Source organism: Tetrao urogallus (genome assembly GCF_951394365.1).
Source record: "Tetrao urogallus genome assembly, chromosome: 14".
NCBI classification, from domain to species: Eukaryota; Metazoa; Chordata; class Aves; order Galliformes; family Phasianidae; genus Tetrao; species Tetrao urogallus.
This window is the reverse complement of record NC_136827.1, coordinates 13599776-13844316: the sequence shown is the minus strand read 5'-3', so window position 1 is coordinate 13844316 and position 244541 is coordinate 13599776. Positions and strand designations below refer to the sequence as shown.

The following is a 244541-nucleotide window of genomic DNA, read 5'->3' as shown; positions in this document are numbered from 1 at the left end:
CAGGTTTGGTTCGAAGCCGCAGCACTTGAACGGAAGAAGCGCCCCAGCACAGGAGCGCCTCACGGGAAGCAGCCCTCCGACGGCGAGAAGCATCCGCACAGCCTGCGGAGCTCCCGAGAACAATGGAACGGGCGCCCGGGGGGGAGCCGGGCTGCGCGATCAGCGCACTCACAGCGGCACCCCGCCAGCTGGGACCCGCGCCCCGCCAGCCCCGCGTTCCGGCCGCCAGCACCGCCCGGGCGCTCTCCGGCGGCAGCGCGGCATTTGACAGCTGCCCGCGGGCGGTTCCCGCAGCTCGGCGAGTGTCCAGAAGGTTCCTGAAGCCCGGACCGCCCCGGCCGCGGATCGGCGGGCCCGCCCGGCGGCCGAGGCGCGACCCCCGACCCCCGCTCCGCGCATGCGCCCCGCGGCCGCTCACCGTTGCCGGGTGACTCGCCCTCCCCGCCGGCCTCGGCAGCGGCAGGTTCCTCCGCCTCTTCCTACCCCGGGGGCCGGCGCGGGCCTCTGCTCGCCGCTCCGCTCTCCTCGCGGGCCTCGTCCGCCTCTCCTTCCTCCTCTCTCGGTCTCCCGCCGCCGCCGCCGTGCGCCGCGGCCGCCACGCTGCCGCCCCGAGCGCCGTCCGTCCCCGCAGCCGCTCCGTCTCACGAACGCGCCTCCGCCGGCGGGGGTCCCCAACGGTAGCGGCGGCGGCTGCCGGAAGTGACGCGCTGACTGACAGGTGCAGCGCGCGCCCCCTCCCGCGGGGTCACGTGCTGCGGGGCGGGGAGGGGGCGCGGGTGGCGGGAGGGCGGGGCGGCGCCGGGAGCGGGGGATGCGGGCCGTCGGTGCCGGGCCTCGGGCCGGGCGGGAAGCGGCGCGGGGACGGCTGCGCAACTCCGGGCTGCGAGATTCGTCCGGAGAACGCGGTGGGGGGGGGGGCTCGGGCCGCCCCGTTGGACGTCAGTGTCCGCGAGACGGCAGCGGGGAGCCTCCCGCGGCGAGGAGCGAGCTGCGATTCGCTGCTTTCTCGCTTTTTGCCCCTGCGGTGACTCAGCCTTCCTCCTGCCACGGCCCTCGCGTGTTCGGGGTGCCCACAGTGTCAGCGCTGCCGCCTCCGCCCCGGGCGCCCGTTGTGCCATCGCTCCGTTCCCGCAACCGCACCAAAGCGTTTGCTGTGAACTTGCCGAATTACGGCTTCAGAGCAACAGGAGGAGAGGAGAGGAGAGGAGAGGAGAGGAGAGGAGAGGAGAGGAGAGGAGAGGAGAGGAGAGGAGAGGAGAGGAGAGGAGAGGAGAGGAGAGGAGAGGAGAGGAGAGGAGAGGAGAGGAGAGGAGAGGAGAGGAGAGGAGAGGAGAGGAGAGGAGAGGAGAGGAGGAAAGTGGAAAGAGAAAAGGAAAGGGAAGGGAAGGGAAGGCTTCCCTTTTTATTTTTTAAATTTCATCTGGAGTCAGATTCATCGGATTCATTGGGTTTTACATTTAGAATCTGAAGAAGGGGCATAACAGCTCCCCAGTAAATGAACTGGCTTATTTTTAATCAGGTCTAAACTTCTTCTTTTGGAAGATTTGGTTTCTTTAGAAGATGCCACACAAACACGATGGATGCGGGGCAGAGGGAAGCTCTGCCCCAGGAGGTTCTATGCTGTCTGTCTGCATCCACAGCACTTCCCCACTTGAGCAGTGAACAAAATTCCTCTTGTCATGACAAAGTTTCTGAATGTGTGCTTTGTATACATAGCTGTGTTCTCTCTGAGCCATTTAGCCTCATCAACTACAATGAAGATACTGAATCAGAGCAAGCTGGGAGTGAGCAGACTCCAGCTGGCTCTTGGGCAGATATGCTGGCCAGCTGACAGGGGTAAAACTGCAAGAAATCTGACACAGAAAACACACGGAGTGAGGAGATAGACAACAGAGGCAGGCAGGTAGGCAGGCATTGCACAGCACCTGCTCACTGCTTTCGGGTACAAGACAGTGCATAACCTGCTCTGGACTGGCTCTCAGTACACCGCTTCATGCCAGCTTATCCTATCTCCCATCAAGCACATCCAGTGTTCCTTGCAGGGGGCAGACATATGCAGTCCCAGGCTGCCATTTTAGTCTCTTCTGCTCATTTTATATTCTTGCTTCCACTTTCAGAAAGTTTGAGGAGAAACTGGCAGTCACAGAATCACAGGGTTGGAAGGGATCTCAAGGATCACGAATCTCTAACCCCCCTGCCACATGCAGGGCCACCAACCTCCACATTTAATACCAGACCAGGCTGCCCAGGACCCCATCCAATCTGGCCTTGAACACCTCCAGGGATGGGGCATCCACAACCTCTATGGGCAGCCTGTTACAGAACCTCACCACCCTCTCTGTAAAGAATTTCCCCCACATGCTTTAAAGTCATGGTGCTTTAGCCATGTTCATAGCAAAAATAGAAGGGAGGAAGGCAGCAACATGGGGAGCAACCAGATGGTAGTAGCCCCAACACAGCCATGAAAGCACCAGCCTTGCAGACCACTGCTAAAAATTGCAGTGGAGCAATGTGTCAGCTGCCCTTAGCATTTTGTCCTATCTCAGTGCATATCTTGTACTTTCTGGTAGCATTCTGTAATTTTCCCTCTTACAGGGGCTGCAGCACAGCTTGCAACACCCAGCCCTGTTCAAGGAGTCTCAACAAGGAGCATGGAGCTCATACAGGCTCACCTATCCCCTCCTAGCCCACTGACACAGAGGCAGATGTAGCACAGGTTCAAGGCTGCAGGCTCACTGCATGACATAGGATGTCACCCACACCCCAGGATCTGTGACAACGAACCACCTCGCAAAGAGCCAATGACAAGACCACAGCATGGGGCTTGGAGAAGGACCCATTCCCCGAGCACAGCTCCTCAGGCCGACGAGCTGGAGTGCTGTGGTCAGCCTCCTCCCCACAAGGAGGGAGCCCTTTCTGCAGCTCAGTGTTACTTCACAAGCCCACCTGAGTTGTTCAGCATAAAGGTTTTGCAGAGATTCTGGTGGTAGACACTCACAAAGTAACTCAATGGATCTGAATCTGTACTTGCATAATTCCCCTGTTTTCAGGAAGACTTTCTCAGTATGTACCACAGCAGAACCAGAACTTTTTTTCTTCACATGTCCATGATGTCAGTCCTGACCTACAATGACTTCAGAACAAACACTCCGAAAACTTCAGCTTCCACTGGAACCTGGTTCCAGCAATAGCCTGGAGTCACTCCTCATCAGAAGCAAGTGAAAGAAAGCTAGCCTTATCCCAAGGCCTGCATTTAACTCAAGGAAGTGTTCCTCGTTGTGCAGATTCAGTGTAAGCTGATCTATAATACCCAAATACATTTTGCAGTGCTATCCCATCATCTGAAGCTTGATAGCACTGCCATGCAATTCTTTACCTTCATACGGGGCCATTATCTCAGCAGAAGGGCATGGAAATCTGATGCACAGCAAAGCAAGACATCATCTGCTGTAATACCTTTATATCATGTGCCAACAGCTTTTACTGGGAGAAAAACTATCCCCACATCAGCAAACTATTTGCTTTTGGTTTTAATTGTCTATCTGCAAACAAATAATTTGATACAGTCTCCTGGACATGTTTGGTCTTAAATGGACCCTATTGACATCTTGCAAAATATTGACAAAAGAGAGTCCTTTGAACAGCAAAGAATTAGCAAACAGCAACGCTTCCCAGCTGGTTGCTCTGCAAAATCCTTTCCTTTCCTATATGTTCCTTCCAGAGACAGTGATGTCTCCAAAAGGAGTCTTTACTTTGTTCCCCTTTTCCAGCATTGAAAGCTTTCCTAAGTTTTCCTTTACAGCACCAGCACAAGGCTCTGGTGAGCGCTGGAGCCCCACAGCTCCACTGAAGCTCTCTCTCCAAGCAGCACATACACAGTCCTTTTGACTCGTGGCTCCCAAAAGGGCACTGAAGGATCCATTTTTGAAAGCTTTACCTTGTGTTAACAAATGAAATTTCACAAAGCTCAGGTAAATAAGTGAAAGAATCTGTTTTCTGGAAACGGAAACTCTGGCACAGAGAAATGCATTCATCTTTTTGAAGGCTGTCTGCCATTACATGTGTATAAGGATTTTTGCTTTAAACTGAGTTCAGTATCAAAGGCACATGTTCTACATCAATGTCAAACATTTCAACTTGGTTTTCTACCAGAGTTTTGTGATTACAGCATAAGGATTTTTTTTTTTCCTTGTGTTTGGAAAATCTGTCTTTAAAGCAGAGATCTAGGAATATAGAGCAAATGTGGCTATTGAGGCTTGTTCACATTTTAATTGCATGGTTGCAGACTTAACAGGAGAGAATTCTTTCCTTCTTGAAATTCAAGACATTGAAAGGTTAATTCAGTCTTCTCAGTTCCATTTCCTTCCTTCTGTTCTACTTCCCACCCCCATCTGTAGACAGCTGAGTTATTTGAATTTTATGCAAGCTTGTATTCATCCGAAGGGAAATATCATTCAGTGTAAGCATCAGAGAAGAGAAAATTACACTATTGCACATTTTCATTTCTCAGTTCCAATTTGCTTTTCTCTTTATTCACCGGTTTGGGCAGCAGGCTGACACACTCATGCCCCAACGCGAGCTTCCACTCAAAAGTTAACTTGAATTAAAGCTTGAATGTCCCCATCCCCTTTAAATTCCTGTACTTTAAACCTTCGAGGATCTGCACTTGAGCTGTGCTGCTCTTCCTTTGAGCTGCAGAACAGCTGCAGTTCAGGTTAGCACAACCTGCCCACTGCCAACACAATCAGTCTCTGCTGCTCCCGTGTTTTTTCGTGGTGTGGTCACTCACATTCAAAGTATAATAACTGCAGAGGTGACAAACTGAGTGTACAGAGCCCAATTAACCCTGCTATGAAGACTTATCCTTAATAAGACTGCAGATGTTTTCTGTTGGGTTTTTTTTTTTTTTTGTATATACTTGCAAGGAGCAAGCCTTAAAGTAGCCACAGGCAACACTTTAATGTGGTCAAATCCTGAAAAAAATGGTTATTTGCTTTGGACACTGCAGAAGGAAAGTAGCCTAATATTTCTCCTTTACATCTTAGAGAAGAAAGAGAGTGTCTATGTAGCATGCTGCAGCACTCATTTGAGCATGCAACTGATAACAAATGTGGAACTTATTGATTACCACTTTCTTGGGTAATTGTTGGCCTTGAACACAAATTGTACTCTCTATGTGTATGGCTCACAAACCAGCTCATAAAATTGGAGAATGATTTTTGGAAAAGATGATGTATGAATCCCTTCACGTAGAAATACAACTTTTTATTCTGGTAATTCCTTGCAGAGGTGAGCTAGAAGAGATAGCAGGCTGTCTGCTGCTCTGCTTCGGTAGCTTTCCTTCCTTAGGCAGCTTAAGAACATGAGAGTTGATCTTCTTTTCCACAAAACATAACGCATACTTCAGCTCCGAGGTCCCAGTCTATTGGAAGTGGAAGGCTTTTGCAGCACTGGTGGTAGGCATCCCTCAGCCTCAGCCACAGCCGTGTGTCCCTGAAGTCGGGGCATTATGCCATCATATCTCCCCCAGCACACAGCGTAACACTGATGGAAATGGCAGACTTCACCTGCTGTCTGTTTTTCCTCTGGACAAAAATGAAAATCTAAATGCTGAACTTGTAGATCTCTGGATTTTATTACCTTCTCTCTGATTGCCTGGCTTATCAGTTTGGTAGTCCAGCTGCAGATGAAGTGCCACAGTTCAATCAGAACAGTGCTCCTTTTGTTTAAGGTAAAAAGAGTGAAGAGGTCAACAATGGATTGTTGGATTCAAGAGGCTGCTGAATTCCAGAGCAGTCAGCTGCACTAAGAGAGGTGCTCTGAGCACACTTCCAGTGCTCACCCATGACTTCTTTCTCTGCCCTGCTCTTTCTCTCTGCATATGAGAGATGCTACTGTTCTTAATGTCCAGAGACAGAAATAGATATATATTAAAAAAAAAGAAGTAAATAGTGTAAATCATGCTGACCTAGCATTTCTAGAGCAGTATTCGTCACCATTTGCCCTATAGCATACTGTTGTGACTAATGTGTCACATGCTTCTTTCCCCACCCTTTCTCTGGGAGAGAATTGCATGCATGGACATTTTGTATTAATCTTTTCCCTTTAATAATGCACACATATGTCACCACATTTTGCTAGAGAAGGCAATACCAAAGCCAATTATGTAGTGCTGGAAGACACAGTTTTGGGTCAGCTTTTCAGAAAGCTATGTTGCACAAATCTCCATCTGGCCAAACCTTTAAAAATTCACCCCCATAGTGAATTTTGGAAGTCAAAAAGAGAGGGAGAGAGGAAATTTCCACTCCCGCTGCCTTATGTTTTCTCTCCATGTTTTTTTTTTTCTGCTGCAATAAGACTCCTAGCATAGATGAACTCCAGAGCTATTTGGAAAACATGGGGTTGGAAAATATAGCCAGAGCAGAAGGACTGTCCACATCTAGCCTGTCTTCTCCTGCCATCTGCAGCCACCCTTAAGACCCAACATTCTACAGGAGGAAAACTGAACACCTTAGGTAACAATCAAACACACTGGAGGACAAGAACCAATTGTTTACACATCAGCAATGCAGGATTAGAAGAGACATTCTGCCAAAGAGACATCACTGCCTTCCCTACACCCCCAGGATTCATTGTCTCTTAGCCTGGGAACCTGTCTGCGTTCCCAAACACGGTTATTTTTTTTGGCAGCAAGATAGAGCAAACAGCACAAAGGGAACTGAGAAAATCCTTCCAGTGAAGCTGTAGTCTCCTTTCTGTTCCCCTAAGGACAGAACCCTCTAAGTGCAGCTTAGAGTACACGCTGTCCTGCCACCTTGCTGGAAGGTGTTTGATTCCAAAAGGAACTGGGGTGCTCGCAGAACCCAGCCCAGCAATTTCGACCTCAAAAAAATCAATCTCCTACCTTTACCACCAAAAATACCACAACGTTTTGCAAATGAAATCACTGTTCAATTTGAGTGGGTGTGTTATTTCGAGACAGTTGTGTCAGCTTATTGGCTCAGCTACAGACTCCGATCTGCACAACGTCTGTTCCCCGACGCGTTCGGATGCTTTGTCCCTCTTGGTCCCACATACAAATAGATGCAACCTGATTCTCAGTGTTGCACCCAAGAGAAAGAAGCCCCTTCTTCCTGCAGTTTCCCACCTCATCACCGTGCAGCTCGGCATCTCGCCAACACCTCTTGAGCCAGAGATGAGCACTGCATCCCCAAACTGTGGACAGTGCAAACACAGAGACGACTGAGCCAGGCTGCACCACTTAGCAGAACTTTGATCATAATGAGCACGGCCACATTGCTGCCCGCAGCCCTTTAGGTGCAGCCACAGCACAGACAGGTTTGCATGGTGCTGAGCTCAGCGGGACCCAGACCATCCCTGTGGAGTTCAAGCTGAGCCGTGCTGTGCAGATGTTCTCACGTGAAGGTGCTCTGCTCTCCTTCACCTCGTTCCTTATTTTAAGTACACGTTGGAGGAGGAGGTCCTTCAGTCGTGTTCACAGTGCACACAGGTCAGATCCCAAAGCGCTCTACTTAAGCCTTCAGAAAGTCCCACATCACCTTCCAGGATCTCTCCATCAACTACATTTGTCTGCCCAAAGATCTCACAGCTGCCCAGCAGCTCTTGGAGCTCATCTCAGCTCCCTTAGTTTGCTGGAACTCCAGCAAACTATTCATGCTATCCCAGGTTGGACACCTGGGAAAGGCAGCCCCGGTACATGGCTAAGGATGGCCACCTTGTTCAGTTTCCCACAAAGTGTCCCAGCAAAACACAGCCAAGGGCTCCTAGCCATTACAGAGGGTTTTTAAAATCACATCACTCAGCACCCAGAGCATGATTTCCTTCTGTCAGCAGGACGTGCAAACACAGCTTCTCACAAAGCCCAGCAGGAAGGTGGCTGCTTCCCAGGGACTGCCTTGCAGTGGGAGGCACCTCCACGAGGATTTGTAGCTGCCAAACCTGAGAACAAAGGGGAGATTCTTTGTTCCTCCTTCCAGGACACACGCCTGGCCACTAGCTGATGGATGAGCCTCGGGTGGCAGCCGTGCCACCGTCACTGTGCACAGAGCCATCTCCAGGGGGAGGGTATCCCCCTGAACTCATCACCCACAACTTAGCACCAGCCCTTAGGTGAACTCCAAACCTCAGCATTACGGAAGAAGGGCAAGAAACTTAAACACCATCATCTTGGAAAACGAAGAGAGAAAAAAATCAAGATGTATTTGGGCTGTTTTCTGTGTTGGTTTCTCCATTTCCCCCTCTCGTGCATTTTCTGCAGAGGCAATCTGTCCTTTCCCTAAATGCTGAGCAATCCCAGCACAGAACTAATCAATATTAATGGCGATGGGACCGGGGGTGGGAGGAGAGGAGGGATTAACGTGACCTTTTTAAACACGCGCTGCCTCAGACGGTCACCGAGCAGCTGAGGAGAAAGCAGCCAGACGGTAATGCCATGTGCTTTCAGTAGCTTTGCTTTGGCTTTTTTTGATGGTTTGTTGTTTTTTTGTTTTTTTGGTTTTTTCCCTATGAATATTTACTTCTGTTGTCTCAGAGCAGATAGGAATAGAATCAGGTTGTCTTAAGGAAGGAAAAGGTATCCGCCTGCCAGCACCCGCAGGCCGATCATCCTTGCTAGAACCTGTGCTGAGCTCAGCAGAACAATGCATGGGATGGATTTTAGCTTGAATTCCTATTAAAAATGGGAACTGGATGAGGGATGGTTTGCCAGTGCAGCATTTAATGCTGGTGTGCTTTGTGAGTATCTGCTATGCGGGGTCCAATCGAACGCACCGACTCAAATATTGAGTGCGAGAGCAAACAAAGGACCCTGCGAAGCAGCCCTCCTATTGTCGGGCACAAATGCACACAGCAGCTAATCCCCCCCGCTGCGGGACCGACTTAGGGCAGTGTACTCAGAATTATAGAAAAAGCCTATTAATGAAAACAAAACCGTTATTGAAACTATTTGTGCATGTCGGATTCGTGGCTTATTGCAGAATTTCTGGGTATCAGCATTCCTCAAAGCAGCAGTTCAGGTCAGGAGGTGCTGTGGGTTATTCTCTGAATGCATTGTCTGTATTTAGTTTTGTTTCCGTGTTCCAAATGTGACTTTTAGAAACTGATGCTGAGAAATCTATATTAAATTCTACTCATGTCTTTCCTCTTCTGCTCTGAGAGCACCAAGCTTTGGGGAGCGGTCCCAGATTGAGGTGTGAGATCTGTGTTTGGTTTTGAATAAACATTTTTACCGCATTTCTTCACTTTTGCAGCAGGCTTTGCCTTGCAGATGGCTGATAGCACAGCACGAGCTAACAGAGCCGGGTGTGCTTTCCCTTTCTTTTTCAGGACCCACCATGTCTGACAAACCAGATTTCGCAGAAATTGAAACGTTTGATAAGACCAAGCTGAAGAAGACAGAAACAAGAGAGAAAAATCCATTGCCCACCAAAGAAAGTAAGTGCTTGTGGGGCTCTTTGAACCGAGAGCAGCAGAAACATCAGCCCGTATTGCAGCTAACGTGCAGAATGAATAGCGATCAAACTCATCCCTGATTTAAACGGGGACAATACTAAGGGTTGTGCTAAATGTTGAGTTTCCAAAGGTAAGAGCAGCTAAACCCAATTGTGCTTTTTGTGTGGAAGTAATCTGATGGTAACATACCCTGCTAAAAGCAAAGATAATGGGTTAATGGGACATACCTGCACAGATGCTCAGAAGGGGAGGCAGTGTCCCAGGAGGGGCCTGGCCCTGGTTTGGCACATCAGAGCTGTGGGAATAAAGCAGCAGCAGAAGCCCATCACCGCCTGTCTCAAACAGGAAACCTCCCTGAGCACAGGGTTGCAGTCCCAGGCTTTTGCCTTCCCCAATGCCTGTGCTGTACCAGATGCTGTCTGCATTTCCCATTCAGTTTTGGTGCGAAAATGGCACTTCCCTGCTCTTGGACCAGGCTTTGGGAGCAGGCTCTCTCAGAAGAGCACCGCTAGCCACAAAGGGCGCCATTAAATTAATATTCCATCAGATGGTTTCTACTTGGGGTCTGTCAGTGCTGGCAGCCACGAGGACACACTGCTCCCCCAACAGGAAACCCATTCTGCCCCAGTTTGTTGTCCCTGCTGATGTTCTGTCTGTCCTACAAGAAGAAGATGCAACATCACAAAGTGGACCTCGGTAGCAAGGCAGACAAAGGAATACGTCAGAATTTTGGGACAGTCAAATCCAGTGGGGATTTGCCACCACTCAGCACAGAGACCTGTTTTGCCCCCACCCTTGCAGTGCTGATTGACAATGGTTTTGTTCTCTGCATTTTTCTGGCAGCTATCGAACAAGAAAAGCAAAGTGAGAACGCATCCTGAGCGTCAGAGAGATGATGTGACTGCTGCTTCTTCGGTGGGGTTTGGGCTTCTGCGCCGGGTTTTGTTCTGTTTTGTTTCCCCTCCCTTCCACCTTCCCCTCAGTGCTCATTATCCATTTCATTTATTTCATTTAGCAAACACTCCTTTCATGTTCCCAGGAAGAAGTTTGTTTTGTATTTGTTGCTCTGTATTCTTAAAATGGGAATTCAAAGTTCTGTACTACACCCATCGCTTGAAAAAAAAAAAACAAAAAAAAACAAAAAAAAAAACCAACCACCAACTGCATAAAAATGTTTTCCTAAACCTCACAATGAAGAAGTTTCTTCCATCCAGCTGTGTTTGAGACTTTACAAATAGGAGTTGCTGTGTAAATCCAACAACAAAGGTAGCTGTGACTGTGGGCAGCAGCTCTGCTCCGCCTGCACAGGGGATGTGCTGATGGCATCTGCCTTCATCTGACCACACCAAATGCAAGAGGGCATTTCAGGGGAGCTCCAGGGAGCAAACCTTACATTCTAACAGGTCTTACCTTTGGACAAGGGTGTGAATAAGATGGGAAGGCGTTAGCTTGTTTCAGTCCTATCAAACAGCAGGTTGGAGGTCTCCAAGACAAACTGATGGCTGGGTTGAGGAAGGACTCCTATCAGGAGCTCAGGTGGGAATGGCTGCAGCTCTCTCACTGGTGTTCTGCCCTTGTTAGCCTATCAAGATCCAATCAGCCTTGGTACAGCCCTTTGCCCACCTGATACCAAGCAACATGGGAATGCTGGAAGGTCTCTGGGCAATAAAGAAAAGAAATTCATTGTAAAATTATTACTGCATCGATTTTCTGGGACGTGAGACACCTTTGGCAGCAAACAGGCATGCAACAAACCCTCAGAGCAGACAAGGTATCCTTAAGTCTTCAATACTAACGCTGCAGAAACACTCCTTCTGGGCTGGGTAGAGCTCAACAGAAGTCTGCTCTGGTCTCACTCTGTTCTCAGTTATGTGCTATCGTGTTAGCTCTGGAATTAGTTGCAGTCATATCGGGGGGATACATGATTAATTTGGGCAGATACACTGCTGCCACCAGGGCTGCAGCCTGGTCCTACCTGCACAAGGAAAGGGGATAACTGAGTGTGTATCCACTCCGCAGGGACACTGCGCTTATGGCTGAGGGAAGTGCAGCTGGCCTACAAGCTCCAGGGAACGGGAACGAATGGTTGACATGGAAGGCTCTCACTACACAGGAGTTGTTTGACAGCTGACACTGAAAGTGAATCACAAGATCTGTAAATAAATTAAAAGAGCATAGCCACAAAATGGGAAACATTCCCTAGCAACAAAGGTAAATGGTGACCAAGTTCCAAGGGGAACGCATTATGTGCAGGGCTGGTAGCTTCATTCACCTCCGTGCTACCCAAGGGGGAGGGTGGTATGCTTCCACCCAGGGGCTGGGAGCTTGGTCTTGGCCAAATATCTGTTGTGATGGCAGCCCAGTGGTGGAGACAGCATTTAGAACTGGTACAGAGAGAACAGCCCCTGCTGGCAGCCCGCACTGCTAAGAGCATTCGGACAGATTAACCACTGCTTTTCTGCGCAACAGTTTTGGCAACCAGCACGCACCACAACCACACTCAGCATGTGAGCCTGAAGACTAAACTTGCTTCATTTTCTTGTGCCAGAAGACAGCATTCTGCTCCACATGACAATCTCCCTTGTTCCCTGCCAGCTCGGAGCATCTGCCAACTTGCTCAGCACAATACGTGATAAATCACCCAAAACTCTGCGTGCAGTGGAGCCGATGGGAAGCACCCACACCCCCCAGATCCCAAAGTCTGTGCTGTGCTCTCAGGCAGCAGGAAGGGAAACAAGGTCTGGCCAAAGCAAGAAAACAATAGAGATATTCTTCTCTTTGCTTGCCCAGAAGCCAAGGATTAGCAGTGCTGCTCTGAGGACAGAGGCAAAAGGCCAAAGCAGCCCACAGCACCAGAGGCACCAGGTTTGTCCCAGCTGTTGCTGCCCCAGGCTCACACTGCTCCCATGAGACCTCTTCCCAGCTGAGCTACTTGTCCTTAGCGCCCAGTACACTACACTCAAAGTCTTAGCACTTTTATTTGTGTGACTTACCCATCTAGGAAGGCTTTGGAGCCAAGGACAGCATCAGCCCAGTTCCCCAGCCCTGGGCTGCAAAGCTTTCCAAGTTACAGCAGAGCTCACAGCAGCTGCGCACCGCAAAAGGCTCTGCAAGGATCGAGGCCACAGCTCACCCAGCGCAGATACTGCAGGCTGGCATACTTGGAGGCTGCTTCTTCCACCATCAGCAGCTCAGAGAGACTTGAAGTTGAAGGCACGCAGTCACAGGACCCCAAGTTGAGAAGTGTCCTCCCCTGTTGCAGTGTGAAGTCACTGCACCAGGAGACTAAGATTCAAAAAGAGGAGGGCCAGGTCTGGCTCTCTGTTATCACAGTCAAACAGTATTACAGCCTTTATCTGCAGGGCAGGCTGAGGGCGCAGACCAGGAAGTTGCTGATTACCTGCGGCCAAGACCAAGACAGAGTGAATGCTGATCATTCCAGCCCCTCTGCTGCGGAAGTGTGTCCTGCCAACCACACTGAGCTCCTCAGGTGCCCCTAGGAAACATCTTAAACTGCTCTGAACCCCCATCTATAGCTAGGCTCACTGATAGCATCCACTCTTAGTACCCAGACCTTCTCCAGCTTTCTGCAGGCAGGGCTGACCTGAGCCACCTCTTCCACAAATCTTGCCCACCTCCAGGTGGGGTTGGGGCTAATTAGCTGAAGAGCAACAGGCCTTTGCTGTTTGGATGCTTTACATAATGAGACAGTACCTTAGGGATCTTCCAAAGGAAAAAACAGCTTTGGTGCTAATCCCATCACAGGAAAAAAAAAAAAAATCATATACAGACAAACACCAGCATTCTTGGCATTGCCATAGAGCCAGCCTTGTCCCCTTGTGAGTCACTGCTAGTTGATTTGCACAGCCACAGTGAGCTTGGCTGAGCAGAGGAGATCTGCATTCCTCTTGTTATTATACAGAAGATACTTGATCAAACAAGGCTCGTTAGGCAGGTGTTTGATAACAGGGAAAGGCAGGGAGGACAAACCCTGAACTTGTTGAGTTCCAGTTTAAGCTCACCTACAAACCATAGGGGAATCCTGGTGACTCCAGTTCCAAAATACACTTTTTTTTCCCCAAAATTATTTTTTAATGTGGTGGCTGAGGTCTGACAGCATAATGCTCGCACCAGGCTCGAGGAGCTGGAGCTTTGGGGAAATATTCCATTGCGCTTCTGCTAAATCTATGGGCTCCTGAACTGACAGAGACCTCTCCTGCTACTTGAGGAAGAGGGGAGAGGAAAGCAGGGAATGTGTAAGAGAGTGAGCTCAGTGACACAATGTCAGCAGGGTCTGAACTGCAGCTGCATGGGAAGAAAGATGGAAGGGAGCTGAAAGCACAGCTGAGGAGGTGCCCAGTGTGGCCAAAACCCAAGTCAGAAGCAGCACGGGCAGCTCTCCTGCCCCTGTCCAGCTCACTCATTGTCTTCCCAAAACCATGGGATGAAAACAATGGCCCCTAAAAAGCACTGACCTGGCAGTGCCAACCTGGACCTCCTCTGCAGCAGGGAGGGAGCAGAGCTGCTGCCTTCCCTCAGCCAGGCACAGGCAGCCACAGTCCCACAGTGTGCTGCACGTCCTGCACCCAGCACTGAGTATGGAGGAGCAGGCGTTCTTGTGCAGCTGTGTTATCCTGATCCAACGCCATGCCTCTCAAGCTGGCAGCGGGCTGAGCTTTGCCTCCCACTGCAGCTCTGCGCCAGGCCAGGCATCTCCACACACCTCTGTCATTTCAGGACAGACCATTCAGGAAGGAGCAGTTGCTGGGGATGGTTTGTGCACATCTTGCATATCATGCTGACAACAACTCTTGAAAGCTCCTATGATAAACTGCAAATGTTCTGATGCTGCATGTTTTCTGCAAGGCCCTCCACAATTCAGTTGATGGAGGAGTGTGTGTGGATGGGGTCCAGCAGCAGGCACCAAACAGAATGAAAGAGGATTTCAGAGCAAACCAACCATCTCAGGCATCTGAAGCCAACTGCACCAATTCAGAGGCTGATGCTGTGAAAATATTTGCATTTGGCAAAGTTGCAGCAAGCGGGGCGGGAGTGAGGGATGTGTGACTCCAAGTGGGTGTTTTCAAACAGCATTTTGTTTGGGGAAAATAATCCCTCTTGGTCTGCTTTGTTTTCTCATGGTGCTGGAAACAATTCTCCTCCTCAGTGGAAAGAATTGGGTTTTTCTGTTGCTGTGTCCCTGACTGGGAGCCAGCAAAGGTCGTGTGGCCAACCCTCCTGCCTTGCTAGCACTGGAGAGGTCACCTCCAAGAGTTAAAGAAACACAAGATGGGCCCCGTATCACGTATTTGGTTTAGCAATAAGAAAACAGGTACACATGAACCCCCCTGGGTGCCCTGGAGCAGCAGCATTGCTCTGGGGAGTCCCGTGCAGGGAGAAGGATCCACCACAGCTCCGACTGCTGCCACAGCTCTGCCACAGCACAGCCTGCACTCCGCTTCTCCTGCTTTCCCTGCGCCCTGTGCAGCCTCCTATCGCAGCACCAGCCAGGCAACCCAAGCCCTCAGCTCCCACCTGCACAGCCCTCAGCAGGCAGAGGCGCACGGTGAGGACAGGCACTGTGGGATGGAGGCGTGGAGCAGCTTTGGTAGCAGCTGCCATTCTTCCACGCGTGCACACGTGCCCAGGAAAGCTTTGGCGGCATCAGTCCAGGGGGAGATGGTAGGGTCCAGTGCAGGGAAAGCCGCAGTCGCCATTTTATGTCAGTGGTGCACAAGCAGGAAGGAAACAGAAGAGCTTAACCTAAAATAGCCCTCGGTGTGCAGAATGAGCCGAAAAATCTGAACCCCAGAGCCACGCTCGGACAGCAGGGCGGCTGTTTGTAACACGGGCTGAGCACACAGAGCGGCAACACCCGTCTACGACTTCGGTCTCTGCTGCAGAGCGTGCCCCGGGGCCGACCTGTGGGAGAGGCCGCTCGCCGAGCTCCGAGTTCAGCGCCCGGTGCCGCCCGCCCTGCCGGCTGCACACAGCGGGCCGCCCCCAGGGGGAGCCCCGGCACCGCCAGGACGGATCCGGGCCCGGCGCTCCGTGCGCTCGGAGGGCGGCCCTGGGAGACCTCAGCCCGCAGAGGGCCCTAACGGTGGCTGAGGGGATGATGAGGAGCCTTTGTGCAGCTTCGAACCTCTAAAGGCTTAAGGCTGCTTTTGTAAGGCCAGAGAGCCTGCCCCGAGTCGTTGCCTCAGGTGACACTGGGAACATCTCTTCCCACCTCATCTAGTAATAAACGCACAGCACTAGCTTCACTTGCAGGCTGATTGAAGCCTCTAATGAACATGCTTCTGGGAATGCAGGACCAGAAACAAAGCTCTCTTCTCGCTGGGCTGTTCCCAGCAAGACTCAGAACCCTTAATGTTTCCTTCCACCCCAATTTCCCCAGAAAGACATTGCAGTTTTGTGTGCTCCTCTGCCTGTGAAAATATTCACGGCTCAAATCATCACTTCCATGATCCTGAAATCTGCCCCCATTTGCTGCCAGAGCCACCACCCACTGCCCTGCACAGCCGCGCACCTCCAGCTCCACAGCATGGGTATGTGGGCTCAGGGTTTCCCCAGGACACAAAGTGGGTCAGGGCAGGAGGGGAGGCAGAGCCACAGCCACTCAGGGACATGTAGAGACTGGTGGTGTGCAGAGCCGTGGAGCACCACACAAGCAGCGTTATTCATCAGTTAATTTAGCTCAAGTTTGAATGGGAGTGATGAAGAAGGAGGCGATAATTTTCCTTCATATCAGGGTCCTGATCTCTTCCTGGACAGGAGTTTATCTGCTGAGGTGCTGCATTTGCAGAATGGGAGATACCCACATACCCATGGAGTAACCTATGTGCTGCACTAACACTGCTTTGCATGACACTTCCTCTAACGAGGGAGAGGAAAACAAAACTTCTGGCACTGCTTTATCGCGCTGATGCGTAAACAGCCCCGTGGGCTTTGAAGGACACACCTGGAGGAGCAGATGAGGTGAGGCCCATCAGGTCACAGCGCTGAGGCATGGCAAACTAAAGGCTGGAAACGTGTGTCTTATCCTGCTCTGCTCTTCATAGCAGCTCAAGCAGAAGGACTAAGCTGGTTGCCCAAAAGTATCTTTATCTCCTCTTAGGATGCTGCAGAGAAAGAAGCGCAGAGTAGCCATGGGGATTTACCCATCCAGCTCTTGGGAGGATGGGCAGACAGACCTCAACAGCCCTTCCCAGGGGGAGATGCTGAGTGAGGAGCAGCTTTGGTCTGCTATAGGGAGAGCTGAGGCCACGAGAATGGGATTTCTGTGCACACACACGGGGTGGCACAGCAGGGCTCTTACCAGACTGCAGTGTGCCTATAGCCCCCATGCTGAGTGGGGAACAGCTGCCTTGGGGATCTAGAAATGGGTGAGGTCATGGAAACAGAGTGGAGAAATCACTGGGGAGAGAAGGTAGCGGGGAAGGACAGATTTAAAACATGTGATGCAAAACTGGTGAGAAGGACAGGGAAGAAATGCCCTTTATCTGCTTGCAAGTGAAATAGCCTTGCTCTTGCCAGAAGCAACATCCCAGCTTGCTCCTGAGCTGAAGTCTCCATTTCGAAGCCCAAACTGTGCAACCTCATACCTCCTGTGGTCCTTTAAAGATCTGATGGTCCTGTAGTATATTCCAGGAGGCATCTCCTTCAATAGCAGAGCCTCTTACATTGGAGTTGCTCATTCTGGGCTTCCCTGATGAAGTTCACTGCTTGCCCCACCACGCAGTGCATGAGGCTATGTTGGGAATCAGGATTAAAAACAAAAAACTGGTTGCATTGTTACAACTGAGAGAGACGAGCTGCTGCATGGAGGCAGGAGACAGGAGCTTCTCATTTGGTCACAACAAAGTGTACCCTCCAACTGCACTGCTGGGCTTTTAAGCCTTCGTTCAGTGAACATGAGCCCACTTCTAATTATGTACCAACATAGGGATCAAGAGGACTGAGCCTGCAGGGTAGGTGTGGCACAGAATCTAATTTCAGTTTCACCCGATCTTCAATTAACATTCCTTAACCAAAACATGTTCGTTATTCAGGCAAAATTCCCCCCAGCACCGGCAGGACGAGGGCTTGGGTCCTGCAGGCTGCTCCTGCAGCTGGGAACTGCAGCAGACAAAGCAGACATGAACCTATTTTGCCCACTATGGGAAACCTGGTGTCGGGAAGACTGAAAAACAAGAGCTGAGCATTCAGGGCACTTATTTAGTGCTCATGATGGATCATTCTGGAGCAAAACAAAACACTCCCGTGGCAGAGAGACTGTGCAATCCAAGGGTATGGCATCACCTTGGGGGCTTGGGTGGCTTCCTGGGGAGAGCACAATAAAATGCAGCAGCTTCCGGCGCTGCTGACAAGGGGGTGTCTCTCTAATTACCCAGGTGGATTTTATTGTAATGGAGCCAGCAATGCAGGATTTGACGCGAGGGGTCTGAATGTATCACCTGCCCAGGGCAATTTAGTGAGCTGTCTGTGCTTTATCTGTTGTTCTCCATGCCAGCAGTGCTCGCTCCCCTTGCTGCTCCCTGCACTCGTGACCCCCACACGGCCCATCCATCTCTCTTTGCATGGGCTTCTACATGCAGCATTTGTATGATCTGATTTGCCTCGTGTCTGCCTTCCTTTAAATGCCATATTCTGATGTGAGTAGGGTTTCATGAGTACACAGGGTTGCAAAAACACAATTAAAGTCTCGTGGGGCAAAATATTTCAGGACTCCCATCATCTCACAAAAAGCACTGTCTGTTGGGTCACATAGCAAGAAAATAAGAAACAAAGCATCACTAGTTGGTCAGTAAAGCCAAGGGGCTCTGGCCGACATCCAGGGCACCGATTCCCAACCAGCATTCCCTGCTCAGCTGTTTGCAGCAGCACCGAGCCTCTGCTTGTCCCACCAACCCCACGGCTTGGGGCTTCAAGGACCGCTGGCCATTCGTTTTCTGCACTACCAGGTAAACAAAGGAGAAATTTTGCTTTCAGATTTTTCTTTCCCTACGAGTTTCTAAGGAATGGGAATGCCAAATGAAAACTCCTCCAGCATTCTGCAGATGAGCTGTAGGGCTTGGTGTGCACAGGCTTTTCCCATGGTGATGGATGAGCCAGCACTACCCCACAACCTGGGGAGCAGAACACTGAAATCAGCTTTGGAATAACTACAGCCAATGCAGCTCTGCCATTTACTTTGAGATTTTATGCACATCAGCCTCTGTACCTCAGTTTACCCAATCAAAAAGCAGAGACTGCTACATTTAATCTCTCTTCCTGCAAGAGCACTGAGCAAAGCACTTTATAAGTGCAAAATTTATCAACACAGTAGGTGCAAAGTCTGCTTAACCATAATGTCTGGGTGGTGGGGAAAGTCCTCCAGCAAAACCAGCATCCCAGCCCATGGGTCTGAACAGGCCAACAGATCTCCAGAGCAGGAAGGCTCATCTGTGCACAGCTCTCCATTTGCTGACAGCTAGCAAAAGTGACAACATTACAAGTGACTTTTAAGATCCCGTGGCTTTAATAGGGAAAGATGTATTTTAACAGCCCAGGCAAATAACTGTGCGATGCTGCCAACTGCAATGAGTGCTTGCAGCCACGCTTCACGCCCAGAGAAGCTGTTATTTTTCTGGCATTAGATTGGAGGATCATGTGTGAGCTGACATAACAGACACGCCAAAATTGTTCAGCTGTGCAGGCTCTCCCAGACAAAATACCCCAAAAAAACCAACCAACCAAAAAACCGCCAATATGCCCCCAGGGACAGACAGACGCAAAGCCCGAAATGACATGTGTGCATCTAGAAAATGCACAGCAGATTTCCAAGTCATACGCACAGGCTTCAATCAATGAACCTTGCTGATACATGGGAAACACTTCATTCCCAGTAATTGTCCTTTGACAGCTCTAACAAGTAGGATCTGCTCGGGATGGTAATGATTACAGTGCTGACTCACAGAGGGTTTTGCCGTGCTGGCAGCAGCGCACCAGCATGGTGCTCACTTGGAAGGCATTTTGCATTTTGAACCAATCTGCATTTTTAATCCCCTGACTGCCAACGGTTGTTGGTGGCTTTGCGGTGCTGACTCCTGTTTCCCTCCAGCAGGGGCTGGATGGGGATGTTCCTCTCACTTATTGCCCAGCAAGGGGAGTGAGGTGGGGGTGTTCCTGGACTCCCCATGATCGGGAGCTCCATGTGGGCTCTCACTGTGCTCACACACACCATGGGCAGATCAGTGGGCACATTTGAGGCACAGTCTGCTCCTGCCCCTGATACAGCCCAAGCCTCCACTTTGCAGCCCCTCAGCACATCACCTTGCAGCAACAGCAGGAGCCCAAATGTCAGCGCCCCGATGGGGAAATGAGAGCAGCGGGACAAGGACAGCCCTGCGCAGGGTGAGCCAGCCTGCCTGGGGCTGCTCAGCCACAGGAAAACCACCCGAGAAGTTTCCATGAACAAAGTCTTGCTGCTGCTCCATTACAGCTCCCGCAGCCCTTAATGACCGTGACTATGAAGAGGCCTTTTGGTTTTCCTCTGATAAGGATTTTCCCTTCCAAGCACACGGGGTTGAAGCGGAGGGGCCGAGGCAGCGCTCACGTGCACGGAGCAGCCAGAAGCCAGGGCAGACCTCGCTGCAGGGAAATCGCAACCCCCGGAAAACTGTTCCCCTAATTACAGCCTTGAAGCATGGAGCAAACCACATAAGTGATTCACACAGCGTTCCCAAGCTGCAGCCGCGTGAATTGGAGAGATTTCCAAATGCTGCCGTGACGTGCACACTATTATCAGGATGGAAATACGGAAATTTTCATCATAAGGAGGCGAGGAGGGGAAAAAAACCACCATTAAATGAACCTCTTCGTGTCAAGAAGACCTGGGAGGTGTGTCGCTGGTGGATCTGTGTAGGATACAGAGCTCTCATGGCAGGGAGCAGGCTGGCAAGGCGCTGTAGAAATTCTTGGGTTTGTTATCGCAGAGCTCGGGGCCCGGCCTCTGCTTGCGAGTGGGGTGTGAAAGGGAGCAGGCAAGTGCACTTGGGGAGGGAGAAAGGGATGGAGCTGGTGTGGAGTGGAGTTAAAAGTGGCCCATTGTTAGGGAAGTTTGCTTTCCTCACATCATCACAGCTCCCAGTGACACCGCTCTGCCTTTTGAAGTGCAACATTAGGCGTTTCCTTGTCACCCATTGGTGAGGGAGCTTTTTTACCACATTAAGTCATTGGGTAGCAAATGAATGGGGGGTTTTGACTATTCAGAACTTCACCTTATAAATATCAGGGTTGCAGGTTCCTGCAGCTTTCCTGGACCCGAATATCTGGAGATACATTGGGACGCGGCGAGGCAGCCTTGCCAGGGACCTGTGGGATCAGCGGAGGGAGCCGGGTCCCACACTGACAGCCATGAGGGGCAGCACCTTCCTCCTCCTCTCCATCGTGGGCATCTCTGGGGCTGTTCTCAATGCAGCAGCGTGGTAGGTTTCAGGGTGTGTGGGGGGATGCTCTTGAGCCTGTGTTAAATGGCGCGGCTCATTTTCCTTTCTTTGTTTCAGGTCGGTGAATAACTTTCTGATGACAGGACCTAAGGTAATTAACACAGGCACCATCAATAATTTAAGCGGAGCGATTTTGTTTTGCAAATGGGAAATACTGCTTTTCTAAGGAACCAGATTTCCCAGAGCATACCAGCTCCGAGTCCTGCTGAGGCAAAGGACCTGCAGCCCGTGTATGTCTGTTGTCACGAATAAATGCTAAGAGACAAGGCCCTGACGCTGCTCTCCATGCAGGCGTACCTGACTTACTCCAGCAGTGTGGCGGCGGGCGCACAGAGTGGGATGGAGGAGTGCAAGTTTCAGTTTGGATGGGAGCGTTGGAACTGCCCCGAGAGCGCCCTGCAGCTCTCCACCCACAACCGCTTGCGCAGTGGTGAGTGCCTTGAAATGAACAACCTGGTGATGAGGACGGTTTTCTGACCCCTAAAACTTATGCTTGCTTTTTTCTGTCTGCATTCATCTTCCTAAGAAACATAGCTAGCGATTCTCCTGTGGTCCCAGGTTCATTCTGGGTATGTATCCTCTCTAAGCCAGAGCTCAGCCCTGCCTGCAGCACTGGTCTGTGCAGCATCACAGCAAGCGCTGCTCTGGGCACCAAGCTGGCAACAAGGAAGAGCGGGGAAGGGAGAAACCGAGGACGTACTCTAGGAAACTGCCTTCAAGGGAAAGTTGTGGGTATATTTGACTGCTATCTACTTCAGCCAGCCATTGTTTCACCAGAGTGAAATTCTATTTAATAGAATCGTGGAATGGCTGAGGTTGGTAGGGACCTTAAAGATCATGGGGCTCCAACCCCCTACCACAAACAGGGCTGTCAACTACTCAATCAGGCTGCCTGGCGCACGCTGGCTCTGTTAGCAAAGCCTAAAAAGAAACTAAAACAGGAGCACAGATCCAGACTGCTGTTAGTACAGATCTGACTGCTGACTGTACTATCCCACTGTTGCTAAGAACCTCTGTCCCATACACGGATGCTTGCAGAACATTGTGCCAAGCTGCTGAGGCTCTTGATGCTGAAGCCTGAAGCTACTCCAGGCAGGAGCATTTAATTTCTGTAGCATCTTACCTTTTGCACAGACTCTTCTGTTGTTCTCTTCTTGCTCCTTCAGAATGGCGATGGCTTCACAAGAGAGCTTCCTTCCCAATAAACAAGGACTGGTGTATATGTTTGTGTGACAGCTTTTCTCCCTTCTCCCTCAGCTACCAGAGAGACATCCTTTGTGCATGCCATCAGCTCCGCTGGTGTTATGTACACCCTGACCAGGAACTGCAGCATGGGGGACTTTGAGAGCTGCGGCTGTGATGACTCCAGGAACGGGCGTGTAGGTAAGATGCTGACATGCATCCTGCTGTGACCGACCAGCAGTGAGATGGGCTGCCATCACCCCAGCCCCACAGCACTACAAGTCCTGTGGCAGAACTCAGCCCAGTGGGGCAGTTCTGTTCTTACCGTCTTGTTTGCCTTGCAGGTGGCCGAGGCTGGGTCTGGGGAGGCTGCAGCGACAACGTGGAGTTTGGGGAGAGGATTTCCAAGCTCTTTGTGGATGCTTTGGAAACAGGACATGATACCCGTGCCCTGATCAACCTGCACAACAACGAAGTTGGAAGACTCGTAAGTCAAATATTCAAAAACATAATAGTAATTGTAGTAATACAAATATAATAATAATAATGTACATCAGAAACAACATCAGACAGCCTAGTAAACTGTTCTGGTCCCCTTCTCCAGTAGCCTGTGACAATCTAGGCCTGGTAATATTTGTTGGGGGAAAAAAAACATGGCCAGAATCTGACCCTAAGCCTGAACAGGAGCTGCAGTAAGATCCATTTCCGCCTCCAGCAGCTGCGTGCAGCCCAGTTAACTACTAATGCCATTTATTCAGAAATGCACCAGTTTCATGCTCACATCCATAACACAAGTACCAGCCCACATTCCTGCAGTGGGTTTTTGCAAGCTGCTCAGCAGGGAAGCTGGCTGTGAGGATGAGCTCGGTACCCGGCCCATGGAGGCACAGTGGCTCAGGCCAGACCTTGTCTGTAAAAACAAGGACAGCAGCACTTAGCATACCTATCTCATAGGGTGTGTCGAGGCGTAATCTCACATAGATACCAGTGATTGGGACCTTATAAATACCTGAGGGAGATGAGTAGATAATAGCTGTGAAGTGCTAGGCCTGGAGGAGATGCACACAGGCTCTCTGTTGTTACTCCAGTGCATTTCACACATTCTGAAGGAGGTCTGTGCGAGGTGATGGGTTGATGTGCCAATGAGCAAGATGAGTCGCAGACTGGGACGTGCCAGGAGGGTATGACCCTGCCTCTACCCTGGCCAGAGAAGGGCTGGGGGCAACAGTTTGTGCCTGCTCGTTATCTCCATCTTTTAATTAGTGATGAGGACAGATGTTTGCCTAGAGCTGAGATAAAAGCATCAGTTTGTGTCTTGGAAGGACCTGAAATCCTGTGGCACAAGTCACGTTTGACCCATTTCTCGCCACAGTAGAAGTGCCATATATTGAGATTTGAAAGGCGATGACCTGCTGCTTCCAGCTTCTGCCCCTTTTCCTTGCAGGCTGTGAAAGCCACGATGAAGCGAGCCTGCAAGTGCCACGGGGTGTCAGGCAGTTGCAGCATCCAGACATGCTGGCTCCAGCTCGCCGACTTTCGGGAGATCGGCAACTACCTGAAGATGAAATACGACCAAGCCCATAAGCTGGAGATGGACAAGAGGCGGATGAGAGCCGGCAACAGCGCTGACAGCCGCGGGGCCACTGCCGAGACCTTCCACCACGTCCACTCCACGGAGCTCGTTTTCCTGGAGGACTCCCCTGATTACTGCACGAAGAACGCCAGCCTGGGCCACCACGGCACCGAGGGCCGCGAGTGCCTACAGACCGGCAGGAACCTCTCGCAGTGGGAGCGGAGGAGCTGCCGGCGGCTCTGCACAGAGTGCGGCCTCAAAGTGGAGGAGAGGAGGACAGAGGTGGTCAGCAGCTGCAACTGCAAGTTCCACTGGTGCTGCACGGTGCGCTGCGAGCAGTGCCGGCAGCTGGTGGCCAAGCACTTCTGCTCCCGCCGCGATGCCGCCGTTGCCAACCACACCAAGCGGCGGAACAGAGGCCACAGGAGATAGGGGGAGGCCGGCAACCAACCGCCTGCCAGGCGGGACCTGTGGGTTTCTCCACCTGTGGTGGCCCTGATCATAACTGAGGGAAGGAGCCTTGCCCGGGGAAGTCACTTTATATCAGACAGAGGGAAGAATTTCACTTTTTTGGTGGGTTCCACGCGTTGCACTGCCACCAGCCATGGTCAAGCAGTGTTAGCGTGAGTGGGACGGGCACCATGGCCAGGGTTGGTCCTGTTGGGCTTCTCCATTTCTGTGCAGGCACCACAACCCCAGCACCCCTATTTCTGCACAGGCGTTGCTTGGAAGCACTCCTGATGGGGAAACTTATGCACTTTGTGATGTGAGAGGGTTTTCTGAGTGCTGCTGTTTGTATTAGCACAGCTGCAGCTTTTTGAGGGTGTCAGTAGGTTTAAGGACTGTATTTACAGGGTTGCTTTTTACTTTTAAAATGCTGTGGTTCGGTACCAGACCCTCTACCTGAATGGATAACAGCTTCATGTGTTTGTACCAGGTGAAATTAATTCGTTTACAATTCCTTTACTTTTTAAAAAAACAACATAGCAAATAAGAATTCAGAACTCTTTATGCCTAATGCTGCTTATTAAGAAGCTGAATTGTTGCTTAGCACAATCTGTTTTCTCCATACATTTTGAAGGCATCCCTAAAGAGTTAGATGTCAGCCTGTATTTTGCAATAAACACCATAATGAAAACAAGTGGCTTTCTCCTATCAGACTTCCCAGCAGAACTTCAGGTGTAAAACCACCCATTTCCAAAGCCCAACACTTCCCAGATTCCTCATCACAAATCCAAGAATCCACCAAGAGGCCTTTTCTTTCCCAGACCTCAATGAAACTTGGCCACAGCCATAACTCCTTACAGGGTCTGCAGTAACAGCCGTGCTGCAGCACTGGCTGGAGCCCATTTTGAAGCTCTGATGCCCCTTTAATTTGTCTGTAGCCTCACGTCCCCAGACAGCGAGAGGCAGCCCTGCTTTGATGTGGAAAGCACCAGCACTGCTGCAATATTCTCCCAGGCACGAGAGGAGCACTTTGAACTCAGGGCAGGGGGGAGAAAACCTGAGGCCAGCTGTGAATGCGCCTGCGGCTCAGCTCCCCTGTTGCTCCCCTGCTGCTCAGTGGGAGACCTGGTGGGATCCTCCCTTGGGCAGCCCCGGGGGTCTCAGCTCTGGGGGGGGCAGCAGAGCACACCTTGCACTCACGCTTTGATGCTTTGTGTGCCATGATGCTCCCGGAGCAAATACAGCCTCTGCTCAAGGTGCAAAACACAAACTGGGAGCGGGGCTGACATGAGTTTATGTTTGCAAAAGACAGTTTCCTGAAAGGGGGAAGGGCTACAGCAACCAACAATCAATTCTGGGGGTTTCTTTGCTCTTTCCAAAGCTCACATAGCTAGCAAACAAGCCACACCACCGGAGCCAAAAAAAATCCACCAGCACTTTTTCAAGTGTTGCCACAACAGCATCTGTTTGCAAGCCACCAGAATTTAAGCTGAACTGGAAACAATACAAACAAGCAAACAAGCAGGAAGGAGACGTTATTCCAACAGCACAATTACAAGGCAGATACAGAGATGGTCCTACTGCAGAGGAGGATCACAGTGAACATCTCACCCAGGTCATGTCCCCACAAACCACCCCCTGTTCTCCCCAACCCGCAGTTTGTCGAGCTGGCACCTGGACCTGCTGCACTGCATCTGAATGCTGGAGATTGCTTTTTTTCTCCCTCAAATCTATTTGCTTTTTTTTTTAATCCCATTTACATTTCTGAAATTCAGACTATCTGAGGCAGCGTGATCAGATCTTATGCAAAAGCCAAAGACCACATGCAAAGTGAGGAGAGCCTGGGAGAAAGTTAAGTATCAGTCCATGAGATCAATTTCCACTTCTTCACACCTTGCAGAGTGAACACTGAGTCTGACCAAGGACAGAAGACAACAGGGTGCCCTAGGGCCACACCTTGACACACATACTGCAGTACAGGGGGAGCAGAGCCCTCCTCTCCAGGATACAACAGCCATCATTTCTCACTACATTCCCTACAGAACAATAGAGATTCCAGGTCCCGATCCATCAGGTGCTGTCAGGGAGCTCCCCAAGCACTGGTTTTCTGTAACCACACACTGTGAGCACGAGGGCTAAGAAGCTGCAGGCTGCCGGCCAGGCTGACCTCACCATTTCAGACATGTTTCTATCAAAACAGCAAAATCTCACATACCAGTTTTCAAGATAACTGATGACACACAGTAAAGTGAAGTCTTGTCAGTTGCGACTTGCAAAGACTCAGGCTCTATCAATAACACTGCAAAGGGACTGGTGGTGTCTTTAAACCTGAACATATTTACTCCTGATTAGCTGAAATCAAATAAAATTTAGGACACTGATCCCAACCACCTGAAATCACTTCATGTTTGTGAAGAAGGGGGACCTGGTTTTAGAAATGCTTGAGGAGGATCCTGATGGCTTTACCATAAGAAACATAACAATCCCAATTCCAATGAAAAAATAAAACAATCTACAGCAGATGCTGTATGAACTCAAACCAAAGTCCCAGTACCCCAGAGGGCTGCAGCTCAGAGCCCTGCCTGCCCACATCACCAACAAGGTGACTGCCAGCAAGATGTGCATCAAGCCTATTTAATTCACAACTTGGTAGTAACGACAAGAGAGGGAAATGGAGCCAGGAAGGCTGCGTGCCGACAGATTGCTCACATGGCTCTCTGGGAAGCATTTCCAGGGTGGCTGCATTTTGGCTGAGCGCTCACTCCCTGCTGTGGGATGCTCAGAAGCCCCATTGCCCCACTACAGCCCTCCTCTATTCAAACCCGCTTCACTTCAGCTGTTAAACTCTTTGCTGGGTGGATTAGCTTTAAATTATGCTGCCGATGCCCTTTCATGGATTATAATTCTGTACGAGATGTTTGCTCTGTATCCTCCCCTCGTATTAAAGTGTCAGGAGTGCATCCCCAGGCCATCCATCTTGAACGTTTCCGCATGGGCTTGGCAATTCTCTGACATGAATATTATGGCTCTCAATGCCAGTCTCCATCACTCAAGCTGACAAGTGTTAGATTCTCCTCTCTTCAGCAGGGTAAGGGACCTTTTCATATGCAGCGTAGATTCCCTGTCATGCTGCATCTGTTGCAACCAAACCAGGGATCGCCAGCAATTCCCTACAGCCTTAGAAAACAACTCACAGGTCCTTTTCAACTTGCAAAATCAAGCCTTAGCATGACAAAGTTAAAGGCCCTTAATCAACCTCCGCTAATGCCTGTTCTGTAGAGGAGGATGTAAAAGCATCCAGGCGATGCCTTCAGTGAGATTTATTAACGAACGGTCTTTCAAGGAAAGATGAGGAATTTGGTTGCCAGCTTGCTGGAGCATACAGAGATTTTTGTGACTTCAAACCAATTCTAACCCTAAGCAACACTTTCGTAGGTGAGGTGCTTAAAGTTAAACCCCCAGACCCCTTGGTTTTCAGAGTTACTATGCACGCACACTCCCACCTGGAACACAGGAGCTTCACTCCACCAGTGCCTTGCAGGGAGCAGAAGGAGGAAATGCCCTGCACTGGACACTCCATATCATCAGAACAAAACTGAATCTGCTGGAGAACTGCCTCCTAATTCAGTTCAAACTACCAAATTGACATTACTCCAGATCTTTGGCTAAACCAGGGCCCAGTAATATTTTCTCTCTATTGAGCAGAAGTACTTTCTTAGTAATTTCACCCACCTTCTCATTGCACAGCCCTGTGCAGTGGCTCGCAGCCAGCACAACCCAACAGAAACTTGTTAACACCTTTTCAGCTCGGTCTTATTAAAGTCAAGGTAATTAAGAGCTTTGCTATTTACAAAACAAATCCTCTCTGTAACACCTGAGAAAAAGCATTACAAGTGTTTCCCAAACACTTCTCAGCTGGGGAGAACACCTACGGTACCCATCTGCAGGGTGGTGCTGCAGCTGCCCTCCCTGTTGGAGGGGATGAGCCCAGGTTTAGGGAGCATTTGTGCCACACTCCTGTACAAAGGCACAGCGAGTCTGCAGGGCAGGGTTACAACTCAGGGAGAGAAGACACCGACAGTAAGGCAGGGTGGAAATTTGCTGCCTGCCTGCTGGTCCTTCCTCACTTCTGCTGCAGGCACGTGGCAGTGCATGAGAACCTCTTGTGCGTGAGGCAGGTTGTTCTCTCCAGATGTCCCCACAGGTGGCTGGAAGCAGCAGGTGACCTACCCCAGGTGTGCACCTCTGCAGTGAGCCACAAGCTCACTCCCACCCCGCTGTTTCCCTTTCCTAGGTCCCTGTTTTCTCCCATGATACATCCCATGTCCCCCACTTTGGCAAAAAGTGAAGTAAGTCCCCTCTTTTCAAACAAGCCTGGAGGCGAAGAGCCCTGTAATGGGAGATTACGGAAGAGATGCCATCAAATAAATGCTACTTGCTATGTAGTCTCAGAATTAATTCCTTCCTCCTCTTTTCCCCCAAACTCACAGTGCTTTCCTGGTGGCCTCTGGCTTATGAACAAAAAAGAGGACAGAGCGAAAAATCTGACTTGGATGCAGTGTTTCTGCTGGAACAGCTTCACATGGGAGCACTCCTGGCCCAAGAGGACCTCAACCAAAGACTTCTTAGGATTTAGAAAAGATCCAGTCTGAAGTTTGTATCATGTTCAGGCCCCAGTTCAGCTCTTCCAGAGGCTCTGAAAGGCAGAGTGGAGAGCACTGGTGGGAACCCCAAGCACAGTGGAGAGCAGTGGTGGCAGCAGCTGGGGATGCTCACCAGATGCAGGTGAGAGAAGAGAAGAGCAGCAGTTGTGTGGGTCAGAGTGGGACAGAAAACAAAAGACAAGAAATCCAAGTCTGTTGTGGAAGGGGAATGTAGAGGTTTACAGGGAGATAGAAATAAGGGGAAAGAGAGAAGGAAATATTAGATAGTATTTTAACTTTTTTTTTTCTCATCTTTTTTCACTACCCTATGCAACGTGAACTGAAGCCACTTGTGGGCATGTACAGGAGAGAATAGCTCATCGGGGGACATATAACCACAGAGCCCGGACAGTATACAGCCCTTAATTTCCTCCCCTAATGCTTTCAATAGCTCACAGAACGCCATAAAAGAGATAATGATGAGGTCAGAGGAAAGACTGTAAAACAATGGGGCACAAGCCATTACCCCTCTTGGGCTGGGGTGCTTCAGCCAGCTGTGTGCTTGGGGCAGCTGCTGTGCTCCACAGCCATCGTGCCCAGCACTCAAACCATGCTGTGAAGAGTGTCCTGGTCTGACACATCGGGCTGTGAAAGTGATGGAGCTCCTGTGAGATTTCAATCTCATCCCACAGCTCAGCCAGACACTAATAAGGGTGAGGAGAGCAGTTGTCCTGTCTCTTCTCAATTCCACAAGCTTTCCTAACTCACAGTGCTCCTGGCCCAACATTTCCAGTTGCCTGTCCATCAAGGGTAGATGACAACTTTAGAGATACCAATACCTGTTTCTCTCCCTTTTGCCCAGTGCCTTGAAATTAAATCTCCTGAGCCAGTTTTGCATCTCCACTCCTGCCAGGCAGAAGTTCTGCTGGCCAGCTGCCACCACCCATTACAGGGACAAGGCACCTCCTCCCTATCACTAAGTGGATTTTGAAGGCAATAAGAAAGAGAGTAATTACATTAACACAGCTCCAAGTACCTCCCGATGTGCTGAGTATTCCCAGCATTGCAGCCACTCTCTATGAAGCAGGTAATACTGGTCAGTGGTAGGCTGCAAACATGGTTCTGGGGAACACCCGTGCTGCACCAGCAGCAGCTAATACTGGGCAGGAGTCCTGGGAGCACAGCACTGGGACTTGGGATGGTTTTGTTTGAGCTAGCTCAAGTCCAAAAGCAAAGCAACTATATTTAAACTTTGATGTGCATAAGTGAATAAGCCCTATCCCAGGGCAGAGTTGTGTTTCCCAGCTTTCAGCAATCCTTGTGGTTGTTTCTTGTCCCATAGCCTCCCCTCGGGGGTGCCAGGGATATCATCCTGTGGATCAGCAGTCTGAGCCTGTTTTATCCAACAGCCTACTATTTACATTCCCTGTGAAACATTTTTTGACAGCAGCACATTCATTTCTCCATGTACTACAGACAGATTCAGGCTGTGGGACTTGAATCTGGATTTGAGACAGACCCCATTAGGAGTGCTCCGTCCCCATCTCTGAGGTGTGCCCAGGTGCCCAACCTGGCCAGCATCAGTGGCAGGACAGGGGACGTGCCCACCGCGGGGCTTTATCTCCCTGATCTCCAGAGTCACAGATCACCACCTGGTCCCTTTCAAGCAGCCCAGAGCTCTAAATTGTACCTCTTGTATCCAAACACCATCCAATCTCTTGGAGCCAGGCCAGGTACGCTGATAAGGAGATAGTGTAAATGGTCATGCACGATAGAGGTCAAAAGTCAGTTTCCTGTGGTTTAACCCAGCAAGTGCTTATTTAGGGTCTTATTTAGAACATTTTTGGTTATCTCTTCTTCTGAAGGCACCATTCTGGCTGAGCATCCAACACAGTTCTGCTTCAGTGTAAAAGGTTTCAGACCTTGTGTGAAATGAAGTACAGAGTGCTCTGTACAATGCCAGCACTAATTTAATAAGAACTGTGGCAAAAGAAGCATTGAGAAAGATCGTGGAGAGTACTGTGGTAAAGGCCATCAGTTCCCTCTGACAGGAAGCTGAGCTGAGTTTTAAACCCGTGGTGATCTTTGGGACACTTGTACTTTCTCTGTCCCATGAAGATGTAATTAATTTCCACATCACCATGATTTGCTCAGTCTTGCATTAAGCACTCTGCCTCGTAACCAAGCTAACCACTGGCAACAATTCTTCCATTCAATCTTCTGAAACTAACCACAAGAGTTTTCCCACAGACAAACAGTTTTCCCACAGACGAGACTTTCTAGCACTGAAAATGCAATGGCTCACAGGTGGAGTGAATGCTTCAGCAACGTGGCAAGAATTACACCATGGGGACATAATGGCTCCATTTATTTCATAAACCAAGTCTAACTAATTTAGCAAAATGAAGACAATCAACAACAACAAAACAAAAACAAAAACAGGCATGGAATAAGTTTTCCAGGTGAGTCAACCAAGGAAAATTGCCTGAGCCAAATTAGTAAGCTAACAGCATGGCACCAAGTTACATAACTGGCACATTACATCAGGAAGAGTCAAGCCTGAAATAAACTATCCCATGAGCTTCCACTGTTATTCATATGGGCACATCTGTTCTCACATGCACCACCACAATTTCCTCCATATTAAGGCTTCAGATATCTTCTCAGTACGTTGTCTTTGTATTTATAGTTATTCAAGAAAGTGTTAGCTCTGTGAAACCCGAGGCTGATGACAAAAGAACTTGATTTCCACAACGAAAACTCCAGTACAGCAGCACTGGCAGCTAGGGCCCGACTGTCCCATTGCACAGAGACTTCAGAATACTCTGAAGAAATAGCTCTGCCTCTCTCTACTGCAACACCACTTGCAAGACTTCAGCCTTCTCTCACCTCCAAGAGCCTTACTAATTTAGAAGAATGTGTTGTGACTCATTATTTCTTCCAAAGAAAAGATCCAGAAAGCCACTGCATCTCCATAAGGTGTCTGCACCTCCTGCTGTGGCTTGAACTTAAGGCACCAGAGAAGCTGCAGTATTAGCTGCACTGGAATGTTTTGGTTTTCCCTTGCTAAACAAGCCCATCTTTCCAAGTGTGAAAGTGCTTCAGTTACCAAAACACTCTCGTGAGGGGAAAAAGGGAATTTCCTTATTCTGTATTTAACCAATGGATTCTCACTTTTGATTAAAGCAAAGAGAAAAAGACATGCCTCAGCATGTTCCCTTTACCCTCTCCACCAAGACAAGAAGAAGCTTTCAGAAGTTCACTTTTTCTTCTACAGATTAAACAAATTCCCATCAACAAATTATTATCTCTGGACCACTGTGTAAAACCCACAACCTCTGTGAGCACAGCCAAGCTAACATTGCATGTGTGCACATAAGAGACATACCTTAATTGTGGAAAATCCTCCTGGCACCAGGTACTGCTCTCTCATACACAGGGAGGGTTGTGCACATTAATGGTCATTTCGTCGTCTTTTTTTTTTTTTTTTGATGTTCAAACTTTCTCAACCATAATGAAGAAAACCTGCAGCAGAACAGCAAATTAACGCCAGGTGACAATGAGATAGTTGCTTTTCAATCCAGCTGGATAAGTACAGCAAGATCCAATTCCTCATCGCAACAAGGGAGTGAAAACCCAGAATTCTCAGTTGTCCCATCAGAACTTAACATTCTCAAATCGTATCCAAATTGATATCACCCTTAGTAGAATCACACAAAATTATAATACGGATGTAGCCCAACATCATCTGCTGCAGTAAATCTGTGAGAGAATACACAGTGCAGCTGGTGGCAGACTCACACACCTTGATGGAGGTAAATGAGCAGCGTAGGAGTTGCACTCCAGATCTGCCAGTACAACAGAGACACTGAGAGCTCTGCTGCCTCTGCTCATTTTCACTTCCATAGCTGAAGCACGACTTCAATGTCTCCATTACAGATGCCAAACCTCCTTCTCCCACAGCTGTCTTACATGAAAGTTTTTTTAATGACTTTGCAGTTGAAATGCTGTTTTGGTTTCAGATTATTCCCACTAGACTGAATTTGCATGTATTTGTTACTGCACTGCCTTACAAGAAGACATGCTAGAATACCACCGTTTTCTTCACTACCAGATATTTTTATCAGGTGTTAGATGAATTCATCCTTTAAAGTTACTCTGTAATACATGTTATTTTTTAAAACTAAGCTTTGGCTGGACTGAAGAAAACCAGCCACTGGTTTCTGATAGCTAACTTAGGAAGATTGGAATTCATGAATAGATTTATCTTCAGACATCACTACAGTGGTAGCTGCTTTCTTCATTAAAACACAGAACCACACACACAGATCCTCTACGCACATGCGGCTAATAGCCACTGCCTATGAGAAAACATTTCAAAATATCATATGCCAAATGATCCCAGCCCCAAACAATAGGCAAACTTTGACAACCCAGCTGTTAAATTCCCTACTTCCACACAGCAGTAGATACTGAAAGGTGCCCATCACAGCAACACGACTGCAGTAACCATCTGCTTGTGCAGTTTACTCATGTGTCTGCTCCAAAGCTAGTGCAAGCAGTAGGTGCACAAGCAGTCATGCTCTAACAGATGGAGCGCTCAGCCCCTAAACCATTAGGTGCATTGGATGATCACGTGAATACTTGCCTACAGTCAGATGGAAAAACTGAGCTGCTAGGCAGACAGGAGTCTGATGGACAAGCCCATATTACAAGTCCATAGAACTAACTTGAATTCTTTCCCAAAAAAAGGCAACGAAGAACCTTTTCCTCATGAACTCAGAGGACGTTAGATTGGGCTACACATCAAGGACATGGTGCTAGATCTCCTTAGCTACAATGGACATTTCTCATTGAAGAAATACACAGCTTTGTTTGTAAGACAGAAAACTGGAACAAAAGAAAACGATGGATTTTATTGATTCTGCTGCTTCAAAGGATGACCTGAGGGGCTCATTTGAATTCTCTGTACATGACCTTCAGACTTGTACCATTTGTGCTCCATTAGTTCCTTTGTACAGCATTCTGCCATCTGGTGAGAAAAACTGTTATCAAGAAATTAGGTATCATCATTAAAAATACATTTATATATTACTCAGAAAATTTCTTTCCAGGAATGCCATGTAGTCTAAAGGAAGAACACTGTGAATAAGTAGTAAAGCTGCATCACAGCTGCACTTTGTGGTAGGAGACATTCTCTGTAGGTAATGACCAATGTAACACTGAGTTTGGAGAATGCCTCCATGCCAGGTCAGTGCTCAGGTGAGGCAATGTTACGTTGTATTGCAGTTCATTACAAAGGCAATAAAAAGCTTAAGAGTTATCACGGATCCTAACCATATGAACCTAGTAATCAGTATGATAGACTATCATTTACATGAATAGGAAATTGAATGGACTTTTCATTTCCTATGCCTTTGTTGCTCCCTTTCAATTGCACTGATGGTGCTATTCGGGGAAGCCCAGCATGGTGTCTGTTTACAAGAGAACTTTGCAAAACAAAGACAGTCACGGTCAAAACTTTGTTGGTCAATTCAGTTTATTTACATGGAAGACCTCAGAAGAAAAAAAAACACAACAAAGTATTCTGAAGTATCCTCATGGCATGGTTTTGATGGAAGTGGTGAGTTAGCAGAGGATGATCTCACAGCTATCTACGTTTGTGGAGGCCACATTAAAAGCATCTGGTTTTCAGAGAGGCCTGATCAAACTTCCCTCATCCGGGCAAAAACACCATTGCAAATTTTCCTTTGCGAAATGGTCTACGATGAAGTGTTCTGCACACAGGGAACATATTGCCCATGTTTCACTGCAGAGAAATCAGGCTCAAGCACTCTCCTTTCAGTTGGAGTTCAGGATGTGCCATGCCAGCATCTGACTGCATTTCAGACGTGTGTATCACATAACAGCTGAGCAGCTCTCTGGTTTTCTTTTCTTTTCTTTTTTTAAGCCAAAAGAATGGAATTGTTCTGAATACACCATGAAGAAACCAAAAGAATAATTGGGACCAATGTTTTTAAGGAGTCCTTGCTATGCCATAACTTCTCCTGGTTCAGTTGCTAAATTACACTATAAAAATAAGTAAGTGCAATTGAGAGGCTGTGTTAATCTCAGAAGTTTAAACATCACCCCGTAATGACTGCTTTATAGTGGCCCACAGTAAACTACTTTATGGGCCATGCAGGAGATTTATCCACACGCGTACGCTAAATACTGCTGGGAATTTTCTCACATAGAGAAATGAGGATGACACAAAACCAAATGCATACAAAACATGCAGTCATTCACACTGCAGCAGGAATACCACCCAGTAGGAAAGAACATTTACGACACCGAAGAGAGATAAGAGCCGATAGCCAGCAGTGAGACGTTGCTTTTGGAAGTGCAGAATTTCCTACCCTGATAATCAGTGCAGATTCTAGAAACATAACAAATAACAACCGCCTCTTTGCAAGGAAATGAGAGCTTAGGCACTGACTATAAATAAGTTACAAAGAAAAAAGGAGTGGTTTGCAGAGTTGCTTATCAAAATCAAGAGACGTTAGAGCCAAATTAGGATCTCGCACATAAAAGTTCCCTGGACTTAAGGGTGAGTATATTTGTGATTTCTTGCCCAGGCATTTGGGGACTGCACTCAATCGCCTTTAAAATTTCTCTCTCTAGTAATACAGGAGATCCATCCTGTCTGACTCAGAGATCCCAGATTAAAAGTCTTTTAAAAAAAGTTGGTAGCATAGACTTACTTAATTTTAATTTTATTTTGAAAGTAACCTGATTTCAGAACAGTACTGCAGCTAGACAAGAGTGAGTTAACCTGAAATCCATCACTACCTGAAGAGTCAGCCTGATTTTCTCAGGGAAAAAATGCATCGCCATACAAGACAACTGTAAGTATACCAGGCACTACATGAAGTCCTTTATGTGAGTGCATCACCTCCCTCAGCCATAAAGCACTCACAAGCAGTAAAGCAAAGATCATTCTTAATCTCTCTGTGCTATCATTAATGAAGTATCATTCACCCACTTGTCTGCAAGCTGCTGTCCTCTCCCGCAGGCCGCTTCATCTTACAACAATGCCTCCTTTCTGGCTCGGAAGACCAACAACTGGCTCTCCCCTGAGCTTCTGGCAGATCTCCGTGGTCACCTGGCAGGAGGCAGCATAACAAGAATTTATTTGACAGGCATCCTCCCAAGGAGGCTCAGCGTATCAGTCATGCTGCTGACACCCTCGCTACCCAGAGGAGATTGTCTGGATGACAGAAATTTTCTGACTACGGGCAGCTGCTCTACCAGCAGCCATCCAAAAGATACCAGGATTTTCCATTTCACAGAAGGGTATTTCCTCCACATCTTTTGCAGAGGGTGACTGTTGCTGGTTAAGGACAAAAAGGACCAACATTGACTGCCCACAATTGCATGAACTGTCTTGATCTGAGTGCTCTGGCTTAACAAATTAATACAAATTACGGCCTTAAGTAGAATCTGCTGTTCTAATATGGTACTGAAAAGAACTGCAAGTTTGAGTCCTTCCTTCCCTTCATACAGTGCCATGGGAGAAACACCTGTCACTTTATCACCAGTCTATGAATTTTGCTTAGATCACTGGTGTTTGAAGAATAGTCAACATAAAAACTTCAGTGAAAGAAAAGAAAACTTGCTCATAAGTAAGAAAGATGAGGATTTGCAAGTCTCCATGTAACACTTCTTTGCCTCAAATTGTTGAATGAAAGCTCTAAGTGCCAAGCAGCAACTCATGTCTGAAGCGTGGCATGCTGGAATGCTCAGACTTGCGTAGACAAAGTGGAACTGTCCTTGACTGAGCCTTATGCCATGTTTAAAGTATATTCAGGTTTCCTGGCAGTATAACTGGTCTATTCTTACAGTTAAAAAACCCCTTTTGAAACAAGAAGTCTGAACAATCACACACTTCACAGTAGCCTAGTAGCTGTACAGGTTCATGAATAACTTCCAAGGCAGGTAGCAATGAGCACATAATAAGCAAAGCTCCAAGAGAAAGTCTTATTAAAAAAAAAAAAAAACAAAAACAAACAAACAAAAAAAACCACCAAAAAACAGAATTATGGGAAGACACTGAGCTACTGGTTTTATGGACATAGCTCTATTCCAGCACTCTAGCAGTACAGCCAAAATGAACTCCCTCAAAATTAAAATACCTGATAGAACCCAATAGGCAAGGTAACTACTTGGACTCAACAGAGGTCACTAATTACCAGAGAGCTTGCCTAGCAGACATCAGATGATAAGGCATCTTCAATTCATGTGTTTTTTTTCCCCCCAAACTATGCTTTCTCTGATGTGGAATCACCATGCTGGCCAAGCCTGTAACTCCGTGCCAGGCAGAAACCTGAAGCTCAACTGAAACGTGAGCAGCACTTCCTCAAACAGCCTCTCCTACGGTGTGACAGCTCCCCCAGGGGACCAGGCCGTCATCCTGCCTGTCCTCTGGGCAGGACTGTCCTGCCCACATCCCACTCACTGATACAACTTCCTCCACATCTCAGCAGTGACGTTTAGTTTACCAGGTCAGTATTTGTCCCTGGTGTACAGAGACAATGAACGGAATACTAGAGAACAAAACAGATACGCACCTGAATGACTGATACATTATACTGCATGGTTATGAAAGTAACATTCGCAACTCCAGCTAGTTTTGCCTTTTTTCCTACACATCCAGTGTACCATAGGACCCAGACACTCACTGCAGCATCTACAAACCTTCTATAGGTATGACATAACAGAGGTCTATTGCAAAAGACAAACAGAGCTCCAACAGTGCCATAAAGGAGATATTTATTATCAAACCGTGACACATCTAAGAAAGTAAGCAAACACCTCAGTAACTGACAAAAGTGAAGGAGAACGCACTGTGAATACATCGGATTTTAGCTTCTGGCATGTTCAATATAGAAATGCTTTGGTTTGGCTAACAGGAAACCACAAAGCACAACTGTCCTATAATTGCAGCAATCAGACACGTGCAGGGAACAATAATTACAGGCAAGAGAAATTAGTTATAAAGAGATCTGTTTGCTGTATTTCTAATGACCGTGTTGTTTTTTCTTCATATCTGAGCGTTAGGCTGTTGTGTTTTTCGTTTTGTTTTTGTAGAGGTTGGTTATCTGAAATGGCAAGTATAGATCAATTCTCTTAGAAGATACAAATGATTAGCTTAGAAAAAGTTTAATATTACAGATAAATGGCTCAAATTGCTGCTAATTACTCAAGCTTGAGAAGCAATGTTTGCCATAAAACAAACTCTGACTTTGTGTTAGTACGAGCTAAATCTACTCAAGTTTCAGAACTGTGAGCCAATGCTTTCTCCACGCAACCCAGGAAAACCGTAAGATACAAAGTTTGAAGTTAACAGTGCAAATACAGCTTTGAAGAAAACAAAAAAGCCTCCTGCCTTCTCCCAACCAGTCCAATTAGAAATAGAGTACAGGATTAACCACTGCTTGTTGAACAGCATAGCCCCTAACCCATCCCCTTGAAACTGTCAAATAAAACAGTAAATTTCAAATGTAAACTACAATACAAGGAAAACAACAGAAATCAGCATAGCTTTTAAGAGCAGATGAGCACAGAAAAACACCCCTATTATGAGCTGTTGCGTTTAAGCACCTTTCTTTAAACAAATATTGGAAATAACATCAGCATTAGTCCCTAAAACACACCCTCTTGTGACTTCCAATAGAAATTAGAGACTGACTTATAGCCACTGTACCTTTTGTCACAGAGATGGAAAATGTACATTCAAGGCACCCTTAATTCAGATTCCAAATTATTTTGTAAAAATACATCTATCTCAAGTCACCACCTTAGTAGTTGCCATAGTTCAGTGATGCAATCAACAAACATATTTCTCAGGTTGGTAATATGGCCTCAGTGTCTGTTTTCTAACTTACATTCAGGTACCTCCTCTCAGAAGCAATTTGTGTCTCCTAAAAAAGTACTGGAAACAAGTCTGCTTAACAAAGTACAGAACAGCTGAAGGTCATTTGGGAATCTGTGATTGTCTTAATGATTTTATTTTCCCCAGACAGCCAAAGCAAGATAATTAGAGAAAATAGCAGCTCAGGTAACACCTGAAGATAATTTCACCCTTCTCTAATCACCTGGCACAGTAGATTTATTACGTTAGTCTACATTCTTGAAGTCAATAGAAAAGTTACTACAGCTTTTAAATTCTGGTTAAGAGTAAGGATTCCATAAAGACACGAGAGTAGTTACGACAGTAACATTTACTTCAAATAATATTAATTGCCCAGAGATACAATGAAAATGATGACATCTGTCTGTAACTTGGAATACTTGAGGTGATTTCCACTGAGATCTCACTCCTGGTGTTCTTCTTCAGCGATGCAATGTTGTAACCTAGGTTTGTTAGGGCTGTGTTCCGTCAGCCAGTCAGCAAGCCACGTCTGTGTAACAACAACAAAAAATTCAACACCTTCTGTGGTTCTTTTTGTTTGTTTGTTTTCTCTACGAAGTGTAAGAAAAGCAATTTGAAGCATTATTTGAAGCCTCTGACACACAGTCCTACAGTGCTGTAAAATGAAGTCCTTACAGGAAACAAGAAAAAAAAAAAAAGCCTGATTTTTTCTAGATGTTCTTTTGAATCTTCACCACTTATATTGCTTTCAAATAACTCACACCCTTTGGCTGAGACAACCTCAGTGCTGCTAGAAACTATTTCTGAGTGGACTGACGGTGGTTTTTTATTTCTGAAGATTTCACAAGGAACAAACAAGAGATTAAAATCAGCCTAAATTCAGTTCATGGGAGAAAAACACCTAAATATGTGAACAGAGTATAGAAAAAAATGCTCCATCAATTTCCTTGTGAATCACCTGGTAGAATCAAGCTGAAGAGCAATAGCCAACGTATATTTCTCAAGTACAGCAATATCAAATCAAGCTTATTTTCCTTTTGTGACAAGGTCACAGACATTAAGAACGTGGAAGAAAGAATTAATACATTTCTATTGGCATATAGCTTTCTCACAAGAAGGATGAGGAAAATGGTCTGGTGAAGTTATTAATTCTAGCTACTTAACTGGCCAAAACAAATGTGCTCAGAGCGCAGAGATAATTGAAAACAAAGAAACAAAATGATTTAAGGAAGTGTGGCCTACGAGTTAAGATAGAGGAAAGAAAAAATAGGAGTTTTTTTATTATTATATATTATATATTATTTTATATATTTATATTAATATTATTATATTATATTTATTTATTTATATTATTATATATATTTATTATTTATGAAGAAATGACTGGGAAAAAAAAAAAAAAAAGGAGAGACAAGGACAGCCTTCAAACAGGCAATAGATTGCTGCAAAAGAGAGGAGATGTTACATTGTCTCCAATGTCCTCTGGGGACACCAAAGCAAAACAAACCAAAACAAAAATGTCTTGGGTTTAAAACTGGAGCACAGGAGACTTAGGCTAACTTCTAGTGAAAGGTTTTCAGCTGTATATAATTCAGCACTGAAACAGATCGCCTGGGGAGGCACATTCTCCATCATTTGGAGTGCTGAAGAACAGGCCAGACAAATGTTTGCTAGGAATGGTTGTGTACAATTGGTTTGGCCTTAGGGCAAAGGGATGGATGAAGTGGCTGCTTCAGGGACACTGCATCTCAGTGTCTTAGATTTCAGTGGTCACAGTGCCTGACATACAAAGTGAGCAGGCTGTAAAGCTGGAGCAGTTACAGTACATTTAATCTGACACGGGTCACAGACACACCTCAGAATGCTCTTAAGGTCTTTTTCTCTGCAGTGTCTCTTGTGGGAAAATGCAGTGTGGATTAAAAGAGGGTTAATAATGCAGAATGCACCACAACTCCCAGTAAATCATCACACTGATTAATTTTCCACGTTCCTGAGTATGTATAGTGTGAATTACTTGAATTTTAAGAATACTCCAAGTAAAAAAATAAAAAACAACTGCATTTTCCAGATGAAAGAAAGCTAATTTTATTTAGGCACCAAAGAGAAAAACCCAATAAATTAACCCTTCCTCCCCCCCCAATAAGAACTACAGTTCATACGAAATCTTTTTTTTCCTTGAGATCTCCTTTAAAGGAGGGCAAGACGTATCGACTTATTAAATAGAAAGGGTTAAGATGACATAATTTTCTAGAGGCCAGTTTGATTATTCAAGATGGGTTTTACTCAGCAGAATCGTAATTAGTTTTCCTGGTGAGCTGTGGGGGCAGCCCATGTAACTGTTATCAGTGCCATAGTCAAGATAATTGTTCATCCTGAAGAAAGATTAGGTTGGTATTATTAAATTAACCATAGTGATGAAGTAAAGGCAGCCTTGCTAAGAACTCTACAGTGTTTTACTCAAGCATGTAACTACTACCAGATTGATTAGCATCGAAGTAAGCTTACCTAGAATCTATGATGAGAGCTATTTCATCTCAAACTTACCTCAGAAATGTTAAAGTAAAAACTTTCTCTTGGCATTATATAATACCACCTATTTGCTTTTCCAGACATGTGTAACAACTGTGTTGGCAATAGTTTTATCGATGTCACCTAAAATGACTATTTCATAAAAGAGGATTTCATACAGCCTTGGCCCTCGTCTCATCTGTTAACAAACAAATCAACTTCTTGAAAGGCAAATGCTATCTGACTACCTCATTAGCAGTTAACTGAAACAGCACAGCTCTTTTGCAAAAGAGAAGCTTATATATATACAGAGAGCATGACTATCAGTGTAAAACAAACATATCACAAAGCATACAGCGCAGTGCTGATATACCATACCATTGGATCTGCTGGCTTCTCTTTACAAAGTGCAGTGAGCCCAGCTAGTAACGTAGGTTTTATGTGAAGATTCAAGTAATCTCTAGCTCTTTGTCCAGCTGGAATTGGCTCCGAGATCACTGTGAAGAGCAACCACAGGCATTGGAAAGCAACTTATAGAATGATCAAAGAAGGCCTTCTTTCATAGGTTGTTTATAGTAACATTAAGGTAAATGGAGGCTCATCTAAGTTAATAGTATATAATAGTTTATGAAGATTTTCACACAACAAACTGCAAAGAAACCATTTAAACCCCTTTACAATGTCACTGAGGAAATCTTTCTAATTTTAGCCAGTTAGGAGAGGGGAGAAACTCAGACTATCTGGAGTAACATCTGTATCTGTGAAGATTCATTAGGAGGTAGGAAAGCAAGAATATATTCCGTATTGATTACTTCCTTCTTGCAGTGTGGCTCTGAAAACACCAAAAAAATCTCATGTTAAGTCTAGCTTTGCTAGCAAATATGAAGACTCATGGTTTAGACAAGGTAAGGTAGGAAATATAACAAGCTTTTCTAGTCAGTTCCCCTTGCATCTTTCTGTCAAAGACTAAAATCATAATTGAAATGTTACTTTATAAACAAGAGACCATTTCCCAGTCTTTCCAGGTACTATGGTCCATTTCTCTAGCATTTACCTTAGGAAAAGCACCTGTCATGTGAGTGAACAGTTGCTGTTGAACAGACACTGCTCAGCCTGAGCCCAAGCGGGATCTTCTCAAGCCAACAGGAGTTCCTGGTCTGATCACCGCCAGAAGAACATGCTGGAGTATAATAGCTTCCAGTTTTATTTGCAGTTTTATCTGCTCCCGTTCCCAAACCATGGAGTTTGAAAAGTAGAAGCACTCACTGTAACTATAATGGCTCTTCAAATAGATATTGGTATGCTTTTTGCAGGAGAAAATACCAACATAAATAAATACACATTTGCACAAAGCAAACAAGCTGAACCCTTCTAAATTAAATTATATCTAGAGTCTGAACAGAGGCAATAAGAGAGAAGGATGCTATGCTCCCAAAGGCTGGCAACACATATATTTTTTGCATCATTTTACCTCCTGGAAACATGAATCGAATTTCTCTTTCTGCTGAGAATATGCTGAGACTGCCATGAAGTCCATTCCTCAGGTCATCAGTCCCATAGATCGCTCTTAAACTAAAAGCAAGAGAAAGAACTGCTGAGTGGGCAACTGCAAATACCTTTACAGTCCCTACAGTATAAAAGCAATACACATAAGCTATATAACAAGGCTGTGGTGTGATTTGTTTTGTTTTCAAACAAATTAAGTAGCAGATTAAAATTTGTGTTCACACATTCAGCATTCTCTGTAAAAAGGGTGAATTTTACATATGCAAAGGTGAAAACTTATGTTACAAACAAACTAAAGAGATAACACTAAAAATCCTTACCTCATTTGAAAGAGGGAGAGCAGTAGAAGGCAGAAGAAATTCTGATCTCATTTAAGAGAATGACAAAATCCTACTGAGTCCACCAAAATAATCCAGTGAGTTACCTGTGAGGGTGAGTCATCCTAGCTTTTATGCTGTTTGATGGTCCAAGCAATTCCTTCCAGTATGAGACTGCACGATGTCTGGCAAGAACCATAGCAACTGAAGGTCCAGAGCTCATATAGGCTGCTAAATTAGGAAAAAACATTTTTCCATACTGGTCTGCATAAAAGATGCTGCATTGCTCTGGGCTTAACTGGAGCTTCCGTTTCTGGGGAAAGTGTAAAACAGAAGAGAATGAAAAAAGCATGAAAAAAGCTTACTATTGAGCTAGTTTGCTACCTCAGGTACCACGCTGTTCTTTGGGGCAGTCACATTGTCAAGTGCAAGCTGAAGAGGTACAGAGTAACTTCCCAACTTAATCTGATTCTCTCAGATTTGGTCCTCCTCAAGATACAAAGCAACAAAAACCAAGAGGTTGCTATGTTAATTACATAGACAAATGCACTACTTGAGGAAAATGAAATCTTGGTGTACACAAATTGCAGTGTTTTAAAACCACTGGGTGACACAAAGTACAGTCAGGGCATAGCATACAAAACCCGAAAAGCATTACAAGAGCAGTGTTTAATTATTCATCTGTTGCAGAAGAGCATTCCACTTTTACAAAAGTTTCAGCCCACAGCATTAATTATACAATTGTTCCTTCTTTCATTCAGTGCTTCAGGACTTTCACAATAGCTATCCAGCCAGCAGGTAGCCAGAATTTAGGACAAGTGTAACAGGTTATCCACCTGTTACATGTTATCCACCAGAGGGCATGGGGCAGCATGAAGAGAAATAAACTTATTAAAAAGTGCTTTCTTTGAGCCTGCTCTAATGTGATACAAAGTACTAAACGTTCAGATTCCTATCAACCTCAATGTCAAAAGTTAATGACTGTAAACTTCTTCTCATTAAAACAAAACAAAACAACCTTCTAATCTTCTGATGAATTGCCTATAAATAAAACAACCAGAAACGAAGGGGAAGAAATTAAAAAAGAACAAGTTTGAAAAGAAGCATTTACAAAAGTAAAACATTAACGTTTTGGGAAAATATATACATATAATACTTGTATCTAGAAGCCTGATTGCTGCTCACCCAGTGCCCTCAAAGTCCAGTGCCGTGGCCAAGGCGCTGTCGGCCGAGGAGGAGGGGGAGCAGGAGGAAGAGAAGGCAGAACACGATGAGGACGACAGCGGCACCCAGCGACCGCCCCAGCCCCGCTGGGTAACATGGAAGAGGGTTGGTTTTTTCGGGTTTTTTTTTCGTTTTTTTTTTCGTTTTTATTTTTTTCCCCCCGCTTGTGATCATTTCTAAAGGAAAGTTAAGAAGAGCAAAGACTTCCTGCCAAAGTAGTATTACTGGCTCCTGCTGAAGATAGCCCTTACTTCATATCTCTTACCTCAAAATAACCTGAGGATTCTGAATTATTTTAACAGATTTTTTTTTTTCCATCTGTTCTTAGAGAATGTACAAAGAGCTCCCTGAATGAGGGCCTAGAGTATGCATGTCCTTGCTAGCTAAAGGCAAATCTTTATCTTAACCCAGTCTCCACCAAGAATCACGGCCTGGATGCTTTCCAAGTGACAGAGGGGGTTGCACCAGTGCTCTGCGCAGCATCCCCCCAATCACATTGTTAGGTCCAAAACCATAAAGGACAAACTCAGTCAGACCTATTTAAGTAGAACATTTGTAATGCTTTTAAAGCCCTTTTAGGATAAAAACACTGGGAACAAGAAAAAGCACTTCGGTCCACAACCTGCCATTTAAATCTGGAAGCATCTACTTGGCAAATGGGTATATGACACACTGATATTAGAAGGGGATCTCTCTAAAGAGTTACTTTGGAGCACCCACCCATCTGCTACGAACTGCTAAACCCAGTTTATTAAGGAAGTAGGGGATCTCTTCTGGCCAGCAAAATCGTTTGTGTGCTCTCTTCCATGTCACGCACCAACAAAATGTATCCTCAAAGAATGTGGGAGTTGTGTCTGATGACACGAAAAATATAAACTGATTTTTTTTTTACAACAAAAGCTTTTAATTATTGAACTGACTGGTGAAAGTTAAGACAATTGATGTGACTCACAAACTGCAGCTGTTATCTACGGAACACAGCCTTTTACCTGGATAATCATGAATCCAGATCTGAGGATGAGATCCTCTATCTCTTCCTCCTTCGCTACAACATCAGGTTTGATGAGAGCCAGTGTTTTTTCCACAAAAATCTGAGGTTCGGGCATTAGCATCTGCATCTTTGCTTCTAGATTAGAAGCCGGGTGCTTCTTTGTCCTGCAATGACATCAGTTAATGACATTTGGGGTTTGCCTACCACGCAGTCACCTGCAGCCACACTCAGTGCACACCCAGGAAGGAAGCAGGACGTCCTCATTTCAGACCTGGACTAGTTAGCATCCCGTAATTCACGCTCCCATCTTCAGTAAAGGAATGTTTTGTAGAAAATAAGCCAAAATTAAGCATTGTTAGCCAATCGTGAATTATAAACTCTTCTAAAACATCTCTAACTCAGACCATGCACGAGCAGAAGCATGGCTATGCACAGAGATCAGCGAGATATGATGCTCCAGCATTTCTCCCCGAGCAGTGGAAGCAGTGTGGTTTCCTGCAGAACTGTGCCCTTCTCCCCCGTGCCCGTGGGTCTCCGAGGAGACAAGGCTGAAAACACACGAACCCACGCGGAAAGCCTGCAGCTACCGACCTGGAACCACGGCTCCCGGTCACGGCCTCCAGAGGTCCCGCCGCGCGCGCCAAGCCGCCATGCCGCGCAGCTCCCCGTTGCTAAGCGACGGCGGGGCCGGGCGGGCAGCGGGCTCAGCGGCCACAAGATGGCCTCCGCGGCCCTCGCGGCGGGCGGCTGCGTGCGTGTGGGGGGGGGGAGCAGAAATGGCGGCCCGGGAGCGGCGCGCCCTCGGCTCGCCTCACAGCCCGCGGCAACCGCGCTTTCCGGACCTCGTTTGCCCTTTTCTGAGCGTCTGGTGTGATAAGAAAATAAAAAAGGGAGTAAATCGGTTTGGGCAGAAGGTTTCGGGGGATCTGTTGCGTTGTTAATTCTGAGACGCAGCTTTCTGTCGATTTTACTCCACGCTGGAAGCACAATCTCACGGCAGACCCTCATAAGCAGAGGTCACGCTGTTGGACGGGTATTTTGGAACAGAAATAAACGTCTGAGTGCAGAAGCAGGTTGTTTACACATCGCTGTGCGGTGGCAGCACGCACAGCACTTCCTGTTTATTTCCCGTCCGATCTGCCCTGGGACGCAGCTCACAGCCGAGCAGGCACTGACCTGAATTCCCAGCTCTAGAATACAGTTTCTCAGCACTTTGGATTGAAAGGCATTTTCTCCCCGGTGTGACTCGGTTGCAACACAGAAACAAGCAGCCTGCCGCCCCGCTGAGGCCTGCCGGCGGCTATCGGCAAGGCACAGCCCGGCGGCTGCGATAACGCCCGCACCAGCCCATGGACTGCTCACTTTTGGGCCTCGTCTGCTGCCGTGTGATGTTTACCAAAAACGATGTGATCCCAGGCAGTCTGTTTGTCACATCCAGCTGGAATGGCCTGTCACATTCGAGCCCTTGGGGTGAGATGGACAAAGAGACAAGTGCTCATGTATATGGGCTTCATTTCTTTTTATTGAAAACAGGCTGAAAGTTGATACAAAGGTGAAAGGGCAGAAGGCAAAACACTTAGAGAGCCATAGGTGCAATATTGCGTAGTAATGGTCAGCAGAAGAAATGAAAGTTAAGGCTTGAACAATTCAGATATAGACTGATTTTGCTAATACAGGCATACGATGTTGGCTTCTTTAACAACAGTTAACAACAGTGGAGTTGAAGATACTGTAAATGCAGCAACTACTCACAGATAAGGAAAAGAAGTGTTTTATGAGAAATAAATTCCTAGAAAGATTTGCGAGTTCATCTACTTTTTCTTTTAGTTCAGGGTTAATTTGGCAAGAGCTGTTCCTTGGCAAAGTAAATGCTTACAAGGCTGACAGGCTGACCCTGGGTTTAGCAGCTCAAAAAGCTCCTCAGCACCAGTGAATATTTCAGATTATTACATAAGAAATATTGAATTTAATATCCTCACAAAGTACTGCTGACTTTTTGATCACTTGCAATTTCTTCAGTGTGTGCATTTTGCTCCCAGTTAACCAAGATAGGAAAAAAGTATATCAATATCCGTCTGTGCATCCTTATCTGCTGAAGCTTCCCCACGAGCAGCATCCTGTGCACTTCACTCCTTCCCCCATCCTTCTGTGTCAGAATTTCTCCTCCTTGCTGTTTCCAGAAGCATTTCTGGAGGGCGGAGATCATCTAATTTTAGCAGCTCGGAGAATCCTCTGCTCTCCAATGAGCGAGCTGCTGCATCTGAAGCGGCAGCCAATTACCCGGGGTTTCCTCCTGCTGCACTTCCCACGACCGTTTAATAATGCAGAGTTACACATTTAAAGGGGCCTCCACACTAATAGAAAATAACAGTGTGTCCCCTAACAAAGAAGTAGCTTTATACAGTAAGACTATCTCAGAGGTTTCTTCTAAATCCTTGGATTCCATAAACCCGACCTTTTAACCCTGTGTTGATACTGTTACTGTACGCAGGTTATCTTTGTAGTGCTTGAGAAGCTATTTCTAATAACTAAAAGGCTGGTTTGAAGCATTGTCTCTAACTTCTGTAGCCCAGGGATGTTACTATGGGCTAAGAAAAGAAACAAACAAAACCTGAAATTTTAATTACAATGCAACAAACCATTACAGTTCTGAATACTTCTCTGGGCATAGCTTGGCTGCTGTATCTGATCTGTTAAGCGGTTTAACAAGCCTTGCTTGTCTTATTTTTAGCTGGCATGGAATATAATAACATTAAGATGATGGTTGCAGATGCATTTGCATTCTAGTAACAAATAAATAACTTCTTAAAGAAAAAATACTGTTTTAGAACTTTGAATTCCAATACTGCAAGAAGATGGACAAAATATTTACTGGGGGATTGTTCATTAAAAAAAGAAAGAAGGAGGAAAAACAAAATGATGTAAAATTGCACGGGATAATGCAAAATAATAAAGAAAAGTTAAAGAGTAATACTGGCTAGTTTCACTGATTAAAAATGAAACTTACACATTTAGCTTTACATGCATTTTAATGTCAAGCATGAAAAAAAAAAAAGTAGTAATAATTTCCTGGTTATTCATTTGCCACACAAACAACTTCTGTCCACCACTGACACCATTTTTTTCGTTTCTGTCTCCCACGATAAAGGCTGGGATACCTACATGCAGTACCAGCTTACCTCCATAACCTGCTTCATCCGTGCTTGCTCTTGCAGTGCAAAGAGTCTTTGACGGAAATCCTGTGACCAAGCTGACTTCCGCTCCTGCAAGCCCGCTCCCTCCTCCATTTCTTACAGCTAAACAATTCTGCTGCAGCTTGCCTGCATGCCTGTAATCCTAGCTAACTTTTTATTGCTTTTGACTAACCCAATTCAAGCCTTCATTTCTGCTGTCATGTATTTGCTATGTCACAATTTTCTTTACATATGTTATTATTTCTACAAGACTCTAAGTAATAACAAACTTCTTATGTACACATCCTCTGTAACTCCATCAAGTGCTCTACTGTCCCTCTTCCATTTTATTTCCTGATCACCCTCATGCCCCCTCTTCCATACGTTCACAGCTTTTATCATACACTCTGCTCTGACCCCCAGCATCCACACAGATGCACTTCAACCTCTTGTACATCAATCAATTAATTCAATATAATCCTTCCGTAGAAGCACCTCTTCTCATGTTTTTAAGTCTTCCAACCACACCTCCTATCTGGTTGCAGACAGGAGATGTGGTTGGAATTCACTTCAAACACAGTTTTGCTTCCTTTACTCATCTAAAAGCTTCTCAACACATCTTAAACCAAACTCTTTTGTCTCTGGTCACTTTTAGCATAGCTAGCTTTCCTGTTACCTTAGCTTTTGCAATTATTCTCACATATTGCTTTTTCCCCAGCCTGGCACAGCAATAGCTTCCCTTGTGTTTCTTTTCCGTGTCTGCAAGAACACCAGTGAACTCTGCTATAATTTCTCTCCTCCCTTCCCTTCTAGCTCATAGCTCATTGTGCTAATTGACAAATACAGATATGATTGCCTCATATTACTGTCTCCTTTCAAACTTAAGGTGTTCCCATTGCAATTTACTGTCATGTAATGAGCGTGTGCTAGATAAATGATCTGGCTGAAAACCAAACACTTTTCAGCTGAGTTATTTTACAACTAACTGTGCAAAGGAGTAGGTGGAACTTCACAGCCAGGAATGGGAGTTTTAGATTCAGATTAGTCCAAACTGCTGTGACTTCTGTGAGTCACTGATGTGGCTGGGTATCTTGCACAAGCCCTCCTCATCTCAGTTACTGCTGATATCTTTTTCTCTGATCACAACATATAAATCATTCTCTTCCACTCAGATTTTTTTTTTTTTTTGTGAGTGTATTTTATTTTGTAGACCATCTTTTTATGTCAATTCTCTATGTCTTTCCACATCAAGTATTTTCTGCTCCACACAAAACATTTGGTTTTCATTTGTAAGCCCATACACATATTGATCAAGTTCTATTTACCTTTTGTTCCACAAACAATAGCTCCTACAATGTAAATCATCTAAAGCAATTGAATTCTACTAAGCCGTTTTAAAGTAAAGACTCTCCTGCTCAATTCCATGATTTTGCTTAGGATGCATTCATGTTGAATACCTGTCGAGACTAGCATAGGCTTCCTGTTCTCTCTAAAGCTCCTACTCATCTGTACATGGGCATAGCATGTGGATACTGTATATAGATACTAGACACTTACCCTTTACTTCTTAAATATATATCTCTACCTTATTTCTAGCATAAAATAGAGATAGTAGTGGAAATTGCTTTTCGGAATTGCCAAGCTGAGAGACTGAAATGGGATTGACCAGAAGAAATCAACAGTTGGAAGAGATTACAGATCTGAAGAAAGCGTTGTTAAGCACATCCATGCAAGAGCTACAAAAGGAAAGCAGATAGTTCAGCAAAGCAAAAAAAAAAAAAGAAAAAAAAAAAAAAAAAAAAAGAGAGAGAGAAAGAAAGGAAATGGAAACCTATGGAGAACTGCAAATCAAACAATAAATCATGCAAGTCCTTAGCAAGGCTTGATAAAATACAAAAGAGATATTCAGAGCAATGACTTTTGCAGAGAAATTAATACACTATATCATTAAAACCACCCAGATTACATCCATCATCTGAACCTAAGCTTAGACAACAGAGTTTCATAAACTGCCACCCATTTTGGTCTACTCTTGCTGCTGGTCTATACACTTTTAATTTCAGAGCACACTTCTGCATTCAGCTGCCACAAATATAAAAACCTGGAAGAAAGAAAGTAGTTAGTGAAGCTTAGCAGTACTTATCTTTTCATCCACCCCATTTAAGTCCAGCTGCAGACATCAGTTCAGTCTTAGCTTCCCCCTCTGTGACTTAAGCAAATGCAGGATAATTTCCAATTGAAGCAAGCTGATGGTTCTGTATAAATTAACACATACAGGTGATAGCAGCTTTAGGTACAGATCTGATTACAATCTAAGCCAAGGAAGCCTGAAAGAAGCCAACAGAAGATCTCTTGCTGGATGTGGGGTAAGTTTCCTCAAGATGATACAAATTAGGGAAAAGAACACCTTACAACAACAACAACAATCTTTGTTTCTAATTATACTTAAAATTTAGTATTAGAAAAAAAACTTTAAAGGCACAGTCTTGTAAAGGTAAGTATCTTTACCAGAAAAGAGGTACACAACCTGTTCTACAGAATCACAATTTTCAAGCCTGCTAGTTAGATGCTCTTTCTATCGTTCTTACTGGATGTGACCTCATATAACAGTTTCATAAACTTTACAATTAAGAGATGGTTGTGGAGCTTGTTGCTCATTTAGATCACCTATTTTCAGATTGTCTTAATACTTTTCAAATTGTGAGCAGCAAAACATAAGGGGAAAAAAAAATGATGGAAGCAAATAGTTATGTCCAAGGATTTAAACTTGAGAATTTGTAAGAAAACCTGTTACAATTCCAGTAAGAAATAGGAAGCAGTTTTGCTTGCATGGGAATCAAAGCAGAATGCTCAGCCTGAACCAGTTAACATGGCTCTCATGTCAAGTACCACAAACAGCAAAGCAACCAGTGGCTTCAAATTCCTGCTCGTGGATCTTTATATGATATGATCTTTACAATACTGAGTATGATATATATACTTTTTGTTCCTCTTAAGATGTCTGACTTATAGATTAAAACTGTTTTTAAGCTGAAAAAAAAAAATTAGCTTCTTAATCTGAATGTGCTGCATTGACTTTATTTAGTAAACATCTTTAATGCTCTACCCACATTGTGCTGCATATAAAACCAAATATCCCACAGTGTGTTGTGATTTTAGCAAGGTGCTACTTCGATCTCACACAGGATAGAAGTTGGCCTAAAAGTGGTTTGCTGAAGAACAGCCTGGATCCTGGACTTCATAGCTTGCAGAATAAAGGTAAATAGTGCTGCTTGTCTTCATTACACCATGCGCACTTCCTGAATTGTAGCAATGGTGCAGGTAAGCTGGGCCAGAGGATATATTTGACAGAGGGTGGGACGCTCCATTACATTTACATTTATCACTGCAAAAAGTTAAACTGTTACTTTTAGCACCACCAGCAAAGGGTTTCATGCGTCTGAATTGTTTTAAAGAGGCGGTAGCAATCTTTGGCTCTCCATCTGAAAGCTGAGCTCCGTGCCTTTGCTGCAGACAAATGAGATATTAGGGATGGTACATTGCACAAGAATTTAAAGCACAAACACAAGGAGCGTTGTCTCCTGCCCTCCTCACGCGGGCATTGCCAGCAGAGCCGGTACATCCTTGGGCAAAAAGAGCGCCGGCCCGGGCCCGCTCAGGGCTCCAGCTCCGGGTTATGTAATACCGACTCCAGGTTTCCACCAAGAAAACAAACTCCGGCCTTCTCTGTTGCAAAACCAGCAGAGCTGGAAACATGTAGTAAACCTCTCTCCCTGGAGTGACTGAGTCAGCGCGCACCGCACCTTCACGGAGCGGCGCCAGGAAACGCAGCGGCGCTGCCATAACCGCGACTCACCGGGACGGGAGCGCTTTGCGGCGGACCGTTAGGAGGCTGCTGCGGGCAACAGCCATCGCCTCACGCGGGCGTTGCGCCTCTGGGGCTGGGCTTCACGCCCGGTCTGTTATCGGGAAGCGCCTCGAGAGAATAACGCAGTTGTAAGTGAGCGCGGCAGCCACCCGCACGCCCGCTTCTCCACGGGCGCACGGAGCCGTGGACGCTGAGGTGAGAGGCGCGAAGCCCCCGCACGCGCTTTCCCCCACAACTCGGTCCCGCGGGCCGCCATTCGCCTCACCCCGCGCGCCCCGCCCGCCCAGCGCCGCGGAACCAATAGGAGCTCCCGAATCTTACGAGTGACAAAGAGCGACGGCCAGCCAGGAGACGTCTTGTTGCTGTGTGGCCCAGGCTCCGGCGGTATAAAGGCGGCCACGCGTTAAAGCTTCGGGCCGGAGAGTACGTGTCTCGGGGGGAGGAGGAGGTGGCGGCGGGGCCGGTGCGGAGCAGCCGAGCACCGTGGGGGATTTTAATCCGATTCCGGCCGGCCCGGATTTTATCGCGAGCGGCTTTTAAAGTGAGTAGGGGCGGGCGGCGGCACGCGGGGGGAGGGGCGGCAGCGGACCGGATCAGACCGGCCCAGCCCTGCGGGGGGAGCGGCCTCGCTGACCGCCGGCCCCGTTGGTCTCTTGTAGGCGCCTCACGTCCCTCTCGCCTCTGCGGACGGGGCAGCATGTCCGAAGCGGAGCAGCAGTTGGCGGCCGCCGCCGGCGCCACCCAGAACGGACACGAAGCGGCTGAGAGCTCCGGGGAGCAGCAGCAGGCCGACACCGGCGGGGCCTCGGCGGCTTCGGCGGGCGCGGCGACGGCGGCGGCGGCGGCGGGAACGGCGGCGGCGGGAGCCGGTCCTGCGGCGGGGACGGCGGGGGTGGCCGCCAGCCAGAACGGGGCCGAAGGCGACCAGATCAACGCCAGCAAGAACGAGGAGGACGCGGGGTAAGCGGCGGGCGGAAGGCGGGAGCGGGCCGCGCCCCCCCATCCCCGCCTCGGGCGCCATGTGCGGCGGCAGAGCGCGGCCTTGGGCCCGGCGCGGCCTTCGGGCGGGCGGAGCGTCCCGTCCGGCCCGGGCCCCGCGGGGGTGGACGGCGGGCGGCCCCGCGGCGCGGCGCTCGGGCGGGCGGCGGAAGGCGGCCCGCAGCGGCAGCGCTCCCTTTGTTCTGGAGCTGCCTTTTGTTGGCGCCATGTGGTGGCTGGGGGAGGGGCGGCCGCGGGCCCTCGCCGGCTCGCGCTGTAAAATGGAAGGGATTTCCCTCGGCGCGCCTCCCGCCTCGGCCGCTTTAAAGCAGAAGGGAGGAGGAAAGGAGCAGCTCGCTGCCCGCGGTGGTGGCTGCGAACTTAAGGGGCTTCGCGGAGAAATCCCGCCCGTCGGCAGAACGCGAGCGTGCTTTGTGTAGGGCGTGCGACATATCGGGGGTTGGAACCTGACGGTGGCAGTCTTAAGTATTTTGGGAGGAAGGAAGGGAAATGCAGCACGAGCAAAGTGATGTGCGGTGTGATGAAAAAGTAAGAGTGATTTCGGTTTACGTCTTCGCAGCATTGTCAGAAAACTGGTTATTAAGAGTGAACTGGTTATTAAAAGTGTTTTCTGGAGGACTCGGGAGTTCTGCTGCGTTTTAGTAGGAACATTCATACATGAAGAGACTAATTTATTTACGATCGCAGTCGATTCTTTTCTTACTTTTTGAATATGCACACTTGGCATGAGAACTACCTGCCTGTTTCTGCAGACTCTTTGTGAGCCTGGCTGCTCACATATTTAATTGGAACTTCCTTTGTTGTCACTGGGCCCCGAGTCGGAGGGTCGTTTGCCTGAGGCTGAACAGAGCTGAAGCTGCAGCAGTGCGATAGATTTCTGTTTATAAGGGAAGGAATAAGAGTTATACGAGCTTCCTGTAGCCTAGGGCCGGATGTGCCTTTTTTCACAGCATTTAAGGATTGAGGCCTACACCTGTGTAAGCTGTGTGAATTTTCTTTTGACATCCTTAGTGTGCAGCATTCTCTGAAAAGTGGATGATGTCCCGTTTGTCACACAGGATATGACAAATTTCAAACCCAAGCCTGTAAACTGAAGTCTCTAAAGAGAAAGAAACCAAGAATAATAATAATAAAAAAAAGCATAATTATTCATAGGGATTGTATTGAGTGAAAATTTTCAGCCTGTACACAAGACTTGCCCAAGGTAGAGTTCAGGACATAGGCAGTAAATACAGTTAGTGGCTGAAAATTGCTTTGATTTGTGTTGGTATTCTGGGGAGGGGAAAAAAGAGATTGCATTAGCAGTGCAATGTCCAGTTTGTGGCTGCTGAAGGGGAAGTGAAATACTAAGAATTGATCTTAATTTCAGAAGCTCTGTGCTGTGGTGTAGAAATATATGTAGATGTTGAGCATACCACTTTAAAAACCAGAAGGCTGTAAATCAGTGTGATATCTACTCCTGTGGTAAGCGATTATTTTAGCACTGGCAGTACCTGTGTGCAGTCCCATCCTTAGGGCATGCCTGAGCTGCCTGCAGATGAATTCCTGTCATCCCCCTTTTGAATTTCTCTTGGATCTGTTCTGTAGGAACATCTGGTAAAACCAGGGCATGCTGCTGAAAACAACTGTCAGTCTGTTTACGTTTTGCATGGTTGCTTGGTCAGTAAGCGATTTCAATGAGAATGGAGCCATCAAGTTACCTTTTATCTTTATTGAAACGTTTATTAAACTCTGGAAGGCCTTCTCTTTAAGGCCTCTGTTTTAAGGGCTGTACGAAGCACGGATGTGACTTAGGCCTTAAAGACTAAACTGCACTACTTAGTTGGGGGTGCAGCTGGATCTGAAAAATTACTGATTTAGCCTGTGAAGGATATGGTTTTCTCCAGTAAAATGAAAGAAGTCAAGCAAACAGATCAATCACTTTGCAGATCTTTTTCTCAAGTTGCTACTTGATCCTAAATGGATGCTGGTTTTGGCAGGTTAAAGTTACACATTAACACCAACAGCCAATTTTACTTAGATGTAGGCTAGTTTATAAATTGCTGCTAGCTTCTATTGCCAGATCATGGTTACCTCAGAACAGAGTAGTGACAACTTAAACTGCTTTAGTCTGCAGTTAGGTAAAAAGGCTCACATGCTTTTAAAAGCTCGGTTTGTTACCTTGGAAACTCTGAAAATAGAAAACAGTTGTGCTATTAATGGTATTATTTAAGTGAGGCATTTGAAAAGTGCCTTGTTGACTGATCTTAGTTTTGTTTAGTTTCAATTCTGTATTGCACTTGAGTAGTTTATAGTTCTTTGTGATACTTTAGAGGTAATTGTGTGGGAGTGTGGGTAGGGAAGAACTGTATCGTGGCCTCCCATGAAAGCAAAGACTGGCTTAATATTATCACACTGATGAAGATGGAACTAAATTCAGGAAGTGAGCAGGAAGAAGTGCACAGTGTATTTGTTAAGGCAGGTCCAAAGTCCCGTCTGTAGGAGACTGTTCTTAGCTGTCCCAGATGTCTCTTAAATCTCTCTTAAGTGATAAGGCTAATATTTTTACATTCATTTCTTCAAATTAAGACAGATCTGAAGTGTTTTGATTTTGGTGCCCTTTTCTAGCCCGAGTGCTTTCACAGCAGTATGTGTGACCTCAGTTCCTTTCAAAAAGGAAAAGGCAGTAATTGATAATCAATACTGCTTCATTGTAAGTAACAAAATGACAGCGGAAGAACAGAAGTTACTGGTGAGAAGCATTTGAAGCAATTTTTCCTGCTTTTTTCACAGGACCTCATAAATTTCAGTGTACTGTAATTCCCTCAAAGAAGAGGGAGGGGAAAAAGAAAAAAATCAAACAAAGTGTGGCCCTGTAGTGTTAGTTTTTGACAAGATGCAAAAGTGTTTAACCTTCAACAGTTGGACCTGTTCTGACAATGCTGCTGAGGCTTGTGCTGCTGTGAACATCTTCCTGCATGTGCTTTTCGGTAGTACTTCCTGAATCTAAACAGCTGTTCTCTTTGGAATTTCAGGAAAATGTTTGTTGGTGGCCTCAGTTGGGATACAAGCAAAAAAGACTTGAAAGACTACTTCACCAAGTTCGGTGAGGTAACTGACTGTACGATAAAGATGGACCCCAACACAGGGAGATCCAGAGGCTTTGGATTTATACTCTTCAAAGAACCTGGGAGTGTTGAAAAGGTGAGTTTAAGCTTTGTCCTCAATTTCTCAGATTCTTAAATTAGAGGGAAATTTTCTAGCTTAAGTTAATCTAATTAAATTGCCTTTTAGGTTCTGGAACAGAAAGAACACAGGCTAGATGGACGACTAATTGACCCCAAGAAGGCCATGGCAATGAAAAAGGATCCAGTGAAGAAAATATTTGTTGGTGGACTTAACCCCGAAGCCACAGAAGAGAAAATCAGGGAATACTTTGGCGAGTTTGGAGAGGTGTGTAATGCTATCTAACTGAACACTGAAATGCAGTATAGTTAACAGTTGCTGTTTAGATTACTATAGCTTGCAATTATTAGTAATTTCAGATGTGTCAAGCCTTTTGTAACTGATCCAGAGGCTTCTTATCTTGAAGCAAGGCAGGCATTGCACTAAATGCTTATGTTGCTAGTTAGATACCTCATTTGAACTCAAACCATTCTATTTTATGTTAAAATTCTTTTTAAGACTTGTAAAGTTAGTTGAAACCTCTGGTTTGAAAGCTAAGCTTCCTATGGGGAGAACACTGCAACTTCAGTGTTGCTTAATATGTATACATAAACTTACAGTTTTACTGTACCAAATGCTATGCTCTTTATTGTTCTGCTAAAATTTGAGCCTAAGACAGTATTTCATGTCTTTAGATTGAAGCAATTGAACTTCCAATGGATCCAAAGACCAACAAAAGGAGGGGGTTTGTGTTCATCACTTTCAAGGAAGAAGATCCAGTGAAGAAAGTTTTGGAGAAGAAATTCCATAACGTCAGTGGAAGCAAGGTAGAAACTTAGATTTGTGAATCTTTGACCAGGCTGTTAAGCAGAATACCACTGTCTTTACTCTGAAAAAGATTTTGTAAAGCTATGATTCCAGAGTACTCAAAATTCAATAAGGATAGCGTGCAATTTGCTGTATTTTCTGCTCTGTGTTCAGCCACAGAAGCTGCTAAGGTTCTTTGCCAGTATTTGTGGCTTTAATATTTATTAAGTGCTCTGGGCTTTTATAAGTAAAGGATTTAATTAATATAATTACATATGTATGGAGAAACTGGCTTGTTTATATATCAGTATGGTGATATAAGCCATCTGAATAGATTCATGTTCTATTTTTCATCATAGAGTAATTGCATAAATTCAAGGCTTACTGGTGCCTTATGCTGAAGGGCCCCTTGAACCTCATCAGCTGTCTGTGAGAACCACTGTAACAGTGGTGTGAGATGCTCTGGTTGTCTGATGCTGCTTATCTGTGGGAGTAGCTAATACAGGTTAAGGTGTCAAGCTTATGAGGACTGGAGGCAAATGATGTACTGGCTGGAAGGTGTCCCTCTTTTGCTTTGTGCTCAGTGCTAACCATCCATACACTAACTTCAGAGTCCTATCAGAACTTTTCATACAGCCCCACGTAGAAACTTGCATTGCATGTAGATTAAGACAAGATTACTTGACGCAACACAGAGTAAAGCTTTGGTCATTACCTGTTCATTTGGTTTGCCAGACTCTGTAGTTAGCCATAAAGTTCATAAAGAGGCAAAGGATTGGGTGTGAGAAGAACTAAGAAATCATATCATTAAGTCTCGCATCTGTGGCTTGTTTTTATCACAAGATAATAAAACCAGCACCTTACCTTAAAGCAGGATCCAGTGTGAAGAATTCTAAGCAAAGTTTCCTGAGGTACCATCGCAGGGTGGTGTTCCTCTCACTGCTTCATCTCCAACCATACACAGATCTAGGAAGTAGAAGCTGGCTGATAACTTGAAATAGAGCTTGGGGGCCAGTCCTGGAACTTTTAATTCCAGTCATTTTTAATTATCTGTAGTATTGGAGAAGTTATGTTTTCAACTGTTGGTGAAGTGTACTTCACAGTCCAACATACTCATAGTACAGGCTGCACGAAGGCTGCCAGGAAAACTCATTTGGCTTATTTTTCAGCCTTGTTGGTAGCTCTTCAGTCAGTGCAGCTCAGGTGAAGCAGTTCAGCAGCTTAGTCCTAGAGTTTGTGCAGACTGGGGGACAGCCTTGTAGCCACCATGCAGGCAGTAGTGGCTATGCTGAGGTGACCTCCCCACTTTCATGTGAGGAAACTGATGGTGGGGAAGGGGTGGCATAAAGTACTCTGATAGCAGTAGCTGGCTTGAATGGCAGGTAGTGACTGACTTACCTTGGCCTGAGCAGCATGATAAATCAGATGCTTCTGGATGTGCAGTAATACTGGCTGCGTGACAGGGAGCACAGCACAGCATGAACACCTTTGCCTCTAGAATAACCTCTGGCTTTCCTAGGTGGCTAGGTTTGAGCAGTGCTGTTTTAAGACAAGTAAGCACATTCCTCTTTATTCTTCCGTTTCAGTGCGAGATAAAGGTAGCACAGCCAAAAGAAGTATACCAGCAGCAACAGTTCAGTAGTGGTGGAGGAAGAGGTAGCTATGGAGGAAGAGGCAGAGGTGGAAGAGGTGGTGGTAAGTATTGCACACACTACTTTAGTATGGACACATTCAAACTAAGCTGTGTGTACTAAAATGGGATTTTGTGGATGGTTTTCCCTTCTATAGCTCAAAGTCAAAATTGGAATCAAGGTTATGGCAATTACTGGAACCAGGGTTATGGGAATCAAGGATACGGCTATCAGCAAGGTTATGGTGGCTATGGAGGCTATGATTATTCAGGATATGGGTATTATGGATATGGACCAGGCTATGATTACAGTAAGTAAAGAACTGTATTGGGTATAAGCAAGCGTAACTAATTAGCAGTTTAATGCATTTGTTCTCTTGTTCATAGGTCAAGGCAGTGCAAATTACGGGAAGACACCAAGGCGTGGTGGCCATCAGAATAACTACAAGCCATATTGATCAAACTTATTCAGGTATGCAGTGGCATGGTCTCTTTTGGAAAATGACTGCATAGGTTTTGTATACAATGCTGTAGATGGTATTTCAGTTCTGTACCAAATTTAACTTTACAATAAATTTCTATGGCCTGTTAAATGTGCATCTTACTTGGAAGAGCTCCTTGGAAATGTTTTACATGTTTAATACTTACAGATAACTAGTTGTTTAGACAGTGTGGTGTGTAAATTTCAGCCTTGCTGAAGATATTAATTAATGATTTTATTAATAGGTTAAACTGAAACTGATTTTGAGGGTCTGCTTAAAGCTGCAGCTCTGCATCTAGGGACTGCCTCTTGGAGTTAACTATGGACTCTGCATTACTCCAGTTGTACAGAAAGAGATGCATCTTTAGGGAACCAGTGTCACTTTCCACCTTTTTATTTTGTATTGTTTTTGTGTCATACATTTCCTGTAATGGAAGTGTTAATTTTACTGTACTTTTTGGTACCTTTTTGGAATCTAATGTATTGTAAGGTATTTTACATGTGTTCTGATTCACCATGACATGGATATTGAAGCTATCCTAGCTTTTGAAATAAAAAAGGCGTAATCTAGTGTCTCGTGCCATTCTTCAGCTCTATCTTAGTAAAACGGCAGTATGTTTTTCCCAGAACTTAGCTCATGGCAGTACCTTGCTAGATGAAGAGTTGGGCTTGCTGCTTTTAATCTGGAAACTAGAGGGCTGTGTTGGTAGGTCGTTGTGTTGACTTCAGCAGTTAAGTGAGAGCTGAAAACTGCAGTCACTTGTGCCTAGAGGCTATGGAAGAGAGCCTGGGCGGAGATCCCAGCTGTTGGGGCTGCGCTGGTGGCTCAAGTTCTAGACAGGTACAGAGGCAGTTGTACTAACTGCAGTAATGCCTGCAGTGGAAGGCTCTTGTGGGTGGAGCCAAAGGCTTAGGTTTCAGGTAGGGTTTGGCAGGCAAGACAGCCTTGCAGGAGGAGGCTTAAGAGGTATGCAAGAAGCTAGCTGGTCTTCCTTCATGTTTCAGCCTCTTGAGTCAGAGGTTTCTAAAGTTCTTAACAGTATGTACATATGTCTTGAAAGACAGGTTAGACAGACATCAAATTAGGAATGCAAAGCTTCACTTTCTGCACTCTTACTGTGTATCAAAAACATAGTAAAGAACTTCCACCTGAAGCTGTGGGAGGAAAAACAAGGAAGGTGCATCTAATAATACAACTATTTTTCTACAGATACTCTTTCCTTTCTATTGATTAGCTTACCACAGTTTCTAAGAAATACTGTGTGATTTGCTTGTCTGGTTGCAGAGTAGTCCCTGTCTTGAACTTAAAAAATATTCCAAGTAGCAAGTACTGCTGCACAAAGTAAATTTCTAATCTTTGTTAATCTGTTTGGTTTTTTTTTTTTTTTTTTTTTTTTTTTTTTACTTCAAAAGTTTTAACTTTTAACACACAATTTGATCCAACAAACCAGCAGTGGAACCAAATCAAGTAACTACGAAAGGAGAAAACCATGTTAATAGTGATTTTTACTACTTTTTTTCCATGAGGGAAGCAGCAATTCCTACAGGAATGACAACGTGCTGCTCCCTGCTGGCTGTCCTTGAAATTAAAAACCATAAAGTTAACCTCAGACAAGTCTTACAGACTTTTAAGCTGCGCTCTTGAATATAGAAAAGAGTGAAGCAGATCTTTAGTTGGGCAGTGGGCACATGAGCTTTATAGTTGATGTGTGTAACAAAGTGCCCAACTTGAAAAAAACTATAAACAGTTGAAACAAGTAATATTTGGACGGATTACTCTTGAAGATTGGCAAGTGAAGTGCTCTATTCTGTTGCATCTTTTTACTTGTTTTTCTTTTGAATTAAGGGTTAGAATACCTTTCTAGCAGGTGGCTTGCCCACTGAAAGGGGATTTGGACAGTGTTATGCCAGAACCATACTGCTGCTGTATTTCTGTCTAGTTTGTTAGCAATATCTTATCAACCTGTTGCTGGTTCCCTTTGGAAGAAGATCCTCAAGTAATGCTTCATTTCAGTGGTTGGACTAGATGATCTTAGAGGTCTTTTCCAACCTTAATGATTCTATGATTCTTTACAGGTGATGTGGCCTCAGGCAGAAATGGGTTACTAGCACTTATATGAAGAGCTTGCTTTCCCTTTCTTGCATGAAAGGTGTGTGATGCAAAGAAAATCTTACTGTCAGGTGAAAGCAAGGGCTTGTACACAGAGTTGTTTCTGAAATGGCTGTGACATACTGTTCATTTACTAACTGTACTCAGATATTTCTTGAGGACAGTATTTCCTAACAACAGCTGTGGGAGCTGTGACTTTGAGCTGTCTGTTCCTCATGAGATGAAGCTCTTTACTTCATCTGCTCATTGGGAGCTTGTTGATTAAAGTGTTAACTAGGAACTCGTCAGCTTGAAACTGCTTCCTGAAACTGATCAGAGGAGCCTGAGAAAAGCATTTCCAGGAATGGAGTTACCACTGGTAGCAGCAGATAACAAAAAAAAAAAAAGCCAGTTGGCTCCTCTTAATTTTTAAACAGGCATGACCTGAAAGAGCAGGAGTTTGGAAAACATAGTCTATAGTAGCTACTAGAAAGATGTTGCTTTAAAACCAGTTTTAGATACTCTGTTAAATAAAAGCCAATCCCACATCTGCCACAGTTGAATATTTATTTCTCCTAAAGCTTTCACTTAATAATAAGATAACTGAAAATAACAAAATCAAAGGTTAACTTATCTGGTCTAAGACATACTAACATGAGGATTAAATGTACATTATCACAGTAGAGTAACTTTTCTTAGTTGGTCTTGAAACATGTTTGAAACCTATGGAAAGAAAATAATGTTATGTTTTTCTTACAAAGTATCATAAAGCAAAATCTATTTCATTGCCTCGTTTTCACTTACATGCAATGTAAGTGTTGTACTGTACTTAGTGAGAGGCTTTTTTGCATTCTTGCTTTTCTGTAGAGGAGCATTTTTTTGCTTATTTTAGATTTGCAGATAAGCATATTAAGTTATTAGGTGTCTAAGTTAAACTGATTCTGTGAGTCATCCCTCTGTTCTCAAGAATCCATAGTACTAACAGTTGTATGTCTTTTTTATTAACTTGCTAAATAAAATATTAACACACTTTTCTTGTGCCTGCTATACTGCTATTGCTCTGAACCAGAAACTTGCATTTCCTTAGCTTAGGGCCACAGCATGGCGCTTGAGGCCAAGTGATTACATTCATAGCCCCGTATCCAAAACTTTACTGGTACTTGGTTAAAGACACATTCAGTTGTCTTCTGGTAGGGAGTTGGTTTAAGGAAGTACCAGGCGTCTCCAAGTGTTGTTATCAAGGTGTTAAAGTAGCTTGATGTGTTCTGCAAGCTACAGAAAGACCTCAACAGATCTCAGAGTTAGGAAGACTTAACAGGTATTTGTCTTATAGCGCCCCAAACCTGGTAGGCAGAGGGGTAAGCTGATGCTTAACTCATGAAGCAGCAGCCACAAGCTTGAAATGATTGTGTGATTCAAATAAAGCAGGGGCTGCAGTAGTTTTATGAAGGGCTATAAACAGTACTATCCCTACGAGATTAAATGGAGGTTCCCAAATAATGGCATGCAAGAGGTACAGTTTTGGAGCACATGTTCTTAGGGGCAGTTAGAGGAAGACTTGCTGAGAGGTCTGATCCATCTGACTGTAACCAGGCACTGTATGAAGCTACAGCTGCTTCTGCTGGAGGCTAAAGAGCAGCTGGCACAAGAGCTGTGACAGCATGAGGCATTTCTGAGATATGTTCGACCTAGCTTGAAAACAAATGACTTCATAACAGTGTTACAGTAGAAGTATCAGACCAATAGAAGGAATGGCAGTGAATTCCAGATGCAGCCAAGTGTAGTGCGTGCTTCTAGACTGCCAAAGAGCTCTGAACTAATTTCAAGTAAAAGCAACTGAGAAAACTTAGTCCTGCTCTACTGCCAGGGTCAGTGCCTGTGAAGCATGTTTAGAAACATCAACTTCTAAACAGTAATATAAAGAGTGAATATAGATAAATACCTGCTTAGGTTGAGCCAATGGATGTTTTCTCCTGGTTCAGATGTTCTTTTTCCATATCTGGAAGGACACCAAGCAACAATTTCACAAACCTGGAGTTGACACAAAGTTTTCGACTAATCTGTTTAACACTGAATGTGCATGAGTTGTACAAAAAGCATCAAATGCATCTAGAAGATGCCTCTCACCAATGAAATTTGGTTAGCTTTGACAGTTGCTGTAAGTGAACACTACCCTCTGCCAGAGCAAAAAAGGTGTACATGCATCCTTGGAGTAAAAAGTTCTGCTAGAGAACGTGGATTGTTTGGAAGTGAAGGCTAAACTCTCAGTGATTGATCTTCCTATGTGTTTAGTGTCTGTCATTTTGGCTTTGTTTCAGGACTTCTGAAAAGCAGGTTCAGCTGCTCAGTCCAACAGTGACTGCTATAAGGCATTTTTTTTCACCTGTATTACCTGTTAAAAGCTTGTCAATGGTGTCCACTACAAATTTTGCATCCTCCATAGCGAAACACATTGGGGGCTTGAATTTAAGTACATTTCTTCCTGGCCCATCTGTACTCAGTAGAATATATTCTTCCTTAAGCCTGGGAAGAGTGGTGACAGAATTATTTTCACCTTCTGCACATAGTTCAGAAAACTTCAAAAACATCCTAATGGTGACTGTCCAGACAATGCTTTTCAGTGCTGACTGGTGCTAATTTGCTGTACTTCAGCAGCTAATGAATGGCAGGCTGCTTTGAAACTGTATGTTTGTCTAGCACACTGAAAAGCCACGTGATTGTGGCACAAACCTTGTTATTAAATACTCTGCTTCTTCTGTGGCTGGGGTCCTTTTTGCTTGATCTTTAATTAAGTCCACTCCAATGAATAGGCCAGAACCTCTTGGAAAGAAATGTAAATAGTCAGTCTGTGTCACAAGAAGGAAGTGCAAGTGAACTAAAGGAGCGAGAGATACAGTTAAGGTTTGGTCTCACAAAAGTCTGAGAATTGGGGATGGTTGTTGGCTACTGTTAAAAAAAAAAAAAAAAAAAAAAAAAAAAAAAAAAAAAAAGTATAGCAATCTTGCAGAAATATGGTAGTATGGTATGGGCTTGTCCTGTGCTGTCATTCTGAGTATTCTGTAACACTTACAAATTGTGTTCTTTGTGCACTAAACTACTTTTGTTTAAACTTCTGTCTTGACAACTGATAGATCAGAAGTGTTATACTGGCCTAGAGTAGCAAAATTTATCAGACTTTTGATTAGCTCAAGTATGGTTTAATCCAATGGACAGTAGGCTGCTGGTTTTTGGTTTTCTTTTTGCTAATGCCCCAGCTCTGAACAGTTTCATAGAAATACAGTTTTCTTAAACTTGGTGATGTTAAACTAAACAAACCAAACAAAAAGCAGCTAAAAATGTAAATAAGGCATTGATACCTGACATCACCAATGATGGGGTGCTTGATTTTTTGCTCCACGAGTAGCTTCATCAAGAAGTTGCCAACTTCTGTGGCGTGAACCTGAAGCTGTTCCTTCTCTATCACATCCAGAACAGCTAATCCAATGGCACATGAAACAGGGTTTCCTCCAAACTGAGTTCAGGAAAGAAACGTGCAGTCTTGTCAATGAAAGCACAGCCTCAGTGATAACATGAGCACACTAAGATTTATGTCTGATAGTCAGTAATTAGAAAGTCAGGTACCAGAAAGATGCAATTAATATAAGCAGTAAGTGTGTGGGGGATGAAGATTAATTGAAAACAAACGCCATGGTTCTCATTTTAGTACTGACTCCTGTTTTTAAAAAACAAAACAAAAAACAAAACAAACTGTGGTCAGTTTTTACTTACTGTGTTGAAATACTCGACTCCTGTGGCTGCAAATGCTTCTGCGATTTCTTTCGTTGTTGCTACGCAGGCAATAGGGTGCCCATTACCTATGGGTTTCCCCATAGTGACTATGTCAGGTATAAACTCTTCTCCCTGAAGCTGGAATGCCCAAAAGTGCTTGCCAACCCTGCCAAAGCCAACCTGAATTTCATCAGCAACAAATACACCTCCTGCCTTGTGCACATGCCTGTAACATAACAGCGATTATATGTTAGGAAGGGAGTAAACGTATTTTCTGTTTTGCAACATACAGAATAATTTGCGAACTTGTTGAAAACAAACTTTGTGAAGGAAAACTTCTATACCAATGTTTAAAAAGAGGCCATGGCCCCACTAGGATTATCTAATGTAAAAGCATTCATCTTTCCTATGCATCTAAAGCTATATGCCACAGGAGACAGAAATTCTCCTGTCATCTGTACGTAGGACAGATTTTATGTTTTGCAAGTGAACATAATGAATGCCTGACTACTTACTCTGCAACTTTGTGGAAGTAGCCTTCTGGTGGGATGATTTGACCACCGACGCTTGGCAGAGATTCAGCAAAAAACGCTGCAATCTGAAACATATGGACTGCGTAATGACTGAACACAACAGAGATGTGTGTGGAAGCTGTGTGAACAGTCAGCGTTGACAAGCACCTGTACTGATCTCTTATGCAAGACAAAAGGTCAAAGAAATCACTTCTTACCTTTCTGCCTTTCTTATGTGCTTGCTTAATAATATTTTCTACTTCATTAGCATAGGCTGTTGCTGGATCTTCATGGTCCTCTCTGTATAGTCCCCTGTATGTGTCTGGAACAGGAGCCTATGCAAAGGAACAGCATTCTGTGTTCGGTAAATCATAAATATGTCTTCATTTAATTTAATCAGTCGTTACAGGCTGAAGTACATACCACGTGGACCCATTCCTTCTGTCCTTCTAGATTTCTGAATTTATATGGGCTTATGTCAATCAGGGATGTCAGATGTCCATGGTAAGCACTTAAAAAACAATCAGCAGAGCTAAATAGTAATTTCCTCATTATCACAAGTTCTTTAGGCTTAACAGTACTGACATCTAGAGAGTAGATGAGTTACATCACCTGGTAGGAATACACTTACTAGTGAGAACAGCTGTAGGATTTCTAAGGGATGTAGGCAGACAGCAATCCTTAGCACTGGTTTTCCAGAGCCAGCAAGTAGAATTACAACAGTGTAAGTCACAGATAGCATTAAAAGACTGCAGGAGTCGATGTTTCTGGCCTGCTTCTGAATATCCTCCAACAATGGAATTTTCAGTTTCTCTGGACATCCTGCTCTAATATTTGCCCACCTTTATGGCAGAAGACCATTTTCCTGTCTGATCAGAATTCTTCAGGTTTCTCCGTCTCTCTGCTGTCCCTTTTTCCTGTCACTGTGCAGCTTCAGACCTGGCTTTGTGGGGTTTTTGTGTGTGTGTGTGTGTGCCTTCTAAGAATAAACAAACTCAAGTTTTTGAAACCTCAAATCTAGAGTTTCCCCTCCTGTAAATGACAGCAAAGTGCTGGCTTTGTTTCAGCATGGCAAAGCCTGTCCTGTGCTGGAGAGCCCCAGCTGAATGCAGTCAGTACTTTAGGAGTGGTTTCACAAATACTGAGCAGAGGAAAATTTTCTCAACTTCTTCGCTACCTTGTTCCTACAGTAACAATTGCTCGGACCACAGATATAAACTGAGCCTTGTAACTTACAGTAGATAAAATTGCCAACATACTTACTGGTCTAGAACTATGACGTCCTCATGCTTTGTAAACTGTCGTGCCAGTCTTAGGGCAAGATCATTAGCCTCAGATCTGTAATTGAAAAAACTGGTGTTTAATTGCAGATACCCGAGGTTTGAAACTTGCAGAGAACACAGAACTAGATGCAAGGTACTGTCAGAGCCCTGAGTAATCAGCAATGCTCTGCACTCATTAGGTAGAACTGCTTAAAAGAGTAGAATCCATCCTTAAAAAGCTGGATTGCAGACACTACATGGAAGCAGTTTCCTTTTTATTTTAATGCATAGGTTGCTTGGGAATACAGGAGCCTGCCATAAGTAGAAATGTGCATTGTAACACTGAATTTTGAAAACATGTCAGACCAGAAACAAATACAGTAAACCTTTATGTTAATGTAGTCCAAGGCCTTAGAATAAAAAGCTGTACAAATAAAGCACTAGCTCAGTTTTCTGACAGAGAGCTTGGTGAGTACAAACTTGAGATCTACTGATATTCTAAATGATCACAGTTTCTTCATAATCAAACATCTTCAATTCCTTTCATATTTTTTTTTAATATAGTCATCACTCCAGAGCATGCAGCTGGCTGCTGTACTTGTCTGTACACAACCAGGGCAAAAACAGGAGCGATTCTGATATAGCTGACTTACCCAGAATTCAAGAAATAAAAGGTGCACAACTTCTCAGGCAGTTTTTCTGAAAGTCTCTCTGCATAATCAGTCAAGTTGTCATGAAGATAACGAGAATTTGTATTTAGCAATTGGTTTTGCTCGTGGGCTGCTTTTACTACATCAGGGTGACAATGTCCAACTGAGAGAGAGGGGAGAGAAAGGTTTGAGAGTTCTTTGTTATGCACGGTGTCTTTTAGCAGGCACATAATGCCTTTGTGCTTATGTTTCTCCTAGCAGTACAGAGCTACTGTCAGTGTTGTTCGTATTTGATCAGTTAGGCATTAATGGTGTTATCAGCATAGGACAACACTGGTATGCTTTGAAAGCTCTCCTGGAAAACTTCCATTGTTCAGAAAGGTTTAGATTGGTTGTTGTATTTCAAGGCTGGTGGTTAAATACTGCAAGTCGATATACTGAAACAAACAGCATCTAATTTTATACTTTGAATTTAGACATTTGAATAGCTATATTTACAGATAAGTTTTACCATCAAATAATTATATATTGTCAATATATATCGTCATTACATATTGACAGTAATATATGGTATGACTGTCAGTCCTGACCAGCAATTTTGAGTACCGTAAGAAACAGCTACTTCATAAAACACCAATACTGCACCACACCGGGCTGTGGTCCTTCAGTAGCACCCTTAGTGACATCTGTGAGTACAACAAACTGTCCTCTGTTAGTTTTACAGTCAGATCCTTGACCTGAATTTTCTCGCACAGAGCTCTGTGAAGTTTAGATAGGAACTTTTCTGTGAAGGTAGAACAGGAAGCAAGTCTGGAAAGCACCACGTTGATGCAGCAATCCAAACATGAGCAGAAGTTTCTCAAACTATAGGCTCAGTAAAAGTTTATTCAGCTTCTCCAATTAAACAACCACTTCCCCCCACACCATGGAACAGTGGTAAAGAGTACTGATTGTTCTTGCTCTGCTTAGTAAAACACGGTATTGAACAATAGAACTTGAACTTACCATGAGCAACGTTGTTTATGCAGTCAAGGTATTGTCTTCCGTTCTCATCATACATGTACTGGCCTCTTGCCTTTACAATCTTCAGCGGATCATTAGGATAAAACAGTCTGCAAGAAGAGCTGTGTAAAGCATCAGAAAGCAAAATAAGCCTTAGTGAAGTCCCCCAGTCATCTAGTAATATTCTCAGTGTAGTTAATAAAGAGAAAGACAACTCCCCCGTGCAGCAGCACATGCCATCATCCTCTTGGCCCCTAAAAGCACAGCTTAGGATGGAGAAAAGAACAGTCTGTGCTCTGACTCGATAGCCAAGTTTCGTTAGGCTTGCAGGCACAAAACCCCATCCCTGAACAAAAAATCCTTCACTGGCAATCCCCAACCACAGCACACAGACAGGACTTGGTTCTGAAGTTTCATCTGAAACTACAGTTCCTTGGTGTCTGTGCTGGCTGCCCTCCCTGTTTCTTAAACTATTTGTGCCTGTCTCTCATTAATCACTTTTATTATACTCCTGGTATTCTTGCTGAAGGCACAGCGCAGCTGATTCTTACATCTGTACAGAGCTTCACTAACGCTAACAAAAGCCTTGAGTAATTTATTTAAAAGTAATTTATAAATAGTAATTTATTTAAAAGTCTGGGCAACGTATCTGCCAAAGGAGAGCTGCAGAATATCATTGATACTGAAGGACAGTGCCAACCTGTAATATCTCATTTAATAAGCATTGCTTAGAAAAGCAGAAGGGACATAACACTGTATACTGAGAAATATCAATTAATTAAAAGAGTTGGTTAAAATAAGACAGTAGTTCACTGTCCGTCCCCTACAGGAATCCTACACCGTCCGTATGCACTGGCAGTAGGATGTCAGAACAGGTTTGTCAGTAAAATCACGCTGACAGTTCAGCCTGTGCTAGGAAAGCAGTAATGAGGCTGGGCTGGATCCCCAGGAACAGAGCAAATGAGTTACAACAGGATGCAGTGCACAGGGCGGTATCTTCGGCTCAGCGCGGCCAGCACAGATCTGGTTGCAGCACTGACCCCAGCCTGCTTTCTGTCGGCACGAGGCTGTATGGATGGAGGTAGCCTTCCTTTCCAAATATGTAACATTCCTGCGGTCAGACAGAAATGCTCTTGCTGCCGTTCCTGGTAGCATTCTCCAGAACCAAGAATTTTTAAAATCGTTTGGAACAAAGCGAGTCATTGAAAGCCTGGAGATGAGTCTTGCGCTTAGTTCTAGTGTGTTAATTCTGACGTTTTCAGCTCGGACAGGTGGGCTCTGTGTCAGCAGCACCAGGAGCCGCTCGGCAGCCGCGTGGTTTGCTCGCTCAGAGCCAAGCGGCCAAAGATCGCTTTGTAAGCAGTTCTGAGCTCCAACAGCCGCGCCGTGCCATCCGTGTTTTGAGGGCTCTCGATGCCTTGTTTCATAACCTTCCTTAAACGCTAATTATACGGGTAAAGCCCAGGCTCTGCTCGCTCTCAGCACCGTCTTTCTTCCGAAGTTGCAATTCAGAGCAGGGAGCGCTCGCAGCCCCGGAGCGCCGCGCTCGCAGCCCCGCTCTGCGCCCCGCTCTCGGTACGGACGCTGCCGGCACTTACCCGATGATCCGCCGCCGTAAGGACAGCGTCTCCTGGCGAGAGCGCTGCGCTCGCCTCATGGCCGCCGTGTCCGCGGCCCGGCCCAGGCGGGAGGAGCCCGCTTAGGGCGGCATCCCGCCCGCCCGCCCCGCCGCCGCTCCCCCTGCGGGCCGCCGGCCGGCACTGCGCTCCGTGCCGCAAGGCGATGCTGCGGCCCCGGCCCCGCCCGCTCCCGAGCCCGCCCTCGGCAGCACCGAGGGGAGCGGCGTAACTCACCCGTGCCCCGGCCTGCCCTCCGTCTGCTGGGCTGGGCTCCTCTGGGAGCGGGAGTGGTGACTTCACCCCGCGGGTCCTGTTCGCTCTGGGAGGTTCTACCAGCGCTCGGTGCTGGCAGCAGCACACGAGGCTCAGAGTGGTTTGTGAGGGTAGCTTAGGGGTTAGAGCTGCTGTGATTAACACGCCACGCTCCTTAAGCAAAAGTGAAACAAACCTCTTGCATGGTTGAGCTCCTGTGTCTGCTCCCCTGCAGCTGCCCCAGAGGCAGCGGGTGGGATAAAAGCCAAGCGCTGCCCTCAGGTGAGAGGAGATGGTCCTGGTCATGTTGGGATGGAATTCCCTAAAGAAAAACACAGAGATAAGAACCAGAAGGGACACATGTCTGGCACTCCACTGCTGTAGGTGCTGTATCCCCAGCAGAGCCGTCGGCATGCTCCACTCTAAAAGATACCAGATTTCTATTTTTTCTTTTCAAGTATGTATTTGTATTCATTTGTTTTAAACTGACAACAACTGAGAGGACTCAGACCATTTGACTACATACCCAGCAGACCAGAATTATTTTCAGTTGCAGTTACTTGGTAAAGACAGGAGCAGTTTAAGTTTTGTGTTAATACAGGGAATCCCAAACCAAATTGCCATAGATTTAGAACTAACTGAGCTTCAGTGGTAAAACTCAGATGTTGCATAAGTCAATTCTGAACTGCTGAAATGAACTGAAAGACGGTGGAAGAAATATGAATAATGGCCATTAATCTTTATTTGAACTCTTGTCTGGTTAAGATACTTTGCAGCTATTTATAATAACAACCGGAACATTTACAGTTTGCTTATTCTTGGTTACAAATGCAGAGTTCATTGTACATATTCACACAACTGTAAAAGCAACCTGTACAGAGAGACCATTTCTAAACACCAAGTCTTTGCTTTTATTACAGAAAGCACAAGGAAATGTTTTTGGAGGTCTCGAGCTGATGTGCTGTTCATTGCAGCTTTAAGCTAGAAATACATACTGCAGGACTAATTAATAACCATTTTAACATGTTAAAACAATGGATACGAAATACTGTCAATTAATGCCTTCATTTTTAAAACAGTTGTTCCCCAAAGCAGTGAGTAAATAGAACACTCTTCATAGCATACACAATTAAAAATTACAACTGTTGCAAATAGAAATGTTACTCACTTTTTTTTTTTTTTTTTAATATTTATATGTATATATATATATATTTTAAAAATGGTACATTTTACAGAGGCTTCCTCAGCTTTGCATACGATACCACGTAAATACAGCCACACAAACTACTGCTCAGGGTGCTTAGCATGGACACGTGTACTGCACACAGCCCTGGCAGCTCCAACAGCTGCCCTGAAGCAATGCAGCCATTCCCGTAAATAAGGTTTGCATAACTTGGGAGAGGATTAAGCCTTATCAGCATAATTTCAAACGGGTACAGATAAAACTCATATTGCATACATTTCTCTCAATTGCGTTATAAATAAATCAGATTTTCAGTTAGGTTTTCATACCAGCAGCTACAGTTTCTCTACTTGTATCATTTCAGAAATGGCACCTAAATGCTAGAGGACAGACCAATGTTAAAAGATCTGTATGTCCAAAGCAACGTAACGTGGCAGAGCTGGTGGCTTTCAGTTCTGACTGGTTGAATATTTGTCATATTGAGCATTTTGTTTTCACTAAGATACCAAAGAAGAACGCTAAATAGCAATGCAGGAGTTGCTCTGTTATGAAATTGCCTATACCGTGGCATTCCATGTATGAAACTGCCCAGCAAACACAACAGGACTCCAGCTCCTTTTCTAACTAATGGCAACTTACCATCTCTTCTGCCTATTTTGGAAATTCAGTGGGTACCTGCAAAACCAGGTCCTGCTTTTATTTCATAGCAGAGAAGCAGATTTGAAAAGCACCCCCTTCATAAACTCATGTAAAATGCACTTTTACAAATTAAATGTACAATTCAAAAGAACATAAAAACCCACACGTTCCTGGGTACACAGAACTGTACTTCAGATACTTGGGACATTTCCATTTTAATCTTCATTAACAGCCACGTTACATAAGAAGCCACACACAGACACACAAGTTCACTGTGTCTGTTCCATGAAACAGCAACTGAGGACTCCTACCACAGCTTAGCGAACCGGGATTAATTGTGCTAAGACATAGGAAAACCGCAAATGTTAACGTATTTCTTATTCTGCTCTGCTGTCAATAATGCCACTTCTTATGCATTGAAAACTCATGTTTCCCAGCTCCCCTGCAGTTTTCCCCCAAGCCCTCTGCAGCAGTATAGAGTCCTAAGGTCTATCAAGGCCGTCTCCCATTCATTTCCAAGTGTCAGGTTTTCAGCACTTGCTTTAGCTGCAGCTTACGCAACAGTCAGGCCTTTCTGGTGTGCCATCTGATGAATGAAAGCATGGGAAAGCTGCAGTGGTTCACTCGAGAACATGAGAAGCAGTGTTAAGTTCACAGGTACAAACTATATACTCACTGGTTTGCTTCAGTACGTTATTTTTTTTCTCCCCCAGCTGTTATGAACAAGCCTAAACGCTGTTCTGTAAGATTGCTGAGCTCAGTGTATGCCACATTGATTGTCTCACTGAAGTATCTTAGGCCTCTTCAAATCTTATCGAAATACTTCATCTCACTTTACAGTCTACCTGGTTAAGCCTGGCTATACAACCAAACACACCAACAAGTACATGATGAGTCAACCTGAGGGCCTGCAGTGAGGCCAAGTACAGTACAGGGCCTTTCCTGCACCCTGAGGATGGTGGGACCAAATCTGTGCCTGGCTGTGCTGGCGTAGGTCGGACCCAAACCTATCCTGGTTCAGCCACTTACATACAGTATTAATTCAAGAAAAGCAGCCTGGGGACACTTTATTTTTAATCATGGAATTGTTACTAATATTTTTGCATATATTCATACAAATCTATTGTCTGTAAGGAAAGTAATTCAGAGCTTTCAGCCTAAAAGTTTAGAATGGAAACTTGGCTGGCAACGTCCTTTTATTTGCATAACGCTTCAAATTATCTGGGCAACAATTGGATTAAAAAGAAAACGACTGTGTTTCCCAAGAGGAAATACAAGAATTGGGAAACATATGAAAGTTTCTGTCTAAGCACTCCTGCTTTGCGGTGATTGATTCGAACCTCAGCTGGCAAAGGTGTGTCTGTGCCTATGTATGCAGCCAGTTATGGAGCAGGGCTGTCATTTCTGGGGTAGGGATGGTTTCCCATTATAGCGCCGAATTTGTTTCTGTTCAAAAAAGATGGCCTCTAGAGGGCAGCATGAAATCAGCATTCAATGCCCAGGAAAGCCATGCTCCCACATGCCTTTATGGTGTATTCACAGGACGCATACATTGAGAGCAAGGATGGCTGCTTACCACTACAGTAAATCTGAGATTTTTCTGGCATTTTAGCATTGTAATTAAGTTAGGTGTTACAGCTGGCTGAATTCTTTCATTCTGGCCCCCAGACCAGCAGACAGGCTGTCCTACATGAAAGCTCATAAAGAAACATGCTTCCTGGGCACTGGGTAACTATAACCATCAGAAACGCCAGCCTAGCATCCCGGGTCATTGTCCATGGAATACATTTTATCATTGCATAAGCTGCTTTGAGCCACTGAAACCTCAGGTACATTTTGCTGGCTTGTTAATTTCAAACGCAGAATGTAGGAAATGACAGAAGATTAAAAAAAAACAACTCAGTTAAGTACTTTAGGTTTTCTAAAAAAGAAAACACATTAGGAAGTCTGTTATCATTATAAGAAACATTCCTATTTTAAAATATGCAGGAGAAAAATCTGTATGAAAAGAAACTCATTGCCATTATATATACAGCAAGAATTAGAAGCAGAGTATACAACCAAGCCTTCCCCGTGACAATAAAACCAAGTATATGGCCTTTTTGGTTTTTTTTTTTTCTTTTTTCTTCTTAAGCTAAAATCCAGCGCATTGGGTCTTGGAAACAGTTTCAGTTTGGAGTCAGACTGGATTTTATCTACCACCTGTTTCACAGCCCAGAGAAATAATACTGGTGAACTAACTGGCCCAGCCTGCAATTAGATCAGCTGCAGAACTCTAATTAACCCCCCCTGCCCCTCCGCTCAGGCTCACACCACGACAAGGGCACTGCTGGAGCTGCCAGCACACTCCTGGCACCAGACCGGACCTACAAACAGGGGCATTTTTGACCGCCAAAATGCAGACACAGCTGAGCTCTGGGCACTTGGCCACACTCACAGCAACACCGTTCCTGGAGCACAGACAGACCTCACAGCTGCTTGTCCTGTTCCTGGGAGCAGGCAGACAGCATTATCTGGGCCTAATAGGAATCACCACACTTCTAAAGTCAGTTACATCGGACCACTAAATGTTCTGTAAACTAGAAAACGGGGATAAACGCGAGTTTGGCTTGGCTTAATTTCCCCCAAGACAAAGAACTTTAAGCGTTTTAACCCAAATATTTGTTCACCGACGAATCCACAAAGCTCACACACCAGCCACTGCACTGATTGAGATAAATCAATTGCTCAGTCACACTGACCTACATTTCATCGCGTCAATCATCTTTATTGCTACTGACATCTAGTGGCAGCACTCAGCTGCATTTTGGATTTCCTGTAAAAATTTCTTACCTTCTCTCAAGCCAGAAAAAAGGGAGAATTCCTGGGGGAGAAATGCACTGTGCTCTGTGAGCAGCTGAGATCATTCCTGAGTTTGGACTGAGACCACTAACACTGCCTAAAAGTAAAATTCATCTTTGTGAGCTGTTTGCATATTCCGTGTTCTAAAAAGACCTACGTAAACATTTTCATATGGTAAGAGAAAATAATCAACTGATCTGGCATGAATCTGCTGAGCAAAGCACATCCTTTTTTAACTCTTCCCAATAAGATCATGACCGCCCTGAAACAACTCTTCGTTTAACAACCTCCCCTAAATGTGTGTGCATGGGAAGCACATGGATCTAAATACATTTCCTCTTAGACTGTGCAGTCAGTGCAAAAGAACAGTTACTCTAATATGGTTTTTGAGTTTGTGCTGCACGATGGACGAGAAACACTGAGCTCAGAATGCACAGGATAAGCACAGCGGTCCCTGTGCAGGACCAGGAAGGACGAGGAATACAGGTTACAACTGCAGCCCCTGGCAGTATTTGTGCCTGGAGATCTGTGCCATGCCCTGTGCCCTGTGCCCTGAAGCTCTGCTTGCCCCAGGTTTCAGCTGCTTTGGTGATGGTTGGGACTGCCTGGGACCAGCAGACCTGTGACTAACCCCCTACTGGTTAGTTCCTCAAAGCTGGTGAGGATAGGTGCCACATATTGCAGGACTTGCCCCTGCCAGCACTTCCCATGGAAATGCAAGCAATAGCAGACCAGAGAAGCTGCTTTGCACAGGCTGCTGGTCTAGACACACGCAGTATATCTGATGCATCCTGAGCACACCAGACTTGCTGCTTGTGCATAGGTGGACCTGCTTTGTACGTGCAGGATGCACCATATTCGGCGTGCAGCACAAACCCAGCAGAGGGCCTTAACCTGGGGATTTTCAAACATTACCTCTGCGGTGTCTGTCAGCCGAGGTGGCAGCACTGATGGGTATGGATCAGCCACAGCCCTGTGCTAGGATGCTGCTTCCAGCCTTCCTCCTGGGCTGGCACGGGAACATTACGAGGGGATGGGGAGGAAAAACCCCTGTGAAGAAGTTCAGTGGCTTTAAAAATAGCTCTCCTGCTCTGCTGAGAGCAAATGGCGTGGGTTCTGTGGCACCAGGCTCTGTGTTGGGAGGGGGAAGGCGGCCATGCACAGCGGTTAGAGCAATAGGTAAAGCACTGTTCTGGTATTCTGTATCAATGTTTTGCAGGCCTGGCAGTGGTCACAGTTGATGCCTACAAGCACTGGATATTCCACAAGTTGAAGACGGAATACTGACTTGTTTACCTGAAGATAATAGGACTTCGGGGGTATTTCCTCAGAGAAAATATAAATTTTAATATAATTTCATAAGCTTTGGAGGTTAGCTTGTCTTGTAGCTTCAGTGATATCAAACTTCTTTGAGTAGGAGCTAGATAGAAAGCTGTTTAGTTTTTGCCAGCATATGTAAAACAAGACTTTTCTATCTGCATTGTAGATTGTTTGTGGACACTTCCAGATTCTTGTGCTTTCTGCAGTCATTCTGGGGACTGAACTCTCATTGATATCGATAGAGGTTCCATGAACAGGACATCTGCAGGATACCGAGTAGAAGCCCACAGTGTGGTTTGGAGTAGTGAACTGCTTTAGTTTGGAGATGACTGGGGGAGATGGGAAGAGCAACTGTACATTAAGGGAACAATGACAGATCTTCCCAGTGACATCAATGAGAGATTTGCCTTCGACCTTCCACAGAAGCATTAGCTTTAATTTGGGACAGCAAAGGGGTTTTTCAAAAGCATTAAAAGCCAGTGGGAGCTCTTTCAGCAGCTCCTTTCGCCTTTAAAAACCCTCACACCAAAAGTAATAGCTAACGTCATAAAATGGAAGTAAATAAAATGCATTTTCATTGCTGTTTGAGTTACATAATTCTTGTTTCTTGATTTGTTAGTTGATCTGAATTGATTTGATTTGTACAGTGACCGAAAATGTGGTCAGTAACTAATTGGTAAAGATGTGAAATATAGCCACAAAGCAAGCAGCGTGTAGGTGTAGGCCCTAGGCAGTGAACAAAGCTAGACAACAGATTACTGCCTATGTCTGTAAATCTTGTGTGTCCACACTGACCAAGCCAATGTCCAATTCAGCGTTTAACAGATGACAAATGCTCCCACCTGACTGAAAGGATAAGCCCAAGAACAGCTAGGACACAGTCACCAGACATCAGAAACCTCACCCTGTCTGTGCAGAGCACCAAGCACATTGCTGCTGCTATTCACACCACCAGGGCTAGCATTACTTACACTAGGATGGAGCTGTGCAGGGCACGTTCCCCCTGGAGCCATCAGCCACATGTCCTCCCAGCGGTCCTGCAGCACCAGCTGCCCTGAGATGCAAAGGAACCTCCTCACAGGTTCAAATCTACTCAGTGCACCAAAAATGACTCCTTGTATCAACTGGCTTGTCAGCACAAAAATCAGGCCCTTAATTTCACTTGAGCCTCCTACACAGAGCCTAGCAACTTCTATTGGGCTAAGGTATTTCCTCCCGAAACCATCTGTGAAATGAGAAAGGCGTTAAAGCCACGGGGATTCATTCCATCACCACTCTGGTTAGGATTAGCCAGGCTCACCAATAAAAAGCCATGGCTTGTTTTATGTGATTTTGCATAGCTTCCACTTCAGCCATTGGATGCATCTTCGAACATCTTTCTCTGTTCAGTTCAAGAACTTACTGCTATAAAGTATCTCCTCCTTGTAAAGGAATCTGCCTCTTGATCTTCATTGTGAGCTGAACAGACTCGGCTGTAAGCCATTGTGTTTCCTGCAAAATAATTTTTCATAGCTTTTTTCTGCACAATCCCTGCTTTTCCAAGATCTTAAGAAATGTTACTCATAAGATGTTTGCAATTCTTTCCTTTTTAAATTTCTCTCATTAATGCAATATGTAATAGAAATCCTAATCATCCTTCGATTCATTACCTTGCTCTGCATGGATGTGCCTGAGATAAGTTAAAGAAAAGAGACCAAAAAAAAGCACTGACAGGAGGACAAGAGGAGTGTGCAGAGCTACACAGATCACAATCAAACCACACAAACACAAGGAAATAAAATGCAAGTGAATCCTACAGACCAAGACAAATACTCCGAACTCCAAGTTTTGGAACCCCAATAGCAACAGTATACACTCTGTTGCTTAATGGAAGACTTCAGCAGAGTCCCTCCCTGCCCCACAACTGTCTGTTCTGAAAGCATTGCTGTGTTTTTGTTTTGAAATTTTGCAGTTGAGGTTTCTTAAAGAATTTGAGTTCTGCTTTTACAAAGAGCTGGCACATCTTCAGCTGCAGACCACAGAACAGGACCCAGAGGTGCTTCCTCTTGAGATCAAAGGTTATCTGATAGTAGCCAAAACATCCACAGGCAGTCCAGGTTTTCCAACGATTTGCTATTTCCATCACAACGACAGCAGGCAGCAACAAAGGGAGCTTGGCCTTGTTTCCTCTGCAGGTTTGAAGTCCTTTTGTTTGACCAGATGGCATACAGCAGCTTCTTCCATCCTTAGGGCTGCATCCTCTTTTTCTTTTTTTTCTGCCAGTTTTTTTCACTCTTTGAGTACACACGTGCAATGCAAATAGAGTTGAGAGCCAGGTTAGGACAGGGAGCTGGTAAGGCACACAGGGCAACGCGCTGTCTCAGTGCTGTTAGTTCACACAGCAGCATTAGCAGTGAGTTCTGGTCATTCCCAGCAAGTGTCATTGGTACCTTTATCACATCTTGATGTTATCATGCGTATCTTATGGGTGTGAGAGCTTTACAGTATATTCAGAGTCCATAAATGACAGAATCCAGTATAAAAAAAGGTCAATATATTACTGTTGAAGGGCTGTTTTCTTCCTTTTTTTATACAAAAATCAAAAAGATCAAAATATATCACATTATTTACACACTGTGCTTCATGCTTAGAGATCACTGCAAAAGAACACACAGACAAACATTTTAATCAAAGAGAAACGCTCCATTACTAATCTTGTTAATATCAAGATTGACGGTCAGATTCCTTATCATATTAAAAGCATGTCCAAATGATTTGGCACCGAATTAAAACCTTACACGCTAAGGGCATGCTTATGTCCTAACTGAGGGTTTGCAACCAGTTAGTAACGTGCTTGCTGTTAATTGGTGGCTTTTTCAGCCTCAGCAAGGTTTTGGCGTGGCGTTCCCTGCAGCTGTGCAGAAAGCAGTGTGTGCTATGGGGAGCAGGGCATGGAGGCAGGCAGGGCACTGCTCTCACAAGGCACAGCGCTGCTGGGCAGGCACACAGCCCACTGCTGGAGCACGGCACCTAACAGCTGCTCAGGGCCCACGCGAGGAGGTATTGGCATTACTCTCACTGTACCTTGTGCCAACATCCTGCTACTGGCAGTCCGTCTGGTCCCTGCAAAATAGAATATATGGATTTCATTTCTGTTGACGGCAGTTTAAGTGTCAGAACCAAAAACCCAAAGCTCAGTCCTGAAACAATAAAAACGTCAGCAGTGCGGTAAGAGACAGTGAGCATGCAGAACCAACTTACTGTATATGCACAACAGTACATACACAACAGTACATACACAGGCAGTGTGGTCTGTGCACAGCACAAAATCAAATACGCTCCAGGATAAAAAAAGTTGACACTTCCTTGCAACAAAAGTCAACTCATAAAAATCTGGAACCTCAATTAATTCAGAATCTGCTTTAAAAAGTAGCGTTTTTGTGATCAGACCTATTTGTGGAAAGCATGATGTGGAAATGTATCTTTTGTTCATATGCGCTTCTTGAGTTGGGGTTAATATATCTTTTCATGATATTCTGTGTTCAATTTGGTCCTGCAGTGCTTAGTTTCCTTAAGAAATCTCGAATTGCTGAACTGACTGAAATCGGATAGGTTGTGGGCTGTGTAAAGGGAGTGAAAAGACTTGTCTTTTTCTGATGGAGATGCATGAAGTATACAGAAATGAGAAAGCCGGAAGAGCTTACTTACCGGGAGGAAAACACTGACAAGGAAGGAGCCCTCAGCAGAGGAATGGACTTTTTATGATCAACTTTTCAAGCTACGTTAGCAGACATAGCTGACTTCAGCTATTTCAGCCTTTTCTGATGCTGGATTTTTTAAGGCTCTTGGATCTCTGATTGCATGAATTGCTGCATGTAGAGCTACAGGGAGCACACATGCACCGACCCTTCCCTCAGAACCATCTCCAAGTTAACTAGGGGTTGGAAGCCACGAAGACGTGTTTGCAGTGGAGAAAACTGCTAGTGCAAATAGAGGTCAAAATGCATTTTTACATTTTTTACTGTAAATGTCAGTCATCACATTTTTTGTATTCTGTATTGATTTTATATGTAAAATAGCCTATGCCCAATAAAAGAGATGTAGTGATGTAAGGTTACCCTTTCCAGCTACTCCTAGTGTGACAGGTCCAGTTATTTTCAGACTTTCCTATAACATTACAGTAGTTGGAAGCACATACAGTTTTCTGCTGACAGCAAGCCAGCATTTTGATCCTTGACATTTATTGGCGTGGTCAGGGGGTGAAGGGTAACAGGGACAACATGCAGAGTGGTTCTGGCACCTGGAGACGTCCTGACCTGGTCTGTCAGAGCACATCCCAACACACCGATGGTCACAAGGCTGATTTCCCCAGGCTTTTTTCCTTATGCACACTCAAAATATTCATTTTGGCCATCATCAAGCTCCACGTTTCTACCACGCTTCACTTGAATGATTCCAGAACAACTGGTCAGCTCACAAAGTGCTTCACAAACCTCAGCTGAGGCTCACACCCCAGAACTGAACAGAATCACCGAGAACCCAGTAGCCCCCATGACTACAATGGGGGGGAGGAGGAGGACAACCTCCCAAGGCAGCGTGCAACAGCTAATGACAACTAATGACAATTAACCCGTCATACACAGGCAGGAAAAAGCGCATCTGCTGCATTAACTGGTCACTGTAATCAACTGTAGAAGAAATCCCCTTCTGCCCCTACGGTGCCTGCTCTATAGCTTGACTTTGTGTATTCTGTACAGTTAGGATGGGACATGCTTAGCAAATATAACATCTCTGGGGAGTAAATCTGAAGAGCTGAAGCAGGCCTGCTGCTAATAATTGGTTTCTTTGACACATATGAAAGCAATTTAACTTTTTGAAAAAGAGCTTACTGCCCTTTTGTTTCTCTGAAGACAACTGCAAATCATCTAACATGCAGCATTTTCTATGGTTAAAAAAATGAAAATAAAACAATGACCTCTTTTAGCTAGTCAAGCAGAACCCTCTGGATCAGCGAGCAGAGCTTGAACCTCTCTGCCTAATCAGAGGATTTCAACCTGAGCTCCACAGTGCAGAACTGATGCAGCAAATGCCCTTTTAATGCCCAAAGGGCCCACGACCTCCAGTCACAGCACCTAGGGCTGTTCAGTGGGGCAGCTCAGCACCCAGCTGGTACCACAAGGGGAGCCGAACTGGGCCACAGGTACCCAGAGAAACAACTGAGTTTTAGGATCCACTGCTGAAGAGAGTCAAACAGCCCCCTGTGCGATCTCCCATGGCCTGCCCTCCTTGTTTAAAGGCAGTAGGAAAAAGGCACAACCCAGTGGTGTCCTTCTCTGAGTGTCAAAGTGAAGCGTCTCGTTCCTGCTGTTTTGCATTCCTTCTCTCCTTGATGGGATTCATGCCTTAGGAAGGGGCTTGGCCACAGCAGGACACACACAAACCATGCAAGAAAGGGAAGAGCAGGTACTGTACCAGCGGGCAGGGCACGCTCACCCCATCCAGGCCTGGCAGACCTGGGTCCCCATTGCTGCCTGTAATACTACGATCTCCCTGTTTAAGAAAAAATAACTGCTTGTTGAGAACGATAAAGGACATGGGAGTTACTTGAACAGACATCAGTGCCTGAGCAGAAAGGAGAAAGAATGGGCTCAGAACTTTGCGCATCCATTTCTGATGACACAGCAAATCAACAGAGTTGTTTTATGGTGGGGAGCTCACAGACACACAGACTGTCATCTGGGAAATATCTTCTGTACTCAAAGCAGAGATTCTCATTTGAAAAAGATGAGGGTTAAATCATCCAGCATGTTGAGAAAGGAAAGGTGATCCATCAAAAACAAAATATTTGTAGCTCACGTTCAATCTCCAAGCAAAATAAAGCACAATGAATGAAGGATATTTTCGCTGGTACGGTGGAGTTCCGCGACAGCTTTGATGGCTGTAGCTGTGCTGGCGAGGTGAGAAAGCCACGCATTTGGACAAGCAATGTGTTTTTGGAGAGTTAAAGCAGAGCTGGCACTACTAGTTAAGTGCAGCTGAACTATGATGTAACAGTCACATTTGGGCAGCCTCAATAGTAGACACAAATTATTCTTTCATCCTAAAACCGCACAGCATTTTAAGGAATGGCTATCTCTGGTTTCAGTCATTAAACGAACAGCAGTAAAGTAAAAGGAGGTACATTTTACCAGGCCAAACAACCAGGGTGAATTTTTTTCTGAGCCGTATAAAAGGTTTGAAACATCCTGGAGAATCCCAGCTTCCTCAGACCTGAACATCAAGGCAGGTTTTCTGGAAAGGCTGTTTGTGTACATGCAGCACAACGGCGGCCCAAGATGTGTCTGAGAAAGGACAGATCTGAGCTGCTAGCTGCTATCTCAGCCTGAGAAACACGGGAGGTCTCTGATCCCAGAGGCACTTTTTGGCAGCCTTGGGGCTCATACATCACACAGCCTTGGCTGTATTAACATGCTATCAACACCAACCTACTTCCCCACGCGGGAGAGCTAGAGTCAGCATGGTCCCTGCTCAGTTTGGGGAGATGATGGGATAAAGAGCTGACCTGGCTTTCAAATTGCCTCCCATCCGCTGCACAGTTACTCCCCAATTGCAAATGTACTCAAAATCTAGGCAGGCAGCTTCACCAGGGCACGCTATCTCCTGAAGAGCGTTACTGAAGCCCATTGTTCCTGACTGCAATAAGAAGATCGCTACACAAAGATTCTTTATTTTTACTGCTGTGGCTTGTTCCCATCTGGCCAGTGAGGAGCCCTTAAAGCGAGCACTGAACTTCCAGCAGTGCAGATAAAACAAACCATTAAGAAAAGTGAGAAAACAATAACCATCTGCTCTGATTTACTGCAAACTAAAGATCTACCAAATCCTCCCTCCCTTCCCCGGGCTGCAAAGCTGCAACCCCTTTCAGTCCTTGCAACACACGCTTCAGATGAGCAAAACAGAAGACGTACCACAGGGCAGGGTTGGTCCAGTCCGGGAGGGCCAGGTTCCCCCTTCTGCCCTTTGGCTCCTTTTCTCCCTGGTATCCCTCGCTCGCCCTGTTGTTGCAAAAGGAAAATAGTATCAGGAACAGAGGGGTGGCTGGCAGGGGAAACACACCTTGTTTTTACTTTGCACAGTTACTGCAGCGTCCCACATGGCAGCCAGAGTAGGGATGTTTGCACTGGTGCAACCTTAATTGGGCAATTAAATGACTGAAAGTCTTCAGTTAAAGCAGGATAGCAATAATTTAATAGGGTGGCTAAGTCACCAGTCACTGCTAGAGACCAGGTTGGTATCTGGCAGCAAGGAGTGTTGGGCAGCCCCTGCCAGCGCTGCTGGAGCACCAGCTTCCGGCACGGCACCAGCCAGGCACCCATCTATTTAAGGATTCCTGCAACAAAACCTGACGGACCCAGTTTCAAGGTCTATAAACCAAAACTAGCAATTCTTCCCAACCTGGAGCTGCTAGGCTGCTCCAGCTCCCCCAACGTTTGCAGGCTGCCAAGGAGGGAGAAGCTTACAGCTGTGAACCACAAAACACTGGAGCTGGAGGGGAACCCATGCTGCGGGACATGAGAGGAGCAGCCAGTCCTGCCCCAGCTTGCTCATCCCCACCAGCACCCTTACAGCCATGACCCCACTCACCTTCTCCCCTCTTTCACTCTTCTCTCCCTTTTCTCCTCTGAGACCTGGGAAACCCTGTTATGGATTTTTTTTTTGGTGGGAAAAGAAAAGGGGTGTAAGCTTACTTTGTGCACATCCCAGTATCTCAAATCAACAAAAGCAACCAGCAAAGAATATGGCATTTTCTTCCTTTTTTGTCTTTATATCTCATAAATTTATTGGGAAAGCTAGTGCTTTAACTATCCTGCTAATATTTCATCTATAAGAGATTTTGGTTTTCCTGAATCTAATGCAAGTATTCTCAACTGGGAGAGAAAGCCCCCCCAGCACCTTCAGCTGAGCAGTGGTAGGCTGTGTGGCACAGTACTGCTGTGCTGTGGGAGCAGCCAAACACTGCTGCCGTGAGTTACGCCTCTTCCTACTGACATCATTCTGTGGGTGCCCTAAGAAGGGAGAACAGTCTGTGAAGTGTTAGTTATGTGTATTTGTGAGAACAGCAAGCAATCTTGACGGCCTTCACATGTGTGTGATTCACATTTTGACACATCACTATTAACTTTCTCCATACTCACATCTAATCCCGGCTCTCCTGGCTTTCCCTGCAGTTGTAAAAACAAAAACAAGACACATTGGACTGATTTCAGTGCAGCAGGCAAAGATTTCCATTTGGTGACATACTAAGTTTGGTGGAAGATGGTGAGGGTTGCACACCTGTCTGTGCACTCAGCATTGCCTGTCTGGGCTCGATGTGCTCCCAAGTTGTTCAGGGAGCAACCACTACACCCAACTGCTGTCATCAAATGCTGACAGATGCTAAAAAACAGCAACTCATTGGAGCTGAGGTTCTGGAGACGAATGTTGGTAAAATGAGCAACTTTGACCAGGAAAAAGCTTTGGCCATCAATAACCTAGCTTCTATGGAGCTCCAGTAGGGAGAAGGAGATCTAACGCAGGCCTACATCAATGATTACCTTTTCTCCTTTGGTACCAGGTAAGCCAATGAGCCCTGGAGCACCAGGGAGACCCTTGAAGGCAGTTAAAAGAAAGAAAAGAAAGCGTTAGGAAAGTTGCTGTAAGGCTGGGTTCTGCCAACAGTCAGAAGTGAGACGTGGGGAAACAACTCACAGCTGGGCCCGCATCGCCTTGCTCCCCCTTCTCACCGCTGTCACCTTTTTCTCCCTTTGCACCATCCAAGCCCTGCAGAAATGAAACACTGGCATCAGCCAAGCAGCACGCGGGCCTTGGGAACAGCCTCAGGTGGGAAGTTGGTGCAAAAAAGCAGGATTGTGCTCTCAGGCAGAGCAGTGCAAGCATAAAACCCGCTGCACCAACCCCAAACACAGCTGTGGCAAGGACACCTCCCAGCAGCTCAAACCCTTGCTGCTGTTAATGTTCTCCTCTTGACCAGACCATACAAGAAAGAGTTGAAAATAAAGGTTTCAGTATGTGGGTTTGGAAACCCAGACTTGCATGTGCTGCAGGCTGACAGGACTCCATAGTGAATTTAAGATCATAAAACGTATTTGGAAGGAAGAATGGCTTATTTTCAAAAACACCAACTGCTGAACAACACAATCAAGGGATGTGTTGTCACAAACTGTGACAAAAAAAATCAGTCCCCAGAGCTGACAGTCCTTTGTGGTCCTGCAAATAATGCAGTGGAAGCCTGGAAACAGAGGGTGACATTTGATTTATTGACTTACTTTAGGCCCCTGGATTCCTGGAGGACCCTACAGGAAAGACAATGGTGCATTATAAAAGCAGAATTTAAAAACAAACCCCTACGTCTGCTTCCCAAACCGCTTCTTGCTAAAGTTACGGGCTGACAATAGCTAAATATTTCTTTTTCAAGACAGGTGGTAGTTTATTTGGTTCTCCTACGTCAAATCAGTGGGAAGGAACTGTAAAAGGCTGTGTTGCGTAACACACAACAATAAAATGCTGAAGAGTCAGCTCTGGAGGGAGAGCTGTGCAGCAGTGCAGAAACGCTGTGTGGTTGTGAAGCATTTCCCTGCGTGGTCTCCCCGAGGTGCCCATGGACCAGTGAAGGTCTCCCAGCTTTCCTGACTCCCTTGGCAGCTCCTCGGCCTTTTGGAACACTGTAGATACCAAACACCTCAGAAACCTGCACTGAAAATGACTATGTGTATTCACATCACTGCCCACATCCTCTCCTGCTGCAATCAGTGGCAAAAAAAAAAACTGACCCGGGCAAATTTGTGGGAATATCAACACCACAGTGGTGGGGAACCCAAATTGACAGCAGCCCAGATTAAACAGAACAAAAACACCCTCTTTCCTTTCACTAATTGCATGGTATAACTCTGCAGCTCTGTTCTATTGCGCATGCCAGTGTCCCATCATCCTACCATGGGGCCGGGCAATCCGGGCGGTCCTGGCTCTGGGATGATCTGCATGAAAGAAATTAAATGGCACGTTAATGGGGCTGGGAACGGGGACACAGAGAAAGCAGGCAGCTCAGGAAAACCTCACACAGCGCAGGACTGCTGTAGCCTGCCCTCTAATTTAATAGAGGTAATCCAGGTATCTGCTAACCAAAGAGGTGCCCGTAGAATTTGTAGGTAAATGGATCTCAGTAAGCACACAGATCAGGCTGGCCTCAGAAATGAGAGGCGTGGGCCATGCTACTCAGTACATTTGCTAGTTGCAAAATAGATTCAATGGAAAATGAGGTCATTTTCCATATGGACACAAACCAGCCTTTTTGTTTAGAAAAAAAAAAAATAAAAAATCAGAATTAGAGCTCATATGTCATTAATAAACACCTAAAAAAAAGTTTATGAATTTTGATACTAAGCACAAGGCGTGAAAAAAGAAAAAAGCAGGAGCCCTATAAAAACAGCACAAAGCACAGTATGTTTTTAGAGCAAAACAAAATAGCATTCAACATCTCAATTACCAAAGCAATGTCCGAAGTGCCTACACAGTGCCTGATCATTTCCCTCACCTTCCCTAATACACAAACCCCATTTAGAGGCATCCCAAAGTTCTCATGCAGAAGGTCTGTCCTGTGCTCTGCACTGATGCACACACCAACTTCCCCTGCCCTTGCCTCATGGAAGAGGCTGCGTGGTGTCAGTGCCTTACGTGGTTGTTCTGCAAACACGGTGATCCAGTGTCTCCTTTGTCTCCTTTTGGCCCATCTGCTCCCTGAAAGATACGGATTTTGCACTGAAGTGTCTCATCTCCCAGAAAGAACAAGAGAAAAATGCATTTGTCTTCTCCTGAACGCCATCTTCCCTTGCTCCAGCAATAGCTGCGGAGCTATTTGAGAAAAGGAGGTTTTCCCCAGGCTGGAGCACACATTTCATTTATTCTGAAGAAAGCCACTATCAGCATTATTAGTTAGGAACACTCCAAGTCCCCACTTCCTCCACCTGAAGCAGTGTAGTGTGGACAGCCCACTGTCCAGCTCAACAAAACCCAACCACGCTCCAAGACTTGCAGGAATCAATGCACTGCAGCACACAGACATACCGGTGGACCTGATAAGCCCATTTCTCCAGTCTCTCCTTTCGGTCCTGTGACCCCTGCACTGCCTTGGTCACCCTTAGCTCCTTTGGGACCCTAGAATTTTACAGAACACAGATACGGGTGTTGAAGAGAACCAACCAAATCAACAGACAACCAACCTGTTTCTGCCTCTCTGCTGTGTTGCTCTTTTTCCCCCCCCTCATTGCAGCGCCAACTCGTGAAAACATGTTTTAATGTTAAAACTCACACATACTGATTTTGCAGACACAGCAGAATTTCGCTTGGCCACAGCAAAGAATGCAGCAATTAGGTTTTGGAAGGTTTATGTCAGAATTTGAGACTGTCTCACAACTTGTAAAAGTAGCCCATTTAACTAAGCAGATGTGGACAAGAGCATCATCTGCGTGCTCAGAGCTGAGTGTTTAACTCAGGGAGGTGCAGCGTTGTAGGGCTGTAGGGGCAGGCTGATGCTGGCTTTCACAGGGGCAGCCACCACAGACACGCAGGTCACTTCTCTCTAACTCAGCTCCTGAGCGCTCTCCTGCACCATTCCACCCAGTCCAACCATGCTGTGTACCTTTTCTCCATCCAGTCCAGGTGGACCTGGCAGGCCCAGTTCCCCCTGAAGCAACACAAAGAAAGCAGAGCCAACAGTAAATTAAATCAGTAAATAATCCTAGGAAGACATTTTGCAAGGAAAGAAGTTACTCATTTATGGTGGCTATAGGCTCAGCATCGGAGTGTGAGGAGCAGCGGTGAGGATGACACCCAGATCTGATGGGCTTCATCGGCCCAGCACAACCTGGGCTGAGGATGGGCAGCACCAAAATCCTGCCCTTTCCCATGTGCTGACACACACTGGTAAACAAATTAAGCCTTCTTTTAAAGAAAACTATAGCTGACAGTAAGTTACTGGTGATCAGTTATGAACAAGGGTAGTGGCAGTGCAGCAGGGGCACAGTGGCAGGGTGCAGGCACTGCCCCAGCATGTCGGTGTGGGGCAGGAGGTGAGCTCATACTGCAACCTGTGACGCTCCCAAACCCAACTCAGGCATTTTCCCCCATTTTCTTCTCTCTCCTGTCCCATGTAAAGTACCAGACCAACCAGGATTTCAGCCCTCAGGTGTAGGGCAGAGATGGATTCCTTCCTGGGACATGTGCGTCTGTAGGGGACCAAGAACCAAGGAAAGGAGAGCCCTTCTTGGCTGCTGTATGAAAACTTGCTTTTTCAGCTAGAGGAAGCGTTAAGGAAGCATAATTTCCTTCACTATACAAGCCCCAAGTCTTGCCTTGTTTTAGCAGACATTTGCCCAGTCTTATGACATGAGAGCCACTAATAAACATCCAGCTCTGTCAACAGCACAGCCTGCACTGGCGGTCAGCCTTACCTTGGGGCCTGGAGCTCCCTGTGGGCCCGGTGGCCCTGGGGGACCTGGCGAGCCCTAAAAAACAGCCAACAGAAGAAGCATGAGCACAACTGCTTCGCCTTCCACAGAGCACACGGTGTGCTCAGTGCCAGCACAAACACACCCGTGAGCTCAGCCCCTGGCACTGAGGGTGCTGGTGAAAGAGAACACATGCCCCGAGCCATGCAGCAGGCAGGGTGCTGTGGGGTGTCAGCACAGCCCCACATTTGATTGCATTGTTTGCATTCTGCTGGGTACAGAGAGCACAGAACACCTTACGTTGCGAGGTGCAAGTCATCTCAAACAGCAAACTCACGGTCTCCCAGCTGAAAAATAACCCCATGTCACACCTTTTGTCCTTCAAACACTACCATGTTAATCACACTGGAAGCTGCGTAAAGCAATCGCTTCTCCAAGCTCTCTTCCCACATATGGTAAGCGTGCAAACAGACAACAACAAGCAGAACGCCTATGGCCGAGCAGTGTGGTGTGCTCTCAGCCATGTCCCCATGCACACACAGGGACGTCCTGCAGATGGACCCTGCTGCATCTGCTGGGGCCGCCCCGAGGAGCTCCATCCACAGCCTCCACTCACGGAGCTGCATGCCGTGCTCCTGTCAGAGCAAACCGTGCAGACATCTGGCAAATGGTAATTACCACCACTTTGTGTATCCCTGCAGCCTGTTATAAAACAATTAGGATGGTTCTCAAATGTGTCTGTAATTAAGTATTTATTCTGTTCGCCTTCTTTTATCCTAACACAAGCAGCAGGGAGAGGCCTGGCAGGCGCTGGGGCAGGTTAGCACCCAGGCACTGCACCCCATCCTCCCACTGCCTTCAAGGACACCCAAACAAGAGACAATTGGCAGTGAAAGCCACGCACAGGGTGGAATAAACCCTGCCCTCTGGGCTGGCTCTGCGCTAAGACCTCAGGAAGGAGAAATAGCATAGGACTTCAGCCCCTCCCTGCCACCCCCAGGAACCAGCTCACCTTGAGTGCATCCAGGATGCGGCCGTCGTAGTCGATCACCACCGTGTCACCCTGTTCCCCTTTCAGGCCAGGGGGACCCTGCAACCGAGGACAAACCTGTTTAGTTTTTGCAGCACCTGAGAACCAGGCTGTGTGACAGCAGGGACCCAGCAGCCCAGTGTCTGGGGGGGAATTACCAGGCACCAATGTAATGAGCTCCTAGATAGACAGCTGTCATCCATCCAAACCTCAAAAGCCTACAAACGTACGTAACGGAGGGGTGCATCAAAATCATTGAGTAACCCTATTGACAGCTTCTTACAACAAAGGAAAAATGTTGACAGGATGGTCACGCTGATAAGAAAAATCAGACTTTACTGCGTTTCCCAGCGCTGTCTCCACGGGCAGTATTTGGTAGTATTTTAATACACACCATCTGTATTTCCTAACACAGAACTGATCCTTACACTATTTGACAACATGCTAAACAGGAGGAGGTGGCGTGGGGCAGCTTGGGGCATGGTGAACACTGAAAGGAAAATCCTGAACATCCATACCCGGGGTCCGATGGAGCCGACTCCTCCCTTCTCACCAGGCTCACCCTGAAAATGCAGATCATATTTTTTGTTTCAGAAACACCAAGGAAAATGTGGAATATTTATCCTACAACTAAGTTAAATGGCACGAGATGCCAGCATGCATTTCAGATTCAAGGCAAAAAGTATGGTGCCAACAAGGAACTGATGCACCCAGCAAAACAAAAGCCCCCCAAAAACACAACAAAACAAACAAAAAGCCCAACAGATCTGACTTCAGAGCAAATGCATTTTGCACAGAGTGATGCTGGAGGAGCTAGCTGGCAGCAGGAAAGCATCCATCCCATTTGCACAAGTGCTGCCTGCTGCTCCCGCCATGCCAAGCTCTGGCTCCTTGTGCTGCAGCTTCTTGCTTCAGGCTGAATATTGCATGTGGAAAGTCTCAGCCAACATGTTTAAACCATTTCTGAGGGCGACTTTAAGGAAGGAGTCTGTGCCAGTTATTTTTTATTATTATTTTTTAAGTTGTGAGTTTTGAATGGCTTTAATATTCCCACCGCAGTGACCTGGAGTTCAGCTCAGGATTCAGAACTGCCCCTTCTGCCATCCCATGGAAATCTATTCATGAATCATATTAAAGCCCTTGAGATAGTAACACATAATAAATATACAAACACAAGAAGTCTTCATAGGAAAATTTCAATTCAGCAGACCCTAGGCGGAACAAACAAGCACTGCTACCCTGTTTTTAAAACAAAAAACGTGAGAGGGTCATCCAAGCCCACGTTTCTGCATCCTGTATAGCCTAGCAAGGAGCCATGGCTGCTCAATACAGAAAGACCAGGGATAGATCAGACTAAATAAGAAGCAGCTGAGGAGGGAATAAAGGCTCATGAATGCTGTCCATGTTATATCATCACCACTTAACATATCAAGACTGTCTTACTACATCCCTTTGCAGTTCTGAAGATAAGTAGAACAGTAAGGCACATAAGCGCTCTCCACTTTGAAGCGATACCACAACAATCAATGCATGAAGGTCAAAACGTGATCAGAGATTTAGCTATCTGGGGAAAAAAGAGGCAATTCAACGAAAGACATTAAAGGAGATGATTTTTGGATCTCCAGCTTTCATTAAGCTGCCAGAAAAGGGTAAAATACTCCTCAAAAATCTCCTATTTGTTTCATTTTTGGCACTTTATGAGACTTCTAGACAGTAAAGGCTTATGACACCAACCCAGCCAAAATGCAGTGCCTCCCCAGCAGGCTGCCACTCACCTTGGGTCCTGGCGCACCATCCGTGCCATTCTCTCCCTTCAGACCCGTGCTTCCCTTTTCTCCCTGAAAGCAAGATGATTTAGATGAATGCTATATAGTTAGGATGCAGAACAGATTTTTCCAGGTTGTAGTTTTCTTGCTTTATTGTTACTTTTATGAACACAAGCGAAGAAAGCTCCGTTTTCAGCCTAAAACGTATCACATTGCCTATGTGCAAAATGGGGAACATTCAAGATGAAGGGGAGCTTTACAGGCTCAGCAGTCGGGCTGTAGGTTGTATGCTCATCTGCAATGTTGGCTCCACAACTACAGTCCAAAGGCTCCCAACTGAGAGCCCACTGGGTACAATGCCCCATCCCAAAGCCCAGGCCATCGCCAGCAATGCTGTTTGAATTGTTTCCGCAAGTGGAGGCTCTCCATGGCAATTCTCTGCAACAGCCAACAAGTTGTAAACTCCAGGCTTTCTGACCAAGGCAGAGGGATGAGTTACACATCTTTCTCTTTTTTGTTCTTTTCCCATATTCAGGCAGAATTGTATTTCTCAGCACGTCCCAACCACACCGCAGTGCCAACAAGCAAGCCAGAGAACAACAGGTGCTGCCAAGCACACACATTAGATAGACACAGAGCAGACACTCACCTTAGAGCCTGAAAGTCCTGGTTCCCCTGGAATGCCATCATCACCCTGATGAAACAAAACACAGCAAGTGAAACACAGAGGGCCTGTACACATGTGCCATCTGGGTTCAACTCTTCATTCACCCTCATTGACCTGAGCACAGATCCGAGCTCTATTCGGGTTTGCAGGAAGCCAGGAAAAACCTGCAGCATGGTCTTCTGCTCCCATCCAGCTCTGTGTCGGCCTCCTCTGCTCACAGGTATGGGGTATGGCCACAGAGTTATATATTTGACCCACAAAGGGTATAGGGGAGCCTTGCTAATTTCCTACAGGCCTCCTGCAAACTACCCCTCATCCTCACGGACTTCACTGTGACCACCAGCACACCAGGGGATCTTCGGGTTTCATGTGTCATGCTTTGTTCTTCTCCTGAAGTAATACTGTCTTGTAGGTGCTTAAGAGGTTAATTTTGCTGGGCAGTTACCAAAACTTTACACAAATTGTCATCTGAAAAATGCACATGGCCACGTCTGTTTTGGGGCAAAACAACCAGAGGAAACGCCTGGGCCCTGTCACCACTTTGGTTTTGGATGAAGGCAGTGATTTATTCACTCCTCGATAGGGCCAACAGCAGAAAACTTGGACACGTGCATCTCCCAGTCTTTGACACCCAACCCAAACAGAGCATCTGTCCTTCTGAGTGTGGGAAATTCCTCTCCTGCCCCTGAGAATTGACCACACTGAGACTGTGTGTGGCCGTGCCTCTCCCTGGGCTCTCCCAGGAAACTGAGCCCACCACAGGGCCTTTGGGGAGATAACATCCTCCAAAAGCTTCTCAGTCAAGCTCGAATTATTTGAGCAAAAGGACTCAGACCTACTGCTTTGTTTTGGCATCCAGCATTTCATTCTTTTTGTCTACAGGGCAGATGTGATTGCAGCTTCTGGCCTGTTTGCTGTAATGAAAGCCATGCTTTGACATGGCAGCATCTGCGCTTTGGGGTTGTGCGGTCGCAGCTCTTCGTGGAGCACACTGGAGGGACCCTGGGGAACAGCACTGGGGTGCTACATGCAGCCAGGACTGCAGCTTCTCCATCACCCTCTGGAAGCGGTTTCCCTAGTCTAGAACTCAGCAAAGTAAAGCAAAGTCACTGTTTTACCTTCTTTCCTTGCATGCCGGTCTCGCCCTTCAAAAGCAATAAACACAGAGGAGAAAGATTAGGGAACAAGAAAATAAGGCCAATTGCACCAATACTCAAAATTCATTGTCAAGTTCAAATAATTTGTTGCTTGCGTTGGTCAACTCCATGCTCCCAAACTGGAAGGAAGCACGTTCCTACAGCACGCTGACCTCTAACTCCCACAGCTCCTACCCCACCCCATTTCAAGGTTTTACCAAGGGCAGGGGCTGTGCTTTCTGTGTATTGTGCACACTCAGACAACTTCAAGTCAATGGTTAATTCAGTAGTGCAGAAATTCAGTATGTGATCAATACGGATGAGAACAATTCCACTGTGAAATGTGTGTGTGCATTTCTACTCCTCTTCTACAGAAATATGTCAAGAATTCTTGTTAAAATGCTGATCACCCACCTTTGGCCCCGGGGGTCCCCTGGCACCCTATGGAATGAAAAATCAGTTTGTTATACTTATAGAGCAAAACAGAATACAGACACGTCCAGGAATATTTTCATCCCCATGAAAAAAATGATGCAGATGCCAGCTTTTCATCCTCCCTTATAAATAGAACCATGCTCCCAACAACAACTAGCAAATAGATACACGTATATATTTTTACTTGTGCGTTCTATGCATTACAATTTTTGGCATCAATACGCAAAGACATGAAAGCACCCAGTGCAGAGCAAGCAGCACACGGAGCGAGGGATGTCCTGGGCAGTGCAATAGGAACACCTTCGTGCAATACTAACCACAAGGCCGTCGTCCCCTGGCTCGCCTTTAAGACCCTACAAAAAAAAAAAAGAAACAAAAGAAACAAGACCTGGAAATACCTGTCATTCATTCCTCATTCTCAATACTCAGTGATCAGGCCATCCAACAGCATTGTGTTTCAGCTTATTTCTTTATTAAATGTATTGCCAGTGATCTGGAGATTTGCAACAGGTCTTCTGATGCCTACAAATCACTGAGGAGATCCCCCTTGGGCTCTCTGCATTACAGCTGGTGGCCACAAACACACGCTCCGGGTCCAGCTCTTTTCTCCAGAGCTGAAGATGGAAACCTCCCTCTGCTTCCTCACCTCGAGACCCAAGGCTCTGCAATGCAAGCAGCCACCAGCACTGGGGACACAGCATTTGGGATGGGGAAGGGGATGCTCTTAATTCTCCGCTCCCTCACTAGACTGGGGACCACACAGCATGTGCCCACTGCACATCTCTGGTCCTTACAGGGGGGCCTTGAGGTCCTCTTGGGCCATCCTTTCCTGTGTCACCAGGAGGCCCCCGGGCACCTGGGGGTCCTGGTGGACCAGGGGGGCCAGTGGCTCCATCTCGACCTTGATCACCCTGGAAGAAGTTCACACAGATATGGTGAGATGAAGCAGCACGGGCAAGCACAGCAGCTTGGTATTGACCAGAGGGTGCCCACAACACATGCATTGCATCCCCAGGCCATGGGCAACTTGATCTCTGCCATGTTAGAATGAGGGTAGTATGGTCGGGTTGTGGTTGGACTCGATGATCTGTGAGGTCTTTTCCAACCTGAGCAATTCTATGATTCTATGATCCCAGAGGGGTTAATTGCAGCAGCCAATTAGGAAGGCTAAGAGCAAGCTCAGAGCTGCTCCAAGACCTTTGAGTCTAGTTCCTCAAATGGAATTTTGCTCAATGCCTTCCAACATGGTTTCATCTCATTAAGCCTTTCCCCAGCGACCATCTGCATAGAATCCACCAATTCAACATACCCAGAAATAAATGAAACCCAACAACATGCTGGCATGGATCATGCACACAAGTCCAGACCTTAGCAGACCACACAAAAAAAATCTCGCCCCCCCCCAAAAAAAGCAGTTCTTAGTAGTAAACTTTAAATACAGCCAAAGTCCTATATTAACATCCAGCTCAGCTGACATCCTACTGGGATGCAAGGGAAGAAAGCAGCCACTGCCTCTCCTTGTGATTGCAAAGGTTTGGTGCACGCTGTGCAAGGGGAGCGCTGCAACCCGCCGCCGGCCACCGCGGTTCCGACATGTGGCTACACAATGGAAATCCTCATGGAAAGGCTGTGCCATAAATCTTTTAGCAACATCTGGATGGGTTACCAGCGAGGCACCAACAGGACTGTATTTAATATGTGGTCCACCCTCAAATCACAGACAAGTGTGGGATTTTCAGAAGTCCTTAAGTGACTCAGCAGCACAAACCCCGCTGCCTTTCAACGAGATCTGCGCTCCTAAATCACTCGCGTGATTTTTAAAGACCCTATCTGCTAATCCTGAACGCTGCATCCAATGGTGACAAGAGTCTCCCACTGAATTTTACCTAATTAAAAAGTCACATTTAGAGCATGGGGATTTAAGCAATTGCATTTTAGTGCACTTTACTTTGATACCAGCATTGTCCATACGCCCTATGAACATTTATGGGGTTTGCTGCATGATCCCCGCTTCCCATAAAGGACCAAATGCTGAAACACCATCACTTTTATGTCTCCTTGCTTTGCCAAAACTCCCCCTGAATTCTGACAGGGCTCACCCCAGCTGCTCCTTGCAGGCACCTCTGAGTGCTCCATGGCAGTGACAATTCCAAACAGCACCAGTGCGCCATCAGCCAGAACGAGGGAACAAAAGCAGCTCAGACAAACACAGCAAACCAGAGGCAGCAGATTTGATACGTCTACCTTAAGCACCCGGCGGCTAAAGACCAGCTGATCGTTAGCCAGAAATCCGTGATTGAGGCGAGGGAAAACCATCTAGCACAGTGCAGGGGAAGGAGGAAGAGGAAAGAGCAAGAATTTAGGATGCAAGCACAGCAAAGAGTGAGTTTGAAAGGCCATAAAATGCACAACAACTTCTCTTCAATAATTAATTGATATAAGAGGAGTAGGTCTAGGTGGCTTTAAAATTCTGGACGCACTATCAGTAAGTAGACACAGCAGAACAAATCTCCTTTCATGAGCTTACTGCACAATAGGACATTCAGGGCTGCTGGGTATGGACGATTCTCTACTGCAGGACTCTTCTTCAGAATGCAGAGCATTTTCCAGTAAAAACCACATGGGATATATCCCAGCATTTCTCCAGAGACCAAATATTATCTTTTTTTTTCGGGCTAAAATGAATACTGATGTATTCACCAGCCTGCAAAACACTGATAAATCTCTCTGATTTATATGATGCAAAAACAATGTATTCAGACCATGTCAGTAGTCATTGCTATTGTCTTTCAGCCTTCCCACTTATCTAGAGAGAAGCAGTAGGTTTCCTTTCTCAGACTGTTTTTGCTTGCTCCCTTTTCCACATCCAGTCCAGGGTTCATCCATCAGAAGACCGCAAGAGGAGAGACTGAGCAAGCAGCACGTCCTCCAGGAAAGAGGATTTTCACTCTGCAGAGAGGCTTTAGCTCAGCCCTCACTCAAATACAGCCATTCTGGAAAGGAATAATGTTCAAATCCTAAAGGGTAAAACTGAGATGAAACTCATCCACATTAATGGTGTCACAGAGCCCTTGCACATTTTATTTTAAATGATTCCTGCTAAGGATGGTGATTGCCCCTAGGGCCATGAAATGCAGAGATGTCATCTCTGGCTCTGCAAACATCTGGACTACAGAGAGGAGGGTGCCAGGGGAGCACACAGTAAGCCAGAGCTGCCCCAAACTGCACTGGCCCTGAGGCATTTGGGCTGTTGGATCTGACCTTGTGCAGCAATGTGGCCTCAGAGAAAAGAAACCATGAACACTGACATTTGTCAGCTTCAGAGTATGCGATTTAGCTATTTCAACATCATGATTCAAAATAAGTAAATACTATAAAGATCTGTACATTTCCACAATGGCTGTCACGGTGAGCCCTGCAGGACACTCCACGTGCTGAGCTCTTAACCTGCAATTTGAGCTCAGCAAGCATCTTTCTTTTTGCATAAAGAGAGAAAAAGCCCCTTTTCACTTGCTGAGCCCACAGCTGTTCAGCTGCACCAGGTTTAACTCCACAACAGCTCAGAAGCTGACGCTGCTGGGACAGTCCCCGGCCATTAAGCAGGAGAGCACCTCATGGGCTATGGAGCATGGGCCCTTTTCTCTGCAACACGAGGCAGAGGCACTGGGAAGCAAAGCTAGAGAGCCAACAGCCTCAGGTCACCTTTGCCAGGCACCTGGACACCGGATAAAACCTGGTGATGCCGCACTGCCGTTGTCCCCGAGCTGCCTCATCTCAGCAGTAAAATGCCTGAGACATTTTGGCAAAGCTCACAATCCTTGCTCTTCCTTCACCTCACCTCCTCCAGTGACTCCCACCCGTGGTGCCTGTCAGAAGTTATACTTGGGATTCTTTAAGACACGTGAGGACAGGCTTGTGTTGAAGCCCCTCTTCTCTCCTTGAGAGCCAATCTGGCACCACTGCCACATGCACAACCCAGATGTGCAAAGTTCATCAAATCCCATCATTTGTCCAAACGTCTGCATTGCCAGTGAGAACAGGATCAGCTAAGCCAGGGTAATAAATCCAGAGCGGCCGTCCTGGATTATGAAGCTGTTTAGAGGTGTAAGGAAGTGTTTAAGAGAGAAACCAGCATGAATTGCAGGGCACAGAGGTCCCAGCTCTGACAGCATCCTGCTTTGGCTCCTTCTTTCCTCCCCAGAACAGAGAGGACGTGTGCTCTTACTTTCTCCCCATCAGTGCACCCAGGGGCATTGCACCAGTGCTGGGTATGTTTGTTCCCTGCCTGGTTAGGCACAGTCCCACAGCGCCCTTTGCAGGCCCTCAAATGCTCAGTTTTACCATTGGGTTTTGCCTGGGACAGCCCAACAGGAACTGCTGCCTCCAAAACTCACCCCCAGTATTGACACGAGCCATGCTCCTGTGTGTAATAACCACGTATCCATGCTGCTGGCAGGTATTAATTAGGGACAGATACAACAGCAGACACCAACACGTCCAGTAGCTGTTCCCCAGTATCCTCATCTCACCTCCATCGCGTGCAGTCCCTCCAAAACCAACCCAAGTGCTATTTTCTTTTAATCTGCCATTCCTGGGGATAACATGCTTGTGTTCAGTGACACGCACTGTCCCAGCCCCACCTCCCATAGACACATTTGTGAGCACACAGTGCTGGATACAGCCAGAGTTATTTATCTTCCCGTTGATGTGATGACTTGCTGTGACATCTTTCAAAATCAGCTCAACAAAGCTACCACCGAAACTCAAGGAAGAAGATAGATTAAACTACGAAATAAAAAATAATCTGGGCCAGATGGTATCAATAAGTTTCATATCCAACCCAGCCCTGAAAGCTGGAGATAGAACAGCACGATTTTCACAGCCAGGCACTGGTTGGTAGACCTACTTGGTCCAGCCTTTTTCTTATTCTTGTGTAATATATATGTGAATATATATGCATATAAAATACGCATAAATAAGAACAAGATGATACAAGAATAAAATAAAATCTGAACAAAGATCAACCATGGGAAAATAAGCACATAATTATTGGTAGATTAAAATATTAGACAAACACTGCTGTGGAAGCTGGTGCAAGTTCATGTCTGCAAGCCCAGCCCAGGCCTCTGCCCACTGCTCTGCAGCAGGATGGGGGCTGCAGGCAGCAGTCAGGCCCCCTGCTTACCTGGCAGCATGAGACCTGGAGCTCCAAAGCCTCGTGAGCACCTCCAGCACCAAGCAAATCACCGACCCCACACCTACCCTTCCCAACAGAAATAACCTACAGCCCCAGTCAGGGAGCAAAGACTCACAGCCATGTGCAGCTGAATTGTCTTTGAAAGCCTTTTTTGAGGGTGGGTGGGCACTCAGAACAAGGCTGAGATCTTACACTGAACCCCCCCACAGCTGTGCAGGAATAAATCTGGCTGGGGAATTTTAGGGGCTCTTGAAGCCCAGGGGTGACATTTCCAGACACACCCGTGGAGCTGCTTTGGGAAAAAAAATGACACCAAAAAGCACTTAACAGCCTCGAGCAGAAAAAGGAAAAATGGCCCTGATGCATCTCCGGCCAACATCAACCACTGCCCTCTGCAGAAAACTCCATCTACGTTATAGACAGAACAATTTCCCCCTCACCTTTTAACAGCCTTCATTCTCAATCACAGGCAGCCTAGGCACTGCCTGCACATCACCCTTTTCCCAGCAAGAGAGGACAGATCTCCACCCCACCCAACACAGCACCTTGCCTTGGGAGCTACGACTTCCATCATGTACTGGTTCTTTGACGCCAGCAGACAAGGAGCACAGCTTTGAGAGGAGAACATCTCTGACATGGAAAGAAGGAATGAGGGATAGGAAGGCACGTGAAACTCTTAATGAGGCCCGTGAAGATCTTCAGCTCCTTTCCCCATTCTCATGGTTAGACTGAAACAATGTGAAGAGCTTCAACGGCAAAACAAAGCATTTCCAGAACCACCGCGTGGACAGAGTTGCACGCTTTGCACAGTGACCAAACCCAACCAGAATTGGGAGTGAAACAACACACTGTGTCACTACTCACCCTCGGGCCGATGTCCCCTGCTTCACCCTGTGCGTCAGGAGGAACAGCAAAGGTCAGCTGTTAGAGGTCAGATTTCAAACGCGAGGAACCGAGCGCGGGGTCAGCTGGACGAGGGAACAGCACACAGGGGAAGTGGGAACGGTCCTATTGCTTAACGTATTCAAAACCAGGGAGGAGAAGTCTTGGAGACAACACAATAGGGAATGGTTCTGCCCTGGCAGGCGATGAAACATAATAAATCTGAAACAACGGACTGTTTCCAACTTTAAGGCTCCGCTAGCAAATGCTTATGTCCTACATATGCATGGACTAACATCACTTTCTGTACAGTAATGACATTCCCTGGCTGCTCGAATTTCACAGGAGGATGTCATGCAAACAGAGAGATGGAGCCCGCAGCCTTTCAGCTCCTGTGCTGACACAGCTCTATGGCTGAACCAAACCAAGTGGCAATGCCATGCTGTATGGGATGTGCATGGGCAAAGTGAACAGAAAGAATCACAGCAAAACAAGGACATGCAGCAGTTTCTGATTAACTGCATGCTAATATAGTCTTTACCTTTTCCCCTTTTGGTCCTGGAGGCCCCTGAAAAAACATAAGGACAACAAATCAGAAACAGTGGAATCAATGCATACACTCTTACCCCAGTATCAAAACCAAGCCGATTGCTTTCACCAGTTCACAAACCTGAGGCATGTAACTATTGCTTTAAGCAGTTCGTTGCTGGACAAAAACAGCACACTGCTGGGAAGCAGCAAGGGGGTCTGCCTGCTATGCAGGCGCATAGGAGTGGAGAAGGGCTGGGCAGAGCAGGCAGCGTGACAGCCTCTCAGGGGCAGATGATGCTGAATAGATACAAGACATTTCTCAAAGTATTAAATCACTTCTAGAAAAACACATGCTCAGCATATCATTACAACAATTATACATCTGTTTGAAATAAACAAGGAGGATGGGCTGCTTTCTTTGGCCTATTCGCTGAAGACATAAGTCATATTCCTTCTAAACAGCTTTCTGTAAGACATACAGCCAGAGACACACTGCAGCCCCAAAGAGAAGCCGCAGAGCTTTGATGTGCTGCTCTACATCCTTCAAGCACAAGACCATCAAGCATCATTTGCTCAGTCCAGCACACGGCGTGGAAGCAGCGCGGCACAGAAGGAGGCAGGAGGTCAGCAGTGATGCTGGAGCATCTGCAGCCTCGCACTGCATCCCTCCTGCTGGTAGCTTGGCTCTGAGCAAACCTGCTGGCCGCTCACTCTTATGGAAGAGATCGTGAGCAGTCTGGTTTGAGTTTGGCCACTCTTAAGTTTGCTTTTCATTCAGGCTCTCCCTGCTGCTCATCCAGAGGTCTCCCTCCTCCCCTTCAGCCACTCGCATCCCTGTTGGTGAAGGAGTGCAGCGCTGAGGTTTGCATCACTCTTTTAATTATGGTGTTTTTTAATTATGGTGTTTTGCTAATTCAAAGACAATATAAAAAAAAAAAAAAAAGCAAAAAAAACCCAACCACAGCTATGAAAAAACATACAACATAAAGCTATAACAAAATATTCCCTAGCTGGCTAGAAATTAGGGTAGTCAAGAAGTTATTCCAGACAAAGACTGAGCGACTTTAGAAAAAAAAAAAAAAATTACCACTTGGTCGAGGACCAAAGCTTGAAAAGATTTCAGATGGTGCCCTCTAGTGAACGTGGAACAAACTGAGACTGGGAAACAAAAACCAGAAGCAGCCACGCCTGCAGCAGCTTTCCAGTGAAAAGACTCAGCACTGACCGGTGCTCAGCCAACACCATCAGTGCGTGTGCGACTGTAAAAATTAGCAAGAGAAGCATAGAGCACTGAGCGTCCACAGGGCTTCTGAGAAAAAAAGAAAGAAAACTCAGGCCCAGGGCTTAAACTTGCACGTGTTACTGATCACAGTGTAATTATTCTAAATGCAATCTGCCCCATAAGCAGTTGTACACACAGAAAATATCTGGATTCAGGTTGTATTTGGGATTCTGCCTAGACATGGCACAGCAGTGTGAAGGAAGAGATGACACGTTCAGCAGGTGCTGCTACTTACCGGTTTGCCATCCAAACCAAGGGGACCCTGAAAAGGGATGGAAGAAACAATATGATTAAAGAATAAAATACTCCAACAATTTACAAACGTAGCAGTATCAGTCATGCTCTGAGAGAAACTCTACTCGCATACTGTACAATCCTTGGCTATGCTACTTATACACCTCATCCTTCATGCATGCGATCCAGCAAGAAGGTTTCACAGCAGCTGAGCGAGAGGTGACAACTTGCAGAGCACAAAGAGGTGAGGAAGGAAGCGACAGGGTTAGTGACAGGGGCACGTGGTTCTGGCACAGCACTCAGGACTACCTCAGGTTTTTAAGGACTAAGAACTGCTTTGGTTAAACTGATGGGGTCCCAGGAGTGATTCACCACAGGCTTGGAGCAGGATGTGCTGTTCTGCTTTGTCCAAAGGACATGCTAAAGCTCTGCTGTACTCTGTAGGGAGCACCCATCCCCCCCAGATCATAGTGGGAAGCCTCATGGATGGGGCCAGGTGTCTCACTGGTGAGGAAGGAAGGGTGCATCCATCCCACAGATCTTATGTGCTTGTCCCATCAGCAGCAGCACTCCACCAGAAATACAGCTGTGTTTGCAGGACCAAGCTCTGGGCTACCCCAGCTCTCCCTTTCCTAGCACTGCTGCAGGAGCATGTGGTTGATCAATGTGTGCAGCTATTTACGTTTAACAGTAAATCCAAGGAGAACTGCATTTTCCCTCTCCTCTACCTGCAGCCTAGGCTCATAAAGCCTCTCCTCACATAGACAACTCAGCCTGGAAATGTTTCCCAAAGAAATAAGACACGATGGCTGCAAGTCCACAAAGTGCTCAGGCTCCTTCTTGCACCACAGACCCCCCAGCCCAGGCTGACAAGGGCTCCAGGCAGAACCCAGGGCTGTGCCAGATGTCCCCACAGCATCTTCAGCTTTGCAGCCTGGAGGACCTACTGAAGCACACACCCTCTAGATGGTTGCATAACACAACAATAAAGAGTCAAAGTTTTCTGTATTAGGGAACTGTTTAGGGTGAACTTTTTCCGAGTTTAGTTTAAATCTATGATGCTGAAATGGAGATTAAAAAAAAAAAAAAGCAGAAAAAAAAAAAAAAAGAGATGTTTGTAAGAGAAGACTAAAGTCTGCATTAAAAATAATGTGCCCGTCTCCCAGCTCCAGCTGTCAGTAAGGAATAAATCAGCCTGCAGCAGCAGTACTGCCAGGCTTGGAGTGTTAAACCTCAGGTCTGCATGGCTCTGTTGGATGAGAGGCAAACCCAGAGGGGTGGGGGAGCAGTGCCCAGGATATTCACCTGAAAACAACAGGCATCCCTGCACACCTGAGTTTTTGGAAGCTACCAAACCCTGATTATCTATGTACTGTATGTCATTTATGAGGAACTACCAGCATATAAATGTCAATATACAAAAGTGTTGATGAAAGATATGAGTGAACTTAGCAGCGTCCACTGATACAGGCTTGTGTACCACAGCCAAACTACTCCTTCCCTGACAGATATCGCTCTGCACTTTAGTTCACCACACTTCTTCACATCAGAGTGTTTGGGAAAGGTTTCAGGTCTGCCAAATTTCCCTCCTGAAGCTACAATTGCTGGAGCTGTTTGACCTGAATCTCCCAATGCAGCTACTGGGGATCTCCAGAGGAAAAACATGGGACCTGAGCAGGGAACTCGCAGCACATCCAAGTTCTCAACGAAACAGAAGTCCCACGGATTTAAAAAATAAAAGAAATTTATAACAGCAATTCATCAGCTTCTAGCTATTCTTGTATCAGTCCACAAAGGGACATCCAGAAGGAAAAACAATAGCCTATTCAAAGAATGTTTGTTTGAGGGAAAGCATTTAATGCTCAAGAGAAACAATATCCATTGGGCTTTCAAAGGGGCTCTGGGCCAGCCGCTCCGCTGAGCGGACAACGCCGTAAGTCAGGCTCGTAAACGCTCATCAGTTCAGGCTGAGGTCTGATGGGCTGAGCCCAACCTGCCCGGCCAGCAGCCCATGGCAGAAGGCCCCGAGCAGTCATGGAGCTGCTGGGGTAAAGGAAGAGACCACACTGGAGGTGTGGGTGTGCTCCATGGAGAGCCTGCAACATTCAGAAGCACCCAAGTGTTGAGATCATGATTCTCCCTTCCTTGAATTCTGGTCCATGTCATTTTAATTAAAGATGAAGCAATGTTTAGTTTAGTTGATAACTAAGGAACAGAAAAACAACTCCCTGTTCTCCAATCAAAAACCAACTCTAGGGAAGTTTTCATTTTGGAGGGGACAAAAATGACACTTAAACAACCAACAAAGAGCTTAAAAGAAGGGCGAGCGTTCCGTACACCCCACAACAGAGCCAAAGCAAAAGGAAGCTTGCAGAGTTGTGCTGCGATTTTTGCCAGGGATAAGTTTCACTCCTGTCCTTGCCCATGCTCTACTACAAGCCTTCTGCTCCTAATCATACAGTGAAAACACTTTACATAATTCAACACTCACAAAGTTGAGAGACGATGAACCATTTTGTCTACAACAAGCCTGATGCTTTGAGACTGAGTAGAGAAAAAATGTCATCAGCTTTTCTTCAAACGTGGATCTGACCAAAACCATCAGTGCAGTGACAAAGTGGGACAAAACCCATCAATTCCAAGCAATTTGAGCAAGCCAGCACTGGTGTGGTCCCAGCTGGGCACCGGCACAGCCACTGAGCGAACACTGGAGCCACTGATTGCTGGTAAGTAACTCAGATCTCATTTTCTGATCACACACCAGTAAGGACCACCTGCATTCAGCACTAGGTCAGCATAGCTCTGCAGGACATCATCAACATTTGAAGGGAAAGGAGGAAATGTTCCTGTCAGATTGATAAAGAAAACACATCTGCAACATCTGGCCAGAGCCACGCTGGAGCACGGGAGGCGAGGAGCTGGGTCAGCAGGAGCAGAGGTGACAGGTACTGCAGTTGCACTCCCAGACAGTAACACCCATCACATGAAGACACGATTTATGTGCTAGCTGAGAGCACAGACCTGTGCCAGGTGAGATGCCGGAGCACGAGTGCAGTTTGCTACTGCTTCATGCACTCTCACTGTCTGCCTTGATTTGGTCATACATTTCAGCTTTAGTGCCCTGTCGCAGTTTTAAAGAACATGATATTTTTGGTGTTTGTTTCACAGTAGAAACTCAGGAAGGTCAAGACACAGCACCAAAATACCTCACTTTTGCAGTGACAGCTGATTCACTCAATGCTGAGAGCCACCAAAGGCTTAGGAACAATTAGAAAACATGTCAAGCTTACAAGCTCTGATCCCAAAAGCAAACACTGGTGGATTAAATAATGAACATTTCCCCTGCACATCCCTTACCCTGCTCAGAGGGAGGCTGGGTGCCAGCCAGGCTGACCTCCTGCCTTCCTCCTCCATCACTGATGTTGTTGGGGATGGGTTTGCTTCAGCAATACTGCAGGAATGTTAGGGGCAAAATATCGAGTGAAAACAAAGCCAGAGATTACTAAAAGGCCAACCCTTCCGAGTTGGGAAATCTTCTCTCGTGGTTATTTTTAATGTTTCCTGCTCTGCTAAAAATTAGCATGGAGGTCGGAAGGAACCCTGCAGTCAAATTTTCATGGATTCAAAGGACTGCCTTCAATCTCTGTCTCTGTGGTTTAGAAGAATAGTAAAATCTTACATTTGAGAAGGAGAAAATTGTCAGAACAAAAGGGCACAGCAGTATTTTAGCACTATCACCAAGGGCCTGGGATCACCGAGTGCTGCTGAGCCTCTTTCTGCTCCATCCATCACCACCACCGCTCCAGGAATCACTGGCCCTTCCAAGCAGCAGCACTTACACACACGTGAGGAGCCCATGGGAAGGGTTACCTACAACACCTCTGCAGGCGATGGCTGAGTCCAGACAGATCCCTTTTGGCCGTTCCTTCTATGAGATCTGTTGGTATGCTAATTAACAACCTTTGCTAATAACGTGCTTCAGATGGAACTACATCCTGCAGCCGCAGCTGAAGGCAGCAAATCCCCAGTGGAGGGCTCAGACAGAGGATGCAGAGCAGCAGCCTGATAAGGGCCAGGCGTGTGTTAACCAACCAAAAAAAAAATTGTGTTCTATTTAAAAAATTTTTTTTAAAAGTCCTCATATTGCTGGGCAGCCTTACGTCCATTCTTGTACAGAAACAAAGCAGAAATGAGCAGCAATGTGCTAAGAGCTTCACCCATAATGCAAACCAGAGCGTGGGGCTCTGCAGGAGAGCTGCCACCCCGCAGGCTGGGCTGTGCCATGCAAGCTGCCCGCCACCCAACGTCCTTTGCAAGGGGATCCCAGTGCGGATATCAGTGCTTACAAGGGTTCCTGAAATCCTTCAAAAATACAAAATAAAACGGGAAGAAGGAGGAAAAAAAAAAAAAAAAAGCAGCCCCGGCACTCTTCCGAGGGTCTTTTGGAGCAGTACTGGACCCTACTCATCGTTCAGATCCTTCTGGGCACCACAAGCGCAGGCTCACTGCAGCACTTTGCTCCCAGCTCCCTTCCCAGATGCACCAACAATGTTCATCAGGGGTTCATTATGGAGGTAAGAGACCTTTTCCCCTTCAGTATCTGCCTTTAAGATAGAACTCCAGCACAAGTCTCCTTCCATCTCCTCACAGGACTCCCTCATTGCTTCGCTAGGCATCTTTCCAAAGATGCCTGGAAGTAAATTTGATGTTAAGCAGCGCAAAGGGATGGAAACAAATCACTGCACAGGCACAGCACCAGACATCGCCTCAACTCCCGAACCTGCTTAGACGAATCACAAAGAAATGTCCCAAGAGAGACATGGGTTCACCCACTCCTTCCAGCACACAGGGAAGCAGAGAAGCCCTAAAGTTGCCTGCCCTGATGCATGGGCCAGTTCCTGCTCCTCCACACTCTTGCACAATTGCACGAGATTGTGTCATCTGCTGCTGAGCACCAGGTCAGGAGTGAGAGCTCATCTGTGCATCACATGGCACCAGTTTGCTTCCAGAACAACAAAGTGCTTTTTATGGAAGAAAGTCCCCTGACTTCCCTCAAATTTCTGAGGTTGAAATGGGTTCCATGTGTGCTGTGCAACTCCTCCTTGTAAGCATTTGGTGCCCAGTTGGGTTCTGGACATTTTGTTTTTAGCATCCAGCTAAGAAAGGAGACAGCCTCTGTGGTGGGAATAAAATTTTGATGTTGGTAAGCAACTGTGTTGGAGAATTCCAAGCAAACACTTCAACCTCACAGTATCTTTATATCCTTGACCTGCTACTGCAATTCCAGCTCTATGGCTCCATTGGAATTGCCTCCCCTATTGGGCCAAAGAGCATATTCCTTAGTTTTCCTCACTTTTCCTCTGCATACAAGCAGAAAAATTCTCCTCACAGTTGTTGTTGGCGCCTTTGCTTGGCCAGAAGTGCTGGAAGAGGAATGGGAAGCCCAGAAGACAACCAAATTCATCTGCCATTCCCCTGCTGGATGCGATGAGGCAACTTTTTATTTTTCCCTGTGCAGGAACTACCTCTAAATCCAAAGAAAAACAAACTGCTGCCCTGAAGAGATGTTCTTTACAAAGTCATTGTCTCCACAGACAGAGACAGTAAATGGACACAACAGGAGAACGGACTGGATCTGCTTTCCTGGCTTAAAGTTACCCCCTCTAGGCAGTACGTGTATTGGCCACAAAACTGATATTAGAATGAAGAAACTCAAACTACAAAATTTGCCTTGTAAAATGAATTTTTTGTTACTTCTGTCTTTTGGAGTCTCACTGGGAGAATTATGTGTGCAAATGACTTAATTCACAGGAGATACCCCTGAAGTTTGAATATTTATGAATAAAGAGGCCCGTGAGAACAAACATAGGACTGAAGCCTGCAATTAAGAATAATGACTACAGTTCAACAGTTATGAACTTGACGAACCTAGCCAAGGAAACAAAAAAGTCAACTTGTTGATGGCGACCTTCATTTTGGAGATGGACACCAATTACACAACACTGTTCTAGGAGATATCTAACAATGCCAGACATTGAATATGATGTTATTTTATATGGGCATTCACAACTACCCCAAACACCCATAGAACATACAGGAGCTCCACGTCTGTGCACAAGCTACCACTCTGGGTCTGGAAACCATCTGCCTATTGTAAAAACAAAACAAAACAAAAAACAACACAAGAAAAGTATGAGATCCACACACTTCTTCCTACACCCATGGGATCTGACCACGTAGCATGGTCTCCCACCCCTGGCAGTCTTCCTGAAGTGTTAAACTGCTGTTCCCAAACACGCTTGGCTAAATCCACACTCTGGAGCTTTTTGGTAAACTCGAAGGGACCACGACAGAATGGAGGAACTGCCACAAGCAGTTGGCTTTGGCACGTGTTCCTCATTTCTCGCCTGTGTTCAAAGCACGTTTATGGGTTGCACACAAACAGCTTACATGGACTTTCCCCTGCTGAGTTATTTACATTAATTGAAACTCCTAATTGCTCGCTGGAGGAAACCCCAAACTCAACTAGTTGAAGCCAAGGTCTAGGGCTGCCACCAAAGCATTGCCATGCTGCGGTCCTGGGAGATACGGAGCCAGCTTCCCTTCTGCAAGCGCTCCCCCAGCCCTGCTCCCAGACATCAGCTCAGAAATAACATTTGGCTTCACTTTTTGCCTTGAAAATTAATTAAGACCAGAGGTTGTCATCCTTACAAGTTCATTTCTGGCTCCAAGCACTACAGTTGAGCGCTTAGCTCACTATGCAGAGCTCCCCAAAAAGCGTTTCAGAAGATGCTGAGCCACTTAGCTCCAACTGCAACTTAACCCAAGATGAGAATATCCTGTGCAAGAATATCTCAGTTTTGACTTAGCAGTTACTCCCTGCAAGGTGCATCAGCGTAGAGCAAAGTCTGTGTTAATCTCAAAGTTCACCCAGCACAAAGTGCCAGGATGCAGTGAGGGTTCAAAAGCCCCCTGTTGCAAAGCATGTAATTAAAAACAACCAACAACTCACTGTCCTTTACCAGAACTCTGCTTACTCATCTTGTTGGCGTAGTTATCAGTCAGCAGACAAGGATGGTATCACTGGATAGTGAATTACTTTGAGTAAGAAGGTGCGTGATTTCTCAGCAGGCAGAACTGGAATCCCTCTCCTCCCCCACAACCCTGATGAGCTGCCATCACTGCAAGAGATGGGCAGAGCAATGCCAAAGCTCTTTCAGGCAACACGCATTAATGATTTACAAAATTCAAAGGCAAACATTATACGCTGGAAGAAACAAATGAGTAACACTCTGATCAACTAAAAATAGATGCTAGTATTCCAAGGAAAATGTATAAAGTAAGAGACAACTCTGTTTCCTATCACACTTCTTCTGCAAAGCCTATTCCCTGCTCTGCTTTTTATTAATGAAGACACGCACATAAAGTAATTCACCTCATTAATCAACTTAATTCCTTTGGTTTCTTCCCACTTGAAGTGACAACTCTCCATTGGGGATGTCACGTTTAGGTGGTGTTGTGGAGACCAACTTTGGGGAGGAATGAGTTAGCAGAGGCAGATGAAACTCTTCAGCAGAGTTGGGCTCCAGAAGGCTCTCTGATGGATGGGAAGAGGGAAGGAAATGGTTTCTGGTGAACAGTAAATATGACATCTCACTGGGAAAGAGGAGAAATATTGTGTAGGAGGAGAGCTGAGTGGTTTGAAGGCAAGGAGAAAACCATCCCCACATGGGGCAGGAGGATGGGATGAGCACAGGCTGCTGAAGGCACCTCCCAGCCATCACTTCTCTCGCCCATAGATGATCTGATTCTATTAAACAATCTCATGATGGGAAGATCTGCCTGCATCAGAAGGTCACTTGGAAGAGCTGTACTGGAAGCAGACTATCCATCAGGTCTTCATGTCTCTGTTTTCCAAACACAGCAGTCTACATCACTATCATAGGCAGCCAGATGCACCCCTGTGCAAAGCCCACCCCTCTGTTCCCTTCTTGGCTTTACAAGGATGGATGACCCCCAGTGCCAACGCACCGACCCTACGGTGAGATAAGCACAGGTCCCTGCTCAGGCACAGAGCAGAGCGTGGGGGCAGTGCACATCTGCTTTTCCCCTGCTCCAGTACAGCTGTGGAAAAACCCAAAATCGACTCTGGGTCTGTACGCAAGTTTGGGGTGGGCACTCTTGGCAAACACCAAAAGTGTCATCCAAATTACCCTCATCAATCTGATATAAAGCTGCTGGCATCTCTTCAGAACAGCTGGTGAGGGGAACGCCCGAGCGAAACAATGCAGGCAAATCAGCAGGAGTGGCTGTCCTGCCCACAGCCGTGCTCTGCAACGCCCTCCAGAGCAGCAGGGAGAGCTCAGCACCCAATTGTGCGCACTCAAAGTGGGTGCAGCTGAAGCCCCAGTGCTGGCCCCATCGTGCTGGGCATATTCCTGAGCAGGGCAACTGTTGGCACAGTGAAATAGGAGCTGAGCATCACAGCCAGAGACATAAGATGGCCCTGGAAGTTGCTCTCCTCCCATGCCCTCCATGCAGCCCACATCACGCAGTTGCACTAATACATGTTGAAGGCTTTTCCTGTCCAGGATTGTGCCTGGCTAATGTGTCCCAGCTCACCAGAAGAAACAACTTGAGCTACTGAACTTTGAGCCTGCAACCGCAGAGAGCTCATGCTCTATTTCCACTTCATTTAATTCCAACACTCAAAACCAGAAGGGACTTAGGGTAACGCACGTTGTTGTTGGCACATGCTTAACTGTTAAGAGTCTCAAAGCCCAGCTGGGCTGACAGACTGGCTCAAGCCCTCCTGAGAGCCTATCTGCTCTCCCTTTTGCACTCAGCACCTTGCTCAAATGCTAGCAACTTGCAAATAAAATCAAAGAACTGTTATCCAAGAGGTGAAAGTGTTACCACATCCATCTCTGGTGCCAAACACTATTTAATTTCCACTCACCACTACTTCTGCACTTGCCTGTAGCCAAAGTTTCAAGCAATTTTGTTAAGGAACTGCAGAAAGCATGGGAGAGGGAAAAAAACTTTCAGAAATGATCAGAAGGTGCCAAGATGATGGCACAATATCCCCACACGATTCTATGAAAGCATCTACTCACTGGGCTCAAGGCTCAACTGAGGTTTCCTACGTTAGAGCCATCTCTGGCCATGCCAGAGCCCAGCCCTCCCCACCAGCCCCATCCCCAGCAGTGCCCCCAGCATGGTGCTCTCCCAACAAGGACATCCACTGAGCCCTGTGCACCCTCCTCTGTGACACAGTTCACCTCCACCACCAGCCCTGCACTGTTGTACAGGTGCAACCACAGCCAGACGAGGCCTACGTATACCTTCAAATTTTACCTGCTCAGAGTTCATTTCATCAGCCAGAAGAAAACTAAATAATTACATCAGTTTGCCCAAGCACCTGGATGTAATAAAGTCTCTCCACATGCTTCTACTGAATTACTCTCAATTCTGATTTATGCTGTTTTGTCCTCCACATATACACCTTGAAAATACAATTATTATCACCTCCTTATTAGATAAAGCTACTTAGCATAGCCACAGGCCAGCAATTCACTGTTCACTGGGTTCGGCTCATCATTCTGCAAGGCCCATAATAAAACCAGTAGTGCAGCAACAGCAGGTCCCAGGAAGCAAGGAGACAGGAGCAAATACCTTCCAGGGATATAATGCTGTTCTCCCAGTGCAAATGTAGTAGCAGAGCTGGAGGTGGCTGCCAGCCCTGGGGCAGCAGCAGAATCCCTCACTGGGACCTGGAGTCAACACAAGGCTGGGGCTGGCTGCCAGGCAGGCTGGGGGGCATGCTCTGTGCTAGGGAAAATCTGCTATTTCATCTCAGCATTTCCGACGTTCACGACTCCACAAATAACTGCAGGCACATGCTTTGCCAGAATATCACCAGCATAAAGATGAGGACAAACCTGCCCACAGCCAAGGGTACTGCTTGTTCATCAGTGGTTAGCCACATCCTGCAAGAGCAGGAAGCCACCATAAAACTACAATTGCATAGGTCAACTAGAGCAAAGTCTCCCATCTCGAGCTCAGCTCTGAACCACCACTCGTGTGTTTCTGTGCCCTCCTTGCTCTGCTGAGGCCCCAAAGACATGACAAGCCTCCAACAGGGCTGCCAGGGGAAGATGGAGCCATGCGAAGCAACGGTGCCCCAGCCTACTGCAAAGTCCTCCTGCTCATTCTGCAAAATTAACACACTTGTGTGTACCTCTCCTCCTCTGGGCCTGCTGGAGAAAGGTTCCTGTCTTCCTCAGGGAGGGGAAAATGGAAACTGAAATCAGCTTTGTTTTCCTTCCAGCCCTCCTTCCTCAAGCTCTCCATCCATCACACGCACAAAATCCAACAGATGTTGGTTTCGTTTAACAGCTGCTCAGGGGGAATCAGGACAGGGCTTGAGGTGGCAGTAACAAGGAGCAAGTTTTCTTAGCAGTCTTCTTGAGAAAAAAGCAAGCAGGCAGGAGTGCAATAACAAATACCACAAGAGTGTTCTGTAATACCATGAAAGACTTCAAGCCTTTTGCTCTGTAAACAACAGAGAACACTGCAAAGGCTCCTGAGATTTTGGGCCAAATCTCTCTAAAGGCCATCACTGACAAAGAGTGCAGAAAAAAGGAAAAAAAAAAAAAAGATCAAGACACGCAAAGAAAATCAAGTGTCATGGCAAAGACAGAAAGAATGACAGGGTGCAGATTAAAAGAGAATTAAAACAAAAGGAATAGCGGAGTTACCGGGTAACCATCGCGTCCTGACTGCCCCTGTGGTGGGGAACAAGCGAGATATCAGGTCAGTCAATGCTCATAGCAGCAGGCAGGGCAGGGGCTGTCAGCTCCCCCACTGGCCCTAGGACCAAACTCCTCCATAGAAACCTCTTGGGGTAACTTTCTTCCCCAAGAACGTAATGCCTACAGCCAATTTTCCCCAGAGTTTGACCTCATGCCTCACTTGAGCTACTTACCGAAGGCTTGGCCAGCTTGCTCCCATCCCTGCTGCCCATGAAGCACACAATAGAGTCCCAGCCACGCACCCATAGCCCCATCCCAAAACCAGAAAGAGGTTTTGTTGGTGATTGCTGAGCACTGAACTACCCTGGCACCTGATCCTGTGCAGGTTTCCCCTTTCAAATCCATTACTCTCTTTGAGGTTGAGATTCCCCCAGCTCACCTCTACACCTCGCTTCTGTTTGCAGTGAAGTGGAAAGCAGTGGATGCTATGGGGAAAGACCTTAAGTCATTAACAATACCTGTAGGATCAGCAGAGAAAACCCCAACTCAACCAGAGGACTTCACCCTTTCTGCTTTCCCAAAGGCATTTACAGCTCCAGCTGAGCCAGTGGCACAGTGAGGGACTGCTGTAAGCCAGACACCAGGAAGATTCCCAGGAAGGAGCTGTTAAGCATTAGCTGGTACACAGGCAGGCAGTAAGGCATGTGTCTGCTACAGCAGTGTCATATGCTACTATAAACATAGATTATGTCAGCATGCCTCAGATATGCAGCGAGCTCCACACGTTTCCTACAGCACGAGCAGCTCTGGCAGCCCATTCCTATCCATTACAATGGTTTTCACTTCTTGCTAAGTGCTCCTGCAGCTCCAAACGCCTCCTGCAGCACTCTTGGTTCATCCAGAAACAACACTGGCTTCCACAACCACCTATTTAACAAATTGCAGCCTTGGGATAAAGCATACAGTGAGGTCTTTATAGAGATGTATGGCACTGGAGCACACACACAAATAGGAAACACTTGTAAACTCGCTTGCTGGTGAGCTCCTCAGTCAGCATGCTAATACATAAAGTGTCTGCTAATATCTGAGACTGTAAATGTTTAATTATGCATGTGGCAAGTCTATCCTTCAATGGCAGAAATTTCCTACTCAGCATGTGATTTTAATACCCTCTGAAACGGAGGTTTTACAGCACAGCAGAGCAGAATCCCCCTCACTCACAAGACAGGACAATCAATCATCCAACAGCCACAAATCCTGCACCACAAATTCTAATAATTTTGTACACACAACTAGCTTATGACAGCCAAAAAATGAAATGCCAGAACAACTGCTACTAGGGAACAACAGAACTGAGGATACAGCCTCAGCAGTGCGATGCTGTACATGTAAGATGTAATCGATTCCTTATGGCCAAAATCAAGAAACAGAAGAAACCAATAGAACTAAATGCAGTACTGCTGAAATAAAATAATATTGTGGTTCTGTGGGTTCTAGGACTTTTATTACAATGTTTAAAGAGATCTCTGAAAAAATGCTACTTGAGCTAAAAATTGCAAGATTATTATTTTTGAAATGAACTAAACCAGGAGTTGTCTCTGGAAGGGCAAAGGGAGAGAAAAACGCCTTGTTTGTGTTCCATCTCCCCTGCGCTCCGCCTGCACTTCAGTAGTGCCGTGGGAACCAGGAAATGAAACCAAGGAGAAACAAAGCAAAACTCGGAGTGCTCCATATGTTGCCTCTGCCGAACGGCGCGCCATGCAGCACACGTGAGGCAGCGCAACGCGGCTGGCTGCGTGTGGGCTGATGGCAGGTGCAGAAACAGTTAAATCAACCCCTTTAAAAGCCAAAGTACTTGGATTAAGAGAAAAAGTCCCTTAAAGACATATCAGTGGAGTTCAGCTCCAGCACCCTGAGCACTGTGCATCCACGCAGGGCTCTGCCGATCCCTTCAGATGGCACTTGCCCCTTTCACACCATCATAAACATCTCCAAAACCCATCGTTTTTGTGGTGTGGGCAGAGAGGCCGTGTTGTGGTTTTCAATTACAGAATATTTACAGGAAAATGATTTCATGGTCAGACTAAACTTCTGAACACAAACTGACAAGGAAAAATTCATTTGTTTGCCTTTCTCGAGCCAGCCAGTATCTGGGATTTACGGCTAATGTTTGGCACAACACTTAGAGTCAATGTGTTCAGATCTGCTCTAAGAACAGTCAAGTCAAAGCTATTAAGCCTTAAATTTTCCTAATTTGCTCCTTCGAAACGTGGCCCAATAATAACTTTACCCAATCCCCTCTCCGGGCTAAAAAACAAACTTGAAATAGAAGTGAAATTTCCAACGGCTGAATGCCATTAACCAAAGCCATCAGCAGCGTGGACCATCCCAGGAGAACCAAAGCCAGAGCGCTGCGACAGCTCCCACGCTCCACGTGCAACTCCTCGTCACCTTTTGGCCTTCAGGTAGATGGACAGAACTGGAAATTAATTAGCCCAAGAATTGCTAGCCAAGCTATTTTCCCTGAAATGACCCCTTTCCAACCCTGTGAGGCCCTGTGAGACGAGAGCAATGTGAAGAAACGTCTCTGTTAATGCAACCATGGACAGGGAAACACATGGCTGCCAACAGCCTATGCCTCTCCTCCTGCACTGGGGGAAGAAAGAAAGAAAACAGAAGCACCTAACACCCATAAATCCTTTTTAAAAACCCCTCGGCAGCGAGGAGGGCCCAATGGAATGTTCTTTTCTTGCTCCAAAAGCAGCAGGGTAACCTCAGATTTGAAAGTGGCGGTGGCACAGCGAAAGGCACGTCTAACATTTGGAAAGAGGAGTTGACACATTTTCAACTATTACCCCTTCAAACAACAAATTCCCCATAAATTTTCTGGTTGCACTGGGAGGAATGCTCATTATTCTCCCCAGGACTTCAAAGAGAAGCAAGCAAGCTGCATCTATCCCTCCAGTCCCCATTGCAAGGCTACCAAACCCATGTTAAGTGATGGAAACACAACAGATAAGACAAGCAAGGCAGAGCTTTGGAACTAAAAATCCCACCAAAACATTAAAATATTAGTATAGCGCTCTTCGGGCTCAGTAGAAGCTGAGTAAAGAAACTCTAAAGGGAAATCTTTCTTTTTTTTCTTCCTTCTGAATATTTGCTGGGTTTAAAATTACTGGAAGTCCCCGAGGGCAGCAAGTTAAACGTTTTAGAACTCCCCCCACACCATTTGTCTACAATTGTGAAAAAAATACAGCAGCATCTGGTACCAATTTGCCTTCCAGACACACCTCTACCAAAAAATGCTGTGCTTTTGCAGTGACACAGAAAGGAAGGGGAGGGGGAAGGAGAAAGCCTTAACTTTGTCGATCCAACAGTAAAATCCACGATACTTACTGCAGGTCCTGGAAAACAAAAGAAAAACAAAGAAAAAAGTCACTTAATCACGAAGATGAAGCATAACCTAAAAAAAAAAATATCAGAGTTACATTACTTCTCAGTTCAATTCCAGCATGATGACTTCCTAGATAAACTTGACGCTACCCTCGTTCTCCCACGTCACGCATGTCGTTGCCCTGCCAGCATTCATGGCGGGCGTAAAATCACATTTTTTACACCTTTGTTCCCAGTGTGACTCCATCCTCTCTCTCTGCACAAGACCCCAAGTACAGCACAAGGCATCACCTACATTCACTGCCTGGGCATCCCACGCAACCATGGAGCATGGCCAGCAGAGCCCCTCAGCACAGCTGGAGCTCCAAAATAAGAAGGGTATCTTCACCATGGAGCTCCACATTACTATGGAAGAGAAACCGGAGAAGGAATTTCAAAAGCCATCTTTGCCACAGTAGCAGCACAGCGATATGGCTGCCCTCAAGGCCAGAGGGATGCAGCAATCCCACAAATCTACAATAGGTTTTGGATACCAATATCACTGGCTGAAGCTGTGTTTAACAGTAGTTGATAAACAGTAATAAATAATCACAGAGAACGGTGCTCCCCTGCAGGGCAGGGTCTCTGCCACGTGCCCTGCTGATTTCTGCTGATTTCCCAGCATTTGCCCTGGTTGGTGCTACCCGGAGGTGAACCCTGAGCCCCTGCTCTAATGCAATCCATGTTCACTTCCACTTGCGAGGCGTCCCAAAGCTTGCTGGTTTGGGCTCCTTCATGCTCCATTTCCTGGCTGATCCAAACCAGAAACAAATCACAATTAAAAAAGAAAAAAAGAAAAAAGAAATAATGTGGGAAAAATTAAAACATAGAAAAAAAAAAATAATTAGCTTTCCTCATTGTGTATTATTCTGTGAAATACAATGAGAAGCATATTTCAAGCTAATGCATCTTCGAGGTTTTTAAAGTTTGTTTAAAAAATCTTATGTTGAAAAGTTTAATAACAAAACCCCCAAAAGCTGAAGAATAAGGGCTGAGACCAAAGTGCCTGCTGTCAAAACTCAGCCCATTAACCTGTGCTTGTCAGCTGAACGTGGCCAGCCCCACACACAGCCACTGCCAAGTGCCAGCTCCAAATCTTCCCCCCACCTAGAATTCAATTTTTCTTAGTGCTAAAATTCACTCAGGCTATTAGTGTTGGTTTAGTTTCTTCTGTACACAGAAGTCAGTGGATCTAAGCCAATGTATGAACTGAGAATCGTAAACCTGATTTATTAACTCATATACCAACTTACCCACAAAAGGCTCATGTAGAAAAGTAGAATCTAAGTCTTGAATCAGAATCAGCCAGGAAATTATTTTAATATGGGATTTCAATGACCTACCAATTATAATCTCCTTGGGATCCACTGCCTTTTCCAGCTACTGTTTTCTCCCCACACGTAAAGGGAAGTGCTCTTTAAAGGTTCTTCTCAGCTACCAGAATCAAAGCTAGGGGCCTCCTCTATGTGCCACATAGAACGCTCACAACTGACACCCATAGAGTTTATTGGCACTTTTGGCCAATAAATATTCATTAAGGCATACATTTAAACCTATAGAACCAATCTTTCCTCCCTCAGAACAGCATGATGCTCTGGCTTACGGAACATGTTCTTTAAAAGTCTGGCCACAAGATCCTTGTCTCCTATAGAAGCAAGTCAAGTATCCTGCAAGGCAGCAATAAGCAGGAGCTCAGCCTGTACCGAGGGGCTGCCTCCTCCCCAGCCACTCTCGAGATGTAGGCATGTTGAAGAACGAACTGGAAATTCTTGTAACGAACAAAGAGCTGGAAACAGACTTTGTGACTTTCAAACAGGATAACAAATTAACTTGGGAGCTCACTTCAGAAGGAGGAAGACAATAACCTGCGTGTGCATGGAATTTGTCTGCCATCGGTTTCTGCAATTGGCAGCAAACCTCACTGTGATGGGTGAGGGACCAGCTGGTATCTGAGTCTGCAAGGGCATGAAGATACTCAGATACACCATGAGATTCCTTAGGAAGCTCAACAGTTGCACTCGAGGGAGGTGGAGAAGCCTATTACAGGTAAGTGACCCAAATTTCCTGACTGGGTATACGAAATAATGTTCATGTCAGTCTAAGACCCAGCACGGTCTCATCCGTGGCAGCACACAGACATAAGGGAAGTGACAGGTCACAGACAATTGCTTCCGCATATTTTTGCAGCTTGGAAATTTGGGGATAAGCAACTATTTCTGTTTAATCATTTATCATGGAGTCCTTCCTGCCATGACAGCAGGGAAACCAAACCAGGGATAAAAGCTACAGCGGGAAGATGTCCTGGAGCATAAATAAGTAGGACTGATGTTGCTTCTCCTAAAGCTCAGCAGATACCAACACAGTCCTCACCTACAATGGACTGTGCACAAACTGATGATGGTAAAACACAGGCAGCACTGAAGATTCCCAAATAAAACCCAAGCTCTGCACGATTCATGCATACACTGCTTGAATAACTGCACACGTAGGGCTGTACGTGTGCACATGTAGGGCCAAAAGGCTTGGAAGTGCCTTAATGGGTAAAACATGGGCTGTAAGTATGTGTAGGGCTGAGAGAGGAAGAATGCTTCTCCGTGCAGAAATTGCTTTACTTTCATTAAAAAGAGCCTTAGATTCTTCCCTATTCCAAACTGGGATATTTCTGTAAACAGAAGGGATGAAACAAAATATTAAAAAAAAAAAAACAACAAAACTTTGAACCAAAACTTTGGTAGAAGTTCAAGCTAAAGAAACAACTGCAGTGAAATGTAAATTTGGAAACAAGGGAGGGTGGGGGTGAAGGCTGTTTTATCTCATTTCAAAATTTCAAAACCTTTTCCCTAGAAGTGTTTTTGAAGCACAAGATTCCTGTAAACAAAACTTGCAGCCAGAGACAGCAGCTTTTACCCACGCTTCTCAATGAAATAGCACTTTGTCAAATAACAGCCCCTCTCCAGGCGTACCCACATGGGCAATTCCTGTGCCCAAAGCAGCCACGCTACTGCTGTCAGAATCAGAGGCTTGCATCCAGAAAACGTCCAGAACCAGCTCTTACTTCACACGAAGACATCTCTGAAGGTGAGTTTAGCATGAGAAGAAAACTGTATCTCAGATGTGCAGGCTTGCTGTCCGGAATAACCACAGCAGCAAAAGGTTCAAAGTCTTCCACATTTTTCTTGTAGAAGGCTGCAAACTGCACATAAGGTTGCATTAATTAAAATGCATCTTTCTTTTCATGCACCAACACTTCCTGAGGACAGATGCACAAAGGCCTTCCATGCCACGCTTTATTTCCAATGGACAAGCAGCAGCTGGCGTGCAGCAGTCAGCCCCATTCCGTGGATCTGGGGCTGTGCTGTAGCAGAACAAGGACAGCCAGGACCACGCTGTGCTGCTCCAAGATGCACACATGCCCCGTGGCATCAGCCGGTCCCTGCGGGAGCTGCAGTGGAGATTCCCAGGGCCAGATGGCCGCTCGCGTAAATACCGCGGGTCAGACAGCACCGCTCGCCTCCATAACTCTGAGTTTGTTTAGCAGGGCTGACAGCCGCAGGATCGCTCCCCAAATATCTGAGCTTCACATTTGTGGTCGGCGAGGAGGTGAAGGGATCACGATGCTCAAGCCACTGCCAGTGGTTTACCCCAATGTTTTACACCCTTCTTGAAGAGCGTGTGACACGTCTGCCCTGTTTCAAAATCCAAACGGCTCACTTTTTTTCAGAGTTGGTTTAAAGCTCATCTCTTACAGCGCCTTCCTGTGGCACAGCAGTTGCCTCAGCGTGCTTTCAAGATGATGAATTCTTAGAGAAACGGAGAGCTGTTAGGTTAATTTTCTTTATGATCCGAATCCATCAGAGCCAAAGAAAAAAGTAAAATTGAGTCTTGGTTTAAATCAACAGAAGAGTGCGATTGAAAAGGGACAGGATGATCTCTTCAAGGTTTCTCTGCTTGTTTATAAGAGATACAGATTGAAAGTTTCAACATGAATCAGAAAGGTTTTTTCAATGTTACCATTTTAAGAACTGCCAGGAAAAGCTCTCCCTTTGGCAGGGCTGGAACCAGCACTGCACCTTCTGGCTTGACAACAGTGTCTGCAGGCTGTAAGACCATAACCACATCTGGCCCCTGGGGATGGATGCTATCATGCTAGGCAAACAGTGTTTTATTCGCATTTATCAGCTGCAGTGAAGGAACAAGAACCTGGTTTATGTGTGGTCAGGTTCTCAAATATAGAAATATATATTCAAGCTATCTATGAAAACAAACATCTGGCAGCTCGGCCAAAAGCAACATACGGAGGGAAGTCTGCTCTCCATGTTTCTATCTGCAGCAGAGCAGGCCTCGGGGCTGCCCTGCATTACACAGATTTAACTGCTTTGCCCCACTGAGTGTGTGTGTGTGTGTGTTGGTGCACACAGGTGTTTGCTGCTGCCAGCCTACTGCTGCAGAGGAAATCAGTTCCAAGGCCCATTGCCAGCATGTGCTCTGTGGCTCTTTCTCCTCCAACACCCCACTCCTCTTGATTTTCTTCTCAGTTGCATAAAAGTTGAGAAAAGATGCATGTTATTAGTAACTGTTGGTTTTTTTTAAATATGTTATAACTTCTTATAACTTTCCTGTTGGTCCTGTGTTGATTCACCAGCAGCTTTCTGCTTCTCCAATGGGATGCATGGACAGCTGCAACATGATGTTAAAACCTTCAGAAACCACAACCCAACAGCAGTGTTGATGACACAAATCACTCTGCCTTCCACATTTGCTTGGAGTTCATCAAGGAGTTATCCTCACAACTGTCCTGAGGGCACTGGGACAAGCAGGACTCAGGGACTCCACCCTTGTGCCAATCTGCTCACAGAGCACTTGTGGATGTGCTGTGGCATAACCAGAGCAGCCTTCAAAAGCTCTCATCTGAAGCAAGACGACAAATGAAACATGAAGGCATACTCACATTTGGCGCTGCTAAATTTTGATAAGGGCTAGAAGCACCTTGGAAATGCTTGCATGAATATGTGTATAAATGTACCAAATTCACGGCAGTCCTTGCCAGCTGCCCTTGGTTGAATGCTGTATCCTTTAAGGGCTTTCAAGAGTGCTCTGATGCTTAAAAACAAACATGAAAATCAAAGCCAGCTGGTGGCCGTTCCTACAGCCCAACTGCTGGGAAAATGGGGTTTGGTGAAATGGACTGCGATCTGCCATTGTCACCATGAGAGCAGTATCCCTGCCCTGGCTGCAAGGAATCCCTGATGCTTTGTGAGCAAAGATGCCTCAGAAACACACAGTGAGATGGCACCAATGAAAGGAATGGAAATGCCTGCCTGCCCTCTGCAGAGATCAGCTCCTGGCCCGCAGCACCAGCAGCCTGATTCCCTCTCCCCATAGTTAAAACAAAGAAAAAAAAAAACATTAGAAATGGCTGGCCATAAAGTTATGCTTTTAGAAAACGCAGTAGTTTATCTACTGTAGTCAACAGCAGCAGAGAGCTGCTGTTCTTATCCTCCTGGATAAGAAAAAACCTGCCTGGTCCACATTCATTCACTCAGACTCAACGGCTATTAAAAGATGAGGAGTATAAAACTTCATCTGTTGGTCTCTGACATGCCTTTCTGGGTACTTTCCTTCAACAAGGTGCAACCGTTCTCCTTAAAAGAGCAACACAATCCACATCTCTCCCTTTTCCAACCACATTCAAACCTAAGAGCAGAACATGAAGAGCCCTGCTCTCCTGCTGACACAAGATCAGTGCTTTCCCAATTCACAACACAAAAGAAAATCCACCAGACAGCAAAATGACAGAGATGCAGAACCAAAACACTTAGCAAAGATACAGGTTCCCATCGGGCAGGCTTGGGTTTGAGCAGGAGCCAGCCCACAAGACACATAACAGCATCGGTACCAGGGGGTGACTGCAGTGCTTACCAGGCTCTCCACGCCGTCCGGGCTTCCCTCGCCTCCCTGGAGGACCTGTAGAAAGAGAGCTGAGGGTTAGAGATGGGCAAACTGTGAGCTCTGCCCCATGCACCCAAAGCACTGCCTGCCCCCCCTCTTTTCACCTCCCACAGACACCTGCACAAGGCTGCCAGCCTCCTGCACAAAGTACATCAGTACAGTGAAAAAGGGGAGAGAGATGCACCTAGACAAGGTAGGAAGGAATTTTTGAAGTCATCGTGAAATGTGGTAGAGAGATCTGGGCTCCAAAAACTCAGAAGAAAGTTGTAGAAACTACATACAGATTTGTGCTCTGCGGCGCAGCTGCAGTTCTGGGCAATCCGTGCACCACACAAGTGGCTGCTGCAGTTTCACACACGACAGCAATGATCCAAGTGAGGAATGGGAACCTTTTCTTACTAATCTGAGTCAGGAGTTCCCACGTAACAGCCTACTGATGGAAATTACCCTTTCTCTCCGTTTTCCCCTATCATTATGAAAAGGTGAAAAAAACTCCACAGCAGCAGCCTCCCCTATGAGCACCCAGGGGGCAGGGGATGTCCTCACAGAGCCCTGTGAGGAAAAGGCTGAGTTTTGAAGCAAGCACCTGGTATATTGGTAGTGGTGCTTGCAGCTAACTAAAGGCAGGTGTGGTGGTGAAGGGTGAACGTCTGGAGCTCAGGCTCTCAGGATGGCAAATGTGAGAAACTTGTGAGAAAGCAAAGATTGCCTTTTAAAAAAAATAAACCTGTTTTAAATGTAAAGGGATTTCTTACTCCTTCACACCTCTACATCGTGCAGTATATTCTCTGTGACCTTTCCTTTCCAGAAGGAGATCTGTAATAATAAGTAAAGCTTGGAACTATGAGTACAGCACCCACTGAGAGAAATGAAAGCTGAGAACAAAGACAGATTTGCCTTCCATTCCATTTGCAGACTTTAAATTAAAAAAAAGTGAATTTGGAAAGGCTGGAAAAATGTATTTTGAAAACCAGGGCTAGGATCCTGCTGCCAATGGACATCTGACTACAAAACAGTCTCAGATGAGAGAGAACTTCATTGGAGGCTGAATGAGAGAACGCCTTATCCACAGCACCGCTGGCAGCAGCTCACAGCCCCGTTGTGATGCGGGTGCCATCAGGTGTGCAGCCTCCCTGAGCATCATCCTGACCTCCTCTCAGCACAGGGGACAGAAGAGCACGTCCTGCAGGGCCAACTTCAGAGCACTGGGCAGAGCACACAGAACATCTCCTTTCAGACCCCTTCAGGAGACTACAAAGGGCATTAAGGAGGCCAGGGAATTTGTTTGAAGATAAATGGTAGCTGTAAGCCGTTACCTAATGACTCCATCTCCTAAGATCTCGCAGTTTGATGCTTGTTCAATATAATTAAGATTTATGTTGCATTAGCGTCAATTGGGTAATCGCTGAGCCTTTCTTCTGACCATACCAAGCTCCTCTGTATCAGCACTGGGAGTTCTTTATTTACATTTTTACGAGAGACAGTTTTGGAGAGGAGAATGGATCCGAAGCATAAAGCAGTCTGCTTTTAAACAACTTGTCACGTTCAAGCTAAACAGCCCTAATCCAGAGCACAGCATGCCACTTCTGACAACACCGTGAGCTTTCCACTGAGATGACAGATGTAGTAACACAAAGGAAAAGCATGAAATGCATTGCTATTAGGAAGCATCATGAGAAAGAGCTGATAGGTGCACCTAAGGAATAGATGCTCAAAAAGGTTAAAGGTTCCTGGTAAACAGACTGCACTGACTCAGCTGTAAATTAATCCTGTTTGAACTAATTTACCCAACGTCAATTGGGCTGCTCTACTCACTCTGTAATCTATCAATACCAGGAAAACAGGTCTAATATGTAAAATGCACCATGTGTGTTGCCTGTCATCAAAATTAAAACAATTTGGACATAGTCAGACTTAGGGGGATAACCAGCTATCACCTCAACTTTATGAGCAAATTACCGCCTATGTCACAGTCGGACATTAGGTAAGTTGGTATTCACCAAAATGAAGGTGAGCTTTAAATGCCAGCATGAAAAAGTGCCCGACATCACAGCCCAGCAAAGCCACACCATACTGTGATCTCAGCCAGAAGCACCAAGGTACATTCAGAGATTCTTTCTCCAGATGCCATCGCCTCTAACCCACGTTATACACGGGATTAAGCTTTATACCGTTTTGGAGGGCTCTCCCACTCACATGCTTGGCACTCTTAAAATGTTTAATTTTCATGAGCTCGAAGTCATTCAGATTGTTTCCCCTTCTCCTTGTGGCAGTTTTCAAGTTGTCTTCAATGAAATTACTTCCCCCCTAAGCCCCCATTGAAAATGAGTCAACCAGAAGAATAGCTTGAACAAATTGGTTGGTTCGGCCACTCAGAAAAGCAATTTTCTTTCTTTCTTTTTTTTTTTTGGTATTTTTTTCCCCATATGGCTTTACTTAGAAGGCAGGAGACCTTTGCAGCGTACCGCAGGGTCTGGTGTAGAGCACTGAGACTGCAGCCCTACTCGAGCTGTTCCTGCACAAAGGCCAATTTACTTTCTTATTCCCTGGGGAAAAGCTTTATGGTTCATGGACAGAAGTCAGCCCCTGCAATGCTTGCTCAGCTGATACTCATCAGGTACTCAGGTTGGGCTGCAGACTCTGAGACCGCGGAACTGAGATTAAACAGTTTTGGGTCACAACATATTGCATGAACCCTCTTGGCTTTGGATTCCAACGGACCCAAAGACTCAAAGCAAATACCAGACAAAGATTAGAAACACCCACAGTTTTCCAAATAAAAACAACAAAAAAAAATCCAATCAGATTCATTTCAAATTTGGTCCAAGGACCCCAAGAACTCTGAAATCTTTGGCTATGCTCTATGTTAGTAGAAAAGCCACCCAGAAAGCAACGTCTGGTTATTACAGTGGAAAAACCTCCTCACAGTTCAATATGCAAGCCAGTTGCTTTCAAGATACAGAAAAAAGCAAAGGATTATTTTTTTTCTCGTACCTTCATGCAGACCTTCCTGAACGAGGATGCAAGGAGGAGGATGCTGCATGCTGGGGAGCTGTGCTCAATCTCAGAGAAGAAAAGAGCTCCACGAACCAAACTGGAGCAGCTGGGCAGCACATCTGCGGCTATGCTTTACCTGGAGCAGTCCAGAACCTTTGCACCAGAAATTTACACCCACAAACTCCTCTTTAACAACAGCTGAGCTAAAATGAGGGGATACCAGTGAGGGGGATGAGATGGGGCATGGAGCTGGGGGGGGGAAAACAGATAAACCACTCCAAGAAGATATGGCAGAGAGTCTACATCCCAAATTTAATGACCACCAACACCAATGACACCAGTGATGCCAGCACATGAGGTACATTCAATTTGGTTTGGCACAGCTCTTTAAATATCCCAAATTTGCCTTTGGTCTTAAGTGTTTTTGTTAATTGCAGCCAACAAAGGTTTCCCTTCCCATGGTTGGATCCTTGTTGCAGAAGGAAAAATAATATTCAAGACCATTCAAAGAGTAAAATTATATATATATATAAATATATATAAAATAAACGTAGAAACAAATTGAAGTGCCGACTGTGCTTCATTTACAGCAACTGAGACTGTGCCATATGCTGAGCATTCCGAATCCACCCCCACTCCTAAATCATTTTCCCCTTTTTCCTCACACCCAGAGACAGCTTCTTCAAACAGTCAAGTGCATACAGCTCTTTTGTTTAGTCACCAGGGCATGAAGATAAACTGAATTTGAGATATAAATTAAGAAGTGACTGGAATACAGCCACAACTGCACTTACATCAAACATGGAATTTTTTTCCCTTTGTTATGGCTGGGCTTACTCAGGCCATTTTCTGATAATACCCTGGCAAAGCTGCAGCAAAGCACAGGGCAGGAGCAGATGTATGGAGAACACCCCACTTTATTTTTAAAACAAGAGGATGCATGTTTTGGCAGCTGTGTAGGCTGCCATATGCAAGGTAGGAAGGTTTACACGGCAGATTTCAGCTACCCACATCTGCACTGGTGCAAATCCTGGACAGAGATGGTAGCTTTGAAAAGCTTTCAGAGTGTAAGCACGAATGTTTGCACACACACGCAGGGCTTTGCGTTGCTTTATGAGAACGGTGGCTGTCTCTGTTCACTGCACCCATATGCTCCTACACACTCCAACCTCTGAGAAAAGTTGAACAAATCGGGCTTCTCGAGGTATGTGTTCAGTCAAGTCAGGCAGAGTTTCATCAACATGAATCTAGCAAATAAACAGACTCCTTTATCTGCAATGGATGCAAACTAGAAAACCATTCGGTGGTAGAGCTGAAGAAGAGGAGCAAAGTGACACTCACACTGGAGCCCTCCAATAGCATTTGGTAGAAATTCATCAGCCTTACTATAGCATCTTCAGGCAAATTAAAGCATCACTCACCCGCCTGTTACCCACAACAGATGAGCAAACATACCCTCAAAGACTGCTTTTTCAGGAAGCATTTGCACCTTGGCTTTTTTCTGCTAAAACATTTGCAAACACAAAGCCACCTCCTGGAAGAAGCAAATCACCAGTACTGAAGCAGTCCCTGGTGACCAGGATGCTCAATTATCTACGGTGTACAGTACTGCTTTGCTTGCATCAATAAATCTGTCCAAAGTACCAGCCTGCCTGCGATAATAAGAAATGCATACAGATGTTGGGAATACCCCTACAGCATAGGGAATGGCTGTGCATTTCTTGCAATAAAGCACCTATTCTCTTTTTTCCCCCAAGAACTGCAAGACACTTCCTTAAGGTAAGCAAGATAATGAAGCACTTATTGCTTCCTTTGGTTTTCAGTTACAATCTCACATTTAAACAAGTTTGACATGTTGGATTACAAAATCTCTAGTGCAACATTCAGATCTGACACAAAGTACTTGGGTTTTGATGAATTGCATTTTTAGAGCACTGAAGTACTCAAAGCTAATGAGTATTATCTGCAGTCGGAATTAGCTGTTCCAGATCCAGGATCCCACAGCAAAAACTAAAGTGTTCTTTGTCATTTCCCATGTTACTCAACATGCAGTAACTACAGGAAAAGTGAAAATGGCAAGGCAAGAATCTGAGAACAGCTGAGTAACAGTTTCTCGTAGAAAAAGATCCTTGTAACTACACAAAGAAATACATACCATGTAGATTTTAAGCAAACAATCATATTCTTTGTATTTAAAAGTTAAAGAATAGAATCACCGAGGTTGGAAAAGACCTTCAAAGATCATCCAGTCCAACCATCCACCTATCACCAATATTTCCCAATAAACCACTTCCCATAGAATCACCAAGGCTGGAAAAGATGAATGTGAGCACCTCTGAAGATGTAGGCTGCGGTCAGTGCCTCATTTCGGCAGGATTTTCCACACCTTCTTTCTCAGCTTCCTAAAAGCAAGCATGTAATTTGCCATATGCAAACCACAAAGCAAGTGAGTGATTGGGCCCAGCTGATCACAAGATCAACCCTACAGCAATCACTCTAACATTGCCAACAAATTTAGCTTCCACGTGACCAATCAACGTTAACGTAAAAATTGAAGCTTTCCTGCTCAAAACTGATCCAGCACTGCACTATGACAAGTCACAACGACAAGAATAACACATCAAAGAGATGTAAGCCATCTCTGGGAACTCTTCCTATTTTCATTGCTTGCATCATCTTCAGACCAAGATTCCATGCTGTTGCACGCTTCAAGTGACAGAGCAAAAGTTCACCTTAATGGAAGAAAAAGCCAAACAAAACCCACGTAACCATGTCCTTCCAAGTGGAATAAATACAAGAAAAAGTACCTTCTCTTGCATGGTTGTGCAAGTAAGCAATCACCAACACACACATATTCCAGCAAACACTGCAGACCAAGGGAAACTAAAGAAAGAACAACTGAGTATTCAAGTTTTGCTCTGAAGTGACTACCGGCGCCATTTGCAGTTTCTATTTTTAAGCTGAACTTGGCCAGAAGCAAACACTGTTGACTGATTTCAATGACTGATTTTGAAAACCTAATTGTATTACATCAGTTTAGCTTCCCAAAATCCTGTCGTCTCCAATGACGCAATGAGGTGATGAGCAACATGCTGATGTTGATGAAGCCTTTGTGAAATTTAAGTAAAAACCCAAAGCTGCACCAAGCAGGAAAGAAATTAATCAGATTTTATCACAACGATAGCAGCATTACACAAATAAACCCCTAAACTGTGGACATTATGTTGGCTGCTTCAGAATAATTTTGTCCAGTGTAGAGTATCTGATCCCAAGGCACAAATAAATGCAGTTACAAACAAAAGCACATTGGGATACATCCACCTGCTAACATTTCCTTGGAAAAACCTTACATTCAAGCTTGCCACCAGCAAACCTCTGAAGCCAGAAAACCACAATACTGTTTTGGGAGAGAATTTTGCCAGATAAATGATGCTGCAGCACAGAATAGGGCAGGAGGTGGTATCCAACTGCATGTTACCCAATTTACTGCTGGTGCCAGTCACAACACACAAGAACAACAATCTTTTTGACAATGTAATTTAAAGGAAACATGATTCAGCTGTCAGGAACTCTGCTCTCCTGGAACAACGCCCGGAGAGGTACTCAGAGTAACGCTATTAAAATGCCACTCAGCACGCAGGAAAGGGCTATTATTAACACTATTGCGACCTTGGAGAGCTGGAGATTTGTCTGATGATGGTGGCAACAGATGCAAAATGATGCTGCTCGCTATCAGGAAAGCATCTACCCAGCAGCTGGTGGGATGGAAGGGGAGCCAGCTGAAATGCAGGTAAAAGCACCATGCAAATTGGGCAGACCACTTAACGCATGCAGGAAACAGACTAGGTGGCCTCAGGGGTTTTTAACCCGTTTTCTCTGACCATCATATTTCTTTTATTTTTACAACTGTGCATATCACAGCAACACATCTAAACTCTTAAAAGATGCATTTTTTTTTTCTTTAAATAGAAAAACGCTCAATAAATAACACAAACTTCTAAATACAGCACATGCCTCAAGCTTTTGTTTTTAATAAATCCTCTGTTCTGCCCTACAACAAGTCTGGAGTTGCTCTGAGATCCACCTGTACCACTGGCTACCAGCTAAGGCAGCTGCCATCACAGGAGAGGATGTCACCACGTCTTCACCATGGGGCTTTTCCTTCCCTTCTTGTCCATACATTTGCAATAAACCTTACAGGAACTTAAGCCCTAACAGTACACTCACAGCACAGTTCAGTGAGCATGAAGCAATTTCTTTAGATTCTTTGGAAATTAAAACCTTTTGTGAGCAGGCAAGCACACAGCGGTAGATTTAACAGATAGAACCCATGTCTAACAGGCATGTAGCAAAATATTATGTCCCTTCTACTGATAGGAAAGTTCCCTTCTTGGTAAATTCCACCATTTTCCTAAAGCCTGTAAGGCACCAGTTAAAGTTAAAGCACCTCTGAGGCACAGTACCTTTATTTCAAACATTCCCTCCAGCCTCCCAGTAACATACAGGTGTGGTGGTTGCATGGAGGAGAATTAGACAACTGGAAAACAACTGTCCTGCATCTATTAGCTCCTGGTTATCTTCTCTACTAAGGAGCTTTCAAAGTTCAAAGATATTTTTAGTGAAGCCACTTGGGTATCTTAATATCTACCTTGTCCCCAGTTAAGCTCTTCCCTAAGGGCAAAGCCTTGATGTCAACAAGCTCAATGTTCAGGCTGTGGTGGTCTCATGGTCAGCTCTTGGGAAGAGGTTTACATGGGAAAGCATGGAGAACAGCTAAGGAAGAGCACTGCAAAAGAAGCAGGAGATGAAGTAAGGACAGAAGACTTGAGAAAAGAAGATTTAAGAAAACAACAGCAAAATATCAAAAGCCAATTGCATGAATGGCCAAAAAAGATTCTCCAGATATATTAAATACACCCATACATCATGCTGGACTGGCCTGTCATAGAGGCATTATCCTACTCAAGCATAACTTGGAGAACTAGAGGGGAGAAGAGTCTCAGCCTTATGGAGCCTTCCTACATCAGGGTTGAAATTACGATGGAAAAAATGTCAAATAAAAATGATTTCACCCCCAGAGCAGCAGAAATAACGTACTTTGTTCTCACAAATTGGGACCAGGTAGGTTGGCACAATGTCTTTGGCAAAGAAACAATTTACTCTCAAATTTGAGACCAGAGCAATAGCATTAGATCACTTACTCAGACTTCAGCTGTGAGCAGCTGTTTGGCTTTTATTTCACACAAAAGCTTATACTGTAAAAGGAATTTCTGGCCCATATTCAAATGCTATATTTGCTCGTAAGCAATGTTTCTCATTTTAGTCCTGATAATGCAATGAAATCAGTGACGAAAAATTTTTAGAGAGATGTAAAGGGGGAGAAAAGGTATTTCTTTGTAGAGACGCTGCATTTGTTCTGTTGAAATGCAATACTTAGACCACGAGTTTTCACCACGCTCCATTTTTATCACCAAGCTTCTCCTCTTTGGAGGATGTAATTAAAGGTACAACCGCCTTCTCTGACGGCCCTGGGCAGGCGCTGGCTTTGCTGAGAGCAAACAGCTTTCCCACCCACCCGAGATCCTTCCAACCAAAGAACAGATGAACTTTTATGGATAATACAGTTTCCATTATACAGACACAACCAACACGTGCTACAGCCATATTCACTTCTTGGGAAGAGTGGTAGCAAGTGCGAACCATCAAACAGTGTGAGCCCTTTTACTGCTGTATCCGACCTGTGCTGCACAGCTTCCAGCAGGAACACGCTGGGGTCTCGGCAGCCACATGCTGGAATTCTGGTCTATCAAAGCAATTTCTGACTAACTGAAGAGCAGCACTCGTGCCAGCTGCTATTGCACCTGAAGAATTGATTTACAATTAATTGCAATTGCCATCAGCAGGAAAGGCAACAAAGGTGAGCAGCTGTAGAGCCACAATGCTCACTGCTGACATGGCAGTGGGGCTGACAGCTTGCTGAAGGCTAAATACGGGCACTGAGCAGCCAGCAATAAGACTGAGCACAAAACAGCTGTAGGAAGGCCTGAAGACAAATAGGTGCGTCGGCATGCACAGAAACATAGCTGAGATACCAGAAAGCATGCTGACATTTCTTTGGCACGCGCCATGCCTTGGTGGTTGGCACCAGGTGGGAGCAGGCACAATGAAAGACACGGCACAAGCCAACAACAACAGAAGTTGCTAAGGCCAACTCTGTTAGAACTCATTTCTACCGTGCCTGGGGTCTGGTCTGGCCCAGATTCAGTGACAGTGGTTGTTTTTATTTCGGGGCGAGGAGGGGATGATCTATTGCTCACACATCTGGGGAACGTTTTGGTAACAACTTCATTGTAGACTGAAGTCTTCTCCTGGGCCAGCACACTGCATCAAGCTGCTTCCAAGCTCCCAGCTTTCCAAGACGAGAGGTGTTCTGAGGAGCCCTGCAAATGCACATTAGTTTCTCAATTATCAAAATTACTGCCGTATTTGTTTAACTGCTTCCATTTGCTTACTTGATGAATCTCTTTTGATGAATCGTTTGTTTTATTTGGCTGCTTCAGAATCACCAGTCTTGCAAACAGCTCAAAGCCAGAGTGGAGAGATTGACTTTGTTCAGCTGCTTCTTCTACATGCTTAATTCATTCCCAAATGCATTTTTCAAGGGTACTTAGACTGTTTTCAGCTCCAAGCTTCCAGTCATCTGTAAAGTAATGCATTTTCTTTTCCAATTTTGAAAAATTGGGGGGGGGAGAAGTGCAGGTTTGATGGGATAGAAAGGCATTTAGGAACTACATGAGTTGTTCTTAATAGCAAAAAGCATCTCGGGGATCAAACAAGAAATTTAACTTATTTCTGACAATACTGAAGGTGCAACCTTTTAGCTGCAGATCCCTCACTTCTGTGCCATCTGCAGATCTCGGAGATCAGCTGAACAAATGCTGGATCACTGCTTGGCATCAGCAAAGATATCCAGGGACAGGGTTCAGAGTTTTAAGGAGATGAGGTACTGTTGTTCTTTAAACATGGAAATAAGATGAAAAGAAAGAGGCAATTATTGTGAGCCAAGCTATCCAATATGTTATTAAGTTTGGATGCTACCATCGGTTTCCACTTGTACACCTAAGCGGCCAAGTTTGAGAAAAACAGTGCAAAATACCATATCAAACAGGAAACAAGTTCAGAGAAACGAAGCAGGGAAACACACAAGGCGCCCAGCACCTCTGGTTTGATGTTAGGGACAAGCACAGCAGTGGGACCACACGTCCAGAGCTGCTGATACAGGGACACAGGTGAGACGGCGGTAAGAGATCCTGTTTGCAAAACAGTGCCAGGACATGAGATTTCACTCCCCAGATACACCAGCTTGAGCCATTTTGTGAGCCATTATCTTCCCAATCGTACATTTCTGTAATCACACAAAGGCTTTATTATCATTATTAAAAGAAGCCTTTCCAAGCCTACCTGGTTCTTGAAAGCCAGAGGAGTGGGCAGGTCCCTCCCCAAAGCAGGGCAGTGGGGTTGGCCTTCATCTTTCATTGATTGTTACGCGATGCCTATCACCACATCTTGCCAAGATCTTAACTGAAATCAGACTTCAGTTTAACACAACACAATAAGCTGGATTCTGCTTTCAATTTTGTCTTCTGGGTTCCAGGATACGCTTTTAAATGACTGAAGAACTGGATCTAATTTCACCTGAGGATCTAAAAGTACTTAAAGTAGAAACCTTGAGAGTCCTGCATGAATATAGATATATTGCTGCTGAATTCTGAAACAGAGATAAATGAAGCCTTTGGAAGGGCAGCTAACCACGTATGAGACTGTAATAGCTGGAAATTAGTGCTGAACATCAGAAAAAAAAAGAAACCGTATCTAGATTCTAGCCTCCCACTTTTGCTCTCTAAACCACGATCCATGAGGCCACAATGAACGGCTAGAAGCCAGTCTGGCCTTCATTATCTGCATCTGCCATGTCTTTGGGTCTGTGCATCTGTATCCTGGAAAAGTCCTGCACGCTGGTAGCAGTCTTTTCTGAGATCATGACATTTTCAAACCACTGCTTCAGCCCCTACTTCTCTCCCCTGCAGATGAAAAGTTTCTAGCACATCTGACTCATCCCTCCAAGAACTGGGTTGCTGTCATTTGATTATTAGTCATTAATCACGACCAGCCTTTCAGCATTTACCGCATCCCCAGCTGTGCAGGGCACAGCCAGTTTGCGTTACAGGATGGAACCCAGAGGGATTTCAGGAGCGCCGTGCAATGGTGCCTGGTCTGAAAGAAAAATCCAGACCCAAATATTTCCCCTTGTACATTTTGTGAAATGTTTAAAGGTGCTTCCCTGCCTCCAGCACAGAACACCTAGAAGTGCAACAGGGAGCTCTCAGAAGTCAATGGACACATCTGTAAGTCAGTGCTGCACACTGAGCAGCGGTTGCATGGATCTGCTTGACCTGCACCCAGGGAGCCCATTGCAACCAGCCAGGAATTCAGTGCCATTAGGCTTGGCTTGAGAGGGAGGTGTTTCCCTCCCCAGAGGTAGATAGGTGGAATAACCCGTGTTACTGAGGTGAAAGAAAAACATGAGGAATGCCATCTGGTTTCTGCATAACTTGGCTGTCAAACCGCTCTCGCGCTGATGTTTCTGTTTCTTATCTTTTTTGCTTGTGTTGGAGCTAAAACAAGATCCATCTGAGTGGAGGACGGGCTGCACAGCTCTCAGTTCTATGGCTCTCCATTCCCAGGGCTGCAGCCCCAGCACAGCACATGCACCCCTCGAAGGCACAAGGCAGGATTATTTTATCTCTGTGAGAAGAGCTAGCAGTTATAATGCTGTCCTGCTCTCCTCTCACAGTTCTAAAATCTTCCTACTGCCAAAAAAAGCCATTTTCCACCTTCATATTCCTCCGGCACTGTTGAATTACACACATTTACATTTGCTGTAATACCATAAAGCAGAGCAAATCTTGCAAATGCTCCCCGTAAATCCATGAACAAACCAGATTCCCTCCCTCCCCCCCCCCCCAAAAAAAAAAACAAAACAAAACAAAACAAAAAACAACAAAAAACCAACCAAAATAACCAAACCCAAACCAACTTGCGTGTCAGATGCATGAAAGTCAGAAAGTCTCAACCCCCAAATTATTGCCAGCGCTCCCCACACCCCCCCAGCAGCTGCAGGGCCACAGAGGAGAGCAGCTATAGCTCTGAATGACAGGGGCCATGAACAGGCAGAGGTGAGCTGCTGACTGACAGGTCAGTTTCCATTTGTCTGACTTTGCTTGGTAAACCATTAAATACATGTCAAACAAACAGTGCAGTTCAATGGTTCCCTCTGAAACCCCTGCCAGCTCTGTTCCCTCTGGAGAAGGCAATTACCTTATTTACAGGGATCAGGGAACAAATGCTGCATTTCTTTTCTGTAATCATTTATTAATTGCTCTCATATTGAAAAGTGGCTTTGGTAACATTAACGAGATCCAGCCCTCACTCGTCTCACTACAAGAGCAGTGCACTTTGCACAAGTCAGGCATCCCAGAGCCAGCTGTGCCCCTCCATGCAGGACCTGAATGGAAAACTGGAGAAAGCACTTAGGAAGATGGGTATCTGTGCAATGGAGAAAGGGGAATTCCCAGCTTCCATATACCCAGCATGGCTCTAGCTCTGACTATGTTATGCCATTATTGTTATAGCAACCAGCAGACTGTTGCATGTTTTGCAGACAAATGCACGAATTGCTTTGCACACATACAAAACTCCTGGTCCAAAGACGCTATCTGATCCACCCATGCAACAACAAAAATGAGTTTCAATAGGAAACGGATGGAACAGAGAAGAGGATAAACAGAACGAGGGTATGACCAGAAGTTTCCCATGGTCACTAACTCCAGCAGCAGCGATTCATGCAGATTTATTTCATGGTGCCACTGCCATGCCACCAAAGATTGCTTCCTGCAGCCCTGTGGATGGCACTTTTCAGTTCTCACCTCCTGGAAAAGCCCTTTTTACACTTCAGAGGTATTAACTCTGCCTGAGGCAAAGCTTTCTGCAGGGTTGCTTTTTTCTTTTTACCCCCAAACTTATAATTTTTTATTTTATTTTCCTTTAATTATAGCAGGAAATTGCAAGAAACTAAAGTAAACTGGCCACTTGACAATCACTAGAAAATATTTACACTAATGTAACTATAACTGCCCAAAGCAAATAAACAATTGCCAGAAACAGGACTTAAGTTGATAGAATGAGAAATAAACACAGGAATAACAGATGGGTTCAGCACAAGACCTTTTTGTGTGTATAGATCTGTCCCTGCTCTAGCAAATCTGAGCCACAGAGTCCAGTGCCACCTCCAGCTCCTGCACTCACCCCAGATCCACTGTGGTGTCCTCTGGGACACACATCATTGCCTTCACTGAAGCACCATAAACCTGGAAATCCAAAGGATGTGCTGATTGCCCTGCATTTACAGCGGGCAGTGATGGAGCCCAAGAACAAAGGAAACTCAAGGAGGTTTGTTGCCCAGATAGCACAAATAAGTTAGAAGCATTTCACAAAATTCTCAGTTTCAAGCAACTGCAAAATCCGTGCTGCTTTGCCGTTTCCATGCAGCTGAACCAAGGGCACTGGTGACTCTGCCCCTATTGGAAGGGCCACAATGTCACTCACACTGGTCACACAGCCACTGCTCAGCCAGCTCCTGCAAAACCAGACTGATGCTTTTACACCTGACAAACCTGCACCATCTTACTGGATACTGAAATAGAACTGCTGGAGCAACGGCTGAAAACCACTTTGTTACTGAAGCTTTGCATTAGCAGCATCCTTTGACCCAACATTAGAGGGAGCAATTAACACCCACAGAGCACCTTCTCCATTTTCAGCACTTACTGACCAAGGATGAAGTTGACACTTTTTGCTGCACATCCAAAAATATTGATTGCTATATGCATATGGAGTCTGGGTAACAGCATCCTGAATGTACTTTTTATCCCACTACTGGGGCACTTGGCAACAGGGACAGGAGCACCAAGCCCCAGTTCAGACCCATCCCACACCCCAGCACTGAGCCTCCCAGCACAGCAAGCCAGGGAAACCCAGACATGAGGTTAAGGCCTTTTTTTGTTTTGCTTCATTATTTTGGTATCCTAAGATGTTTAATTTAATTTTCTTCTTTTTGGTTTGATATCTCATTCTGGAAGCGGTCACATATCTGATATGCATTTTTAAAAAAGGAATTTCCACCTTTGTGAGAAAGCAGAGCCCTTTCAGCAGGTCACTCGGACACTATTGTGACACACAAGCAGCAAGAGAAGAAATTAATTCAGCACATAGGGAGCAGAGGACATTAGATCTGCCAAGAGAAATATTAGCTTTTCTCAAATGTAAGCCTGTTTGACATTGTTTTAACCATAATAATTTGCATACAATGCACACATTGCACAAAACCAGGCCAACTAATGACAAGCAGGATAATTTCACAAAGCAAATAACAGTGGGGCAAAAAGTCAGTTTTCTCTCCTGGGACTTCAGGTATTTGAGCCCCCCCAAACAGCAAAGCAAGCAGAACTGAACAAGCTCAGGGTGTTTTTGTGCTCCCACTCAACCTTGGGCAGAAACCCACACTGCACACGTAATTTTGTCATCCCTTCCCATCCCACAGGGAAACAAACTCAAAAAGCTCAAGGCTCCTGGAAACAGCCCGGCCAGTTTGGAAATGCCTCAAGCACATTTCATCCTATGCGTTTCCACCCTCACCAACAGCAGCCCCAGATTCTCCTCTGTGCCACACTGATCCCAGTTCAGCCATTCTCTACCTCTGCCAATGATCCCAACCCTGACCCACAGAGTGGCAAGATTTAATCCTTTTCCTGAAACGTTTCCAAGCCAGATTCAAGCCTGCCAAGAAAAAAAATCCACATTCCTCAATTTCTATCACCCTTTGCTATATGGTGTGTTGGCTGAATTATCTTAACAGAAACACATAAGTAATCAAACATGAGTGCATGGACATCACCACCTCTGGAGAAAAAATCTGCTTTGCCCAACTGCCCAAGCCCCAGGGAGCCTCTATGCTTGTGGTACATTGGAGACTTGAAGACTAACCTCAAAGCAGCTCTTGTCAACTGGACCAAAAACACAGATCACCTACTACAGCTTCTCTGCATAACAGAAAGACCTATTTCTGTACAACTAGCCCATTCAACCATGCAGGTTGTTAGAAAATTCACAAATTTTCAAAAGGGAGGAAATATATTTTCAAGAACAGTTGGACATTAGGACCCATTGAGACTCCTATGTTCTTGCCCCAAATAAATCTTTGGTAGTTTGGGGCTGAACAGGACCTCACTTTGACCAGCCATCAGCAGTGCTGCCCCATCACTCCTCCTCTGATCTCCATAAAGATGCTGAAGGATCCTGATCGTCTTCATGGCAGGATGTATGGAAACCCTCCACGCCTCCCAACCAGGCTGGCTTCCTTGAAAAAGTTATCTGCAGAACTACTGTATTAGGCCCCCATGGCATCCTAACCAGCTGCCTGCAGCACAATAAACAAAGCTCTACTTCTCCCATTTTACATCTAAAGTGCTTCGTCCAAAGACGTACAGCAGTGCCTCATGTTGTTGGGGGAGATAAGGAGAGAAATGAGACCACACCTCACAAAGAAAGCAGAACGGCCCCATGCCCCAAACTGCGGGACGTAGGCATAAATAAAAACTTGGTTCTGGATGCAAGTTCTTCAGATTCTACTTCCAAATATCAGAATTAAGGTCTCATTCTTTCCAGAATAGCAAAACTTTTCCTCTCTGCCTCCCAAAGACATCCAAGCAGCTGAGTACCAAGATCCCAAACTCCCCACCTTTAGGAAGCACAGGGCTGTGCAACGCAACAAGGATTCCCCCCTCCCCTGGTACAGGGTTAATGCTGAGCAAACAGCAGCATCCCTGCTCACCATAACATGAAATGTGCCCTTCCAGTCTTGTGCCACACAAAACTCTCCTCTGAGTTTCAAATTGTTTTTTAACCCAGCTATTAAATGAAGTGTCTTCGGGGTTTTTTTTGTTGTTGTTGTTTTTTTAATCTTTGGAAAGAAGCTTTGTTTATTTGTTTATGATTTCATTTAGAGTCAATGTAAGAGGTCAAATAATTTCCAGATGACATCCGGACTGTTTTGCATTTGAATTTCTGTAGTGTTTTCTTTTGAAATAAATTGAAAGGAGCACAGTATTACAGGGAAATGTTAAAATTCTAAATCCCTGATAGAAATAGCATCAGTTTCAGCTTCCAATTGCAAGGGCATTGCTGACACAGCAAGATTCACGCTACAGGATACAGAGTTGTGTTATTCATCTCACAGAGCATTTTAAGTATGGGATTTAATATTGCTTTTATCTCTTTTCAACATGTGTCACAATATTTGGTGATTTGGTGCTTCTCACAATGCCACAGACTGGAAATAATATGGCAACAAGGAATGGCATCTATCATTTCCAACATTATTTCTACTTTAAGAGTTGTGGACATGAGGCTGGGAACTAAAACGTGAATGAACTGTGAACTGTCAGCCACAAATGGCACAATTCTTAATTTCTGACCTTCAGATCAATCAACTGAAGAAATGCATACGCTGTAACCAAAGCTGGCTTTCATGATGCCAGTCACAGGCCCAATTAACCAATGCAGCACCCAGGAGAGGCCACGTTTTGCATGTTCAAAGCCATCAGCTTTCAGCCCACGAGTTGATACCCCAACACACAACCAACGGGCAATACAGGAGCAGAGGGAAGCACTCTCCTCCCATCATCTCTCATTGAGGATGCACCTAGCTTGGCTGCCCCTCAGAATTGCAGCATGGGTTTTAGTGCAACCTGGCAGAAGCTGAGGGCCAAACGCTGGAGGCTTGGAAATACAGTATTAATAAGAAAACATTCTGCCCACTCAATTTCTGCGTCTGAACAGACTACAAAGGCTTTCCCTTCCTCAGAACTGCTCATTTCCCAACATCGACAGATTTTGGCCTGAGCTAAGCTACTTCAAAGCCAATAGATACTGGTCAGGGGAAAAACAAATAAGAAAAGAAAAAAGAAAGCTGGCATTTCAGCAAACCACTGGTCACTCTGTGGGATCTCCCCAGGATCTCTGAATTCATTTCAGTCTTGAAGTTTATATATCTTGGTGCATCATTCTGATGCATCCCACTGTCTGAATGGATCTCTCTACATGACAGTCTTATCTTCACAATCCCCAAAAATTCAGAGAAAATCAATCAAGCTGCCACTTCCTAGTGATGCAGACTCTGAGCCACGGCTGTCCAACCTTTTGGCTTGTCTGGGCTGCACTGCGTGAAAACAAATTTTCTCGGGCCATATAAAAAAAAAAAAAAAATGTATTTAAGGAACAATCTTTTGGTTTTGTTTTAACTAAAGAAGAGGGCATGCAATGTAGTTAATGTATTTAATTAACATATTTTATTTCTTTTTGTGCTAACAAAAAAAAAAAAAAAAAAAAAGGCAACAAAAACACAATGTATTCATCTATCCTACTAGTTCTAAAAGGCCAATAACTGGAGTTGGGAGGCTTTCATTTTTGAGTTAATGGTGGGAATGAAGCTCCTTCTAGTCCCAGCTGCATTCTGGACCTGGTGAGCTCTACCTTGACAGTGCCTTCCCTTCAGGAGGATAGGCTGAGTTGTGGGACACAGCTCTGGATGACCCTTCACTGCCTGCCATTTGCTCACCTCAGATCACTCACAAAGTCCATATTAACGTATTAGTCATTATATGATGGCATTTTTAATTGGCCTCTGAACATACTGTAGAAAAAACATGAATTTCACCAACTATTCTACCTAGAAAAGAAACCTGTAAATAACAGTCAGTCTTCAACAAAGGCTAAATGCAGCATTTGATACTGCATTCCTGGAATTTCCATAGAGGGTTTCATTGGAAGAGGTCAAAGAACACTTGTACAATATCACTATTCATATTTCACAGATAGAAAACAGCTCCTCAACATTTCAGGTGTCTATCTGCTAACAACAGCTCACAGGTGCCCCAGAGAGATGAGAGACACTCCATCCAACCTTCCACCAACAGAAAGTTGGTCCTTTTTGCCTCCCACACGTACAGGGGAATCTAAGTTACTTTACTGAAACAACACCTTCCAAGTACAAAGAACAGCCCTGGAAAAAGCAGTGTTCAGAAAGAAAACTGACCTTTCTCAATCTTATAGTATTGATATGAAGGAAATGGATCCTTTCCAACTGAAAACCAGAGCAGCACATGGGCTGCGCAATGCATTTTCATCAGATGACCACATTGAATTGCTTTCTCACATTAAGCCCTGAATACTCAAACAGCAACATGCTTCCACATTTTTTCTCCCCAGTAACAGAAATGGACGGTGACAAACATCCATTCTGCATGAGGTGCACATTACTAAAAGAATTTATCTGGAGTTAATAGAAACTTGTCTTCATACCGACGTGAAACGATGCCTCGAGAACAGGAGTATTTACTATCAACATTTTTCTTTTTTTACCTTCAATTGATTATGGTCTTTCTGCTTTTTAAACACTAGCTTGAAGCCACATGTGTCTCCACATCAGCTTATCTGCTGCTTTCAACTTCCATCAGCCCCTGTTTTTACTCAAACAGGAAAGAATACAGAATGTTCTAGTTAAAGTCTATTTTTGAATATAATAAAGCAATGCAAGCCCATTTCCATTTTCTGGTGTCTCCAACAAACAGACTATCCAAGTTCATTAGGACGACAGCTTCTTGGCAATCAAGCCATTTTTCATTGTGGCTATAGGAACTTATTTCATTAATTCTTTGGCTTGCCTACAGAACCAAAACAAAGGAGCCACAGGATCACCACATCCATATCTTGTGTCTTATTTTCACGTGTTGCTGGGGAAGGTGAAGCAAGGGAAGAAATCAAGCAGACAAAGATCTAGATGTGTGTTAAAGCTACTCCTTGACCTTGGCTTTGCATGGAGCCTTTCCCCAATGGATCCCAATGAGCAGAGCAGCCCCAGCTCCTTGGTTGCTTCTCTGCTGAACCAAGGACAAAAGCACATCCAGCTCTCAGCTGCAGCTTGGAGGCATGAGAGTAGTGCAAATGACTGCTTAATAACTGCTTAATATTAAACAGTAATAAAAATGCTCACATTAACAATGGCGAGACACTAACACACACATGTGCTCACCATACCACCCAGCCTTACAAAGGCAACGCTCCTTCCCAGCACCTGAGCCAGGAAGGGACAGGCAACTCATCAAAGGATTTTTCCCTTAGTAAGATTCACTCTGCTATTTCAGATTTTGTACTTCAGCTAACTTCTAGTTTACACTTCAAACCAAATACTCTTGCACCCAAATTCAGCATGGAGACCTTTTCCTCGCTCTCCAGGCATTCAGTGAGCCATGTCCAACCCTGCTTCGCAAAAAGACAGCCTTCAAATACACAAGCTCTTCATAAACATGTGGAAATTCATCCTTTAAGAAAGGACAAAAAAAAAAAAAAAAAAGGACAAAGCACTAAAAAGGGATCTTCTTTTCACTTCATAATGTGAATTCCCATTCCAACAGGGCACACTTTGCACAGAAAAGCCTGGCCTTTATGTCAGCCATCAAGCGCCGCTCTGACACGCCATGCCAGGAATGAACTAATATAACCCAGAAGGACAGCAACAAAACAAGGGCCCCCTCCACGTTTGCTCAACAGAACTCAAGCCAGGAGTGACTTCAAAGTCAATCTCTCCTTGCACGACACAGGCAGAGCCCAACAAACATCACAGTGACTCAAAGTCCCCAAAGTGACCCAACCCGAGTGCCTGAAAGCTGCAGGGAGTTTGGAAAGTCCTGGTCGGGATGTGGTTCTGGAATGGGCACAGAAAGGTGGGCTACATCAGGGCCAGCCGCAAGGAAATAAAAAGAAATGAGTGGATATTGCGAGTATCCACATCATCAAACCGGGCAGAGAAAACCAACAATTCTTTCATCAACAAGTACAAATTGGTCTTCAACTTATAACTTTACAATTCCCAGGATGTCTACGAAAAACTATTCTTAAATTTTTGTAGTATATGTTACCTGCTGCTCCTTGCCAGAGCACAAAACAGCACAAATCTCTTCAGATTTCTTGGAAGTCTTTATGACCACAAGTAACCTATCCACACTGAGATCAATGTGCTGCTAGGCTGTCTTTGCAAAGGACAGCTCTTGCGAGGTACAGGGCTTGTCCCCTCCTGCACCATCGGCCACAGGAAACAAAGCCTTTGCTACCAAAGTCTCATGGCCATAAGACAACACAAAGGGGATTCAATTTTCTTCAAGCTGGGAGGAAAACATCCCTTTCAAAATGTTATCAAAATAATAAAACATTTCAATAACTGTACAGCTGCAGAGCAGCAGTGCTAAAAGTATACACCATGTTAAAGACTTTGGTAGAATTTTACGAGTCTGCTAAAAAACAGAACCCCAAATCCTCTGCAGTTCCAAAACACACATGCAAAGCCCCCCAAGCAACTGCTCCAGAAACAGCTGCCTTACCATACTGATGGCAAACTTCCAGTCAATACAACCAGCAGAGCTAAGAACTCTTTTGTGCTGATACACAATGAACGGTAACGAGTGCGAGTGGGGAGAGATGTCCACAATCATCTTCAGTGTGGGAAAAGGGTACGAGACCACAAAACTTCTCCGATCCAGTTGCACAGGGACAGCAGATTTATTCATTGGCTTTTAGATAGGTGCATCCTTAGAGCATCAGCTACAGCTCTGAACCTCAGGGCATCAGGTAGGAACCTAAAAGGACAGCCCCTGACACCTTCCTGCTGTATTTCAAAGGCACAGAAAAACAAATTATCAATAGGACCAAGCAAGGCCGGATGACTTATGCAGGAAACTGCCAGTGTCCTGAGAGCCCCGCTGTGGGGAAGAGTTTTTCCAGCAGTTTCACTTAGCTGTGCACCTCCGTGCAGCTCCTGCCGGTCCCAACATCTGCTGGACCACCACAGGGGCCTGCCCAGAAAGCGAAGAGCTGCAGATGCCACCACCCTTATCTACCAATTCAGGGATTTCAAACAAAAGAGAAAGGGTGGTCTCACCATGGGGATTAACCGCAGCTGGGAGGTCTCCTCTGCCCAGCTTCAGGGGCAAGTTAAAGCAGAACAGATAACATTTACCAAACTGCTGTGATTTTTCAAGGCACTGCAGCATCTTTTTGCAAAATAAGAGCTGCACCACGCCAGGGTGGAGCCCAGCCTTCCTCCTCCCCACCACCTGCTTTTTGCACTGCACCCAAGCATAGAAATCCCTCCCTAGTCAGCAGAGAAATTCTACCTGCATCTTCATCACACTAACGAGCCAAGAAAAAGCGGGCAGGCCAAAGGAAGGCAAGTACGGGGAAGGACCGGGTGCCCATGAAGCTGCTTTCATCAATTCCAGACTGGATTCAGGAACTGTGCTTTCTGCAGGTGTCTGGAGATGCCCTGATGGAGGAGTGGGAGGAAGTGGGGAACTGCCGGTACCTCCTGAGCACAGACCCCCTCTGCTTCCATCTGGAAAGCTTCTGGCCGTGCAGCTGGTGCATGCATTTTAGAAAAGCAACTAGATCTTGTGTTACCATTTGCACTACAAGTGTGTCCCCGAAAGTGCTGGTTTCATAGAGAATGGTCTGACACGACCTCCACCATCTTTTGTATTGATCCAGCACAGCTGAGCTGCAGGAAGGAGCACTACAGAGATGTGGTGTGCTGGGAAGGAAATGAAAGAAAACTAGAAAAAAAGAGCATGCTTTTATTAAAAATGAGAAGTTCTGTATCCAAACATACCACATACACGCATGTTTTTTGTTGCAAGATGTTACATCCTTGATTCCATTTGGGCTTTTTATCCGCAGTCATTTATTCCAAGGAACATAATTCCCATATAACCACACAATTCCCATATAACCATTCTAAGTCGTGTTTTCAGCCCATTAGTCACACTGTAATTACAACAGAGGCACAATGATCCTGGATGATGAGCAGAACCTCACTCAAGTCCCATAAAAAGCATTCTTGAATTTCAGATGATGTGGACTCATCCCACAGCCCACGTACCTGCACATGTAGAGTTTTACACATCACACCGGGATATAAAGGAGCTGCAGCTTCTATTAAAAAAAAAAAGTTTCTGCCCATTCCTATAGGCATCCACAGCATAAAACCCAGTGAGCAAGAAATGAGCTCAGCATCCCCTCCAGCAGGAGCAGGGGAGTGCAGGCTGACCTGAGGACATGGAGTGCCACCTCCAAGGAATCCCCACAGATCCCAATTCCCATTCTGGAGCCACGTGGAAGATGACCACAGCTGTAATAATTGCAGACGTTCAATAAGTGCTCTGACCACTGCTTCCAAGATGAAACCAAATCACAACAAATTCATTTCCTGGCACAATTTTGTGGGAAAATAATAGCATTTCCTTTCCATCTTTATTGAAAAGTAAGTTCAAATTCAATAGCAACAAATAAACTGAAAACATTCGTGGCTGTAGAAGAGCCTGCATCTCTTCCACCTTTATTAATCCTGGAGCTGTCTGCCTGTGTTGGCAATGATATGTATTTATGAAAACAAAACAAAAAAAGAAGAAACCCAATAAAGCATTGTGATTTACAGCCCCAATAAAGACTCAGATTAAAAAAAGAAATCTGTAAAACCTTTGTGGAAACAGGTAAAAATTAAAGACAATGAAGCATGGAAACTTCTCGAGCGTTCCATACTCCTCTGAGCAAAGCATACAATTCTACAGGAAGTTAAACATTAGATGTCTTCTTGCAAAAAAACAAAGTAAATGCAAACTACATGCAAGTCCATCAGTTTCCAGAGCCTATACATCTCCTCCATTCAACAACCAGGGATAGGAAGCCTGAAAAAACTGCTCTGAAAAATTAAGATGCTTGGGACAGAAGGTGTTCTCTGTGCCTCGTGGGAAGCAGAGAACAGCTAAACAGCATCTCCCTTGACGTTGTGGCAAATATCCTCATCTCGGCAAAGAAAGCGTTCATATCTCAGCGACGCAAACTGCGCTCTGCACAAATACAGGCTTTAAATGCTTCTCCCAGGCTCACTGTGCTTCACCTTATCAGAATACCAGAGCACTCCTCTGATTTTCGTAACTGAAGCGCTTTGGAGAATACTCCAAACATATGGAAAACTTTAAGATGAACCTCACAAGGAAATGAGGTACCACGCTTTGTATCTCATCCACAACTTGCATCGTTTCCCTTGAGAGTTTTCCAGGCTTCTGTCCCTATCATTAAGAACCCAATAATGACCTGCAGTTCAAGTGAAATTATTTCTTGTTCCAGGTGCTTTTCTTAGTGAGCCATTAAACAGCATTAAACACAATTTTTGAGCTACGATTTCTTCTTTTAAATAGAAGTTAACAATATCCTTTTCCATCCCAAATCTTCTATTTTGCATGTCAATCATTTATATGTAATTCTTTTCATCTGGAATATAAAAACTTAGTCTATTTTAGCGTAACCACTGTAATCAACCAAATCAAGCAAACAGAGCAGTTCTGTTTTCTATTATCTAATGTTACAACTTCTAATATAGAATTTGCCCCCCTACACACACGCTAATGACTGAGGTTGAAAGAGGTGCCACTTTCATTCTGTGAATGACACAGAGCAGCAGGCTCTTTTGGTACCCAAAGACACCCCTGTTCTGATCCAGCAGCTCTAGGAACCCAAGGGATGCCCTCCAGGACTGCAGAAGCCACAAGCTGAGGAAGAACTTGCTGTTACAAAAGCATTGAGATTGTTCTCTGATTTTACAGGCAACATGGAAAGATTTAACCACGTTTTTCTTTTCAGAAGATATTTCCAGTTTCTTCCCCCTCCTCCCCCCATTTTTAAAGACATCATTTTCAATTTCCTACATCAGCCTTAGTGCCAGCAGCTTTGGAATTATAGGAAACAGACCCTGCACATTAACGATGTCCAGGGAGCGGCATCTTGGACAGTCACTGATGTAAGAATAACGTGACTCTTTTACAGCCTTTGAAGATATTCAGGCACTAACACCGATCCAGCTGCCAAGAAACACCATAACATGGATCCAGACGAGATGAACCCTTTGTATTTGGCTTGCCCAAAACGCCACCCTTGTGGTACCCAGCTTGCTTTTACAGAGCCGGGAAAAAGTAGAGCAAAAAAGTTTTCTGAGTTACTTCCAGAAGAATAAAAATGGAAGCCTTCATTAATTGCCAGAAGAACTCCCACACCAGTAAGAGCGCTCAGCAGTCCAGCACTCTGCAACTGCAGGTTTCCCTGCTGCACTGGCTGGGCTTTAGCCTTGGCACCACAGAATCATTACAGTCAATAAAGACCTCTGAGAACATCACATCCGACCCCAGCTCACCCCCACCATGCCCACTGAGCCACAGCCCTCAGTGCCACACCTCCACAGCTCTCCAACACATCTGGGAACGGTTACCCCACCACTCCCCTTGGTATCCAAATTCACAGCTTCTAGGCTAACAGCAGCCCCAGGAGCAGCCGTTATCCTTAAGAACCACCTTTAACTTCAGCGCAGCAGGGCGATGCGCTGACCTTCAGTGACACCCACCCAGCAATGTCTCTGCCATCTCAGCAGGGCCCTGAGCCCAGCACTCCACGTGCCATCCTGGCGAGCATCCCCAGCCCCAGTTCAAAGCACACTGCATTGCTGCGGGGCTCACAGGGCAGCAGGCGACCACGGGAGCGTGGGCTGGAGCTGGGCCAGCTGCAGTGGCTGTAATCAGATCACACAGTAGTGACTTCAGAACGCAGGGGCGTGTTTATTATCAAGCACTAACCAGGCTGACATTCATTTGGTCTAGCTAAGCTGAAACAGCCTTTCAGAGTTATTTTCCGATTCAGATCATATTTACTTAGTAGATGTTAAGTATTTTTTGTGAATTATGCTGAGAGAATCGTTGTGGTTACAGTATTTTTCATTTGTGATTTTTTTTTTTCTTTTCAGAAAGGCAACAGCTTCCGCAGCGTTCCTCAGGTTGTACTCAACTTACTAAGAAATCAGAAGGAATTCTGTCCCTCAGTCAGGGACACAGCCAAAGTGTTGATTTAAATGCAGCACTGATATCTCTTTCCCTAAACCAGAGTGGGTTTGTTAAGTGCTAACACCCCCAGTCCTCATTCCTAGGCAGGACCAGGACAACATACACAACATTTTTGACTACTATCTCTTTATACATCACCTGCAGCAGGAAAAGACTTCTTTCAAAGACATTTAATGACCACTAAAAAAAGATTCATTAAATGCATGTGTAGTAATGGAAAAGTTAAAGGCTCAAGGTTATCAGCTCAGCCCCAAGCAGTGCTCCTTTTGGCTGGCTACCATAGCACCCACAGCAATCCGTGCCCTGCACACAGATGCGTGTGTGACTTGGGTTCTGCAAACACAGCGTGAGAAGCTGACTTGGGCTGCTCAACTCAGCTCCCATGCAATAAGTAGAGCAAACAAATCCCAGGTTGCTGCTGGAACAGCACGTACCATGCACAAATCCTGGCTTTGGATGCAAGCCAGGAGGTTCGTCTCCCTGCTGTCTTCAGTACAGCAAGGAATTCACAAGCAGTATGTGGTTGGTGCGTCTCCTGCAAGTTGCAGATAAGAAAGACCTGCACATGCAGTCAGGAACAGCTGCAAACGGGACAGAAAATCTGCCTTTCAGCCCATTGACCATCCCTACAACCTCAGCTGGACGCTGTTTTTGTGTTTGTTTTCTGTTTTAAGTCAGCACAGATGTAACACGTCCCAAGCTGCATTTCAGTAGCACACAAACCGTTTCCATCCTGCTCACGCACAGCAGCAGGGCACTCAGGGATGCAGGGCAGCACTGCAGGGAGCACAGTGGCTGTGCTGCTTCCAGATCTGGGGAGGATACTGCAAAAGTGTAAAATAAAAGCACACGCAGTGGGCAGGTACCCCTACGGTCCACGTGAGAATTGCATTCTGACAGAGGAACTCTTCAGGGTGTTCCATATGGGGAGGATTTTAAATAGGGATTGTCACAGTTCCAGCCTGGGTCAGCCTAGTTCTGTGACTAATGGGAGACTGATGCATTTCTGGTGTAGTTATATAAAATACTCTGCTGTAAGGCTATCACCGGAGTCAGCACCACAGTTCAACAGAAATTCAGAGCAAACCACACAGTCTGCAGGGTTCATCATTAGCACAACCACAAGGGTATCCTTGGACAACTAGAACGTGATATTGCAAAAGAAATCTGCAAGTCACAAGGAGGAGGAAAACCCAACAAACACTTACACATGTATCAGGTGTCAATTAAGGATAAATCTGAGCAAGTGTTTACAGCAAGAATAAGACAGAGGTTTCGCTGCTGGAGAGGGAAGAGGGCTGAGGATGTGAGCTGGTGAGCAGGGACCAATGCCCCCCCGACAGCACCAGCCTGGTCCCCACAGCAACTCCCCAGAAGTGCTGGTCTGCCCAGTAGGGACGGATCCACCGTGCTGCAGTGCCTCGACCTGCCCTGCCAGGACAGCTTTGCTTCTGGAGTGCACTGAGGTGGATGCTTTCCTTTCTTAAGATGGCAACCAAAGCAGAATTAACATTTACTGACTTGAGTTTATTGCAAGCTTAAAAAAGAAAAAAAAAAAAAACAATGGATTTTTCAACCTGCAGAGCTAGAGCCCTTATGAAAACAGGAAAGCCAAAGCTTTCTGCTTATCTTGGTTTAGAGAATGTCAGACTTGATTTCCTGCAAATTATCCCAGCAGATTGAAAAATAGATAATACTGTTAATAACAAAACAGATTAGAGACAAAAGCAAAACCCAAATTCAGACAACTCCATCCACAGGACCTAATAGGATCCCCATGCTCATTTCCAAAAATGCAAATGACAAAACCATAGATTTGGGCAGCCAGACAAGGAAGCTGCCCACCAAGCTCTCATCACTGCAAGTGACACCCGGCTGTCCAGTGAGGAAATACCAAGGATCATTTCATTTTTATTCCTGACTGATGGGACAGAGGGCTCAACATGCTGCTGCAAAGGGCTGCGGGACAGCCGTGGTTCCCCCCAGAGCTTAAAGCCAGGGGACTTCAAACTGCAAAGATTCTTTTACTGCGGGAAAGTGAATAATCTGCTATTGCAAAGGAGGGGAGGAAAGAATAACAAATCAGGAGGGGAAAACGTACTGAAGTATTTACACAGCTGCTTTTTCAGGACAATGCTTTTATGATCTGTTCTTTTCAGCCACACCGCTCAAGAAATAGTTTTAGTAGACGAGCAGCATTTCCACTACTGTGGCAGGGGTGAGCTCTGTAAAACCATGCCATGGGCCAAATGTGCCCTTCCTTTGCTGGACCCATTTCAAATCCAGGTGCATTTTTTTACATGAGGACATGACACTACCATCAATCTGATGTTCCTAGATGCTTTCTAGAAACAGCATGCTTACTGACAGCCTCAAATTGTTTCTGCATCCTCCCCCAATCAAAACCCAACCAAATTATTTCCAAAAGGAAAAAAGGAAAAAGTCGTTTTCTCTCCTTTTATTGATATCCGTTGGCTTTGTTAAAAATAGTTCAAAATTACTGAGTTTTGTACTATAAGATAATGCTAAATATGCGGAGCTAAAGTAATAACCCACATCTGATTATACTTTTGCTCCCTATGAATCAATATCAACCCAATCACTGCCTTAGGACTCAGAAATAAAACAACACTGGCAAATTTCAGCAGTGCCTGGCCATGGCAACCACAACCACTCCACTTCAAGGAAGGGCCCTTTTGATCCATAACAGATCTCTCACACGTCTCACATGTTTTTTGAATTGCCATCAGGAAATATAATAAAACAGAGGGAATTGAAGTCCGGAGTGAAGCCCGCCTTGGTGTTCTGGAGGTGCTTTTAGCTGAAGCATCTACACCCACTTCTGCCCCTTGAACAGCGTGGGTTGGGAAGACATTGCAGGTCCAACCCCGGCCAAGGGACCAAAGGAAGCTGCCATACTTTGCCTATCTACAAAAATAAGGGAAATACACCCAGCTTTCTTTCTATAAAGCTGTTTCAACCATAGGGTTGCGTTGGCATAAGAATAATACATGACTATGAATAAACTGAGGTTAAAAATTAAGTTCTGCCACCCACAGACGGTCAGGAATAGCTTTCAGATAGGAGAACAGTCAAAAAGAGGCAGTTTTAAAATGAGGTAACCCCGACTCCTCTGTGTAATTACACTTCACACGTGTTACAGTTTCAGCACAGGAACCGCCTGTCTGATGGATGACAGCTCTGGCTGGATATCTGAATTAATGCTAACACTTCATGCACTCTCCAGCCCCAGTCACATCAGACCACTGAAGGGAACCAGAATACATCAACACGTGCTTCTGCAGCAGGAGGATGCTGGCAGCGCATCCCCAGCAGAATGAGATGGGTAAAGCACAAGCTCTATGGGAGAGACACAACTCAAACTGCACATTCTCACCAGATAGCCACTGGAGTTACTTGCTCTCTTCTCCTACAGATCAAGCCAAACAGGGCCTTCTGTACAGACCTTTCCATTTAGCACATAGATCCTCAAAGGATTTCTTAGAGATCATTGCTCTTCCTGGTTTATAAGCTGATGTTGGAGGCAAACACCAAACCCAAAGATGTGCCACTTCTTGAGAAAGGTGCCTATGAGCTACTGCTCCAGGTTATTAGAGCTGGAAAACAAGCCACACATGGAAGCCAACGTGTAATTCTGAAGGATAATGCTCCACAAGAATTCCATACTATAAGTCTCATCACTAAAGAGATTTGTCTTAATGTAAGTTATTGCATTTTAAACAAACTTACAGGAGATAAAAACAACTATTTCATTATTTAGTACCAAAATTTCACTGATTTGTGGTACTAACATGGGAAATTATAAATATACTTTTTAGCAAATTCCCTTTCTCCAAATCTCTTAGCATACTTTCAGGCTTGGATCACAAACACAACATGAATCATTTGCAAATAGAGTCAAATAAGCATTTTAAAATAACATAAAACATTCATGTATTTATTATTTTTAAACACATTATCGTTTGGAGCTGAAGTACCTGACAGTAGCAATTTAAACAACATAAAAAGAACAGATATTTGTATTTTATGTGTGTCCACCAACTCATTAGTATAAGATGAATAGATTTTTAACATATGGCGTAATGGGATCGTTTGTTACTTTTTGAACCCTGTTGAAAAGTTTATCGGAGCAGCTATGGAAAGTTCAAGTTTTTGTAAATGGAAGGAACAGTACTCAGAAGTTTAAGATAATGTATCAGCACTTAAATAAGCCTTCCCACTAAAACGTTGATTAGAGCAGACGATTATTCCTTGTGCAGTTTAAAACTTTCACATTACTCCATCACTATTGATACAGAGCCAAGAACAGAATGGAAAGTCATTTAGGCTTTTATTCACTTGAAAATATGAAATTTAGCTACCACAAACCAAAACCAGGAAGTGAAACCATTGTCTAAATTGTCCTAAATTCACCTTACAATTATTACACTAGCTGGAAGAACAAAAGCTGTGGTTTGAAGCTTGACTTGCATTTGTCTGTGCTTCCCTTGGTTAAGTAGGGGAGAAGTCACCGCCATCGTCCTTGTAGATCTGTAGGCTTTATTCCTGCAAGTACCTCATTGCCAGCAAAAGCAAACGTGCACCGACAAATTGACTATTGAGAACTCTGCAGAACTGGATCCACCTCAAGTTGGAAGCCTTCTGTAGGGAAAGGCAGCGTTTGTGGGCAAGGATTACAGATGCAGCAACTCTTCGTTCTCAGAAAGACCATTAGAGTTAACTACAAAAAGAAATCTGTGTTCTGGGCATAAGAAGATTCTTAGCATGCTGATGGTATAGCTGTAAGTAGGGAACTGGGAACTGTCCACAGTCAGATTTCAGCAGTACAAGTCGACTCCTGCAATAGAGAAGGTTCCACTGATAGACAGATTTCTTTCAATCTAAAAGGGTGGAAGGCCGAGAATGGCCTGAGAACTTCTGCTAATGTTAACACTGTTGAAACAACACTTTTGCCACTGTAGGGATGACAAGGCTCATTTTTTACCTGAAACAGGGTAACAGCTCAGAGCTGTGCTGGGGGAAGAGGATGGGGACAGCCACCTCTGCAACAGCACGTGGGAAAGCCTGCTAGGAGATCAGCCTTGGGTGCTCTGTGGAAGTCACCAGAGCTACGCTTGCACCAGTGAATACCCAGATTTCATCTGAGGAGAAGTGCTCATCATCACAAGTCGCACACAGTTATTTTTTACTTTGTACAAAATGGAGAAGAAGGCATAGAAAACAAAATAATCCCCTATGGACGAAACACAGCTGGAAGAACGTGCAAAATACCAGTGCTAATGCATGCAAACATCTGGCAAAGATGGGAAGGAGACTAAAGCTTTCTCCCTCTGCATTAATGGGAACACATTGAAACCTGACAGCAGCTCTGTCCTATGGAAATACCACTATTCCCGTCATTCAGGCAGTCAGGCTTGAAATCTTGACATCAACATCAGAGCAGGGAAAAATGACTCCACTGTTTCTGCTTTCCATTGAAATAAAACAGTCTGCAACAAAAGGCGAACGCATGCATTTGTTTTCCTCGGTGTGTTTCCAATCACCGCAGTGTGTTTAAGTAGTCAGGCTGCATCCAAGCCTCAGAGCAGAGAGGGCAGATGACATCCTGATGGCAGAAGTGGCTGTGTAAATCATCTCCAAATGACAGCGTCATACACGGAGAGCTGCTTCATTTGGAATGTGCCAAACGGTGCTTTTGCTCATCTGGCATCATCTATACATCAGCCAACAATTCCTTCGGGGATTGTAACTCTTGCCATAGACAAATGCACAACAGATGTTAAAAATCTCCGCAGAGGTAACACAGCAGCCACTCCTGAAGTCAAAAGCAAACTTGCCAACAGCCACAAGCCTCTGTCATCCGGCTACCAACCTTCAGCACAGCCCAGCAGTAACTGGGCAGGGGTGAGGGACGTCGAGTAAGCGACGGAGAATTCAGACCCTGAGCTGCTCAAAGCTTCTGTTTCTGATTAGGGGTTTTCACAATTCCACATTAAGTACATCATGTTATGAAGTTTCCTTGCCTGCTTTTTTTCACCCCAAATGACACAGGGTGGTTCCCCGTTCATCACCCTCTTTATCAGGTGTTTCACCCAGTTTAATTCTACAAATAGCTGTACCAAAGGGGATAAAGAAAACGATATGCTTTGTTTCTTTATTGCCGTTATGCTGTGATATGGTGGTGTGACAAATGCCTTCCTGAAGTGAGCAGAACCTGCGCCAGCGCAGCTGTTTGACGGCAGGCTGAGCACACACTGCTACCTCATCTCATGTAGCCCCTTGATGTGTTTTGTCAGAACTGCTGTAGGGACTCTGCACGTTTATACAGCCCCTGCACCTTGTAAGAAGCCAGTGAGAAAGCGGCCAATTTCTTTTTCCTATATTTGCATACCATCATGTGCTCAGGACACATATCTTAATGTAAACCATCTCGGTATCTTTTTTGATTCTTGATATGTTAAAAAAAAAAAAAAAAAAAAAAACAAACAAACTATGAGATCAGAGAGCTACAGGGATGGTCATGCCAGGAAGGCTCAGACATCTGCAGCAGCAACGGGGATGGAGTGGAGCACAGGCTGTGCAGAGCAGCATGGCAGAGAGGGACATCACCAGTGCACCGAGATCCTATCCAGAGAGTTTACCTTGGAGACCCTGGGGTGTGAGAACCAAACTTGGGATCTCAAAAGAGCCATGAGAGCTCTTGTGGCAAGAGCTGCACTTCAAGAAAACATTTTCTGTGAATAGTTTTTAAAGTAGAACTTAATGCCAACAGACTTGCAGATCAAAAGGTCTCAGCTACTCCAGAGTACTCCATGTCAATAACCAGTAGCAAGAAGCTGTAAATGACTTTGGGGCACAAAGAGAGCTGTGCTATGCACTCGGGAGCCAGACATCTGCTGGGTTTCAAAGGGAACTTTGCCACAACAGCTTCAGCATCTTCAGGAGTGCCCCGCACAGCAGCTGGCCGCTCAGCCTCAAGGTCCCGCACAGTTTCAGACTCAAAGGCCAAGGCCATCTCTTCTGCTTGATGTTTTTCAGAACTTCAAAGCTTGGACTGTGATCCACTGCCCACTCAGAAGGCTGCTATCTTTGGCATCCCCCAAAATTAAGGGAACATCAGAATTGGACTATTTTTGCAGCTGGCTCACCAGTTTAACATTGACAGCCAGCGTCCGCAAACTACATCCTGAAGCTCTTACTCAATCCCATGGAAAGTTTGCTGGAGGAAGGGATGAGTAAAGGTTAAAACGTTTTTGTCGTCTTATTATTAGGGAACACACAACAGCTGTATATCCAAACTTGATTTTTTTTTTTTTTAAACAAGCCAAAGAGCAATTATGTTTTTCTAAGTCTTGGCGTGTCTTTAGCTTGCTGTGCAGAACATCCAGGGGGCATGAGTCAGCTCACAAACCCATAAAAATCTAATTATGGTTGATGATCATCCTTTTGTTTACAGTGTATGTAAAATTTTAGCTACTTCCGATACTTACTGTATGAAGCAAGATCTACCATCAATCTTGGGACTACTCCTATCACACCAAAAGGGCTGAAGATGGCCCACTTAGCATAGAGCAGAACCCACACAGTGCACAAGGCTTTTTCTTATTTGCCAAAAACTTGATTTCTCTTTCACACAGCTACTGAAACATTGCGTGCTCAAAAGTCATTCTTAAATTTAGAACAAAGTTCAAAAAAAAAAAAAAACAAAAAAAAAAACAACCAAGCACTCAATAAGCAACTAAGTTCCAGTTTAAAGAAAGCAACACAAGGCAGATGCTCCAGCAGGCTGCATGGCAACCCACCAACCTTGGGCCACACAGAAAACTGCCTTCGTGATCTTACACAGACCTGACCTGCACTGCAGCCGTGTCTGGATATGCTCATGTGAGCACAGAAAGCAAATGTTAAAGTTTGTGTGGCGATCACACCATCCTTCGAAGGAAAAAGCTGGATCTTACAGTGCCACTGCTGGAGGAAAGCACAAAACCCCCAGACCAGATGGCTGACAAAGGATTTATATCCCACCTTTTTCTAGTACCATAGGATTTTTTAAAATTATTATTATTTTTTTAAAACCAACTCCAAATTTGCTGACACAGGTCTTGGGGAAGAAAAAATGATCCTCCTGGGAGCGTGGTCTAGGTTGAATATAAATGGCTCTCAGAGAAGAGTCATTCCTGGAAAGCTGCATGAGTGCAGTCAGGAGATTTCTAAGAGGAATTCCATCAACTTTACGTACTGTTCATGAAGAAAGCCCAGCAGCTGGCAAACACAGGATGTTTTCAAGGACGGTCCGTTTTTCCCATCCCATTCTTTTCCCTTAAAGAAATCTTACTTCAAGTTGCTTGTTCACAGTTCCTAAGCACAGGTACCACAAGAAAGGCAAGCGTGCACGCTCTCCATACAACCAAAGCCATGCATACAGCTCTGCAATTTCACAACTCTGTTCATGAAGCAAACCTCACTGGCATCTCAGCTAGTGAAAGCACAATATCAGCAAGCATCTGAGCGTGGGCAGAAAGGACAAAAACAATTCATCCCCACAAAAATGTTAGTCTAAAATAAGCATCCTCAACAAGCAATCCTGTTGTCAGAACAGTCATAAATAACAGTTGCACCAAGTCGAGGCCTTAAACAACAGGCCTGGTTTTATTGCTCCTAACACCCACAGTTCTCTGGGTAAGAACTGGCCCTGTTTTCTTCTCTGCTAGGCTGCAAATTCACAATAGCTACTGCTGTTCAAACAGTGATAACATGTGGAATACCTTCTGCAGGAACAGTGGCCCCATACAGGGAACGAGTGGGCTGTCCCTAAGCTAAAGCAGAAAGCAAAGAGGCAGGGTAAAACACTGATGGCAAAGGAGAGACTAAACCAGGCTCTTCCAGTAGCCCTGCAGGGACATAACAGAAGCAAAGGAGCCGCCCAAAATCTGCCCTTCTTTCTGCTGTCACCTCTATGCACAGACACCATTACAGGCAGTGAGCTTAGAAATGAACGCAAAAGATGCCATCACAAGTGGAAAATAAACTATTTCAAGAGCATAACAGTAACAAACCTAACAGTATCTCTGTGTGAAAGAACAAAGACGTGCAAAGTTCAGATCCTGAAAAGCAGTATTTCTCTTCCCAAGCACTAAAAAAGATCCTATTAAAAAAAAGCGTAATTTGGAATGTGCAGCATCTCTGTTTGCTTTAAAAGGAACACAGATGATTAGGAGAGCCAAATGAAGAGTCATCTTAAGAGAGAATTTTATTTGCTGTCAACACAGCACTTCCACTTGGCGATAAACTTCTGCCATGCAAATGGGAAGTTGCTCCTTTTCTCATGGAAACTGATCCTCTAAAACCCATCTGAGCATCCCTCACGTATTTTCCTGCTGGAGACCACTCTCCAGGATTCAGCAGAGTCACAGACCTATGCATTCCCAGTGCACCCAAGGAGGTGAGGTTTCACCCATCTGCCTTCCCCAAGCTGTGGATGCTTCTCAAAGCACAGGGCTCACTGCACACTGTGCTGCCCAGCACACAGCTACCATTCCACTTGTACTAACTTGGGGTTTGAGGATAGGCATGCATAGGGTGTACTGTAGTAGTACTGAGGCTTTGTGCCCTCACGAACTGCTCGCAGAGATTCTTTTTTAACCAGTAACACCTTCCCTTTCCCCTCCAACATGAGCTTTGGTTGCTATTTATTAAGAACTATTATCTTTCTCTCTGCTATTTAACACCAAGCCATTTGGCTGCAACGAGTTTAAACTTCACATCACAAAGCAAAAACCAAACCCACATACCATTCTGCATTATCTCCCAGAGACACCATTACAGCTTTTAAGTGGGACGAGACACACCATGGAGGAGCACACAGACATTTGAAACACGGGAACCAAGAGAACACAACCGCCCAGGGTTTAATGGTGGAGCCTTCAATATGGCATTTATTACTGTGTTTGTGTAGCGGATGCAATACCCCAGTGTCATTTTCAAAGGAGGCAGATTTCTGTTCTTGGAAAGGGCATGTTAAGAGTAGTACTGAAACTCAATTTTTAAAAACAGGCTATTTTTTCTTTTTGGAGTTCAAACCACAGGCGAGGGGAGCTGCTAAGCTTCATTTCCCTCACCAGCAGAACTACAGTGACTCAAAGCAGAGCGAAAATCCCCCCCTGCAGTACTCTGAGCTGCAGCGCTATGGTTTTACTTCTCTGGAGTGTTAATTCCTCAGCAGCTAGCTTCCCAAAACTGCAGCTCCTCACTGCTGCTGTGCTGAGAACACCTGGCTGAGCAGGGAGAAGCTGGGGAGACTGCTTGTAGATGTCAGCCTGGATTTACTCTGCTCAGCATTCCTCATGAAAAGAGAAAAACACACTACTAAAGCTTTTGTTTTGCTCTGACCAAACTTCCAAGCAAATTCTTATTTCTTTATTTAATAGTTTAAACTGCAAGAGGGAAGAGGGATAACCCCCTCCACCATGATACACCTACAAATGCATGTATCTGCTCAGGATGTGATATCCAGACCCAGGAGGAAGGTGTCCCTAAGGAGACACAAACACCTCCAAACCCATAGGGATGCACCCAGGCCCCTTTCCTCCCTCCAATGTACCTAGGACCCTGCTCCCATGCTTCAGACAACCAATATATACACCACAAACATCTCCAGCAGTGGAGCACACACCACCAGAAACCCAGAAAATTCACCAAACCCAAAGGAAACCCCCTGCCTGGCATCCCTGTGCTATGAGCAGCAGTCCCATCTCTCTCCCAGCACCTCCAGCTCCTGCAGGATAAGTGACTCCGTGTTTGTATTAGGCAAGATTAATTTATTTAGATTTGGCTGCGCAGCAGTCATAAATCAAAATGAAAGAAAAATATCTTAAGCACAATCTCTGTTTATCTAACTCTGCCCATACCACCAGCCCCTCCCCAGCTCTATGCCACAGCCCTCATCGGGTTTCCCATCAGCTGTGGCTCCTCCATCAGTGCTGCCCAAAGGGAACGCTGCAACTCATGGATGGATTTAAAGCAGGGTCCTGAGTGAGCATGGCTGTCATCGGCCTCCTGACCATCCAAAGAGCCCCTGTGCTGCCTTTCATTGCATGAAAGCACAGCCGTGCTAATGTAAATCCACCCTGGCATAGCAGACGATAAACACAAAGGTTCTTGTATCCACCTCATGCCTTTTATCAAACGACCCAACCTAATCCTCACGAAAACGTTGGCTGATGAAGTACATTGGCGTCTACAAGATTTTTGTGGGCTGGGAAGCTGTTTTGTTCTGCATAGTTGTGCCTCCCCTAGCAGGCGAGCGGTGCCAGCCCAGGCTCTGCGTGCTGGCAGGGCAGACAGAGCAGCTATTATCCGCTTTGTGAGGGCTTGCCTCGAGCCCAGGGCACAGTCTGTGGGGCATCCCGGTGCAAAAATAGCACAGAGAGGTGCTCGCCTGTTTTTCCTGAGCATGCCACTGCTGCAAAAACACTCAGCTTCATGTGGGTTTCATGTTTTATCTGGATGTTGCAAGATCTGTGGTGACATTTTCCCACCACTTTGGTGGGGGTCTGATGTTCAGCCCAAAGCTGGAACCAACACCAAGCCCCTTGCTGAAGAGCCAAAGTCACTAAGCGTTCATCAGCACTGCTGTAATAATTAGCAGTGACACAATCACATTCCTACATCAGCTACATGGCAAAACCTAAAGCTTCTTCAGGAGGAAAAGCTCCAAGAACCTCTGGCTATTCCCTCGTCCAAATTGGTTAGTGGCCTTTGCCTCCAGCATTACAATATTTTGGATTCAAATGTATGCCCAGTCCATCACAGACACACTGCATCTCTTGAGCCATAAACCTGCCATCCAATAGTGGGTGGAAAACACTATTTTAAGAAACAGAATTTACTTGAGGTGATTTCAGTTGAGTTCTTCCAAGCAAGGGACTTCAGGTCATTTCCACACTTTGTAGATAGGAGGCAAAGTGATGACTGTTTGCTGCTGTTCACACTGCTAAAGAAGGAAATCAGAGCCAGGTGCTCTCAGCTCCTCCAGCCCCGCAGCACAGCACCCCCCCTTTCTCCAGTGGGTAACGCAGTCCTGCTGGCATTTATGCATCTCTTTATTACCACCATTAAACCATTAGCAGCCAAAGCTTGATCTACAGGCTACATCTGTGCAGCGGATACTGAGTGCAGGAGAGATGAGGTGAGCCCATAGCCACAGCCCTGAGCTGGACAATGCCCTGGAGAGACCAAGGAGGACGACATCACCTCCTTCTCCATCCCAAGCCACACGTCTCCCACTTGACAATCACATCCATCCTGCAGGCCCTTTCCCCCAGGGTAATAGGTATATAATTGTTAACAAAGTGCACTTCAGAACCTTTGTCTCTCAGCAGAGGGGTCTGGTTTTCCACACTGTGTGTGCAAGCATGCACAATAAGAACCAGACCCGTCCTGGGTGGTATGGAGACAGTAAGCTCATCAGGAACCACGCACTCTACCATATGAGACATTGTTTTATTTGGTGCCAAAGAGGAAAAGGGGGTGGGAGGAAGGAGGATATGTAGTGCATTTTCTCCCTCCTCACTCTGCTCAGGCACGATCAATTTTGGTAAATGCAGAGTGCAGCCTGTTTCCACCCAACGGGCACCCGTGCAGCTCAGACACATGTTCTGCATCTTGGCAAAGCACTGGCAGAAATAACTGACAGCAAATACAACCGCCTGTCCTCCTGAAGTCTGTTAGCAGTGCAATAGAAGGGATTAAAAGTGATGGCCAAGGATCTAATGAGATGCTCCACAGCGCGTTTTAAAGAAGAAAATTATAAAAATATGAACAAATTGTACACACTGAAGAACAAATCAGAGTCAAAAGGTAGGGAGCAACTTTGTTCTCAGCATACTGTTGCTGTAGTCATGTTTTATAGCTGTTTGACTGATGTCAAACTCAATAACACATCATTAATAGGTACTTCCCCCCCCCATTTCTACTCAGATGTTATTCCTGTTTCAAATCTCTCCTTATAAATGTTGAATTATATTTTATACAAGAGGATTTATCAACATTTAAAAGAAAATACAGACGTAGCTGATGTCTGAATTTATACACCGTGAAAATGCACCAGGGTGTGTTTGTATCAGCAACAGAATGCAAGTTAACGCAGCAGAACCCTCTGCTACGGTGTTGCAGGGTAAGGTCACTTCTAGCAGCTGCTTCAAAGGGAAGAAGAAATCTGAGAAGCTGTAAGGAAAACACAAAGAGATCCATGTATTAGACTAAAGATCACAACGTAATGAGACTGCAAAAAAAAGGAATCAAGTGCTGATTTTTGCTGTTCTCCCAACAGGGACCAGAGTGCAGAGGGATCTTACAGCATGGGCACCATGCTGCTGCTTCCTTGCACTCCCAGCACAGTGCAGGCTCTGCTTAGAGCCCGTCCCAGAGGGGACTTTGGTATCACATTAGTACAGGTGTGACCACCAGAGCACTGAGGGGACATGGAAGGAGAGGTGACATCACTGCTTCAGCCCCACAGCTGAACCAACCCCCTCCCCTTGCCCAAACCATCCTAACAGCACATAAATGGAAAGCAAACTGGGATTCCCAGATGAGTAATTTTAATTTTGGATTTGTTCCTCTTTATTCCCTCTCCTAAACTGGAAAGAATAAAAAAAAAGTAAGAAGAAAAATGAAGAATGAAAGAAGACTGTAAGGTATAATGAAAGCAGCATGCGAATGCAATAAACCAACTGCAGAGGAACCTAAGCACCCATGTGCAACTGATCTGGATTATGCAGGGTTTGGGGATACCTGCAGCATGGCTCTGCTTCCCCAGACAGCCTAGGAGAGAACAGACATCTGGCTGTTTCAGGAAAGCCAGGCACCCCACAGCACAGCTTTGCGCTCCCTGAGCCAGAGAGGCTCAACAGGGCAGCAGGGCAGCAGCACACCTGTGTACCAGAACACAGAAATAGCCAAAAGGAAAGCCACAGACAAATGGCTCTTCACACAGGATGTCCCTGTGCTTGCAATAACCTTTCAGCAATCAGAACGTGAGTAGCTACTCAATTGCTCATGCAAAAGCCAGCTCTGCATTCAGCAGGCATTAGAGAGGTATAACTCACTTCAGGCACAGCAGGGACAAAGCAGCTCATCCCTCAGCTCTTTGACTTTCACATCCAAGTGGCATTTAACATACCATGTGAAACATGAACACAGTGTGCTTGATAGTACGAATGCAATGCTCCAGCAACACTTTAGTTCAGCTGAATTTGTCTCTCTCCATTTCCAAGCAGTGTGGGAATTACTGTCTTTTTAGGGTGAAGGACGTGTGTATTTTAATAAAGCCATTCAGCTCCAGCAATGACTACCAGCACTACAACCTAGAAGGGCTGCTGGACATTTTATCACTGAAATAAGCCATCGATTCACCACAATGCCCACAGCACACTGCTGCAAGCTCCCCTTTGCCTTTGTCAGCAGAGCTGAGTATCCCAGGTAAAAGCTGAAACCCAGGTGCTGCTCCTCACAGAATCACAGAATCACAGAATCACCCAGGTTGGAAGGGACCTCAAGGATCATGTAGTTCCAACCCCCCTGCCTAGCAGGGCCACCAAACATACACATTTAGATCAGGTTGCCCAGGACCCCGTCCAACCTGGCCTTGAACACGTCCAAGGACGGGGCATCCACAACCTCCCTGGGCAGCCCATTCCAGGGCCTAACCACTCTCCTCATAAAGAACTTCCCCTAACGTCCAACCTAAATCTTCCCTCCTTCAACTTGGATCCATTTCCCCTAGTCCTGCTATCCTCAGCTGATCTCTGCTGGGTGAATCAACTGCAAAAGCCTCAGCCACCTCAGTACAGCCAAGCACCAGGGCAGCACCAAGCACCTATGCCCTATGAACAGGCATCCACCCCACTTCTCATGGCCTTTCCAGTGCATTCCCCTCTCCTGCTTTTGTGGCAGCAGGACTGAGGTTTTCAAATGGTTTTTGCCTAGGAAACGAGCAGTTGGCCACGTAGAGACTCAGTTACTCCATGTTGCAAGAGGTTTCCTGCAGTTACCCAAGCATACAACACTGGAAGCATTTCCTTGGATGGCAGTGCCAAGCGATTCCAGATTGGGATCTGGCTTGGGCTCAGAAGACCCATTTCCACATTATTTTTGTAACCAAGTCAGTTTCCAGCCTGTTTCACCATGCGGAGAGGCAGATGCTGCTTATGTCAGTGTTGCTGCTGAAAGAAGGGTTGGTTGGACAGCAGCTCAAAACAATTCCCCACTTCAGTAGGGTAACCAAGAGCAGAAATTGGCTCCCACTTCTTCCAGCTCCTTTGTAGCTTTCCATCTTAAAATAGAGCTAGGGATATGTTTTGGAGCTCTGAGGTTTTTGTTGTCGTTGGTTTTTAAACTCCAGTCCCAGAGTCTATTTGCAAAACCACAGACCAAATACAAGCCATTCCACAGTCATGATACTCTGTGGTAAGGTTAAAAAAAAAGTCTGGAAGGCTCCCTCAGTGAAACTACGCACATAATATTTCAAAGCCACGTATAACTTCATTATGCAGTAAATCAAAATGACTTCAGCGTTTAAGCAGCACAATATTCTGTAGCAGAGTTTTAAAAGGAAGAGTTGTTGCATTACATAATTTATAGTCATCCCAAGCATGAAACATGGGCTGTAATCACGCAAGTGGATCTGCAGACCCAGTCCGTGTGCAGAGCATCAGCAGCTGCAGCAAGGCTTGCAAGGACAGTGACATTTCCTTGCATGATGGAGCACACAGACCTGGCACTTTCCTATCTACTGTTGCATTCTGCCTCTCCCATTTCATACTAACACCAAAAATCAGGAAGTTTGTGTTTTTACCTCTCAGGAAGGAACTAAACACAACATCATCCAAATTCTCTATCTCTATATATGCTTACAACCACATATATACATGTCTTGCATCTCTTATATGCAAAGAATCACATATATATTCAGGACAAACAGTGATGTGCCATGACATTTGCAAGAGATGTTACAATCGCAGAACTTGATGCTATACTCAGGAAGGGGGTGATAGTGAATCAAAAACCATTTTGACTAACTCCCTTTACCCATGAATTCAACGGTACAACAGATTGCATTATCCCATCCTTCCCTTTCATGGGAGGAAAGGAAAAATCACTTCCACTGCCCCTTAGTGGCATGCTCCAAGCGTGCTTGGTGTCCCACCAGGAGCTCTTGCTGGTGAGCCCCAAAAGCCCACTACAGGGCTCCTTCCCTTCCACATCACCATCTTCCTTATTCCCCACTGGTATCTGTAGCTTTGGTTAGCCAGAGGGGTAAGATGATACCAAACCTCCAGTGATCCATCCCCATCCCTCAGGATATACTGGTGCTGGGCAGCTCAGGCTGCTGGCCCAGCTCCCCACCTGCTAGGCAGTGAGAAGCAGCACACTCCCAGCAGGGCTTCACGCCCACAAGCTACATGAAGAGCAATGGATTTGCACTGGCCAAGCTTGTTTGTGAAGACTTCAACCAGAGCATTTCTCTTTTAATTCCAGAATACCTTATCTAAGACACTCCAATTACAAAAATATATACATATATATGTTTAGCGTTCCCAAGCAATCTCCAGATGATACACATGCCCTATCCCTTTCTTCCTTAAAAGCAATATCAAGGACTTCTGCTATATCCTTTCCCATGAGCCCATGCAAGCTCTCTCTCACCCATGCAGGTGTTGGGGCCAATATGGGCCATGAGATCAGCATGCTAAATGGACAGCTTAAGATACAAACTGGCTTTTACATCCAGCTTTACCAGGTCATTTAAATCCTGAACTTGTCTGCTTGGACACTGTAGGAACAGGACCTTCAAACCAATTCAGATTTATTCCTTGTTTGGCTGCCAGACACAACACCGAGGTTCCTTTATTGGCACAGTTTCTAACAAGAGCCTTGCAATTCCTCAAACTGTGTATTCTTCACAAATGAAAAGGAAAACAAGTAGAAAAAAACTGCTTTTCTCCCTCCCTGAAAATGTCAGCTTTACAAACCTACTGTGCCTGGAGCTAAGTCACTTGAATTCAGAGGACAACCTGCTTATCGGCACAGCAAGCACATCTTATTGTTTCTGGTTGTTGGTCTCTAAATTGTCAAAGTACTAACATAAGTTTTTCCCTGCTGTACAACCACCATAATCTAAGAGATGCCATTTCAAACAGACCCATTTTGGTCTACTGCATTCATACCATCTACAGACCTCACTGCAAAAAACTGAAACATTGGCAGAGATCTGAAGCCATTGAAAAGGAGCAGTAAATGGAAAACCCCTGCAGCAGCCCCCAGCTGAAGAACTGGGGCAGCTTAGGGGCAGAGCAGAAAGCTGAGATGACCTGATCCATGGGGAGAAGACCTGGCCGTGCCCCAGAGGTCTGGGTTCAGTCACTACTGCCTCTGGGTAATGACTTGCCTGAGGTTACAGGCCATAACCTTCAGCAAGTCATTTCTTTGTGCCTTCACCTCTTGGAAGAGGTTTTTGTTTGTTTATTGGTGCGTTCAGGACAAAGCAGACCTCCCTACAGTTTGCATTACTATCTCTGGCTCTGTGATTCTTAATGAAACACTGCTGCTAATAATGAAAGCATTAAGGCACAAGGGATGGAGTTGATTTACCTCTCAGATGTCCCACTAGCTGCTTTCAGCAAGCATACACAAGCTTGAGGCTGTACGTGTAAGTGAGGAAGATCTGACTATCCCCAGACAGAACACAAGTTTCTTTCAAGCTGTCTTGTTTTACTATGAGAAACACTTAATTCTTTTTGAACTAGAAACTAATCACAGCAAACAACCCAGCATCCTTCTAACACCGCAAAGATGCGGGTCTGGCATTCCTATACAAGGAGAGCTGATGCACTTAATCACAATATCAGCTTTTAATACTGAAAAATCAATGAAAACAGTAAGTGCACACAGCCTGGACACACAGCTGTTTGCCATTTAGAGCCCATACAGTGTTCTGTGCTCCTGTTTGTGAAGCCAGGCACTGCAACTGGGCTGGGAAGCCAAGCAGTCCTAGGTGCAGCTCAGGAAGAGTCTGATGGGATTTCTACCCATCACAGAACCGGAGAGTGGGGTATCCATTTCAGAACCTGCATTCCAGCAACAAATATCAACCAACCACACACAAAAGACGCACATTAGTAGCAGGTCATAAGGCACTCTAAAACCCCAGGGATGGTGGAGGAATCTGTATTGCATTTCACTGAAGGCTTTAGATTTATCTACACAAATGAACCACTAAATAAAAGCATCACTGCTTTGTTTTCTGGACTAATCTTCAGTTTCATCACCATGGAAGACCGCCCTGATGCTTTCAAAAGACACCAGCACATGTACAGGAAAAATAATTGCAGTGGATCCTGTTGGTACCAAGGAGCAGCACATCTCATAGAACAGACACAGAAGCATTGGTCAGGGAAGGTTTGCTTTCTGCATGTAGAACACTTAAATCTGTGAGTGACAGAAATCACTGTATGCTTGGGAGCAATAACCCTGAGCCTAAGGAAAACCAGCACTTAGGGCTAAAGTGCTCCTTGTATAAGCAAAACCGTAATACAAAGCTGACTTGGCTTAAAGTTGTTACAAAGTACAGTTACTATGCAGTAGGATCAAGACACAAAGCTGCAGAAAAAAAAAAACAAACCTAAAACACTTTTTTTTTTTTTTTTTTTGCAATCAAACCTGAGGAATAAATTCCTTGATTTCTGGAGTTGTTCCCTGCACAGTTCCCCAGACCAAAGGCAAAGGTGGCTAGGCTGGATAAGTGCACTAAAGGCAACAGATTTCAGATCTCCATGACTAAAATTGTCAACATCAGAAGGAAAACAGGGATAATTTCTTGACCATTTTATACAACCACCTGACATCCCGTATTGAAAAAGACGTCGCAGAGGTAGGATTTCTCGTAAAACCCTGAGCCTGAGTCTTAGGGCTCAGACTACATGTATCAGTTTGTGATATTTTCTGAAACTTATGTCATACATTAGGGTTTGGCAGTAGCGGTACTTCCTTCTCATTCTCTGTTGCTCATTAGACATGCTGGGAACAGAGCTTAGGTCGTTCATTTCTCTGTTGCATAATTCTTTGGTTTAAATGCTTATCAGAAGGTGGGAAGTCAAAGGGGATTAAAACAAACTGAAACTCCAGTGATGAGAACAAAGTCACATTTGGGGAAAGCCATCCACGAAGAAATAAGCCAGGAGATGTGTCAGGTATGCTAAAGACAGAAGGCCACAGCCTGCTGCTCAGCCCTCGAGCATGTCTGCTAATTAGGGGAACGGAGGCGCAATAAAGTAGGCAGAGCTGCAGATCTGGTGCCAATTCTAAGGGAGTTTGTCGACAACATCTGCACTCATGTCAAGCTCTCAGATGATAGCAAGATAAACTGGGCTCCCCCGCAAATGGCAGTTTGTAAAATCTAGAAAGGAAATCTGGAACAGGGCTGATAATTAGCGTTAGAGCTGCTTTAATAAACTCAGTTACAGAGCAAATGCTGCCCTGTGCTGCTCCCGTGCCTGCCTGTGCGGCAGGATGCTGCTCTGCACCCCAGGCTGCCAGCACCAGGAGAGCAACACCGCTGTGCTGCACCGATCCATCCTCAATAGGCAACAGAGCTGCCACGTGCTGAACTGTAATCATAGCTCTCAGAACTCAGATTATGCTGCATTCACACTCGATTCCAACGCAAGCACTCAGGCTGCATCGCTCCTGCAAACCCCGCTACCCATCTCCCAGCCTTTTCCAGGCACCCGGTGCATCGAGGCAGCTCTGGGCGATGGGAACAGCTTCAGCAGTTCACATGGATCACACTGCCCTCGGCCAGCCCAATGCACACCATTCCCACGTAAAACCGTGAGGTAAGAATTCAGCTCTGTTTATTTACAGACTCCGTACCAATGTGGTATGAATCAGCAAGGGGAAGGGGCACGCATCCCTAATTGCTCTGGGAATAGACTGCCTTGCTTGCTCCAAAGGAAAGCAGAGAATTTACTTAACGCAATAGGTCAGTTGTGCAGCACTGCATCCCTGGGGAAAAATTCTTCTCTATCAAGCAGTAAGAAAAATAAATAGATCATTCTGTCCATCAGTCACTTAGAAGCACTACAGACCATCTGCACATGAAAGTACATTTTAAGAGAGTTACCCACAATAAACTGAACTCCAGCTCCTCGTTTAATGAGCTGTAGTCCCTATACCACGACAAGATAACGGGAAACGAGACTGAAAGAACGCACTATAAACCTACACAGACTTATCAAATGCTGAATTGTAAGGAATATCTGCAAACTGTATCTCAATACATCATTAAACCAAGCATTTGCTACTTTAATCTCTTCCTATCAAAGCATGCCATCCACCCAAACCATCTCTTTGCTTAGGAAAAGCAAGCAGTACCTATCAATTTGATTTAAATTATGGGTGCTACAAAAACATCCGCAAGTAGAAAAAGCCCAAGACTACACATCCAGAGTGCTTGTTACATTTTACAGCACTGGACAAAGATTCCAGTATTGAAGCCAATCCCAACTAAGAAGTCTGTTTAAAGTTTATGGATTTCAACTCGTTCATAAGAGAATACATTGCTGAGCACTAATAGAAAAGCATTTATTGCAACTTCTTTCCATTACTGCTGCAGAAGGAGAAGAAACACATGAATGGAATCAGTGCTTTGCCACACAGAGACCAATGCTGCTCTTCCTGGAGGTAACTTTCAGGAGCACAAATGAAGCTCTGAGTTTCAGAAGTAACGCAAACACAAAAGAAATCCTGCTGCTCATATCTTGGCCATCAGAACCCAAATACAGTTCTCACACTTTGCAACCAGTGCCTTGCAGCTCCTGAAAGCCGAAGCCCAGGAGATGTGGCTTGGGTGCATTGCACAAAAACAAGTTCCAATTATCCACAGGAAAGGAGATAAGGGGACAGAGCATGGATCCCTTCGGGAAAATGGAAATCCAGAAATTAGCAGAGTTTGTAGGAGGAAGTAAGAGGAAGGCTTCTTTCAACACCAGTCCCCAGATCACACACTGCTCTGTTTACCATCTCAGCGGCCTGGCAACAAAAGGTCTCAGCAAAACAAATAACCCAGGAACCCAGCAGTTTTCCAGGCACTTCTCTCACAGGGCAGGACAGCGAAGGTGGGCACACCCCATAGAGGTGCCAGAATCCCATCTGCCTGAACAGACCCCTGGGGACTTCGTGAAGTGAGGGTCACTTCACCCAAACAGGCTGAAAACCCAAACTCCCCACTGACTTCTACATCATTTTCCTATCACTTGCAACATGCCATCATAGAGCAGTCTGCCTTGTTTTCCCCTGCCGTTTTCATGTCTCCATAACCCAGACCCACTGTGCAGGCAGTGCACAGTGTGCTGCCTCTTCTTCCTCCATTTGGTTTGGGCAGCATGAAGCAAATGTACCTCTTCTCAGAGAGCATCTCCAAACAGCTCTTGGACATGCTACAGAAGGGCTGGCTGTCCTTCACTGTTGTAGGGAACCCTCAGTGGGGCTGAACTGCTGCTGGGGAGTGGAAGACAGTGCTCCATCCCCCCCCAGGCACACCTCCATGGCAGTAAAAGTCAGTGATGAAAGATGCAATGAGAGTGCCTGTACCAACATTGAAAACAATAACTCTCAGAGCTGCTAAATGAGCTGTAATCTCTTTGATGACACTGAAATTGCATTTGCTTACAGATTCATTCATCTTTATGTGCTCACATTGAAAAAATGCCTCATCTTCTGAGGAAAGGAGCGCAGGAACTCACAGATTGGGAAATGTGCCCAAACAGTAAGCAAGAGTCGCCATGTGTGGAAACCTCCCCAGGACCCTGGGACCTACAGTGATCTCCCCAGATCTTTGCTCCTACAGTAACAGCCATTCATTGATCAGAGCTTTAAGCATGAGTCAGAGAAGCCCATGGAGCAACGCATGATGGAAGGCTCACAGGAGCAATTAACTTTGCTGGTTGCAGCTTCTTCCAGTTTTGAGATAATATGTAAGGAGTTGAGAGGACACACCATCCTCTGAGGGAAGGGGGAAACTAAGGCAGAGATTTATCCTGCTAAAGCACGAACTCATAAATCTGTGGGCAAGCATCCAGGAATTCAGTGATGTTTATTATTCCCTGAATACTTTCTAATAAATTCCCTCTTTACTACAAAGCATGCCTGATCCAACTGAACATATTTACTTAGTATTTTCTCAAGTGTCTTACAGACTGGCTCAAAAAAAAAAAAAAAACAAACAAAAACCCAACCCACCAACCCCATAGTGCTTTTTCCAGATTCCCTGGTTGGATGCAACGGCACATTTCTTCTCATTGCACTCCAGATCTTGAAACCCACATCTCCCAGACAGGCTCACAGGTTTGTGGAGGGTCCACCACCCAGCCAAACCAGGACTCAGTTGAAGAGCTCCTTGCCAAAGCAGAACCCTGATACCTTGGGGCAGAGACTGCCAAATAGGGGTAAAAAGATTTCTTTACATTGTCTTGGAAAAAAAAACAAGTAGGAGCAAAACACATGTTCCCAAATGCATACGTTCCAGGGTATCAGAGCATCTTGTCTCAGGCGTGCCAGCAGCACTTCTTCCCTCCAGCATGAATTCAGTTATTCCCTTGACACAAGGGGGCTGATTCTTGCAGCCCCTCACATGCATCTGCTGGGCAGAAAATTAAAGCAACAACTCAAGCCCAAGAGCTGACAGAGGCACTTATCTCATAGGGACATCATTGCAGCCTGCAAAGCCATAACTAACCTAGCACCAGAGACATGAAAGATTCCTTTGCCCTTCCATGGCTGTACTTTGGGAAGGTGCTCACAGATCATCTCACAATGAGCCAAGAGATCCTGCTGCCATGCACAGATCCCACGGTCCTGGGGCACAGCAGGAGGTGCAGGTGTGGGTATGCTGCGAGTAGCCAAGGAGAATTGCTATTAAACATGGACTAGAATATGAATCTGCTTGTTTAGCCTCACATTTAAGCCATTTTTCCTTAGAATGCTTTCATTTTTTTCTGCCCTGACACGATACTTCCTAGAAATTACACCCAAATCGATAATTTATCAGATCTCATTAACATTTCCTTGAGAGCTTCAGAAAAGCTTTTGATACTGTTCACAAAACCATCAGTTTATCCACCACATTAACAGCATTCATTTATCACTGTGAACAAGCCCAACATAAACCCCAACAACTGCTGAGCAGTGATCACTGGGATTCAGCAAGTGCTACCAAGAGACAGATACTGGAGGGACTACCACGGGTTTCAGAATAACTTGTGGAAAAGCTCCAAGCACTGCTCCTGCTCCCCAGCAGGCTCAGGGCTCAGGACGAGGCATGGTGGGGAGGTGAAGCAGCATCATGGGGAACAGTCTGTCCTCAGGCAGCCACCCTACAGCTGCTGCCAAGTCTGGGATAAAAGCTCATCCCAGCTCAGCTGCGCTCTAGGAAAAACAAGACCAGATAATGATCACACCTCTGAGTGAGGCAGAGAGGATGCTTCTATCCAAGAGACTCCAAAATGCAGAGGACAATCCTCAGTGATGCGTATGGCAGCAGGGTTACTTTATGCAAGCTAAAACAACATGTCAGTAGCACTTCTTTTCCCCCCCCTGCAACCCTACTTAATGGATGAATCAAGGAGAGCAGCCCTAAAGGGCAAACTTCTCTTAACCCTGCAAGAGGCATGTGAACTAAGTAGTACAACACTTCTGGGATGCATTCAGCACGTCCTGGCCTCAGGCCCAGGAACATAAATCCATGCCTTACACTGGATTGAGTTTGCTTTAGTCTTTCCATTGGACACGGTCCAGAGCTCCGTCGGTCCCAATAGCCATGTCCCTGCAGCCTCCATCCACTCCCACAGCTCAGAGGTCCGGGCAGCAACAGTGCTGGTACTGCACTGGAGGAAAGCTCAGGCCTGAGCTCATCTCATCCCACCCCATAAGGAACCCATGAGGGTCAATGTTGGTTCAGAAAACCCAGGCTGCTTGCTTTAAGAACTCCTCAGCACATTTTTAGCAAAAAGAAAACCACCTTAGCCTATGGCACCAACAATTATACTCAGCAGCGCTGGTGGCAGTGAAGGAAGAGATTTCTCAGAAGAGGAGACTGAGCTCACATTCGTGCAGACAGGCTCATCATTCCCTACTCTTGGGTTTCTTATTATAAGAGAAAATATAAGCAAGACTCCAGAGGATCAAAAGACAAAAAGTCAGTGTCAGATGATTCATGACCACTCAGTTCCTCTTCATTTCAAGACTGGCAAAGTAAAATAAATGAAATCCAGCTGACTAAAACAAGCCAACCTAATTCACGGATGAACCAGAAGAATCAAAATCTTATGACAGAATTAACAGGAAAGCCTTCTTTTACATGCAAACAGCCCTCCCTGTGTAAATGGCCAATTAATTTATGGGAGCCAGATGTCCCTGTTTACAGCCATTGTTTACCTTCCTGCCCTTTGATGGACGTCACCATCCATCCACTGCCTCCCAAGCAGAAACTCCTTGCTACCCTAACCCCAATGATTTCCTTATCCCCAACCAACATTCTCTTATTTCCAGGCTTGATTTATAATGAAAGATGGTCGTCGTGCTTTTAACAAAGTCTTGCACAAAAACAAAAACCAGACTTTCCCCATATCAAAGTGGGTACACGCGCTGGTCCTTGACATGCACACCAGAGAGCTCCAACATCGTTAATGCAAAAGAAAATTCAATGCAGAAGAAAAGCAAGGCTTCCTTCAAGCATAGGCTAATAATGTTTTAAAAATAGAAAAAACAGGAACAAGAGACTTTAGATACAGCCACATCACAGCTCCAAGATAATAAGCAGAGCAAGAACAAAAAAAATTTTTTTAGAAGATATGCCAAAGTTTTCCAGAAGCAGAAACTCATTTTATATTTGCAATATGCTATAAAACACAATTTAATTCTAAAGATAACTGGCAAGTTATAAGAGGCTGACAGAGATCGGATTGAACTGCTCTAACCTGCTTGGCTCACTATTTAAATCCATTGATAAACAAAAGGAGGAATAAAAGCCGCTGGAACATAAGCAGAAACTACCACTAGAAGATACTTTATAACAGTGAGAATGGGCTATTCACCACTAGCCTTTATTTTAGCAACTATTGGGCAGTTTGACAAGAGAAATGAACTTGCTTCACAAAGTTTGTGAGAAGCTGCTGCAGATCAGCAACATCCTTGTGTCCTACCAGCCCGAAGTCAAAGCACACTGCCAGCTGCTGCATGCATGCTGCCACGCTGCAATGCAGAGCAAGTTCAGAACGAAGGGAAAAACGTATTCTCAATCATCAGAATGGACAGGACTTGTCCATGGCATCCATTTGTTCCCCAAACAATCAGCAGTGCATTTCCAAGCCAACACGCTGCTCCAGCCCAGAGCTTAAGAGCCTCGTTCCTCAACGTCACCTCTGGGGAGCATGCTGCTGGAGACACAGACCAGAGGTGCCATCCTGTTCCCATTTGGTCTCAGTATCTCCAAGGAACAAGACTCAGATTGTAGCTAGAATGCCACATTACCAAATTAATTTACTTCTTTATGTGTCATTCACTAGCAAAAATGCTCTCTCAAAGTCCCAAGCTTTCACGTGTTGCTGTAATTTCACTGATTATTTCCTTCCACTGTTATTTGCAACTAATATTATTCATGACCAGATCTTGAACCTTCCAGCTCAATTTTTTCTGTAATAACACTTTGCCTCCAGCCTCTAGTTGAGGTAAGAGCTGACAAACTGAACAAATAAATGAGCCTAATGTTAATAACAAGACCTTCATCAATCTGAGTGCTTGCATTCCAGATGCAGCTGAGATAGGTCTGATCTAAGCCTTTGCATAAACTTCACCTACTTGCTCACTTAAGTAGCATTCGTTCCGATAAACACAAACAGAAACAAATACTCTACAGAGTATTAAACAAGAATGAAAATCAGTTTTCTCCTTTTTATCATTTAATTCCTTTCCCTTGCTACTGCAGCACGTAAAGTTCTGCAGCCTCCCAGCCAGTACGAAGCACAAGCTAAAGGAAAGCCATGCTCTTTATTTCCCAGAGTCTTCCAAGTTTAAAGATCAATATTATATTTTTCTTTATAGTTTTTCATCCATTCTGTCTACAGTTTGAAGTGTTCTCAGTGGTGAACATCTGTTAGAAAATCTCTTACAAAACCCCACTTAGTCTATGGCCCTCTAATCAAAGAAGGGTGAGGGTATTAAGAATTTAAAATAATATATCCAAGTTTAAAAACAAATACATGTGTTTTTTATTTGAGAATGTGTGTTATTACTTTCACATTCTGACCTGTTAAGTACACATGCTCCACCACAAGTCTCTCTGGAATTTTGGCCAGGATCAGCATTTATTTAATAAAAGGCCTTATTAATCGTAGGGCTATCGTTGATACTTTGCATTTACAGAGCACGTTACATTTTCAAAGCTCTCCAACGTTAAATAATTCAAACAACCTGTATATTTGCATAGATGGATACACACGATTGTAAAGGAAATCATGAAATGTGTTCACGTTTCTATCTGAAAGAAGTTAACAACTAAATTCTTCAGTAAGTTGAAGCGAGCTCACTACTCTTGGCACTACATTATGAGAGAAAGCCTAGAACCAAAGCAGAATGATTCCGGCATGTTCGATAAAGATTTAAAGTGAGATTTCTCTCACCTGCTTTGCATCTTAGGGAGATGTTTCCTTCGGATCTGGTGGTCCAGCCCCTGATAGTGACAGGAGAGGAATGGTCACAGCCCGTTACCTCTCAACACCAACCTGCACAGGGTTGGTTGCTGACCCCTCACCAGATCATCTGGTGTCCAGAGGATTCAGACCCAGGCAGCAAGGGCCATTTCACCATTCAACAGTGCACATGCTTAGGCCAATTCAGCTCAGTGTCTGCCCATCCCTGGGCTACTTAACCAGTTAGCATTAACTAGCCAACGTAATGCGGTGCTTGAAAGGACTGCAGGCTTTTTTTTTTTTTTTTTTGTTATCCAACACCACTCAAACCAAGGAAAACCAGAACTGGAGCCTCTCCCCTAGAGTTCTGGTAGGTCCTTGGAGACACTCACAGTAAGCCAAAGGCAAGAAGTCACCATCACTGACGTGAATGCTGCTGCTTTCACCTGGAAGTGCTGCAAAGTGCTTTCAAGGGAAAACACATCAGTCATGGCCATGAACTATGAGGAGGATTTGGGCTTTGCCCACAGAAGGAAGCAAGCAGCTGGTTCTTTGGGAAGAGCAAGAAAAGCACACATATCCCGCAGATATTCAGGCACTTAAGCAGAGGTTACCTTCCAGAAACCTACAGCTCAGCTGTGCACAGCACAACAAAACACCTCCATATGCAGAGGACCTACCCTAACCAACACCACCCGATGTTCTCTCTCCTTTGCTTCAGCAGTAATCAGTCTTTCCAACTTCACCTTCTTTGTGCCATTCCTGATTTCCTAGACCTTTGCACTTCTCCTGTATGTGGCTCAGAACAGCTCATCCTGACAACACGACTGTTCTTTGTACCCAAGCTGTCCCATATCTTTCAGCATCCTTTTCACCCTCTGCATACTTCAGTGACCCCGTCTGCCTCTTGAGCAGGAAGAAGACAGTTCCAAGACGTAGGTGAGGCCCAAATTTGTCATCTGTCCTAACAGCCACTCACTCCTCTCCCACATGCATGACTACTCATCTGTACCTCATTGGCTGTCATTTTATTGCCTGGTGATCAAACAGCTGTTAAGCAATTACAACAGATGCACACACATGTATTTTGTCATTAGAAAACAACCTCCAAAACCCCAACTCAACCACACCCAAGTTCTTCACTGCACGTGTTCAGCTTTGACCTCAAGGAACACCCCCTGGAGGACTAATGACAGATGGCCCCCACCAGCACAGTCCTGCTCTTACAGAAACCACGTTGCCCAACATCCCACACACCTTTCAGCTACCTATAGCTACATCTTAAGGCATTCGAGAACGTGGTTGTGAGGAAGAGATAAAAGGAGAGAAAGATTGACCATAATTATACATTTCAGGAGGACACTTTAAAAACCACACCAAGAAGAGATCATCATCTGAGAGTGCTCTGAAGTTCTCTCTACCAACATGAGGTTACCTCCTAGGTGCATAAACCTATGAATTTATACCTTACTACAGCCAGATCACTTTTGCATGTATCAAGACGAATAGTTATACACATTAGAAACTGAGATGATTCAAACTGAAGAATATTAGCTAATGAGCAGTGATTTTACAACACAACAAAACCAAGTTCATTGTACTCATGACTTTCTTAGTCCACAACCGGATCAAGCACAAGTAATACAGCCCCCATCAAGTTTAAGGCTTTTTCCCCCCCTTCTTATTTCCAAGACAGACACACTCATCTTTCACCCATGTTACAGAATTTCCCCATTTAACAGCCTAGAATAACAGTGGCTTACACCAAACATTGTTCTGGATCCTCCTTTTTTCATTTTTCATTATAACAAAAAACCAAAATAAACTTGCTTTGTGCAAGCCCACAGACCTCAACTCACTGCAGACAAGCATGTGTACTTCAGATCAATTCAGATACCCCCGCTACAAAAATTAACTAAACACTTGAAGAAGATTAAGACTCCCAGCGGAATCATGTTCCTATCTGGAAACAGAATCCTAAAGAAAAGCAGAAACTTAGTGAAGTGTGTTTGCCTTTAAAAATTCCATTTGCTGCCCAGCAGTCAGATACCTAACAGCACCTTGATCTCCTGCTGATATTCATTAAGGAGACAAATCCGAGAGCTTCAGTGCATTAACAGCCCTGTGTGGTACTTCAGTAAAGCCATGAAGAGCACAGCTTCAAGGGGGTAACTGTTGAGAAGAGATTTACAGCACCATTGAACCCAAATGCCCACGTCACATCATCATTTTCTCTTTTATGGAGATGTACTAGGATGTTAGTGTATACCAAAACCTCCCTAATTACTGCGATTTCCCTTTGGATAATAATCAGGAAAATATACAAGTCTATGAAATCCAAGCGGTAAACACAAACACGAGAAAACGATTGGGAAAAGCACTAAGAATGTCATCCTTATTTGTGTATGTAAGAGCCTCCCTCTGGGACTAGAGCCTGGTAAAATTCCATGTTTACACTGCTTATGAAATTCAGCTATAGAGAGAACATATGACGGTACAGATTCCTTTAAAGATTTTATTGCCTCGAGTTCAGGTCTGGTAGAATTATGAAGGTCTTCCCAAGCAAAAGCAATAAAGGCTTTACAGCATCCTGGATAGTCAGTATGTTTGTTTTTATCTTCTTTCATGCCTTGTTCTTCTGCTTCTCCCTCTTTGAAGTTTTTGCAGCAGAATAGAAATGTTTTGGTGTTTGCTGGCACCAGTCAAGTAAGATTTCTGCTGCACATTGGTAACAAAGTTTATTAACCCTTTTCTAGAAAGCAGGCTGAGAGAAAACTTAAGGATAAAGAGCAGAGAGGTGGATGGCTCCTCTCCGTGTCATCTGCAGAGGAAAAATAGCTACAAGGACAACTTGTACCGATGTAAAACTTGTTAGGACCACAAAGGAAATATGCCAATAGCTGCAGGAGCAGAGCTATCCTCCCTTTGCAGTGCCAGTCAGTTTTCCTCTGCAAACAAGCACAGACATCAAAGAATGTCAACAGCTGAACACTAAGTTTCATGTTATACAAAACATACAAAGCAGGAGATCTGGAGCCCCCAGATACGTGACCACCTGTTCCTCAGGCAGACACATCTCTCACATGGCACTCATACCAGCATGCTCACACTGGGGATATGGTTTCACTGCCATGTGTACCAGGCTGTAAATCAAAGCTAGAGCCTTTTAGTTAGCACTGATGGCACCAAAAGTTGCATGTACAATAACAAAGTGCAGAAAAATGTTGCAAAGTTTTAGTGCCAGCAGACCACATCCAGTTCTCTGGATGCTTAAAAAAAAAAAAAAAAAAAAAAAAAAAAAAAGCCAACAAAAACATTACAGCAACAGAACAGGCGAGCATGAAGCCAAGAGTTTGAATTCCTTCACTTGCTTTTGATCTGCTACTTGTATTTAAAGACCTCCCAGGTTACAAAGCTGTCACTCTCCAGGCCCTTGATATGACAGCTGCAAGCCTCGCACTGCCCATCAAACCCAGTCCAGAGCTCATGACAACAGCTCTGCTTAATTACAGCTTCAGATATTTTTCTCGTGCTTATTCTCCATACTCCCCTGTTTCTACCTCATCCCTCCACTGACTTTTAGGTAATCTGACAAACTACCACCAAGACTGTCAATCACATAGGTTGCATTACAAACACTTCTAAACCACAATCCCAACCACCTGCTTCTTTCTTATGAAGTCATTCTGATGTGCAGCACATGGAGGTCAGTTAGTGACAAGGAAGCATCACTGGATGCTGAGAAAACAGTTTCTCTTCTGACCCTGCAGGAAGGACTACTCAATCTCAGCTACGAGCATCCTCTTCAACAAATGTTTCCAGCAGTGGGACATCGCAGACCTGCCTGACATCCCCAGCAGCAGCCCAAGCCCTCACACAGTGCTCTCATCAGCTCAGCTTTGTGTCATCCACCTGCAACACCCAGCAATGAAGAGGGAGGAGGAGAGGACAGGTTAAGTGCTGGTATATTTTTCAGTGCAGAACCGTGTCTCCCAAGAGAAGCAATTCAGTTGCTTTGGGAAGAGAGCACAGAAATACCCTCCATAAGGGCACATAACTGTCACTCTGTAAGGGAAATTCATTCAATTCCTTCTTGAAACCAAGCACCTTATAGCCCTGCCAATCAAGTTTTACCCTTATCAGTACCTGCTCATGGCTTTTGGCATTTCTGTCATGCCACGACCAAGGACCATGACAAGTACTGCACAGGACCAGCACCCATGTGATATCTTGCTCCAAAGCATACACAATTCAAGGTAACAACCCAAACAAAGGCAGGACCACAAAAAAAACCCACAACCTGTTGATCAGTGCAGTACTATTCCCAATGTCCCAACAAAGCTTTTTTTTTTTTTCCTTCTCCAAATCTTGCTAACTAGAGAGATCTGAGCGAGGATGAAGATAGGAAAGAAGAGATGGCTTTGCAGGTCCCTCCTCTAGCTCCTCCCAGACAAAGGTGCTTCTTTGAAAAGGGTGGGAATTGAGAAATAAAGGAGTTGGCACCAGCCCTGTATGGGTTTTGATGAGGATGACTTGTTTTCCTACAAGAATTGCAACACTGACCAAACTGAGGTAATGCGGAATGCATGTTTATTCCATGAGATGATTTTACAGCCCTGCATCTGAGAATAGAGTATATATTTCTTGCTAAATACAAACAGAAATAAGCTTTTGCAAATCAATTACAACTGAATGTGTGGATCTGTGTTCTGGCTGGATAGAGAGACCTGCAGAACACAAAAGGAAAAAAAAACACATAGAAAACAAGCAAACAAGAAAAGCAATGTCAGCAGTAAAAGGCTCCACAACTTTGGCAAGAAAACAAGCAACAGCTGGCCATAGCCCAGTCTGACAAAGAAAGAAGCTCTTAACAGGAGATCTGGGCACCTCTCATCTCATGCAGTTGTGACAGCAAGTGGGACAAGCTGCTGCTGACACTGCCTATGGGCATCAGCCAAGCTCCAAACACAAGCAAGCTGTATGACTAAATGGAAAAGCACCACAAGCCCACATCCTCCCCAAAAGATTTGCTGTTTGGTGCGCAGTGTGAATGACTATCATGGGGCAACTCCTGTAACACTGCAGCAGGAGTGAGGGGACGGCCAACAAAACTTCAGAAGAGCCAAACCCAACACCAGCTGGAGGGCAAGAAGCAGTAGGGGGAGGGAAACGAGCTAAGAAAACAGAGGACGAAATGAAACTGTCAAAAGCAACCTATCTGGTTTGTTTGTAAGCTATGGCTGTCACCATATGGACAGGACACTTACTCTTTTTAAGGCCAGAGAACAGTTTACACGTGTAATCTGTTTTAAAAAGCCTTCAAGTCCACAGAACAATTTGTCCTCAGGCATCATATACTGGAAGAATATCAGGAATCTGTAACCACTCCTTCAGGCCTTCCTAATCAAATAAAAATCCCATACAATTATAGATGCATCTACATAAATTTAGAGAGTCAAGAAGTCACAACCTAGCAAGAGTACTGTTATGGTGTAGAAATGCACCTCCTTCTTTCAAAAAGCCAACTGGAGTAGGTCTACTTGTTCTTAGGAGATTTTCCAAGTCACAAGGAACATCCTATTTGATAGGATGACCCAAGCTGTTACTAATTCTTAAACTAATGTTTCACAAATGCTCGCTTACAAGCAATATCCAGAACAGCACAGCACGCGTGCAACACACTTCAATTTTTCGTTTTTAAAGAGCACACAAAAAAAATCACAGCAGAAGGAAACAGAAGAAAGGAACAAGCTACTTGTAAAATAAAGGAGCTTGAAATGTTTCAGGAGGAAAAAAAAAAAAAAAAAGAGAGGTAAGTGAAGTAATTCAAGCCAGGAGAGAATCCAGCACAATAAATAACGCATCTATTATTCATAAAAGAGTACTAAAAAAAGATATATTAAACAGCTCAAGAATTTCCTTTACTTTTATTTAAACTCATGTCGAGACCACCTAAAAGAGGAAAGAAAGCTTGCTTTCTGAATGCTGTTTTCCCCCCTCCCCATCACAGAGCTGGCAGCGCTCAGGAACTCACACAGCACTGATGGCAAAGCATCATCACTCAGGGAAACATCCTCATAAGGCAGAACTGAGGGCTTCCATCCATCAGCCCCTGCTGTGCACTGTGACTCAGGAACAGGGGTGCAAAAGAAAAATAGTAAAAAAAAACAAAACCAGAACGGACAGCACAACAAAACAGCCGCCATATGCAACTGCTGATAATGAAGAAGAAAAAGCCTTAAGCATCATTCCTCCAAGTGTGAAGCTGGTGTTGCTGATGTCAGCGAGGTCCTTCCCCATGGCAAGAGGCAGGCTGCTTTCCTGGGCCACTGTTAAAACTACACATGGCCAGAGCTGAACAGAGAGCAGCCAGTTCTCCGAGAAGGCACAGGCATTCACACTTCATTGCCAACCCAGAGAGAAGTGAGAACCTTGTGCGAAGCCGCTCAGAAGCCATTCTAGTGATGCTGAAAGCAGCATTGCTCAACTCCAGAAAACTTACACAGAAATCTGGGAAAGTGTTTAGAAACATCTCACGCACAGAACATCACCAGGAAACTGCAAGGCAACACTTGTGGATACTTCTAGCTTGAAGCTCAGTACAGCCTCTTGTGTTTTCTTTTGGTCACAGCTAGTGGGCAAACAAGTCAAGCCAGCAACACCAATACAGCCACAGAGCAATCTTACAAAGCTTCTAGCAAGCAGTGCATTCTCTTTCCTGCACCATCTGTAATGCTCCAGCCTCAAATAAAATGCAGCTCCAACTCACAGCACACAGTTAAATTCAAACCCTTTTGGAAGCACTGCAAGTCTGGTTTTTTGGCTTGGGTTTTGTTCCCAGCCAACAAGAAACCCTTCTAAGGATGCTCAAAATCTGGTTCTGCACACTGCTCTGTGCTTTCAGAGGGCTCATCTGCAGCACTCCCCAGGCACTGCTGACCTCTCAGCCCCTTTGTTTCCTGCCCTGCTTTCAGAGATAGCTGGCTTGAGAAAGCAGCAGGAGGGAGAAAAAATAAAGAGAGATTCCCAAAGCCACGTCCATGCTGAGAAGCCCTGGTGTGCACTCCAGCTCCCTGCAAAGCAGCTTCATGGGACATGGAAAAAATTACCCCCCCTCAAAGGGAGGCCAATGGAGGGGTAGTAGTGCCACACAATGCCTTATCCCGCTCCTGCTTCCTTTAAATAAATAAAAAAAAAAAAAAAAAAAAAAAAAGGAAAGCACAGAATAGCTGCACAATTTTTTCCCCTCCTGTTCATTAGGAGACCGCTGAAATACCTTCCATTTCAGCTAACGTGCACTACCACAAGAAAAAGTCTCATAAACTCAAGAGCCAATTCCTCAAAGCAGGACTCCTGCAGACAGGGCAAGACACAAGCACGCAATGATCAAGAAAACACACATCCCTATTATCACTGGTATCTGCTTTGCCTCAATGCATCCCAGCAGACTCAGCCCCCAAAGAGGCTGTTCTTGGAATACCATAGAAGCATGCTAATATCATTTCCACAAGCACAAAACATGGCAAAGCTCATCCCACGTGCTCATCCCTTGCAATGTCACACCACTGCCACCATCCTGGCATGAGCAGCAAGAGGGGACCCAGCAGGGTGACTCCACTGAGACCTGTGCAGCCCTGGAAAAGCATCAACATGAGCAGCATTGTAAACTGCTAACAATCACAATTGTTTCACCAAAGCTTATGCTATAATGGGCATTTCCCCCCCAGCAAACAGCAGTTCCTAGAAGATGGATGTTGCATCAAAATCCCACCTGGCACCTCCTTGTACCACTGGGCTGAAGGCAGCTGGCAGCATGGGGGAGGTGAGCAGCACTGGTTGTCACCTGCTCCGTGCTGGGACACAGTAGGAATGTATCCCAGGAGAGCAGAGATGAGATCCCAATCAGGTTTCTGCAGTCAGAGTAGAAGGCAGTAAGAATAGCTTGCCCATTTTGACACATCCCTGCTCTGTTTTTTAAGCCGAACAATTTTTTTTTTTTTTCTTTTTTTTTTTTCTCCTCCCTTTAAGCCTTTCCTTCAAGAAAGGGCACACAGAGCACACATTTCCTGATCCTCAGCATGGCAGCACCACAAAATGCAGGATGCCATCCATGCACCATGGCAACCAGTGACGACGATGAACAACGGAGCAAAACAGCCTGGGCAGTGGTGTTCAACTCAGCATCTCCCTTTGGGATCCTGAACATCTGATTTCACACACATGCCAGAAAGCACCGACCTCCTCCAGATGGAGAAGGCCCGTCACCACAAAGCCCTGTGAGGAGCTTCCCTAGCAATCGAGCACTTGCGTACACTGAGCAGATCAAACTATTTTTATGGAGGCTGCATCAAAGTTATGACTATTTGTCTTTTAACCACAAACCCCAAATAGAAGAGGAAATGCCACAAACCTTCTCAACTCAGCCCAGTTTAGAAAGAAGCCAAGACGAAGATGAAAGGAAAAGCATTTTGGCCAACGCTGACACTGAGCTTATACCCAGGACAAGAACCACCTGAGCTCAGGTTCTACATTTAAACAGTTAAGACATGTACATGCGGTATACTAGGACACACAATCATTCTTTTTCAAGGACTAATTAACATATGCTAATGTCCTTTTGGGCACAATGTCCTTGCACCTATTGGGTGCAAAAGATTAAAGTATTCTATTTTTCCCCCAATGCAAAATTATTGAGGAAAACAACTGTTCACCCACTAAAGCTGAAATGGGAAGTTTTGGAACTATCACTCATGGATTCCTTTTGCTAAAATAATATATCGATTCTTAAACTAAAGATAACCAAACGAACCTGTACCATTGCCCATGCTTGAATCAAAGCAAGGAGAAACCTGAAGGCAGCCAGCAAGCGCTCCCAAGCCTGCTGCAGTGCACAGCCAACTAAATCAATAAATCCATTCACTAGCAGTCACAAAGGTTCAGAGAACTGCACACAAATGAAGAACTCAACCTAAATGCTGCTCCTCTTGACAGGAAATCCTCGAAAGACAGCTCTTGGTGCAGAGAATAGAGAGATTCCTGTGTCACTAAACCTCTTCAGCCTTTCACCAGTCACAAAACACCTCATTAACAGTTCGTGTCTACATAATGGTTGTATTTTACCACCACCTGATTTTTAAGCTTACTTGCTGGGCCTTGTCAGTGGACACAGCCACCTCCCCCACAGCACTACCTATATGTCCTATATATCAATATTCCCACCTTTCAAATAAAATTCAAGGCTATTTAAGCATCCTCCAGTCCTCAATTAACAGTCACTTAAGCTTGACTGAAGGCCAAAGTTTATAATTTATGATCAGATATATTTCAAACCTCCAAAGAATACGTTATATTAAGAGAATAGCAAGGAGTGCAGCTTATCTCTCAGTAAGCAGCACAGCCTTTCCTTTCGAATGTTGCATTTCTCCAAGGAGGGATCAAGCTCCCACTGAAGAAAGCAAAGTCTAGTTTTCTGATTTTATGCTTCCCCCCATCCCCCCCATCTCCATTTTAAGTCATCTTCCCTTGTCATAATTCTCCCATAAGCACCACCACATTTGCTGGCAGTGACAGGCTGTCACTGCTATTCTGTACTTTCCACTCACAGAATCCCAAAGCAGCTGCAGAGGAGAGCTGGGTCATGCACACTGCTTCAGCCCAGCACGAGCAGCTTCTCCAACACAGCTCTTCCAGGAAATGCTGGTTAGGGCAAAGGACCAAATAGATCAAAGACAGCGAGCACATTTAAACTCGTGTAGTTCTAGCATAGATTAATCTGAAGTGGAGGAAGAGATGCTTTCAGGCACATTCAGTCATGGCTGAACTTTTGTAGTTACTTTTGTCCGTGAAAAAGGGATGAATCAATCGAGCAGAGCTTTGACACCTGGAGAGAAATAACAGCACTTGAACCCAGCACACCCCAAAGCCCAGGTATATTGCTCCACTCAATTCCACCACACACATGAAAAAAACCAGCAAAGCAGTTTCTGCACAGCCCCATAAGGAAGAAGCCTGCTTGAGTTGCTGCCATGCTGAATCCACCAGGCTCCAGTGGTCTGGGCTTGCCAGATAAGCTCTGAGCAGGAATGCGAGGTCTGGGTGCTGCTCCAAACCCAAATCTGAAACCACTGCAGCTTGCCCATCACAGCCTGTGATGTATGACTTGCCACAGCTTCAAGTCTTACAGAGGAGATTAGATACTCTTCTAAAACGAGAAGTTTTAATCTGGTTTCTGGGAGAAATCCCCCAGTCGTGATATCAAATACAGACTTAATGAGCCTAATAATTCTTTCTGGCCTTAAATGTCCAATCTGTAATCTGGGAGGTGTCAGGCAACTGCCACCCAGAGCTAAGGTTACAACTGCCACTTCTACACAATCAGAAACGTACGTGAAATCTCATCTCAAAGGAAAAAAGGATAAAGCTTAATAACTGATGTACAGATGGCCACCACAAACTGAGGTGCATTTAAGCTTTCACTTTTTTATTCCAAAACCTAGACAGCCTTCCACTGAACAGTCATAAGAAACCCTTCTGAAGAGACCAATTGCAGTTTGGGACAAACGTGAAAATTATTCCTCGAGATGAATCCAAATACCTCAATTCATCCAAATTCCCACTTGAAGCTGACCACACTGCCACATCCAGCATCATGTTGCGCACACAGATGGTGGCTTTGGTGGCTCCAAAGAGTGCAGCTACTCCAGCCCCGAGCACCCTCTGTGGACCCAGGGAGTCCTTATAACCAACAGCTCAGGGCAATACACACACTGCTCAACATCCCAAGAAAACATTGCCCTTTAGTTGAAGATGCTGCCATGTTTTCAGAGATCAGATATTAGTCCCTATTGCTCTTCCTCAATGGATAAACTGTGCAAGATCTCAGCTCACACCAGCTTCATATAGTGAAGAACAGTGCCAGATGAAGACATTAAAAGCCAACTATATGTTTTCCTGCCTCAGCTTTTATTTCCCTAGAGTCAGGGCTGCACCAATAGGTGGGCACCTGGATGACAAATCCCCTTCAAGTGCTGAAAGCCAGCAGGCCATTGCAGAAACTCCCCCCTCAGCTGGTTAAAAGCCTTCTTCCAATTACTGGGCTAAGTCTGCTCATCCAAATGCTTATTTGAAACGAAGCATTTAACTACAGACTGACACTTTGATGCAAACCACTGTCATAACAGCATTGTAAACTTGATGTCATCACAAAATAAAAGCTTCAGTTTTAATTAATGTTTCATTAAAAATCTTGAAGTGCTCAGTATTAATTAAAAGAGCCAATGCTTTCCATTATGTGCATTTCCAAATTACTTTTTCCTCCCTATAATTTACCACTCTTTGCACATCTTCTATGTATTCTACCTTCACTGATTGAGAACAGCTTCCTATGGGACTCAGCACATGTACAGCACCTGCACCTCTATACCAGCACAAACAGCCACGTTTTCCCCAAGCAGTGTGCCCAAGGTCAGTGCAGGTTCAACATCTTTGACCTATAATCAGAGATGCGGCCATTGCAGTTCCTCCTCACCTCGCAGGGAGGCACTGGGCAGCAGAGGAACACAGTTGCATCTCCCTCAACCCCCAGTGAGCAGGAGAAAGGCTTTGAGATGCTGGAACCTGTTGGCTTTACCGCAGCATTGCCCTAAACTTTGAGCTGATAAAGTATAATCTCATTACACTTTAATTATGCTATTGCATCTACAGCCTTAGATAAAGTATTTATCTCTTTAGATTTAAAAGTGACTTAATGCTACACAAAGGAGGAAGATGGGCAGAAGACCACATCAAAGGGACAGAAAGGGCTTCACATCACATTCATTACTGGGAAGGGCTAAAGCAGAGTGTGTAAATAGCATCCTGGAAATGGACCCTGCAGCTGAGGGCTGCAAGGGGATGTTGTGGCCCAAGTGGTGCTGCTGCTCCCCTTTCCCCAGAGGGATCCCGACTTTCACAGCAAGCAACAGGAGCTCTGGGGTTCAGCACTGTGACCAGAGTCACATCTGGTGGGACACCCAATGGGGCAGGGAATGGGCACCCACAGCTCTGTCCCTTTACTCACCAAGGTGTCAAAGCAACTTAAAAGCACTCCTCAGGGCTTCCTGATAAGAGTGGATAGCATACTTAGCAGATGTGCTAAAGGTCTGAAACCCCTGCTGAGTTCAGCTGTGCTCTGAGGCTCAGCATCTTTGGGATGGGAAAAGCAACCACCAAAACATGATGTATTTTAAAGGCAGTCCCTACATGCATCACACACATTGGAGGACGGGGGTTTGGCCTGAATGCAATGTGCACAATCATCTCTTCTAGAGAACACGAGTATTTAAGAACAGTCAGTCTTTTAAAGATGAGCCTTTGATCTTGTTCCCAGTTATTTATTGAGATTCACCCCAGAGAGCAGTAAAATGCGTGAAGTAGTGGGAGAAGGCAGATTGTACGCTTTACCAAGTTTAACAGAGCAGAGAAAACTCATGTGCATTTTAAATACAACAGTTTGTGCTGGCTCCATTAAAGTACAGCCATACATTTCTGAGCAGGAGTCGTCCAAAGTGTATCAGGGTGGTTGTGATCTCTCCAGACACTTCACAGCTCCTCTGCTACTCACAATTCACTTCCAACCCAACACAATATTAAATGCACAGGGAGAACACAGATGCTTTGTACGCAAATCCAAATTACTCAACAATCTGCTTCAGGAACAGAACCACACAAGCACTGCTCCTGCAAGACGAGAGACCCAGGCAGGTTATTACCCCTTCATTTACATCCAACCCTAATCTAACATGTCATGCAAATGGCACAGGAGGGAAAACGAAACCAAGAAACCTCCCAGCCCTCTCTTTACCCCTGAACTACCAGACCATCTGCACTTTCAAAGAACTCCTAGCAAGCACAGCTCAACATCTGCACCCCATTAGGATCTAATTTGAAATGATCGCTATTCACTATCTCCCTTGTTTTTCCTGGGCAAAGCAGCTTTGATGTCTCCCAGTTGACAAAAACACGTAAGAAATTGGCATTTAAAGAAATAAATAATCAACGGGAAGGCAGGGATTCCTTCACAAGAACAACAGGTATCAGTGTTTGGCAAACAGAAAGCAGAGCACCAGGCGCTGGGCCCACACAGCACCCAGGCGGGCAGTGCAGCACACTGAGGGGCACGGGCACCTCCAGCCTGGATGTGAGAAGGGAGGACTGTGATGCTGGGACAGAGCCCCAAGAGGTTGACAAAGCGGACAGCTAACGAGCGTGAAAGTGTTTATTTTCTCCTGGAAATGAAAATAAATGAACAGTAACACCACCGACCCACTAAAACAGGACTAAACTCTGCACTAATGGCCAGCTCTCTCATCGCCAAAGCACAAGTCACACAGGCCCAGCTATCTGCATCAAAACACATCAGTTCAGGTTCCAGATGAGAAGTATTTCAGGATCTAAAACCCAATGCTTTGTAATTAACAGTGTCGGGTCAGCAGCTCTTCAGGAGGATGGAAGCATTATCCAACAGCATTAGTGCAGTCTCAGCATTCCATAATTTCTGAACTACTCTGCAGCAATTGCAAGTTGAATTTGATATGTGCAAGTAATGGCAAATAGAAATATGAATTCAGGTGATTCAGGCCTAACAGATACAACACACATTTACTTTAAGTCCTCATATCTTTGCCTTCAGAGCACTGATGACAGCCCACCACCTTCTGTGAACGCGTTTTACTCGAACTGCTCGCTGACATTTTAAAGTGTAGCCAAGCAAAAATTGTCATTTCAAGTTCAACAAAAGCAGCAGACTTTTTTTTTTTTTTTTTTTTTTTTTTAAATTCAGTGGGGCAGCAGCTTTCTATTTCTATAGCCAGCAGAATACAAATGTTTTGAAAAGACACCCATTGGTTTTCAAATAATCCATGCAATCAAAAAGCTGACGTTCTTCCCATGTGTTTAATTCTACTATGTGACTCATGCACTTATTTTTATCCTTATAGTGAAATTGTTATTACTGGAAAATTTGCTATATTGTCTCTGTCTGTGCCACAGGAGCTGAAGGCTGATGAAGTCAAAGAGGGCCTTTGGTTTTCAAGCTAGACAGCTGGTAGCCAAATGGCACCTGTACTCTTTAAATGCAGATTGCATGGAACAAAGCAGTTGTTCACCTGTGCAAAACTTTGAGCACAGGCTTCCTTAGATGAACCAGAGGTAACTGAAAGAGTATTTGGCATGTAGGATTTTTTTTTCATGGGAATATGAACAAGAAAAGAGATCTTTATGCAAAACTGTGAAGAAAGAAACAATAAAAAGATACATCAGAAACCAGAAAAGCCTGAGTAGCTCTGATGACCCACAACAGAGCTGCAAGGTGACAGCTACCCTCTCCAGCCAGAAGCAAGGGGTGTTAGCACAGCAGCATCACATTTCACATCTGCAAGGTACAGCCCAGCTTGTGCTCAGCACTGCCTGCACCATTCTGAAGTCTCACAACCCATCAGCACGCTCCCTTCTGTAGGATTCATGTAGAAAAGGTCATTGCAGATGAAGAGCTGGGTGGGGAAGTGCCCATAGCTGTGGGGAGATGTGCACCCAGCACCTCGCAGCGCTGCTGCCCTGTGCAGAGCACAGCCACTGTCTCCAGCACAAGCACCAGAGGGAAGGCTGAAGCCCTGAGCCACTGCCTAGCCCTGGCAGCCAGGCACCTGCATTTGGCCAGCTGTTGGGAAGCACCCACCTCACCATCCGCTCCCCCTCCCCAAGTACTGGCTATAACCTAACACCAAAAATTCCACCCCAACCTCCTATTCTGCAGAGGAATTCACGCAAACATGAGAAGGCACTTTCTTAATAGGACAGAGGGGGACATGCAGCTTAGAACTGGGTCCCCAGAAAAGGCAGAGGTCCCCAGCTCTGCACAGCAGCTCCCAGAGCCCCAACACAGACAGTGTCCTTCAGTGGTAGCGGATATGTGGGAAGCGAGACATGTCCTGTGCTTGCTCCAGCTGCATTTGGCAAAGACCCAACAATTTAAAGAGCAAAGGAAAAGCAACTTAAGGAGATGAGCTTTACAAGTAATTGGGAGATCTTCCACCAACTCGACAGGCAGGGAACCAGGTCACAAGCAGATGTGATTTGCCAGTAATTTTCTAGCATCCCCTCCTGCTTGCCATGCACAGAGGACAGTTTCCCAGAATTTTAGGCTAATGTACACAAACTGGAGAAGAAAAACCCTGAGTAACTGCACTTTGGATTAAACTATCCCAATCAGATTAATCAAGTCTTAAGTTGCACATTGTGCTGGAAAACATTTCTTCCCCAAGTCATAGGTTATAAATATTTACAATTTCAGCTGTAACGATGTGGACAAAAACCGCATACAGCTCATCAGGAACAGAGCTGAGTGCCAGGTACAAGAGCCTGGCCTTGCAGTAGTTTCAGATCCTCCCCATGGATATTTCAAAATATTATTTAACCTATCGCTGCCATTGCAGGAGGCTTTAATCCAGCTCTGATCCTGGGTGAGGGGTGCCCTCACACACAGCACTACACAGCTGTATGTGTGCATCTGCATGTCCAAACATCTGCAGGAAAACAGAGCTCGAGTCTGGCAGACAGCTTGGAGGTGGTTTTCTTGGAAGATTCTTTCACCCCAACATGTGAGCAGGATGCCCTGCTTTAAAGTCTTTCCTCTCCAAAAAGGCCTGGAGCATCGGTAAAGCCTCTGGCTACGCATTAAGACGAGAGCTCTTCTGAACTGCAGCATCTTGGTGCTGACAAAGTTAGGACAGATGCCCCATATCACAGCCTACAGTCAGACAGCTCAGCCCAGCATTCGGTGATGGCTCTGGTACATCTCCAGTTTGAACCAGCATTTAGACTAACAGGCTGTGCCCTTCCCACCTCAAACTTCCATTGAAGAGTCAGAATGCTGTAAATTTCCAGGAAATCTTGAGTTTCAGAGCAGGACATTTCCAGTTTATGTAAGTAAAGCTGACAAATGACTGCTCTGACTGCTGAAATCCCACTGTAAACTCAGCAAGGCAACTCAGCTTAGAAGGATCTGAACTAAAAGCACTAGTAAACCAAGTCTCTCACATGGCTATAAATCCATCCAAAGAATCAACAGCTGTCAAGAAAAGATATATAGTAAACACCCACATGCACACCTTCGTCCTCCTTGCTTAACTGCTTTGCATCTGCTAATCCTTCCTCCACACTTACTAGGAAACATATTCAAGGCTAAGAATGAATAACTAAGACTCCAATTACTTGGAGGTATTTTGTCAGTTGCTGTGTTAGTGCACAAGAGGGACTTCAACAAAGTTCTCCTCTTCCAAGACAGAGGAACAGCAAATTCTTGCCCCAGATTCCCTGGGTGCTTCAAGCACAACAGGACATAAAAACTCAAGAGAAACACATGTGAGAAAAGGGACTCACAGCATCTTAGGATGACCCAAGATTTCACTGCAAATGGTGATTATTATTATTATTATTTTTTTTAACTTACATAACTTAATATTTTAAGTTATTTAAGCACTACCTCTCTTCCACTTTCTACAGGAGAGAAAAGACACACTGAAACAGCTTCCTCTGCAAGACTGGCAGCCCCATGCTTTTCCTAACACACTGAGAGAACATTACTTCCGAATTCACTACCTTTAATGGTTCTAATTATCGTATTTTAGACAACAAAGCCAACATGCATGGTGATATTGTTAGAAATACCAAAACTGAGGCCTTCCACACAGAAGCCAGGCAGCACAACACCAAATTTCATCAGGATTGTGCACACCAGGCCATGGAAACACAGACACTTCCGTGACGTTTATAAATTCTCCATGCTCTGAGCATGTTGTTCAAGGTCCAGAGCAAAAGTTAGCCTTTTCAGAAAGATCTTAAGTTACATCCTCTGGGAACATCATGTGCCACCGAATTTATCCTTTTATTTCTTGGATGGTTTATTCTAAATGACAAAGTCTGCCTGCAGCTGTCCTGAGCCATGCAGCCAGTCCCTGGGGAAGCCGAGCGCTGAACGAGGGCAGCAGTACCAGGACCACCAACTGCCTCATGTTATCCACCTACGCTCAGTTAAAAATAATAGTAATAAAAACCAATCTCTTCAGCCATCTGCCTTCTTCTAGGCTTGAAAGGGGGTGCAAGAAAAGAGCATCGCCTTCCCCCAAGGAGAGCTGACCTTTCAGCTCGCTGCTGACTCAGACGCGAGTTGTAAACAACTGCAATTTATTCTTCCCCCATAGCCATTTGTTCTCCTCTCTCCATCTCATGCTGCCTTATGAAGCTCAGAAGCCTTACCCGTTTCCATCTGCCTCTCAAGCACGCTAACCTGTTTTTCCTTTGGCATCCTGAAGGATTTCAGCTCCATTTGCTTTGCTGTTCATGAGGTTGCTCAAATGAGCTTCCCAGTCCACAGCCAAATGCTCAGTTTTCCGTGGTACAAGAAATACTTTACTTAAAAACATCCACTACTGCAGCAATTTAACCCTTGCTCAAAGCACGGTACTGCAGAGGTAAAGAGTAACACCACTTTGAAACCCATGATCTTTTCTGTTGCACCTTCTGGAAAGGACTAACGAAGAAATAGCCCTCAATTGCACAATCACCCCTCCCCAGCATCCATCATCTCTTCAGTGATCACCTGGAAAATCTGCTTATCCCTCATACATTTTCTGGCAACTCAGTGACACGTTAGGGGTATTTCCAGCACTAATAACACAGCTGCTCTCTGGCTGGACAGCTGTTAGCTAAGTCCAGAAATACCCTAGCTCTTCCCTTCTACCACAGCAAGCAGGGCTGAATTTCCAAAAAGCTTCACACCTTTGACTTGGAGCTTTGTGGGATACGTTGGTAAGCTGCTCTGACAAAAAGAAATGGCACTTTACAGCCACATTGTCAGAAAATGCCAACGGTTCAACTCCACAAACACTGAGGTTGTGAAGAAAACTGGTCTGGATTCAAAATACCCAGCCAGCAGAGCTGAGTGCTGGACACACAAGCATCGTGCCAGGGCACCGGGTGGACACAGCATCATGGGCTTTAAATGCAGGCCAATGGGTTTTGGCCACATGTTTTTAATCCTTTCTGGCAGAGTTCCTTTGCTATTTGGCAGGCAAGGCTCTCAGCCCAGGACGGGTTTGGCATCTGATGTTCTCTTCAGTAAACTTTAGCTTTCATGAATGCAGTAATTAGGCTGCCTCACTAACAAAGAGCATGAAGTAATGCATCCAGGCTGATTCAGCTGGCCAGGTAGAGCCTTCTCAGAGACTCTCCTGGGATCTTGAGCTCTTCTGATCACTCAGAATGATTTTACACCTCTGGTCTCAACAAAGAACCACGGTAAATGCAGGCATTCTCCCTCCTTGCAACTCCAAAGCAACTCAGGGCCTCTGAGCTGACAACACCAAGGGCACTGCTGCTGATTCATAACCCAAAGTATTTGTAAGGCAAGCATCCAGGTGAGCAGACAGCTTCATGGCACTGATTACATAGCAAGTCACAACCAACAAATTGAAAAGTGCAAGTGTGAGCTCTCCTTTACTATAATAAATTAGGCTGATTAAAAGCAGAAGAAAGCAATGACTAATCCCCAAATAGAAGAAAACACTGGGTCAAAGTGATAGAGTGATTTTAACTCAGGAGCACTTGTTCTCATTGAATTAAAGAGCATCACATCAGATTGGACAAAACACACCACTGTCCAAGAGTTCAATGCTCTCTCTTCCCTGAACTGTCAAAATTTAATTTCTTTAACAAGGGAAAAATAGTTTTATGAAAAGAAAAATCTAGTTACATACATAGGGATTACACTCCTATTTCAGATCACCTATCTTGACGTGGGTGACAGAACACTCTGGAACTACAAGCGCTTACAGGTGTAGAAGTGCAACTATTGAAACAGCACGAAGATCACTCCTCTGGTCTTCAGAGAGTCTTGACAGAAATTCCCAATGGGCAAAAAGAGACAGCAACCTGATGGTGCATTTGGATTCATCTCTCAATCTGCAATGCTATGATGAAAATCAGCTTTTTCATCACCATAAGGTTTCCCAACATTGTGTTTCTCAGGTTACGTACAGGATTTTGTGCACTCATAGGTTTTGATTGTAAGCCTCCATACTGGAAGGCACTGTAGAAACTTCCCTGATGGCACCTGGCTAGAGATTAAAGCTGAATGGTGTTACCTGCTTGGCACCTGCTTCTTCCTTGTTCGCTCTGAGCAGTCAAAGTAGTTGTGGCCTTATTGATGCCAAGAAAGTCAAAAGGCAGAAAACACTGCTTATGGCTTTGCCCTCAATCTTCAGCCAATATTCTGCAGGAACCAAAATTTTCCCAGTTTTTATTTCTGTGCATTTTGGTCAGCTCTTAGTCACATACAGGAGTCCAAGATAAACAATCCACTCAGAAGCACAAGCACCTTACGTGCCTTGTTTTATGTCCTTACTGATCAGATTGTCGTTTTGCAAGGCATTTGTGCTGTCAAATATTTATTTGAGAATAGTTCAGCCGTGCTTGTTCCTAGTTCTAGCTACTTCTTACTGCCATTTCCAGTTTCAGGCACCTACCTAACAGCCAAACGCACAGCTCAAAACTAGACAAGGGGGACTTGATACTCATTCAAATATTAGTACATTCTCCGTGTTAACAGCAAAGCACTTGGCACAAAGTTTCTCCTTTCTGCCATCTCCATCTCCAACAGAGCACAGAAATAGCAATATTTTAAAGTATATGAGTCCAACTGATGCATGTGAATGTAATTGCTTGGGCATTTTATGTGCTGCAAGGCTTTATTGCCAGATGATTGATTTCTTATGGCTAAATCTGTCATGTTCAGGCAACGTTAAGCTTTGATTAACAGTACTTAACCCACTGTGTTTCTTGAGATCTAGATTAAAGAGGACAATTGCATATTCTTTTCCAAATCTACAAAAACCTCAACAAAAATAAACCAATGACAACAAATTATGGAGCCTGTGTATTTCCTTCCCTTTCTTGGCTACAAAATATCACTAAAGACTCTGGAGAGTCAGGAGAGATGAAATGCATAACTCAGTCTGGGATTTCGTTATTTAAAGGCAACAGAGAGGATAACATTTTCCTCTCAGACCCCTGCAGAAGATTGGTTGTGTGATACATAGCTCTGGCTCCACGTCTCAAACTCCCAGGGAGAGCAGAATATCAGAGGCAAAAATCAGCAGGCCAGGTTCAAAATACTACATTTTGTTCCTTGGCATCAAAATAAGTTCCCCATTTAGTACAGGAAACTGGTTTCCACTTCATACTAAGTCACCAGAGCTGTGCTTTACAGTACATTTCCGAGGCAAGCTTTGCTTCAGAGCACGTGTAGTAATGCTATATGAAAATTCTCCTTAGGGAAGGCTGCCTTTCCTCACATTTCCAGGCTGTTTTTGATAGACCACGCTAACACATCAACTGACATGCACAGGATCAAGATGAAAACCACTGAAAATACAAAGATACTAAAAATGGCAACTAGAGAGAGCAAGAGCTGAAAGTAGGACTTGTGCCACCAAACTAGCATCAGGCAAGACTAATGAAAGGCAAAGCATGCACAGGTGATATCACACAGCCTTAAGAAATCCTTCCTTGGAGGGAAGCAAAGACTCTGAATGCCACGCATGACACCTCCTGCTCTTCCACCTTCCCCAGAAACACAAGCCCTGATGCCAGCTCAGCAACATCTCAAGGATGCCTCGAATGCAGCATCCATCCTCTGCAGTACCTCTGTCCCATCACAGCCAAACAAAAAAAAAACTGGCTTGATTAAAACTGATTCTAATTAAAGCATATACCAGCTTCCCTCTCAGGTTACCAGTTTAAAGCACAAGGCTAATGTGTCTCAAAAGCTCTGTGAAGTCTACATGTGCCAAATGCTTTAAGGAGCAATAGGAGGGAATTATCCATCAGTTTATTTAAACTGGCTCACTGAAAATATTTAAGCAGGAATTCCACGCCGAGATAAGCTGCTTGGTAAGGCGAGAGGTTGCAGTAAAGATAGGAGCTCTTGTGCTTATGTGGGCATAGGTTACAGCAAGGAGCATTGTGACTGGGTGGCATTTCCACTTTAATCCTGTTCTTCAGTTGCACACAGCTTTGTTAAATTTTGCATAGGACTGAAGTATTCTATGCAGCCTGAAGGCAGTTTTTCTTGTAAATTTTTAAGCAATGTAGAGCTGGAGTTATGAGCAGAAGAAAATAAGACACAAACCAGGTTTTGGGCAACCCACTGGTTGAAGGATGGGAAAATTTATTCACAATTATTTTTAGTTAAGAAGCAGGATGTTTCTGAACGCATGGGCATCAGCATTTCCAGCTGGAAAAGGAAAACCTTCTGGACTATAATAGCCCACACATAATGAAACATGATCCTCTCCTCAGAGATCTGAGTGAGATCCAGAGTCAAATAGGTGAAAGTCATAGAATCATAGAACAATTTAGGTTGGAAATGACCTTTAAGATCAAGTCCAACCACAACGCAACATCAGCAAGTTCACCACTTAACCAAGTCCTCAAGTGCCACATCCACACATCTCTTCAGTGCAACCAAGGATGGGGGTTCCACCACTTCCCTGGGCAGCCCTTTCCAAGGCCTATCCATTCTGTAAAGAATCGTAGAATCACCACAGTTGGAAAGGACCTCTAAAACCATCCAGTCCAACCATCCACCATCAGCATTGCTCCACTAAATCAAGAATAATTCAAAATAACTCATCACTGGTCCATATCTTGGAATATTAGGAAAGAGAGAAGAAAAAAAGTGAGATAATGAACACGTGTTGCATCAAGTATGAATAAAGTTTAAAAAAAACATTCTTTGGGGAAAGAGCAGGCTGTACATCACAGCAAAGTCAACACCACATCATTTAGAAAAGAACGTTCCAAGGTAAAAATTTGAGCGGAATTAAGAGCAGCTATTATCTTAATAATTTGGAATTTCCTTTCCCAAGTGACAAGCAGGAACCTGCCTGCCCCTCAGCCTCCCTTCCCTCTGCAACAGCCCCTTCACAACCGTGAGAAAAACATGACAGCAAAAGCATAAGAAGAGCAGAGCAATGCTTTCACATGCATTTCCCTTGAGTTGCTCCTCTGCTCCTAGCACTACAATGTCATTTCCTCTCTAAGGTATTCTTTATCACTGCAGATTAAAGGCAGATTCTGCGGCTGTTTGATTTGGCCCATGCTCATGCAAACAAGTAAACGGCAGGAACGCAGAAATCACCAATCAAGACCAGTTGGGTTGACGGCAACCAGATAAGAAGCAGCAGGTCAGGGTCTGGTTTGCTTCATTTTCTTACACATCCTCTCACCCTGCTGCAAAGAGGGCTTTGGGAAGAATGATCGCTGCTTTACAAAAAATTGCTTTTTTTAATTTAAAATAATCAATCTGGAGAAATATCTATGGCGAAATCAGCGTTCAGCAGCACCTCCTTCTCCAGCTTGTTTATTACTAGAAAAAGAAAGGAGGGAAAAGACTTTTCCACCCAAAAATGCAGGTAATTCTGAGTTTTCACTTGCTCTGAAGAAAAGGCACAGTAATGGACTGGGTGTCTTTTCTGCCCTGCAAGGACAGAAGCTCAGTGAGAAACCTTTGAGAGCCAACACACAGAGAGCAACACAGAATAGGTGATCAACTTTATTTCCATGTGCCTGTGCATTTGCTCAAGCACTAGTATTTTTTATATAGAAGTACGTCCAATGGAAAGCCCCACTCCTGCATGCAGAAGTGAATCAGGGATAAGCACAACCTCAGCTCCTCAAAGCTGCACTGGCTTGATTGTTTATTTTGCCCTTTCTCCCCCCTCTTTAACCCCAAAGAGCTGAGGTGACACAGGTTGCTTCAACCCAGCCATATGCCACAAACCCAAGCCACTAAAAGCTCAAAGCTTTGCAAATTTGATCAGCTCTAAACTTCCTGCAACTCCGAAGATGCATTATGGCAAGCAGCCCATTCCTGGAGAAGTCTGCCAAAAGGTATTTTAGGGCCATTTCCTAAATTAACTCATTCATAGTTTCCTTATTTCTCCGGGCGCTGCAGGCACTGCTGAACAGACAGCTCATGCTGAAGGATTTAAATCTAACCAAAAAGGATTTAAGAGAAAAGGTAATCATAGGAGCATATGCATTTACATCGATTCCCTCTCCAAGCAGCGCACACAGCATGTTAAGCTCAAGTTGGGGAACAGCAAGTCCCTTGGTTTCAGCATTTCCCTCAGCCCATCCTAAGGGTTACAGTGGGGACCCAGAGATGCACAGCATACAAAATTCATCTGCGAGCATCCGCTCCCCAGGAAGTCTGAACGTGCATTATCTTGGTAAAACAGCACATTTAATTTCACAAGTTTTTTTTTTTAAAGGAAAAAAAGCGCATTTCTTTTGAAACCAGAACATAATAAAGTGAACAAGAAATGCACAAGCAGCATGATGCTCATTTATTCCTTATATACCCCAGAAGGAATGTAATTTAAAATGTGAACTTTGGCAATTCATCACACAGCCTTTCAGGCTTCAGACTTTTCAAAGAAGAAATTGAAATGAGCAAGATGTTCGGTGTTGGGAAGTGCCTACCACAAACACCAGAGCCATCAGACACATGGATATTTGCCTTCCATGGACCACATTCAGCCCATCTCTGGTGCAGCTCCACTGACGCTGAAACTTGCAGGGAGAGCAGGCCTGGCTTGCTGTCATAAACACAATGAAATAATATTTATATCTTCACATCTAAGAACCCCACAATTATATGGAAGAGGTGTTTTAATTAAAATATTTATAGACTGCAGGTGACAGCCATTTAAACTTGTTGGGTGAATCATACCTATGCAAGACACGCACAAGAGTTAACATGAGCACTTGTATTTATCATCACTCTGGTAAGGAACACTGAAGGTTTAAGCTAAATATTGAAGACTGACGCTTATTTCTGAGCCTCAGCTGTTACACTGCAATCTGATGCTTAGCTGCTCAGACCAGTGGCCTGCACCATATCAGCCCAGTGCTGCTGGGAGAGATTGCCGTGCAGCACGAGGTGCTGTGAGCAGCCCCAGGCTGAGCTGCTCTGGGCAGGAGACGTGGCAGAGCATCCCACAGATCTGCTGCTAAGTTACCAGCGGTGGAAGAACAGTGGTTATTCCATGGGATACGCTGAAGTAACAGCAAGCCTAGTCACCACTTTGTTAAAATTAATAGGCAACCTTGCCCTTCCTTATCTATGCAGCAGTTATTTCCTAATGCAGACAGGAAAGCGGTGCCAATTTTGCCCTAAGGGCCTCATGAAGCACACAGACTAATTCACGTTATCCGGGAGCACACAAGCCAAACATTTTTTTAGAGGCGCAGATATTCTTATATCTGCTCTCATTAAGCAATTTCCTGTGGTATTCACCATGTGGCTGCAGCCTGCCCAAATTAGACCCCTCCCAACAATTAAATTTGTGGGGCACCTAATTTATTTTGTTTAAATGGGTATTTAGGGGCGAGCTGTACTCAAGGACCTGGGAAGTTTGTCCAAGAAAGCCCAGCTCAACAGACAGAGCCATTTTTGCTGTTGGCTGCTCGGTAGCATAATGCCATTTAACATTAACCTCTCCCACCAGAAATTATTTAAGAGGGATTTATTTACTGCTAAAGTAGCCTGCTGGAAAGCAATAAGAATCAGCATCAGACCTATGTCAGGCAAAACTCCTATTCTGACTAAGCTTGTCATGCTCCTGCAAATCACCAGCCCAAGTCATTGCACACCTTATCCACCACCATTTGCTGCTCCACAGACACAGCCATACCTTTGCTTACCACACCTGGGCTTCTGGACTACAATATTGCCTTCTGGAAAGGGAAACCAGAAGTGGTTTGAAGTCTTCACTTTTCACAAACACTTTGGGCATTTTGGTTCTCATTTTGGGTTCAAAATGAATTTTTCCCACCCCCTCGCGCTCTGAGGCTTTGACACTTGTTTCTAATAAGGACTCAATTTCTCGTGCAGCTAAACAAAACAGCTGGAGGGGAATTAAGCATCACAACACTTGAGAGAAACCCTCAAGACGCTCTGATATTTTCTTTTTAAAAAGTTAAAAACATGGGAAGTTCTCAGGAAAAGGAAACAAACAGAAATCCCAAGCTAAGCACAAGTTGGGCTGAATTGCATCTAAGTCAACCAGGTCGTAGTTGGTGGCCATCTCTGAGAAGGCCTGAACCAAATACCTCACGGAAACAGCAAAATTTGGGCAGAGCTTGCAAGCTGGATCTACAGGGGCCTTTGTTCTAAATCACTATGAATGATCGTAATTCCTCCTTTTCTCTTTTATTTCCAGAAGTGATACAAAGGACAACCTGTGGATAAGAGCTTATTTTCTTATCTTAAAAGAAATTGGCTAAAACATTTTGTCTGCTTTAAGCAGGCTCAGAGCTGTGATGTGAAGTGCTCTGGAAGCATTTATCTAATTGAATTATAATTTGCTTCATTTGCGTTTGCGGTCTCTTGTGCACTGTCCAGTGCACAAATCAGGCATTTGCTACATTCAATTACAAATATACTCAGGAACCTTTTAATCTCATATTAGGTTTCATAATTGATTCCAGCTGTCAGCATCGAGTCTCAGTGCATGGTGAGCTCCTTCAGATCACGTGCAGAGTCTATCAGATGTTCACAGGCAAAAATTACATTACAATTAACTGTAATGGATAGCAAAGGCAGATTTTAGAGACCAGATCACTGCTACAGAAGCAGACATAGATCTGTGCATGGCGAGATGTGCAGTGGGGGGGCAGCAATGTATGCTCTGACTCATTCCTGACCATTAAGTCCTGGGTTTTCCTTGGAAAAATCAACATACACACAGCACTGTACTATAGGCAAGATGTAAAGTGTAATCAGTTTGTGCCTGGAAACATGTTCTTTCAGACTGGAAAACAGCATTTGTATTTATAGAAACTGGAAAAAAAATTCACAGTAGTACATCTGTTAAACAAACTTCCTAAAACTTTCCTAAAGTAATGGAAAATGTCACGCACTACTGATAGAGTAGTGCAGGCAACAAGCTCCTCTAAAAACTCAAACCAGGTGTTACCACTTTGGATTTCAGCAAAATAAACCCTGAGCACACCAGTTTACAGAGTCTGAGTCAATCTGAAAACTCTTCTTCCTGAGAACCACCATTTCTGCCCTTCTGTGGTAGCACAGCAGAGCTCACACCCACAGAAGCCCATTCCCCTTCAGAACTATCTGTAGATAGAGATCACATTAAAATGTTTGTACACAATTCCAACTGCTCCAGCAGCCACGAGCACTGCCAGCACCCTGCGTTACCTATGGACCCTCCATGGAACGTACTGATGCTTTGCAGGAATCTTCTTAATTCTTAAATAATCACCTGATTTTTTCCTATAAGTGACCAGCCCACAGCCAGCTTCTCCCCATGACCACATCCCAGCCCTGCCAGCTCCCAACGTTGCCTTCTCACCAGCCAACATGGAGCTGTCTTTGATATTTCCTCTTGCAAAAACACACTTTCGGATGTTATGCTCTGCACTACACACAAACAATTACCATTACACACTACCCAGTACAAGCTACACAAGGTGCTACTCCTTGGGGCAAGCACATAGACCAGTGTTATGAGAAAGATGGGCAGACACAGCAAAATATTTAGTTTAAGAAACAGACTTGAATTCAGCACTTAGTTCCACTTCGAAGACCAAGCGTAGGAAAACAAGTGCTCAGATTCCCATTTGCTTTGTGTGATGGTTTGTGCATGCAGCTCCACAAAGCAACTCCTCAAACAACACCAGTTGTTTCCTGAAGGCTTTATCATAAGCCAGTGAGAAGGAAACATCCCAGCAGCTATCTAAAGGGAACCACCAGAGCCACGACAAATGGCAGACCAAGTCTTTCCCCTGCACACTGGAGTGGGACTGAAGGAGAAAGCTTCCTACCTTCCACATGGCACGTGGCGTGTGTTTAACAGATGACATTCGCAATCAGGCCACATCAAACAGCAATAAATGCTCCTTCAGTCTAAGCACACTTAAACAATGCTTTTCACAAGGAAATTAAAATGCTGTGGCTTATCACAACACTAAAAAAAAAAAACAAAAACAAAAACAAACAAACAAAAAAAAAACCAAAAACCAGCAGCTCTGGGGGTATCCAGAGAGCTCTGATATTCTGTGATATTCCAGAGAGGAAGAAGCCCCTTCCAAGAGGGAGCAACACACAGCCACGTGCATGACCCCAACCACAAACATCATTTTCTCCTGCTGGCACATGAGGATGTCCATAGGCAGATGATGGATCTGTCAATGCAGTTAGATGTTTCTCCTCAGCACTGTGCTGGCAGGGGATTGAGAGCAGCACAACTCCCCTCTGCCAGAGCTGGCACAGCTGCAGGTGGGGAGCTGCCCCAAAGGCACCCACATTTTGGTAAGCATGCAGCCTGTGGCCATGCCAAGGGACAGGCCTGCTCAGATTTTATTGCCATGAAGTGATTGTTCACTAAGCATTTTCTGCCACTCCAATAGAGCTGTAGGCAGTGCGGTAAATTCACACCTCCAAAGCACTGCTCTGCCCAAGCAGAAGAATCCAAATGGTACCACTGTTATGGTATCAGCTGTGATTGCCTCTCTCACTTTGGAGACCTTATTTTACGTTTTGATCTTACAGGTACAGACAGTGCTGCATTCTGTCCTGGTATCTCTTGCTTAGAGATGGACCAAGCGAGCTGTTCCTGTCATCAAGGCTTTAAGAGCATCTCAATCCTCAGTTTTAGTGACATGCATGAAAAGCAACTACCTAAAGTCATACCTAGGGATACTGACTCAGGTTTGTAGTTACACTTTCCAAGGAAAAATAAAAAAAGCAATCCAGCTTCTTGTCCCCACAAATCTGGGGAGGTCTGAAGACCAATCAGGCCCTTCCCACAGGAAGAGAAAACCCTGCTAATGATATGTGAACCAAAACCAGAGATCAATAAAATCCATTTACGTCCCTCTTTACCCAAGTGACACCACAGCATTAAGAGAAATAAGATCCTCCCCAGAGGATTTGAAACACATAGCTTGTGAAGATGAAGGTGCTATTCTCACAGTAGAACTTCAGTGCAGCCCTGAATTTTAATATTCATGAAATGTTTGCAGCCTTTCAAACTTGCTAACCAAATGCTAGGGTAACACTATATGTTTAGACAGAAACTCAGAAGGGAAATGCTATGTTTAAGCAAGCACAGGAAGTGCTCAGGCAGAGCAAACCACCCCGCTTTTACCCCAGCAGCACCCCCAGGGAGGAAGGGGCTCAGCCCCACAGGCACTCTCCCTCACAGGTCAGCAGCATGCAGCAGCATCCCTGAGTCAAAGAGCCCCCAAGACCCAAACTGGAGCACTGGCAAGAAGTCAACACCTTGGACCTGCATTAAAATAACTTATACTGGTTATATGTAATTAAACCTGCACAGATCTGCAGGACACAGGTCACCCACAAACATCAGAAAGCCCACTGCCCTGGCAGCAAGCAGCAGGGAGCAATTCCTGTGCAACTGCATCATCTACTTGATTTTGGCAAGAAGTGAAGGCACGCATGCCCAGCGCAAGGACAGTGACAGCTCTGAAACCTTCAATCAGCAGTTTAGAAGATCACTTAGAAAATAATGTACTGAAGTAGAGGCACAGCTTGTTCGCCTCCATAGAGGGTTATCAATAAAGACTTCACAAGCAGCGCTGCCCAGAGAAGTTGTAGATGCCCCATATGTGGAAGCATTCACATCCAGAATCACAGAATGGCCAGGGTTGCAAGGGACCTCAAGGATCATGAACCTCTAACCCCCCAGTCACATGCAGAGCCACCAACCTCCCCATTTAATGGTAGGCCAGGCTGCCCAGGACCCCATCCATGGCCTTGAACACCTCCAGGGACGGGGCAATCCAACCAGCCAGGTTGGATGGAGCCCTGGGCAACCAACACATAGCAGGGGATTGGAACTGGGTGAGATTTAAGGTCTCCTCCAATCTAACCCATTCCATGATTCTATGATATGATTCCATTCCCTGTAAGTGCCACACTCAATATTGGACTATCACCCACACATTCCAAACTCTGCAGAGGCAACAGCCACGTGCTACAAAACACTCCCAGCACATTACCATATTGAACTATCAGGGGAAAAAAATGCATCTGGCAAGTTTCTCTCTGAAAACACATCATGCACAGATGCTTTCAGCAAATTGGATCCAGTTGGGATCAGAGTCTGTGTTCAGTATTCAAGGATGGTCACTTGAGAGGAAACGGACATTTCATGATTCATGGCTCACAGTTGATCCAGGTATTTTCCCAACTGGGAAGAAACACTGATCAGGAAACACCTCCCCTGCTAAAGTTCCTAAGTTATTTTTATTCAATAACATCACACAGATCTAAGAAGTAGTTAGGCAAGGGTTTAAGTCAAATCATCACAGAGTCATACAAATTGGAATCTTTATGCTATTCAAAAGAGCTTACTAAGAGCTGCTTGAAAGTGCAGGTATATCTTGTGAGGAAGTCTGGTTTCTCTGAACTGGTCCAGAGAAACCATGGTGAACTGTGAAGCTTCTACTTCCTCAGCAGTTTGAGAGAGAACCCCACAGGTGACAGAAGTCACTGCAGCTTGTCAGCACCCCGTTACCTGCTGCTCAGGAGCAATGTTACCAAGAGATCCCACTTATGAACGAGAACCCCAGAACTGTTTCTGGCAACCAGAACAGCCTCCTGGAGTGCTTGGTCTTGTCTCATTCCCTAAAACATGAGATATTCACACACCAAGTGCAAGTAGCTGGAGAAGTCTGAGAAGTACTCCCTGATTATCCATGCCCAAACATGCACTTGCAAGGTGGTTTAACCTAACTTGAGCATTATCTTCTGGTATTTCTGCTGTGGATGATGACGACACCGGATTCTGGAGCTGCCAAACTGGCATCATTCATCCAGAACAAAAAAAAAAAACCTAACAAAGAATAATCACATAAATCAGAGTCAAATATTTGGACAGATTTTTACCTTTTAATCATGACACAGATTTCATCTTCTCATTCACAGACGCCTGCTCACTGAAGTGCCAAAAAGCCAAACACCTATAAAACTTAACCAGCAGACAATTAACTACATGAAGTAATGTTACAAATGAGTCTTTCCATTTTCTAAGTCAACAGGTCATAAAATGAACCACAGAGATAACTGTTAGTCAATTTCTTCCTCCAGTCAGCCCATGAAAATGAAGTCACTCTTCATGTTGGTTTATCCATGTCTAATTCAATTAGTGTGAAACCTGTATGAGAACCACATCCTGATGTTTGCTGCCTGGAAGAGTAAAACATCCCTGATGTGGACCCCAGGCCAGCAGAGCTGTCCGTCATTTATCTCATGAGCCCATGCCATTCTGGCATAACACAGGTTAGGAGTTTTTAAAGACATCTGATTTACTTGAGGAGTGCCCTGAGGGGTCAGTCTAGCATTAAAACACGTACACTTCTTGTACAGGTCATACAAAAGGAACATCTGCTGCTGATTCAACTCAAACTCATAACTAATCACTATAAACAGTTAAATATCTCTCCAGTAAAAATTCTTCAAAAGGAGTAGTCCCTTCTCATGCATAACAACATCATTATTCAGTTGCTGATTACAGGAATGTCAGGAGAAGGAGGACTGCAGTTAGAGAATGGAATCATTCTCCTCAACACAATCACAGCAGTGTCCATCAGGTTAGACCACTGATTAGTGCTGGCAAGACTTCAGCTCAGATGGGAAAAGCTCAGGACATAAGAGGGGAAAAAAACACCTCACCAATGCACTCAATCTTTTTCAACTCACTCTTCATAGCAGAACGCAACTCTTTGTCTTTCTCCCAACATTCTCCCTTAGGATTGAAGCCAGGCATGCTCATCTGCTGGCCAGTTATGGACCAGGCAGAAATGAGGCTTCACGAGCATTCGTGCTCCAAAGTAACCCGTTCCCAACTAGGGCTGATCTGCAGCTGCAGGCCCCCAACTCGCCGTACCCACAGCAGCCCCAGCACCTGCACACCAAGCAGAGCCCAAAGCACTGCAACAGAAAGCTGAGTAGATACCCGAGTAACCTTCTATGTATTTGTGTGAGGAAGTAACTTGGACAGAACCAGCAGGAAAAGGTGAAAGCCAGAGGCAAAGCAAAAGAGAAGAAGAGGAAAACCAGCAGCTACCAACTCCATCACGCTCAGGATAATAATGGTTACTTTCTCAGGGGAAGGGAAAGATAAAGTAAGGGAAAAGAAAGCTTGACCTAGTGTGAGATACCTTCAGAGGTACATCACAGCACTACGAGGGATTCTGCTGTAGGCTGGCTAAGTCACTTGCTTTGCACATTTGCAGCAACTGGCCATCGAGGGAAGGAAGGAAGGAAGGAAAATTTGCTGCAATAAAACCTTCCCAGCAACCAAAGGCACTTCTGTGCATCTCAAATGAACTCAGCTGCAAAGCAGGTGGAGAGGTGAAACCACCGATGTGGTCTCAGGAGCGAGGTGTTAATTTCATGACTGCAGTTCTGCTGCGTTATGTCAGCTTTCAATCTCACCTGCGTGTCCTAAGCAGCATCATACGTTGCCACTAGTTGCAGGAGCATACTGGGATGGACAGACAGACAGGCATGCTGCTCTCATGCAGTCCCAGCACCTCCCAACAAGTGCAGGAATCCAGGACTATGTTTTTACCCTGAAGAGCAAAGGACCTGAGCTGTCAACCACTTCTCTTACAGGTCACCATATTCTTTCTCATATGAAAGAAACAGAGTGCTGAGGGAACAAGAGAAGCATTAACGTAAATGGGCATTTTTCAGGTCAAAATCATCCATGCCATTTATTTTTCCAAGCCAAACTTTTTTTCCAAGCTATTTTTCCTCGTGGCTAAGCAGTAGACACACACACTAATTAAAGTGTTCGTTCAACTCTGAGGTCAGAATTAGCAGAAAGGCTTTTGGTACTCAGAGGAAGAAAACTGGAAACCATCCTAAGCAGAGAAAATTATTTGACTCACTGGATTTCTCACAATGTATTGCTTCCTGGGGATAATTGCCTTACTTTAATTTAAAACTTGAATGCTTCAGTGCGTTTCTGCCGCAGTCCACGTACCAAGGCAGACTTCTGCCTCTGCCTTCAGCCTCAGCACTTCTGGACATCACACTCACAGATGCCAACAAAACCTCCTGGCCGTCTGTCTTGCTGTGCCCTCCCAAAGCCCATCAGGAGGACGGCCTGCTGACTTGACTGCACAGATATTCGAGCACACTCAGTCTTTTCCCCCTGACTGCAAATGCAGAGAAGGACACAGAATACCATCCACATCTGAAAAACATGTGATACTCTGAGTCTTACAGTCACAGCTAGCTGTGAAGCTGTGCTGCCCTTCATGCCATTTGCAAAAACAGACATAGGATGGTCCTTTATGAGCAAGCCATTTTATACCCAACTAGACTGAAGCCTGCCTGGTGAGGCAGAAACATTCAGGACTATTTTATCCTAACATGTAAAAGCCTTGGATGTCTGCCCAACACATTTACAAGTTATTACATCTCTCCTTGGTACTGCACATGCTTTGAAGGAAGAGAATAACAGGGAAGTGAGATCTTGCAGAGCTTTTGCCACAGTTAAAATACATGTTTTTTTTTATCCATGCAGAAACAGTTGTTCTCCCATTATTCAAGCATCACTCTCTAGAAGGAAAAGCACATTATTTTATAATGCTACACATCTCCTGTGTAAGGGGTGGTGAAAAGTCAGTTTGGAGAGGGAGATCAGCCCAGACTAAGCAGTGCCACAGCACAGAAGGCATTTACAGCAGAAACGCTTATCATGTGTACGTGCATCAGTGTGAGAATTCACAAGGGCATGATTCCTAGTGGTTAAAAGCTCAATCAACAATTTTTTGAATTTTTTGAACTTTTAGGCGTGTGAAAACACTAGGTGCTTGCCTGAAGAATACCAAGGACAGCCATAAACACTGTGAATATGACAAACTCAATTAGTTCTGTAAAAAAACTGAGTCATTGATATGTTCATTCAGGAAGTGTTCAGCAGCATGTTATCAGGTTTTGAGCCATAAGTCCTAAACTGAGACACATTTTTTGCACTTTAGGATCCATACTTTAAGCTTACATCTACCTGGAGCTCTGCTGCAGCAAATCCCATACTCCTGGGACAACAGGTCTAAATCACGTCCATGGAGCAAAGCACAGACCACAGCCAGCTCTGAGCATGGGTTCACACACGATTAATCCGAGTTTTACAGAAGCATTTGCTTACGTTGTTATTTCCAGTCACTGCTCTCAGTGGGAAGCCTGCCTTTGGCTTTCTGCAGTAAGAATCAGGTGCTGTCAGCCCGCTGGGACCTCGGGATGCAGGTGCCTGCTGCTGGGCACGCAGCCCCTCTTAACCCAGGCATCCTCAGGCTCCAGCAGACCTGCTGCACTGGGGAGGCCCCACTGTGCCCAGACACACAGCTCCAGCTTTTCCCAGAAGTTGCACCCAGGCGCTGCTGCCGAGTGGAAGATGTGATACAACCACCACGACTCCTTCCAGCAACCGCAATGCAAACCGTACCAACACAGAGCTTTGATAAACATATCCTCCACCTACTTTTGTGCAGCTTTATTCACCTCAGTGGACTATACTTGCAACTTACGTCGGTGTTGAATTTTACAGCAAAGCAAAAGCTGTGAGAGGGGCTTTTTACACTGCTGGTATGAGGTTGGCATCTCTGCTCCATTGGAACAAGATCCGTGTGCCTGCAGCCAAAGTACACGCTCTTCGAAGCCACAAGTCAGTGCCAATATAAAAATCTCCTTTTGAAACCTCAAAATGGACTTTTATGAGGTCCAAACTACCTGTGTGAAATCCAGCCATCACATCAGGAAGCAGAATTTAATCCTCTCTTCCCAGCAAGAGGAAGAGGTAATGTTTTCCTTGGCAGTTAGGTCTGTTTCAAATACACTTATTAGGAAAACCACAGCTGGATAGAGGTGAAAAGGTGCATTTTCAGAGCAGATTCTATTTGGTGTATGTAGCAAGCACAAAGTTCATCTCAGCAATGTAAAAACTAAGGCACTCTTACAGCTTTGAAGAAATTAAATGCTTGATACAACAGAAGCTTTAGATGTCACCCGTGAAGCACTCTGTGTTGATGCACAGCCTTGGACATGCAGATCTGGGCACTCAGATGTGCTTCTTTCAGCCCTGCTGCTGGAACGAGGGCTCCTCAGGCATTCCCCTCCACTGCACTATCCAACACCTTTTGTAGTCTGACATTCTGGTTAACCAAAGAAACGAGTCTGCCCACTGATCCTAACTACATACCCGAGCAGCAAGAAAATAGCATGCACCTTTCCAGCTGAAGGCAACGTGAAGCTCAGCTCAAACCAGCAGCTCTCCTCATTCAAGACATTGCTTCCCATGGAAGTTTGTGACTCTGACAGCCACATGCTTCACCCCAGGCAAAAGGGCATGAAATTGTGCCAACTGGAGAAAGGCATCATAGCTGGTGAGGAAATCACTTCTTACGAGAAACACACTCAATCCCATATAGACAGATATTAGGCTGTATGAGTTTCCCAGCAAGAGGAGGTTGTGCACATGGGCAGAGCCAGATGCCACCCGGAGCAGCTTCTGAGCTGTACTTGGTCCTTGCTCAAGGCATACATTAAAAAATAACAAAGGAGCAAGAAGATTTGTACTTCTCGGGTTAGACACTGGCTGCTAAAATGCATGTTTGTCTGAGTTGAGGGCATGGAAAGTTTCTGATTTTAAAAGGAATTAATCCGTTTAACGCAGACTGTATTAATTACGGTTTATTGCAGAAATGTATTCTGTGCTAGAAAAACACCACCACATATTTATTGAATTTTAACCATGATTATTGTTTTATTGTTTCATAAACTTTGAAAATGTCATGATCTATTTCATCTCAGACTTTCCATCTAGAAAACATTACATATGCTCTGAGAAGCCAGCCCGGCTGCACATGTATGTACTACAGGATTCTGTTTGCAACAAAAATTATCTGCAAGCGATTCTCATGGAGACCAATCTTTACAGGCATTCTGTGAAGCCAGAGCTAAATAAGAAACAGGATTTGCAGAAGACCATACGTTTTCCTGCAGGCAAAAAAGAAAAACAACAGGGTGTGGGGGAAATACAACCAATACGTTAACTGCAACTCCAAGTTAATGGGAACCTATGATGTCAGCAGAAGCACCAGAAATGCCTCGCTGTGATGCCAGAGCTCAGTGCAACAGCCTTTAAGGAACTCATGCCCAACAGCAAGCAAAAACCCCAGCAGTTCTCTTGGTAAGCATTTAATGGGCACCAAAGAAAAAAAAAAAAGCATGATATGGAGCAGACAAGCCAAGTAGCACTGCTAGAAGCTTCCATCTTACTAAATAACAGTGCTGGTCCACATGCCTGCACAATGAACTCCCATATGCCAGAATCACAGTGCAGTCACTGCAGGCAGGTCAGCAAACCAGCCTCAGTCCTCACTCTCCCCACTGCTACAGCACCACCAAACTCCCAGCAATGCTTCTTTGCTCCAGCCCTCGCAAGCTTCAGATGCTCTCACCTACAGAAGTGGCCATGCCTGCAGACCAGTCCTCCCTCCTGCTTCATTCCATCACTCCTGTTCTCACATGGGAATTTCATTTACAGCCCTCTATTGCCACCCATATGTCTTCTCTGGATTCAAAGCAGTGAAGAATTCAAATTCTGTGGGATAACGGGAAGACACGTGGTTCAAACATTTTGGATTTACCAGACTGATTACAAGGACTTGCTATGTTCTCCATCTTCCCTTGCTGATTTTCCAGTCTCCAGTGGGACAAGGGAGCTGCTCAGACAACAAAGGCTGCCTGATAATGCCTACAGTTCCCCCAAGAGCTGCTGAACTGATCTGACACCGCATTCAACACATTCAGCTACAGGCAATCTGAGTGTAAAAGTCTTGCTTTAGTTGGCCCAACATTAGCATCCCACAGAGAAATAAAGATGGCCACTGCCACACTCCTTAATCATAATTGAGCCTTTATTAATGGTGTGCAATTTGGAAATTGCAGCAGACTCCGAAGTGGGGAATTCTTTCCACCCTGCCACCCGGGAGCTGTTACTGCACACAAGAGTTGCAAAGCAGCATGACCAAATCATTGACAACCAACCTTAAAGCTGTGAAAACCAAGCAAACACTGGGCCACCAAGTGTTGTGAAGGCAGGGACTCACCCTCCACCCCGACCCAAGGGGCTCAGGGAACCAATGGCCATAAAGCCTTCATGGCAAAAAGCATGCAACACAGCAGTTGGTCAAAACAATTCATGAATTCCATTCAAACTCCATTTTCATCTCCCAGAGCAGTATCTTGTACCAAAGAGCCTGTCATATGTGCACTGAGCCAGGATGCTTCGTTTTAGGAATAAACAGCCACAAGGGTTCCCTCCAGCTCCCTTAGGCATGCTCCAGACCTGCAGAAGATGCTCTAGTGCTGGGCTGCTGCCTTTCAAGGAACTTATCTATTAGAGTAATAGACATCATTAGACTCAAATTAAGAAAAAAAAAAAAACAACCTACAGAAGTGGTTTTGCGTGCCTTCATAGATATTATGCATAGTTCCTATCTCTCGTAGCAGAAAAGCAGATACAAAAGGAATTAATCTACTTCTCACTAAACTGGCAGGTGAAAGACGACTGTCCCCTACAGGAAGGTACCAGTGAATAAGACTCAAAGCAGCAGTGCTATAATAAGTACTTCTAGCTCAGTCTTGAACACCAACGACTGGATGTCTGACCACACGACAGCCAAACATGTCAAAAGCTTCCCACTCCTCAACCTTCAAATACACTCTGCATGTTCAAGCAGCAGTTCCACATCTCCTCCACACTATCACTAAGACATGCAACACTTAACCTTCTCTTAAACCCCGGAAAGTTTGATGTTAGCTGACAAGTTTTGAAACAGTTCGATTTACAAGTGCAAAAAAAAAACCAAAACAAAACACTTTTTTCCCCTCTTAAACTTCTCCATTTGAAGCAGTTTGCTGGAATTTCTGCCAGGATCTGGTGGAAAGTTTTCACATCTGGGCTTTACAATTAAAATGTCAAGGCCAGAGATTATTTAGTGTAATAAGAAGAAATCTAAAGAAAGGACACACATTTTTAAGAGCCGTTCTTTGCTGAATTATGCCAAGACCATCTCCTCATTCTATATAAGCCAGTATTTCATATACTGAATATCACCAGGATCTAGCCAGTTTGCAACTCTGCTGCTTTGACCCCTTCTCACCCCACATTCCTCTCTCCTTCCCCAGGCACCCTGCAATGCCTCAAGCATCCCATCACAGATTCTGCCACGAGCACACACAATTTGATCTCCTGTATTAACAACTACAATTTGAATAGCTGCAAGAAGTCTGGTTTATTAAGGCCTGACAGAGATGGCAGTTCACATCTGTGTTATTCAGCCACACATTTCAACCAGTAAGAGCGTTTCTTGAAATCAGATTAACTATTTCAGATCCGAGGTATGGCCAGGCAAGCAACACAGTAGTTTAGCACAGTACTTCCCCATCCACCTGCCGCAGGTCTGCAATGGAGGTTGTAGGCTTGCAGAAGGATGTTTACAGCAAACTGGTGGCATCAGAATAACGCGCTCAGCCAAAGAAAACAGACAGCGCAGCCGAAAGGGTCCCCGCAGGTTCTAACATGAAGAGGTGCAGCACACCGCCATGACCCAACTCAGAAAACAATTTCTCCCTGACAAGGCTATTAGTCCTGCATCTGGTCTCTCCCAGACCTACAGGCTGCAAAGCAAACCTCAGTTGTGCTAAGAGCAAGCAGAGCACAGCTTTGGACAGCAGCACCCTCACAGAGCTACAACGAAGAGCTTCACCATCCGATAACGTGAGCCAGAGCAAAGAGGAAATTATTTTGGCAGAAGAGAGCAGAACTGGAACTGAAAGGTCAATCTATTTAAAGAGTGGTACCACAACATTACAGAATATACAGTTAAACTGCTTGCAGGAAATATGATATTCTTCTGGGTGATCTGTTCAGCAAAGGATATCACAAAAATTGGACAAACCAGTGCATACACCAACCTAATAAACATCTCTAAGTCCTAATAAAAGTCTTTCAACCCTCATAAAGAATAAGTAAATCTGTGAACAATAAGCAGAACCAATGCTGATCAGCAAAACCTAGAACCAGCACTGACTACAACCCAAGGAGCCATTCTCTCCAGGAGCTTAACTCGATAGCATAGTGGTAAGACAAGAGAAGAGCTGCTCTGAAGGCTTTTGGAGGAAGAAGGGCTTCTGACCAAACCCGTCTTCAAACAGTTTGCTGCAAAGATGCATACTTCTGTTCTGTATGGTTTATTCACTACAGTTTCTTCCTGCTTCTCTGAGAGGGGAAAAGGTGTTTGACTTCGTAGCAGAAAAATCAGCAAAGGATTCAAGAACGAGCCAGCAGTACAGCAGTGTTCAGCAGACAATGAGATGCAGAGTAGTGAGCTGCAAAGCAAATTCATTCTTGTGATCAGTTTGTCTGCAGCGTTTGACTGCAAACTACATCAGTTTTCCCCCCAGAGTCACACCTTACCCAAGATGAAAAACATCGATGGTGAAGATTTGTCATCTTTTGTTTTGAATATTCATATGCAAACCCATTTTGAGAGGGTGGGAAGACCATGAAGGAAATGGCATGTCAAGATGCATAGACTGCTAAGGAAGATAAGCAAACCAAAAGAGCTTCTCCAACCCTGCAAACAAAGAACTTCAGCTTGCTAGTCACTGTGATTTATAGATGAGAGCTGAAGAGTCGCATGTGAACACAAAGTAGAGGCTTAAGTGGTAACACATTAGTGATGTTTATACATGTAGCCCAAACCCTAAATAAAGATCCAGGCAGCAGGACATGCACATCTTTAGTGTATTTTTCACCTAGATGAGCTAAAAAAAAAAAATAAAAAAATCTGCTTTTGGCTGTAGCTCTCCAGTTGATTGGAGCTGTGTGCAATGCCTGGCAGTAGAAAGCTTCAGTTCAGCGGAACCATTTATGGTTCCAGCCAGCAAATCAATTTGTGCTCCTTAAATATACATGTGTGTATATACAAAAACCCTCTGTGACTTCAAAAGAAAACACAAACAAACATGCAGCTCCCTTAAAACCGCGGGGAAGGACCCCGTCCTTGCAATAGTCCCACAGAGGTGTTCAGAACACGACCTTCACATTTTCCCTCCCTGGAAATGACAGCCTCAATTAGGACTTGGCTGCACAAACCTGATTAAGCGAAACAAAAACATTTCACAGCCCTCAGCTCTCCTGGCTCCTCTTCAGCACACTGGCAGCCAGGAGGACTCAAACCCTCTGCCCTTCGGCTGGGCCCAACCACTCCATCCCCTTCTCTGCTTCCAGCTTTTGCACTGAAAGCTATGGGGAAAACACCAATTGCCTTCAGCATGTGATATTTAGTTTATGTCTCAGGTGTTAATGGCTGCATCAACTGCAGGCCCTCACTTTATCCTAATTTGCATAGGAACAGCTTCATTAAATGGTCTGGATCAGCTGAGAACCATACTTCAGCTGGCCCCATTCATTTTCCCTTGGCAAGCATACAACTGAAGCAGAAGAAATTAATGGCCTAAACCCAGGGCCCAGTTTTACACCAAGACAGGCTTTGCAGATTTGTTCCAAGCATAAAGGTCCGAAAGCAGTCTGGCACTAACAGCACACAGGCTCAGCACCATCTCCGTACCTGCCTCCAGCCCCACAAAAGGCCACCAGCTCAAGCTTCATTAACACCAAGAAGCAGCAAATTGTAATCAACAGCCATTGTACTTCACAGGTGCATCCAGATCCAGGGTTTGCTCCCCTTCCCCACTGCATTCTGCAGCACCCATCCCAGGCAAGGCTTCCTTCATCCAGAAGGGTTTGTTCTGCCACACCATAAAGGCTCCGTGCACAAACAACAACAAAAAAAAAACAAGTGAACACAAAGAAACCAAAACAGCACAAAGACGGTAGCACACATACACAGCTCAGCTGGAAGAGCTGCTACAGACTGAAACCAACCAGCATTATTGCTATGATGTCCTCCCGCACAGAAAACCACTTCCTGAAGTCACCTTCCTGCAGTAAGGCCCAACTGCTCCATATGCCATTTTTTCCCCCTAAAGGCCATTTGGTTGCTTCACCACAGCCAATAGCCGAGCTCAGCTCCATTGCTCCTCTCAGCCATGAGGTGGAAGTCCAGGCAGAAGGAATGGATGGAGGGTTCCCCAGGGCATCTGCAGGGAGCAGCCAGCTCAGCAAGGTTTCCCAAATGCTCCAATCACTTCTCCACACATGAAGCAGTTGGGTGATGGGCCCCAGCTTCCAGGGGTCCCCAACAAACACACTTGCTCAGAAGGCTGAGGGAACATAGCCAGCTCTGCAGTTTGTTCAGACTGAAGGCAACACTTCATGAAAGCAGAGCATTAACAAACCCATCTGCAAAAGCAGAGACCTCTCAGAAGCATCCTTGGTGTTGGGCCACTTCACCCTTCCCCAAAGGGCTGCTCCTGGAGGTATGTATTCGTTCATTAACTGCAGCATGGTCTGCAGCAAGCAAACCTCAAGCCTCACAGAGGAAGAATTCGATTGAAATCAGCACATTTGTGTGGGCAGCCAGGCCTGAAGCCCCTGTGGGACAGGGCACCACGATACCACAAACAGGGCACACAGCACCTCGCTCCAGCCTTCAACATCAGCAACACAAAGGGCAGAACCCAGGCAGCCACCACAGCCACCCATGGACCAGACCTTACACATGCTCAACTATACATACACCTGAGCAAATACATGTTTTCATTTGCCCTCCTGTTCATGATGATTTTGGCTCCTATACACCCTCACCCCCTACTCCATATTCCAAGAGGAGAAGAAGGAATCCAGGTATTTTCAAATATTTAACTCCCACCCTCAGGCAGAAAGGCAGCCTCAAATAACATTAACACACATGCACATAAATTCTCACTTTGCTACCCCTTCCCAAGAGCTGATAAATAGGAAGCACCATGAGACTCACCACAGAGCCATGTCCCAACTCCTGGAAAACTTGAGCCTTGTCCAATCCAGTGGTGAAAAGCCTCACAGGCAAGGAAAAAATGAATATGGATCCTTTCAAGATGACCACAAGTGCAGACTGCCAGAAGGGCAGCAGCAGCCCCCAGAGGTGCCTGGGATGAAGGCAGCTCACCAGCTGTGCACAATTGCTTGCAAAAGCAGGTGAGAGCTACTTGTTAATGCTGCATAGTGGCCACCTGTGTGCAGAGAAGGGGTAAGCAGCTCGCTCCTCGTTATAAGAAAAGAGTGCAGCTGTACTGCTCTGTCTATCCCTGAGATACTCAGAGGAAAGAGAATATGCTTAATGTCTTTCTAGGCTTTTTAGGAAGGAAAGCAGCAGTTTGGAATTTGTTCCTGGGGTAGAGAGGGTGCAAAGTGGGGGATGGGGGGGTGCGAGGGAACAATCTAGCAGTGCAGGATCAACAACGAGCCATGAGTCCTAGCCTATTTAGAGCCACTGCAGCCCCCCTGCTTCCCTCGTTGGGGTCAGCACTGCATTTTTTCTTTAGAAGGGGATTGTGAGCTGTACAGCTGAGAGCAAAAATGTTGTGATTTCATCAACTTTAAATGTGCTTTTGGACTTACAAAGATTTAAAGCTTTGATGTAAGCAAGTTTTTAAGTCTACCAAGTGTTTCTTATTATTTAGTCCTGACAAGGATGCTGTGAGGCATTGAGAGGTCCAGTGCTCCCTGCTGGGGCTGCTAGCACATCAGGCAAGGGGCAGCAGCTGAAGGATAAAGTGTTCCTTCATGTGACAGTGCTAAGAAATGGGATTTGGGATCCCAAATGACAGAGCTTCAATGTGTGCTTCCCTCCGTGACTGCATGCAGTTTTACACCCAGAGAAAAAAAAAAGAACATCTTCGTTTGGTGGCAAAAGTCAAAGTCCTTGGGGAACCTGTGCCAGGCTTGGCACTGCCAGCTCAATATGGTTGCTCTGTATGGGATTTCTGCCAGAGGCACTGAGCTCACTGTATGAAGTGGCTGAAATTCAGCAGCAAGGGCATGGCACAGCCACGGGGAATCCCAGGCAAGCAGTTGAGGATTCCAAAATAAGATATCAAATCAATTTTACAGTAACACAGATCAACAAAACTGTTCAAGTCACACATAATTATCAAGCTCAAACCAAGTCAGGATAGAGCCACCCAGGGGCACCCATTCCCAAAAATGTTATTGCCCAGGGATGGATGGGCTCCTGTCACAAAGTCATCCATCAGGGCCAACCGGGAACAAAGAGGAGATAAGACCTACAAAACAAACCAGGAAACAACAAACCAAATAACAACAACAAAAATGAAAAAACAAACCAATGAAAAATAAAAACAGAATAAAACCCTGTAAGAGAAGATGGGTATTTATTCACCAAGGAGAAAGAATGTGCTTATTCTTCCCTGCGCTTCTGCATTCACTGAGTTTTGTTTCACACACTTAACATTAACAAGCACCAGTGGGTGTGTGCATACACATAGACGGAATTACAGAAGGGATGGTGCACATGGGAAGGGCCTTCTTCCTCATGAACACCACCATGTGGCTGAAGAGAAATGTGGGGCTCCATTGCCAGGAGGTAGGGGATGGAAATGTCCCTTAATGTGATGGGGAAGGGAAGATGGAGAAGAGATCTTTCTACCTTCAGATTCTCCCATGAACTCAAAAAAAAATTTTTTTTTTCTTCTTGCTAGATCCCAGGTACCTACTTTAACAAAACACAGCCTTCCCTCTACTCCCTTCATACATGCAGAGAAGCCTGGCTTCTCTGGCCTGAATGTGTCCTTCTGTCACTATAACCAAAGGGAACCAAACCTGAGATGAGGAGAGGGGCAGACCCCCAGGCTGCGGTTACCCCAATCTTGAGGACAAATATTGATGGAAACCGTGCAGGACTGAGCTGAAAAAGCTGTGTCTTAGGGTGCAAAGTTCAGAAAGAAAACCTGAAAGAAGTAAATGAATCCAAGAAGTCCCTGCACTCATGGCACAGCAGCCAGCAGTACGTAGCCCGCTTCCAATAGCATGTTTCACATCTATGGTCCTCCAATAAGAACCAAAACAAAACAAACCCAACAGTTATTTTCAGACAAGCAAACACCAATTGTCAGTAGCCAAGAGCCAGGCCTTCTCTTAAAAAATTGGACATACTTTCCTTACAACTCCTTACCAAGACTGGCTATTGCAATAAGTCACACCCTCAGGTCCCATTGGTGCTGTACTTCACTCTCTGGACAAGACCCTGCACAACATGGTTGAACATATTTAAATGTTTGCACAGTAAGGACCCAGAAGCATCATTATTTGGTAGTGGTTACTGCCAAAGGTTCCAAAACATGAGGTGGTTCATATCAATACCAATTGCCTTCCAGACTGATCTGCTGGGGAAAAGATAGAAAAAAAAAGAAAGAAAAAGAGAAACCTGTTCAACATCTCGCCCAATCACTTCAATTTCTCGTAGCACCGAAGCAGTACAAACTCAATTCTGCACTGCGTGCCTCGTGCTGAAGTAGTACAAACAGGGACTGCTCAGACAGCACCGAACAGGGAGAAAACCCAGACAAATTCAAGCCAGAAAGAAACATTTCCAGATGTACTGTACTGATAGACCTTGTCTGCACTACTATTTTTTTAGAGGTCTGACCACAAGTGTACAGATGGTTGGGAACTCCACTGAACCAATTTAATTTTTCTTGGTAAATACCTCCCTCTCCATGTCATGCTTGCTGGGAAACAGCCTAACAGCCTGGGGCACCAGGGGTACAATGTATGTGGTGTGCAGAGCCTGGGCTTAGGAGGTCCACCCAGGGCTGCTGGGCACCGTGCACAGCTTACATGGCTGAGGACCACAGTCATGCTATGAAGAGGCCAGAAGCAAAGGGAGAAATGTGGGATTTCTCTCCAGTGTGTAGGAAACATCCCATATGGATCTGGAGCCAAGTCCTCTGCAGGAGCTGTCTTGATATGAATGGTCCCAACCAACTCAACCAATGGGACCCTCCTGGTGAGCTGAGGATTTGGGGAGGTGTTAAAGGAAAGGAGCTGTGAACCTGAGCTTCCCCACAGCAGGGCTCATTGCTGCAATGATTCTCCCTGAAGGCAAACCGTGTGGGTGGCTTCCCACACTACAGACCAATGGAGCAGCAACTGGTTTGTGTCTGACGCCCACCCTTTGCCTTTGGGTGGCTCTCATAGGGAGCAAAAAGTTAATTTGTATTACACAGCCTTTCTGAGACAAAGATGAGCTTCTCTTGGCATCCAAGCCTGGTCATGATTGAAGTCGCTTTTCAAAACTGAACCATAAAGTCAGATGCAGTTCAGCAGAAGCCAAGCTCTCTTAATGTCTTAAATAAATAAATAGTCCAGATTTAAACTGTGCCAGAAACTTGAAATAAATACAACCAACACAGCACTGAATCTCTACCCTAACCAAGATTCAGTATGGGCCACAGAAATTCCAAAAAGATGAATGTGAGGTCTTTCATTAATACCCCTTTCAACTTGTAGAAAAAGGTGGGCTTCTGGCATCAAGTTAACATTTAATATTGCAACAGGATCCCCTAACCGCCCTCCGCAAATCCCCTGTCTGCCCGCAATTCATCTCACACGTGTGTTTTCTAATCCTTCTTGTCCCACGTCACTGTAAAAGAAGCACAGCAGCACATACTGAGCGGGCAGGGGGAGATGCAGGGCCTGACAGTGCCACCCCCTCAATTTTCAGTAGCTCCCTGGCTTGCTCGTACAAAAGGCTGTGAGCTCAATCCATCTGCCTCAGGGATGAAAGCAAAGAAGCACACTGTTTGCACGGGCTGCCAAGTCCTGGTGCTCAGCAGTACCTCAGCACCAGCCCATCTTCTGTCATGCGATAAAACAAAGACTGACGGTGATAAACACAGAACAGGTGGAGGTTTAATCAGATCACTAAACCATGTGATTGTGACCTGCAGAGCTATATTAATACAAATGCTTGCACCCACCGCAGCCCAAAGAGACACTCACCTCCCCCAGGGCTGGATGTACAAATTCTGGGATTACTATGGGGTCACAGCTGGGAAATGATGAGAATTGTTGTCTCTTGGGTCAGATTTAGAAAAGCAGAGAGAAATCCATCCTTTTTACCGTCTATGTTATCACAGCAAGACAGGTGCAATTAAAAAAAGACCAGCACATGACTGTCCCCTCGTGCAGCGTTATCATGAGGACCCATCACTCAGAGACTCCCATGTGATTATTGCAGCAGTGGGTTCCTACATGGCACAGCACCAACCCTGGCCATCCACGGCCACCATGTCTCTGCCATTTAGGATTAAGGCTCGGATGCACTGAGCTCAGCAGCTACTCAAGACTGACAATTTTCATGATATAAAATTCCCACACATTTTAATTAATGCAGATTCAGCAAAGAAACCCTTCAGCAAAAGAAAATCCTGCCTTGTTGCTCCATTCTGCTGGCATAATGCAAGTTGACTTCCCAAGAGTCTCATGAACGAAAGCAGAAGGATGGGACAGTCATAAAACGAGCGAACTCTCCAATGGGTTTGACCAGATGCCATGCAGACAAGCAACCCCAAGATCTGTTTCTTGTGCCAGGAGGTGCTGGGGGAAGAGTGTTTGGACAGAAACCTGCCATTGTTGATATGGGGATGAAAGATGGTTGTTCTGCAGAATAAAAAATGTAACTGGAGGGGAGCACAACCACTGAACCGTTCATCACAAAGCAGAAGCCCAACAGGAACAGCTGTTTCCATCTCTTTTATACAAATGTTTCATGATCTGAACAGGTTTCCTCCCAAATCCACCCTCATTCTTGGAGTTGTCTCCAACAACTCCAAACAAATGAACTTATTCATCATCTTTACTGGTTTTCCCACTCAGCCTCTTTGCATCTTCCAAAAGACAAAAGTTCCCTGATCTCTCTCCACTTCTGCATCTCACATAACACCTGGAGCTTTATGATCCCAGCTGGCATGAGAAGTGTTTGGCTTGTGTTGGTAGCAGAGCAATGAGAGAAAAGTGCAGTGATCCATGTGTGGATGTTGTCTGGATTCACACCCACGTCCGCATAAGCCGGGCAAGTGGCACTTCTTTGTGAACAACTGTTGCCACATAATTACTTTCTTCAAATCCTCTTAGGATTCAGCTATAGCCAGCTTTGGGTCTCACTTACAAGCTACAGTTCTCCCTCCCATAAAAGCATGATGAGCTATGAGCAGATCTGGTGACATGACAGCATGCTATTTGGGTGCCAGAGTTCAGTTCACTCTATTTTAAGGAAACTCTTACAAGAACTGAAAGGGACTCTCTTGACCAGAAATCTGTAAAATAGCCCAAAATCTACCGATAGATTTATACTTTTGGGGAATCAACCCGGAAAGATAATGCCAACACAAAGCACACTGGGTTTGGAACACGTTCCCATCCTATTGCAGAGGGGATGGTTAGAAAATGGTGGCACTACTGTCTCAATGAGACAGCGTGAAGACAGCAGGTACCAGCCAAGCCAGGCTGTCAGGAATCAGTTCTGCAGAGATCGCTGCTCACATGGGTGACAGCCATCCATTATTTGACCAAGGAAGAGAAGGAAACAGCTGATATGCAGCTCCCAGGTGAGTCAGTCCATGAGCACTGACCCAGGAAGCCTCAGTGCCTCCCCTCCGGACTGGCAGCAATGACGGGGCTGGCAGCAAAAACACCACGTCTAGATAAATGACTTCATATGTCAAGACAAAGATACGGTTACACAGAGCTTCTCCTTGAGGATACGGTCGTCAGGTTTATTTTTGTAGTTTTCATTACAGTCCAAATAACGTCGGCAGACTTAGAAAAAATAAATTTTCAGAGCTTTCTCCCATCGATGTCACCATTTTTAATTAACTTTTGCTGAAGCGGTCTCAAGACAAATGTTGCTGCGAAAGGACCAGTTCCTGGTGCACTGCTCTGGGCCTCAGTGCTCCAACGCCTTGCAAAGCCTCAGGGCAGCAGTGCCCGGCCCAGGCAGCCCCAGGCAGCACGGAACCTTTGCACACGTGGTGTGCAGACACAGCTCCAGATGTCCTCGGGACCTTCCACCAACACCCAAAAGGGGCAGGGAACGGTCGCCAGGAAGGAGCCAATGGAACATAGCTGGCAGCAGCTTTTATGCTCAAAGAGACGCAGAGCAGAGTGACATTTTTCCATGAGCTGCAGAGATCTGCAATGGGATCCTATTTTGAAAGGCTAAGATGTGCAAACGTATCCATTAAAAAGGGAGTGCCTGCATTTCTATGGCCCGTTTTGTCAAAAGCCCTTCCCAGACGTTTGTTCATCACCACGCGGATGCTTTCATGCGTGGTTTCTGGGTAATTTTTAAAAATCCTGGCACAGGTTTTTCTACACAGGAAAAAATTCTGATTGTTGTTTAGTGCAAGAAAATCCTGTTTATATTACTACTGTGATTATAGCATCCTGGCCTCCTGTGGGTAAAGTCAGACCGAGGAACCAAACCCTGATGAAAGAAAGTGACTGGCACGGCATGGAATGTAAAGAACTTCTCATGAAAACTGAGGTTAGGAGGATTCAGAAACATTTAAAACCTTGAAGACATTCAGAAGACCTTTTCTCATTCTAAATTAAAGAAACTATAGAAAAGTACTTCATCTGAATGGCTTCAGTAGGTAGGGAACCATGTCCTGAGGTTACAGTAATGAGTACTTCATACACTTGAGCTCAGTAGATGCAATGCAACTCGGAAAGACAAGATCACTGCTAATTTCAAAAAGAAACACTTTCATTTGATAATTTTCTACATCTATTTAATCATCGTGAAAGAATCATGATGACTTACAAATGCAGAATTGCAGACCCAGACATAGGAACAGAAATAGCAGAGAGCTTCTATCACGCACAAGTGCAAAACAAAGAACCCGTGTTGGAGCTCAGTGCATTGCATTTGGCCTGCTGGAAAACATCTGCCATTTGTCAGGGCTACAGAGCAAACAGAGTCCTCTCCTCCTTGATCTCCAGCAATTAGGGAAATTCTGTTGTGCTAATTACCTGGAGAGACAAAGCAGGGAGAAGACAGATAGCAAAGTGACACTTGGAGACAACATTTACACCAGTAAAAATGTGGCAGATATTTCAACTTGCTGGGAACCACGGAGCAGATGTTCCCAGCAAGATGGAAAAGCCCATCCACGTGCTTTAAAATGTAAAAATTATCATTAAAAAAAGTGCAGCAAGACAGCCTCTGGCATTGCTGAGAACGCAGAGGTATGGAGGATTTTAAGCCGTCAGTTCCCTCAGAACACGTGGTTTGGATTGCCCAAAATGGAGCACCGCGCCGTCCCACAGGCTGAAGCACCACTCGACCTTTGCGTTGCGTCCGTTATTGGGAAATATTTGTCACATATTAACTGGAACATCAGATTACCACACTGAGTATTTAACACTGCTTTGTAATATAGACATACGTTCAAAAGCGTACGATAACCTCTCATCATGGATTCAAGATGAAGACGGGGATACGCGTCTCCCGGCAGCCAGGAAATCAGTTTGGGCTCCTCAGCAATGCTGAGCACAAAGCCTCAGGAGGTACAGCTAAACAAAAAGGCACGCGGCTGCAGCAGGCACACAGCTGTGAGCAAGGAGTCTGCAAGCACCAAGGTTTAGTTTTGCTTTTAGCCCACCTCCACTTGCTCCTGAGCTGAAGACTGCCCTAAATGCCATGTAAGCAAATGCTCCTGCACCTGCTGAGATGTAGCTTATGGGGAAGGCGATGTGAGGACCCCATCCAGGGGGACAGGCTGAGCGTAATGCAACAGGGCGTCTCTGCACAGCTCACCAGGCCTGGCTCAGTGCATGACAACAATAAAAAGACTGAGCTGCTGCTGTGCTGCGAGCCAACATGTGGGGACAGCCTGTCCTCGGCCTGGCCAGCACCAGCAGCACGCAACGGCTGCAGACCCCAAAATAGCTGCAAGCACTGAAAATTGAAAGGCTCTGCTCCTCAGCACAGCAGGGCCATCATCTCCACCACCCCAACCTCACCACTACTGAGCCACCTCCACCACCCCAACCCTCACCATTGCTGGGCCACCTCCACCACCACCCCACTGCTCATCACAGTGGGATCAACATCATCTCCCCTTTCTTCACTGCACCAGGGCCCACTGCACCCACTGCTGCCCCCTCAGGACACCCATGAATGTATTCCTCCCACTCCTCACAGAAATTCCGTAACGATGAAGAAGCAAAACTGATACAAAGTGTTCCCCTCCCCTACACCCCATCCCGCAATGCTTTTGGTGAATAGATAAAGCAGAACAAATCTCCACGCATCCCTGTGAATCCCACAAACGCAGGTGCTGAGAGAAAACACAGAGACCTTTCTGAGCATCCCGAACATCAGAGGCGTGGCAGCAGCTTTATTTAAGCTCTTTCCCTGTTGCTGTAATGTTTTATGATCGGGATTTCTCTGTGGCCCTGATGAAACGGCCGGGCCCCCTCTGCTGGCCGCCAGCCCCAGCACCTCAGCACCCATCCAGACCAGAAAGAAGCAACAAAACCCCAAAACAGACTGCATTTAAAGCAAAACGGGTCTTTTACAAAACAAACCCAGAGCACAGGGGAGCTGTGTGGGTCTGTGAGCGCTGCTCATGCTGGAAGAGGCAGCGGCTGCCACGGCTGAAGTGCCAGCTTCAAGTTTTGGGGTTGCTGGATCCTTTTGTGGGGCAAGCGAGCTGGGCCCACACTGATAGTTTGCAATTTGGCACTGAAAAAAGCATCGTGTGTAAAAGTTCCTTTGATTTGGTCCAAAATAGCTGTTAGATTTCATGACTGCTCCACAGCACATCCCCACCTAAGCACAGCAGAGGGGCCCAGGAGCAGCCATGGCCACCCCAAAGCTCCCTGCCAACAGACAAGCACTCGGCTCACAAATTACCTGGGCATTCGTTGCTAATGACTGTAACAAGCAATTCAACAGCACGTGGGAAAGCCTTCCCCCCTCTCTCTTCCCTATCTCTTGACCAGCAAACCCAGTGACCCAGAAAAGAATTGGGACCTGGCAACAAAGGAACTCTTAAATCTCAATTGCTTTCTGCAGAGCAAAGGAAAAGCTCCTTGACCACTTAATCACATCAGCAGTGCCCTCTGCATGGGCCCAGCAAGAGCCCACAGAGCCAATGGGCTGTGCTTCAGAGGGCAGGAAATATATTTGTCCATCAGATTCCAAGGAACTGAAAGCAGCCCTGGTGTGGCCAATGTGGTTGGGTTCCAAGGCACACGGGACACCCACAGCTTTCCTCCTGACAGCCCGCTGGTGCCACTGCAGCAGGACACTGCAGAGAAGCATTGCTGATACATTTCCGAGGCCATTACATGTCATCTTACAGGGGAAAAAAAACAACCAACCAACAGACACACATCTTTTTTTGTGCTGTAAGTATGGACAAATAACTGAGCATCCTGCTGTGATTCTTATCCAGGATGTCAGGAAAACGTCAGACATTTGCCAGCAGTGCTCCTGCATGCAACACTCAGGGTGGGTTTTCTCTTTAAAAGCACAACTGAATGATCTGCTGCTCACGGGGCTTTGTAGCAGACCACTGCATTCCCAACCACCAAAGCACTGCATATCTTTCACACATCTTTCACTACTTCTGTAGGGAAAAAAAACAACAGAGAAGGTTGGAAGTGCCTCAGCCCAGAGTCATTCAAGCCATCAGTGTGACAGCACAGCACTCACTGAGTCTTGCTATAAATGAGATTCCTTTACAAACGAATCTAAGCTGTTTATTGTTTCCAAGGAGCATGCACTTCCACAGCAGAACAGGAAGTTTTGACAGTTTAAGAAGTTCATTAAACTCTGGGAGGAAATCTAAACAATCAGCGACAGCTTTCATACGGCAAAGCAGCGCCGGAGATGTCGCTCCCTCCTAAGAGCAGAGAGGCTGCAGCTTTTAATTATCACACTTGCATTAAGCCACAGTGATTTTGTTACTGCTTCTAAATTGTTTTGGCCCAACACCCGGTGCTCACAACCGAGCAAAGCTGTTCACTCCGCTGTTCATACAGCTGAGAATCCAAACCTCCAACTCCTTGATCTATATGCAGGCCATAGCGAGGCGGTGGAAGAAATCAACAGCCCCCCAACACGAGGCAGGCATTCAGCTTGGAGAAACATTTTTTACATGGTATAGGTGGATACAGAGCTGGCAGCTCCCAGGCAGTGCGGTGTGGCTGTGCTGATCCCTCTGCACTTACCTGGTGGGCACATGCAGTCGGACGGAGCCTCTCTCGCCGTCCGCAGCTTTGCGAGTCCTTCGCCCAGCTTCTGTTTGGAGAAGGAATAAGAACAGCCATTTAGGGAACACGTTCTATCTCACAGCATACTGTGTGTGCATACCAACAGCCCAAGCGTCCAGTGAGCTTCCTTTGAGGAAGATGGTTTCACCCTGCTGTGTTTAGCTTTGCAAGACAAAGCGTAGAGCAGCACACAATATATTGAATGTTTCAAGCAATGACACCCATTCTGCACACCCCAAAGTCACCTGGGCCGAGCCCCACGGGCTGGATTTGTGCACATGCATGGGACAGTTATCAGTCCCAAGTTAGATATTATTAAGTTCCGTGTTGAGCTTTCTCAGTGCATTTGTCGGCAGAAGCAGTGCTGCAGAGAACTCTGTGCTGCTCCACTGGCCAAAGGCAAAGTGATGCAAATGCTGCTCTGCCACCAAGCACAGCAATGCAGGTCACCTAGCAGGGGATGCTCACACAACACCTGATGCTGCTGATTTTGTATCTGTACTCACGCTACGTGAAGCACTATGGTTCTCTTTAGGAGCGGGGTGAGGGGGTGATGGGCAGACACTGTGGTGCTCACACACCCCCAGATCCACCTCAAGACCAACACAGTGCCATCGTAAGGCGAAGAAGTGATCGGCAGGATTACTATAACAAGTATAAATTCCCCAAATCTGCCCACGTGGCATATTGCAGACAGATGTGAGCACATTCTGCCTGTTCTCTAAGCCAACCAAAATGTTCGTGCCTGCATTTAGGGCAGTGCCAAGTTGGAGTTACTGAGTCCTGACGACAGGCAAGTTATGTGAGCTGAGGCACAGCGCTTGTGGCTGGGGTAGCCCTGCAAGAGTAGGGGCAATTCACTCAGTCATTACTCTCTGAGTCCTTTTGAATCCTCTGACTCACCCAAAGCATCTACCAGGAGAGCAACAGCAATCCGATAACTGGAGTCTGTACTCCAACATTTATAAGAGAGAAAACTCATGTTCTTATTGAGTTTTGGGTGCTCAGGCTTGACCTTTATGCAGCTGATGATCAAGTCCGTGTTCAAATGTCTGACGACTGCAGACTATTCAGGAATTCAGCTACCTGAGAGCTAGATTCTGGTCCTTTATTCTGGAGATTGTTTTCTCTGTTGCTGAAATGCTGTGCATCCTTTTCGAGCTGCTTGAATGTGATGCACATAGATCCTGAAAGCATCCACGTGGTTTCACAGCGCCAGACAGAGAAGCTGTCCTAAGGGAAGCGTGAGAGCAGCACACACGCTTTGCTTGAGAGAAAGCAGCAAAAAAGTGATCTAAAGAGACTTTTATGACATCCACTTAGAATCTAACAAAGTATCACTGGAATTTTATATGTTTTAAATTACTTGGATGGCAAAGGTGCTCGAGGAAAAGAGAAGCAGCTCTGCCATTCTTTCATTCTGTAGGCACTGCTGGGAACACCAGGGGAGAGCCTGCCCTGTCCTGGATGCTGGAAGGAGTCCTCTGTTCTCCCATTGAATTGTTCTCGTCATGAAGCTGATTAATCCGGACACTCTCTGCCTACTGCAGACAATGAATCCTTTGTGAACAAAACGGTCTGGCTTTGTTTACAACAACTGGACACTCCTCTCATCCCCACGTTAACTTTTTCACTCCAGCACAAATGTGACGCGCTCCAAATTCGGGCTTTTGCTGTGGACGCAGTGGAGATGCCACCACACTTTGGACAGCACTGCTGGGAAGGCTTTGGAGGCATCAGCCCAGGACCCTGCAGGGCTAAAGGAACACACGAGGGAAAGCAAAGGTCCTGCAACCCCAAAGCCATCATCTCTGTGCCGTTAGATGGATGCCCATCACGAGGCTAGAAGTTTGACTGCAGTTGTCCAAATTGGCTTTCATACCCTTAACTACACACTTACCCCTTCTTTATTACTTCCTATCCTCTCTTACTCAGCAAACACTTAAACAACACTCAAAGCAATGCAAACCAGCATGTTTGCGTTGCGCCTGCAGCTCTTCCATACATTGCACCCGCAGACCCCAGCAGCAGCACAGGCAGTAACTGTGCGCGCAGTGACAGAGAACAAAGTACGAGGGGTCGTGCACAGAGAGCATATGGAGCTTTGGTTTCACTTCTGAAATACTGTGGTAAACTTCAAAGAAGGACCAGAACGGAGTTTAACAAAAAAACTGACCCCAGGCATCGGCTGATGTTTGTGGCCATGGAAATATTCCCTCTCTCCCAAGAAACTCCCAAGCACAGAAGGACAGATGCTGCCCAGTGAGAGCCTTATGTAATGAAGAGGAATGTGACCACGATACAGATGTGTTCTCGACCTTTATCATAAATGAATAAGCTCGTTTACAGTGATGATTAATAGCTAGAGCGATGGCTCCCATGCATTCCTTGAATCCGTTACCCATGATTTCGGCATTGACAAAAGTTTGGTCATACTGAACGTTTCAACAAGCTCGCTCTTGCATTAGAAGCCCAATTATGTGGTTTTGCTTTATTTTCCCCTGCACAATCTCCACTCGAGCACTCCCAGTACAAAACAAGCTTTCCACACTTAACTAAATCTCAGCAAGAGGCTGCACATGATCTTAGGCAGTGCCACAGAAACCGTTCCCATTGCTAAGCACATTTATTGGCATAACTGGAACAGAATCACGGCCACGGCCGGCAGGCTGGTTCCTGCCTGCAGAAAAAACGTTAACTAGATTTTGTGATTACGCCTCACAAGCACCCCTCTGTTCTGGCATTCAGGGCTTACACACACACACACAGTTTTTTTGCATTCCGCGTGATCGAGACCCATCACAGAGACCCGGGGAGTGGCGGTGTCCCAGCCCAGCTTCGCCAGGAGGTTCGCCTACAGAGAGGAACCCCGGGCGGAGAACAGCTCGTCAATGGGAGGAACGTGTCAGCACAGAAAGCTTTAGCGGTCGATTTCAGAGCTCTCGGAACCGGGAGGTGGGGACGCAGACGGGCGCTGCTCCGCCGCGCAGTTCAGCACCGCCGCAGCACGCGGAGCGCGGAGGCGCGGATCCCGTCCGGGAATTTCTGACGAAGGAATTCCAGCCCATTGCGCCCGGACAAACGGCACTTCGGTACTCGGATTACCTTTGCCGGTGAATACAACGAGGGGGAAAGCGGCGGGGTCTCGCGCGTTAAACCTTTCCAAAGTGCAATGAAAACGAGGGGGGAAAAAAGTTCGGCGAGAGGGAAAAAGCAGCCGGGAAGGGAGGCGGCTGCCGGGGAGCCCCGAGCCGAGCCCCGCCGCACTCACCTCGCGCAGGAGCTGCTCCACGCGGGGCTGCAGCGCGTCCAGCAGCGGCCCGGGGCCGGCGGCGCCGCGCTCCTCCAGGGCGGCCAGGCGGCCCTGCAGCTCGGCGGTCTTAGCGCCCAGCAGCAGGCACACGGCCACGGCGGTGAGCGAGAGGAGCAGGCACAGCGCGGAGGTGGCGGTGCCCGCCGAGCCGCTGCCGCCCGCGCTCATCGCGCCGCGATCGGACCCGCTCGGCTGCCGGCCGCCTCCCGCCGGCGGCTCATCCAGCGCCCGCCCCGCCGCCGAAATGGGGCCGGCAGCTGCGGAGCGGCCGCTCTCCTCCGCTCTCGCCTCGCCGGCCCGAGTCTTAAACGGAGGAAGCGGGGGGTGGCGGCTCTCCCCTCCCCGCGCCGGGGACGGGGGGATGCTCCGAGAGCGGCCCGCCGCCCCCCGGGGGGATTACGCGGTGCAGATCCCACCCCCGCCGCCCCGCTCTGCCCTGCCCTGCCCGCCGCCGGCCCCCCGCGGGGAGCGCTCCCAGCCCGGGCCGGGCGGTGCGGGGCGCTGGGAGCTCCTCACGGCCGGGCCGCCCCGCTCCGATCCCGGCCGCTCCGCGCGGGGATGGCGCCCTCCAGCGGAGCCGCCCGCGGCGGCACCGCGACTGAGCGCGAGCCGTGAGAGCGCCGAGCGCGGGGAGCCGCTTCTTCTTGCACTTCTGATTTTATTCTGTCTAGCGGGGAGTCTTAAGTTCTGCTCCTGTATTAACACTGAACACCTCCAGACTTGGCCAGACGTCGGCTTTCTCTGTCACAGATTGCAGCACTCCAACTCTTGACTCATCTATAAAACATCATCAGATAACCCTCAGCTCATATGCTGCAAACACAAATTAGCAAAAGCTACACGTACTGCATAAGCAAGAGTACGCAACCTTTCACTTTCTAATTCTGATAGTGCCGTTTTGTAGTTATTTTTACAGATAGAGCAGCATATATATTTTTCTTTCTCATCTGCCTTTGATTTGCATTACTTATGCTGATACGCTCAGCCAAGTGCCTGCTTTGCACCTGAGGAATGCGTGGGACAGAAAGCAGGGTGGGAGGATTCACACTGTCCTCCTCAATCCCACCACGCTCACTGCTGACCAGGTCCAAACCATTCAGTTCCATCCTGCAGAGGAGAAACAACAATATGAGCAGCCCAGCAAGGGGGTCTGGCTGAGGGCACAGCTCCAAGCTCAGCAGGTGGCACTGCTTACAGAAGATAAGCTTTCAAAGCATCCTCCCAGCGACACAGTAACTGATAGGCACGTCTGGAGCCTCGCAAATTAAGACTGCCCCACGTATCTGTGGAACAGACATCGGTTTCAAATCCTTCTGAGCTTCAGGACATACACATGCAAACACAAAACCTGAACTCGGTCTCCTGTGGCGCTGACACAGTTTGCAGTTTCTCTCAAGACAAGATTTGCATGCTAAAGCCTGCAATAAATGGCCAAAACGTGCATACTGCATCTGGAGTGGTAGACAGCCAGGATGAGCCCTCCCCACCTGCCCAGTAAGCCCTCCACACTGCACCGAGGGCTGGAACAAGAAAACAGCTACTCGCACGTGGAAGGGCAAAAACTACCCAAGAAAATAAAGCAGCACCACTCAGGCCCTGTGCTCAGGAGTTACAAACGAGGACCCATCCTCACCCTTCCTCTATGACAGGTTGATCAGTGTTTCGCAGTTGCCAAAGTTACTTGTTCATCATTGCAGATTGAGCTCCACAGAAATACATATTTGAAGACTTCAGGACCATCTGGTAACCACTGCAAGAGAAGGGCCTAAAGGTGCCACAATGAATTCAGGGCTTATGACCATCTCAGCCAAAAAATGAGACTGCTGCACCTTCCAAGAAGTGGGTGAAGTTTCAAAGAGAAAACAGTTTTCAAAAATGAAAATTACTTTTATTTTTCACTTCGATATCCATAATCAAGACTACAACTGCTCAACAAGATAAACATGACAGTTTACAAAACAGAAGTATTTACAGACTTAACTGTACAAAATAACTTAAAAGTTTACAAAAGTTTCATGCAACCTTTGTTGACTGACACAGTCTAGGAAATCTCCTTGGAGAAGCATAAAAGACATTTGAATTCATTTATTTTTTTAATGGGTCAAAAAAAGGATGCTGCAAGGCTTCATCGAGAGTAATTCTTTTGGCTGGATCATACTCTAGCATCCTGCGAACGAGGTCAAACAGACTTTGATGATCTGTGTCTTGGCAATGCATGAACTCCTAGAAAAACAAACAAAGTATTTAAAAGCTCTTTCACTTTTGGGAACGCAACAGAATGTCATGGTTTTATGCTTCTTGTCACTCCGTGACACGGATAATCACAACCTGCTCTCCTACCTTTAAAGGCTTACAGCGCCGCCTGACGTACCGGCCTGCAGAACTGTGTTCATCCCAGTCCAACTGGTTATGGTGAAAATAGTGCTTTCTGTGGGACGAGGAAAAGATGCTGTCACTATTAGGACTGCTCCCAACTGCTTACACTCAGCTAAAGCTGGCACAATCTCTCACAACAGACTAGCAGCTAACAAGCCTGCAAGTCTTAACTGGAACATCTAAAATTTCTTTTACAATAGGAATATACAAGGCAACTTACTCCTTCTGTCACGTACTTACCTGGATTTCTTGATCATGTGAGCTGGCAGAGGCCCCAGTATTCTTTCCATCATTGCCAAGTGTTCTTTACTATCATGTGTCTGTGTTTAAAAAAAAAAAAAAAAAGCAACATTTGCCAAAGTATCACTGCAGCATCTTCAGATTCCAATTGTTTTGCATGATCTTATCTCTGTAATACTCATTAAACTAGACGTTGAGTATATGGCATTACAAGATCAAAGTCAGGAATCTGTAACAAAAACGTTCCACTTAACTTAACATGCATACCTGAAACACTGTGAATCCCAGGTAATACTCGATTAGAATGCAGCCAATACTCCAAACATCACAGGGTTGCGACCATCCCAGTGCTGCAAAACATGCAAAGTTTCTTTCACTTTTTAATATATGCTTAAAATCTGCAATCCATGAAGAATACATCCAGTTTTCATGCATCGTCTGATGCCTGCCTTCCCCATTCACACCCCTCCCCACCCTGGTTGGTAGGGAGGAGTGATATGTCTCAAGTTCAAGAAATGTTTCCTTCTACTTCAGACTTTCAAAAAGTCACCACCTGTGAGAGATGGCTCAACTGTGAGAACCACGAGGCACCCCTCCAGTTTACTAAATAACGACATCAGGATGAACTGCAGTTATCTGCCAGGAAGCTTGAAGGCTGCCACTGACCTAAGATGACCTCAGGAGCCCTGTAATGTCTCGTGGACACCAGAGTGCTGTGATGTTCATCATCAAAAGTTGCGCTTCCAAAATCAACCACTTTTATGTCTGTGTTCTTTAAGGTGCGTTCATCTCGCTTCTGTAAGAGAATCCAAGTGCTGTTGGTTACTATTTTTAAAAGCATACTCATGCAGAAGATACCACACTATCCATTTAAACTATTTTCAGAATTCCAGTTAGCATAATTGTGCTAAAAAGGAAACTTCAGATGAAGGCAGTTGCAACGCTGAGACAAAAAGCACACGCTTACCATTTTTGCGTTGTACTTCACTATGTAATCAGACTCCACAAATAGAATATTTTCAGGCTTTAAATCTGTATGAGTTAATTTATTATGATGTAAAACTGTAAGAAACAAAGGAAAAATATACCACGGTTAACAGATTAAATTTACCAAAGTGAAAAGAAGAGAGCACATAAACATGTTTGATAACAGTAGTCAGGCTTACTTACAGTTTATAGATTGGCAGATTTGGTAAGCCATATTTCTAATGTCATTAATATGAAATGGCAGAAAGCTATTTTCCTTAATGAAATCATAGGTGCTAAGTCCAAGCAGCTCAAAAACAATGCAAACGTGGCCATGATGATCAAACCATTCCAGCATTTGGACACAGCGGCTTAAAAAAAGAAGAAAAAAGAATATAAATACACAGACTCATTTCTTTGGCGAGTTCTTGGTATGCTCCTCTCCATCCATACTTACAAAGTGCTGCTGGGATCCATGGTGTTCAAGTGTTCCAACACCTGTATTTCTGAGCGGGCCGCCTCTCGGTATCTACCAACATTTTTCACTATTTTAACAGCTACGTGCATTCCTCTCCTTCAGAACAGAGAAATATCACAAACAAAACCGGTTATCATTAAACATCTACACGGCCACAGCAGTCTAGTTACAATAAAATGAACACAAAAAATCAAAGGTCACAGCTGATTACACGCTGGATTAGGGGAAATGTGACTGAAGCAAATTCCAAAGGAAAGCCAGGTATTACTTTTTTTTTTTTTTAAAAGCAGAAACAGTTCTTGTTAAGCTCATACAGCCACAGCACATGCTACATTTCTCATATGCATATGCAACTATTTCTCAGTCTTACACAGCTGATTCACTTTGAATAAACATCAGGAACCCACCCAAAAGATGACACAAAAACCTGCAAATCTCTCTTCTGAGAAAACAACTGCAAGAATTTGTCCATTTTTTTGGCAGCCTACATAACTTGTTCCAGCTCTCAGTGCTCCTAATGGTATCAGTGCATTTATTTTATTGCAGTAATTCATTTTATTGTTTGGATCCTGAATGTTTTGTGCTCGTACAAGCAGATCTGCACTCAGTAGCACACTGAAATGCTAAGGATATTACTGTAAAGAACACAGCTACACTAAGTCCACTCTATCCTATTCTCTCACTGACAATTTTAAAGCGCCTCTGTACTTAAGAATACTTTCTGCCTTCTCAACATGATCTCAGGCTCCAGTAATTAGTGATTTGTACTATGCACTTAGACAGTTTGTAAAGGAATATATATATATACACACACACACAAACACACACAGAATGGGTTATTTTTGAAATAAATCCTTTCAGGCAGATGTTCCCCAAGAAGAATATGGCAAAGGAAATTTACTGTTAAGGACAGATTCTCAAAATCTCAGAGAAAAAGCAACCAGAACTATTTCTTTATATGCCATCTCATACAAAGGCAATACCAAGCGAGGGCTGCCACACAGCAAAAGGAGAAACAAAAAAACTTTAATTTCCGAGCTGAGCAGCACCTTGTGGCACGAGGGGCACTTGCTGACACTTACATATCATGATCTATGCACTCCACCACTTTTCCAAAAGCGCCTTCTCCTAAAGTCGCAACAATTTCATCTAAAAAGAACAAACCGAAGTCAGAATTATGTAACTACTTAGGTAAGAATGAATATTACTAATGCAGATTTTAAAATGTGCCATTACAAAAAGCATAATTACTTTAAATCTCAGCGACAGAACGTGTTATTTTATTGGACAGGCGTCATGAAAACAGTTAGCCAAAAAAAACCCTATCTCTTGCTCTAATCTCAAAACTCAAGTTCATTTACTACTTGCAACTTTTTGAATACAGTACTTAAAACTCTACAGAAAAGAAGATATGCAAAAAAACAAAAGCACGAAAAAAAACAAACAGAACAAAAAGAGCAATGAAGATTTCCTCAGCCCCCCTCCTCTGACATACTATTCTAAACAGACTTTTTTGCTGAAAGGTTTTTTTAAAAAAAGTGTTGAAAAATGTTCTATACATCTTGCTCTTAGAACGTCTCCACTTTCACAGATCAGGTGACCCTCCTCATCATCCTCTACACTCCTGGATCTTTTCCTTCGGTGACTCTTCTGGAAACGGCACCAAGATCGTCCAGCCAATCAATATATCAGAGTGAATTCAGGGCAGAATACGCAATTCATTCAGCGGGGAGATATTCAGGCATTCAGTAACGCACCAGGCCACGAACAGTTGGCAGGAGCAATTTCAAATTCAGTCCCCAGAAATTCACAGGGCACAGTTTATGTTACAGAAGAAAAACATGGCAAGGAACAGATTTTCAGATAAATACTTAAAGCGATAAGGCAACAGAAAAAAACAACACAATTTTGACTCTCAAACAGTGGCTTAATTGAAAACAGATTAAGTATGCAACGTCACTACTTCTAATACTTTGCTATCATATAGCAAAAAGCAATATTTGATTACATAGCTAAGCTTACAATCAGATGAAATGTACATTTTAAAAATAAAGACAATTCTTCTCATCTAAATATTAAAGACTATCAAGTAATCTTACTTCCTTTGTAGATAAAGAGTGAAGAACAATTACTTCAAGCTACTGGTTTGCATGGCATAATCTACTACAACCTGCTGTTTCTATAGCAGGAACATGGCATAAAATACTCAGAGCTAAGATTTACCAGAAAGCATTGTACCCATCATGAGAAATTCAGTGTGCCTTCTATGAAGGCAAGCAGCAAGGTTATCAGATATCTTCAGTGAGACATTAGCTGCCACTGGCCAGGCACATGGCTCAGTACAGTTTCCTGAAATCAGGCGTAGAATTGTGCAGCTTCTCCTCATCAATTTACCAGACATGCATGTTCCATACACCCAATTGGGTTTACTTTTAAAAGGCGTTTTATTTAAATTGCTTTTAATAATAAAATGGATGGCATCTCACAGTCTACCTGAAAACCAGACAGTTTTCTATGCTGCAAGACTGAAGGGATGGCTGCACTGTACTACAGCATCGTTATGTGCCTTTGTTTTCAATGCAACATTTCTCAAAATAACCCCAGTGCTGTGGCTGCTTGCTATCTCCAAACCCAGTGTGCAGCTACTGCTGCCCCCCCAACAGCCCCATCCAAAACTCGCTACTAAGAACATACTCATACCATCACTAATGGATTCAACTACAAATCCTTCAGTAATAAAATAGTTCCCCAAAGTACTGTGATCAGGAATTGAAGTTCTAGCAGTCACTTAAGAAGTCTATTGCCACTAATTCATTAATAATAAAGTTAAAAATTACTCATACCGAATGTGATTGGTGACTGGAGCAATGATGTCTCTTATGCTTCCTTTTATGACTACTTTTCCTGCTCCGACCAGAGGATTTGCTATAGTGATGATGGTGACTCTTTTCATAGTCTCTCTGATAATGCCTGTGGTCATATACTTCACAGAAGTCATTTCTGTACTCCTCAACATATCTCCGGTCATGATGGTCTCTTTCATTTATGGCTCTATCGTCCAAATAATGACTGAAAATATATTTTAAGTGAATGTTCTCCACTTCAAAAACTTGCGGTTCCAACAAGATAAGTGATTGAACTGAGTTACACAGCATCCGTCTTTACACCAAAGAACTTTTCTAATTTACTCCCTCCTCAAAAGAAGTGGAGCTTTTCAGGTTACTTTATTAGGAACTAATGACATTGTCAGTCTCAAATACATAGCAGCCATCCACAGGAACAATAAACACATCATCAGTTCAGTTTGCATAGTAAGAAAGAAGTCTGGCCTCAAAAAGGAGAGGCACTTTCTAAAATACATCAAACAAATCAAGTTACAATCTCCAAAGCCGAAGGATAAAATGCTCCTGCTACAACAATAACCCCCTTCTGTTCTTCCAAAGCTCCAAGTATTGAAAAGGAAAGACAGAACCTGGAGATTCTAAGATTAGCAGTATTGTTCCTTAGTGCTTTACTTCAACCTGAATACTTAGGGAAGTATCTGGATCAAGAATCTTCTGCCCAGAAAAAACAAAAGCCAAACAGCCTTAAAGCCGCAGAGGCAAGGAGCCTCAGCTGCTGAACACATACATACCCCTGCCAGCATTTTACAAGCACGACTATGAGCTCTTAAAACAATTCCACGGGATCTTCTTCTCAAAGCAAAAACAGAAAAACACATCCTTCCAGGGAAAGCAGGGTGGAAGAAAAAGCAAACCACCTCCACATTATTGAAATCTAACTCATACTTACCATTTACAAAACAAGCCTTCTCTTCCCCTCCTTTTGTTCACATTAGAAGTAAGCAAATGGACACACTTTTCACTTGAAATTTAATACTGAATGCTTAACTGTTAATAGTGAACCAAACTAGTACCACTTACTGCTTTTATTAAATAATTCCTATTTAATGATTTAAATACTGCATACGAACTACCTCTTAAGCTTGTCTTGAGTCGAACCTTAAGAAATCACCAGCTCTGCACATCTAGAAACTCTCATCCTGGACATGTATTTTAGATACAATAACAAGTATTAGCACTACTCAATTCAGAGTCTTATACCTTTCTGAAACATGATTTGGTTTATAGTGCTTGCTTTCCTGTCCACTGCTGTGGGACCGTTTCCTGCGCTTACGGCTGCTGCTGTGCTTTCTCTGATCCCAGCTCCTCCTGTCATCCCACTCAGGGCAGTGGCTTTGTTTTGAATGACGCATCTGCTCCTGAAAAACACAACAAAAACAAACAAAAAACACAAACCAAACAAACAACACACAAAAAAAACACACAGAAGACAGAAGTGTTACACTGGTATTTGTAGCTGTGAGTCCATTACTGCAGTTTGATCAAATGACAGAGCTAGAAAACCATTTCCTCAATTCTTCTTCCTCAGCTTCTCCCTCACATTACTGAGGTGAGCAGGCATCGTTTTCCCATCCTAACACTGTTACGAAACACAAATCAAGGCTAAATGGGCCAACTCATCTTTGCTTAATAGCTTCAAACATGTTATTAGAGCGTGTTTTAAATAAACTCTCAAGTGACTGAAGAGAATCATTTCCTTGAAGAGACTTCTCCTGGAGGGACCTTAACCTTCAAATATCTGACAAACTGCAGATTTAGCTCTTCATACCACGGGCGCTTAAGTTACTACATGAAAGCCACATATGTGGGATGTGTTTGTTGGCCTCAAACACATCCCACAAACCTCTTTACGCTGTTGGTTTTTTTTTTTTGTTTTTTTTAAGTAATCATACAGCACATGTTGATAAATTAACCTAACTGAGGTACCACGAGCCAAGCCACAGTTTTTGAACTCTGCCAGCACGCAGGTGCTCCACAATACAGCTGACTTGCCAAAGACAAAACCCACCAACTTCTGTTGCTGGACGTTATATGCAGGAATTCGGTGTTCAAACAGGTACATGCACAGCTGAAAAAGAAAGCAAAGCACAGCTGTAGAACTAAGAGTCCATCAGGATCAACTGCACGCATTTCACCTCCTTTAGCAAAAATAAGCTCACATATTTCTTTCAGTGTTCTTTCTGAAGAGCAAAGTACTTTCACAATACTTAGTGACAGCAAGAACAGAAGTTTAGAAATAACTTCAACATTAAAAAATAAGGGCATTTCACTGTGCAAATTGTCACTAACAAAACTGGTTGCCTCTACACCAACTGGAGGCATGAAGAAAGGAATTTTTAGAATGCATACATGGCAACCTGCTTCTGAAAAAGAAGTCTGCTAAGACACTTAACATTTCTGACAGGCGGGTAGTTAAAAAAAAAAATCACTTGCTAATTTTATGGAAATGTTTTAAATACTGCAAAACTAAGTGACTGGACCATCTGAATCAGATTCAGCTCTCCTGAAAATCTTATTCACGTTAGTAAGAAATAAAAATATGAATCCATCAATAAACATGCCTGAAGGGTCAAGACAGAAGTAAGATCTGTCAGTGCCTCGTTTCTTATTTTCTTACCCACCTCTATTTCCAACCTATATAACTCGAACTGTGAGGCACTCTCAGGTTGCAGCTATTCTATTTTTGAGGTGGAAAGCATTCTGTTCCCCCAGCCAACTCTCTCACAGGTGAACTGAGGATTTTGCTCCCTCCCATTTGGCAGCCTGCAATGAGGCTCTACAAAAGGGGCAAATATTAAATAAAATCCCCACGAAAGAGCCCTGCAGAGGGAGAATGGGAATTTCCCACAGAACCTTCGAGAAACGGTTTTGTTGAGGACAAACCGCTGATTAACTGCACTTCAGCCCCGAGTTAATAAAGACAGAAGCTGCCTGTTCTGTCCTGAAGGGACCCGAGTAAATGCTAACGAGCAAGTAATTGCTACAGACTGTTGGAGAATCGACCCGCGAAAGGCCCAATCCATTTCACAGCAGGATCCACCTTAAGATTTTTTTTTTTGCGCTCTTACGGACTCTCTCTAAATTCATGCACCGAAGCCCTTACGTAACACTGACAGCTGACACGAAATAACGCCTTCCTACACAGTTCGCGGTCCCAACGCGCCCCGTGGGCCGCCCTCAGCCCCGTTCCTCCACATGGGGCCGTGCAGCCGCGGCCCGCCGGCCATGCGCACGCAGCGTTTTCTCAGTGCCCCCCCCCCCCCGCCAACCCGGCACGTATCGGGAGGTCACAGCTCCGCTCCGCCGGCACGGCTGAAGTCCGCTTCCCTCCGTGCTCCGAGCCCCGATTCCCCCGCTGCGCAGTACGCAAAGCCCCACAGGAGCGCTGCTGGACCCGCGGGCCGCCTCCCACCGCACCGCCCTTCCTCACACTGCTCCCCCGGCCCTGCGGCCCCCATCAAACCCCTCCGCTCCAGCCTCCCTAGAAACAGTAGAGAGAGAGAAAAAAAAAACGAAAAAAGAAAGAAAGAAAAAAAAAAAAAAGAACTGAAGAATTGGGCCGACAACGTTACTTACAGCTGAGAAAAAAGGCAAGCGAGACCTGCGTCCGCCCTGCGCGCACCAACAAAATGGCGGCGGCGGCCGAAGGCAGAACGCTGCTTCCCCACCGCCCGCCCCGCTCCCGGAAGCGCTGCGCACTGACGTCACACGCACAGCGGCGGGAGGGGCCTTGGGGGAGGGGGAGGACGCCCCGCCCCCCTGAGCGCCTCAGTAATGGCGGGTTCGGTGAGGGCAGGTGTTGGGCTGTGCGGCGTTGCGCTCCCGCTGCCATTGCCGGGCAGCCCTGAGGAGCTGAGGTCTCAAAATCGTGTTGAGGTTCAAAGACCGCTCTCAGTCCCCAGCATCACCTCACACTGCGGTGCCCCCCCACCCACCAGAGAGCTGCTGTACCCCGGCAGACGTTGTAGCAAAGCGATTTGGCGCCTGGTGGTTCCCACCGTTACATCTGGCTTCACTCCGGCGCTTAAGGTTTAAAGCAGCTCAAGTAGGGACCATAAGAGCCTTCCCTGAGTGCAGGTCGTGCGGCGATCAAACTTTCTGCCCAAGTCAGCAGGCTGCAGCCTCCCCTCGGTGGTGCAGAATTGGTCTGACCCCGCAACACGGGTGTTCCTGAGCGGAGTCACGAGGACATTCCCAGCCAAGAGAAGCGGGCATGGCGGAGGTGGGGCCGGGTTGCTGTGCTGCTGCCATGGGGTGCCCACAGAGCGCTGCCCTCAGGAACTCTGCTTCCAGGACAGTCAGAGGCTTCAAGGAGAGCAAACCCTGAATTAATGCAGTATACAGTGGACAAATGTGATTGCAAACTCCTCTAGCACAGAAGAGATTTGTATCACCCGAAGAAAGAAGGTACAAACTCGGGGAAGCTGCATCTGATAGGCCACCTTCCAATTCATTAACTCATGAATTCGCTCAGTGAAAGCACTACGGATCTCTGCCTATTAGTGGGTGCACTGAAACATCCCAAACTCAGGACCTCTTTCCCAGTACAGCTTTAACACATTTTCCCTCTGACACGCAGAACTTTTGTAACTGGAACACTGAGCGCAATGCCTAATGTGAGTGCTCCTTTAGTTGAACAAGTGCTGGGGCTTTTTCACAGTCCCCAAACTATCAGCGAACAGTACTAAAATGGAAGACATTTAAATCTGGTTTTCACAAGATTGAAAGGCCTGTTTCTCTTCATTTATTTATTTTTTAAGGATAGAAACTGAGTTATGGAGCTCTGTTTATTGCCATTTGTCTTTAAAAAAGCCATGTTACCTTGTAGTCATGTCATGCACCTAATCTCTCAATGCCAAGGATAGCTTTGGTGGTTTGTTATTTTAGCACATAAGAACAAAGATAGCAGTAAGGTCTGCAGTGTTTTGCTTTCCCAACAGCCAATTTCCCTCAGCCCCAGCCTGAGGAATAGGCAGACTGCAAGCAACAGAAAGAAAAGATAAAGAGAATATCAAAAACAACTGTACCATGAAGCAGGAGAAATTTCCTTCTAAGATATCTTGGTTCTCATCTGTTAGCACAAAGGATCTTCAGGCTGAAAAAGGGACAGAAATAACTGTTACTCAGTATGAAAATGCAACACACGAAAGCTAGTTAAATTTACTGTTTTCCTTCAGAGGCTTTTGGCTGACAACTGAAGGAGGAATAAATCTGTCAGAAGTTAAGAATAATTAGCTTTTCGTTTTGAATAGTTTTGGAGAAGTGGTATATGTAAATGTCGTACGTTCTTCTTACCAGACACACATAATGTAAATTAAGGAAATTTCACCCTGAAGTAAAAGCCTTACAATAGGCTTTACAGAGAGCAGCCTGTACGCTGTATGCTACAAAGCAGACTTCCAAATATTGCTGCCTTTGTGCTGAACAGAGGACAGTGTGTTCAGAGATACCTCTGTAGACGTTCCAAAGAAAAGCCGTATTGAGAACAGTTCGTTTTCCTTCCTGTTCAGGAGGTGGCAGTGGAGACCCGGCAGAAGAGAGACATCAGGCTGCTGGAATTCAGGTGGTATTCCTGAGAAGGATAAAATCAGAAGTTCACTGGCCAGGACCAGTGATGTAGTGCATAGAGAGTGAGAGCCCCTCTAGAAATGGCCGTTTTTAAAATGGCAGCGATCTAACAATGAAAAGCCAAATTAGAGGAATTAAATCACAATGAAAATGGGAGGGAAACTCTTTTGAGTGCATTTAAAGCTCCTTCTGTTGCCAATTCGTGTGGCATTTCCTTTTGCTTATATGAGATATATCCTTAATTAGCTTATACAACACCAAATGTGTGTACAACGTGAGAGAGTAACTCACAGTGGAACCACGCTTTACTTTGTTCTGTACAACAGAAGACATTACTCTGCAGTGTTATTACCCCAGTGAGACCCATCTGTGCATGCATGAACAGCTACATTCAAAACACTGCCCTCAAAATGCAAACTTGTATTGGTTCCTTTTTCAAGAACTTTACAGCAATAGATGATCCATCCTCACAGATGCCATTCAGGAGATGTAAATCTCATTTACTTTTCTCATTGTTCGGTTACAAAATTTAAAGCAGAGGTTGATTACTTTGCCCTGAGCCTCAGGAGGCTCAGTGACAGAGCCAAAATCTCCTGGATTTCAGTACTTTCAGAACTGTGCTTGCTTCTTTTAATTAAAATGTATTGGTTTTGTTTTTTCTTCTCTCTGGTCAGTGCCTGAGTATGGTTGATTATTGGTTCTGCCTGTAGTTTGTGGATTTCTGCACTTCCAGGGTTTGAGTTTTACAGTGCTGGAGAGACTATCATAGCTGTGCCTTGTTTGGGAGCTCAAGGACAGAGTAATAACAACACAGCCTATTTAGAAGAGTCTGAGCGATGGGGATGGAAAAAGAACACCAGGAACCTTGCTAAGATGTATCAGGGAAAAATATTATTCATTTCACAAATCACTGTAACTAATGGGCAGGTGAGGGGCTGTCCCAGATTGTTGTGGCATGTATAAATTCAAGAGATAAGGGGAGCTGTAGTGTGAATAAGCTGTGGGAACCCAATGACAGTGGTACTTCCATCCCTTGACACTTCATTTTTTAAAGGGATACTTTTAGAAGGTTTGCAGTTTATACAGTAGAACACAAAAATGCAAACAGCAACAGCAAAAAAAAGCAAGTTCAAATCTGGGCTTGGAGACACATTTCCCTCATTAATAACTCACTGGAATTTTCCTTAGGAAAGCAGGGGTCCAGAACCTAGCATATGTGCACTTGTGTTTATTTGCATTGGTGAAGTTGTGGCCCAGCCATGGGATCGCTTCCTTCGAGCTGTGACAGCTGGCCGACAGGAACTGCCTCTGCAGCCTATGGCACATCCATACAGCATGTGAATCTGCTAAGGGCAATCAGAATGCTGTGCCCTCAGTGACTGGCAGACTGCTGCTAGGGCAAGATGTTTGCTTGCCAGTGTGTACACTGGTTTTAAGTTCTATAACACTGTGCTGGGGTCACCCTGGGCTGAGCTGACCTGATCTGTTCCCTTTTACTGCAAGGCTCATAGGCTCTGCTGAAACTTCAGCTTCTCTCAGTCTGCTTGTGGCATAATTGAGTCTTCCGAGGATTGAGAGACTTTAACCTGATAAAGGTTCAGGGGTTGACGCTGGGAAGCCTGAATAAGCTCTAGTTCAGAGGAAATTCAGCCATAGTTCCTCTTGGCAAGAGCTGTGCCACTGTGAGAGAACTGGGCTTGTTCACAGAAGTGTTCACTTCTGCAGGCTTTGCAGTAAGTGGTGCTGCTTACACAGCCAGGCAGAAAGCAACCCACAAAAGCAATGTAATGCTTTATCAAGGAAACTCCACTGCTAAGCCTCTTTCTTTAAAACAATTTTAAGCTACTTGAAGCATGGATGTGTCTTACTGGACATACTTACTGAAATGGGTCCCCAAATAGAAGCTCTCCAACTACTGCAATACCAATAATAAAAAGCACACATTTAAACACCAGCTGTACCACAAAGTTTTATAGGAACAGACTGAGAACGTTCAGGCCAAGCTGCAGCTCTCATTGTGGTATTTTGAGCCTATGACTCCTTTTTGGGAAAACACATTATAGTGAGAAACAATAGAATTTGTCTCTTTTCCTTGCAGTATAAAGCGCAGTACAGTCTCCCAAGTGTCTGAGTATGAAGAGAGAAGCAGTGCAGTGGCAGCAAGGAAAAGCAGACGCCACAGGTTCTTTCACATCTATATGCGTATTCATGACTGTTGAGTCAGAAGTATCTTTGTATTTTTTGGTGTTTCAGAGCAATCATTTTCTTTTCAGCCCGTTCTGTCATTCAGAGGTGTTGAAATACCTACCTGAAATAAAATTGGGAAACCAAATGCACACAGCTGGGCCAATTTTTTTTTTTATTCTTCTTATTTGACACTCACATTACAAAATTTAGAAACCATAGACAGTTCAGGCAAACTGTTAAAACACAGTATAAATTAGGGGTTTTTAATATATAAATTCTATACACAGGTAAGTTAGCTTGAACATGACTGACAAAAGGATTTCATAACAATCTTACCACAACTGTATAAAAAGGCATGGGAGTAGGACTGGCACTATAATCATGAATGCGGGTTAAGACATTTTCCACAACAGCTATAAAGCATAACAATGACCATGCTATTCTTGCAGTGTTTATGGGGGTACAGTATGCATTTTACCATTAACATTTTGCAATATCTATGTACAGTCACAAAATCATAACAGCCACTTTCAAGTAACCTTACTGTTTTCTGCCTGCGCAGTTGATAAAGTGTTGGTAATTGCTTTGAGGACTTCCAACAAATCTACACGGTTTGAGTATTGTGGAGGGGAAAGGGATTTCAGTTCAGCCTGAAAATGAAATAGCTTAGTTTAAAGAAAAAGCTATGGGAAAAACACAGCCCCTCATTACTACTGTTCCCACAGTCAGTGCCTACCAGTCTTTTAATCCATATTTCCTTTTATCCTAGCTTACTCTTCCTTAAAAACTAATTTCCATTTTTTTCCAAGCACAGTTGTAAAAAGGAATTACAAGGAATAGATGAAACATAGAAGTTGCAAACAATTTGGGGTACATTTTTGAAAGCACATGTTTTCCAGGTGACCAGACACACATCTTTTAATTTCTCAGTCTGAAC

General features: G+C 45.3%; 6 protein-coding genes across 8 annotated transcripts; 2 read left to right on the top strand and 4 right to left on the bottom strand.

Moving 5' to 3' along the window:
• Positions 1–20871: 20871 nt before the first annotated feature.
• Positions 20872–24150, top strand: WNT8A (Wnt family member 8A; the record flags this gene model as incomplete). Its single annotated transcript, XM_079542628.1, has 6 exons — positions 20872–20942; positions 21021–21054; positions 21255–21393; positions 22221–22346; positions 22490–22632; positions 23590–24150. 6 exons carry the CDS (start codon positions 20872–20874, stop codon positions 24148–24150), a joined length of 1074 nt encoding a protein of 357 aa, XP_079398754.1.
• A 15013-nt stretch (positions 24151–39163) lies between these two features.
• On the bottom strand, positions 39164–45394 carry NME5 (NME/NM23 family member 5; the record flags this gene model as incomplete). The annotated part of the gene is made up of 5 exons (XM_079542267.1): positions 39164–39250; positions 41608–41726; positions 42701–42801; positions 43160–43365; positions 45266–45394. 5 exons carry the CDS (start codon positions 45392–45394, stop codon positions 39164–39166), a joined length of 642 nt encoding a protein of 213 aa, XP_079398393.1.
• A 7611-nt stretch (positions 45395–53005) lies between these two features.
• On the top strand, positions 53006–59346 carry HNRNPAB (heterogeneous nuclear ribonucleoprotein A/B; the record flags this gene model as incomplete). Of its 3 annotated transcripts, none has more annotated exons than XM_079542149.1 (7): positions 53006–53268; positions 56322–56490; positions 56581–56739; positions 57147–57278; positions 58845–58950; positions 59047–59199; positions 59276–59346. In XM_079542149.1, the coding sequence occupies 7 exons, from the start codon at positions 53006–53008 to the stop codon at positions 59344–59346; spliced, it is 1053 nt and encodes a 350-aa protein (XP_079398275.1). The 3 variants fall into 3 exon arrangements, with proteins under 3 accessions (XP_079398275.1, XP_079398274.1, XP_079398276.1); XM_079542148.1 differs by having other exon boundaries at positions 58845–58953; XM_079542150.1 differs by lacking the exon at positions 59047–59199 and having other exon boundaries at positions 58845–58953.
• Positions 59347–63404: 4058 nt separating this feature from the next.
• PHYKPL (5-phosphohydroxy-L-lysine phospho-lyase) lies at positions 63405–70309 on the bottom strand (the record flags this gene model as incomplete). Its single annotated transcript, XM_079542610.1, has 12 exons — positions 63405–63457; positions 63851–63981; positions 64189–64278; positions 64815–64969; positions 65227–65452; positions 65742–65824; positions 65957–66073; positions 66162–66249; positions 67002–67076; positions 67654–67813; positions 68656–68774; positions 70251–70309. The coding sequence occupies 12 exons, from the start codon at positions 70307–70309 to the stop codon at positions 63405–63407; spliced, it is 1356 nt and encodes a 451-aa protein (XP_079398736.1).
• Positions 70310–79560: 9251 nt separating this feature from the next.
• COL23A1 (collagen type XXIII alpha 1 chain) lies at positions 79561–230626 on the bottom strand (the record flags this gene model as incomplete). Its single annotated transcript, XM_079542266.1, is given in 33 exon segments — positions 79561–79608; positions 81958–82035; positions 83454–83540; positions 84130–84183; positions 84681–84707; positions 85080–85133; positions 85234–85305; positions 85812–85838; positions 86478–86519; positions 87217–87279; positions 87607–87696; positions 88181–88225; positions 88992–89045; positions 89667–89690; positions 90001–90078; positions 90537–90581; positions 91794–91856; positions 92434–92478; positions 93570–93596; positions 94002–94028; positions 94340–94375; positions 94817–94933; positions 96267–96338; positions 100084–100110; positions 100643–100669; positions 102150–102176; positions 116263–116306; positions 122254–122298; positions 225532–225601; positions 228845–229268; positions 229270–229535; positions 229891–229993; positions 230568–230626. Coding segments are annotated over 33 exon segments (2367 nt in total).
• Positions 230627–230971: 345 nt separating this feature from the next.
• On the bottom strand, positions 230972–237911 carry CLK4 (CDC like kinase 4; the record flags this gene model as incomplete). The annotated part of the gene is made up of 13 exons (XM_079542182.1): positions 230972–231109; positions 231227–231314; positions 231503–231582; positions 231770–231852; positions 232169–232298; positions 232470–232564; positions 232673–232839; positions 232926–233042; positions 234029–234095; positions 234506–234596; positions 235790–236015; positions 237050–237207; positions 237858–237911. 13 exons carry the CDS (start codon positions 237909–237911, stop codon positions 230972–230974), a joined length of 1494 nt encoding a protein of 497 aa, XP_079398308.1.
• Positions 237912–244541: the final 6630 nt, after the last annotated feature.